The 288,358-nt window shown below is 48.4% G+C and overlaps 2 protein-coding genes across 2 annotated transcripts; one reads left to right on the top strand and one right to left on the bottom strand.

Moving 5' to 3' along the window:
• Nucleotides 1-51,578: 51,578 nt before the first annotated feature.
• Nucleotides 51,579-207,586, bottom strand: STS (steroid sulfatase). Its single transcript, XM_065915792.1, has 10 exons — nucleotides 207,305-207,586; nucleotides 139,835-139,975; nucleotides 136,790-136,911; nucleotides 136,575-136,697; nucleotides 133,075-133,498; nucleotides 119,309-119,445; nucleotides 92,987-93,124; nucleotides 78,194-78,353; nucleotides 66,514-66,635; nucleotides 51,579-55,779 (listed from the first exon to the last, which is right to left on the bottom strand). The coding sequence occupies exons 1-10, from the start codon at nucleotides 207,316-207,318 to the stop codon at nucleotides 55,406-55,408; spliced, it is 1,755 nt and encodes a 584-aa protein (XP_065771864.1). The 5' UTR covers nucleotides 207,319-207,586; the 3' UTR covers nucleotides 51,579-55,405.
• Nucleotides 206,817-276,251, top strand: PUDP (pseudouridine 5'-phosphatase). The gene is made up of 4 exons (XM_065915793.1): nucleotides 206,817-206,927; nucleotides 231,848-232,066; nucleotides 256,537-256,766; nucleotides 274,824-276,251. Exons 1-4 carry the CDS (start codon nucleotides 206,858-206,860, stop codon nucleotides 274,998-275,000), a joined length of 696 nt encoding a protein of 231 aa, XP_065771865.1. The 5' UTR covers nucleotides 206,817-206,857; the 3' UTR covers nucleotides 275,001-276,251.
• Nucleotides 276,252-288,358: the final 12,107 nt, after the last annotated feature.

Below are 288,358 nucleotides of genomic sequence, written 5' to 3'. Positions count from 1 at the left end.
GGGTGGCATGTATGGGGAGGCTGGGATTGAGACATACACACTCTTGATGTGCGTGCATGCTCAATTGTTTCAGCCCCTATGGACTGCAGCCCGCCAGGCTCCTCTGTCCATGGGATTCTGCAGGCAAGAATACTGGCGTGGATACTATGTATAAAACAGATAACTAATGAGAACCTACTGCATAGCACAGGAAAATACACTCAATGCTCTGTGGTTCCCTAAATGGGAAGGAAATCCAAAACAGAGGGGATATATGCATGCCTGTAGCTAACTCACTTTCTAGCACAGCAGAAACTGACAGAATATTGTGCAGTCGCTCAGTCGTGTCTGACTCTTTGCGACCCCATGAATCGCAGCATGCCAGGCCTCCCTGTCCTTCACTATCTCCCGGAGGTTGCTCAGATTCATGTCCATTGACTCGGTGATGCTATCTAACCAAATATACTCCAATTGAAAAAAAAACAAACAAAACTCATCAGAGGTTCTGATCAGCCGTATGACTCAGAGGCGTCAGTAAAGTGAGAATATGGAAGGGGTTAATTCTGACGCTCACTGTGACCTTGGGATAACACAGCCCATGAAGGCTGGTCCAGGAGCAGAAGAATCCCAATGCATGCTTGATGTCCTTGGGACACTTGAACAAGCCTGCTGATTCGGGATCCCATCTCAGAAGATGCAGACGGGAAAAGCAAGCATCCATCTGATCACTCTAGACTACTGGCTGAAGCCAGCGGAGGCGGCAGTGACTTTTGAGTGGCCTCCGATAGAAACTCACTAAATCACTAGAAGGGAAACCACATCTTCTTACTGTCTGTTTGTCTACTAGTATTTTACATCTGCGATCTGCTAGTCACCATGTCGGGAAGCCGTAAGAAATGCAAAAGGGCTCTCGTCCGGGCTTAGCTTGGGCAGTGAATGTGGCCAAGGCTAAAACACTGTTGAAAGACACCAGAATTGTGTAGAATGAAATGTTTCATGTTGTTGACCTTGGGCAGGAAGCACGGTGGTGAGACGCTCATTGCAAGAACCAGTATCGAGGACTTCCCAGGTGGTCCAGCGTTTAAGAATCCAGCAACCAAAGCAGGGAGTGTGGGTTTGGTCCATGGTCAGTTGACTAGATTCCACATGCTGCATAGCGTGGCCAAAAGATTAAAAAAAAACAAAAAACACCAGTATCTAGACAGTAGGCTTTCTTAATCAGGACAGACTTAATAACATCACTTCCCAGGTGGTTTTAGCGAAAAAGAACCCGTCTGCCAATGCAGGAGACCTCAGAGATGCGGGTTTGATCCCTGAGTCAGAAAGATCCCCTGGAGGAGGGCATGGCTACCCACTCCCCAGTATTCTCACCTGGAGAATCCCACGGACAGAGGAGCCTGGTGGGCTACAGTCCATGGGGTCGCCAAGAGTCAGACATGACTGAATGACAAACAGCCCATTAGCCACTAATGCATTATTAATGGAAGATGCTACCAACCTGTCCCCCACCTTCTTCCCAGACAGAAGAGGTGTTTGGAGAATTCCTCCTCCTCCCCAGTGTGCATCTGGAGAGAGGTCTCAGGACAGTGTTCATGGGAAAAGCAAATATAAACCATGGGCTTAACCCTCACCAGGAAAATCCATCAGTAGTCATCTGTGTGGACTGCTGCACACCCTCCGGAGGCACCTGGATTTCATGAAGCCAGTCAAATATACACCTCATTTAAAAGACCACGAAGCCCTGTTCTATATGATCTAGCAATCCCACTCCTGGGCACGTATCTGGAGAAAATCATACTTCTAAAACATGCACGCACCCCAGTACTATTTACAATAGCTAGGACATGGACAAAAACCTACACATCCAACAGCAGAGGAATGGATGAAGATGGGGTGCATGTATACAATGGAATATTACTTGGCCATTAAAAAGGACAAAAATAATGACATCTGTAGCCACATGGATGCAACTCGAGACTGCCCCACTGAGTGAAGTCAGACAGAGAGATAAACACCATATGATACGGCTCATGATACCCGAATCTTAAAAAAAAAGAAAGAAAGGAACTCTGCAAATGAACCTATCTACAAATCAGAAATGGAGTCAAAGAAGTAGAAAAGAAACTGAGGAATCAGACTCCCCAGAGTCCACCCCAGCTGAATTAGTCTTAGTAAAAGGCACCCATGTATAGCCATGCCCAAGAGGCTAAGATCTGCACTGGGATGAAAAGTGGCTTCATGAAGTCTGGACATTTCTACACTATGTGAATGATAGGTGCCTCCCACCGCTTCTAAATATTTCAGAAAACATTTGCCGTGTGGCCCTCAATCAGGAAACAACAAGAACCTGCTGTTCCGAGGACCTCGATAATCAAGACATTGCTCGTTTTTTTTTTTTTTTTTTTTCCTGTTGGGAAAACAGGAAAAGAACCCCCAGGAACACGAAGTGAGGTGAACTCATTCACACACCATATGAAGAGGTACCCAAGAGGCTCGTGATGCATACAGACTCCATCCCTCCAATGCCTTCTGCATTTCACGTCTTCCGATGAAACCTCTAATAGAAGTTAGAGGTTCAAAAAAGTTAAAGGTGAATTTGTCTCATGGATTCTCTCCTTTATCCTAATGTATGTGTTATGTTTAAATACGATGGAAGACTATCAGTACTGCTTTCTCAAAAGCATTTCTCTCCCCCTCGCGTGTAACCTTGAGAAATCATGAACAACTCAAAAAATTACATGTCCTGCTCTCAGATGCATCAAGCTTTGGGAGGAGGGGCACCATTGATTCCTGTTTGCATCTGTCAATTCATTCCCTACAGTCAGTTACCTCTCCCCCAGTGTTCTCATTGGATTCTGAACGTGCGTGACGTCAAGGAAACCCATTCACTGCCAGAAATCGGTAAAGTCTTTGCTGTGTTGCTGTCACTGGCTCAGTCATGTCCGACTCGTTGCGACTGCAGCCCACCAGGCTTCCCCGCCCGTGGGATTCTCCAGGCAAGAGTACTGGAGCGGGTTGCCGTTTCCTCCTCCAGGGGATCTTCCCGATGCAGGGACTGAACCCTCGCCTCCTCGGTCTCCTGCCTTGGCAGGTGGATTCTTTACTCTCTGAGCCACCAGGCCAGCCCGAGGTAGGGGTAAATTCAGAAGAAAACTCCTGTCCTCTACAATCACCTCGAGAAACACACCACCTCCCTCACACGTAGGCCCCTGTCAGAGAGTGAGAGCTAATTATCTGAGTTCCCTTAAAAGCCAGGTTGCATCAGGTCCTTTCTGGGGCAGGTGAGCAATCCTGAGGCATTTCAGAGGAGGTCCCTGGATTGAGTTTCAATTCAGACACAAAAACCAGTCCTTCCATGGTCCCCTCCCCTCCCCAACCATAGCTGGCCAATCGTTCCAGCACCCAACCCAAAATGTAGCATCGTGGGCTCTTAAGAAATAAGAAGAAGTAGGCTTACGATATTTATTTATGAATTATTTGGCTTCAGCGGGTCTCAGCTGCGCCCCAGGGTATATTTTGTTGCAGTGTGTGGGGTGTGGAGGACGTGGGCAGAGTTGCCCCCATGGCGTTCAGCATCTTAGTTCCCTGAACCAGGGGTCGAACCCGTGTCTCCTGAGTTAGAACGTGGACTCTTCACCACTGGACCACCAGAGAATTCCTGAGAATGTTCACACTAATCAGAAGGGCCAGAAGCAGTGATAAATCTACATGATGAACACAAGTGTATAAAACTCTCTCTCCAATCATTTCAACATTCAGCCTCAAATCGAGCATCGTGGGCTAAGAGAAAATAAGAAGACAATCTTAGAACTTTTTTTCATAAGCAGAGGGCTCCCTGGGTGGCCCAGTGGTAAAGAATCTGCCTCCACCAATGCAGGAGATGTGGTTCCATTCCCGGGTCGGGAAGATCCCCTGGAGGAAGGCATTGCAACCCATGCCAAGTATTCTTGCCTGGGGAATCCCGAGGAGCCTGGTGGGGTACGGTCCATGGAGTTGCAAAGAGTCAGACATGACCGATTCATGACAGAGTACACATGCACACACTTAGCCTCTGTCATCAACAGAAATTGATTAGAGGACAGATGAGAAAATCCAGACAAGGGTTGACTGGGGCCCCCGCAGCAGCAACGTGGTGCGGAGGCGGAACAAACAACAAGGTCCCTTGGTTGCTAATGGAGGCCCCTAATGGAGATGAGCGAGTTCCTCTTACGGAATGCAGGGAGGGCTATGTCCAGGGGTCAGGCTGGAGGCGTGGCTTAGCTCTTTTGACCATCCTCTAGGTGGTACTGTGTACAGGAGGCACACACAGAACCCTGCTTTCGCTCCAGACTCCTTAGAAGTGGCAGTTGAGTTTCTTGGTCTTTTTTTTATCGTTTGTCCAGAATTCACTCTAAGTGCACATGAATGCAGGCTTCCCAGGTGGCGCTCGGGGTAAAGAACCTGCTCGTCCATGCAGGAGACGTAAAAGACATGAGTTCAATCCCTGGGTCGGGAAGAGCCCTTGGAGGAGGAGATGACAACCCGCTCCAGCGTTCTGGCCGGGAGAACCCCATGGACAGCAGAGCCTGGCGGGCTACAATCCATGGGGTCGCAGAGTTAGACACAACTGGAGTGAATCCACATGCAGTTATTTTCAGTCCCGGAGAGTTTCTTTGCATTGTGGCAAAGGATGCCAAGTATCAGGCTGTCTCAGTGCCCGTCCATCAGGAGAACCACACACAGGCTGCTGTGTGAAGAAGAGAAAGTGAAAGTTGCTCAGTCATGACTGACTCTTTGTGAACCCGTGGACCATGCAGGCCAGGATGCTGGAGTCAGGTAGCTATTCCCTTCTCCAGGAGATCTTTCCAACCCAGGGATGGAACCCAGGTCTCCCACATTGCAGGCAGTTTCTTTACCAGCTGAGCCATCAGGGAAGCCCAAGAATACTGGGGTGGGTAGCCTATCCCTTCTCTAGGGGATCTTCCCGACCCAGGAATCGAACCGGGGTCTCCTGCATTGCAGGCAGATACAGTTTCATTGTTTTCTAGTTCACGATCACAGCCGCCGCTGGACCGCTTAGGGTAACAGGCCAGAGGACACAGCTGTGAGCTGGGCCTCCCTGCTCTTCGACGAGAGAGGTGGAGAAAGCGCGGGGTACGATGGGGGAGGCTCAGGTTTTCTCTCTGGCAGTAGACACATAACTGCAGGCAGGATGCAGCCTGGGGTAATGGGCAGGGCGCCCTCTACAAAGGCGCAGAGACGTGGCCTGAGGGGACACACAGATCCCCCCGGGTCTGCATTCACTTCATCTCCATCTTCACGTAGCCCTGTTCTCCGCAGCCAACCCAGAGCCCTCTGGGGCGTTAGCACAACAGACCCTGAAGCTTCTTGCGCCCCGTGGACACACTCGCTGCTTAAATTCCAAAACTACATCTTTTTTAAAAAGGCTGGATGTTGCGGACGAAAATCAGGATGAATCAAATCATAGGCTCAAAAATGGTGGGAGACAACCCGAAAAACTGTATTCCACCGTTTTCCCTCTCTCATCCCCCTCCCACCAAAAAAAATGTCCTCATGGGGACTTGCTTGGTGGTCCAGGGGTTAAGAATCCGCTTGCCAATGCAAGGGCGAAGGGGCTGGTCCAGCCCCTGGTCACGGGAGATGCCACCTGCCTCGGGGGAAGGGAGCTGTCTCACAGCCCACTGAGCTTGCACGCTGCAATGACTGAATGCACTCGTCCAGGGCACGACACCACCGGAGAAATTCCGAGAGCAGTTAACGAAGACCCCGCGCAGCCAAAAATGAATCAGCAACTAAATAAAACTTAAAAGAATACGGGCTGCAATGCCGGGGATTCGGGTTTGATTCCCTGGTGAGGGAGGATCCCACCAATTCTGCCTGCCACAGATGCTGAGTCCACGTGTCACAACCAGAGACTCCAGGAGCCAAAACAAAAGGTCTCGCGTGATGCAACTAAGATCCAACACATAATTTAAAATATTTTTTTAAATGTCATGATCAGTAGAAATATACCAAATGCTGCCCTCTCTGCGGCTTCGCCCTAAGTAGCTTTAGTCCCTCTTCGCTTGTGTCATAGTGATAGAGGAGTTCAATTTTCACACTGTTACTGTAGAATATGTCACACACTCCCCCGCCCCAGACTTAATTTTCCCTTGGGTTTTCCCAGAAATGAAGATCTCATCACGTGGACTTTATGGGAATGCTTTTATCACATACGGATGTGAGAGCTGGACCATAAAGAAGGCTGGGCGCTGAAGAATGGATGCTTTTGAACTGTGGTGTTGGAGAAGACTCTCAAGAGTCCCTTGGACTGCAAGGAGATGCAACCAGTCCATCCTAAAGGAAATCAGTCCTGAGTGTTCATTGGAAGGACTGATGTTGAAGCTGAAACTCCAATCCTTTGGCCACCTGATGCGAAGAACTGACTCATTGGAAAAGACCCTGATGCTGGGAAAGATTGAGGGCAGGAGGAGAAGGGGGCGACAGAGGATGAGATGGTTGGATGGTATCACCGACTTGATGGACAAGCATTTGAGTAACCTCCGGGAGATGGTGATGGACAGGGAGGCCTGGCGTGCTGCAGTCCACGGGGTTGCAAAGAGTCAACCACGACCGAGCGACTGAACAGCAACTTGTCCAAAAGTTCTTGGCACCCACACTAAGATGCTATCGAAGACAGACACTCTCACCACCACCCGGACCTCATCACTGGAACGTGTATGACACCTGTCAACCACACAGGAAGGCAAGGAACACACATTCCGGGAGCAGACTTTCCTAAGGCTGGCTTCTGACGTGCACGTCGTATTCTCCTCTCCTGTCCTACTTTGTCTTCCTCTCATCATTATTTGCCGTGTGCTGAGAGTCTGTGTCCCTCAGAGCGAGACCCGCAGGTTGAAGTCCTCGCCTGCCACGTAACAGTGTCCGGAGGTGGTACGCTTGGGAGGTCTCGAGGTCATGAGGGTGGAGCCCCGTGAACAGAATTAGTGTCCTTATGAGAGAGACCCCAGAGAGCTCCCTGACAATTTCCATCACATGAGGACACCCTGCGAAAGCGACCGTCTATGAACCAGAAGGTGAAGCATCACCAGGACCCATATCAGTGAGTCTTGGTCTTGGACTTTGCGCTTCCAAACGTATGAGAAAGAGATGCCTGTTTATAGCTGCCCAGTCTACGGTACGTTCTCTTATAGCACCCTGAAACAAGCTAAAACATCATCTAATCAACCAATATAGAGGGCTTCCCTGGCGGCCCAGTGGCTAAGAAAAACTTTGTACTCCCAGTGCAGGGGACCTGGGTTCCATCCCTGATCAGGGAAGTAGATCCCGCGTCCTGTAACTCAACACCTTCATGCCAGAACTAAGATGCAGTACAGCCAAATACCTAAATCAATTAAAAAAAAAATTACCGGACAGTTTCAGGACCAGTGTTTTGGAAAGTTCTTACAGCCGTTCAGCTTCTGGGTCTTTAAATCTTCCAACTGACATCTCAGAACGTTCAAGGCAAGGTAACCCAAGGAGGATGAGCTTCACCATGTGGAGACCCCGTGATGTCTGCTGCCCAGGTACTCGTTTGGGACCTCAGCTGTCTCTGTGGACGTTGACAAAAAGTGGAATCACAGACATGATCCCCTCAAATCATAAGTCACACAAGCACCTGCACAAAATTTCTCTGTGGTCCTGGAAAAAAAACAGGGATTCTGTTAGATCAAAGCGCACCCATCTCTGTTGAGCTTTCAGGAGAGTTTAAGATAAGACTGTCTGGGCTTGGGGTGCGGTGGGGTGGGGTGGTTTATGCCCCAGGATCAAGAAGATGGCATCACAGTGATTGTGTGTCTACAATTTCTTTTCTGTGACAAGTCCCAGTTTCAAAACAAGAATCAAAAAAAAAACAAGAACCACCTACAAAAGGTCTTTGTGTCTGTCCGGCTTCACACAGGATGGACATTAAGGGGAAACAAAAACCCCGAGTGCTTTGCATTAAACTGGGGGCTCAGTGGGATTTCTCTACTTTCACAGATATCTAAAGAATCTGTGATGCTTTCCACAGTCAACCAAAGAACCTAACTGTGTCTATGTCATTAAAAAAAAAAAAAAAACCCACTAACAACAAAAGTGCAGTGCAAAATCTCTGCCTTCCGATGAATCCTTGAAGGTTATGTGTTTGATGGTGTCTTTTTGTCCAACTCAGAAAATGTCATCGTTATTGATGATGATCTAAAGGAAATCATTTTTCATCCGGGACACGGGAGAAAGATAAGAAAAATAGAGGCTGTTCAGGTGGCTAATGTCTTTTATATTTTTGGCGAAACAATTGATGAGTTTCTCTGGGAGAATAGGAAAGTAAAGGTTAGCAAGCCAAAGGTTAACAGGATCAGTGTAAAGAGTCGCGCGATTTTCGACTGCATTTCTTTCCAAATATTTTGAAGGCTTCCTGAAATGATTTTCTGACACACACGCTTCGGGGGGGGAAAAAAGTGCACATCTGTATTCTCAGAATAAAGATGACAAGCGGCACATCCTTCTTGGAATATGTGAGCTGATGGTTTTGCCCTCGGGAATAAAAACACACGTGTGGACCATCTTATCTGGGCGCCATAGCAACGGCAGGCCAATGATCAAGACAGGATGCGGTTCAGAGGGTCGGGCAGCCGTGTCATTTCCGAAAACAGCTCAGGCTTCAACACGGCCCTGCGTGGACGTCCACAGGAATCAGGACACCGAGTTCAACGCCCTGGAGCTACCAAGGCTGCTTTGTCATGCTGAGCGGGGACCCTGGGCAGGAACAAACAGATACAAGAGGAGAAAAGGCAGGCCTGTGTAGGAGCTTAGCTCATTGCATTCGATTCCTGTGGCTACAAACTGGCCACAGGTTCAGGGGCTGAAATCAACACACAATGTAACATCTTACCTTCAGGAGGTCCTATGTCTGAAAGGAGTGTTAAAGGGATGAAATCAAGGTGATGGCAGACCCGCATTTCCTTCCAGAGGCTGGGGATTGGGGCAGGAGGGGCCCATTTCCCAGCCTCTTGCTGCTTCTGGATGCTACCCACGTTCTTTGACAACAGGCCACGTTATTACTCTTTTTTATTTAATGTTTATTTATTTGGCTGTGCCAGGTCTTAACGACAGCAGGCAGGATCTCCGATCTTGCAACAAAGCAAGCGGGACCTTTAGTTGTGTCTTGAGGGATCTTTAGTTTTGGCATTCAAACTCTTGGCGGTGGCATGTGAGATCTAGTTCCCTGACCAGGGATAGAACTCCGCTTTGGGAGCGTGGAGTCTTAGCCACTGGACCATCAGGGAAGTCCCCGGGTCATGCTTTTTCCTGATCTCTGCTTCCAGCCTCACAACTCCTCCCCTGACTCTGAATCTCCTGCCTCCCTCTTACAAGGACCCTTGCGGACTTAAGCTGGGGTAACCTCTACACAACGCAAGTGCCTTAACTTTCTCACCTCCTCGAGGTCCTGTTCACAAGTAACTTCTTCCAGATTGGGGGTGGAGGGGTCCACACAAGGTAACTTCTTGACAAGTTTTGAGGATTCAAACATGGACATCCTTGAGGCGAGGGGAGGGGTCGCTTTCCTGCTTATCATCTCATTCTAATGGGAATGCTCAACGATTCCCTCAGTTTCCCCCAGAGGATACTGGCGGGACGCTTCCTAAGTTGGATCACTGAGTGAATTCTCACCACGGCTAGATCGTATGCCTCTAGGTCTTCCCTTGGGGAATTTCCAGTCCCCTTTTTGTTTAAACCTCATGAAAACGCATTCTCTTTTCCTTTTCTGAATCTTGGCTTCTAGGCCACCAGGCTGCTCAGACGAAAATATGCTCTCATCCGGGAGTCCTTTCTGGCCACCCACTCGCAAGCTGAATTTTTCTCGAAGAACTCCCTTTAGGATGCCATTTCTATGTTGCATTGCTGCCATTTAGGTGCAAGGTACATTTCCAATATCAGACTTGAGGACATCTTCCCATCATTCCTACTTGGGTTAACTTCCCCCGACCCCCATCCCTCGAGCCCTGTGACTAACCCACTCATTCACCGGCTCATTCATTCATTCAACAAATACTTATTGAGTACATACTACATACAACGCACACTTCTAGGTGCTCAAACAAGTTGATGAATCTACAAGGGAACGGATGCATTAACTGCTCCAATACCTTGGCCACCTGATGCAAACAGCTGACTCACTGGAAGAAAACCCTGATGCTGGGTAAGACTGGAGGCAGAAGGAGAAGAGCACGACAGAGGGTGAGATGGTTGGTTGGCATCGCTGACTCAATGGACGTGTTCTTAGGCAAACTCCGGGAGATGGTGAGGGACAGGGAGGCCTGAAGTCTATAGGGTCGAGAAGATTCAGACACGACTTGGCAGTTAAACAACAACAAAATGCTAATCAAAGACTGTTAGCATAAATGTTCTTGGCTTAACTTGGAACCTTCTCTCTAGAAGCACTTATTATTTGACAGAAATAAGTTCTATGGATATCATAACCTGAAACATATGGATAACACTATTTTCTACCCTTCGGGAAAGGTTATATAGTCTATTAAATTGCTTATTACATCATGCACAATGAATATTCAAGGGACATTGTGCACGAGTATGTGGTCAGTTCTGTCTGACTCTTTGCGACCCCACGGACCATAGCCCGCCAGATTCGTCTGCCCATGGGATTCTCCAGGCAACAATACTGGAGTGGGTGCCATTCCTTTCTCCAAGGGATCGTTCCAACCCAGAGACGGAACATGCGTCTCCTGTATTGCAGGCAGATTATTTAGCACTGAGGCACCTGGGAAGTTTCAGAAGACACTAGAAATCATTTGTTATTTTCACAAGAGTTGTGTCAGAGGAGAAATTTGCAAGAGCAACGCCTGTTTGCCTTACCAGCAAGGTATAAACTACACATGTGGAGACAATCCATTTCTTTTTGTAATACTTGGGAAAAACGGCAAAGCAGTGCCTATACACCTCCTTAACAAAAATTGTGGACCAACTGTGTGTGTCTCTATATCCACATCTAATCTTCCCCATGACAAGAAACTGTTTTAAAAATTGGCAACTGGGTTTACTTCATCTGGCAAGCTTTTACTCAGTTGAAGTTCCATTGAGACCTGTACTGATCTGTGCATTACCTGTCCAGAAGCTTTGAGAAGGTGTCAGCATTCCCGGTTAGGTAGCATCACCAACTCGATGGACATCAATCTGGGCAAACTCTGAGAGTCAGTGGAGGACAGAGGTGCATGGCATGCTGTGGTCTATAGTGTTGCAAAGAATCACAAGAAGTGACTGAAGAACAGAAAGAAACAGCACACAAACCCCCAGCTGGCTTAAAGCATGGTTACTGTATTTGTAAAGGGTGTTGCTTTGTTCCAGAGCCTTACAGGAGGGCCTGGAGGAAGACTACCTCTCGATTTTAAACTGAGAAAATGAATTTTGCATCGATTAGAACACACACCTTTGATAAGTACCTCAAATGGATTTCATGGACTCCGTGCATGCCCAAGATAACAGAATGATTAAATGCAAATAAATCACATGAGAAATACAGAAAATATACAAAAATGAATTCCTTGATCTACTCTTCCAACTACTATTTCATTCCTTTCGCTTCCCTATTCTTTCTCTTCGTATTATCTCCTTCAGATCAGTTCAGCCACTCAGTTGTGTCCAACTCTTTCCAACCTCATGGACTGCAGCACGCCAGACCTCCCTGTCCATCACCAACTCCCAGAATTTGTTCAAACTCATGTCCATTGAATGGGTGATGCCATCCAACCATCTCATCCTCTGTCGTCTCCTTCTCCTCCCGCCCTCAATCTTTCCCAGCATCAGGGTCTTTTCCAATGAGTTGGCTCTGCACATCAGGTGGTCACAGTATTGGAGCTTCAGCATCAGACCTTCCAATGAATATTACCTCCTTATTTCTTATTAATGAAAGAGAGAAGCCCCATTCAAGAAACAAGTAATTCCTCTCTTTCTTGGCCCAGTCTGCCATTTGCAGCAACGTGGATAGACCTAGCGCTTGTCATACTGAGTGAAGGAAAAGAGAGAAAGACAAATAACATATGATATCGCTTATATGTGGAACATTAAAAAATGGTACCAGTGAACCTATTGACAAAACAGAAATTGAGTCACAGATGTAGAAAACAAACATGGTTACTGGGGAGTAAGAGGGGAGACGGATAAATTGGACGATGGGGATTGACATACACATTTGTGGGTGAATGTGCTCAGTCACGTCCGACTCTTTGGGACCCCATGGACTGCGGTCCACCAGGCTCCTCTGTCCATGGAATTCTCCAGGCAAGAATCTATGCAGAACAGATAACCAGTAAGTACCCACTGGGAACTCTACACAATACTCTCTAACGGTGTATATGGGAAAAGAATGTAAAAAGAATGAATGTGTGTGTGTCTGTGTGTGTATAACTGATGTCATTCTGAGTGAACAATCTTCAGTCGTGTCCGACTCTTTGCGACCCCATGGACTATACAGTCCATGGAATTCTCCAGGCCAGAACAATGGAGTGGGTAGCCTTTCCCTTCTCCAGGGGATCTTCCCAACCCAGGAATCGAACCCAAGTCTCCCACACTGCAGGTAGATTCTTTACCAGCTGAGCCACCAGGGAAGCCCTATCTCAGATTGTCATACCAAGGGAAGTAAGACAAATATCATAAGACATGGCTTACATGTTGAATCTAAAAAAAATCGTACAAACGAACCTATTTACAAAACAGAAATAGACCAATGGACATAGAAAACAAGCTTATGTTTACTGGGGGGGGGGGTGGTTAAGGAGCGGAGGGATTAACTGGGAGCTTGGGATTGATATATATACACTAATATATATAAACCAGGTAACTTATAAGGACCTACTGTACAAGGAAGTCTACTCAATACTGTGTGATGGCGTATATGGGGAAACATCTAGAAAAGAGTGGATATATGTCTATGAGTCACTGATGCACTTGCTGCACCTCTGAAACTAACACAACATTATAAATCAACTATGCTGCGGCTGCTGCTGCTAAGTCGCTTCTGTCGTGTCCCACTCTGTGCGACCCCACAGACGGCAGCCCACCAGGCTCCCCCGTCCCTGGGATTCTCCAGGCAAGAGCACTGGAGTGGGTTGCCATTGCCTTCTCTAATGCATGAAAGTGAAAAGGGAAAGTGAAGTCGCTCAGTCATGTCTGACTCTTAGCAACCCCATGGACTGCAGCCCCCCAGGCTCCTCTGTCCATGGGATTTTCCAGGCAAGAGTACCGGAGTGGGTTGCCATTGCCTTCTCCAATAAATCAACTATAAAGTGAAAGTGAAGTCGCTCAGTCGTATCTGACTCTTTGCAACCCTGTGGACTGTACACCACCAGGCTCCTCCATCCATGGGATTCTCCAGGCAAGAATACTGGAGTGGGTTGCCATTTCCTTCTCCAGGGATACTCCCCAATAAAAGAGCTTTAAAAAATGCTTTCAGAGTACCAGTCATTGGCCTCTGAGTTGGTTCAGACTCCTCCGTATTTTCACTGTGAGGCGACTCCGCCTAAAGAATGAAGTACCAGCTGGTGAATGTCACACAGCCCAATTCAGGGCATCCATGGGATTCCACGTGGATTCCGAAGACTGCAGTCCCGTTTTCTGCTAGCGCTCCATCCTGGCTCCGCTCGTGAGGACCTCAAAGATTAGGGGTACATGAAGCAACCAAAAATGTCCTAGGCACGTGTAGACTGGTAAGTGTCCAAGAGGAAGAAGCATGTAACATTCTCAGCTAGACTATCTGTGCTTCGGTATAAACCTTGGAATATAAATGGAGGATGTTAGCAGATGTCCTCACAGTCCACATCTGACCTACACCACACGTGCTGCTGTAGCGGATGGGCTTAGGAAGTCTCTTAAGTGGCAGCTCAGATGGTAAAGAATCCGCCTGCAATGCAAGAAACCTGGGTTCGATCCCTGGGTGGGGAAGATCCCCTGGAGGAGGGCATGGCAACCCACTCCAGTATTCTTGCCTGGAGAATCCCGCAGACAGGATCCTGACGGGCTACAGTCCATGGGGTCGAAAAGAGTTGGACACGACTTAGTGGCTATCAATTTGGGGGGCTTCCCTGATGGCTCAGCTGGTAAAGAATGTGCCTGCAATGCAGGAGACCTGGGTTGGATCCCTAGGTGGCGAAGATCCCCTCTGGAGAAGGGAATGGCTACCCACTCCAGTGTTCTGGCCTGGAGAATCCCATGGACAGAGGAACTTGGTGGTCTACCATCTAAGGGGTTGCAAAGAGTCAGACAGGACTGAGTGACGAATGCTTTCACCCTCACCATGTGCAAGATTTGAACACAGCAGTGACGATCAGGATACAAATACACTGAATGTAGCAGAGGAAGGACTTTGCAGCAGTCTAGCTGTGTCTATAGCCTTTCTACGGCCTTTGGCAGAAATTAGGGAACTCCTAGGCGTGCCAAACAAAGAAGAATCAAAATGAGAGAATGATCTTAAAGGTAAACCAGTGGTTTTGCATCAGTGCGCTGGGCTTAGGGGAAAGCTTGCGGGCTGGGCATGCATTAGTTGAATCTGTTTGCTTTCTTTTGATAAAAATACCTCTTGCTACTGTATTTCTCTCTCCCTGCCACTCCCCCTGGTCTGTCAGCCTGCTCTCTGACTTCTCTTTAGCCACCCACTGGATGATGCCTTCTCAACTCTTGATTCCTGGGTTCTACTGTAAGACACACAGACACTTTTCTCTCTGAATCCTAAAGTAGTTCCACCAGCAGATACTGCATTCTGTTCACGGTTATCAGCAGACGGGCCACAGCACTTACAGATGGATGGTGGATGGATTTTTCCACCCACAGACAACCTCCCAGTAACACAAGTCTCATCACAATTCCTTTGGCATGTTCGCACCAATTCCCCTACATGAATTCTCCCGCCGCTAAGCAGATGCCAACCATGAAGTGAAAACGCCTTCCTTCTATCCCGCCAGCCTCAAATGAATCAACACGATTTCCCACTGATTGAAAGCCACAGTTATGAAGCAGTGTCCAATTCTTTGCGACCCCATGGACTGTAGCCTTCCAGGCTCCTCTGTCCACAGGATTCTCCAGGCAAGAATACTGGAGTGGGCTGCCATTTCCTTCTCCAGGGGAATCTTCCCGACCCAGGGATCGAACCCGTGTCTCCTGCACTGGGAGGCAGATTCCTTACCTCTGAGTCATCAGGGAAGCCCACAATGAAGGATACTCACATTGAAAGGCCAAATGTTCCAAAATGAAAAGAGTTTGCATGTGGCCCTCCAGGTCGAAGGATCCATTTTGCACAAAGATGTACACCCGTGGCTGATTCATGCAAATGTATGGCAAAAAACAACAGCATATTAAAAAGTAATTAGCCTTCAATTAAAATTTTTTTTTAAAAAGTTCAAAAAAAAAAAAAGATGCTGAGAACTTACATGTGGAGTTGATATTGGGGATAAGCATGATGCAGAGGGAGTAGACAGCTGAGAAGAGATTATTGTACATCTCCAGAAGAAAAGGATAATCATGACTGACTGAAGATGTCGCCTGCCCCAGGCCCTGTGTCCTGGAGGTGGAAGTTCTGACGTCGGGCAGGCGGCAATTACTCTGCCCTTGCCGGGGAGGTCAAAGTCATTTGAAGATGCTTCAGATCTTGCAAGAAAGATTTGAAGAGATGAAGCCACGTGCCCAGGGTCACACAGGTAGCATAGGAACAACCAGGACTTTGAACCAAAAGACTGTGAGCAGAACTCGGGTCTCAGTCATGCCATGTTTGGGGGCCATGTGTAACTGAGTTGATGCCCACGCGTCTTGGAACACACGGTGCTGCTGGGTGGTGGAGGCGGAAGTGAGAGACGGAAGACGACGTGGTGTGATGCTGTCTATCTCCCCCCCAGAAAAATCCACGTGACCTGCTTCCTGGTTCCTATCTTCTCAGGAAGGCAGAGAGGCAACATGGGGCTGTTCTAGCCAAGCAGAAAGTGAGGGATGAGGAGGAAAAGTGAGGATCTCGGCAATACCAGGGTCGGGGCAGAAGGGATGGCTAGTACCCCGTGAGGGACAGCGTGAGGTCCTGAGGAATCAGGGTGCCTTTTACCTCTCCAAGGCTGACAAACCTGGATGGACTGAATGAGCTAACCTAAAGAGCAAAGCTTCCCTCATAGCTCAGGCGGTAAAGAATCTGCCTGCAATGCAGGAGACCCCAGGTTTGATCCCTGGATCAGGAAGATCCCCTGGAGAAGGAAATGGTAACCCACTCCAGAAATCTTGACTGGAGAATCCCGTGGACAGAGGAGCCTGGCGGGCCACAGTCCATGGGGTCGCAAGAGTCGGACACGACTGAGCGGCTAAGCCACCACCACCAAAAAGTAAAGTGGTGGAAGGGCATGGAGGAAGCTCTGAAGCTGGGGTGAGGACTTGAGCCCATCACAAGCTACAAAGACACTCTACCAGGATACTAAATATTATAAATTTTTAGAGGACAAAATTCTCCTAATTGACCACTGTTGCTGTGGTATCCGGTTGCTCAGATGAGTCTGACGTTGCAGTGATTTCAGATCCCAAGCTGAATCTGACCCTCTGGACTGCAGCACACTAGGCTTCGCTGTCCTTCACCATCTCTTGGAGCTTGCTTAAACTCATGCCCACTGCGTTGGTGATGCCATCCAACCATCTCATCCTCTGTCGTCCCCTTCTCCTCCTTGCCTTCAATCTTTCCCAGCATCAGGGTCTTTTCCAATGAGTCAGCTCTTTGCATCAAGTGGCCAAAGTATTGCAGCTTCAGCTTCAGCATCAGTCCTTCCAATATCACAGGTGATTTCCTTTAGGATTGACTGGTTGGACCTCCTTGCAGTCCGAGGGACTCTCAAGAGTCTTCTCCAACACCACAGTTCAAAAGCATCCATTCTTCAGTGTTCAACCATGTTTATGGTCCAATTCTGACATCCATACATGACCACTGGAAAAACCATAGGTTTGACTAGACAGATATTTGTCGGCCAAGTGATGTCTCTGCTTTTTAATACACTGTCTAGGTTTGTCATAACTTTCCTTCCAAGGAGTAACCGTCTTTTAATTTCAAGGCTGCAGTCACTGTCTGCAGTGATTCTGGAGTCCAAGAAAATAAATTCTGTCACTGTTTCCACTTTTTCCCCATCTACATGCCATGAAGTGATGGGACTGGATGCCATGATGTTAGTTTTTTGAATGTTGACTTTTAAGCCAGATTTTTCACGGTCTTAAAATTCCCTCCCCATGTTATCTCATGAACTAACTTTTGCCCTGGATATTTACTTCCATAACTTCCTTGGATAGGACTTTGACATATCGTGAATTGCATAAGTCGTATGCTGGAAAAAATAGACACTCTATCTATTGTCTCCAAAGAAAAGACCGACAACTTCGGATCTTCATGTCTTATGCAACTTTTTTCAAATCATTTTCTCCTCTGGAAGATGAGAGTTGAAAACTGCCACTTATACTAACTATAAAATGTAAAACGGGCTTATTTTAATAGCTAGCTATAGAGTAGGGTTCAGGGATTGGATTGGAAATACACATATCTTCACATACAAACCCAATAGTCTACTGGAAATATTAAAGCAAACTATTTTTCTATCCCCTTTAGTTCATGAGGGTGGATTATCCAGTAAAAACAGTTGATTTGATGACTTTGGAAGACGGCATAGGCACCCAGGACAAAGATCTCAGCGCTTGATTGGGTTCCAATGTGGACGTGTTTCAATCTTCAGAGACACTCTCCTTTTGCACGCTAGGCATTGAGAGCAAAGAAAAAGGCTTTTTAAGTTCAAAACATTTTTCAAAGAGGATGGAATAGAGTTGTAGGTGTCAGGAGGAGGAACTACAGGACAAAGGTTGGTGGCGGGGGCGGGTGTGGAAGTCGGAGAGTTGAGATGTGGGCGTGTTGACTCCTCTAAGACCCTTTTTTTAAAATATTTTTTTTGATGTGGACCATTTTTTTAAATCGCTGTTGAATCTGTTACAAGGCTGCTTCTATCATACAGTTTGGGTTTTTATGGCCTCGCAGCTTGTGGGATCTTAGTTCCCCGACCAGGGATGGAACCTTCGTCCCCCGCGTGGGAAGGCGGAGTCTTAACCAATGGAACACCAGGGAAGAATCTCCAAGGCCTTGAGGAGCAGGGGACAGACTGCTGAAGCTGGGACAGACCTCCTAGGCAGAGGCAGTCACAGTGGAGGGCGAGGGTGGGCTGGCTGGGGCTCACAAACAAAGCACCTCCTGAGAAATTGGTCCAGAGAAACCTCCCAGACCTCTCGGGGATCTGACGCACCCATATACATCACACTTTGCTCCGGTGATAGCCAGTGATTCCTTCCTGGAAGGAAGCTCAGTGGTGGCTTCTTGCCCTGATCAGATTCCTCTCCCCTTGGCGGGCAGCAGGGGGAGTTACGCCACACTGGAGGGCGGCAGAACAGAACACCCCAGACAAGGAAGAAAACTGAAACAGCCAGAGACAAGGGAACCAGAGAGCTGGCCAAGGTGGGGGCTCCGTCAGCAGCTCCACGCGCTGGGCGGGTCCCAGGAGCCTTTTCTTTTTTCTCCCAGCACCCCTGGACGTGGGAGTCTTGCCCATAAGACAAGTCCACACAGAGAAGAATGAAAGGGACTCCCCCTCACTCACTCAGACTCCCCAAAAGTAGTGTGTATTTTTTTTTGGCCACATCTCATGGCCTGCAGGACTTAGTTCCCCGACCGGGGCTGAAACCTGCACCTCTGGCATTGCAAGCAGGCAGTCTTAACTGCTGGACCCCCAGGGAAGCCCCTAGAGTGAAGTATGTTGACACAGTTCTGCTGCTAGCCCAAAAGTCTGCACTTCTTGCAAGATGCTCTCCTTCAGCTTTCAGGGGCTGTTTTGTGATTCACCCAACAGGTCGAATCTCGAACCAAAGAGACTCAGAGAACCACAGCACCGACCCAGATGACTGACAAGGTGGCCTGGACTCTCTCCTGTTTGGACTGTTTCTGTGAAAACTTCCCATAAGGCAATCTTGATGCCAATTCATCTGCCAACCTTACACAAACGCTTAGCCCCGCTTTCCTTAAGTCTAATCCCTATGCAGACTGCAAGGAGATCCAACCAGTCCATCCTAAAGGAAATCAACCCTGAATATTCATTGGAAGGACTTACGTTGAAGCTGAAGCCCCAATACTTTGGCCACCTGATGCGAAGAGCTGACTCATTTGAAAAGACCCTGATGCTGGGAAAGATTGAGGGCAGCAGGAGAAGGGGACGACAGAGGATGAGATGGTTGGATGGCATCACTGACTCGATGGGCATGAGTTTGAGTAAGCTCCGGGAGTTGGTGATGGACAGGGAGGCTTGGCGTGCTGCAGTCCATGGGGTCGCAAAGAGTCAGACACGACTGAGCGACTGAACACAGAGTCATATATACGTTTGATGATTTTATAAGTGAGAAAAAGATGGATTTGTCGCTGACAGCTGAGCACAAAGAAATGTCAAGTATGCAGTCAGATTCCAGCTTTCTGAGGATATCAGGCTATGTTTTCAGAGCTGGCAGCTGGTGACACTGAATGTGTACGTGTTCACAGTCGCCGGGAGTGCCTGCAAAAGTTACAGTCGTTCTATGTATCAACCACGCATCCACCCACAGGGTACAAGAAGCATGTTAATAAGCGCATGGATATACATATGATAGACTCAACAGTGAAGTGAAAGTCGCTCAGTCGTGTCTGACTCTTTGCAACCCATGCACTATACAGTCCATGGGATTCTCCAGGCCAGAATACTGGAGTGGATAGCCCTTCCCTTCTCTAGGGGACCTTCCCGACCCAGGGATGGAACCCAGGTCTCCTGCATTGCAGGTAGATTCTTTACCAGCTGAGCCACAAGGGAAGCCCAAGAATACTGGAGTGGGTAACCTGTCCCTTCTCCAGGGGATCGTCCCAACCCAGGAATTGAACTGGGATCTCCTGCATGGCAAGCAGATTCTTTACCAACTGAGCCATCAGGGACAGACTTAATAAGAGAACAATAACAACAATGAATGGTATTCACATATGATTAGCCACATGCTGATGAAACCTCTGGAATCAGGCAACATGAGTGCTTTTTCTGAACCTCCCCTAAGGCTTGTGGGATCTTACTTCACTGACCAGGGATTGAACCCGTGTCCCCTGCAGTGGAAGCATGGAGTCTTAACCCCTGGACCACGGGGGAAGTGCCTTAGCATGGGTCCTTAACGCACCAAGAATGTTAGCTTCACGATGAATTTCCCAGTGCATATCTTTGCCCTCAATCTCCTTGCCCACCAGCGATTTGAACCTCAGACAAAACAGACTGATTTGGTTTATAGGAGAGCTCAAGAGCCCAGAGGAGGACTCTGATGGTGTGACACATACTATATCCCAGATTCTGCAAGGACAATATCTGGATGACCATGGAGGGTATCCTGCCGGATAGTGATGACGTGTAGTATTTAGAAAATGCATACAGGAATATGGGCTTCTCAGACGGCTCCGTGGTAAAGAATCTGCCTGCCACTGCAGGAGACCTGGGTTCAATCCCTGGGTCGGGAAGATCCCCTGGAGGAGGAAATGGCAACCCACTCCAGTATTCATGCCTGGGGAATCCCACGGACAGAGGAGCCTGGTGGGCTATAGTTCATGGGGTCGTGAAGAGTTGGACATGGCTGAGCGACTGAACAATACATAGGAATATAGGAATCATATGCACTCTTTCCAAGGTCACTGCCAAGCCTGGATTTTGTACTAACGCAGTAAGTAATACATGCCTATGCATAAGTCTTTCATGAGCAATAAGTTCTCAGAATATACCGAGCCTGACTGGCAGTTGTCTGCGGCTATGTTCATACGAAAGCAGAATGCCAAGGTCAAAAGGGTCTCATTACCACTTTTATTCACTTCAGACATATTTATTCAGCATCTATGGACTAATGCCTTCACATAACAGCTGCCTGTTAGTATGAAGGATCGATTCCTCTTTGCCTTCACTATTTTCTTGACGTGATCTAATGGACACAGGTCTTCCCAGGTGGCTCAGATGGTGAAGAATCTGTGCAACGCAGGAGACCTACGTTTGATCCTTGGGTCGGGGAGATCCCTGGAAGGAGGAAATGGCAAGCCACTCCAGTATTCCTGCCTGGAAAATTCCATGCACAGAGGAGCCTGGAAGGCTCCAGTCCATGGGATCCGAAAGAGTCAGACATGACTGGGCACCACTACCCTCACTACCACCAACTGACACACTCTTTTCCCATTCGCAGAGAAATCCCAGACCTCACCTTTCTTCTGGGAAACCTGAGAACCCCAGCGTAGGAAAAGCACGCTGTCATGAAAAGACACGATCAAAAGACCCACTTATAAAGAAGGAAAAAACCGCCAGGCCGCTTATACATAAACTGCAGCTCCATCATTCCATTAAAATTAGGTTACCGAGTCTAACTGTTTGACACGTATTTATTCCAATTAATTTCAATTAGGCAAAACAAGTGTCAATGGGTGTGCAGACATTCGCTTCCCAGGCGGCTCATCTGAGATCATTAGACACAATATTCATGTGTGACTGTTCGTACAACTGGTAGACTGTGAATCAGTCCTTCCAGCGGTCAGGGCCATTGGGTAGAAGTTATGTGGCGACAACCCTTAAATTAAATCTCCATTAAGGATTCCAATCAATCTTGACGAGCACATGAGCTCTCCCCCCACCCCCCCCCCGCCGCCTTTTTTTTTAAGTAAATTAATAATGCATAAGAATTACAGAAACAAACTAAAGTGGCCTCTTTTTCATCTCTTTCATTTCTTTTTTTTGGGGGGGGGGATGCTGTACAGAGGCCGGGCAAGGAGGGGCCGGGACAATTGCAGGAGCCTTTAAGTCATGAATATTCAAGGCAGAGTCCCCGAAGAATCACCCAAACATGGCACATCTATCTTGCAACCTGAGATCTACACAGTTGCCCGTGAAGGAATGACAACTCCTCTTCTGAGGTCTGCAGACCCTGCAAGCCGTGGAGATTTATCAAAGAGGAGATCAGACCTCGTAGGGTCTTTTTCCAGGAAGCGTCTCTTAAGAAGAAAAGGTCGTCAAGACCTTCCATGAGCCTGGGTCAGGATGGAAGCCCATGGCAGGGTGAGCAGATGGGGTCAGATCAGACTTGTGCCGGGGACCGAGGAGAAGTCACTGATGGCATCCTTGATCAATGCAGTTCCTCTGGGAATATTTTCTTGCAGGAGGGGGGTAAATTATGGGGACAACTGCATTTCTAAGAAATGTCATTTCTCAGCAGTGACAGAGGAAACCGCCTTTGTGAGAACATAGCCTGTATCTTATGCCACCCAACAGGCACACTTAGAGAGAACTTTGTATGCACAAAACGTCATATATAGATTTTTTTTCCTCTAACTTTGCAACACTCCTGAGCAGTATATTCTTTTTCACACTCATAGGGCTCCTCTGGGGGCTCAGACAGTCAAGAATGCCTACAGTGTGGGAAACCCTGGTTCGATCCCTGGGTGGGGAAGATCCCCTGGAGAGAGGAATGGTAACCCACTCCAGCATTCTTGCCTGGAGCATCCCATGGAGGGAGGAGCCTGGTGGGCTACAGTCCACGGGGTCACAAAGAGTCAGACACGACTGAGCAACTTACACACACACACACACACACACACCCATTGTTTTACAGATTCTTTTTCCGTATAGGTTATCGCAGAATACATGAGTACAATTCCTTGTGCTCTGTGGTAGGTCCTCACTAGTTACCTATTTTATACACAGCAGTGTGTGCATGTTCACCCCAAACTTGTCATTGATCCCTCCCCACTGGTAAACATAAGTTTGTTCTTTTACAATCTGTGAGTCTGTTTCTGTTTTGTAAATAACTTTATTTACATCACTTTAAAAATTAGATTCCAGAACTGCTGAGGCGGCAGCTCTGTGTAAAAACAAACCTAATCAAAAACAAAATGAGCAATCTGAATAGACATTTCTCCAGAGAAGACGTACAGATGGCCGAAAGGCACACGAAAGGATGCTCAACATCGCTAAGTACCAGAGAAAGGCAAATCAAAACTACAAGGTATCACCTCACGTTGGTCAGAATGGCCATCATCAAAAAGTCCACAAATGACATCTGCTACAGGTGTGGAGGAAACGGAACCTTCCTACACTGTTGAAAAGAAAAGAGAGAAAGTGAAGCCGCTCAGTCATGTCCTACTCCTTGAGACCCCATGGACTGTAGCCCACCAGGCTCCTCTGTCCATGGGATTCTCCAGGCAAGCATACTGGAGTGGGTTGCCATGTCCTATCCCAGGGGATCTTCCCGACCCAGGGATGGAACCTGCATCTCTTGGGTCTCCTGCATTGGCAAGCGGATTCTTTACCCCTGGTGCCACCTGGGAATCCCTCCAGATAACCTAGCAGTACATGTTTTATTCCCATCTCCCAGAGGAAGGAACTGAGGCTTGGAGAGGTTGTCAGGGGGTGTCTCCCTTCCTCACCATCACAGCTTGGTTACTAGAACCCCGAAACTCTTCCATCTCTGCTAGGACGTCAAGTCAGGTCTTCATCACAGAAAAGCAGCTCAGGGAGCAAGTGACAAATTAGGTCTTAGGCAGACGGGGAGTTAATAGCACCCGGGAGAGAAAACAGTTCCTAATAAGGAATTCATACAAACCTTCAACCCACTTTATGCAAAACACGCTTTAAGACATGAATGCGGTGGGGCCATGAACATTTAGGAAGACAACTACATTTTAAGAGCGTGTCCCGATGCAAACTGGATTGATGAAAGGGCAATTATAAAACACTTGCTTTTAGAGGTACGCTGTTATTCAATCAATCCTCATTTTAACATCTACTTATCTCTCTCTAGTACTGCTTTTATTTACGATTGCTAGTGTTGCCTGTGACATTTATCTCTATGAGCTTGTCAAGGTGCATTTCAGGAGGAGGGAATTAAAAGATTGTTTCCATTTGTTTCTCTTTCCAATTCACTCTTTTCTTATTACAAACACAAGGACAGCTGCATCCTCCAATGGGTTTATATGCTTAACTGCATCTTTATTTTCTTTACAGCTTCTTTAGATGGTACGTATTTCTTGATCTTTATTTAAGAAAGATCTTCGCAGTATTCACTCTTGCAAAGTCTCCCATGGACCGAGGAGCCTGGCGGGCTACAGACCACGGGGTCACAAAAAAGATTTGGACATGACTGAGTGACTAAGACTTTCACTTTCAAATGAGCAAAAGCTACAAGCAAATGAATAAACTACAATAAAATTAAAAATGATAACACCACCACCACCCAAATCTCAGAAGGCTCTGGAGACCTAAGTTTGACTGATACAGAAATAGCCAGGAACAAGCTTCGAAGCTGAGAAGTTTTGCTTCGTTTTGATGTTCAGAGAAGCGACTGGAGAACAAGGCAGTGATGCATTTAGTTTTAGCTGCAGAGCTGATGGGAGAGAATGCAGGTTCTGAGCCAAGTGCATGCTAACTTTTGGGACCTTGTCAAGCGTCACTCAAGGATGCTGTCTGCTGTATTTCCATGCAGGGGTTTGCCGTGTGGACCTCACACCCCTTTGGAGTCTGGGAAATATCTCACAAGGCCCCTGAGAACACATCCACCTTCGTCATAATATAGAATTGTCACGTACCATTTCCACCTTGCTCACAATTGTACCGACGGTGGAAAAGACTGTTGGCACCTCTCCAGGGATCCAGGCACTGAACGCAAACTGTGAATTCATCACCACCATGCCCTGGAATATAAGAATGCCAGTTTCATTTCAGAATGCTGTGTATTTTTGTGATGCTTCTTTATTTGACTGCACTGGGTCTTAGAGGCAGCAAGCAGAATCTTCTGTCTTCATTGCGGCGTTCCGGACCTTTAGTTGCAGCATGTGGGAGCTAGTTCCCTGACCAGGGATCGAACCTGAGGCCCCCTGCACTGGAAGCTCGGAATCTTACCCACTGGACTGGCAGGGAATCAATTCCTTAGAATGCTTCAGATGAAGCAGTAAGCATAGCTGATTTTCTTAAATATCTAGAGTAGGTGTCTTTGGGTTATCCTGCATGAAGAAATGGGATGTATACCTAAAGGTCTTCTCTTTCCCAATGAAGTTCAATGTTTGTATCCAGGGGGAAAAAAAAAAGAAAAGGTGGGCCACTGCTTGAAAAGGAAAAAGAGTAGCTCCCATTTTTACTTGATACGATGACTGACAGACCATCTATGGCCATTCAGACCCGGGTACATGGCAGACATTTTCTCAACATTGAACAAAGTGAACCTGTCACTTCATGGAAAACAATCGAGAGTATTTGTTGCCGGTGACAAAGTCAAGATTGCGGGAAAAAAAATTAGAATTTCAGAAGTCTGACATCTGCCACTGCGAACCTGATGGGCTCCCAACACTTAAATAATTCATTCCTGAGTTGGTGATGGACAAGGGAGGCCTGGTGTGCTGCGGTCCATGGGGTCGCAAAGAGTCGGACACGACTGAGCAACTGAACCGAACTGGGCAACGTCAGTGGCGGTGCTAATAAGTGTGAGGTTTCTGTCATTGTTGCTGTTGTATTTGTTTATATTTTGCCTTCCCCCTTCATACATTGGGAAGAAGAAAACCTCCAGGCTGCAGCTGCGTCCTTGGGAAGGAACAAACAAAAAGTTGGGGAGGAACTCAATTTTCCAACACGTGTAGCAGGTGACGGCTTTCCCAGTGAAACCTCCAGATGACATCTCCGCCCTGGTTGACACGTGCAGTGAAGCCTCATGAGAAATCCTGCTTGGATCAAGTAAAGGACCCGAAGCTTGGGTTCCTGACCCACGGTGACTGTGAGATGATAAACATGCCTCATTCCAAGCCCTTCGGGTTGAGGATTGTTGCCATTCAACAGTACACAACGGATACAATGAGTGCGCGGGCATTTCTGCTTCTACGTGAGTCAGATGTGAGTAGCTCTTAGGATGAGTTACCTGTCAAACTATAGCTTAGCTGCTTCAGTCATGTCCGACCCCATGGACTGCAGCCCGCCAGGCTCCTCTGTCCATGGGATTCTCCAGGCAAGAACACTGGAGTGGGTTGCCATTTCCTCCTCCAGGGGATCCTCCCCACCCAGAGATCAAACCTAGGTCTCCCGCCCTGGCAAACGGATAATTTACCACTGAGCCACCTGGGAAGCCTTACCTGTCATGGTTTGCATTAATTGATACCTTTATTATTTTAATTTTTTAAAAGCAGCTCTTTATTTTTTAAACATTTATTTTATCTCCCTGGGCCAGGTCTTAGTTTTCCCACATAGGAACTTTGTTTGCAGCATATGAATTCTTAGTTGTGTCCTACGGGGTCTAGTTCCCTAACCAGGGATTGAACCCAGGGCCCCTGCACTAGCAGTTCTGAATCTGAGCCGCCGAACCACCTGGAGGTTCCCTAACTGATAAAATTGCTCGTGATCTGGACATCAAAGTGTCTCAGACATAGCAAGTACTTAGTGAAACTTGCAGCAAATTATTGGGAGAACATACTCATTTTATTTCACAAACACATGTAAGGCTTTGCGTTAGATTCCACATATGAGTATCAAGGTGATTGGGGTTTGGTTTCTGAGCTCCTGTAATTCATCACTGGTGGTGGGAGGCAGACTCGCAAATGAGCTTCTATAATTAAATATTCCACAAAGTACTTTGGTGCACGAAAAGGACATTTGTAAACACTACATCACAATTATACCTTGAAGGAAGCCACAAAGCTAATGCCACCTTGCAGAGACAGACTCTGCATTCTGAAAATCACTAGGACTTTCTGTCATAAGCTGAATGCCCCCCCACCCAGAGATGTCCACACCCTGATCCCTTGTACTGATGACTATGTCAAGTTTGGGCTTCCCTTGTGGCTCAGCTGGTAAAGAATCCGCCTAAAATGCAAAGACCTGGGTTCAATCCCTGGGCTGGGAAGATGTCCTGGAGAAGGGAAAGGCTACCCACTCCAGTATTCTGGCCTGGAGAATTCCATGGACTGTATAGTCCATGGGGTTGCACAGAGTCGGACACGAATGAGTGAATCTCATTCACACGACGGTTACATAACTAATGCTACAGACCTTAAGATATGGAGATACTCCTGCATCACATAGGCTAACCCAATCCCACCTTTTTCTAGCTCAAAAGTGGGAGAGACATGGCAGAAGCCAGAGAGATCAGAAGCATGAAAAGGACTCAGGGTCCTTCTGGCTGGTGGTTTGAAAACAGAGGGGGCAACATGGCAAGCCACACGCAGAGGGCCATGAGAAGCTCAGAAGGGTGTGGCTGCTGGCTGACAGTCAGCAAGGAAATGGGGAACTCCGTCCTACAGCCAGAAGGAGCCGAATTCTGCCAATCACCAGGAAGGAGTTTCTTCCTCTGAGTCTCCAGATCAGATCTCTGGCCATCCATAACCATGAGTTTAGCCTTAGGGAACGCAGAGCAAAAAAAAATCAAAGACACATTGTAAGCTTCTGACCTACATTCCTGGGAGAAAATAAACAGTTCAAAGCAGCTACGTTTGTATTCATTTTTATGACAGGATTAGAAAACTGATCAAACTGGTTAACCCTAAAGGAAATCAATCCTGAATATCCATTGGAAGGACTGATGCTGAAGCTGAAACTCCAATAATTTAGCCACCTGATGCGAAGAACAAACTCATTTGAAAAGACCCTGATGCTGGGAAAGATTGAGGGCAGGAGAAGAAGGAGATGACAGAGGGTGAGATGGTTGGATGGCATCACCGACTCGATGGACATGAGTTTGAGTAAACTCTGGGAGTTGGTGATGGACAGGGAGGCCTGGCGTGCTGCGGTCCATGGGGTCACAGAGAGTCAGAGATATGACTTACTCATTGACCAGCAACAATAAAAAACTGATAGATTTCAGTGGCGGGGGTGGGGGGAGGGGAGGATAAAATACACTCCAAACAGTGGTATCTGTTAGCCTGGCCAAGATGTGTGCCCGTGACCGAGGAGAGGAAATGGCAAGTTATCTGATGTGGCTAGATCATAAATACAGAGCGAAGAGCAAACACAGACAGGAAGATAAGGGTCAGGATTGAGTATCAACAAAGCAAGTCCCAGTATTTGTCTACAGGATAGATGAGAGAGGAAGAAAATCTGTAGGAAGGATGATCCATCAGAAATAACCTAGATAAGACACAACTAGACCCGAAACGAAGACAGTGGCATCTGGAATCAATGAACGTGTACCCACGCAAGGTCAGTTCCGTTCAGTTCAGTCGCTCACTCCTGTCTGATCCTTTGCGACCCCAAGACCGCAGCACGCCAGGCTTCCCTGTCCATCACCAACTCCCGGAGCTTGCTCAAACTCATGTCCATCACGTTGGTGATGCCATCCAAGCATCTCATCTCAACAGTACGAAATAGTATGAAACAGTATGAAAAGGTAACAGTGTGAAAAGACAAAAGTGGATGACCCACGCAACAAGATACTTCTACAGTGGAGTCAACACAAGTTGATACAAACTAAATGTAGAGTTTGTTAGACAAAGAGAAGACAACTTGCATATTTTGAGATGAAAGGAATCAGAAGGTCATGCAATTACCCATGAGTAAGAGGTGGTCTGGGAGAAGGCAATGGCACCCCACTCCACTACTCTTGCCTGGAAAATCCCATGGGGTCGCGAAGAGTCGGACACGACTGAGCCACTGGAATGAACTGAAGTGTCTTCTAATTTCATAGCTGTAGTCACTGTCTGCAGTGATTTTGGAGCCCAAGAAAGTAAAGTCTGCCACTGTTTTCATTTTTTCCCCCATCTCTTCATCATGAAGTGATGGGACCGGATGCCATGATCCTAGTTTTCTGAATTCTGAGTTTTACGCCAGCTGGTTCCTGTGAAACCCATCATGCACAGTGCTGTCAGGCATGGGATTGAAAATCATTTCCACTCCCCACCATCTCATCCTTTATTTGATCATGGAGCATTTGATACAGTGCCTCGGAGGCAATAAGAAGCAGCAGAGAACAGTTGTCTTTCTTCCAAGATACATGAGTTGGCACAGATGTCGTATCTCAAGAAAGAAACCTGTTTGCTGCATCTGCTACGGCCTGAATTCATTTACAGTCCTAACGTGATTGAAGTCTGCCTGGTTACATGAGACTCAAGCCTCTCATAAAACTACTCAGTGCAGAGGGGAGTCGGGGAAGGGCAGGGAACACACCAGGGCCTCCAGCTTTGTAGAAGAGTTAATTTCCTCACCCTGCATCCTGGGAGAAAAAATGAGCCCTTTGTAAAAAGAAAAAAAAAAAAAAAAGAAAGATGCTAGGAATCCTGGAAGGGCGATTCTGAGTACACTCTTTACTTTTCTTCTCTGAAGTGCAGAAGTATAACTCCCCGGAATATGAGAAGCACTTGAGCAATTTCCAGCCCGCTGTGCAGAAGGGGGGTGTTTTATCCCTTCCAAGACAACAGGTTTGAGCATCACTTGTCTATAAAGTGACAAACCGACCGACTTGCTTTAAGGACAAAACCTTGTACGTTTCTGCTTATCGTCCTTTCACCCGACTGGACCACTGAACTCACCAAGGGGGTGAAACACACAGGCAGCTGCTGTGTGTGTGTGTGTGTGTGTGTGTGTGTGCGCGTGTCCTTAGTCACATCCAACTCTTTGCAGTTCCATGGACTGTAGCCCACCAGGCTCCTCCGTCCATGCGATTCTCCAGGCAAGGATACTGGAGTGGGTTGCCATTTCCTCCTCCAGGGGATCTTCCTGACTCACGGATCAAACCTGCGTCTCTTACATCTCCTTCATTGGCAGGTGGATTCTTTACCACCACACCCCCTGGGAAGCCCACTGAGGGAGCTGCTTATACCTGTGATGCTATAATTCTCAGAAGCATGGTAGCTCCTTTCTTCAAACCTTCCAAGGCTCCTGTCACCTTAAAAAAATGCACATCGTGAGAGGTGCGAGTTAAGTTTTCTTTGGGGCAAAATGAGGCTGTAGCCCACGAGACAGCACCTCAGATATCTCTGAGAGATTGCTCCATAGAGGCAGGGTGAAGGTCAGTATAGATGTGATTTTGGTGGAGGGGGTATACATGCAATCAAACACATAATGTTTTGTAGAAAAATTTTTGCTAGTCATGAGGAACATTCATCACCATGAAGGACTTGAGCGCTTTTCGAGATATAAGGAGATGCAAGAATTTGGCTCACCAAGTCAGCTCCTGAAAACATCTAGCTCTCTGAAGACCTGCCCTGCCGGTCTTTCCCGGAGCACAGGTGCCTCCTGTGTGTGGACCACCCTGAGCTCCTTTCAGGGGGTGTTGAGGGTCAGCAGCTGCGGCTTCACACGTTGTAAATCTTGTTGAGGTCCATGGCAAGCGCCCAGGGCGAGTGCGAGTGTGCAGTTTACACGCGCTTCCTCAAACATAGCACTAAATTTCAGCCCTCGTAATGAACACACAGACAAGCATCCTCAAACACATACAGGCACACACATGCACATGAAAGCATGAATCTGGACGCGCACACACACAGGTATACACACGCATGAGCCCACAGTCATGAAAACATTAAAGACCTTCCAATGACTAGAAATAAAATAACACTTCACCCTCCCTTCTCCGACGCCCTCTCAACTTTCTGCCTACAATTTTGCCTCTGCTTCGTTCTCCCACTGAAAACGACCGCCGTCAAATGAAGTACTCTTTCCCCTCATCCCCCCATCGTCGTAAATAGACACGATAATTACTCCTTCATGGGTATCAATGAGACTGAAATGACAATGGAAATGAGATTGATGACAAACTGGAAGGCAGGTTACTAGGGAGGGCAGCAGAGGCTACTGATGGCATCAATATCTATTCTGCACTCCATTCATAGTTACAGACTTATTACCTGAGCATAGAGCTACTGTGCTAAAGACTACATGTCCCAGAATCCTTCCTAAAGACTACATTTCCCAGAATCCTTGCTAAAGACTACATTTCCCAGAACCCTCAGTGGCTCAGTTTGCTCATGTAACTGTGTCCTAGCCAATAAGAAATGAAAGGGAAACACAAATTGCAAGACAAGGTCTTGAGTCCTCTTGGAAAACTGCATTGAAGGATGATTTAAAAAAAAAAAAGAATTTCCCTGGTGATCAAATGGCTAAGACTCCTTGCTCTGAATTCAGGAGGCCTGGGTTTGATCCCTGCTCGGGGAACTAGATCCCACATGCTGAAATTAGGTATAAATTATAAAACCAAACAAGCAAACCAAAACACGGGATGGAAGGAGTTTGACTCTTAACACTTAACAGACTCTTAACAGAAAATTTAACTTAAAACTCTTAACAGAAACCCACCCCCCAAACATGCCACATTCAAAAATGAGTAAGTCACAATTAATTTGAGTCTCTGTTACTAAAGAAATCAGTCCTGAATAGTCACTGGAAGGATGGATGCTGAAGCTGAAACTCCAATCATTTGGCCACCTGATGCAAAGAGCCGACTCACTGGAAGAGACCCTGATGCTGGGACAGATTGAGGGCGGGAAGAGAAGGGAGTGACAGAGGATGAGATGGCTGGATGGCATCACCGACTTGATGGACATGAGTTTGGGTAAATTCCGCGAGTTGGTGATGGACAGGGAGGCCTGGCTTGCTGCCGTCCATGGGGTCGCAGAGAGGCGGACACGGCTGAACTGAACTACTAGTGCAAAAACCTTTATTCCAACGGATAACTGCAGCAGTCAGAGCTCAGACAAATGGTGAAGCAGCCAGTTCACTGTGAGTCTTTGCCTCCCTTCTCAGGACTCATCTCCTTTCTCCTGGTTCTTCTCTCCTCCCAGCCCCTGACCCCACACCCCAGCATCCCAGGCTGCCCTCCGTCTGTCCTGGAGTCCATGGCTTCCAGTCTCCCATCCCTGGCTCGTCTAGGGCAGGTGAGGAAAGACATGGGGGGCCTTGAGCCAAAAGATCAGCCGGTTTAAGAGAGAGGTTTGTCCTCTGCCCTGGGGTGTTTCTGGATGTCTCTTCTTCATGTTCGTCTCCTCCCGTGAGGCCTCCAAGTGGCGCCTTCACTGGAGTTTCATCTGCTATCGCTCGCCTAAGCATTAAACACCTGCTCTGGGCTAATCTCTGAGAAAAGAGACCCCGTCAAGGGATGGTTCCTACTCCTGGGTGAGATGAGGAAGCAGGGTTGGCATCAGTCAGTTTGACTTCAGTGCCACTCAGATGCAATCCTTCCACGCCGCTCTGTCTCAGAAAAATCCATTCTTTAGACCCTGGAGAGGGCTGTGCTGGTCCCAGTCACCCACTCCATACATTCCTAATCCAGGTCTCCCTCTGCAGTTTCATTAATTCATGGGATGATTGTATTTTAGCACATTATTGACCAGAGAGGTACTCATACAAGTTTTGTTAGCAGAATGTTATTGACACGGGATGTATCAATACATTTTCAGAGAGTGATACAATTAACATCACCGCGTGAAGTTGTTGAAGGATAAAATTGATCAAGGTTTCATTATACAACGTACAATTGTCATTATCATTCACGTTTTGCTCCGTTAGGTTTTGGTTCCAACTTTCTGTATATTATAAATGCAAAATTTTCCAAAAGCAATGCATTGTGAAATGTTGAACGAAGAAGAATTTTTCTGGTGAGTTTTAATGCAGATGAACTTTCTGATTGACTGATATATATACGAGTGTCTCAGAAGATGACAGGTCTTCAGAATATAGCTCTGAATCAGACGATGCAAATATTAGGCCAACAAAAAGAAGAAAGACCTTGGTGATTGATTGTGATAAAGAAAGTGAACATGAAGCTCACACCGCTGGAGAACGCTCCTTCGTTTCTACAGAAGCGTGGACTGCAGACAACGTTTCACGAGAATTAGAGGACTTTACAGGTGCGTCAGGTGTTAACTAATGAAGGTAATAACCCGCAAAATGTTAGTGAAGTAACAGAATTCACTTTGGGCTGGTCAAAACAAAGATCGCCGGCCATGGGCAACAGTTTCTGCAAAAGTCGTCTGGTCAATAATGAGTGGAGTCAGGGCAGGTGACACTGGAATAGAAATCTGAATATACTGCACCAGTGACCTGGTTCCACCAACCAGAGACACTCATCGGGTTTGGGGACATTCAGGCAGACCTAATTTACAAGTAGTATGTGGATACGCTGGGCATAGCAAATGGTCCTGGTTTCAGGACTCAGCCCCTTCTCTCGTATTGACAGATATCAAGCAGTAGGTAACGACACTTTCTTTGCAGGACTTAAGTATATCCACTAGCCTAGATGGTAAAGAATCTGCCTGCAACATGGGAGACCTGGGTTTTGATCCCTGGGTTGGGAAGATCCCCTAGAGAAGGGAATGGCAACCCACTCCAGTATTCTTGCCTGGAAAATCCCAAGGACAGAGGAGCCTGGAGAGCTACAGTCATGGGGTCACAAAGAGTTGCAAAACAACTGAGCAACTAACGCCACATGGATCCTTCTAGGCTGCCCTGCCCCTTGCTTGCCTCCAAGCCATATTCTGTGGCCATCTGAGATGTTTCCGGAAATTATATCTTTTAATATAGATGCTGTATGTATCATTGTGAGCTAAGAATCCCCCTTGCTACTGACAATGATTTCTGAAATACAGATGTTCTGAATTTGCGATCACCGTGGAGCAGGTGGCAACTCCTTTCTCTCCAAACTTTTCCGGCTAAAATACGTACTATCAAACTTTTGTTCAGACGGCTTATTGGAATGTGACATGGCCCCCAGAGGACACTAATGCAATTGCTGATGCAAACTGAAATGGAGTCTCTGAAATAAGATGACAGAAACTCAGTCATGTGGTAATTGGCCAGATCACCCAGAATGTTCAGACTGTTTCTAAAAAAATTAAAAATATCCCTTGTTCTCTCAATAAAATAAGAATTTGGGAATTCCCTGGTGGCCCTGGACTTTCCAGGTGGTGCTAGGGGTAAAGAATTCACCTGCAAGGGCAGGAGACATAAGAGACCTGGGTTCGATCCCTGAGTCAGGAAGATCCCCTGGAGGAGGAAATGGCAACCCACTCCAGTATTCTTGGGCTTCCCTTCTGGCTCGGCTGGTAAGGACTCTGCCTGCAATGTGGGAGGCCTGGGCTCAGACCCTGGGTCAGGAAGATCCCCTGGAGGAGGGCATGGCAACCCACTCCAGTATCCTTGTCTGGAGAATCCCATGGACAGAGGAACCTGGTGGGTACAGTCCATGGGGTCGCACAGAGTCGGGCATGAGTGGGCATCTGAGCACACATTAGTAGTTAGAACTCTGTGATTTCACTGCTGAGGGTATAGGTTCGATCCCTGGGTGGGGAACTCAGATCCCGCAAGCCACACAGCACGGCCAAAAAATAAATAAACACACACAGCTGATAGCAACTTTATTTTGAAAATGAGAACACAATGTAAAAAGCTCTGTAGTGAACTCACAGACACCCTGACAATCTGTAGATTACAATCCAGAAGTAGTTCTGCAGTCTATATGCAAAAATGTTTACAACTGTCCTGAATGCCACAGTAGGAAGCATCTCTTCTTCTCCCTCGTCTTCTACATCTTGTCAACCACTAAGTCCTATCCACTTCATCTCCTAAAGAACTCTTGAATCTGTCTAGTTCTCACATTCTCCAGGACTACACTGAAGAGTCTGATCTCTGCATTGCACTAAGAATGATCTTTTAAGTGGGATCAGCCCTGTCCTCTGATTTAATGAAATTAAGACGCTTGCTCCTTAGAAGAAAAGCTATGGCCAACCTAGATAGCATATTAAAAAGCAGAGACATTACTTTGCCCACAAAGGTCCGTCTAGTCAAGGCTATGGTTTTTCCAGCAGTTGTGTATGGATGTGAGAGTTGGACTATAAAGAAAGCTGAGCGCCAAAGAATTGATGCTTTTGAACTGTGGTGTTGGAGAAGACTCCTGAGAGTCCCATGGATTGCAAGGAGATCCAACCAGTCCATCCTAAAGGAGATCAGTCCTGGGTGTTCATTGGAAGGACTGATGCTGAAGCTGAAACTCCAATACTTGGGCCACCTGATGTGAAGAGCTGACTCATGTGAAAAGACCCTGATGCTGGGAAAGATTGAAGGCAGGAGGAGAAGGGGACGACAGAGGATGAGATGGTTGGATGGCATCACCGACTCGATGGACATGAGTTTGTGTAAGCTCTGGGAGTTGGTGATGGACAGGGAGGCCTGGCGTGCTGCAGTCCATGGGGTTGCAAAGAGTCAGACATGACCGAGTGACTGAGCTGAAATGAATAGATGGCTTCCCAGTGACTTCAGACTACAGGACACCCTTTCAGTGAGACTGCCCACACAGTGGTCCCTGCCTGGCAGCCGTCTCCAGCCCCATTTCCCCCTTCTTTTTTCAACTACTCTCATGAACTTGGCATGCTCTATGATGGTGAATTTTATGTATCAGTTTGCCTGGGCGTTGAGGTGCCCAGAAACTTAGCTAAACTTTCAGGGTGTGTCAGTGAGGTGTTTTCTGGATGAGGTCCATATTTGATTCCCCTCTGAGTAAAGCAGATTGCTCTCCCAGTCTGGGTGGGTCTCATCTGATCAGTTGAAGGACGGAACAGAACCAAAAGCAGAGAAGAACTTGATGTGCAATGGTTGGTTTAAAGATAGAGGAGCCCATGCGGACAATAAGGGCATTAACTCTGAAAATAACCACTGAGCTTGGAAGATGAGCTCAAAGTCCAGGTGAGAATGGTCAGTCCCAGACGGCTGAGAGCAGAGCACCCGACTGGGCTGTGCTGGACCTTGGTTTGCAGAACTGTGACTCAACACACAGGTTTTGGCGTCGGCTGCTAAGCTGGTGGTGATTCATTGCCCGGCCACGGAAAACTATCTAGGGAACAAGTAGACTTTCTTGCCACCTGCTGCAGCCAACGAAATGTGAACAGAAATGGCTGTTAGGGGCAAAGATGTGAAGAATAGCATGTGTTTCCTCTTGTCCCTCTGGGCTCTCCTGTCCTCTGCCCTGCTAGCCTGGGTCCCATTGCATGGCATGGAGCAGAACCATGTGGGATGACCCACAGACCAATGAACAGAACACATGTGTATTTTTATGCCATTGCACACGACTGGCTTGTTACACAGCATCGTTGTAGACATAGCTGACTAATACATGGTCACTGCCGAGACAAAGTCCATGGGACTTGGGGCAGAGTTGACGTATTTCTCTGAAGTTCTGCTCCTGTGGTTCTCTGACACAGGGCATTAAGGAGAACTCGCATCAAAGAGCTGACGACCAAAACTTCCAACAAGCAGCTTCAAAACTGTCTGAAGAAACGGCTCAAACAAGAAACTGATGACAGCATGAAAATAAACCCGTTCAAGTAAAGGTCTGTCCTGAATCAGAGCACTGAATGACTCAGACTCAAGGTATGTAGGTTATTGACCCAAATAAACCACATCATACATGCCTAAGAAATGTTACTCTTCTGAGTCGCCAGAGTTATGAAGTTTTGTTCCTTAACCATCTATATTAAGTCAAGTCCTGTGATATTTCAATAAGTGAGGAAAGTCAGGCATTCAATTCTAGATGCCAGAATCAGCACGTTGGCTCAGGCGGATTCTACTTAGAGAAAATCTACATCTTCTTCAAAACAACAAGCCTTAGGAAAATTGGTGCATGTCTCTTCTCCCTCAAATGCGGAAACTGCTCAGACAAAAAAAGGAATAAATAATCGATTTGACTCAAGGGTAGAACAAACACATACAAATTGTTTTGCCGGTTTTTAAGGCTTTAATTCTATGACTAAAGTTTAATGATCATTCACAAATCCCCAAGTCTCTGATATTTTAGACAACTGAAAGCTGAATGCATGTTATATATCTTTTGGAATGACTTTAATTGGGCCAAGGCCTTATTCCTAATATTATCTTCAGATATGACTTTAGCTGTTTTAAGCCTATTTTAAGCAAAAAAAAAAAAACAAAAAACAAAAAACACTGCTTTTTGCTCTGTGGCTCCAGCATTTTTATTTCCAGAGCTAGCTAGGTTTGCATTTTGACTTTTTATTGCTAAAAATATAAATTCCCAAATACACCAATGTATCATTTGGAGTCTAGAACCCAGGGTAAGTTTAGAAACTGCTATTATAGGATATTCCATGAGATATTTATTTCAAAGTAGCACAGAGAAAAATTTATTTTAAAAAATCATCCACTAAAGAAAGAAGTGGATACAAGTGTATATGACACAAGCATTTCATTGAGATTTCTAGGTTAATGGAAAATTGCATATGCTGATACATAAATTCAGATCACTATGATTCTTATGGGATAATTCATTGTTTTCAACAAACCATTTATTTTTTAAAGATTCTTTTTTATGTGGCCATTTTTAAAAGTCATTATCAATTTGTTACAGTATTTCTCCTGCTTTATGTTTTGGCCAAGAGGCGTGTGGCATCTGAGTTCCCTGACCAGGGATCGAACCTGTACCCCCTGGATTGGAAGTCAAAGTTCCAAACACTGGAATATCAGGGAGATCTTAAGACAGCCATTTTTACAGAGGTAGTTTGAAACCACTCTAAATGGTAACTGAGCGGAAGGGAAATCTCTCAATAGATCATCACTTTCTGGATGCCTCAGATGTGGAGAGGGTATGAAAAGGTGTCCTTCTTGGAAGAATAATGTCCTCACCTTGACTCTTTGAAGAATTTTTCTGGATTGCTCTGCAAAAACCATTGCATCGCATGACGTTGGCATAAAGAGGTTCTGACAAAGATGCATATAGGGGTGGGAAGGGACAAAGAGTCACAGAAGCTAGTGAACATGGCTGAAGGGGGCACGTTTTCATTCGGAGGGAACAGACGTAACCGTGAGCAGTGGGCTGGGCTTTCCCAGCGGCTCAGCCGTAAAGAATTCATCTGCGATGCGGGAGATGAGGGTTTCACCCCCTGGGTTGGGAAGATCCCCTGGAGGAGGGCATGGCAACCCACTCCAGTATTCTTGCCCGGGAAACCCCATGGGCAGAGGAGCCTGGCGGGCTACAGTCCGTGGGGTCGCAAAGAGTCCTGAACGATTCAGTGACTGAACAACACACATTTAAGGTTCCTGCCTGTCTTTCTTTGACTTGACAGCTCATTTCTTTTTAACAGTGAATGACATCCCAGTGTCCGGATGGACCACAGTTCATTTATCCACTGACCTACCGAAGGACACCTTGGTTGCTTCCAAGTTTGTGCAGTTATGAATACTGCAGTCGTAAACATCGGTCTGCAGGCTTTGGTGTGCACCTAAGTTTCCAATTCCTTTGGGACCACTGCGTTTTTAATCGCCTGGACAACGTCAGCAGAGGAGGAAGAACGGACAGGGTGGACTGGCCTTGGATTAAATGGTCCAGAGACCTTGAAAGGCATAACCTTCCCAGGCTCCAGAGACGATGAAACATTCCCGGGAAGGTTTTAGGCATCATTCCATTCACGTGACATGTGAATTCTAGATGTCCATCCTAAAGGACATCAGCCCTGACTATTCATTGGAAGGACTGATGCTGAAACTGAAGCTCTAAAATGTCGACCACCTGATGGAAGGAGCCGACTCATCAGAAAAGACCCTGATGCTGGGAAAGATTGAGGGCCGGAGGAGAAGGGGACGACAGAGGATGAGATGGTTGGACGGCATCATCGACTCAGTGGACATGAGTTTGAGCAAGCTCCGGGAGACGCTGAAGGACAGAGAAGCCTGGTGTGCTGCAGTCCATGGGGTCAAGGACTGGACTGAGCAACTGAACAACAGACAGATGTAAAGGTGAATAAAAAGTGGTCCCTCCCCCAAGGAGCTGATGGTCTAAAACCTATCTCGGATCCACATATCACAGAAAACACGAGAGAAGTGGTTATGAGTTAACATGGGGAAACGCTACGTTTCCCAAAAAGGAGATGATTCTAAGATCAATAGTGGCTCATGGATTTGTGGATAAGAGTCAGTGGATGGAGAAGGGGGAATTCAAGGCATGAAGAGTAGCTGGAACACAGCTGGTTTGCTCATTATGGTGAAATAAAAAACAAAGTGACATCAAAAACCCGTGATGGCGGTGGTGGTTTAGTTGCTCAGTCGTGTCTGACTCTTGCGACCCCATACACTGTAGCCCACCAGGGTGCTCTGTCCCCGGGATTCTCCAGGCAAGAATCCTGGAGTGGCTGTGACATAAATCACTAAGATCCTCTATGACCCACCTCCCAGAGTAACGGAAACAAAAGCAAAAATAAACAAATGGGACCTAATTAAACTTAAAAGCTTTTGAACAATGAAGGAAACTATAAGCAAGGTGAAAAGACAGCCTTCAGATTGGGAGAAAATAATAGCAAATGGAGCAACTGACAGAGAATTCATCTCCAAAATATACAAGCAGCTCCTGCAGCTCAATTCCAGAAAAATAAGTCACCCAATCAAAAAAAATGGGCCAAAGAACTAAACAGACATTTCTTCAAAGAAGACATACAGATGGCTATCAAACACAAAAAGATGCTCAACATCACTCATTATTAGAGAAATGCAAATCAAAACCACAATGAGGTACCATCTCAAGCCAGTCAGGATGGCTGCTATCCAAAAGTCTACAAGCAATAAATGCTGGAGAGGGTGTGGAGAAAAGGGAACCCTCTTACACTGTTGGTGGGAATGCAAACTAGTACAGCCACTATGGAGAACAGTGTGGAGATTCCTTAAAAAACTAGAAATAGAACTGCCATATGACCCAGCAATCCCACTTCTGGGCATACACACCGAGGAAACCAGATCTGAAAGAGACACGTGCACCCCAATGTTCATCGCAGCACAGTTTATAATAGCCAGGACATGGGAGCAACCTAGATGCCCATCAGCAGACGAATGGATAAGGAAGCTGTGGTACATATACACCATGGAATATTACTCAGCCATTAAAAAGAATTCATTTGAATCAGTTTTAATGAGGTGGGTGAAACTGGAGCCTATTATACAGAGTGAAGTAAGCCAGAAAGAAAACCACCAATACAGTATACTAATGCATATATATGGAATTGAGAAAGATGGTAACGATGACCCTGTATGTGAGACAGCAAAAGAGACACAGATGTACAGAACAGACTTTTGGACTCAGTGGGAGAAGGCGAGGGTGGGATGGTTTGAGACAATAGCACTGAAGCATGTATATTACCATCTGTGAAATGGATCGCCAGTCCAGGTTCGATGCATGAGACAGGATGCTCAGGGCTGGTGCACTGAGATGACCCAGAGGGATGGGATGGGGAGGGAGGTGGGAGGGGGGTTCAGGATGGGGAACACATGTACACCCATGGCTGATTCATGTCAATGTATGGCAGCAACCACTACAGTACTGTAAAGTGATTAGACTCCAATTATAATAACTAAATTAATTTTAAAAAATAAAATAAAATTGGATCTCATGCACACATGAAAATACTGGAATGGGTTCCCACCTCCTCCTCCAGGAGATCTTCCCAACACAGGGATTGAACCTGTGGTGCCTCTTCTATATCCTGCATTGGGAAATGGATTCTTCCCCACCAGTGCCACCTGGGAAGACCCATCTTTGTAACAATGGTTGGTTCTGTGTCATATCCTTTAATAGATATGGAAACACTTTGACCTTTGCTTTTTCTTTTGTGACTGTAACTTTTTTCTCATGCCACAAGGTTTCCAACGCTCGCCCACGATGTGGCATGTTTCAGCACTTTATTCCCTCCTGGAGAAGGCTTTCTGCACTGGGCAGGCTCCAAGTCAGGTCAAAAACAGACACATTAACCGTCCCTTAGGAAGGAGGATTTGCTCAAGGCCGGGCTGACCTTTCCTTCTCCTCCCTGCTAGGGAAGCTGGGGGCTGTTGTTTCTCCAGACTGCAGAATGCTGGATTGGCTTCAGCAAGTTACAATGCTCCCGAGACCACTGTTTTTACTGAGACCCAACCACTTTGCGGGAATAAAAGCTGCCTGGATTGTGGCAAGCCTTTGGTTAACTTCCAGATTCACGCCGAAGTTATTGCTGACGACTTTTTCCAACTGTCTCACTGATTTTACGGCGAAGGGAAATTATGCTGGTCCTTACTCAGCCATTTTCACCGCTGTCAACTTGATTGCTTTCACTGATAAAACTTTATGAAATAGATGGTGACACTGGCCACAGGTTTTCCCTCCCTCTATGCATGTCCTGATGTCAATCTGTAATTAGTCCCCGTGACCGCTGAAATCTCCGGATGAACCTTCTGCCTCTGGATATGGCCATGGAACTTGTTTGCAATGGAAACTAGTATCCACACAACCGCACAGACTTGCAACGTATCTGCACCCGGGGTTGCCCTTGCCCCCAGATGTTGAAACCACTGGGTCAGACCAGGCTTGAGGACAAGCCTGGAGCAGCCTCCTTTCTGGAGAATGAGGGGGCCACATGGAGAGGGGACCCCCTCCAGAGGTTCCCACCATCACAGGTGAAGTTATAATAAGTCAGTCACCTCAGTTATTCATCCACCAATTACAGATGCCGGAGCCAAGATCCACATAGACCATTCTAGACAGGAAATAGCCACCCAGCACAGCCTGAATATCAACATCGGGGGCTAAATAAATGAGTACTGCATGAAGCTGGTAAGTTCTGCGATGGCATGACAGACACAGAGACCCTTGATACACTTTATGTCTATTCATCATCTTCACTCTTTACCCTTATGAAAATAAACATCTACATGCCTGAGGGGGAAAAAAATGCTACCATTCAGGCAGACTATCTTGCAACTTCTGATCCAGGCATGACTATGGGAACTTCCAAAACATCCTGACTACAACTGTATCTGAAGGTGGTAAGGATGCCTGAAGCTTGGGGTTGAGGTCACGGAAGGGTCAGTATTACAGCCTTTCTACTTCCATGTTTTGTTTGCAATCTTTCACCCTACAATGCTTTTTTTTTTTTTTTAAAAATAAGGTTAGCAATTGCCTTACACTCTCTGTATCCTGTGTTTTCATTTGGAATAACGTCGATGAGACTGCATTTTAAAATGTCAATGTTCACCCAGTGCCTCTCTCAAGAAACATATTACACTATTTCATTCTAAACTTTCCTTTCACATTTCTGAGGTTTCAAAGGGCAGATTGAAAGCATTTTCCTGTCAACACGAACCCCCTGCAATCCCATGAAAGTTATAAATAAATGATGCTTGGTAATATCACATGTAATGTAAAAAAAAAAATCAGTAGGGACATTCTGCTCTGAGTTCATGTCATATTTTGTGTTTGATGGAAATGTCTTGCTTTGCTAACACCTAAGATAATGGCTGTAAAGACTGAAGGCAGGAGGAGAAGGGGATGACAGAGAATGAGATGGTTTGATGGCATCACCAACTCAACAGACATGAGTTTGAGCAAGCTCCGGGAGTCGGTGATGGACAGGGAAGCCTGGTGTGCTGCAGTCCATGGGGTCGCAAAGAGTCAGACACGCCTGAGCGACTGAACAACAAGATATTGGCATCTAAAGTGGACCACATGGTAATCAGAGGGTTGAGTTCCGTGTTGGAAAGAACCCTCTATTTCTCTGCCAAGATAAGAGAAAATGTAGGGCGATGTGATTAACTCCCCACATTGGCAAATCCATATTTTATGGTCCAGGAAAATATTCTTCCACCAACTAGGGAATGGTTTAAAGTACTATTTCAGTTTACTCTTGTCCTTATAAACTACAATTAAAACAGCAGGAAAGATACATCAGAATGGGTTTTAATGTGGTCCTGCTGAAAACACTTTCTAATTAGGTAATCTTCTCTTATTAGAAGAATTAAAATGTATTCTTCGAAACTGTGTTTGATCATAATGGTGCCTTAAAATTCAGTACCCACTGACACCATTTTCCATTCTCAGGCACTGGAGTGACTCACATCATGGAAATTGAATTATTTTATGTTGGAATTCAGTCTTCAAAATTAGTGATTTAGAGTCCCATTCATTCACTTGGTCAAAACCTTTTTCTTCCATGAAAGTGAAAAGTCAAAGTGAAAGTCACTCAATCCTGTCTGACTCTTTGCGAACTCATGGACTGTATAGTCCATGGAATTCTCCAGGCCAGAATACTGGAGTGGGTAGCCTTTCCCTTCTCCAGGGGATCTTTCCAGCCCCGGGATCGAACCCAGGTCTCCTGAATTGCAGGCAGATTCTTTACCAGCTGAGCTACAAATGTCTGTGGTTACGTTCTGAAACAGAGAAATGAGAAACCAGCCAGGGAGACCAGTCTAGACGGACACAGGAGGACAGGGCTTGCTCCATGCTACTGTGGAATGTTTCAAACTGGACGGGCAATGCCAGGTATATATGGCGCTCCCAGAGTGGGCATTAAAAGAGCTGCCAAAGTGAAAAAGTGTTAGTTGCTCAGTCATGTCCAAGTCTTTGGGACCCCACAGACTGTAGCCCACCAGGCTCCTCTGTCCACGGAATTCTCCAGGCAAGAATACTGGAGTGGGTTGCCATCCCCTCCTCCAGGGGATCTTCCTGACCCAGGGCCTGAACCCAGGCCTCCCGCATTGCAGGTGGAGTCTTTACCAGCAGAGCCAGAAGGGAAGCCCAAGGATCCTGGAGTGGGTTGCCATTCCCTTCTCCAGGGGATCTTCCCAACCCAGGGATCGAACCCGCGTCTCCCCCATTGCAGGCAGATTCTTTACCATCTGAGCCATCAGGGAAGCCCAACACAGCCTCCAGGGCTGCTGGCAAGCCCGGTTTTGTCACGGCCGTCAATTTCCAGAAAGGGCAGCTTGCCATCCAGCTGTGAGGACTCCTGCTTGTGGTGGCCGGATCTCATCAAAAGATAATCCAGAGGCCCTGTCACTTCCTGGGATGAATCACCACATCTTCAGAAGGGATGTCTTGCATTTCTAGGAAATAACCGGGCCGCAGAGACGCATAGAGGCCATCTTCTGCGAAGACGTATATATTTTTAGAGCAAGGCAAGTGATGATGTGACACTGGACCCCCTGCACGTTCCAGATGTAGGAGACACTGACGGGTGATGGGCAGAGATTCTGGCTCCTCTGTCTGCCCCGGCGTGAAATACTTGTGTGGGTAGGCGCATTCATCAAGCGCTTTCTCCTGCATTCTCTAGGGTCACCAAAGATGGACAATTACGGGGTAATTGCCACGCTGTGACCCATGGCGACTTCGGTCTTCCAACCTCGAGTTTATCATCTTTTAAGAGGAACGCGCCATAAACAGAAGTGGGGATGATGAAGCTTTGCTTCAACATCCAACGCTAATCTTCCTGTCGCTTCCCACCCCCTCTCCCGCTGGAAGACGTTAAGTCACTGTCTCATTTCCGCTTGGCCGTTCTCTTCGAATTGTCATCCTTGTTGAATTTAAGCAACTATACACAGGCAGAACCATTTATAGTCCCGGAAAACCTCTACCGTTGCTGTGATGGAAATTGCACAATATGGCTTTAAATATTTTTTTTCTTCCTAACACGAGTTGCCCTTTAAAACATCGCCATGGGAAAACAATACCACTATATAATTTTTATTTTTATTTTTTTGCACCAGAATTCACTGAAGAGTCTTGGGCTGAAAATAAAAAGGGCAGACAATACAAAGCAGAAAAGGTCAGAAGGGGGTTTACTGGCATTTAAACTAATAATAGTAGGATGCAAATAAATATCACTGCTTTGACTACGTGTTCTTTTTACTTTAAACACAGTGTCAAAAACTTTTAACATACAATTAAAGAAGGTTAAACATTTTGAACACGTTGAAAAGGGCACCCAGTGTAGGGTTTGTTATTATCATTAAAGCAGAGACACTGAACTTGTACAATCCTCGCTAAATTTTCATGTGATGTAACATGTTACCCAGGGATTATTTTTTTTTAACCTCCATAATGCCCATGCAGGAGAGGTTAGGAAATGTGTACATTTCTGAAGATACAGCCAACCTAAATGTTAATTTTTGTGTTTTTTAAAAATTTGTTTGTTTTGTCCTCCTGGCCCAAAGCCATTCTCGTTTTTCCTCTCCTCTAACGACCTAAAATATCTTTCTAAGCCTGCGTAAGCCTCAACTATTCCAGTGTCCAAAATGTCCCAAGATTCCCTAGGACATAATCTCTAGCGGGGGGAGAAAAAGGAGAGATTAAGTATTTAGCAAAATGTAATCATTATTCCTTTGCAGAAACAGAGGCGTGACACGAGTCAGTCAAAAAGAACATATTTAAAGAGGCAGTGGAGACTTTTAAACCCTCGGGCACTCAAGGAACAAAAGAATTATTCCCGGCTCACCCTAGACGGGCTTCCCTGGGGGCTCAGATGGTAGCAAACACACCTGCCAATGCAGGAGACCTAGGTTCGAGTCCTGGGTGGGGAAGATCCCCTGGAGAAGGGAATGGCAACCCACTGCAGTCGCCTTGCCTGGAGAATCCCATGTGGACAGAGGAGCCTGGCGGGCTACAGTCCACGGGGTCGCAAAGAGTCGGACACGAGTGAGCGACTGACACCTTCACCCTAGATGGTCACCGTGGGTCCTCTGAGGCTCCGTTTGGTGTCATCGTCACCCAGTGGCCCAACCTCTATCTGAGGTGCTGGAAATCTCTATCCTAGCAACAGACCCTGCAGCTCTCAGCTAACAAGGGCCATTTCTTCCAACACACAAGGTCACTACGTCTGACGACTATGGATGAAGCCACAGGTCTTTAGAAATCATCACAGTGCTGGTTGTACCACAATAAATGCACACACACAAAACCACATGCCTATTTCCTTGAATGCAATAAACCAGCTCCACCAGTCGGATCTCTGTTTTAATGAGCAGGACCCTCACACTGTTTCCTTCACTCCAGAAGTGCCTCGGGTCTCTATGCTAGCTCATGGATTCGACGCCTGGGTTGAATTCACACAATGCTCTCCAGTCCTCATTGTCAGGCCAATCAAAATAACAAGTTCTAGCGATGACTTACGTATCCAGCTCCTTCTACACCACCGTCTAACCAAGGCTGCCATGTATGGTGGCTCAGGTTGCGCACTGAACAAACAGAGGAAACTGCTTCCTATGGTGGCGTGTGCATGTCACCCCTGGAGTTATGCAGTAGGCAGCACACACAGTCATACATGGAGACGGTGAAAATCTGTCCATTTACTTTTTACAACGAAAACATCATGGCATAAATCTGAGCATAAAGCCTATTTACATCCTGCTTTTTGTATGTTTCCTCATCTGTAACAAGACAATCATAACATCTGATAGAGATGTGCGTGTGTGCGTGCTAACTCAGTCATGTCCGACTCTTTGCAACCCCATGAACTGTAGCCCACCAGGCTCCTCTGTCCATGGGATTCTCCAGGCAAGAATACTGGAATTGGTTGCCATTCCCTTCTCCAGGGGATCTTCCAGAACCTGGGATCGAACTCGTGTCTCCTGAATTGCAGGTGGCTTCTTTACCACCAGCACCAGCTGGGAAGCCCCTGATGGAGACATCGTAAAGATTCCAAGTCCATGAACCCACAGACGCACTCAGAATCAGGCCTGGGATGAAGGAGTCGAACCAAACATTGTTCCACAGGCCAGCCTAACAGAGCAATGCGTGGGCTCCTGGGACTTTTCCCACTTCACCTTCAGGGCGACGAAATAGGCTGTGGAAACTCACTTATCTCTGCTTCTGATGGTACAGCTGGGAACACGTCTCCCTGAGACAAGCTCTAATGGATGAGCTGTCTGATGACTCTCTCTCTCTCTCTCTCTAAGCAGCCACCGACCCGACGCTTTTGATGAAATGCCACAAGTGCCCTTTTCGGAATTATCTGAGGCTCTTAACTTCTCCCAACCTTTCACATGGCACTTATCACCTTTGCTGAGAGGCACTCCACGACGCTGCTTTCCAGTCTGGCTGCAGAAATGCTCCTCAGATTTTAACACGGAACTGATGCTTTGCGTAAACTGAATGTTTTCGAGGCTGACTTTTAAAGGAAAGCACAGCAAACAGGCACCTCGTGGTTTAATTGGATCTATTAAACACTAGCTACATGGCACTGTTTCAAAGGTTGCCGAAAGAACTTGTCGTAAAAACATTACATCATTGTTTGATCTTTTTCAAAGGACAAAAATCTGATCAACAAAACCTAAAATATGACATTCACTGGACTCTTTCACATAGGCACGGGAAATATTTTTGAAGGCATTTCGAAAGTGGTAAGGTTTGCAGGGAATTAAAAAAAACAATATTCCCTGCAGGACACCTGGTCCCGTCTAAAACTTTCATCAGACATTTGGTCCAGAAGACATTTGGTCCAGAAGATGTCTGGTCCACACCAAAAAGTTCTTGAAATTTGGTCCTATTGAAAATGTCCACAAGCAGGTGTGGTCCACGCCAAACGATTTTGGATGGGACGAAACATCAAGGACCTGTTGGTGAGGACTGAGAAGCCTCCACGGGCATTTTGAAAAGGACTAAATATATAACCAATCATCAAGGACCTTTTGAGGACTGCCCTGGTGGCCCAGCAGTAAAGAATTCACCTGCCAGTTTGCAGGGGACACGGGTTCAATCCCTGGTCCAGGAAGATCCCACACCCTGGGCAGCAGCCAAGCCCGTGGGCCACAATTCCTGAGGTCCGTGTGCAGTTCCAGCTGGCGCCCACCAAGGGAGAAGGCGCTGCCGTCAGAAGCTTCCGCGCCACAACGAGAGAGTCGCCCCCAACCTCGGCAACCAGGGCCAGCCTGCGGGTGCAGCCGCGAAGACCCTGCACGGCCAGAAATAAAAGCAGAAAATTTAAAGAGAAACTGTTGACACGAATCAAATGTCCTATGAACACTGTGGACAGGACCAAATCTGAACATTCTGCTAGCTAGAATCTTTTATAAACAATGGCCGAGTCCCTTTGGTTCACCCGAAACTATCACAACATTGTCAACTGGCTACACCTCCATACAACGTTTAAAAAAAAAGCTTTTTAAAAACGTATTCATTATGGAGTAGGAAATGGCAAACCCACTCCAGTATTCTGCCTGAAAAATTCCATGGACATACGAGCTTGACAGGCTACAGTCCACGGGGTCAGAAAAACTGAACACATCTGAGCGACTGAGATACACATCCAAGGAGAAGTAAAGGATATTTGACAAGAGATGGGACACCATTCTGAACTAAAGTGAATCTCTTTAAATAAAATATACTCATTAGAAGATTTTGCTATTAGAAATAACATCTCTCCTAGGCATAGATAATATCTTTTGAAATCTGCTATCTTCCTGTAATCAATGAAGCAAAATGTCATATTCCACCATGAGAAAGATTCTTGATGTTTAATTCATCATCCAATTGTCAGCTGTGTAAAGAATCCAACTGTGTTTCTCACTCACTGAGACAGCAGTTGCAGAATCAGTCCTCCGTTCTGGGCCGTAGGCAGGTGGTGGTAATGCACAGTATATATATATATATTTTGCACAGTATATTTTTAAGTTTCTCTTTCCCACCTTCTTTGGGGTCGCAAAGAGTTGGACACGACTGAGCGACTGAACTGAACTCCCACCTTCTAAGGGTTGAAAGCCTTTAAAGAATTAAGGCATATTCCATACATCCTTGTCCATTCATCTGTCAGTGACACTGAAGATTCTGTCTACATCAGATTATACTATCAATAACGTTGCAATGAATATGGTTGTGCAAGTATCTCTTTGAGATCCTCCCCCAGAAGGGAGATGGCTGGATCATATGGTAGTTCTATTTTTAATGTCTTGAGGAGCCTCCATAATGTTTTGGGGGGCTTCCCTGGTGGCTCAGCCGTAAAGAATCCACCTGCAATTCAGGAGATGCAGGAGACTTGAGTTCCATCCCCGGGTCAGGATCAGGAGATCCAGGAGACTCAGATTCAGTCCCTGGGTTGGAAAGATCCCCTGGAGGAGATCCCACTCCAGTATGCTCGCCTGGAGAATCCCATGGATAGAGGAACCTGGCGGGCTACAGTCCATGGAACCACAAAGAGTCAGACACAACGAAAAGCGACTGATCACACACCCACACTGTTTTTCAAAGCAGTTACATCACTTTGCATTCCCACCAACACTGTAGAGGGTTGCAATTTCTTGATAACTTTGCCAAGACTAGTTGCCTTTAAAAAAAAAAAATAATAGACACACTTGGACTTTAAAAATGAGGGAAATCTTGCAGTCAACAACAACATAGATGGATCTTGGGGGGGGGGGGGCAGATGCTAAGTGAACTAAGTCACAGCAGGACAGACACTGCGCGGTCCCACGTGTATGAGGAAGCGCGCAGAGGCAGAGAGCAGAATTACAGTTTGCCAAGGGTTCACGAGTCTGAGCAAGCTCCGGGAGTTGGTGATGGAGTGGGAGGTCTGGCGGGCTGCAGTCCATGGGGTCCCAAAGAGTCCGTCAGGACTGAGCCACTGAACTGAACTGTTGGAGGGGTGAGGAGAAGGGGGAGTTTCCATCAACAGATACAAAGTTTCAGTTGTGCAAAACGAATAAATTCTAGCCATCCCCTGTACAACTCTCTGCCTGTGGTTAACAAGATTGTATCCTCTCCTGCAATATCTAGGAGGGCAGATCGCATGTAGAGCATCCTTCCCATCATAAAGTCAAAATTAAAAGGTAAAATTCATGCACCGGCTTCTATTCAAAGCAATATGAGTAAATTGGAAAAAAAAAATCTTTCTGCAATCCACAACGTTTTCAAAAAAGTTTCAGGTTGATATAGTGTGGCCGTGCAGGCATGCTCAGTTGCGACCGAGACTCTGAAACCCCATGGACTGTGCCTGCCGGGCTCCTCTGTCCTTGGGGATTCTCCAGGCCAGAATCCTGGATTGGGTTGCTATGCCCTCCTCCAGGGTGTCTTCCCGACCCAGGGATCGAACCCAGGTCTCCCGCATTGCAGGCAGATTCTTTACCAGCTATGCCACCAGGGAAGCCAAGCTAGTGTATTAGTTGAGACAAGGAACTCCAGCTGCTGTTACACTGACGACCTCCAAATCTCAGTGTCTTCAAAATAAAAAAAGGCAGATCTTAAAAAAAAAAAAAAGAGATTGGTTATTTGGCTGCACTGGGAGTGCAGTGTGGGATCGTCCGTCTTCATTGTGGCGATGCTGGATTGTTTAGCTGCAGCATGCGGGATTCTAGTTCCCGGAGCAGGGATCAAACCCAGGCCCCCTGCATTGGGAACTCGGGGACTTGGCCACTGGCCCACCCAGGGAGGTCCCCAGAAAAGATTAAATCTTGTTCACGTCTCAGTCTTCTGTTGATGGGGGAAACCAAGGTTTCTCCAGAGCTGCCCCAGGTGGTGACTCAGGAGATCCAGGCTATATCACCACCATCATCGAATAACCTCCCCCTTAGGACCATCTCAGAATCCTTACCTGAATGTTTTGCATTCAATAGCTACAAATAGAGCACGCCGTGGGAAACGTTCTGGCCGGGCCTGAGTGCCTCAGTGGCCCCGAAGATAAAAGAAAGTGGAGAAAATCTTGCCCAATACCCAGTATCGAGATGACGCCGTACTTGAGACAGTTTCTGCTTCACACGCAGCTACAGAGGGGTCCCACCCACCCAAGCAAATGCCATGACTTTGTGTGTGACTGAATCTTGCACCCTGTGTTACATTTAGACAACATCAATTTCAACAGGCAACTCAAAGTTCATATTTACAAAAACATATTCATTGGAAATTTTTTTTTATTGTGAAATCAATCAAAACCACGGACTGAATATATTCTTGGTACCATGGAGACGGTTACAATGGAGTTACATGGAAAAAAAAGATTATAATACAACGGGTTATAATTCATTTTTGTAACACACATCTGTGCACATGTGTACTGTGATTGTGTGTGGGAGTGAAAGAAAGTGAAAGTGAAGTCGCTCAGTCGTGTCCGACTCTCTGCGACCCCATGGACTGTAGCCTACCAGGCTTCTCCGTCTGTCCATGGGATTTTCCAGGCAAGAGTACTGGAGTGGGTTGCCATTTCCTTCTCCAGGGGGATCTTCCGGACCCAGGGATTGAACCCAGGTCTCCTGTGTTATAAGCAGACGATTTTACCATCTAAGCCACCAGGGAAGTCCAGTGATTGTGAGTATAAAGTCTTAAAGATACACTCAAAAATACCTATGGTATTTTCTGCTTGATGGTCAGGTTAAAAGTGATTCTTTCTCTTCGCTTGTGTGTATGCTGTATTCTTCTACAATTAAATATTTTCTTGTAATAAAAAACACTTGCAGATAAATATAAGCAAGGGCCTAAAGATAGCTAACATTTTCTTAGGACTCTTAACATGCCAGGCATGGTTGCTGTGATCCCACTGAATTTACTACAAGCCTTTCACTGGAAATTGACCAGCAGCTGTAGCAATATGCAAGTGTGACGTGGCCTTGGAACCCAAGAGATGGCCAGGGCGTCCACACTACCCTCTAATCACGGAAGTCAGGGGCTACCTTATTTCTCATCCACCCCTCCCCGGAGCCTCTGACATTCCATAAAGATTTACCAAACTGAAACCCCAATCCCCATTACTTAACATCAAACATAGTAAACACCCCGCCAGGCTCCTCTGTCCATGGGATTCTCCAGGCAAGAACACTGGAGTGGGTTGCTATTTCCTTCTCCAGGGGAATCTTCCCAACCCTGGGATGGAACCCGGGTCTCCCGCATTTAGGCAGACTCTTGACCAGCCGAACACTCCGCACGCTTGCTGAACTGAGCCCCGTGGAAAACCAAGCAGGAGAGAATTTTTAATTGCCAGGGAAAAGTTTATTTTCATTTCAAGTTAACATGACAGTGAGGTTCTGGGAAACCTTCACAGATGCGATCACATCACAGATCGCATTGTTCAGACACGTGACAAATACTTTGCCTGTTTCTTCCGCGGATGTCCTTCAGGGCCACCTGACACGTGTTCCCCTTCCTGAAACCTTCATCACCTCTGATACATCGGTCGTGACTGTGCTTTTCATGCAGCGTTTATGATGCTGTCAAATCATGCCTGTCAATAGGTCCCTGTTAGCTTAAGCTTTTAACGTCTGTGAAATGCTAGAAATATACATTTTTTTTTTTCAGAAAGAATTTGTTTAAAGCTTCAAAACCCACAAAGAACAGGACATCAAGAGATCACACCAGTGGGAATTCAAATTTCCTGTTGTGCATTCCAAGCCAAACTTTCAGGTGGTAAGTGGTAATTATGATTATTACAAAGAAACCAGATTTTTCAAATACACTGAAACATAATGGAGATGTAAGTTATTTTGAGGCAAATGCTTAAAAGCTCATTGTGAACCTAGAGGTAAATGTATCCTTTGTTGGCTGTTACCCGTGTACAGATTAAACAATCAATGCTATACAAAGCTGTGTGTTAACAACATCTGCAAAAGTCCTTCCACTGATTTCAGCCTCAAACACAATGTTCTGACATCATAAAAGGTCTTGTATCCATGTGCATGACCGTGTCTAACTCTAAGCAAATATGATCGTCTTAACACGTAAGTTGGTGACAGTGGCTTTAGATATGTTTTGCGTGATAACCGCAATAATTCTAACACACTAGTAACATGCTCATGCATTCTCTCGTGAGAGTACTGCCTAAAACAACATGACATGCTTTTGGCAAATTACTGGAATGAGAAATCTGAATTAAGAACCCTGCTTGCTTTCCGACTCTGATCCATTCCCAGAGAGGCGGAAGGAATCATTTGTCTTTTTTTTAAGACAAAGAAAGATTTGCAATCTGAAATAACAGGCTCCTGGTTCACCCACCTCATTAGAACTCACTGAAATGCATTCCTTTTTTATAGGTGAGTAATATTACGTTGTGAATATGTACCAAGTGAAGTAAGTCAGAAAGACAAAGACAAACCTACATGATCACATTTATACGGGATTTAGAAAGATGGTATCGATGAGCCTACATGCAGGGCAGCAAAGGAGACACAGATGTAGAGAACAGACTTTTGGACTCTGGGAGAAGGGGAGGGTGGGATGGTTTGCGAGGGCAGCCCTGAAACATGTATACTACCCTATGTGAAACAGAGGACCAGGGCAAGTTGGATGCATGAAGCAGGGCACTCAAAGCCGGTGCTCTGGGACAACCCAGAGGGATGGGGTGGGGAGGGAGGTGGGGGGGTTTCGGGATGGGGGACACATGGTCACCCGTGGCTGATTCATGGGGACGTACGGCAAAAACCACCACAATATGGTGAAGTCATCATCCTCCAACTGAAATAAATTAACTAATTTTTTAAAAAAATTCTGAAATAGCAGACCGTAAGGAGGAGCTCGGGAGATGCTGTCGGAGCTTAGACGCTGCTCAGCGGGGACAAAGGCCCGAAGGCAGACAAAGACTGTCAGGGGGCCTGAGATGCGCTTACACACATTTTTCTCCAAAGTGCCCAGACAGCAGGGTCCACGCGTCCGGGGGTGGGGGGGTGGAGAATAATCCACTGACCCACACTCCCGTGGGATCGAGAAAACCCCCGAGCCAAGAGCGGAGAGACACTGAGACATGTTCGCTACGGAGATGAAAGAGGCCGTCGGACCACAGCTCCGATGTACAGATGAGTGAGCGAATCCACGCCATGTCGCTGCAGCGCCTATACTATCTGAAGGTCACCTAGGTATTCTCCACTCAGGGAACTCTTTGCCCAGAAGGACCTGGTGCTCCAGACTTGGGAACTCTCTCCAGCTGTGCCCCCGTCTGCCAGTCTCCTCCGTGAGCCCATGAAGCCTCTTCCCTGCATTCCTGAGGTCGCAGGAAATGGAATTCAAACGGAAGCGTAATTGTCGCGACAGACTTGAGGCACAGATATCGCTTACCCGCAGGGTCAGGCCAACAAAACCCAAGGACGGGCGTGGACCACCATTCTCTCGTCATGAAATTCGGCATCGAGATGTCATGGGTAGGTCTGCAAGAGCTCGAGGTGTCATGGGTGTGGGCCGTGGATTGCTTATATCTGATTACTCATGTCTTCACAGGCATGGGTCATGGACTGCTTATATCTGATTGTTCATGTCTTCATGGGTATGGGTCGTGGATTGTTAGTATATCTGATTGCTCATGTCTTCACGGGCATGGGTCATGGACTCCTTATGTCTGACTGTTCTTGTCTTCATGAGTACGGGTCATGGACTGCTTATGTCTGATTGTTCGTGGCTTCATGGGTATGGGTCATGGATTGCTTATGTCTGATTGCTAGTGCCTTCGTGGGTATGGGTCATGGACTGCTCATGTCTGATTGCTTGTGTCTCCATGGGTGTGGGTCATGGATTGCTTATGTCTGATTGCTAGTGTCTCCATGGGTGTGGGTCATGGATTGCTTATGTCTGATTGCTAGTGCCTTCATGGGTATGGGTCGTGGACTGCTTATGTCTCATAGCTCGTGTCTTCATGGGCACGGGTCATGGACTGCTTATGTCTCATAGCTTGTGTCTCTGCCACCCCAAACCCCCCACCCATGTGAAATAGCATACATTTCACACACCAATAATTCTGCATTCTGTTAGAGGGGATTTCTTGCACTGCAGAATCACTGAAGTAGGACTTTTAGTTCAGAAACGCCGTTCACCCAAGGGACAGCAGAAGCCAAACAGCATGCTACAAATGACGGACTGGAGACATACGGACCGGAGAGGTGTGTCTCAGCCTCGACCTTCCCTGAGAGAGCTCACCAAAACGCAGTCACACTAACCACATCTGTGAGCCTCTGCTGCCTCTCCTTCAACAGTGATGAGCTTCTAAATATTGCAGACTTCTCGAAGAAAGACACATATCCATGCACAAACATGGATCGCATGAAGAGTACTTCATACGTGTTGCAAATAACACTGGCGGTAATCGCCTTTCAGTCACCAGAAGACGGCAACTTAACCATCATCCGTGATTGGGCAAGATGCTCTTTTACTCAGGGTAAAAAAGCAGCCCGTGTTAGAGTTCAGTAAACACTTAACATTTGGTTCGCTCTCACGCGAGGCTCTCTAGGGGAAATCCTGGTGGCCAGGGCATCAAGTCAGCAGTGGAGTTAGCGCCGCCTCCAGCCGTGGGTCACGCTGTCTGAGAGGCCAGCAGCTCATCTGTGCCCCTTCCTGCCCTCCAGCCGCACAGACGTTGGACACTCACTGCCCATTCGTCCGTCCACGTGAACAGTTGGCCTCGGAAGACGTAACTAACATGCATGTCTCTGTTTATTGCAAACGTTGATTTTCCCCCTCCCCGGGGGGACAGGTGTGTGTGTGTGTGTGTGTGTGTGTGTGTGTGTGTGTGTGGAGGGGGGTCTTGATGGAGCGTCCAGGTGTGTGGGAAGGAAGGAAGGCAGCCAGGGCTTCATTCCCCCAGTGTCGATCCTGGGCGCTCATCCCTGACGCTGCTGGCGGGGCGCCCCCTCCCCACCCCATGCACCCCCAGACGCCGCGATAACGGCTAAGGCCCCCGTCTCCCGTCCTGATTCTCCCGGTCGCACTTGCAGGACAGCCCTGGCGACGAACAACACAGCTGCAGCCACGGCTTCCAGATCAGGTTCCCCAGGGACAGCTGGTTGGGGACGTCCTGCAGGGTCTGGACGTGGCGGGCCACCGCCTCCTGCATGGCCGCCAGGATCTCCTGGAACCGCGGCTCCGACGCCGGGGTTAACGGGTGTCTCTCCCGGGGGTCTCTGGAAATCTCAAACAGCAGGGGTGGGTCGTGGTAGGTGACATACTGCCCGTCACATAAACACACCTGGGTGTGAAAGCATCCGTTGGAGCCCTCAGGGAAGAACTTGGGGGTGAAGAAAAAGGCTTTCCAGATGGACGTGCCTGTGGGGGGACAAGCACAGAAGCGGCTATGGTGGGGACAGGCTCATCAGAGTCACCCCAAAGAGAGCGCGCACCGGAAAACCACCCGTCCGCTTCAAGAAGGCAGAGACTCAGTTACGGATGGACTGGATATATCACACTTAAGGCCCAAAAAAGAGTGAGCATCATAGCTAAAAGGAACAAAGAAAAAGCAAGAAAACATGCATTGTTATCTAACTGCCGAGGAGGAGAAGACAAAGCTTGATTAGGCAATAGCTGTTATAATGCAAAAACTGATTTTTTGGGGGGCCTCGCCTCTAGGGGGGGCCCCAAAGCTGCAACCACTGAAGCCGTGGGCCCAAGAGCCCACAATGAGAGAGGCCCCCGCAATGAGAAACCCACACAGCCCACTAGAGAAAGCCCCTGCACAGCAACAAAGACCCAGGGCAGCCAGAAATAAATAAAATTAGAAAGTTTTAAAAACGTAAGTTCTGTGTTCCATTTGTTGCTGTTGTTCAGTGGCTCAGTCGTGTCCGACTCTTTGTGACCCCATGGACTGCAGCGCGCCAGGCCTCCCAGTCCATCACCAACTCCCGGAGCTTGCTCAAACTCATGTCCATCGAGTCGGTGATGCCATCCAACCATCTCATCCTCTGTCACCCCCTTCTCTTCCTGCCCTCAATCTTTCCCAGCATCAGGGTCTCTTCCAATGACTAAATAGCCAATATTAAAATTTCAGGAAAAAAAATTGATTCACAAACAAATCATTGTGAAATGATTGATTTACTGTTTATCCTACGATGCTATGAGCTTCTGAGAGCTGGCTCTGATAGAGATCTAGAAGCTCCTCTCTACCCCTCCTGGGTAGAAAAAGGTGGCAGAGTTAATGTGTATAAACCAAGTGGAATTAGGTTCAGACTGAAAATGTCCTTTTCCGCCTTATTCTTCCAGCTTTTTTTATAGAAAACCATAGAGACTGTCCCCCTAGAAAGCACCACACACCTACTTAATTCACTCTGATCATCTGTTTGTGTCATGGAAACGGTGGTTTTGTAATTGCATGTATCGAGTGCTCACCCGCGGATTCAAATGCAAAATAAATTAATGGACAACGGAAGACAATTAACACGGGTGTCCACATTCTCCTCCAACACCCCCTGGCCCCAGACAGGCGCATCCGAGGGTGAGTAAGGATAAATATTCCCTGAAGGAGGGCATGGCAACCCACTCCAGTATTCTCAGCTGGAGAATCTCATGGACAGATGATCCTGGTGGGCTACAGTCCATGGGGTCACACAGGATCTGACATGACTGGGCGCACACACACACACACACAGGTTTAAGGACCAGTCAGTAAATAAATCTCAGGCATCCTCACAGGGAGCAGACAGGCAGCTAGGACAAGCGTAGAACTAAGAACTAACTTTTCTGAAGATTTTTTTGGTATGCCATCGAGGCGTCTGCCTTGATATCACCCAATCTGGATTTTTAAAACCTTGTTATAAAAACATACATTGTGCATTCTCTGTATAGTTTCTTGAGACCACTGTGGATCTGCTCGAATGCATTTTATTACACATGCCAGGCTCCACTGGACTCAGAGTTTTCTAGGCAAGAATATACTGGAGTGGGTTGAAATGCCCTCCTCCAGGGGATCTTCCTGACCCAGGGACTGAACCTGCATCTCTTGCCATCTCCTTCACTGGCAGGCAGATTCTTTACCACTGTGCCATCTGGGAAACCCTAGGTTTATAAGATGTGAAGCCTTAGTTCAGGGTCTGTTGTGTTGTTCACCAGGAAACCAAGAACTGACAGTCAAAGGTGTCATTTCAACAGAAAGGAGGCACCTACTGTCACCTTGCATTTCTAATATGTCTATTTAATCCTGTTTTTCAAATTTATTTTGATGGTGCATTTCATCTGGGATTTCTCCATATACTACTAAAAAATTGTTGAGTTAAAAAAAAATTCTTTTGTTTATGGTTAAAATTCCAGTGTACTCTGAAAAAGGTTGTTTTCTGTCTCTGTCACAGATAAATATTTTGACCACCACGGAATGTTAAACTCGGCTATAATTGAGATCCAGTGACCAGAGAAAGGAATTAAACTTTACAGTGAGAACAGAGGGAAACTACAGGCAGCATTTTCTCAAAAACGAAAGTATTCTACGTAGTGATGGGAACAATAACTTGAATTCGGTTTAAATGATGCATTAACATTTAAGAGAAACTGAAAGTCGCTCAGTCGTGTCCGACTCTTTGCGACCCAATGGACTATACACAGGCCATAAAACTCTCCAGGCCAGAATACTGGAGTGGGTAGCCTTTCCTTTCTCCAGGGTATCTTCCCAACCCAGGTATTGAAGCCAGGTCTCCCGCATTGCAGGGAGATTCTTTACCAGCTGAGCCACAAGGGAAGCCCAAAATTTAAGAGAGTTATAGTTAAGCCACAAAGATGTTAGCGACTTAAGACAGTTGCAGACGGTAAAGAATCTGCCTGCCGTGAGGGAGACCTGGGCTCAACCTCTGGATTGGGAAGATCCCCTGGAGGAGGAAATGGCAACCCACTCCCGTGTTCTTGCCGGGAGAATCCCATGGACGGAGGAGCCTGGCGGGCTGCAGTCCACGGGGTCACACAGAGTTGGACACGACTGAGCACCTAACCCTTTCACAGGTTAAAAAAAAAAAAAGTGACTCACTTTCTTTTCATTCACAAGAAAAGAAAGCTTCTGGTCCTTTGACAAAGTGGCAAGTAGAATTTAAATGAGAACAGCCTGACTCCGGAGCTGGATCCCGAATTCAGCACTTTCCAAGCTTCAAATAAGCCAGGGTGCTCTGAGATTCCCTGGGGCTCTGAGGGGCGTGTAAAGCCCAGAACAGGCACCGCTGTCGTGATCACAATCACTTTCAGGGACTCGGCCACAAGAAAGAGTTCCGAGGTCCCCTGGCAGACAAGCCTCGGGAATGAGCACTTGGGGTCCCCAAGAACAAACAGGGGGACAATGCAAAGCCCACTGGGCTGTCCACGGAGGCATCAGAAGAACATTCTGCAGATTTAAAGATGCTTGATCCCTCCTAACAGATGCCAGTCTGCTTTGCAAATCACATCCCCTTTCATGCAAGGATTCCTGTGGGTCTAGACCACGTCCTGGGGACACATCCTTTATTCTGAGCTTGGAACAGGGGTATTGTCTTGCTGGCTCATTGAATACAATCCACATGAACTCTCCCGCCCTTTCTATCGGCTCCGACAGGCTGGGTTCCAACCCGACACGCAATCTCATAGCTGTGGGATGCCGGGGGCGGCTGTTAACCTCTCAGGGTCCCGTCTCCTTTTCAGATTTTCTGTTGCTTAGTCTATTCACTTGTGCCTGACTCTTTTGTGACCCCATGGACTGCAGCCCGCCAGGCTCCTCTGTCCACGGAATTCCCCAGGAAAGAATATGGAGTGGGTAGCCATACCCTTCTCCGGGGGATCTTCCCGACCCAGGGATCGAACCCAGGTCTCCTGCACTGCCAGGAGACTCTTTACCTTCTGGGCCACCAAGGGAACCCCTCTTTGAATGTAAAGCTGCCAGCAATCTAGGACGAGACCACTGCTTTCCCGCTATTCTTCAACCTGTGGCCACTGCAATACAAGTCTTGACACTTTTTTCCACCCCCACCTTCTTCAGGATTCTTAAAGAACACGAACAACAAAACTGAAAGGGCTTCCACACACTGGCTCTTAATTTATCACTCAGATGTAGACGGCCCTTGATGACTGCGGTTTAACTGCTTGTCTTGGCAAGATTAATTTTGTCTGCGTGGGGGACTCTGTGTCTGTATCATAGTAACCAGATATAGTCATTTGGGGGTTGAGGTCTTAGCAGCATTTCCCACTGCAAGCTGCGGCCTTGGAGTGCTTCGAGAGGCATTGCAGGACTTCCCTGGTGGCTCAGTGGTAAAGACTCCACCTGCCAGTGTCGGCGACACGGGTTGGATCCCTGATCTGGGAAGATTCCCACGTGCCGCGGGGCATCCAAGCCCAGTCGTCACAACTTCTGAGGCCACGTGCTGCAGCTACTGAGGCCCACACACCCAAAAGCCTGTGCTCCACAAGAGAAAAGCAGGCACCTAAACAATAGAGTAGCCCTTGCAGCAAAGAAGACTCAGCACAGACAAGAAATAGGGAAAATAAAATTATCTTTAAAAGAAGCATTTCAAAGACATCTCTGTTTCTTCCAACTGTAAGCCACCCATACCGTCCCCTGGGACCCTCAGCTGACTCCCTGAGTAATCTTGATGTCATCTACTGAACGTGTTACAGGGAAGGGCGGATTTCGATTCCTCCTTGCATCTGTTTCTTTGCCTTTAACTTTTGCTCTCCATTGCTCTGATTATTCTAATCATTCACTGGAAGGACTGTTGCTGAAGTTGAAGCTCCAACACTTTGGCCACCTAAAGCAAAGAGCCGACTCATTGGAAAAGACCCTGATGCTGGGAAAGATTGAAGGCAGGAGGAGAAGGGGACGACAGAGGATGAGATGGTTGGATGGCATCACCAACTCGATGGACATGAGTTTGAACAAGCTTCGGGAGATGGTGATGGACAAGGAAGCCTGGTGTGTTGCAGTCCATGGGGTCACAAAGAGTCGGACACGACTGAGCGACTGAACTGAACTGAACTGACGTTAGTTCAGCCTCAGTCTGCAATACGCTGTAGCTGACCTTTCACATTTAACTTCTGATCTTCAGATAAAGAAGGGTATCCAACCAAGACCCACTGAAATGATTAGTGAAGACAAAAACCAGCTCAGCCTGGCTTATGCCATTTAATTCCTAAGACAAAAGTAGCTGAAATTAGAACGTTCTCTCTGCTACCCACTCCCGTACCCTTGCCTGGAGAATCCCCTGGACAGAGGAGCCTGGCAGGCTACAATCCATGGGGTCACAAAGAGTTGGAGACGACTTAACTGCAGCAGCTACTTTACAGACTTATATTCACCTTCTCAAAACTCTGCACCAGAATACCAGAGCCAAAAACATTTACCAGTCTCTTAAGACACATTTGACCATAAAATCCAGTTGTCATTACATTGACTTTATACTAACATGGATGGCTAAGTCAAAACTTAAAGCCACACTTTTTGAATACACGCTGAACAGGAAGTTTAAGCTCAAAATTCCCATCATCACGTAACCAAAGTTATCCGCATTCTAATAATGCTTTTGTGAGTGCTCCTAAAACATAATGGGAATAATGATCTCAGATGATGATAAAGTTAAGCCATTCGATGCGCTGAGACAACTAAATTACAGAATCATTAGAATTATAGAATTATTCAATTATAGAGAAGACATTGTACATAAAAGCTGAAAGGGATTCATGTTTTAAAAGAGTAGAGACAGCATTCTGGCTGTAATGTTTTGGAAAAAATAAGTATTTAACAAGTCTGGAATTGTAATAGGCAATGAAAGTGTCAGTCACTCAGTTGTGTCCGATTCTTTGCAACCCCATGGACTGCAGCCCACCAGGCTCCTCTGTCCATGGGATTCTCCAGGCAAGAATACTGGAGTGGGGTGCCATTCCCTTCTCCAGGGTGATCTTCCCGACCCAGGGATCGAACCTGGGTCTCCTGCATTATAGGTGGATTCTTCACTGTCTGAGCCACCAGGGAAATGTAAGGCATCCGACCTCATCAAGACAAACACGAGGTGGATCTCCCCCACGCTGCTGCTCCATTCTAGTAGACGGGTTCCAGTGTCCTGCTGAAAAGCCGCGGCTTCTCTGAGCGAGGAACACGGTCGACATCTGCTGTGTTGGCTAGTTGCCATGGTGTAGACACTCCCAAGACTGACTTCCAGGTAGGAACGTGTCCCCACAAGCTGGTGAGATTCCTCAGCCATCCCGGGCTGGCTCTGGCTCACTGCGGCCCTACATTTAGAAACCCTGATCCTAAATGTCTCTCTCCTTTTCTAATCAATTATCTGGAGCTCAAGATACTCTGGAGCTCAAGGTAGCAATACTCTTGCCTCTAAGAATTACAGAAAGCGTCCTCTAGGTGGTGATGACCACAGTCTCCTACGAGCATAGATCTCAGATGATGCAAGCCCATCTCTTCTAAACAGTATCAGTTCAATGTCTGTGAATTGCCCACACTCTCCTACCAACATGGATCTGAGATGATCCAAGTGACGTCCTCCAACTAGGACTGGTTTAAGTTCTATGCTAACCCACAGTCTCCTGCCGATACAGATCAGAAAGTGAAAACACAGCGGGACCTTAAGGTCCTCAGCCTGCCTTTCGTCTGTGGAAAGCCTTGTGCCAAAGAATAACTTTAGTCAGTAGAAGTGAGAACAGGCAGAGACCAAGGGAGACAGTCACAGGAGACCAGATAATGACAGTGTAGTCATGCAGTAAATTCAGGCAAATTCAAGGAAAGCTCAAAGGGTTTATGGAGAAGGGAATGGCAACCCATGCCAGTATTCCTGCCGGGAGAATCTCATGGAGCGTGGCGGGCTACAGTCCATGGGGTGGCAAAGAGTCGGACACGAATGAAGTGACTGAGCACCAAAGGCTATATAGATAATATTCTGAGCCAGGTTTCATGAGCTGTTTTATAGATACTGCAACCCCCACCAGGGGGAAGACGTTAACTCCATGACGACCAGACTATAGCAATGCCCTAACCTGCCCTAATTCCAAGAACTGGCCTCTAAGAAACGGAAACCAATCAACCCTGGGACTGAAGACTGTGCTCTGCTCTGCTAAGTCATCTCAGCCCTGTCTGACCCTTGGCGACCCCCTGGACTGTAGCCCTCCAAGCTCCTCTGTCCGTGCCATTCTCCAGGCAGAATCCTGGGGTGGGTTGCCATGCCCTCCTCCAGGGGATCTTCCCCACCTGGGGCTCGAACCCACGTCTTTCATGCGCCCTGCATTGGCAGGTGGGTTCTTTACTGCTGGCACCACTGGCGCTAGTGGGACTGAAAGATGAGCTGTACCGAAAAGAATCAAGATGGTACTGATCAGACCACCGACGATCAGCTTCAAGATGACCGGCAGGGCTGACTGTGCTGTTTCTGCAAGGAACCGCCCCTCCCTCTGTCTATAAAAGCTTTTACATTCCGACTGTCAGCGGGGAGGAGGGAGCAGGGAGTCAGCCTTTGGACATATGTCCGCTCCCCCTCTGGCTAAGAGCATCCCAATAAAGCAAACTCTTCCTTCCCACCACCCTGCCCTCTGCAGGGGCTTTTGGGCGTCCAGCAGCCAGACCCCACTTTTGGTTACGAGATGATCTAAGCCTTCTCTTCCAACGAGGACTCACGCGGTACTAGTAATCCTCACGGGCAAGGGACACTTCCTGAAACAAGTCTGCATTCCCGGCTGTTTGCCCAGCCGGCAGCACCCGTCGTCACCTAAGAGGCGAGCAGCTCCCGGGCAGAGAACTCAGTATATTTTGCCCACCTACAGGTGTCCAGCCCAGCCTAGCAGGGGCCACGTGGTGGATGCTCAGTAAATACGTGTAGAACAAATAAGCAGACACGGATACCGAGCAAACAGCTCCAGGGAGACACGAGGGACAGCCACAGCGGCCACGATCCCCAAAGGAGATGAGAGACTGATTAAAAAAAAAGGAAACCCATGGTTTCCTCAGGCCTGTTGACTAGATGGATGATTCCGGCATCGAAACACTTGTCATTTTCCCTCTCTGTTGTTGCCTCGAGGCAGAAAGACAGTGACGAGCTGCATAAGAGGAAACGTCCCCTGTGTCGGTCTCAGCAGCAAATCTGATCCCCGGGCCTGCCACCTCCCAGCATCTGGGTCTGTTCTTTCTCACTGACCCCCATTTTCTGCCCCTTCCTCTTTATTCCTCCACATAACTGTTTCCCCAGCACCTGAGCCGATATGTTCCTTCCGGCCCCTGTGAGTGGAGGCGGCTGGCTTTACTTAAATGCAGTTCGTCAAGGTTCGGGATGCGACGCCATCCGTCTTGAAACAGCCAAGAGCCCGGGAAACTTGGTTCTCTACGGTTCTTTCAGGCTGAGTACAAAAGGAAGCGGGAAGGTGGACACACCGCTACGTTTAAGACGCATAACCAACAAGGACCTACTGAATAGCATGGACAATTCCGCTCAGTATTATGCCGCAAGCTACATGAGGAAAGCATGTGAAAAAGAACAGATACGTGTATATGCGTCACTGAATCATTTGGCTGAATACCGGAAGCTAAGGTAACACTGTTCATCAAGTATACTTCAATACGAAATAAAAAGTAAAAAAAAAAAATGGAGATGGGGAGGACCATATCTCTCATTTATGAGATGGCTCAGATTTAAAAGAAATGGTTGGATGGCATCACCAATTCAATGGACATGAGTCTGAGTAGACTCCAGGAGTTGGTGATGGACAGGGAGGCCTGGCGTGCTGCGGTTCATGGGGTCGCAAAGAGTCGGACACGACTGAGCGACTGAACTGAACTGGACTGACTCAGATTTAAATGCTGCCAGCTGTCTAGTCTCACCAAGTCATGTCCGACTCTTTGCGACCCCATGGACTGCAGCCCACCAGGCTCCTCTGTCCCTGGGATTTCCCAGGCAAGTGTACTGGAGTGGGTTGCCATTTTTCCTCCTCCAAAAACGCTGCCAATTAACCTAAACAAGAGCCAGCATGCATATGGACGTCAGGCATGATGGACACAAGGATGAGATCAGTAGATAGGGTCCTTCCGAGCCTAGAATTGTAGGCGTGTGGTTTTGCTACATTCATCTTCCAGCAGTTGACACAAGGAAGTCATACAGATTTAAAGTAGGAAATCTTCCAGAAGTTATCTCAGGGAATTCTTCCAGATTTAAAGTATAAACTTTCCAGGGGAAACCTGGTCTGATTTCTGTGGACCAAAGAAGGGTCACAATCTCCCACTTGAAAAATAATGGAGCAGCTGCTCTGTAAATGCTGTCTTGGGTAAGCCGGCTGGGTGACGAGGATGGGGTCAGGACTGCACTGAAATCCGGTATGAGAATCCCCTGAATTTAAGAATGAGCCAGCAGCTGGCAGCGTGGTGACAAGATGCTCTGGGAGAATCTCGCATCTGGGAGCAGAACCCAAAACATGCTAGAGAAAAGGGGAGCTTCATCCCCTCTCTGAAGAAGCGTCTGAGAGTCTGAGATTAGCATCGACCTCTAAGATATACAGTAGGGGTATAATAGGTTCTGGGTTCCCACAGATGCCTAAGCATCTCAGCGATGGTTTCGCTTCAGTCACTGTCGCGTCCAACTCTCTGTGACCCCACGGACTGCAGCACGCCAGGCCTCCCTGTCCACCACCAACTCCCCGAGCTTGCTCAAACTCGTGTCCATTGAGTCGGTGATGCCATCCAACCGTCTCATCCTCTGCCGTCCCCTTCTCCTCCCGCCTTCAATCTTTCCCAGCATCAGGGCCTTTTCTAAAGAGTCAGTTCTTTGCATCACGTGTCCAAGGTATTGGAGCTTCAGCTTCAGCATCAAGTCCTTCCAATGAATATTCAAGACCGACTTCTTTCAGGATGAACTAGTTGGATCTCCTTGGGCTGTAATTTTATATTTACGTATATGAAAACCAGATGCGGGACTATCGCTGCACGTATGATCCTCGCTTGGCTCCGCTTGGTCCTTCAGGCTCATTAGAAACGCACCTGTTGGGACTTCCCTGATGGTTTAGTGGTTAAAACTCTGCCTGGCCATGCAGGAGACGCAGGTTTGATCCCTGGTCCGGGAAGATCCCACTTGCCGTGGGACAACTGAACCTGTGAGCCTCAGCTACTGAACCTGTGCTCGAGAGCCAAGGAGCCACAATTATTGAGCCCACGGGCTGCAACCAGTGAAGCCTGAGCGCCCTACAGCCGGTGATCTGCAACAAGAGAACCCACTGCAATCAGAAGCCTGCAAACTGCGAGCAGAGACCCAGCGCCACCAAAAACACACACCTGGACAAAGAAGAATTGTTAATAAAAGGAAATGCACTTTTACATCTGCTGTCGGCAGACCTCAAAGCATCGAGTACATCTTGTCACTGACACAGACGTAAAACACACCTGGTCTGGAAACCACGATGCCGTCAACGCATCTGAGCGTTGTCTTAAACATCTACGGCTAGCAGACACACACAGAGAATCTGTGACCGAGCAGATCGACAGATCAGCGGGTCGTGACCTGCCCGCTGCCTATGAGGCTCAGCGGACAAGGTCAGCTTGTTAAAGCCACCCAGCACCGGTGCAAAACCAGAAGACCGCAGGCAGGGGAGATGGCATTTCAGGGGCATCGCGGGAGGTGGGTAAGTATTAACCAGGAAGGAAAAGAAAGTCGTTCTCAGCAGAGGGAGCCGCCAGCAGGGACAGGCCATGCCAGAGCAGACGGGCTGTTGGGCAGAAACTCAGATGGAAGGTCAGACCAGGAGACGCAGCTGGGTGGCTGGCGGAGCGGGGAGAAAGGAGCCTCAGAACCCTGCCGATCACGTGGCACGTCCTCTGTCCCCGCAGGAGGAAGGAGCCAGCAAGCACTGGCATAGAGCTGGGCGATCACCCTGGTCTGCCGAGACAAGCGGGGTAACCAGCAGGCTCGAGAGAAGAAAGTAGGAAGAGGAGGAAGGGAAGATCAAACCAAGCGTCTCTGGAGGGGCATCTTGCGAGAGCAACGCCCTCTTGCGGTTTTCTTCTCTTCCCCTGCCCCTCTCTGATGCCACGCAGCCCTCGAAGCAAGGCGGGGAAAGATACCCGGGAGCAGAGACGCGTCTACTCACTGTTGGGCGGGTTCCAGCGCACGGCGTTCAGGTAGGAGTTGCAGTAGTGGAAGAGAAACTCGTGCCCCGATCGCTGGGTCTGGCCCTGCAGCAAGGGCATCAGGTCCCGGCCGTCGATGATCCTGGGGGATGAAGCGGGCGGGGCGTCAGGTGGCCTCGTCCGCCGGGAGGGCTCAGACACCCTGGCGACTGAGCTGCCCCTCAGTACACGGAGGCGTGATGGGGCTACAAGGCTCAGCAAGGGACGCTGAGAACACCGACCGACCGTCCCCGGGCGAGGCATGCCATGTTAGGGAGGCAGGTCAGCTCTGCTCAGGCGTGAACTAATTCCCTAACCCTAACCCTAACCCTCAAAGCGACACTGTGAGTGGGGACCGGCGTCATCCTGGGATCATGATACGGAGACACGGAGTGATTCGCCCAACGTCACGAGTGTCACACGTCCACGGGGCAGACCCACTCACGGGCATATACTCCGAAAAAATCCCTAATTCAAAAAGACACAGGCACCCTAGTCTTCACCACAACACTATTCACAATAGCCAGGATGTGCACGCAACCCAGATGTCCATCGACAGAAGAAATGATAAAGAAGATGCGCTACATATATATAGTGGAATATTGCTCAGCCATGAAAAAGAACAAAAGTGCATCATTTACAGCGATGTGGACAGACCCAGTGTCTGTCATACAGTGAAGTAAGCCAGAAAGAGAAAAACAAGTACTGTATATGAAGGCACGTATACGGAAGCGAGAAGGATGGTACAGGTGAATCTATGTGCAAAGTGGAAACAGAGGTGCAGATGCAGAGACCAGATGTGTGGACGTGGTAGGGGAAGAAGGGGGTGGGAAGGCCTTCTACTAGTCCTGCTCCCAGTTTTCTGCTTATTGCCTTGGCCGTTGATTCACAAACTCCAGATCTGCTGAAAATAAGAATTTCTGACAATCTGTGTGTAAGAAAAAGATAATATATACAGCATGGGGCAACTGAGACTGGATAGACTTCAGTGAAAACAAAGTTCAAAGTCCCAATGAAGTGATCTGCAAATAATAATGATGATGATATTAACTATCCCGAGGACAGAAATATACTCACACACATTTACATACTATATACACACATGACACATATGTTTATGCTCTCGAAGGTAAATATATCTCTTCAATGATTGTGCCAAAAGGTGGAACTTACCAGATGGCGAGTGATAACTGTACAGAGTGGGTGATGAGCAAAATGAGACTATTTGGAAGTTTGCTGTTTAGTTGATAGGTCACGTCCGCCTCTCTGCGACCCCATGGACTGTAGCCCGCCAGGCTCCTCTGTCCATGGGATTCTCCAGGCAACAATACCAGAGAGGGTTGCCACTTCCTACTCCAGGGGATCTTCTCGACCCGGGGATCAAACCTATGTCTCCTGCATTGGCAGGCAGATTCTTCACCACTGAGCCACGTGGGAAGTCACTCATGGAGGTTAAGTAAAGGAAAAAAAAGTCTAAACTTTTCTTTTGAGTGAAACATACATTAACACCCACTAGAGGAATGGAAGGCGTCGATCCTACGCCTGGATACTAGGCACTGATTCATTGCCAGCAAAACCTGGGGCAGAAAGATACCTGCAAAGAGTGAGATTTGTTGCACTTGAGGGTTTTCTTTCTTTGATTAAAAACACTCCCAAGACAAACATCATAATGATAACGCTTATATGTGGAATCTTAAAAAAAAAAAAAAGGCACAAATGAACTTATCTACAAAGCAGAAATAGAGTCACAGATGTAGAAAACGAACCTATAGCCAGCAAAGAGGGGAAGCGGGGGAGGGATACACTGGAAGACTAGTATTGACAGACAGACACTACCATATACAAGAGCGAAAGAAAGTGCAACTCGCTCAGTCATCTCTCTGGCTCTTTGCGACTGTACAGTCCATGGGATTCTCCAGGCCAGAATACTGGAGTGGGTAGCCTTTCCCTTCCCCAGGGGCTCTTCCCGACCCAGGGGTCGAACCCAGGTCTCCCGCATTGCAGGTGGATTCTTTACCAGCTGAGCCACCAAGGAAGCCCAAGGATACAGGAGTGGGTAGCCTATCCCTTCTCCAGGGGATCTTCCCGACCCAGGAATCAAACCCCAGTCTCCCGCATTGCAGGCGGATTCTTAACCAACTGAGCCATCAGGGAAGCCCTATATAAAACGGATACTAATAAGGACCTATGGTATAGGACCGGGCACTCAACTCAACACCCTGTAATAATCTGGATGGGAGAGGAATCCGAAAAAGAATAGATAATACCAGGCTGGCTCCCTGGTAAAGAATCCGCCTGAAATGCAGGAGACGTGGGAGCCTCGGGTTCCATCCCTGAGTCTGAAGATCCCCCAGGGGAGGAAATGGCAACCCACTCCAGTATTCCTGCCTGGAGAATCCCATGGACAGAGGAGCCTGGCGGGCTGCAGTCCACGGGGCTGCAGAGAGTCGGACACGACTGACGCGACAGACCACATACCACACATGCATAAACGAATCACTTTGCGATGCAGCAGAAACTAACAGAACACTGTAAATGAACTATATTCCAACAAAAGTTTAAAAAAAAAAAACCAACCAACACTCTATGTCTCTTCTCTCCTACTATGAGAAATTGGAACTTTAAAAAATATATATATTTATTTTAATCGGAGGTTAATGACTTTATGATATTGTGGTGGATTTTGCCATACGTTGACATGAATCAGCCATGGGTGTAGATGTGTTCCCCATCCTGAACCCCCCTCCCACCTCCCTGCCCATCCCACCCGTCTGGGTCATCCCAGTGCGCCAGCCCCGAGCACCCTGCCTCATGCCTCGAACCTGGACTGGCGATCTGTTTCACCTATGATAATATACATGTTTCAAAGCTACTCTCTCAAATCATCGCACCCTCGGCTTCTCCCATAGAGTCCACAAGCGTGTTCTATACATCTGTGTCTCTCTTGCTGCCTTGCATACAGGGTCGTCCTCACTTGCTCACATAATTTGGGTGAGCACTCTTGAGAGGCGCGATGTCCCTCAGGATTTTTCTTTCTTTCTTTCTCTTTTGGTGGCGCCTTTTGGTGTCACTAAAACCCTCATAAAGTAATTATAGCCTCGCCGCTGGGAGCCCGTCCGGCACCCACCCTGAAAGATCCGTCACGCGCTGTGCCAAAGTCCACAGGACTGAAAATACTCCATTACTGTTAAGTTAAAAATAAGAACAAAAGACAGAAGTGGCTCGCTTCCAAAGCCTGCTTGCTACTCGCCATGAGAGGAACAGGGCAGACAGACAATTCTATCCGGAAGCTGCGTGTGCCCTGAATACCGTTTCTATGCTGAAACGGCAGGTATTGCGACATTTCCACAAAGACCTAGTCCTTAAGACTGCAAGTGAAAGCCGCTGACTCTCTGCGACCCCATGGGCTGTATCCACGGGATTCTCCAGGCCAGAACACTGGAGCGGGGAGCTGTTCCCTTCTCCAGGGGATCTTCACGACCCAGGGATCGAACCTGGGTCTCCCGCGTTGCAGGCGGATTCTTTACCAGCTGAGCCACAGGGGAAGCCCATCCTTAAGACTATGAGATCCTAAAGAGGTGGAAGGGAAGCAAGGGATGAGGAGAAAGGAGGAGAGCGGAGGACTGGAGCATGAAAAACTGTGGGCTAAAAATTCTGAGGTTGACATGGACCCCAGCTCTCTCCATCACCTTTATGTCCACATGGAGATAAGGCCTTTCCATGAAGGTTCAAGACTGGCAACGGATCTCCTTTTCTCCCAATCAATCTCTACCTCGCTTTTTTTATTTTATTCTTTTACAAAAAATCTTTTCTTTTTATACTGCAGTACAGTCAGTGAACTGTGATAGTTTGCAGGTGAACACCGCAGGACCTCAGCCACACAGCCGTGTGTCCACGTCCATCCCAGACTCCCTGACCATCCCTTCCTTCATCCTTCCCCCTGGGAACCATAAGGTTATCACAGAGTATTGAGCAGAGTTCCCTGAGCTGTCCAGCAGGTCCTTGCTGGTTCTCCATGTTAAACACAGCAGTGTGTCCATGTCCATCCCAGACTCCCTGACTGTCCCTCCCCCCATCCTTCCCCCTGGGAACCATCAGGTTATTACAGAGTATTGAGCAGAGTTCCCTGGGCTGTCCAGCAGGTCCTTGCTGGTTCTCCATGGTAAACACAGCAGTGTGTCCATGTCCATCCCAGACTCCCTGACTATCCCTTCCCCCATCCTTCCCCCTGGTGACCATCAGGTTATTACAGAGTATTGAGCAGAGTTCCCTGGGCTGTCCAGCAGGTCCTTGCTGGTTATCCATGGTAAACACAGCAGTGTGTCCATGTCCATCCCAGACTCCCTGACTGTCCCTTCCCCCATCCTTCCCCCTGGTGACCATCAGGTTATCACAGAGTATTGAGCAGAGTTCCCCGTGCTGTCCAGCGGGTCCTTGCTGGTTCTCCATGTTAAATACAGCTGTGTGTCCACGTCCATCCCAGATTCCCTGACTATCCCTTCCCCCATCCTTCCCCCTGGGAACCATCAGGTTATTACAGAGTATTGAGCAGAGTTCCCTGTGCTGTCCAGCAGGTCCTTGCTGGTTCTCCATGATAAATACAGCCGTGTGTCCATGTCCATCCCAGACTCCCTAACTATCCCTTCCCCCATCCTTCCCCCTGGTGACCATCAGGTTATTACAGAGTATTGAGCAGAGTTCCCTGGGCTGTCCAGCAGGTCCTTGCTGGTTCTCCATGTTAAACACAGCAGTGTGTCCATGTCCATCCCAGACTCCCTGACTATCCCTTCCCCCATCCTTCCCCCTGGTGACCATCAGGTTATCACAGAGTATTGAGCAGAGTTCCCTGGGCTGGCAGCAGGTCCTTGCTGGTTCTCCATGGTAAACACAGCCGTGTGTCCACGTCCATCCCAGACTCCCTGACTATCCCTTCCCCTATCCTTCCCCCTGGGAACCATAAGGTTATTACAGAGTATTGAGCAGAGTTCGCTGTGCTGTCCAGCAGGTCCTTGCTGGTTCTCCATGTTAAACACAGCAGTGTGTCCATGTCCATCCCAGACTCCCTGACTATCCCTTCCCCCATCCTTCCCCCTGGTGACCATCAGGTTATCACAGAGTATTGAGCAGAGTTCCCTGGGCTGGCAGCAGGTCCTTGCTGGTTCTCCATGTTAAACACAGCCGTGTGTCCATGTCCATCCCAGACTCCCTGACTATCCCTTCCCCCATGAAACCATAAGCTAAGTCTGTGAATCTGTTTCTGCTTTGTAAGGAGATTCATTTGTGTCATTTCTTTCTATAACACTTCCCACATACAAGGCATGCCATATGACATTTCTCCTTCTCTATCTGACGACTTACCTCACTCAGTATGAGAATCCCCAGGTCCACCCATGTTGCTGCAAATGGTGTTACTCTACCTCTGTTTCTGGAAGCTGTGTGTCAACATATGCCCACAAAACTCAGCGCTTAAGAACACAGGAGATAGAACCATTTTCTTAAGATCAGTATCTCATGACTAAACTGGGCCTTGATCCTACAAAGGGGGACTTAAGGATAAAAAGAAGTCTCCAAGTCTCAGAAACTTCCTTTCTTACTTCCAAGCAATAGATTTAAGTTGTTGTTTTTTTTTTAAAGGAGAGAAGCAAGGTCTGTTTTGCAACCTTCTTCTTCCTTGCAATGTAGAGAGAGGTTTCATTTTTAATTTTTTTTTATATCCTGCATCTAACGTGCTCTTTCCTGGAAGCAGGTAATAAATCACACGGTGATGGAAACCACCGTTGAACACTGCTGCAGAAATATGGCTTGTCAAAAAAAGGCTCATTTCTGCCATGAAAAATGGAAAGTGATTCTACTGAGCTAAACTTTTAAACAGTGTCTGAGCTATCAAAATAGTTGGGATGGCTGGAATGGAAATGTTCCTACAACATCACGTTTTGTGGCAGAGTGGCCCGTACACTCTCAAAATCACACACAGCATCGCCATTCTGTTCAGTTCAGTTCATTTCAGTTGCTCGGTCGTATCTGACTCTTTGTGACCCCATGGACTGCATTACGCCAGACCTCCCTGTCCATCACCAACTCCCGGAGTTTACCAGGGAAGCCTAGCTGCGTGTACATCCCCTCTTTTTTGGATTTCCTTCCCACTCAGGAAACCAAACAGCGTCGAGTAGAGTTCCCTGCATTATACAGTAGGCTCCCGTGAGTTATCTATTTTACACACAGCATCAGTAGTGGAGGGGCTTCCCAGGTGGCTCAGCGGTAAAATGTAGGAGACGCAGGTTGGTCCCTGAGTCGGGAAGATCCCCTGGAGGAGGAAATGGCAACCTGCTCCAGTCTTCTTGCCTGGAGACTCCCAGGGACAGAGGAGCCTGGCGGGCTACAGTCCGTGGGGCTGAGAAAGCTGGACACGACGTGAACAACAACAACAGTCAACAGTGGGTATGTCTCAGTCCTAATCTCCCAATTCATTCCACCCTCCCGGCCCTCCTGACAAACCACACATTCGTTCTCTGCATCTTTCTCCCCGATCCCCGCCCGGCCAACGGGTCCATCTGTACCATGCACCTAGCTCTCGGGGCCTATGTCTTATATCAACAAAGAGAGACGGTTCTCCCTTTATTTCGAGAATCAGCTTATCGGAAGACCAGGGGGAAAGGATTTTTCTGCACGTGCCGGGGTGACGGCCACAGGTAAGCTATGGCACCAAAAGCAAACACACCCCTCAAGCAGGCCTGGGGAGGTGGAGATTCGCTGTGGATGGGGCTCCCATGCAAGGCACACCTCGGGCTGAATTAGAGAAACCTCACGGCAGAGATTCAGCCACACAACAGTCTCTCTGTGTAACCCCGGGATCACTGCTCTTTGTCGCTAAGTAGAAAGCCTGCCTGGAAGGGCTTTTCATTTCTCACAGAGCTAGGGTTGATCAGGAGAGCTATGTCTGGTAAGACATGAGATGCTTCTTCACAACGACAAGGCTGTCCTTGTCCTTGCAGAGGGTCTTGTGAACAAAATACCCTCTCGTGAGACAAAACGAATGGAAAAATGCTAGGGCGCTTCATTAAGTGATTGTCCCGTAGCCTGGGTCCAACCCTCTGAATGTGCTTCTTCTCCTAAGAAAGGTCCCTTTAACATTTCTCAAGTGGGCGCTCAGGAACGCTGATTCCCATCCATCAGTAGCGGGAAAAGAGTTCAGGTTGTTTTCTAAAGAGGAAACATCCCGGTGTCTGCTTTATAGACGGAGATGGATAAATAGGGGGCTTCCCTGGGGGCCCAGACTGTAAAGAATCTGCCTGCAGTGCAGGGGACCTGGGTTCAGTCCCCGGGTCGGGAAGATCTCCTGGAGGAGGGCATGGCAACCCACTCCAGTATTCTTGCCTGGAGACTCCCATGGACAGAGGAGCCTGACGGGCTACAGACCACAGACATGCAAAGAGTCGGACACAACTGAAGCGACTGGATAAATAGAAGAATGGATAAATAGAAGAATGTTATCCAGTTGTCATTATTGAAAAGCTGTAATAAGGTTTTCCTAACAACAGTGACATCTAAGAGGGACCTCCACCCAGACACAACGTCATTGGGTTGAGTAAGGCCATCAGCGGATGAGAGCCATAGGAAGAACCTTCAATATATTCAGAAAGGAATCTACTGACGAAACTGGCTCACGCAGAAAAGACTTGGGTCTGATTAACAGGGCTGCGGGCTGGCTTCCTCCATCAACGGGCACACGTGAGGAAGCCAGGATGACTTCCATCACCCTCAGGTTGGGGTGGGGAGGAGGTGCCAGCAGTGAGACTTCCCTTTAAGAATCTCCCTCTTTGCCTCTGGACTTCTGCCTTCCCTGGCCTCTTCCCAGTGAGATGGAAAACCATTTAAAGATGCTGTGAGGGCCCGTGGTATGTCCCTGGTGGTCCAGTGATTAAAAATCCACCTTGCAATGACCTTGCAAAATGGGTTTGAACTCCAGGGACACAGGTTCGATCCCTGGTTGGAAAATTAATATCCCAGATGCCTTCAAGCAACTAACCCACATGCCACAAGCAGAATCCCCAGGTCAGAATTAGAGAGTCTGCACGCTGCACCGGAAGATCCCACAACACGCAGTGGAGATCCTGAGGGCCCCAACTACGACCCGATGAGGCTAAAAAAAAACACTATGAGAGAAAAGAGCAGGGATGATATGATATCATGAGCCAAAGAGTTGATGCTTCTGAACTGCGGTGCCTGAGAAGATTCGAGAGTCCCGTGGACTGCAAGGAGATCCACCCAGTCCATCCTAAAGGAAATCAGTCCTGAATGTTCATTGGAGGGACTGATGCTGAAGCTGAAACTCCAGTCCTTTGGCCACCTGATGGGAAGAGCTGACTCACTGGAAAAGACCCCGATGCTGGGAAAGATTGAAGGTGGGAGGAGAAGGGGACGACAGAGGATGAGAGGGTTGGATGGCATCACCGACTCGATGGACATGAGTTTGAGCAAACTCCGGGAGTTGGTGATGGACAGGGAGGCCTGGCGTGCTGCGGTTCATGGGGTCACAAAGAGTCAGACAGGACTTAGCAGCTGAACAACAAGAGCAATCTGAACAGTCTGTGTGCACTGTTCCCAATACTATTCACATTTATACGGAGGGAAAGAACCAGGGCTAAAGAGCAGATAAAAGAAGCAGGAAGACTTCTGACTGTCTATGAGAAAAAACGTTTGGGACTTCCCTGGTGGTCCAGTGGTTAAGACTCCATGCTTCCACTGCAGGGGGCCATGGGTTCGATCCCTGGTCGGGGAACTAAAAATTCCTTACGCCGCACAGAGTGGAGAAATAGATAAAACAAATCTCTTTTAAAAAAAAAAAAGAGAATTTTGATGAGTTCCCACTGCTGAGTTTTCCATCATTAGAGGAAAGGCAGAATAGCGTGACGGGAGGGTAAGATCTTCGAAGCCCCCCTTCAGCCTTCAAAGTGATGACCATCTAACCCCTGATGGAGATTAAATGTGGAAGCTGCAATAACTCTCTTTCCCTATGGTGGGCGAAGCATAAAGGACAAGTATTCATGCCTCTCCACTCTGCAATTGCCGACTCTGACGCTTTCCATCTTCACATCAACCCATTTGGCGGCATTCACGGCTGAACCCATTTGCAGGAGAAGAAACCAAGGCCCAGGAAGTTCGGGGCTTTGAGGCTGTTAAAACAGCCAAGATGCGAAGCCCTGCATGCAGTACGGCTCCAGGGTCTCTGTTCTCCGGAGCACCAGCTGCTCTCCAGGTGTGGTCCAGACACCCACGGGCATTCCCTGAGATCTATCAGGAGGTCTACGAGCTGAAACGATCTCCATGGCGATTGAAAACATTCTTTGATCTCTTGCATCACTGGTCTTTCACGAGTTCATGGAGGGCCTCTCCCCGGAGGCTCCATCATCACTCTGCCAGCCGACTCAATGTCTGCTTGGGCGCTCTTGCGTTTAAAGACTCTGATTTGAAGATTTGAGTACTAATATGGCGAACATAGATGGATACCACCCACAGAGGCAGAAGCACCTTTGGGTTCCTCAATCAGTGAAGTGTTTCTGAGGGTCTTGAGACCAGAACTCCACGAAAACAGTTAATCAGCGTGCCTCACTTGGAACTCTGCAGATGGGTCATAACGTGTAAGAAGGGCTACACTCTATAATTTCGCCTTTCTCATTTGTGTGTGTGTATTTGTGTGTGTGTGTGGTGAGTGGGCGCACCTCTGGCAGAAGGTATACCCAATGTAGAAATTTGGAAAAAAGAAGAAAAAGGGAAGAGTGAACCAAGCTTGTACACAAAGGAGCTGAGCAAACCTCCGCCTGGACTCAGCTCTGGCCGAGCTGTTGTTTTTGTCCCTAGTTTCCCAGTCTCCGCTGGGTTCCCCCGGCAGCTGAATTTAAACCACATTTGTGGCCTGTGCACCCCCAACGCCTGCCACCTGACTAATGAAAAACAATTAATCAGCACGCCTCACTCAGAGCTCTTTGGATGGGTCATAACACTTAAGGAGAAACCGTCGGCGATGTCATCAGAAGCTGTATTTAAATGGAAGAGAAAGACGTTTCATTTAGAGCCTGCTAGATGAAGACGTGCTGGGGAAACAGGCCTGATGGAGGAGCCAGCTGCCTTTCTGGGTGCTCTTGCAGCAAAGAGCCGCTGGGTGGGGCTGGGAGGAGGCGTGTGTGATGAGAGGAGGGGGTTTACTCTGTCCAGCTGCCCTGCTGCAAGCCAATGAGACAGAGAGAGACTTATGCCAAAAGAGGGAAGCTCAGCTAAAGACTGCAATTCCATTCCTGGGCATATACCATACACTCCATGGAATTCTCCAGGCCAGAATACCGGAGTGGGTAGCCTTTCCCTTCTCCAGGGGAATCTTCCTAACTCAGGGATGGAACCCAGGTCTCCCGCATTGCAGGCGGATTCCTTACCAGCTGAGTCGCCAGGGAAGCCCATCGCAATGGTAGAAGACACATGTACCCCCACGTTCACTGCAGCATTATTAACAACAGCTGGGACATGGAAGCAACCCAGCTGTCCATCAACAGGCGAATGGATAAAGAAGAAGTGGGACGTGCATACGATGGAATATTACTCAACCACGAAAAAGAAACAAAACTGGATCTTTCCTAGAGACGTGGATGGACCCAGGGACTAGAAGAAATTAAGTCAGCTGATACGAATACCAGATATGGACGCATATATGGAATCCAGAAAACTGGTAGAGACGAACCCATTTGCAGGGAAGGGATATAGACACAGACGTAGAGGGTAGACGTGTGGACACACAAGCGGGAAGAGATGATAGGATGAATTGAGAGGGCAGCGCTGACATATATACACCACCACGTGTAAAACAGACGGCTGTGGGAAGCTGCTGTGTAGCACGAAGGGCTCAGCTCAGGGCTCTGTGATGACTTCAAGGGGAGGGATGGGAGGCGGGAAGGAAACTCAAGAGGGAGGGGATATGTGTATCCTTATAGCCGATTCACGCTGTGGGAAAGCAGAAACCAACACGCCGTCATAGAGCAATTATTCACCAGTTTAAATAATGCAGATCCAACATGACAGGGGAAATAAATTTTAAATGAAAGAACACAAAACAAAACAAAGACACGGAGCATCCAGCCCCATCAGGCCTCGGACTTTGTTTCCCCTGGGATAACAGGATGGACAGAGCCATGCTTAAGTTGCTGGACCCACCACAGTCACCAGGGAAGCCCAAGAAGACAGGAGTGGGTAGCCTATCCCTTCTGCAGGGGATTGTCCCAGCCCAGGAACCAACCCAGGGCCTCCTGCATTGCAGGCGGATTCGAGAAGACTGGAGTGGGTAGCCTATCCCCTTCTCCAGGGGATCTTCCCAGCCCGGGAACCAAATCAGGGCCTCCTGCATTGCAGGCGGATTCCAGAAGACTGGAGTGGGTAGCCTATCCCCTTCTCCAGGGGGTCTTCCCAGCCCAGGAATTGAACCAGGGTCTCCCGCATTGCAGGTGGATTCTTTACCAGCTGAGCCAGCAGGGAAACCCCTTAAGTTATCTTCCATAAGTGGGCGTGGATGGATAACCGGTCCCGTCGCAGGCAGCCTGCCACGGAGCAGGTGATCCAGAGCTCCCTGGCCTGCAAAACCTGAGTGAGGGCATCGCAGGGAGCCGGGAGTCAGGGTACCTGTCTTGCGGCAGAGGAGACCCCGCGAGTTTGGCCACCGTGGGAAAGATGTCCATGTTGCTGGTGGGCTGGTCAATCTCCAGGCCGGCCGGGATCACGCCCGGCCACCGCACGATGCCGGGGACCCGGATGCCTCCTTCCCAGTTGTTGGCTTTTCCCCCTGGAACACAGAAGGAGACGCGTCAAGGAGGTCTGTCTTTCCAACACTGGCCCTGGGGCGGCCAGTCTGGAAGAACCGAGTGCTTTGACGACACGGATGGGACGAGAATCTCCTAGTTATCTGCGGCTTCCCCGCGGGCTCGAGTGGGAAAGAACCCGCCTCCCAAAGCAGGAGACACGGGTTCCGTCACTGGTCGGGGAAGATCCCAATTGCCTCAGAGCAACTAAGCCCGTGAGCCACAAGTATTGAGCCTGTGATTAAAGCTCGGGGGCCAGAATGACTGGGCCACGAGCTGCAGCTACTGACGTCCGAGTGGCCTGGAGCCCGCGCTCCGTAACAGGAGAAGCCGCTGCGGTGAAGCCTGAGCGGCAACGAGAGAACAGCCCGCAGTCTCCAAGCTCGAGAAAAGCCCGGGTACCCACGGAGACCCGGCACGGCCAAAATAAAGAAAATTAGAAAAACTACATTGTGACTGTTGTGATGAAAAATATTTATATTAAGTTATATATGATTATAAAATATGCAATATATATAACGTATAAGTGTATACTGGAAATATATAAAGTTATCTGTAATTATATATAAAGTATTTGTTTAATATATTCATATATATAAATTATAAAATATATTGCTATATATAATTATACTAGTTATACATAAAGTCATACATAATGATAATATATAGCATTATATATAATTTATATATAAATTATAAAGTATATAAAGTTATCTATAATTATAAAATATACATTATGTTTAATATATATTCATATATAAATTATAAAATAGTTATCTATAATTATAATATAGTTATATATAATATAAAGTCATATATAATAATATATAAAATTATATATAATTTATATATAAATTATAAAGTATATAAAGTTATCTATAATTATAATATATATTAATTATATATTTAATATATTCACATATAAAACTATAACATAGTTATACATAATTTTATATAAGTTCAGTTCAGTCGCTCGGTCGTGTCCGACTCTTTGCGATCCCATGAATCGCAACACGCCAGGCCTCCCTGTCCATCACCAGCTCCCATAAAATCATATATAATTCTAACATTCGGTTCAGTTCAGTCGCTCAGTCGTGCCAGACTCTGCGACCCCATGAATCACAGCACGCCAGGCTTCCCTGTCCATCACCAACTCCTGGAGTTTACTCAAACTCATGTCCATTGAGTCAGTGATGCCATCCAACCATCTCATCCTCTGTCATCCCCTTCTCCTCCCACCTTCCATCTTTCCCAACCTCAGGGTCTTTTCCAATGAATCAGTTCTTCACATCAGGTGGCCAGACGACTGGAGTTTCAGCTTCAACATCAGTCCTTCCAATGAATATTTAGGACTGATTTCCTTTAGGATGGACTGGTTGGATCTCCTTGCAGTCCAAGGGACTCTCAAGAATCTTCTCAACACCACAGTTCAAAAGCATTAATTCTTTGGCTAGTATACATAATATATATATATATATAATATAATATAGTATATATAATATGTATAATAATATGTAATACATTATAACATGTTTTGTGTATACACACACACACACACACACACACACACACACACATATATACACATACATATATATATATATAGGGTTGGCAGAAAAGTTTGTTCAAGTTCTCCACACGATGTCACGGAAAACTCAAACTTATCCAGTGAAGTTGCTCAGTCGTGTCTGATTCTTTGTGATCCCATGGACTGTAGCCTACCAGGCTCCTCCATCCATGGAATTTTCTGGGCAAGAGTACTGGAGTGGGTTGCCATTTCCTTCTCCAGGGGATCTTCCTGACCCAGGGATCGAACCCAGGTTTCCCGCAAACGTTTCAGCCAACCCAATATTTATGGCATGGTCACCACATGCATGACACACGGCCAGCACTGCATGGTGGATATGAGTGATGACTCTGTAACCAGGGACGGTGAAATCTTGCAGCAACCAAGACTGAGAACAATGACTCTGAGGTCCCGGGGTTCCAATTCCATTTCTAGTTTTTACCACCGGCGGAAGGCAGGATAATGCTGCCCCTGTATGCTGCATGTTTAGTCACTCAGCCGCGTCCAACTCTTTGCGACCCTACGGACTGTAGCCCGCCAGGCTCCTCTGCCCATGGAATTTTGCAGGCAAGAATACTGGAGGGGGTTGCCATTTCCTTCTCCCGAGGATCTTCCCGGCCCAGGGATCAAACCCATGTCTCCTGCGTCTCCTGCATTGGCAGATGGGTTCTTTAACATAGCACCACTTGGGAAGCTCAACAGAACTCCCATATGTCTCCAAATGGAACCTGGGGATATGGCACCTTATATGACAAAAGGAGAGTCTATTCCAGGCTCTGTGAGTGGGTCGAATACAACCTCACTTTGAGGGTCTTTCTAAGGGAAAGAGAGAAGCAGGGGTGTTGGAGTCAGAGCTGTAGTGAGAGAGGTTTCAGGATGCTACGTTACGAGCTGTGAGGATGCAGAGAGCTGCCCCAAGCCAAGGGATGCAGCTGGTCTCTGGACACTGGAAGAGGCAAGGAAGTAGGCGTTCCTGAGAGCGTTCATGAAGGAAGGCGGCTCTGCCAATGCCCTGATTTCAGCCCTCGTGGACCCATTCTGGACATCGGACCTGCAGAACCATAAGGTCACCCACTTGGGTTGCTCGGAGACACCAAAGCAGTGGTGACTTGTTAAGGCAGACCCAGGAAATGAAAATTCGGGTTCTGTGCTCATGGGCGCTCAGATCAACCGTGCCAGGCTGCATGTTGCAAACACAGAAGATGTGAGGATTCCACGGGACTAGGACCCCCAGCCTGGAAGGCAGGCGAGCACCAACAGCGGCGTTTTCATCCCAGTTAGAGTCAGTCGCTCAGTCCACTCTCAGTGACCCCGTGGGCTGCAGCCCACCAGGCTCCTCTGTCCATGGGATTCTCCAGGCCAGAATACTGGAGTGGGCTGCCATTTCCTTCTCCAGGGCGGGATCTTCCCAACCCAGGGATCGAACCTGGGTCGTCCTGCATTGCATTGCAGGCAGATTTTTTACCACTAGTGCTACCTGGGAAGCGATTCAAAAGTGACTAAGCAGAGCATGAAAGAGCTAACAGGGGGGGCTGCAGGGAGGAGCCGGGAGTGGGTCAGAATGTCCCCAGAAGACGCTCACCAAGGCCTCCCGCTCACGGACCCTGGGGAAGGCAGACGGAAATGCAGCAGCCTTGGGCTCAGAGAGGCCAGGGCTACTGGGTCCCTCTGGCAGAGAACACGGGGATGAACAGAAAAACAGACACACTACTTCTCCCCACCCCATCCCCCAGAGCACTGCCCATTTAAAACATGCTGTGCATAACTTGGGGCCAAGAACAAGCCCAGAAAATGTCTCTTGCCTGGGGGAACACCGGCTCTAAATCAACAGCCTTTGCGTTGGCTAGAGAAGGAGAAAGACAGTTAGCAGAGCAAGGCGGGGCGGGGTGGGGTGTAAAAGGAAGATACAAGAAAAAAAAATAAGAGGTGATGGAGGCTGGATTCATTCTTTCTGAAAACGCCCGAACAGAGGAAAGAGCACGGTCTAAATTTAAAACCCTGGTCGAGTCACTGTCAAATCAGCACGTTTTACATCCTGCTGGTTCTCGGGTCCTGATGGGGAATCACAAATGGATGGTGACTGAGTCAGTCTTTCTGCAAAATTCCCCCACCATTCACTCTGAGACTCCTGTTAGGAAGAGCTGTCTCCAAACCCGCCTTCCATTCCTGTCTTTGTCGAATGATGCCACCCCGCAGGTCCAATGCCTCTCAGTGGCAGAAGCGTATGCCTGTCACTCTTTTGCCTCATCTGGGCGCAGTTGTAGGAAATATTCCATCTGTCATTTTGTTCCCTCCTGTTAGGCGTCCCCCTGCCTAGATAACACTGCTTCCCTGGGTTGAGGTGAACCAGAAGGAAGCAGAGGCTTCCCTTGTGGCTCAGCGCTAAAGAACGCACCCGTCAATGCCTCTCAAGTGTGCCTGCCCGAATTAAATGACCGAGCTACAGATCCAGTGTCTCAATTTCTCACAGTAGGAGGGGACAGGCATAGAGCATTGGGTATTTAAAAAAAAAAACAAAAAACTGTTATTGGAGGGTATTCATTTAGAATATCGTGTTAGTTTGTGATTCACAGCAAAGTGATTTGTCTATACACACATATGTCTATTCTTTTTCAGATCCTTTTCCCACTTAGGGTATTACAGAGGATTGAGTCGAGTTCCTGTCCTATACGGGAGGTCCTTATTGGTATCTCTTTTATATATAGTAGTGTGTATGTGGGTTTCCCAGGTGGTGCTCGTGGTAAGGAACACGCCTGCCAGTGAAGGAGACTTAAGAGATGTGGTTTTGATCCGTGGGTCAGGAAGATCCCCTGGAGGAGGGCATGGGAACCCAGTCTAGTATTCTTGCCTGGAGAATGCCGTGGACAGAGGAGGCTGGTGGGCTACAGTCCACGGGGGTCACAAAGAGTGGGACACAATTTAGCGACCAAACAACAACAAGGAAACATATGACAAGTGTAATGAACCCAAGCAGCATCTCACCCAAGACGCTCTAGCTTCCATTCTCCTCGATGCGTTCATCCAAGAGACTAAAAGCCCACCAGATAGAGACGAGACAGGACACAGAACTGCCCAGCTTCCATCAAAGCATCATCCACCGCCAAACAGGCCAAAAATAAAGAACAGTTGTCTGCTCACGTCACTGACGAAGAGGAAGGGTGAAGAACTGCGGAACACCCTTAAAATAACTGACCTGGTTTGAAAAGTTGAAGGTGACGATTGAAGCCAGACATCAAACAGCAAAATTATCTCAGCCAAGGGTTGGCACGTGTTCTATCTCAAGAGCCGGGCCAGGGCCAGGGACGGGGGGGTGGCCCTATTTCATGGAGTGTCAGTGGTTTGCCCAAGTTCTCAGAAGCTAGCTCAGAAACAGCAGGACCAGACTCCAGCCAATGAGGATGGCTTTATTTCAGGAAATCCTGGTCTACCAAATCAGCCATCAGACCAGATCTGGCTCAACTACCATAGTTCACTGAGCATCGCTCCTTTTTTTTTTTTTTTGTAAATAATTAGAATATAGTTAATTTACAATGTTGTATTAGTTTCAGGCATACGGCAAAGTGATTCGGTTATACATAATCAGTATAAGCATTATACTTTGCAATCTCTACAAAGATCAGTCTTCCATCTACATGTTAGATCTCATTTCCCACGACCTTCTTGGAAACCTGACATCCTCATTGATTCCAACTATCTTCACTGCGCCTGTGTGCTAAGGCACTTCAGTTGTGTCTGACTCCATGTGACCCCATGCACTGTAGCCCACCAGGCTCCTCTGCCCATGGGATTCTCCAGGCAAGAACACTGGAGTGGGTTGCCATTTCCTTCTCCAATGCATGAAAGTGAAAAGTGAAAGTGAAGTTGCTCAGTCGTGTCCGACTCTTAGCGACCCCATGGACTGCAGCCTACCAGGCTCCTCCATCCACAGGATTTTCCAGACAAGAGTACTGGAGTGGGGTGCCATTGCCTTCTCCTTCAGTCGCTAAGTTGCGTCCAACTCTCTGCAATCCCATGGACTGCAGCACACCAGGCCCTCCTGTCATTTATTATCTCCTTGACTTTGCTCAAACTCATGTCCATTGAGTCAGTGATGCCATCCAACCGTCTCATCCTTTGTCGTCCCCTTCTCCTCCTGCCTTCAGTCTTTCCCAGCATCAGGGTATTTCCCAATGAGTCAGCTCTTTGCAACAGGTGGCCAAAGTCTTGGAACTTCAGCTTCAGCATCGGTCCTTCCAATGAGTACTCAGGATTGACTTCCTTTAGGACTGATGGGTTTGATCTCCTTGCAGTCCAAGTGGGCCTCGGGAAAGCATTACTATGAACAAAGCTAGTGGGGCTGATGGAATTCCAGCTGAAGTGGACTACTTGTCAGCATCCATTTCTGCAGACCATGTTCCTCCCTGGACCACTTTCTCTCCTGGTTATCTCTCATTTTTTCCCTGTCACTCTCTCTGTTGTCTCCTTTGTTGGATCATCTACCATCTCACCTTCTACATTCAACACATCTTCTTATTCAAAATGATCTCATATACCTCTCCATACAACAACCTAATATGGGTCTCTGCCCAGGAGTCCCAAGTCCTCAAGGGAACCTCTACCTATCCAATCACACCAGCCAAAAACCATAATGATGGTTTGATGGCTGATGATGGTTGATGTCTTCTTCTCCCTCAAACTCCATATCCAATTCATTGCCACTATTAGTGGATTTTCCAACACACTCTTCCATTCTCTTCTTCAATGAGTTAAACCATAGATCCTTTGGCTTCCCTGGAATCTCAGTTGGTAAAGAATCCACCTGCAATGCAGAAGACCTGGGTTCGAGCCCTGGGTCAGGACGATTTCCCTGGAGAAGGAAAGGCTACCCACTCCAGTATTCTGGCCTGGAGAATTCCATGGACTGCATAGTCCATGGGGTCACAAAGAGTAGGACATGACTGAGCGACTTTCACTTTCACTGAAACCGAAGCTCAAGTGTTTTTTTCATTTACGTATTCACTCAAAAATCATTCCTTTTAAAATATTTATTTGTATTTATTTACTTATTTATTCGACCACACCAGATCTTAGTTGCAGCATGCAACCTCTTTGGTTTCGACATGTGGGGTCTAGTTCCCTGACCAGGGATCAAACCCGAACCCCCTGCATTGGGAGCTCAGAATCTTAGCCACTGGACCAGCAGGGAAGTCCCTCGAAAACCATTTCCTACATGTCAGGCACTGTTCTGGGTTCTGGGGATCCAGGCGATGTGGGTAGAATGCATCTGCCAACAGCGGTCATGCACTCTGGCAGTTATATAACCATCAACCCTGCCCTCACCAAGGGCACCCAGGAGACAGTCTGCACGCACAGCCTTTGAAATCACTGTGACGTCCTCTACAACGTTCCTACAAGGACGATCCTATCACTCCAGATCTAAAGGCAGGGAACTGAGGCTCTGCCCAGGAGTCCTCACTCCTCAAGGAACTGAGCCTCTATCCACCCAATCACACCAGCCAAAAGCATGAGATGCTTTGCATTACTCCTCAGTTCATCCTTATCCTCACTCCTTCAGCGTTTCCTTATACCAGATTTGGGTGATATTCTTGAGCTCCCATTTTAACTACTACCCAAATGGAAATAACTGCATACATACATACATACATACATACATACATATATACATGTGTGTGTATATACACACACACAATTTGTTTCTTTCCATCCATTCATCCAACTATATCTATCCATCCATCTATATTTATCTATCCATTCATTGATCTATATCTGCCTATCCATCCACATCTATCTATTATCCTTCCATATCTATCCATCCATCTATATCTATCTATCCATTCATCGATCTATCCATCCATCCATATCTATCTATATCAACCCATCCATCTATATCTATCCATCCATCCATATCTATCCATCCATCTATATATCCATTCGTCGATCTATATATACCTATCCATCCATATCTATTATCTATCAATCTATATCAACCCATCTATCTATATCTGCCATCCATCTATTGATCTATATCTATCTATTATCTATATCTATCCATCCATCTATATCTATCTCTCCATTCATTGATCTATATCTACCTATCCATCTATATCTATCTATAATCTATCTACATCAACCCATCTATCTATATCTATCTATCCATCCATCCATCTATATCTATTCATTCATCTATATCTATCTATCCATTCATTGATCTATATCTACCTATCTGTCTATATCTATTTATCTATCTACATCTACCCATCCATCTATATCTAACTATCCATACATCTGTATCTACCTATTCAACCATATCTATTTACCCATTATCTATCTATATCTATCCATCCATATCTATCCATCCATATCTATTCATCCATCTATATCTATCTATCCATTCATCAATCTATATCTACCTATCCATCCATATCCATCCATTGATCAATCTCTACCTACCTATCCATCCATATCTATTTATCTATTATCCAGCTATCTATATGTACCCATCCATCTATATCTATCCATCCATCTATATCAATCCATTCATCAATCTATACCTACCTATCCATCCATATCTATTATCTATCTAAATCAACCCATCCATCTGTATGTATCCATTCATACATACATCTGTATCTATCCATTCATCTATATCTGTCTATCCATTCATTGATCTATATCTACCTATCCATCCATATCTATCTATTATCTATCTGTATCAACCCATCTATCTATATCTATCCATCCATCCATCTATATCTATCCATCCATCTATATGTATCTATTCATGCATTGATCTATATGTACTTATCAGTCCATATCTATTTATCTATTACCTATCTATATCTACTCATTCATCTAATCCATCCATCCATCTGTATGTATCCATGTATGTATAAATGTCTATCCATTCATTGATTTATATCTACCTATCCATATCTATCTATTATCTTTCCATCTATATCTACCCATCCATCTATATCTACCCATTCATCGATCTATACCTACCTATCCATCCATATCTATCTATTATATATCTATCTGTATCAACCCATACATCTATATCTATCTGTCCATCCATCCACCTATATCTATCCACCCATCTATATCTATCTCTCCATTCATTGATCTATACTTACCTATCCATCCATATCTATTTATCTATTATCCATCTATCTATATCTACCCATCTATATCTATCTATCCATCCATCTATATCTATCCATCCATCTCTATCTATCCATTCATTGATCTACATCTACCTATCCATCCATATCCATTTATCTACTATCTATCTATATCGACCCATCCATCTATATCTATCCATTCAGCTATATCTATACATTCATCAATCTATACCTACCTATCCATCCATATCTATCTATCTATTATCTATCTATATCAACCCATCTATCTACATCTACCCATCCATCCATCAATCTATCTATATCTATCCATCCATCTATATGTGTCTATCCATGCATTGATCTATATCTACCTATCAGTCCATATCTGTGTATCTATTATCTATCTATCTATATCTACCCATTCATCTAATCCATCCATCCATCTATATATATCCATCTATCTATAAATGTCTATCCATTCATCAATCTATATCTACCTATCCATATCTTTCTATTACCTTTCCATCTGTATCTACCCATCCATCTATATCTATCCATCCATCCATCTATATCCATCTATGCAACCGTATGTATCTATTTATCTATCTACCCACCCATCCATCCCCATCTATCCATTCTATTGGACGCATTAACGGGGATGCAAGATACCTCTCCTCGGCTATATCACACAATAGCCCTTGTTCACAATTTCATCTCCAGCAACACTGAGCTGCCTTTTCGCTCCCCAGAAGCATCTCATTTCTGCCTGGAATGACCTTTCCACCTCTCCTCCCTGCCAGCCAACACTCCCACACATCAGCCTGCAAAAGGCCAACGTCTCCTGGGAGGTTCTCTCAATTCCCAGGTTAGGTGAACAACCTCCGCTGGTCCCTTCTCAGCGCTTCCTGTCTAGTTTGTTATCTGACACCATGTCCTTAGAGCTCCATCTCAACAGAAGAATGTGAGTTACTAGCGGTCGGAGAACCTGCATTCATTGCCATGATGCCTTAGAAGCTGTCCCATACCTAGCGTGCTGTGTGGACTCAATAAATGCACTCTTGTCAGCGGAATTTAACTGAAGGAGTGAACTGCTAAGCGGGGATAACATATGAGCTTCTTTCAAAGAGGAAAATCCCAGGGAACTCCTAGCACTCAAGTCCTGCCAGTAGCGAGGCCGGCCAGCACTGCCCACTCTCAGGAAGCTGATGAAACTATCTGCCAAAATCTGAATGGGGCTTCCCCGGTGGCTCAGACAGTAAAGACTCTGCCTACAATGCAGAAAACCCAGGTTCAATCCCTGGGTGGGGAAGATCCCCTGGAGGAGGAAATAGCAACCCACTCCAGCATTCTTGCCTGGAGAATCCCCACAGACAGAGGAGCCTGGAGGGCTACAGTCCATGGACTGAATGATGAACCTGAATGTAACCACCTCCCAATAAACTACCAGAGCTTCTTGCTCTTGCTTTTATTTCCCCAATGAAAGTATCCATTGCTCTGAAAGCTGTGTGACTGTATGAGGCAAAGAGATGCCAAACTCGGTGACTTCTACCTAAGAAGCTACTCAGAAGCAGTCTGGACCAAGAAATCAGAAGCAAGGAGTCCATCAGCTCCTTGTGGAATGTGCCCTTCAACGTTCAGCAACGGCAGGACCTTCCATCCAGCATTCCGGAAATCTGGAAAGCCTCCTCTCTGGCACACACAGGAAAACATGATTTTCAGCCCCTACCCCTGCCAACCCATGTTTCTGCAGACACTATTGACAGAGTTAATCCATCCACCCCACTGGCATTTATTACCTGCCTTTAGGCAGAGTAGAAGGGAGGTGGGGTTGACGAGGGGAGCCGCCTGCTGGGTGACCTTGACTTTGGAGAGGAATGAAACCAAAGCGAGAGCCAGGAATATGATGCTCTCAATCCACAACTTCGGGGAATTTTCAACTAGGAGGAAGGGACTGGAAACTCTAAACTCTAAGAGAATCTTACGTTATTCTGGTCCCAGCTAAGGGAGAATACATTAGGGGAATGGTGAAAATGAGTTTACAAATATTATGTGTTGGGCAGGGTGGGTGTAAAGCAAACCCTTCTGCACTGTTGGTGGAAATATAAGTTGGTGCAGCCACTGTGGAAAACAGCATTCAGTTCAGTTCAGTTCAGTTGCTCAGTCGTGTCTGACTCTTTGCGACCCCATGGACTGCAGCACGCCAGGCTTCCCTGTCCATCACCAGCTCCCAGAGCTTGCTCAGACTCATGTCCATCAAGTGGGTGATGCCATCCAACCATCTCATCCTCTGTAAACCCCTTCCCCTCCCACCTTGGAGGTTCCTTAAAAAACTAAAAATAGAGCCATCCTAGGATCCAGCAAGCCAACTCCTGGGCATACATCCAGAGAAAACTAAAGATATATGTACCCCTATGTTCATAGCAGCACTCTTCACAATAGCTAAGACATGTAAACAACCTAAATATGCACCAACAGGTCAGTGGATAAACCAAATGTGGTACATGTATACGATGGAATATTACTCAGCCATAAAAAAGAATGAGATGACGCCACTTGCACCAACTTGGATCGACCTAGAGATGACCATATTAACTGAAGTAAGCCAGACAAAGTATGATATTACTTACATGTGGAATTAAAAATACGGCACAAATGAACTTATCTATGAAACAGAAATGGACTCACAGACATATTAAAAAAAAAAACAAACAAAAAACGAAACTTATGTTTACCAAAGAGGGAAGGTGGGGAGGAATAAATTAGGAGTTTGGGGTTAACAGGCACACACTCCTATATATAAAATAGATAATCAACAAGGATCTACCATATAGGCCAGGGAACTCTACTCTAAATATTCAGTAATAATCTACAGGGAAAACCATCTGAAACAAAACGGATATACACATGTGTATAACTGAATCATGTTGCTGTACATTTGAAACTAACAGAAGATTGTAAACCGACTATGTGTGTGCTCAGTTGCTTTGGCGTGGCTGACGCTTTGTGACCCCGTGGACTATAGCCCGCCAGGCTCCTGTGTCCATGGGATTTCCCAGGCAAGAGTACTGGAGTGGGTTGCCATGCCCTCCTCCACTAATCCAACGATATTTCAGTTTTAAAAGAGAATGACAGGAAAGATTAGTAGTGACACTATCCCCTCAAACCCATAGTATTAATTTTTTAAATGCAGACTACAGCAGGATCTAGTGTTCCTCTGATCTTAAAAGGGACTGGCTGTTGAACTCTTGTAAAGTGATTCGATCACAGCCATTCTATCCGGTGGACCACAGACTTCATCAGTGAGACAGATCTGACTGGGGAATACAGGGGGATCGCTGAGCTTAAACAGTACAGATCTTTCTGAGCAGTTCTGATTAAGACGTGAAATCAGTATTGTTCAGAAAAGGGTGCTCTTTTGATCAATGAGTTTAAATGGCGTGATTCCCCTGTGTTTGCACAGATCACGGGAATGCATGTGACTTCACAGCTTTAGGAAACAAGCTGTCTTGACCTTGAGAAGTCATCAAAGACAAGTTCTTGACCTTTTGTTTTGCCATTTCCCATAGATAAAAGGAAGTCAAATCTTTTACTTCTTTATTTATTTGTTTTTTTTTGAGAGCATGATATAGTAACCATGTTTCAGGTGAACTTGATTTCAACTAAACTTGACAAAGGGATAATGCTTTGCAATAGAGTAGCGACTGCCGTGTTAATACAGTGTCACACATCGATGGTATTTCTAGCAGTCAAGAAAAGCATTTCTAACACATCCGATACGTCTAACGCTGGAGAGGATGTGGACGAAACGGGACCCTCCTGCACTGTCGGTGGAACTGTGAATTGATGACAGCCACTATGGAGAAGAGTATGGAGATTCCTTAAAAAACTAGGAATTGGACCACCATACAACCCAACAGGGCCCCTCCTGGACATATACCCTGAGAAGACCATAATTGAAAGAGACGCATGTACCCCTAATGTCTTGAGTCCCTTGGACGGCAAGGAGATCAAACCAGTCCATCCTAAAGGAAATCACGCCTGAATATTCATCGGGAGAACTGATGCCGAAGCGTCAAGACTTTGGCCACCTGAGGCAAAGAGCTGACTCATTGGAAAAGAAGACCCTGATGCTGGGAAGAACTGAGGGCAGGAGGAGAAGAGGGCGACAGAGGATGAGACGGTTGCACGGCATCACCAGCTCAGTGGACATGAGTTTGAGCAAACCCGGGGAGAGAGTGAAGGACAGGGAAGCCCGGCGTGCTGCGGTCCACGGGGTCGCAAAGAGTCGGACACGACTCACAGCTGAAGAACAAGAGTGTTCGCGGCAATAGCTAGGACATGGGAGCGGCCCAGATGTCCACCGACAGATGAGTGGACACAGAAACCGTGGTACTGTGGAATGTGTACTCAACTATAAGAAAAGAACGCATCTGAGTCAGTCCTAACGAGGTGGGTGAAGCCAGAGCCTATGGGACCCAGTGAGGTAAGTCAAAAAGAAAAAGATTAATATATTAACGCATGTATATGGGATCTAGAAAGATGGCATTGATGAACCTATTTGCAGGGCAGGAGCAGAGAACAGGCTTGTGGACTCTGTAGGGGAAGGAGAGGGTGGGGTGATTTGTGAGAACAGCATAGAAACATACACACTACAGTGTTTAAAATAGATGGGAACTTGCTCTGTGACTCGGGGACTTCAGTGCTCTGCGTCCACCTTGATGGGTGGGATGGGGTGGGAGGGAGGTCCACGTGGGAGGGGACGTCTGTACGCCTGTGGCTGGCTCGTGTTGATACACCGACACAGCGTTGTAAAGCAATAATCGTCCAGGTGAAAAAGAAGACAGGGAGCGGCAGCGAGCACGCCTTGCAGACTGTATGAAAGCTGCAAGCCCGCAGGCATCTCTCAGACCTTGGACCCTCTCTTTCTGACCCAGCCTCACCATCCACTTGTGTTTCTGAAGACTCAGCTGGCATCACGAAATCCCAGTACACCCTCCTCCTTCTCTGCTCCATCCAGTTTTCTCAGAATCACCAGCTGGGGGTCCTCTGTCCCCAAACGGGGGCTCCGTCCCACCATGTGTGTGAGTTTCTTAAATAATGTATCACCTGCTCACCAGTTCTATTACTGTGATTTATGTACACAGCTCAGCAACAGCCGCTAAGCTGCTTTGGAACCTAAAGGACCCTCTTTGGGGGAATGAATGGATGCTGGGGATTGGTGGGGCTAGCACATGAAATTCACTCTGTGACTGCATCTCAAGAGAGGCTACCATCTATTGAAATAACAAAAACAACTTTCTGCATACAGCCCATAACCTCATGGAAACAAGAAAAAAGCAACTCATCATCTAACATAGGAATATAAGCTTCCAACTTCTCCCCACTTGAAAATAAGAGTGAATACAGGAGGGCTGGCTGGATCATTTTACTAAAGAGTTCCCGGAGGGCTTTGCTGGTGGTTCAGGGGGGCTAAGAAAGCGTGCTCCCAAAGCAGGGGGCCCAGGTTTGATTCCTGGTCAGAGACGTAGATCCCCCATGCCACAACTAAGAAAGAGATCATGGGAAAAAGTTAAAGTGTTGGTCGCTCAGTCGTGTCCGACTCTTTGCGACCCCATGGACTGTAGCCCACCGCGCTCCTCTGTCCGTGAGATTTCTGCAAGCAAGAATACTGGAGTGGGTTGCCATTTCCACCTCCAGGGGATCTTCCCCACCCAGGAACTGAATCTGCATCTCCCGTGTCTCCGGTTTGGCAGATGGACTCTTTGCTACTGAGCTACCCGGGGAAGCCCAAATACATAAATAAATATGCATATTAAAAAAAAAGAACAGGACTAAGGTCCTCCAAGGTCCAGAGGAAGGTGAGTGAGGGCTGAGCCGGGGTGCCCAGAGATGATACCACGGGCACTGCCCACCCAAACACATTTCTTACCTTTGTAGATTCCGTTACTGCCTCCGTGAACTTCATCGTTGATGGTCACCTCTTCTATATGAGCTCCTTGGTCCGAGGAGAAGTAGACCAGGGTGTTATCAGCCAATTTCAACTCGTCGAGGACATCCAAGATCTGCCCTGGAGGGGAGGAAAATACTCCAGGTTAAAACGGCGCGATCTTTACAAAAGAGACAGAGGCCATTTGCCCTTGTGCACTCGTCTGGGAATTGGTGAAGCTGAGGAGGAGAGAGTCTGAAATGCCGAGCGCTCCCGCCCATGCGGATTCTAACACGGGATGCGCCATAACCAGAAGGACCAACAGTGGCTGGACACTCGCCAGAGCCAAGGAGACAGGTGAGTCACGGAATTAAGTATCATCTGTAAGCATCATCTGAACCTCTAGGCATCGTGGGGCGATCCTCCAGGGAGATTCGATAAAGGATTCTAGAAGAACCAGGCTCACGGATCATAAGCCCTTTGGAGGAAGATGCTAGCAGACAGAGGGAAGACTATTGCAATCGTCGGCTGGCCTTGGTCTTGAGGTCATGAAAAAGTCTACGAGATGCCATCAATATGTGCTAAAATACGATCTTTGTTTTTCTCCTTGGAAATTACTTTACTCTGTATAAGAGACTCGAGGTTCATCCACATTACTACAAATGACCCAATCTTGTTCCTTTTTCATGGCTGAGTAATATTCCACTATATATATATATATGCAGCATGACTTCTTAATCCATTTGCCCGGAGGAGTCGGATGAGGGGGTGGGGAGGAGGTTCAAGAGGAAGGGGATGTATGTACACAGACAGCTGACATGTTGTACAGTATAAACTAACTCATCGTTGTAAAGCAATCATTCTCCAATTAAAGAAAAAGAAGTCTACTAGCTTTCCTCATCGACTGGGAAAAAACTAAACCATCAGTGGTCCTCTTAAATGATGAAACATCTCTACAGATACTTTTAAATGAAGAACCTTTCTAAGAGTTACCATAGATACCCAGGTCTAAAACTGCCCATCATGAGAAATCCATTTTCCTCACACTTTCCTTCTTCTTGTCCTCCTCTTGCTTCCCCAAACCTCATGTTCTAGACTAACCCTAACATATTGTTGTTGCTATTTAGTCGCTAAGTGGTGTTCAATTCTTTGCAACCCCATGGACTGTAGCCCGCCAGGCTCCTCTGTCCATGGAATTCTCCAGGCAAGAATATGGAGTGGGTTGCCCTTCCCTTCTCCAAGGCATCTTCCCCATCCAGGGATTGAACCCATATCTCCTTCACTGCAGGCAGATTCTTTACCAGTGAGCCGTCTGGGAAGTCCAACCCGCACAAGGCAACCCTTCAAAATAATAATGATGCCAAGGTCAACAGTGAGAATGATGGACACTGTCTGTTGAACACTCTTTGTCTGCAAAGGACTTGGTTCCACGTTCTGTGGTTGACACCATACTGAACCCTACGAGTGAAGAGCAGTGGGTCCATGTCACAGCTGAGGGTCACAGGGCTCCAACAAGATACTTCCCACAGTTAGGAAGGGGCAGAAAGTGATAGACAATGATTGTCACTCAGTCATGTCCAACTCTTTGCGACCCCATGGACTGTAGCCCACCAGGCTCCTCCGTCCACGGGATTCTCCAGGCAAGAGTACTGGAGTGGGTTGCCCTTCCCTTCTCCAGGGGATCTGCCCCACCTGGGGATCAAACCTGAGTCTCCTGCATTACAGGCAGATCCTCTCCTGTCTGAGCCACCAGGGAAACCCAGGAAGTGGCGGACAAAAAAGAAAGAGAGAAGTCTGATTCCAAAACCCAGACTCTCAAAGCCAGCACAGCTTCGCAGATGAACAGACCCGGGGATGGCATGCTACAGCTTCTCTGGTCATCACATTCATCCAGGAAGACGGGAAGTGAGTACAGAGCAGGGATGAAACTACACCAGACATGACTTCATTAACCGGTAGAGGTGGACCCAGGACACACGGCACTGGACTGCACTTTTCTCTCTTTATACCTCAAATTTTTCATAAGAAAAAAAAAAAAAAACAGAAGCGAGCTGAAGATGGAAGAATGGGCTGAAATACAGCCTCTCTGATTAGGAAGCTCTTGTCTGGGCTTCCCTCTTAAGTCACTTGTTAAAGAATCCGCCTGCAATGCGGGAGACCTGGGTTCGATCCCTGGGTTGGGATGAGCCCCTGGAGAAGGGAAAGGCTACCCACTCCAGGATTCTGGCCTGGAGAATGCCATGCACTGTATAGTCCATGGGGTCGCAGAGAGTCGGACACAACTGAGCGACTTTCACTCAACTCACTCATCTGCTCTCAAATCAGAAGAAAACGATGGTCAGACTAGAGGTATCTAACTTATCATTTCCACCGAGATCCCTTATAGTCCCATGAGGCTAGCTTCATTTGGTCAATGCATCCAGGTAGTTATACTGTGAGGGATTAAAGGGTCTGAGTTGGTTTTCTGAGGTCTGCTAAGAGCTTTAAATCCTCCTCAGGTGGCTAAGCCATAAAGAATCTGCCTGCCGATGGAGGAGACACGGGTTCGATCCTTAGGTCAGGAAGATCCCCTGGAGAAGGAAATGGCAACCCACTCCAGTGTTCTGGCCTGGGAGAATCACACAGACAGAGGAGCCTGGAGGACTGCAGTCCACGGGGTCGCAAAGAGTCGGACACGACTTAGGAACTAAACAGCAAGCACAAACATTATTTAGACTTCATCTCTGCCTCTTCCATTTGCACCCAACAAGCTTACAAGAAAGCCTACGGGCTCCTTCCCTCAGTGCCCACGGGGGGTTCAAACTGTACCGGCTCCTACCTACATGCAGGAACCCACATCCAGGAGCCAGCTTCTATCCGCCATGACGACTTAATTCATCTCCTGTTCCCCATCTTCCGCAAGCCATCTTCACACCGGCCTAGAAGCTACCCTGCTCTGTCCAGAAAGTTTCATCACATGGGAGTTACAACCCTGTCCATATCGTCTTGGTGTGGCTCAAGCATCACTCATCTCGACGGGGGACCCACATTTTGGGGTGAGGTCCAGTTCGTCAGTGTAGGATAATCACAACGGGAACTCTACAAGAACACCAGGCATCCTTGGCAGCAGAAGTAACAATTGAGGAGGCTTCCCTAGTGGTCCAGGGGCTAAGTGACTCAGTGGTGAAGAATCTGCCTGCAAGGCAGGAGACGCGGGTTTGATCCCTGGGTTGGGAAGGTCTTCTGGAGGAAGGAAATGGCAACCCGCTGCAGGATTCTTGCCTGGAGAATCCCCACGGACAGAGGAGCCTGGCGGGCTGCAGCCCGTGGGGTCGCAAAAGAGTCGGACAGGCCTGAGCGACTAAATCACCACCACCCAGTGGCCGACACTCCACGCTCCTGATGCAGGGGGCCCGGGTTCCATCCCCGATGAGGGAACGGGAGCCCACCAGCCGCAACTGAGAGTTCAGAGGTCACAACGGGAGATCCCCACAGGCCACAGTGGACATCAGCCAACCCTGTGACCTCGCGTGCGGCAACTAAGATCCTACTCAGCCAAGTAAGTAAATATTAAAAAAAAAAAAAAGACAATAATCAAATATGGGTAATCGGCCAAATAAATAAATATTTAAAAAAGACAATAACCAAATACGGGTAATCGGCCAAATAGATAAATATTAAAAAAAAGACAATAACTGAATATGGGTAATCCGTCAAATAAATAAATATTTTTTAAAAAAGACAATAACCGAATATAAGTAACCGGCCATATAATAAATAAGTACTAAAAAAAGACAATAACTGAATATGGGTAAGCCTATCCAGCAGACAGATCACGCCCCACCGTGGAGTAAGGCCCTCCACCCTGGGGCTGCACCCTCACTGATTTCGTCCAAAAAAAGGAGGTAAAAAGCTACGGAGTCCACCCTCCGCGGAGGTGGCAGGCATGATTTCCAAAGCAAAAGCAACATCCAACCCATCTGTCACCAGACATATTTTAGCTATCTGATTGCAACGCCACGGGCTAGAGGCCGTTCAATCTCTCTCAATGCTTCATCCCGTACGATAAACATTCCTGGAAGTCGCGCCGCGGAGATGAATGCCGTCCTCAGGATCAAGGGATAAGACGTACAGGAGTGTTTCAGCGAGCTGTCTCTCGTGATCAGTCACTGCCAGGCAGACATTTACTGGGCTGTGCTTCGGTTCAGCTCTGCAAACCACCTGTGCCCCCGGGGATTGGGGTAACTGGACTCTGACACTAACGTAAGGCTCATCACTTTGTGAATGCTAATTAGTTTAATGAGTCCACACAAGAAGGACCAACAAGGCAGAGATATAACCCCCACGTACACTCTGATGGAGAAGGAAATGGCAACCCACTGCGGTGTTCTTGCCTGGAGAATCCCAGGGATGGGGGAGCCTGGTGGGCTGCCATCTATGGGGTCACAGAGTCTGACACGACTGATGCGACTTAGCAGCAGCAGCAGCGTACACTCTGAAGCCTCGAAGAGGGCCCCTTTGGGGGCCTTTCCTGGTGGCTCGTTGGGAAAGAATCTGCTGGTCAATGCCTTGGATCCCTGGCCTGGGATCAAACTTGGGTTTGATCCCTGATCCAAGAAGATCCCGCATGCCGAGGGGCAACAAAGACCGTGTACCACAATTCTGAGCCTGCGCCCTAAAGCCCTGGAGCTGCAACTCTTGCAGCCCATGCAAGCTACAGACCGTGCTCCGAAACTAGAGAAGCCACGGCAATGAGAAGCCCACACCCCACAGCTCGAGAGCAGCCCCCTCTCCCTGCAACTAGAGAGAAGCCCGTGCAGCGACAAAGGAAAGAACTGCAGAGAGAATGTTTAAAAAAAATTTACAAACAAACAAACAACAAAAGACGAATGCCCCTTTGGGTGCATATAAAAATTTGTAAGTATTAATAACGACACAGATCAGAGTTTCACTTCCTTGTGCTGTAACTGGTGTTTGTAAAAGGGCATACAACCATGTACCTCTGTTTCAAACGAAAGTATTCTTGAAGATACATATACAGAAGTACATTAGTAGAAAGAAAAATACTATGAAGAAATATCTTTTTGAAAAACGTGGCTTCCGTGACAACTTCCATGAAAACAACAAAAATATTTAGAGCTTGTTTATTTATAGTTGACAAAACCTTGGAAGTAATCACCTTGGTGATTACTTGGTGATTTCAGCACCTTGGTAGGTGGATGGATAAATTAACTGTGGTCTAGCCACTCCATGTGATATTAATCACCGAAACAAGGAAAGAAGTTATCAAGCCATGAAAACCCATGGAAGAACCTTAAATGCATGTGACTATCACAGGAGACCCCGGTTCAATCCCTGGGTGGCAAAGATCCCCTGGAGAAGGAAATGGCCAACCACTCCAGTGTTCTTGCCTGGAGAATCCCAGGCATGGAGGAGCCAGGTGGGCTGCAGTCCATGGGGATGCAAAGAGTCAGACACGACTGAGCCACTAAACAATACATACACTCACACGTGAAAGAATCGATCTGATAAGGCTCCATACTGCATGATTCAACTCTCTGTGACACGTTGGAAGACGCAAAACCATGCAAACTGTAAAAACATCGATGCTCGTCACGGGCTGAGGATGGGGGGAGATGAACCAGCAGGGCAAGAATTGTGTATGATACTGCAATAACTATACATTTGCCCCAATCCACAGACAGTACATTGGAAAAGACCCTGATGCCGGGAAAGGCTGAGGGCAGGAGGAGAAGGGGACGACAGAGGATGAGATGGTTGGACGGCGTCACAGACTCAAGGGATGTGAGTTTGAGCAAGCGCCAGGAGACAGTGAAGGACAAGGAAGCCTGGCGTGCTGCGGTCCATGAGGTCGCAAAGAGTCAGGCATGACTGAGCGACTGAAAAACAACAAAAATAAAAGGTACAATTCTGATAGTGCACTGTAACGTCAACTATCAATTTTAAATGGTATTAATGGGGTTGCAAAGAGTCGGACACAACTGAGCGACTGAACTGAAGTGAATGGATCAATATTGGCTCATCGAAAGCAACACACGTCCTGTGCTAAGGTGGCCTAGTGGTTGAACTTTTGCCTTCCAATGCCGAGGGGGTGTGGGTTCAATCCCTGCTCGGGGAGCTGAGATTCCACATGTCTTTGTGGAAGGATGCATTTGAATCAGTTGTAATGAGGTGAATGAAACTGGAGCCTATTACACAGAGAGAAGTAAGTCAGAAAGAAAAACACCAATACAGTATACTAACATATATACATATATGTTAGTATATACAGCATATATATGGAATTTAGAAAGACGGTAACGATGATCCTATGTTCGAGACAGCAAAAGAGACACAGATGTAAAGAACAGACTTTTGGACTCAGTGGGAGAAGGCGAGGGTGGGATGATCTGAGAGAAGAGCGTTGAAACAGGTATATTATCATATGTGAAACAGACCGCCAGTCCAGGATCAATGTATGAGACAAGTGCTCAGGGCTGGTGCCCTGGGATGACCCTGAGGGATAGGATGGGGAAGGAGGTGGGAGGGGGGTTCAGGATGGGGACACATGTACACCCATGGCTGATTCATGTCAGTGTATGCCAAAAACCACTACAATACTGTAAAGTAATTAGCCTCCAATTAAAATTGTAAAAAAATGAAAAAGGCAGAAACAATAGCGTAACAAATTCAATAAGGACTTTAGAAATGGTCCATATTAAAAAAAAAAAACATAAAACTTAAAAAAAAGAGACAATACAGAAAATTGTGTGCAGAAGAAATGAATAGAGGAAAGCTCTCTGTACTTTCTGCTCCGTTTTTCTGTAAACCTAAAACTGCTATACAAAGAGCAGTAGTCGACTGCGAATTTCTTGGCAGTCCGGGGGTCAGGACTCTATGTTTTCACTGCTGAGGGACCAGGTCTGATCCCTTCCTGGAGAAGGAAATGGCAACCCACTCCAGCATTCTTGCCTGGAGGATTTCAAGGACAGAGCAGCAGACGACAGCCCGTAGGGTCACAAAGAGTCGGACAGGACTGAGCGAGTAACACTCGGGGAACTGAGATCTTGCAAGCTGCCCGACTTGGTTAAAAAAAAAAAATGTAAAAAGAAGCATTAGTACAATAAAAAAACGTTTTTTAAAAATCCTCTGCTAATTTTTAAAAGATGCCTTTCAAATGCCCTGTTGGCTCCCACACATCGTCATCCCGCATTCAACCCGTGTTGCCAAAAAGCCTCCTGAAAAAGGGATAAAAACCAGAGCGTGCAGAGGGTCGGGGATGGCGGATGTTTGATCCCAGAGGTCACTGGTTGACCGCTGCCTTTCCTCAAGGCAGCTACATCCCCCCGTGACAGTTTTCCCCGCAGGCTGTTTTCAAACCCAGACTATCCAGCAGCCACACTCACCACACACAATCCCTCTACTAAAATATATCTCACATCTTCCCTCATCTTCACACTGCTTCCTAGATATCTCCTCCAAATTCCAATAGTTCAAAGGACCATGATTTCCGTTGCCCCTATCCACTCTTTCGATCCATCGCCTAGAGTGACAACTTGATCATTTTCATGGAAAGGACCGTATGCCACTGGGCTGGGGTTAAGAATTCCAGAAAGTCTAGCTGATGCTCCCACACGTGGATACCTGAAGAAGCATCACGTTTCTGATTCTCTTTCAGTTCTTTTTCCCCCTGAGAGAGGCACCCTCAAATCTCATACTATTTAGGTCTTAAATGCCAGAATCTCATTCGAAAAGCCCATTAGCCGTTAGATGTTTCTTGACACTGATCCTATAAAGGTCTAACATATTTCTCCTCTGAAAAAATTCTTCAGTGAAATCTCCTGTGGGAACAAACACCGCTGTATTATTCTTGCTTTCAGACCCACACGCTGCAAGTCAGAGGTCCGCAAATATTATCTTTCAGAGGTTCTCAAGGTATAATGATACCAATTTATATGGGATGATAGTTCTGAATTACCGGTGGAGGGCTGCAGGAGAGCGTATAAATGAAATGTTTTATTCCCAAAGCTTCCCCACATTCTTCCTGAAAATGAAACAAATACAGAAAACAAGCCATTTTCAAAAGCACTTTGTTATCTAACCGGAGACAGCAAGATTGAGTGCATCAGGGGGGGAAAAATGAGGGCTTGCTGACGAGGGTTCAGTCATTTTAAAGCAGAAATCTGGAAGGTGGGAAAATGACGGTCCCTCCTCCCACAAGTGTGAACACAGGTTGAAAGAAGCCTCGGTTCTGGAGAGTTTGTTCCTTCCACTGATTCACGCCACAAGCAAGAGTCATGTCACGTCCCGCTGTGATGAGTAAAGTGAGATAGACGGTGTTCCAGTCCTGGGGAAGAATCCTAGGTCTTGCCTGAGATGGAGTTGCCATCACGGAGAATTAACTATTCAGGGTCTGGCTTCCAGGTCCCAGGTCCTGGCTCCCTGGTTTGCTCAGTGCGGTTCTGGACCTCTGAGTGGGTGCTGAGAGCGTGCTAAGTCACGTGCAACTCTCTGTGACCTTATGGGCTGCAACCCTCCAGACTCCTCTCTGCATGGGATTCTCCAGGCAAGAATACTGGAGTGGGTTGCCACGCCCTCCTCCAGGGGATCTTCCCGACCTGGGGATCGAACCCAGGTTTTCCTGCATTGGCAGGTGCATTCTTTACCGCTAGCGCTACCGGGGAAGCTCCTCTAAGTTGGAGGTCATAACATATAATGGTAGAGGGTTGCCATGAGCGATGACAGAGAACTGCATCACAAACTCTTAACACAGGCCTATGAGTACTCAACGCAGCTTAGCTCTTCTTACAGGGGAGTTAGAAGTCAGAGTCAAGCCATCAGCTTGCCTTACATCAAAAGAAAAGTACAACCTCCCACAGGCCACAATGGCCATCATTAAAAAGTCTACAAATGTTAGAGGGGTTGTGGAGAAATGGGAACCCTCCAACACTGCTGTAAGTTGGTGCAGAACAGCATGGAGGTTCCTTTAAAAACTAAAAACAGAGTTCCCTTGTGATTCTGCAATCACACGCCTGGGCATATATCCAGAGAAAACCATAATTCAAACAACATACATGCACCCCAATGCTCACAGCAGCAATACTTATAATAACCAAGACTTGGAAGCAACCTACACATCCAGGGAGACAGGAATGGATAAAGAAGAGGAGGAACACATAGAGAATGGACTATTACTCAGCCATAAAAAAGAACAAAACAATGCCACCTGCAGCAACATGAATGGACCTCAAGCTTGCGATACTGAGTGAAGTTAAAGAAAGATCGACGTCACATGATATCGCTTTATGTGGAATGCAAAAAATGATACAAATGAGTTCATCCGTAAAACAGAAACAGACTCACAGACACAGAAAACCCACTTGTAGCTACCAAACGGTCGGGAGAAGGGATAAATTATGAATTTGAAATTAAAAGACACACAGTACTTTACATGAAGCAGATAAACCGCAAGAACCTACTATATAGCACAGGGAACTATATTCAGTATCTTGTAACCATCTGTAACAGAAAAGAAATCTGAAGAAGTTGTGTGTGTCTCTATAAAACAGAATCACTTTGCTAGATACCCGAGATGTTGTAAACCGACAATACTTCAATTAAAAAAAATTTTTTTTTAACAACAAGGCTTGCTAATTCAGCAAGTCTGGCTTTTCTCTCGTTTCCTATAATGTGGGTCGATTCAGGCAAAATATGGAAACAAAAATGCCGTGACGTCACCATGCACCCTTCTGGAAACTCCGGGTTCTTTAAGGAAAGGGATTATCTCCTGAAGCAGACGCCCACCACGAATAATCAAGAATTTCCACCTACTCAGGGTAATTCAGGGAACACAGGAAATGCTAAAAAGTTCCCCTAAAACTATTTCGGTAAGTCATTCCTGTGATCAACAGATCAATGATAGAATGCAAATGTTCCCAAAGAGGATAGGATCTGAAGATAAATAAGACAGCAACTACTAATAATTGCAGCAGCTGGTGATGGCTACAACTCTCTGCAGGGCTTGCGGAAACACTAAATGTTGTTTCAGGGAGCAAGCTACACCCTATGGTCTGATGCCCCCCTGAATCAGTTGCCTAGAGAGACAAATCATGCTGTCACTGACCCTACAAAGCCAATCCTTCGTTTTCTCGGGTCCCCTACTGTCTGAGTCCACACTGTCTCCAGGAAATTCATCCTTATCCTGTGTTGCCCCTGGTTGCTATGATTACATGGCGATTTCCTCTCTTAAGCCCACCTCTGCCCTCATCCCATTCTGTGTTTCTACCCCCCGCCACCTCCCCAGGGTGCTGCACTCGCTGGAAATGATTTGAATGACTCCTATCAGTCCTCATTCTCAGCGAGCACCCGTGTTTGTGCTCACGTACACAGCAGCAGCGTCACCGTGTGTGTTCAGCGGCATCGCACGTGTGAGTCTGGGGGGAAACCGAAGTCAACGTGCCCGTGGGTCGGAGGAAGGCTCTGCGGTCAGTGTCTGCGGCCGTCGCCTCCCCGGGAGGATAAGCATCACAGAGAACTGGCTGACCTGGGCAGCGGGCGCTCAGACAAGCCGGCAGTCGTTTCAAACGGCAGCTCTCGGAGGGCACTCAGGTCTCCCCACGCCTGATGTAGCTATGCCTCTGTATCTGCTGGTCTTCACCGGGTTGCAGAGAAGAAAGCCTGCATCTCGCTTGCTCTGAGCAAACGGCCACCGGTTGAACTTGCCAGGGGAGGCTATCCCGGCTTTGTGATGGAGACTGACACCGCCCACTGGTCCACGGGCCGCTTTCTACGGTCCAAGCCGGCGCAGAGCTCTAGAACGGGATCGGCCAGAACTTCTCCAGCAACGGGAGAGAGGACCCTTACACTTCCCGCCTGAGCTGGGCTGTGAGCAGTGCACGTCCAGAGGCGATGGACAGTGAACGACCAAGGAAACCAAGCTCTTCAGAAGGCTCTTTTTTTATGATGCCCTTCACACTATCCCTACTCATTTTTTTTCAAACATTAAACTTCTTTATTTTGCATTGTTGTTACGTTGTTAAGTCATGTCCAACCCTTTGCAGTCCAACCCCATGGACTGCAGCACACCAGGCCTCCCTGTCCATCACCAACTCCCAAAGCTTGCTCAAACTCATGTCCATTGAGTCGGTGATGCCATCCAACCATCTCATCCTCTGTCGCCCCCTTCTCCTCCTGCCTTCAATCTTTCCCAGCATCAGGGTCTTTTCCAGTGAGTCTGCTCTTCACATCAGGTGGCCAAAGTATGGGAGCATTTGGGGCATAGTCAGTTAACAATGTTGTCATAGTTTCTGGTGAACAGAGAAGGGACTCAACAATATATATGTATAGATACATGTATTCATTCTCCCCTAAACCCTCCTTTCATCCAGGTTGTCAGATAACATTGATCTACCCATTTTTTAAATCTCAGGACTAGATTTTTTTTTCCTTTGGCATTGGATTGGACCATCTGTAAAGCTGAGGATATAAAATGGAAAATGATGCTTCTGCTTGCAGACACCTTTACATTAATCACAGGTTCAACTCCTCCTCACCACTCACTAAAACCTGGACATGCTGGGACTTTCTTGGTGGTCCAGTGGCAAAGATACCGCACTCCCACTGCAGGGGGCCTGGGTTCGATTCCTGGTCAGGGAACTAGATCGCACATGCCACAATTAAGAGTCTGCATGCCACAACCAAAGACCCTGCATGCTACAAAAGAGTTTGCATGCCTTAACAAAAGACCCTGCGTGCTACAAGAGTTTGCATGCCACAACAAAAGGCCCTGCGAGCTACAAGAGTTTGCATGCCTTAACAAAAGACCCTGCATGCTTCAAGAGTTTGCATGCCTTAACAAAAGACCCTGCATGCTACAAGAGTTTGCATGCCTTAACAAAAGACCCTGCATGCTTCAAGAGTTTGCATGCCTTAACAAAAGACCCTGCATGCTACAAGAGTTTGCATGCCTTAACAAAAGACCATGCATGCTTCAAGAGTTTGCATGCCTTAACAAAAGACCCTGCATGCTACAAGAGTTTGCATGCCTTAACAAAAGACCCTGCATGCTTCAAGAGTTTGCATGCCTTAACAAAAGACCCTGCATGCTACAATAGTTTGCATGCCTTAACAAAAGACCCTGCATGCTTCAAGAGTTTGCGTGCCACAACAAAAGACCTGGTGCAGTTAGATAAATAAATATGTATTAAAAAAAAGAAGTGGGTACATTGACTACCATCCCACCAAGGTCCTCTCTTATGTCTAAGTGACCTCCAGCTTGCTGCCCGCAGTTCCTGAAATGTCCATCTAACTCTGGGGTGACACGCTGCATTCATGGGGACAGCTCAAGCTCTCAGAAGCAATTCAATTCTGTCCCTAAGATCCTGAACACCAAAGCCATGGGCAGAAGGGCTCTGCAGGAAATGTGAGGTCCAGAGTGAACATTTCAAATAGAAGAGGAAATAGTGACAGTGATGTAAAAACCCACAAGATGGTCCAAATACCTGCCTCCTTTTCCATCACGGACATTTTTTTTTCTCATCCATGACTTTTCTACTCAACATAATGTGAGTATATGTAAATTTTCAGCAAACAAGCTCCACCCAATCTGTGAAAGGGAGAGCAATCATAATAGCAGTAGTAATAATGAAAATAATAATAGCAGCTAGCATTCATCCAGCACTTGTTGCATTCCAGGCACTGTGCTGACTCTTTTAAATATGTGATTTCATTTCATCTGATTAATTCAACTCATTCAAGCAGGTGTTAACACATGTACATAGGAGGATGTTTTTTAGGTCTTTGCTGAATTTGTTACACTGTTGCTTCTGTGTTACGGTTTGGTTTTTTGGCCTGGAGCCATGTGTGATCCTAGCTCCCTGACCAGGGATTGAACTCCCACCGGGAGCACTGGAAGGCAAAAATCTTACCCACTGAAACCCCCCCAGGGGAAGTCCACAGGCATGGGAATTATTACTTTTGACTTTTTGGCAAGCGCACATTGGGTGTCATGACTCGAAAGCAACAAGTATTCAAATCTGCGCCTCACCCCTAATTTTGATCTCACCTTTCAAATACAGACACTGGTCTTCAGCGGGAATACCATGTAAACATTGCTTTCACTCCATCTCTCAGATCCTAGCTTATCTTTTCTTGCTACGCCTAGACATATTTGATGAGCAAATTTCATGTGCTCATCGGAAGAGGCTGAGGGAGAAGGCAGTGTTAGACAAAACACCCCTGTGATACCCAGCATGCACACCCAACTATTTTCTGCATCTGTTTAATTTTTTCTTTTTGTTTTTTCAGTTGGAGGATAATTTGCTTTACAGGTTATTGTACAAGTTTCTGCTGTAGAACAAAGTGAATGAGGCATATGTAAACATATACCCCCTCCCTTGTGATGCTTCCTCCCACACCCCCCATCCCAACTCTCTAGGTCATCCCAGAGCCCCGAGCTGAGCTCCCGGCGCTACAGCGCACCTTCCAACCTGCGCTCTATTTTACGCATGGCCGTGTATATATATGTCAGTGCCACTCTCTCAAATCGTCCCACTCTCTCCTTCCCCCTGCTACGTCCACACAGGCTGTTCTCTACAGCTCTGTCTCTGTTCCTGCCCTGGAAATAGGCTCAGCAGTATCATTTCTCTAAATTCCATATATATGTGTGTGTGTGTGAGTTAACATATGACATTTGCTCTTCTCTGGCTGACTGATTGCACTCTCTACCACAGAGTCTAGGTCCATCCACATCCCTACACCTGACTCAAATTCTGTCCTTTTCATGGCTGAGTAATATGCCACTGTATATATATGTACCACAACCTCGTTATCCATCCATTTGTCCGTGGACATCTAGGCTGCCTCCATGTCCGGGATACTGCAAAGAAAACAGACATCTCTAGAGCGTGTGAGAAAAAGTCAAGAATGCAGGGATGGATGAACTCTGCCCAGGATACAGGAGTGGATGAAAACTGTTGGAGGCCATCGGTCCAAAGAGTCTTAGAGATAAGCCACAGCTGGAGAGGAGGCAAGTCTCCGTTCTCAATTGATTCAACAAACTAGAAACCTTTTCTGGTTACAGAGAAGCAGTGTAGGCTAGCGGTCCCCGGGCAGTCTGCCCCAAGTCGCTGAACCTCTCTAAACGTCACTTCCTCACCGGTAAGGATGATAAATGTCTCTTAGAACACCACTGTGAGGCCTCCACGGCACTATCCGTGTGAGACGTTGGATAAGCGACTGCTGATACTGCTAAGTCGCTTCAGTCGTGTCCGACTCTGTGTGACCCATAGACGGCAGCCCACCAGGCTCCGCCGTCCCTGGGATTCTCCAGGCAAGAACACTGGAGTCGGTAGGTAAGCGACTAGCATACACCAATTTTAGACTTTAGCTATTGTGAGTCAATCAACATTTACTATTCTTGTTGTGATAGCTGTTGCGGTTCTGGAGCCAGAAATTTTATTAATCCTGCTTGACTCAATCGGGCAACTTGACTCCTCGATAATGTATGGTGTTATCTTCCTTAGGGAAATGATTTTGTGGAAGAGTGTTAAAACATACTCGTTTTAATTTGAGATGTAAATTCAACTTAAAATAATATCCAACCTGGGCTCAAGAAAATAAAAATTAAGCTTCGGGCTTTGCAAAAAAAAAAAAAAAAAAAAATGGTAACGTGATTACAGAGTTTATGAAACCCAGAGGTTAACGATTTATAGGATAAATTAATTTGGAGAATGAAAGTCAATATTCTACATAGTGAATTTCTAACTAAACCTTATGGCCAAAAGTCTAGATTAACAGACTTCAACTGTTCCTGTCCCAGGGCTCTCTCCCCATCTTAACTGCCTGAATCTGTACTGTCTGCATGTCTAACCTGAGGCTGCAAAAACTGAATCTTTCTGAAGATTACTATTTTGTCACAAATACTGGAAACTCACACAGGAAGGGAAGATACCTTGAAAACATACATAAATTTTGTATATAAAATTTATGTTTTACATATATATATTATGTAATATATATATGTGCTTCCTTGCATGCATGCTAAGTCGCCTCAGTCGTGTCTGACTCTTTGTGACTCTATCGACTGTAGCTCACCAGGCTCCTCTGTCTATGGGATTCTCCAGGCAGGACTGTTGGAGTGAGTTGCCATTCCCTTCTCCAAGGGATCTTCCTGACCCAGAGATCGAACCCATGTCTCTTACACCCTCTGCATCGGCAGGCGACTTTTTTTTATCACCAGTGCCACCTGGGAAGCATATATATATATATTTTCAGTGGTCATGTATGGATGTGAGAACTGGACTATAAAGAAAGCTGAGCATCAAAGAATGGATGCTTTCAAACTGTGGTGTTGGAGAAGACTCTTGAGAGTCCCTTGGACTGCAAGGAGATCCAACCAGTCCATCCTAAAGGAAATGAATCCTGAGTGTTCACTGGAAGGACTGATGCTGAAGCTGAAACTCTAATACTCTGGCTATCTGATGGGAAGAATTGGACTCACTGGAAAAGACCCTGAGGCTGGGAAAGATTGAGGGGATGAGATGGTTGGACGGCATCACCGACTCAATGGACATCGGTTTGGGTAAATTCCGGGAGTTGGTGATGGACAGGGAGGCCTGGCGTGCTGCAGTCCATGGGGTCGCAAAGAGTTGGACATGACTGAGCAACTGAACTGAACTGATATGTACTATATATATATATACACACACATATATATGTATATACATGTATGTAAGCAGATACATTTTGCTCCCCTATCATTTGATTTTCTGATATCCTAATTTATATGAAGCTTTCCAGATGTACATACCTCCCAGGCATATAAAATCAAGAATAGATTAATAGAGAAACATTGCAGGTTGGCAGATAAAAAGATTCATTTGCAGGAGCAAACATTGAAAATGAATGCCATTGGTACAGATGGCCAAGAGGCACACGAGAAGATGCTCAGCATCACTAATTTTCAGAGAGGCACAGATCACCACTCTTCACGACGCATCACCTCACACTGCTCAGAAGGGCCACCATCAAGAACTCCACAAATAACAAATGCTGGAGAGAGTGTGGAGCAGAGAATCCTCCTACACTGCTGGTGGGAATGTAAATTGGTTCAGTCACTACGGAGAACAGTATGGATGTTCCTTAAAGAACTTAACATACAGCTACTGTGTGACCCAGCAGTCCCACTCCTGGGGGGATACATCCAGAGAAAACCACAATTTGAAAAGATATGTACTTCCCAGAGGTCATTTTTGTTTCTTTAGTGGCTCAGACTCTTTGCGACCCCAGGGACTGTAGCCCGCCAGGCTCCTCTGTCCCTGGAATTCTCTAGGCAAGAAGCAGTACTTATAATAGCTAGGACATGCGTGCTAAGTCACTTCAATCGTGTCCAACTCTGTGTGACGCTATGGACCGTAGCCCCGCCAGGCTCCTCTGTCCATGGGATTCTCCAGGCAAGAACACTGGAGTGGGCTGCCATAGCCCTCCTCCAGGAGAGCTTCCCAAGCCAAGGATCAAACCCACGTCTCCTGTGTCTCTTACACTGGCAGGCAGGTTCTTTACCACTATCTAGGACATGGAGGCTACCCAAATGTTCATTGACAGATGAGAGGACAAAGGAAAGAAGAAGTGGTCCATATATACACAGCAGGATGGCACTCAGCCACACACACACACACACACACACACAAAGACTGAAATAATGCAATTTGCAAGCCACACGGATGGCCCTAGAGATTCTCACACTAAGTGAACTAAGTCAGACAGAGGAAGACCAGTATCATACAATATCACTTTATGTGAGGTCCGACAGAGAAAGACCAGTATCATACGACATCACTTATACGTGAGGTCTGACAGAGAAAGACCAATATCATGTGATATCACTCATATGTGAGGTCCGACAGAGAAAGACCAGTATCATTTGATTTCACTTGTACGTGAAATCTATGAAAACGACACAAACGAACTTGTCTAGGAAAACAGAGACAGACTCACTGAAATAGAGGACAGACTTCTGCGTGCCAAGGGGAGGAGGGGCAGGGGGAGGAACGGGCTGAGAGTTTGGGATCAGCAGAGGCAAACTATTTTATGTAAGACGGATAGACAAGAAGGCCCTAGTGCACAACACAGGGAATTGTATTCAGTATCCTGTGACAAACCATAATGGGAAAAGACATGAAAAAATACACACACACACACACACACACACACACACACACATATGTATATATATGCAAGTATAACTGCATTAATTTGTTGTACGGCAGAAATTAACCCAATACCATAAATTAACCATACTTCAATAAAAAAAACAAATCAGGAAAAGGACAAATAAAAATATATGGAGAAGGACTTTATGGAAATAAGTTCCTTGATGACCCGGCTTGGCCCATTTTTCTACTGCTTGGGAGCTAAAAAAAAAAAAAAAAAGTCAATCCCCTGTTAAAAAAAAAAAAAGACTTTCCAAAAATGTCTCAGAGAGTCAGTCCCCTGTAAAGAGACTTTCCCTCCCAAATACATGATTTGTAGTTCTGTGCGTTGCATGCTCAGGCGCGCGCACACACACACACACACACACACACACACACACTCACGCAGGTGAGTGTGCATTCTGCTCTGGAGGCATCACCACGCACACCACCTCTGCTGGTCACAACTGCATGCATACGGTCCTGCTCACAGGTTCCCTTTCCTTCAACCCAATCAAAGGGACCGCTCCCTCCTTGATCAGCGATGCCTGACCCAGCCTGGCTCCTGAGTGCAAGAACTTCTTTTTTTTTTTTTTGCACACAAGCATCCCCGTGTGGGGTGAGGCATCAGAGAACAGAAGCATGCACTGTATTAGGACCCAGAGGCACTCCCTCTGTTCCAAAGGCGACAGCAATGCCCTTTCTGGAACCCTCCTCTCTACCCACCACCCCCACCCCACCCCGCTCCTGGCTCAATCAGAAAGCAACACCAAACAAAATCGCAAAGGCCACGTTGTTGAGACAAAAGGCAAGATGACTTTTCTCAAAGTCAGCGCTCGAAGCTTCCGAGATCGGCAGACGCTCATGTCTTGTAGCTTTCTCTCTTCCGAGCGAGCGCACGGCTTATTTGCTTGCCGGAAATCAGATGCACACATGCATAAATAAGGTGGTTGTTACCGATGAGATCTGGCAGGCGGGCGACGGGGTGTCCACAGAGGTAGGTGACGGGCCATTCTGCCTTCAAATGATCACCGTAAAAAGGCTCAAAATGCCGTAATGCTGCCATTTTCGTTCTCTTCTGGCTACTGTCTCACTTCCGAGTTGGGGAAAAAATATATTATGACAACTGTGTTCCTCCTCTAACGGTTTTGTGGGAACTGGAAACATGAACGTGTTGCCCACATCACAGTCTGTCACGGCCGACTCCAAGAAGAGTGTGCAGGTGAATGCCACTGAGCGTTCATTTTAAACCCGAAGGAACTGATGAAACAGGCAAACTCCCCCTTAGAGTCGACGGGTGGGTCTGATGTCAGTGACCTTAACGAATGGAATTTTGTGTTAACTGCCGCAAGCACTCGAAGAACTCCAGAAACAACGGAGTTTTGTTTTGAATTTTCTGCATCACTCATATCTGGGGTACCCGATGGACAAGATCCATTTTGGAGGGAGAAAGGACTTTGTTTATGGAAACAGGCTAGCTACTTGAAGACCTCACCTCTCTTTTCTTCCACTGCTTGGGAGCAAATAAAGTGACTGACACAGTCCTCTGTAAAGAGGCTTTGCTCCCAAATGCTTCCACGCTAACTGAAGAGTATAGAGTCAGGGGCTTTCCTGGTGGCCCAGTGGTCAAGACTCTGCGCTTCTAATGCCAGGGGTACGGGTTCAAAGTCTGGTTGGAGAACTAAGATCCACATGCTAAGCAGTGTGATCAAAAATTATCGTCGTTCAGTCGCTCAGTCGTGTCCGACTCTTTTTGTCCCCACGGACTGCATCACGCCAGGCTTCCCTGCCCTTGTCTATCTGAGCAGGCACATATATGTCTGTGTGTGTGTGTCTGGGTGTGCATATTCAACTAAGTCGCTTTGCTTTATAGCAGAAATTAACACAACACTGTAAATCAGCTATGTGGTGGTTTAGTGGCAACGTTGTGTCCAACTCTTGCGACCTCATTGATTATATAGCACATTAGGCTCCTCTGTCCATGGGATTCTCCAGGCAAGAAAACGGGAGTGGGTTGCCATTTCCTTCCACTTCAATACAATTAAAATAAATAAAGGTATCCTCCGGTAACACGATCCCATTTATTGTTTTCCAGAAGCCTTGCATTTCGAAATCTCGCAGTAAGCTCTCCCAAATGTCCCAACAACACATTTTCTAAAGTTTCTTTGGCACACGTCCTAAAGCTTAATCTCTATGTTTGGAAACTGAACAGGGGATCTTTTTTTAATCCTGCCTTTTTATCAGATCTATTTGACAGCCGTGGAAGGAAAATTGGACATCAGTGAGTCTGTACTAGTCATTTTGTTACAGGGCAAAGGTTGTCATCACTTCCTAAATGTTTTCTTGAAGTTGTGAAACCTCATTATGTATCTCGCAGTTCAGGTAAACAGTGGTCTGTAATGGAAAGCAGGTTCATCTCTCTCCTGTCTAGACCTGCTTGAATAAAAAGCCTGCTCATTAGGCAGAGGTTTCTGTAATGCCAGACCCTGTCAAAAGTGCCGGCGAGGATGTTTTCTGCAGCCTCTGTTTCCTGATTACCTGGGTAACCAGAGATGACGGTGATTGCAACAGAGGTCACAGTCTATCTATCATAGACCTAAGCTGCCATCCCGAGCATATATCCAAGATTTGATACTCTGGAATCAACTGGTGCATTTTCTTAAAAATAAAAAAATTCACTTTCCACTTTGGGTATTTAGAATCCCATGGAACTTACTGAATTAAAAGCAAATTTTTACAAACTCGGGCTTTTTCTTTCTTAGGGTGTGTTACTAAGGATACACAGGAAAAGAAACTTTTTTTTTTTTACCTTTTTTGTCTGTATTTTGTTTTTAAAAGTCCTTTCTTAAATTAGCATGAGCACTGTTATATCAACAATTATTTTAAAACCTCTTACACATCAGATCAAGACTTTAAAAACAGACTTTCAACAACGACAGTTTATAACCACTTTTACTTGGTATCTTTCAAATTTAGGAAGAGAAGTTTAATGCAAAAGGACAGGTATAAACACGTACCTCTCTCTCTTCCCCTCAGAGAACTTAGAAGTCTTTTGAAAATTCCAAAAGGGGATTTTTCAATAAAGGAGAGTATCAGTGAGAATATAAGGCCCAATTTGTTGCTTGAGTTGAGTTTTAACGACCGTGTTGTTGATGGCTCGAGAGTCAGAAAGAAAAAGTGCTTGCTGAATATTTAAAATACGTCTTGTAAGGTCATCTTAGAGGTATGATACGCAGGGGAGAACTCGTGAAAAATTCAGCCGTTGTAGTTCCTTCCTACAGGAGGACGGGGCTTGTGAAATGTTCTGACTCCACTTGATAAATAATAGATTGTTTTGTTTAATTTTTTTTTTTTAATGAAAGAAAACTGCCTGACCTCTTTAGGAATCAACGTGTGCGTGCATGCTAAGTCACTTCAGTCGTGTCCGACTCTTGCAACCCCATGGACTGTAGCCCGCCGGGCTCCTCCGTCCATGGGATTCTATAGGCAAGAATACTGGAGTGGGTTGCCATTCCCTTCTCCAGGGGATCTTCCCAACCCAGGGATCGAATCCGTGTCTCTTATGCCTTCTGCATTGGTAGGCAGGTTCTTTACCACTAGCACCACCTGGGAAGCCCTAGGAATCAACACAGTAACTTTCAAAAAAAAAAAAGATGCCTTCTTTCAGTACAAACTATCATGCGCAAAGTAAGGTATAAAGATGTATCTTACATCATGGGGAATGTATGGAATATTTTATAATAACTATAAATGGAGTATAACCTTTCAAAACTGTGACTGATGACTACATGGTACACTTGCAACTGATATTGTATATCAACTACCTTTCAGTAATAATTAAATTAAATCAAAAAAATAATAGAGTCATCCTGTTTCACCCATCCTAGCAACATGTTATCCACGTGTTCCTCCTCCAAAGCTTTGCTGCTGGGGAATTACTTGGGGTTGAAATTCAGACTTGGCAACAGAGTCGCAACTGCCCAAAGGCTTCCCCAGAAAGTGTGTCCTGTTGAAACGGTGAGGCAGGCCACTAGCCATACATGGGGACTGGTCCCTAAACCTTTCCAGAGTCAACTGCACCTCCGTCCAGACATTCATTCATTCCTCCTTCCTCTGGGTCATTTCAAAATCACTTGGAAGAATCTTAACTCCCTTGTTGCTATTCCTCAGTTGCTAAGTCACGTTCAACTCTTTGCAACCCCACGGACTGCAGCACGCCAGGCCTCCCTGTCCATCAGCAACTCCCAGAGCTTGCTCAGATTCATGTCCATCGAGTCAGTGATGCCATCCAGCTATCTCATCCTCTGTTGTCACCTTCTCCTCCTGCTCTCAATCTTTCCCAGCATCAAGGTCTTTTCCAATGAGTCAGCTCTTCGCATCAGGTGGCCAAAGTATTGGAGCTTCAGCTTCAGCATCAGTCCTTCCAATGAATGTTCAGGATTGATTTCCTTTAGGATGGACTGGTTGGATCTCCTCGCAGTCCAAGGGACCTTCAAGAGCCTTCACCACAGTTTGAAAGCATCGATTCTTCCACGCTCAGCCTTCTTTATGGTCCAAACCTCACATCCATACAAGACCACTGGAAAAATCACAGCTTAAGACTGTACAGACCTTAACTCCCTTGGGAACCTCTACATTCCGTTAAGCCAAGGTCTTATCATATATTAGGCACAAAATGGCATGTATTAAAGGTGGTGACCCTTTCCCTATGACTTGCTGTGGACGGCACACCACTCTGATGGAAAAGGAACACCGCCCTGACCGCTGACATCACAGAGGGAGGGGACACGTGTGCAGGCAAGACCAGGTGCAGGGCACGCCCTCCGCAGACAGAGACAGTGATCAGTAGAACACTCCCCACCTCTCAAATTGCACGGTGGTGGTAGAGTTTCAGGATTTCGGCCACCCTCGTGGACTTTTACTGCCAGCCGCCTCGCGTCAGGGCTTCCCCGGCGGCTTAGCGGTACAGGATCCACCCGCTGTAAGAGATGTGGGTTCCCATCTCTGGGTCGGGAAGATTCCCCTGGAGGAGGAAATGGCAGCCCACTCCAGTATTCTGGCCTGGAGAATCCCACGGACAGAGGAGCCTGGCGGGCTACAGTCCAGGGGGTCACAAAGAGTCCGACAAAGACTTAACGACTAAACGCCGACACCAACCCGCTGTGTAGAGCTTACACCGTATCTCTGCGGTGCGTCCTTTCTGGGTCGTAATAACAATACAAGCAACAGCGATCACAGAGCTGAGGATAAAGCCATCCAAGCTCCACAGTGTGGGACGAGATTAGCCGTGGCGGACCATTAAATAAGAAAGGATCTTTTATGAACATGCTTTTACGAGTATGGAGAAACTCGCAGAGGGGAAAGGTATGCTCTGTATAGTTACGCTGTGTCCAAACATTTAGAAAGAAAACGCCCTAAACTTTAGAGCATTTTAGAGTCTAAAGGACAGAGATCCAGCCGGTCTGCTTGATGGCTTCTAGCTCAGCCTCCCACGGTGTTTGAGGCGTTTCTTTTAAGTCGATACCTCCCTGTCATTTTATTACACGATCACCCAGACTCCCCTTCTCGGTGAGAGAGAAAGGGTCTTCCTGGAAAGAAGCCATATTCTTCAAAATGCTCAGAGGTATTGAGTTTGTAAAACAACAGAAACATCCTGAGCCATGAATGTAATGGCTTAAGGCGAGGATTTTATTTTGGGGGCAAAAAAAAAAAAAAATGGAAGAACACAACCATCTATTAGAAAGATACCAGGGTCTACTATAGATCTCAAAGATTCAAAAAACATGCTTCGTTTTACTCACGACAGATGAGTAGCAGAAAAACACTTGGAAGTTAGACTTGTTTTTAATGAGTGAGGGTGGGAATATGTGTTGATGTAATTAAATAAGAAGTAATCAATACGTGTGATGATACTAGCAAAAGCCTGCTTGCCAGCCAAGACACGTCAGAAAGCTGGATACAAAACTGGTTACATTAACATACAACACTCATTAAAGAGATAAAATATTCTTCTGGCTCACACTACGAAGGACTATTCTACTGATTTACACTACTAAGGTGTGGAAAATGTAAACTAATTTACATGCAACATTTTAAGAAGCAGAAATGCAAGAAGGTGGGCTTGTACGAGCTGTATGTCAAAGCCCTGAGTGCAATGAATTCTTCTCACCGATCCCATTAGGGAGAATGTTCTGGCTGCCTTTCTTTTTCCTAGTTCGTGTTCATCATTTGACTCACTTGTGCTATCTGGGAGCATTACAGAGAAGGCTAGAAAGAAACTCAGAAGTTGCTTCGTCTGAACTCATCAGTCACTGAGATTTAAGACATCTGTCAAGCTCACACAGATAGGGGAAGAGCTAGAAGCTAGAATAGGGCTGCAGTCACCTTGTCCAAAAGACGATGCTCCTCCCAAGGTTTGAATGAAACAACGAGACAAACGTTGTTTTTGTCATTGTCACGGTCGGTGACCCTCACCAGTTTCCATATGCTCGTAACGCAGAGCAAGAAAGAAAACCCTACAGCCACGTTCGAGGATCTCCTAAACATCTCGATGAGAAAAACGCTGAGTTCAGGGTACAGCAAGGAAACGAAGGACGACAGAAGGGGCAAAAGGGGGAGAAAAAAAAGGAAATATGGAGAAAATCTTGAGCGGCCAGTTGACGGTGCCGCTGTCTGACTCTTGTCCAATTTTGTGCAGAAGGAGCCAATGACCTGAGTACCCAAGACATGGCTGGAGCATGCAGGGACTGAATGAGAAGTCCAGAACTCTCGGATTTTCGATGCCTCTGATTTACCCACACACTGTGGCCTCCCCTGCACTGTGCAGAAAAGGCCGGAGGCTGCTTAGCTGTGCAAGAGAAAAGCGCAGGTGTGCACACTCAGCTGTGGCCAGCTCTGCAACCCTCTGGACTGCAGCCCGCCAGGCTCCTCTGACCATGGGATTTCCCAGGTGAGAATACTGGAGCGGGTTGCCACTTCCTCCTCCAGGGGGTTCCTCCCGCTCCAGGGATCAAACCCAGGTCTCCTGTGTCTCCCTGCACCGCAGGCAGATTCTTCAGCCGCTGAGCCATCAGGAAAGTCCCAAGAGAAAGCGCAGTCACCATGATTTCATGTCGAGGAGCCAGGCACAGTTTACACAGAAACCCCTCCGGGACATCCCTGGAGGTCTGGTGGTAAAGAATCTGCCTTCCAATGCAGGGGACACGCAAGTGTCGATCCCCGGTTGGGGGACTAAGATCCCACATGCTGTGGAGCAACTGAGGCCACTCGCTGCAACTATTGCGTCTCCACACCCACAACTAGAAAATCCACGAACTATAACAACAAGAACAACAAAAAAACCCAGATGACACAGCTGAAATCACAAGGGTCACAAGGGAGGCCCAACGCAGCCAAGTGAAACACACATTGAAAAAATATCTTCTAGAAAGGAAAAATTCACTAGCAAGTCTTTCGGGCTGCTCCGGAAGACAAGCCACGTCACTCAGGAAATAGGGTAACCGGCTTTAGGGAGGGGGGACAGAGAGAGAGCCAGGGAACCCCCGCCATCCTCGTAGAAGCAGCAAGAAACACACAAGCCGGGGGAGAAGGAGACACGGGAAAGGCTGATGGGATCCCCAGAAGAAGACGACCTCACGGCCACCGCAGAGAGACTGTCCACCGCGGTGACTGCGGGGCCAGCCTTCCGTCTCCCAAACCTGCCCTGTACACCACTGTGCCGGAGACAAGGGCTGCTCAGATTCAACTGCTAAGAGTCAGCGGTGGGAATCCCCCGGCGGTCCAGGGATTAAGAATCCGCCTTCCCGTGCAGGGAGGGGACTCGGGTTCAATCCCTGGCCGGGGAATGAAGATGCCACGTGCCACGGGGCAACGAAGCGGGCATGCAGCAACTGCTGACCCCAAGCTCCACACTGCTCACTCCGAAACGTTCCTGCTGCTGCTGCTAAGTCGCCTCAGTCGTGTCCGATTCTATGCGACCCCACAGATGGCAGCCCACCAGGCTCCCCTGTCCCTGGGATTCTCCAGGCAAGAACACTGGAGTGGGTTGCCATTTCCTTCTCCAATGCATGAAAATGAAAAGTGAAAGTGAAGTCGCTCAGTCGTGTCCGACTCCTCGAGACCACATGGACTGCAGTCCACCAGGCTCCTCCATCTATGGGATTTCCCAGGCAAGAGTACTGGAGTGGGGTACCATTGCCCTCTCCGAAAGGTTACTGAAGGTATCGCAATGAGATGCCCGGGACCCTCAATTAGGGAGCAGCCCTCACTCGCCCCAACTGGAGAAAGTCGATGCACAGCAATGAAGACCCAGAGCAGCCAAAAATTAAAATAAATACATAAAAAGAGAGCAACGGGAGGAACGAATAAATGTTGACTCTTTTTCCTTCATTCATCTCTTTGATCACCAGCCCACAGACCCAGACTCCCTGGCGCTATATCCACTGGCAACCTCAACCACACCCGGGGTTAAGATGCTTTTAAATATGCTGGTTGTGGGATGATCTGAGAAAACAGCATTGAAACAGGTATATTATCAAGGGTGAAACAGATCGCCAGTCCAGGTTGGATGCATGAGACAAGTGCTCAGGGCTGGTGCAGTGAGAAGACCCAGAGGGATGGGATGGGGAGGGAGGTGGGAGGGGGGTTCAGGATGGGGAACTCATGTAAATCCATGGCTGATTCATGTCAATGTATGGGAAAAACCACTACAATATTGTAAAGTCATTAGCCTCCAACTAATAAAAATAATTGGGGGAAAAATATATATATATATATACTGTTTACCTGTTGTTTGATCTCTGAATTGGGAAGACCCCCTGGAGGAGGAAATGGCTACCCACTCCAGTATTCTTGCCTGGAGAATCCCCCGGATGGAGGAGCCTGGTGGGCTACAGTCCATGGAGTCACAAAGAGTCGGACACGACTGAGCGACTGACACTTTCACTTTACCCGCCACACTTAAGTGTTTGGTGACTTTTTTTTTGGAACACAAAAGACAAAACAAAAAAAAAGAAGCACATGCTGTCTCTAATGGTATCAGACACACAGGCAGACTCTCAGCAGAAATAAGCTAGGAGGCAGGAAAATTCGCAGCCACGTCTGAAGTGCAGACTGAAGACCCGGGAAGCCTACAGAGGGAAGATGCAGGGATACATACCGACGCTCCAATCCATCTCCTCAGCGGCATCCCCATAGGGGCCGTGTTTACTTTTGCCGGCAAAGTCCTTCGAAGAGAAGAGAGCCGTGTGCACGTGGAGGAAAGACAGGACTAGCAGGAAAGGGGTCTCGGCATTGCTGAAAAAAAAAAGCCAAGGGCAAAATAAACACGTTGGATGCCGTTTGTTACTGCTGTTTCATTCTGAAAGTGAAAACGCTTATTCCCTTGGTTAAAAAAAAAGAAGGGAAATATCCAGCTTGCAAAAGTAAAATCAGACTGTGAGGATTTCCCCCCTTAGTTAAAAAAAATAAGAAGAGAAATATCCAACTTGCAAAAATAAAATCAGACTGTGAGGATTTCCCCCCCTTAGTTAAAAAAAAGAAGAAGAGAAATATCCAGCTTGCAAAAGTAAAATCAGACCGTGAGGATTTCCCCCCTTAGTTAAAAAAAACGAAGAAGAGAAATATCCAGTTTGCAAAAGCAAAATCAGACTGTGAGGATTTCCCCCCTTGATTATAAAAAAGAAGAAGAGAAATATCCAGTTTGCAAAAGTAAAATCAGACTGTGAGGAATTCCCCCCTTGGTTAAAAAAAAGAAGAGAAATATCCAGCTTGCTGAAGTAAAATCACACTGTGAGGATTTCCCCCTTAGTTAAAAAAAAAGAAGAGAAATATCCAGCTTGCAAAAGTAAAATCAGACCGTGAGGATTTCCCACCTTGGTTAAAAAAAAGAAGAGAAATATCCAGCTTGCTGAAGTAAAATCAGACTGGGAGGATTTCCCCCTTAGTTAAAAAAGAAGAAGAAGAGAAATATCCAGCTTGCAAAAGTAAAATCAGACTGTGAGGATTTCCCCCCTTGGTTAAAAAAAAGAAGAAGGGAAATATCCAGCTTGCAAAAGTCAAAAATCAAACTGTGAGAATTTCCCCCCTTGGTTAAAAGAAGAAGAGAAATATCCAGCTTGCAAAAATGAAATCCAACCGTGAGGATTTCCCCCCTGGGAACAGAGGTGTTATCAGAGGAGCCTGGGGAATGTAGGCTGGACAGATCGGTCATTCTGCCCTGCTCACATCCTCGGGTGTGATGGACAGCTTGCTTGTTGGGACGAACAAATATCCCCTGGACACAGGAGAGGCAACCCACTCCAGTATTCTTGCCCGGAGAATCCCATGGACAGAGGAGCCTGGCGGGCTACAGTCCATTGGGTTGCAAGAGTTGGATATGTCTGAGCGACTAAATTACCCACTCCGGTATTCTGGCCTGGAGAATTCCACGGACTGCACAATCCATGGGGCTGCAAAGAGTTGGACAAGACTGAGTGACTTGCACTTTCTTTTAGAAACTATGCTCAGCTGTCCTTCCAGAGAGATGGCAGGAAAAGATCCTCACAGTCCCATCTCTCTTCCTCTCTATGACCTTGAAAACTAAATGAACAATTGAGCAAGCTGGCAAGAGGGAGATCTCCCCATAACAGCTTCACTCCATTTTTTTTTTTATTAGCTGAAGCACTTCAGTAAACAACTCTTTTGAAAATTTACTGCTTCCAGCCAGGCAGGTTGTGTGAAGAGATAGAACTTTTCGGCTGCTACACGCCCTCTCTCTATTTGTTACAAATACAGAAGGCGGCTCTCTGCACCTTGCCAGCAACCCAGGATCATGCCAATCTGAGAATCACAAAGATTTACACCCTGTCCTCAGGCGGGAGTGAAATCCAGGCAGGAAGACAGCTACAGTGTAATTCTTTTCCTGCCTGGCACAAAGGTCTTGCATAGTTTATTCCTCTTCTGAGAAAGTGTCAATCGTGTCTGACTCTTTCTGACTCTGCAACCTCATGGACTATAACCGCCAGGCTCCTCTGTCCATGGGATTCTCCAAGCAAGAATACTGGAGCAGGTTGCCATTTCCTCCTCCAGGGGATCTTCCCGACCCAGGGATTGAACCTGGGTCTCCCGCATTTCAGGCAGTTTCTTTACCATCTGAGCCACCAGGCAAAGCAACCTCTTCTGAGAGTCTGAGCTTTATTAATCACTGAGCGTTCCCATTTCTATCAGCATGGGGAATAATCGGAATGCAAATACAGATGTCTACTCATTGGAAAAGACCCTGATGCTGGGAGGGGTTGGGGGCAGGAGGAGAAGGGGACGACAGAGGATGAGATGGCTGGATGGCATCACCGACTCGATGGGCATGAGTCTGAGTAAACTCCGGGAGTTGGTGATGGACAGGGAGGCCTGGCGTGCTGCAGTCCATGGGGTCGCAAAGAGTCAGACACGACTGAGTGACTGAACTGACTGACTGACTGATGGATGGCTTCCGAAGGCCATCAAAAGCTGGCAATCGGACTAAGGTATAAACAAAGAGAGGGTGAAGGACAGGGAAGCCTGGCATGCTGCAGCCCATGGGGTCGCAAAGAGTCGGACACGGCTGAGCGACTGAACCACAACCATAAACCAGACAGCGATAACAACAGTCAGCCAGCCGGAGTTCAGGTGAACAACACTCTGCACTCGCAGATGGACACGTCCCATTGTTCATTTCATCCACCGAAGCCTCTGGCAACTAACTCCACCCACGCAGCACCAGGCACTCAGAATATCAAGCCAGGATGGACCATGCCCAGCCATCAGCCACCCAAAGTCCAGAGGAGACCATTCAGAGTTGGTTGGTCTGAGCTGCTTAAAGTGCTGTGACCGATCATATCAGAGGATGGATAAGACCAGGAGCGTGACCTTCAAGCTGGCGGCGGTCAGAACCCGCTCCTGGAGACAGCGTGCAAAGTTCCTGCCGTGCATCAGCGTCTGTGAGCACTTTCCATAAATCTGCCTGTGTCCGAGCCACGATCCCCCCCAGCCTCGCTGTTCAGATACGGAAGTGGACGGTGGCGGAGACATAACCCGAGCTCTTCAAAGCATGGTTTCCCAGGCTCTTCATTCCAACACACCTCAGAATACACTTTTAATTTTTTAACAGATTTTTTTTTGATGTGGACAATTTTTAATGTCTTTATTAACTTTGCTACAATATTGCTTCTGATTTATGCTGTGATTTTTTTTTTTTTTCTGGTCACGAGGCATGTGGAATCTGACCTCCCTGACCAGGGATCACACCCTACAAATATTGCTTCTGTTTTATGCTGGGGTTTGTTTGTTTTTTTTCTGGTCAAGAGGCATGTGGAATCTGACCTCCCTGACCAGGGATCACACCCTACAAATATTGCTTCTGTTTTATGCTGGGGTTGTTTTTGTTTTTTTTTTTTTTTTCCGGTCACGAGGCATGTGGGATCAGCGGTCCCTGAGCAGGGATCGCACCCCACACGCCTTGGCTTGGAAGGCAAAGTCTTAACCACTGGACCACTAGAAAAGTGTCAAGTTTTTAAAACCAAAAATCATCTATATAGATTTTTATACTACCTGAAAGATACCACTCGTGGGGCTTCCCAATGGCACAGGGGTAAAGAATCTGCCTGTAAAGCAGGAGACCCGGGTTGGATCCCTGGGTGGGGAAGATCCCCTGGAGGAGGGCATGGCAGCCCACTCCAGTATTCTTGCCTGGAGAATCCCATGGACAGAGGAGCCTGGTGGGCCGCAGTCCACGGGACCACAGAGTCGGACATGACTGAGTGACCACACGCGCAAACACACACACACACTATTATAGGAAGCCCAATACTTGAGAAGTAAACAGTGCCAACAATTTAAACTCCCCAGCTTTTTTACATCTTTATACCACTTTCATGTTTTTCAGAGTAGCACATGCCATTTTCAGAACCACAGAACAATGAAGATACATCTTAAACATTAAAAAGGAAGACTGGGTGGACTACTCTGGTGATCCAGGTGATTAAGGACTCCATGCTTCCAATGCAAACAGTATGGGCTCAATCCCTGGTCAGGCAACTAAGATACCTTCTGCTGCATGGTGCACCCAAAAACTAAAAGTTAAAAATAATAATAATAATAATAATTAAAAAAAAAAAACCTGAAGACAGGAAAATCATGCCAGCCACCTCTTCCCCACAAAAACAGAGGGAGAAGATACAGATCCCCGGGTCTCAAGGTCAGCCTGTGTAACGAGATTTCAGATAATGCTCTGATTTTCAGTTCTGCGGGCGTCCCTCCAGCTACAACAAGAAACTCAGCTTCCCCAGAACGGCCTCATCTGTCAAGCGTCCCGACGGGCTCTGTCTGTGAGAGGATCCTTTCACAGACAGCCCTGCCTGTGACTCTGTATTATTCCTACAGATCAGGGGTCCCCAGCATCCAGGGTCTAGCGCCTGACGATCTGAGGTAGAGCCGATGCAATCACAATAGAAATAAACTACACAATGAAGGAAACACGCATGAGGCATCCTCAAACCACTCTACGGCCCCCAGTCCCTGGAAAAACTGTCTTCCATGAAACCGGCCCCCGGGGGCGGAAAAGGTTTGGGGACTGTTGCAATAGAGCCTATGGCTTTGCATTCACAAGTAGACTCTGAGGACCGACTATGGACATCGTCCACGATGGGGCTGACCCTGGCACGCCCATCTGAACTTCAAAGTGCCGGAGTTCAGCCATAAGTGCCCACTTCCGCCCCCAGAAATCAAGGATGGAAAATTTGATGTTTCCGGTTTTAAATCACCCGGCATTCATTTGTTAAGTATTCTAACCCAGAGACTGGAAAGTATCGAATGTCTGTTGGAAACCAAAAAAAAAAAAAGGTCAAATGTCTTTATGCTTCAGGCAATAGGAAAGAAAGTGTTAGTTGCTAAGTCGTGGCTGACCCTCTGCGATCCCCATGGGCTGTAGCCCGCCAGGTTCCTCTGTCCCTGGGATGTGCCAGGCAAGAAGACTGGAGTGGGTTGCCACGCCCTTCTCCAGGGGATCTTCCCCACCCAGGGATTGAACCCAGGTCTCCCGTGTTGCAGGCGGATTCTTCACCACTAGCGCCACTTGGGAAAGATGTAGCAATTGAAACTGTTGCAAGAGGCCAGCTGATAGTAAGAAGCCTGAGTTCCAAGCGTGAGTTCTGGTTTTACTTTTTCTTCTCCTCCTGTTGCTGCTTCATCTTCTTGATTTTTTTTTCCTTCTCCTCATTCTTCCCTTCCTTCTTCTGGTCTCCCACTTCCTCCTCTTCCTCTTGTTTCTTGTCATCTTCTTCTGCCTCCTCCAAGTCTTACCCGAGGCCCCTTGGGTCCCTGGGCAGTGAAGACAGACTCACGACAAAGTGATTAGAGTCACTGTCCACTCTCTGCTCCCCTCCTTCCACTCTGGAGCAGGCCCTGGTTAAGTGGATGCAAGGGTCCCCACAGGCTGTCTCTGGGGACATTGCAGGTGGGGACCTCCTAGCCCACGGGTTCATCATGACTTGCTCTGGAAGCAGCAAGAGGCACTATGGTTGAGCAAAGGATGCCAACCACTCAAGAGGGCCCTAAAAGGTTTGGGGTGCATGGGTACAGCAGAGCGTAGGGGCGTAGCCCCTTGGAGGGATCATTCCAGGAAAACACACCAGACAAGTAGCATCTACCTTACTGAAACAAGATACCTCAGTTCAGTTCAGTCGCTCAGTCGTGTCCGACTCTTTGTGACCCCACAGACTGCAGCACGCCAGGCCTCCCTGTCCTTCACCAACTTCCGCAGTTTACTCAAACTCATGTCCATCGAGTCGGTGATGCCATCCAACCCTCTCATCCATCCTCTGTCGTCCCCTTCTCCTCCCGCCCTCAATCTTTCCCAGCATCAGGGTCTCTTCCAGTGAGTCAGCTCTTCACATTAGGTGGCCAAAAGTATTGGAGTTTCAGCTTCAACATCAGTCCTTCCAGTGAATATTCAGGACTGATTTCCTTTAGGATGGACTGGTTGAATCTCCTTGCAGTCCAAAGGACTCTCAAGAGTCTTCTCCAACACCACAGTTCAAAAGTATCAATTCTTCGGCGCTCAGCTTTCTTCAGAGTCCAACTCTCACATCTATACATGACTGCTGGAAAAACCATAGCCTTGACTAGATGGACCTTTGTTGGCAAAGTAACAAGACAAATCTTTATTTATTTATTCACTTTTGTTGCTTCCCTGATAGCTCAGCTGGTAAAGAATCTGGCTGCAATGTGGGAGACCTGTGTTCGATCCCTGGGTTGGGAAGATCCCCTGGAGAAGGGAAAGGCTACCCACTCCAGGATTCTGGCCTGGAGAATTCCATGGGCTGTATAGTCCATGGGGTTGCAACGAGTTGGACATGCCTGGGCAACTTTCAGTTTCCACTTCTACACATGTGTGTGTATGTCCCCGTGTGTTGCCCTTAACCTTGCATCTGATTGACTCTTCTCTCTGTGAATTAAAATCAATATGGCCCCTCTTCCTTTTTGGCTAACATTCTTATTTAAACTAATAAAATCATCCCAAGATCCCTCTGCTCCAAAGCAACAGCCACACAAGACACATCCGGAAATGAGCTTCAGTGAAAATCGTTACTATACGTTTTACCTCTCGTTAATACACTTTAAAGATGTATATATATAAAATCAATAAAAATGGTTAGTATATATTTTACTTCTCATTATATACTTTATAATCAATGAAAATGGTTAGGATGTATTTTACTACTCATTATACACTTTATATATATAATCAATGAAAATGGTTAGAATGTATTTTACTACTCATTATACACTTTAAATATATATATAATCAATGAAAATGGTTAGGATGTATTTTACTTCTGATTTTATATATATATATATATCTTTAAAGTATATAACGAGAAGTAAAATTTATCCTAACCATTTTCACTGAAGCTCATTTTCAGATATGTCTTGTGTTTCATAAAACATATATACAAAGAGACAGGTATATAGACATTTATGTAGATATAGCTGAGATATTTTATTCGTCTGAGATTTCTGTCTCTCGGACAGATGATTTATGTCTCTCCACATATAGATATCTGTGCTGTGCTGTACTAAATTGCTTCACTTTTGTCCGACTCTCTGTGACCCCATGGACTGTAGCCCACCACGCTCCTCTGTCCATGGGATTCTCCAGGCAAGAATACTGGAGTGGGCTGTCATGCCGTCCTCCAGGGGATCTTCCCCACCCAGGGACTGAACCTGCAAACTCTTACGTCTCCTGTACCTGCAGGCAGGTTCTTTACCACTAGCGCCACCTAGGAAGCCCTAAGGCCTGGACTATAAACATGAGCTTATCAAAGAATTCCCAGGTGTGGTCCCCTACTGGGGACTGGGACCTGGCCTCATACATTTGGAGCACGGAAGTTGAATTCTGTCGGGTGTTGAACTCTTCCAGATAATCCACACTCAGACCTTGTTGGAAAGTCTGCAGTCACTGCAGAAGCAGAGAAGGCATCAAGCTTGTTACAGGCCACTCGGGAGAGCCCTCAGCGAGTTAGATGTGGGCTTTACTCCTCTATGGACCGTGTGCTTGTGTGGCTTTGGCTATCACTCTCAACTTCTGAGCCTCAGATTCCTCCACAAGAAGACCTCTCGTCCCTCATCTCCCAGCGTCCTTTTGTACCAGGTAAGAGGTGAGGGAGGGGACTTCCCCTGGCGGTCCAGTGACTAACACTCCGCCTTTCCAATGCAGGGGGCCTGGGTTTGTTTGCTGCTTGGTCAGGGAACTATATCCCACATACGGCAACTAAGAGTGTGCATGACTCAACTAAAGATCCACGTGCCCCAACTAAAGATCGAAGATGCTACATGCCTCAACTAAGTGTGTTTACGATGACCTGTGACTTATCGAGCTGAAAACATATGGTGTGGGACTTCCCTCGTGGTCCTGTAGTTAGGAATCCATCTTTGAAAGCAGGAGACATGGGATGGATCCCTGGTCAGGGAACTAAGATCCCACAGGCTGCAGAGCAACTAAGTATGAGGTCCACAAGTACCCAGCTCGCACAACACAAGGAAAAATCCCATGTGCCACAACTAAGGCGCAAGGCGGCCAAAAAAAAACACACAAAACAACACACGAAGAGCTGATAAACTACGTCCCTAACAGGAGATGCATCTTCCCAAGACAAATTCTATCCCCAAAAGAGTAAGTTAGGGTGAGGGGTCGTGAACTGCATGGTTATATATCCCACACCATCACTCTCCTCGACTTGGAAACAGGTTTGTAATGCAGGGGCACGCACCTACATTCGTCCAGGTAGAACTCACCTGGGACCATCACAAACCCATGAGAGCATCAGCCCCTGGCGCCCCGTCATCAGAGGCTTCACATCTCAAGTCAGCATCTCGAAAACAAACGCTTGACTACAAATCATTGGAAGGACTGATGCTGAAGCTGAAACTCCAATCCTTTGTCCACCTGATGGGAAGAGCTGACTCACTGGAAAAGACCCTGATGCTGGGAAAGACTGAAGGCAGGAGGAGAAGGGGACGACAGAGGATGAGATGGTTGGATGGCATCACCAACTTGATAGGCATGAGTTTGAGCAAGCTCCAGAAGTTGGTGATGAACAGGGAGGCCCGGCGTGCTGCGGTCTGTGGGGTCCCAAAGAGTCAGACACAACGGAGTGACTGCACTGAACTGACTGACTGATAAATCATTCCAGCCATGAGGCTCAGAGAGAGAATATAAATTTTAGCAATGAAAGTCTGAATCCTTTTCCTCATAGCCTTTGACGAGTGGAACCCAGGGTAAGTTGTATGCCCACAAACTGTCCTTTACATCAGTGCATGGAAAGAAGGCACTGGGGTCGATCGGAAAATCTGGACTCAAAAGAATCTGAATAAATTTCACAAACACTGTCTGTGCTAGTATGTTATCCTTCTGTTACTGACTAGCCCTGAATCTACGTGTCATAAAGGTAGCTGTTGTTCAGTTGTGAAGTCGTGTCCTATCCTTTGCGACCCCATGGACTGCAGCCCATCGCACTCCTCCGTCCATGGGATTCTCCATGCAAGAATACTGGAGTGGGTTCCCATCCTCTTCTCCAGGGGATCTTCCCGACCCGGGGATTGAACCCATGTCACCTACATAGGCAGGCAGATTCTTTACCACTGAGCCAACACAGAAGCCCCATAAAGGTGGTGAGAGCTGCTTAAATTTGTCAGGATATTCTGGTGAAAGAAATAACACATTTATGTGCCTTCAGATCCTTGAAAAAAGTTTTTATAAATGTGGTAGTGTCACCACTCATTATGGTTCTCTGGTGCCACATTAAGATGATTCTCTCAAGATTCTTAAATCCAACAATTCAGCAAAGCAATTAGATATCTTCTCTAATAGAGAGAACCATGTTACCCAAAAATGCTTTTACCTAGATGCTTCTTTTTTAATGCAATAATAACTTTTATTGGGACATAACTTTATTAGACCTATTACGGTCATTTTTTCGTAACGTATTTAAATGGAAAATCACCATGTTGTATACCTGACACTTAGCATTATATTGTATAACTATATTTCAAAATTAATTAATTTCAAAAGTTTTTAACAAATACAGCTCAGAGAGAAAAAAGAAATTAAAAAAAAAATGAGAAAGCAGCTAACCTAGATGCTTTTTAAATCTTTCAGTCTTCAGATAATGCACATCAGAAGTTTCTTATGAAGGGCACTGTGGCACACACATGGTAGTTTTTTCACTAATATTACTCCAACATGGGCAACAGGTATTTGGGTTCATTTGGGTTTTTTGTTAAGATGTCACTATACAGTCCATGGAATTCTCCAGGCTAGAATACTGGAGTGGGTAGCCATTCCCTTCTCCAGGGGATCTTCCCAACCCAGGGATGGAACCCATGTCTCCCACATTGCAGACAGATTCTTTACCGTCTGAGCTACAAGGGAAGCCCAAGAATACTGGAGTGGGTAGCCTATCCCTTCTCCAGCAGATCTTCCCGACCCAGGAATCGAAGTGGGGTCTCCTGCATTTCAGGCGGATTCTTTACCAACTGAGCTATCAGGGAAGCCTAAGATGTCACAGAAAAATCCAAAATGAACTTTTTGGCCAAACTCATGCATTGGAATCACCCCCCTTTGAAGACAAAACACTTTAAAAGTAACTCAGTACCCACAACCACCAACTATGGTTTTGCTAGAATATCCTACACATTGAGTTCTGGAAGAAAATTGCAGAAACCTCAGTAAAACCAAGATAAACTGGCTGGACAACTAACTATTAGAAAAATGTAAACTCAAACTGCAATGAGGTACTACCTGATGCCAGTCAGAACAGCCAGCATCAAAAAGTCTACAAATAGGGACTTCCCTGGTAGTCTAGTGGTTAAGACTCTGTGCCTCCAATGCAGGAGGTGCGTGTTTGATCCCCGGTCGGGAAACTTATATCCCACATGCCATGCAGCATGGCAAAAAGTTAAACAGACAAACAAAAAGTCTACAAATAATAAATGCAGGAGAGGGTGTGGAGAGAGGCAACCCTCCTACACTGTGGGGGGGAATGTGAATTTGTGCAGCCACTATGGAGAACAATATGGACATTCCTTTAAAAAAATTAAAAATAAAACTATCACATGATCCAGAAATGTCACTCGTGGGCATGGTTTTCTGGACAAACCCATCATTACAAAAGATATATACAACTTAATGTTTATAGCAGCGCTATTTAGAAAAGCCAAGATATGGAAGTAACCTAAATGTCCATCAACAGAGGAATTGATAAAGAATATGGAAATATTACTCAGCCATAAAAAAGAATGAAATAATGCCATTAGTAGCAATATGGATGGACCTAGAGAAGATCATACTTAGCGAAGTTAAGTCAGACAGAGAAAGACAAATATGATATGATATCACTTGTGAAATCTAAAAAAAAACAGTGCAAGTGAACTTATTTACAAAACAGAAATAGTCTGAAGGACATAGAAAATAAATGTATGGTTGGTTACAAAGCAGAAAGTGGGGGGGGGTGTGTGAAAATTAGGAGTTTTGGATTAACAGATACACACACTACTACATATGAAATAGATAATCAACAAGGACCTACTACCCACAGCAGAGGTAACTATATTCAATTATAATAAACCTATAACGGAAAAGAATCTATAATCTATCTATATGTTACATACAAAATTGAATCACTTTGCCATACCCCTGAAACTAAGACAACATTGCAAATCAACCTACTTCAATTTAAAAATAAATAAAATGTAAAAAGTTTAAAAAGATAAACTGACTGAGGTTCAATACCCTCGGGCTAATCAAATGTTTTTTGATCCCCTCTCAAGATCATACACTGAGGAATCCATTAAAATTCCTTCTAGTTGTATGAATACTCACACATCATATAGTTTCAATCATTTGTGTAAAAATACCACGTGCTGCAAAAGAGTGACTCACCCTGGAAGATGAGTGTCATTCCTGAAACCGGTCATTTTATAAGGAGCAGTGTAATATTCATCTCCTCCCAGCAGGTTTCTGAGAGATTTCCGGTGAGTAGAAACGGACACGGAGAAGGCAATGGCACCCCACTCCAGTACTCTTGCCTGGAAAATCCCATGGACGGAGGAGCCTGGTGGGCTACAGTCCATGGGGTCGCTAAGAGTCGGACACGACTGAGCAACTTCACTCTCACTTTTTACTTTCACGCATTGGAGAAGGAAATGGCAACCCACTCCAGTGTTCTTGCCTGGAGAATCCCAGGGATGGAGGAGCCTGGTGGGCTGCCGTCTATGTGGTCGCAGACTCAGACACGACTGAAGTGACTTAGCAGCAGCAGCAGAGACGGACATGAGAAGGTTTCGCTGTTTCAGCAAGTTTTTCGAGCAAGAGTCTGAAGTATTTTGGCTGAAATGCGTAGGTCTGACATTCACAGAATACCATCCTACTTCAGAACGGCCTTTCTCTTACTTATAAAATAGTGTAAGGTTAATCCAGGAGGTAATAAGAGCTTCATCAGCCATGCAGACTGGGACTCCTTGCTGAGTCACAATATTAATTCAGTGTCATGACAAAATTCAGTGTCAGATCATTTTTTGAGAAAGTGAAAATGGAATCAGGTAGAAGGCATCAGAAGCAATCCCTCTGAGAAGCAACTCCTTTCGGGAAAGGTTTGTTTCAGCTAAACATCTGCATGTGACCTCTTACTGGATGATAGTGTAAAATGCACGTCTTCCAAAGTTCAAAAGCTTTTGCTGCCTTCTAGAAAAATGTAGCCTGGGAGTCACAAAGAGTTGGACCTGTGTGTTAGTCACTCAGTTGTGGCCAACTCTTTGCGACTCCGTGGACTGTAGCCCACCAGGCTCCTCTGTCCCTGGGATTCTCCAGGCAGGAATACTGGAGTGGGTGGCCATGCCCTCCTCCAGGGGAGTGTTCCCCCAAATAGTTGGACACAGCTAAGCAACTAACATTTCCATTTTCTATTTCAGGCAGCTTAACAAGAGGAGAAACTTTCTCTAAGAGGAGAAACCCACAGAGGAACTTCCCTGGAGGTCCGGTGGTTAACAACTCTCCTGCAAATGCGGGGGGGTGCAAGAGATGCCGGTTCTATCGCTCGTAAGGAGCCCACAAGCCTCGCGGCAACCGAGCCACTGAGCCACAACTACTGAGCCGGGGACTTATAGCCCGCGATCTGTAACAAAGAGAAACCACTGCACCACAACCAAGGAAAAGCTCTCTCTCCACGACAGAGCGCTAGCGCAGCCATCAAAAAAAAAAAAAAAAAAAAAAAAATGTATGGCAAAAACCACTACAGTGTCTTAAAGAAATTTGCCTCCAATTAAAATAAATTAATTAATTAAAAATAAAAAAGACGAAATGCTTGACTTTCACAGTGAGTTTCCATCTTTCTCTCTCGGAATGTCCCCTAAAGTTTCAAAGCCAACAGAACAATTTCTGTCTGTTTTTCACAGCAAGAGTTCCTGAGAGAGGGGGCTTCTCAGGCGAGGCAATGGTAAAGAATCCACCCATCAAAGCAGGAGATCCGGGTTCGATTCCTGGGTGGGGAAGATCCCCTGGAGAAGGAAATGGCAACCCACTCCAGCACTCTTGTCTGGAGAATCCCACGGACAGAGGAGCCTGGTGGGCTACAGTCCACGGCGTCGCAGAGAGCCGGACACGACTGAGCGCACGTACACACTCATTTGCACAAGACGGGGGGGGGGGGGCGGGGGGGATCTGGCAAAGCGACTCTGGCAGGATGGAGCCCAGAGCATTGCAACTCCCAAGCCCCGCCTCGGTCAGTTCAGCCGCTCAGTCGTGTCTGGCTCTTTGCAACCCCATGGGCTGCAGCACGCCAGGCCTCCCTGTCCATCACCAACGCCCGGCGCTTGCACAAACTAATGTCCATTGAGTCAGTGATGCCATCCAACCATCTCATCCTCTGTCGTCCCCTTCTCCTCCCGCCTTCCACCTTGCCCAGCATCAAGATCCCTTCCCCGACGTACACACACCCCTCTGCAAAGCATGCCGTCTCATTTTCCACGTGCATCCTTTGGAGACATTTCCCTCCCCCTGAAGCCCCGCCTCGGTCAGTTCAGCCGCTCAGTCGTGTCTGGCTCTTTGCAACCCCATGGGCTGCAGCACGCCAGGCCTCCCTGTCCATCACCAACGCCCGGCGCTTGCACAAACTAATGTCCATTGAGTCAGTGATGCCATCCAACCATCTCATCCTCTGTCGTCCCCTTCTCCTCCCGCCTTCCACCTTGCCCAGCATCAAGATCCCTTCCCCGACGTACACACACCCCTCTGCAAAGCATGCCCGTCTCATTGTCCACGTGCATCCTTTGGAGACATTCCCCCCCGCCCCCCCGCCGGCAGCACACCAGACCGCCCAGGCGGCCCCGCCCACGCGACCGGCAGAGGCGACGCACCGACGTAGGAAGCGTGCGGCGTCCGCCGTGAGCCTCTGCGTGAGGTCGTCGTAGGACAGGGGCTGCTGCGTGACGTCACGGTTGCGCATCAGGAAGCAGTTGAGCGGCCGGAAGTAGTACAGGAAGCCCAGCAGGAGGCCGATGAGCAGGGCGGCCATGAGGAGGAGGCCGAGGAAGACGCCGCGGGGCGTCCGCGTGAGCCCCACCCACTTGAGCGCCGCCAGGGTCAGCAGGGCCACGGTGATGAGCCTCAGGGGCACGAAGACCAGCAGCCGGATGGCCGGGGCGAACACCGTGCCTCCCCTCGGCTTGCAGTCACGCAGGTTGGTCAGGGGCAGCCCGTGGAAGTAGTCGAAGCCGTGGCTGGTCGGGTGGTGACAGAAGTCGCCGCGGTCGTGGCAGCTGATGCCCAGGTGCCACTTGCCTGAGGGGACAGAGCACAGGGGCGGCGAGCTTAGAGCCAGCGGAAACCCCCGCCCTCGGGGCCCAGCTCAGCTTCGGATGCCTGTGGGCTGACACCCCCTAGGGCCTCTGCTCGACCTCGAGGTACATCCGTTCGATCCCGTTCACCTCCATTTCCCTAAACGGTCTAGGGTAGGAACTACTCATACCACCAAAGAACAAGAGGCGATTTGGGGACTGGAAAAAAAAGAAAAATCCCCAAGACCAACAGCTTGCATCCTTCGTGTTGCTGGGTCGTTAAGTCGTGTCCGACTCTTGGGGACCCCGTGGGCCAGCAGCCCACCAGGCTCCTCTGTCCATGGGATTCTCCAGGCAAGGATACTGGAGCGGGTTGTCATTTCCTTCTCCAGGGCATCTTCCCAACCCACGGATCAAACCTGGGTCTCTTAAATCTCCCGCACTGGCAGGCGGATTATTTTACCACTCAGCCACTAGGGAAGCCCCATATACTTCTTAGGCATGAGGGAAAAACTACATAAGAAAACACCAGTGTTTTTCTGGGACAGGTTTTTTTTTGTTTGTTTGTTTGTTTAAGTATTCTTTTTTCTTCTGACATGTTGTTTAGTCCCTAAGTCATGTCCAGCTCTTTGCAACCCCATGGACTGTAGCCCGTCAGGCTCCTCTATCCATGGGATTCTCCAGGCAAGAATACTGGAGTGGGTTGCCATGCCCTCTTCCAGGGGATCTTCCCAACCCAGAGATCAAACCCCCATCTCTTACATCTCCTGCGCTGGCAGGTGGGTTCTTTACCATTAGGGCCACCATGTGGACATGGACCACTTTCAGAGACTTTATTGATTACATTATTGCTTCTGGTTTAGTTTTTTGGCCATGAGGTATATGGGATCTCAGCTCTTGGACCAGGGATCTGACCTTTCCGATCTCAGCTCTCACACCCTCTGCGTTGGAAAGAGAAGCTCTAACCACTGGACAACCAGGGGCATCCCACAGGTGCTTTTTTTTTTAAGGACATTTCCTTAAAAGGAAAGTCTTAGAACAAGTTGACTTTCTCCCTTGAAAGTTAAAAGTGGAAATGAATCCTTAAATAAAAATAACCCCTGAGGAAGGAGTAAATCATACTCATAAGCCAGTAATTAGTTTAAACACCTCTAAACATTTCTTGTAACATGTGAAGTGCATCAGTAAATTAGTGAGAGCCTCACACAAGAGAAAAAGTGATGGTGGCTTTATGATAAGATGTGGGAAGGAAGGGAAGGGTCATTTTGCTCCCATGAGATTTTCCATGATTTGTCTGATGACCTATGTAGACCCAAGCTTATCAAGGGAAAGGGGAAAAGGATTCATTTCCTATCAAGGGAATAAAATCAATGGGAATGTCAAATGAGAAACATTCAGATGCAATTTTATTATGCTGTGTAAGATGAAAATCTTTATCAATAGTGTGTTGTGGGGGGGTGTGTGTGTGTGTGGTGGTGTTTGCTGTGTGTGCACAACTGCATTTTTTTGTTATCTAGCATATATTTCAACTTTCTGCCTCTGCGTCTTATCCATCCAACATCCAACATGCCTTCATTAACCATCCACCATTCATTCATGCATCCAGTCACTCACCCACTGACCCACTCACCCCTTCATCTACCTTTCATCCAGCCAGTCAGCATCCTCTGTTCATCCACCCACCCATCCATCCACCCATCTATGTATTTATTGTTCATCCTTCCATCCGATATCCATTGTCCACCTACCATCCATCCATCCAGCATCCACCATCCATCTACCATCCATCCACCCAGTATCCACTATCCATCTAGCATCCATCCATCATCCATCCACCTACAATCCATCATTCATCCACCCAGCGTCCATCTACCCATCTAACATCTACCCTCCATCCATCCATCCATCCGTACAGTATCCACCATCCGTCTACCATCTACCATCCATCCATCATCCATCATCCATCTACCATCTTCCATCTGCTCTCCATCCATCCATCTATCCATACAGTATCCACTATCCATCTACCTCCATCCATCATCCACTCACCATCCATCTGTCTGTCCACCCAGTATCCACCATTCTTCTACTATCTACCATTCATCCATCATCTATCTACCATCAATCCATCCTCCATCCACCCACCATCCATCCATCCATCTATCCAGTATCCACCATCCATCCATAATCTATCTACCATCTACCACCCACCCATCCATCCATCCAGTATCCACCATCTGTCTACCATCTACCATCCATCCATTATCCATCCATCCACCATCCATCCATTATCCATCTGCCTTCTACCATCCAGCATCCATTCATCCACCATCCATCCATCAGCATCTACCATTCATCCATTCATCCAGTAGCCATCATCCATGTACCATTCTTCCATCATCCATCCGCCATCTACTATCCGTCAGCATCTACCATTCATCCATTTATCTAGTATCCATCATCCACCTATCATCCATCCTTTATGTATCCATGCATCCATCCACCGTCCACCCAGCATCCATCCATCTATCCAGTATCCACCATCTACCTACCATCCATCCACCATCTACCTACCATCCGCCCATCCAGTATCCGCCATTCACCCACCATCCATCCATCATCCATCCACCTATCCACCAATCCAGTATCCACCATCCATCTATCCATCCAGCATTCATCCATCCATCCAGCATCCACAATTCATCCATCAGCCACTCACCCATCATCCACCTCGTCTACTGAGCTACCTCTCCCTGTCTCTATCACCTAACTCAGCTATCTTTCCATCTATCCATCTGTCCATTTGTCAATCCATCTGTGTGTCTATCATTATCTACCTATCATCCATCCATCCATCCATCGACACACATACACACAGATACATAAATAAGGAGACACATGCACACATTCAGACAGTGCATACAGATGCCTGCTGCTTTGATTTAGAGTTGAAATGGTTTCTTCCCTGTCTACAGTTGTGCAAATTCTGTCAGCCATGTCATCCTAAAGATGGCTGCAGTCACGCCGCTCTCCCAACGACCCTGCCCAGACCCTCAGTCCCCACACCCGGCTGCCCATACCTATCAGAGCTGTGGAATAGCCTTGATCCTTCAGAAGCTTGGCGAACGTAATCTCACTGGGGGGCAGTCCTCCAGAAGAGGCCGAGAAGAGGAAAACTCCCACTCGGGACTGGGATGCCATTCCTGAGCAGGAGAAAGCTCCAGTTACGACAGGGAGGACCGTTAGGACTGGGAGGAGGAGGAGGACCGCGGTGCAGGAGCTGGGGGGGCGTTACCTGAGCGGACGGGGTACCGGCCGGTCATGAAGGCCGCCCTGCTGGGCGTGCACAGGGGCGACGCTGCCAGGTGCTGTGTGAGCTTCACGCCCCCTCTGGCCAGGCGGTCGATATTGGGGGTCCTGGAACAGAGACTCGCGGGTCATTCATCACGACCTTGAGAAGAAAGCTGCTTCGGGGGCTATGTACAGTGAATCGCTTCTCAGTAACCCAGGGAAACAGAGCCGTGTGTGTTGGTGGGAAGGGGATGACAGAGGATGAGACGGTTGGATGGCATCACCGACTCAACGGGCATCAGTTTGAGCAAACTCTGGGATACAGTGATGGACAGGGAAGCCTGGCGTGCTGTGGTCCGTGGGGTCGCAGAGAGTCAGACATGACTGAGCGACCGAACCACAGCACGTGGTGGGAAGGGGGGAAGGAAAGGGAGGGAACAGAGCACCGTGGCTCTGAGTCACGGGAAAACCACAGTGAGGACTCCACAATCGGGGTCAGCCCTCTGGGGGGACCTCACTCGCCCAGGGCTCTGAGCTTCTGGTTTAGGAGCGAGAAGCCAAGTCCTGAGGATGGGCTGCTGGGACCAGGGGGGTGGAGATGTTTCAAGGTCTCTCTCTCTCCGTCTCAGCTATCCCCCCCCAGTTGCCTCCGCATTCCACCCCCCAGTCACCTCTGTACCCCACAACGAGAAAGCTCTGGGGGCAGCCTGACTCTCCTCTTCCCAACCACAGCAAAGAGAGGCTCTTAAGGAGTTTTCATCAGTCTCTGCCTGGAGGCTCAGACGGTAAAGAATCTGCCTGCAATGCGGGAAACCTGGGTTCCATCCCTGGGTCTGCAAGATCCCCTGGAGAAAGGGAAGGGCAACCCACTCCAGTCTTCTTGGCTGGAGAATCCCGAGGACAGAGGAGCCTGGCGGGGCTACAGTCCACAGGGTCGCAAAGAGTCGGACACGACTGAGCGACTCACACTTTCACTTTTCCAGGGAGAAGGGGGTGACGGGACCCCCAGGAGCAAGGAAGCAAGGGCTCCAGGTGCATCTACCAGGGAACTACGGTGAACTGCCCGGGGTGCACAGAGTCCAGGGCAAAGCTGGAAACAGGTCAGGCCGTGAGTCCCTCACACCCTCTGTGGACTCCAGGGTTTTCATGCCGAGGTGATGCTCACGCAGGGGTTCACCTCGAGGACGAGGCACTGCGCAGGACAAGCCATTCTGTGGCCTTTTCTCCAGGAAGGTCGTGGCCCCGTCACCTCGGGAAATCACGCCAGACTTCCCCGGCATGGGGAGGGGGAGTTCCCACGGGACTGGGCCCACGCTGAGTGGTTATCCCATATCTTTGCAGAGAAGCCCTGGCCCCTGCCACTCTGCCCATCTTCTAGACTTCGGTCCTGACCGTACATGGGGCCCCCTGTGGTCTTCCTGTCCTGTGGGAGGAGCCTGCTCCATCAGTAGGATGTCTCTCTATCGCCCCATCTCAGCAGCTGCCATCACAGCATAAAAGGACGATGGGATTAACTGTACTCCCTTCCTGGCCTGTGGGATGGGGCATGTTATCTCCCTCACAGTGGTCCCACCCTCCGTGCTTAAGTGCCCAGAGGCCAGTCATGTAACATTGAAAGTGAAAGTTGCTCAGTCTGTCCGACTCTTTGCGACCCCATAGACTATACAGTCCATGGGATTCTCCAAGTCAGAATATGGGAGTGGGTAGCCTTTCCCTTCTCCAGGGGATCTTCCTGACCCAGGGATCAAACCGGGGTCTCCTGCATGGCAGGTGGATTCTTGACCAGCTGATTTATCAGGGAAGCCCGTGTGACAATGCATACCTCAGTGGGGAAGAGCGTTGTACTGCTTTGTCATCTCAAACTCCTCTCCCATTTATTAGCTTACTTTATGCATTTAATTGTCAAGATTTCCACTTGGCTTTTTGCCTTATGTTACAAGATGCCGAGAATACTGAAATCGTATGTTTCACTCGTGCCTAGATTGGCTACTAAGAAATCTATTTGGGGGTGTGATATTATAAAATGAAGCATGTCATTCAGAAAGAGCTGGGTGAGGGGAGGGATAAATTAGGTATTTGGGATTAGCAGACATCCACTGTAAAACAGATAAATAACAAGGAGGTCCTGTGTAGTATAGGGAACTATATTCAATATCTTGTAACAAACGATAATGGAAAAGAATTAGAAAACAGAATATACACATATGTAAAGAAGATATGTATGTGTGTGTATATGGGCTTCCCAGGTGGTGCTCCTGGTAAAGAAACTGCCTGCAATACAGGACACATAAGAGACAAAGGTTCAGTCCCTGGGTCGAGAAGATTCCCTGGAGAAGGAGACAGCAGCCCACTCCAGTATTCTTGCCTGGGAAATCCCGTGGACAGAGGAACCTGGCGGGTTACAGTCCGTGGGGTTGTAAAGACTCAGACATGGTTGAACAACTTAGCACACAGCACACACACTTGTGTGTGTATATATGCTCATACAATATTCTAGATCAACTGTACTTCAGTTAAAAAGAATTGGATGCTAATATGGAGAAGACAGATTTAGGGTATTATTATGAATTTGTTATTATGAATTCTTATCTATGACTGGATAGCCCTTTTCTTCTTTGTGATAATTGGCAGACAGTGAACTTTAAAGACTTGATTGCAGTTTTTTAAATTAAGACTCCTTAGTAGGGTCAGTTGCATATTATGTTAGTAAATTTTAGGAATGTCACGTCTAATAGTATATCTAATATGAACTGTTGTTGTTGTTCAGTTGCTAAGTTGTGTCCGACTCTTCCAGTCCGCCAGGGAATTCCCTACAAGGGTTAAGAAGACAAAGCTCCTGCTTTTCGTGACCTCAGAGCACCGTGGTTTACATGGCTCAAAGGCAGTCTTCGTTTTCACTGTCTACACATAGCCACAGAGGAAAGCATGCAGCGGGCGGGGAGGGTGGGCTTTGCATGACCCCCCGTGGCCTGTGCTCCATGAACGCCCGCTGCCTGTCACGGGGCCGCCAGCCCGTGCAGGGGGCCCTGCGTTTTACCCACAGCCGCACCTGAGAGTCTTGTTGCCATAGCAACCAGGGTCCCCGATGCCCAGGTCGTCGGCCATCAGCAGGACGAAGTTGGGCTTTGACGCCACCTGGCTGTGGGCCTCGCAGAGGAACAGCAGCAGAAGCAGAAGGGTCATCATGTCCCTGCAAGGGGCGAGTGCAAGAGAGTCGTGAAGGATGCTGGCGGGAGGGACCATTCCCCTTCTCTGGGATTCTCCCTTCTCCCCCTCCCCCTAGAGGAAAGGGTACTGTCCACCCACCCGCCCCGGATGGTACGGGGTCCAAAGCAACACAGACGTCACGTGCGTGCTAAGTCGCCTCAGTCGTGTCCGACTCTCTGCGACCCTGTGGACGGCAGCCCGCCAGGCTCCTCTGTCCACGGGATTCTCCAAGGAAGAATCCTGGAGAGGGTTGCTGTGCCCTCCTCCAGGGGGTTTTCTCCAGCACAGGGGCTGAACCCGAGTGTCTGACGTCTCCTGCGTCGGAGCCACCTGGGAAGCCTGAGACATCACCGTAGAAAGAACAGTGGGCAGACATCCCCTCTGCCCTGTGTGTTTCTACGACAAACAAACATTGCCTTCTCCCTGCATAGCGCTGACCTCTCCTTCCCACCTCAAACCAAAACACAGGCTCTGTCTGGGAATGTGAAAACACAGTCATCTCTTGCTGAAAAGTCGTCTCTTTAAGGCAGGCTCTGTCATCAGCTAAACCTTCCCTGCTCTGCACTGGAAAAAAGAAACAAACAAACAAAACCAGGCATTTCAGGATAATCCACTTGTCGATGTCAGCTCCTCTCTAAAATCAGCCGCGACAGTCGACTGTCGGTGGGGCAGCTTTTAAAAGGGAAACGTGTAGACATGGTGTGTCGCAAACCGTTCCAAGTTCAAGGAAGGCTGTGTTCATTGCCTGGGGCAGCACTGGGTGGTAAGAGGTAGCAGTGAACACAGTGGAAGGAGGGAATTCATCACACCCCACAACGGAAGATCCCACACACCATGGCGAAGACCCCGGCACCGTCAAATAAATAAATAAATAAATAAATAAATAAATGTAAAAACACAGCTTTAAAGGAAGCGTGTCTCTTAACTTCTGTATACCTATGGGATAACAGACACAAACGAGAGCTCGGAAACAATTCTGTAATTGTCTGCCTCCCTTTAGAGCATCTGTCACTCTGTCTTTACGACTCAGTCACCTTAAAAACAAAAGAGTGTTCTACCTAAATGCCCATGGACAGAGGAGCGGATAAAGAAGTCGTGGTACATGTACGGAATGGAATACCACTCAGCCATGCAGAGGGACGCATTTGAGTCAGTTCTCACGAGGTGGATGAACCCAGAGCCGGTTAGACGGAGTGAAGGGAGTCAGAAAGAGAAAGACAAACACCATATATTAAGGCATTATATATATGGAATGTAGACGATGGCGCTGATGAACATAGATGCAGGACTGCAATGGAGATGCGGACACGGAGAACAGACTCGTGGCCACGGTGAAGGGCAAGGAGAAGGTGGGAAGCAGAGAATAGCACTGACGTATCCACGTTGTCACATGTGAAACAGACAGCCAGGGGGCATTTGCTGTCTGATGCAGGGAGCTCAAACCCGTGTTCTCTGACAACCTAGAGCGGCAGGATGGGGTGGGAGGTGGGAGGGAGGCTCTGGAGGGAGGGGACGTATGTATGCCTACAGCTCACTCGTGGATATATGGTAGGAACCAACACAATAGTGTGAAGCAACTATCCCCCAATTAAAGCTAAATTAAGACCAAAAACAGAATGTCTGAAAGTTTATCTTTCTTAGTAGTCACTTACGATCCCACTGCATGAAAACTGTTATCATAACAACCAGAACTTATTTTTCACCCACACACATGGAGTACAACAGGTGTTCCTAACGATGTTTCAAACTATGAAAAGAGTTAGTTGATAAAAGTACTTAAAATGAAATAAAAGTGCTCTAAAATATTAAGAGTATATAGCACATTAATTTTTGAAAAACAGCAGACTATCCTCCCTAAAAAAAATTATTTTTCTGAACAAGCTTCATTTGGCAAAGAAGAAAAGCAAAAGTTTTTTTGAGAACGTAGCTATTTCTAAAGCTGAATTATTCTGCAGCAGAGAGACAAAAGAACATTTTCATAACTAGAGATGTAATTACATCGAACCTGTTCATTAGAAGAAAATTAACACTGCTCTGACATAATGGAAAACTTTACCACGGCAACCAACAAGTTCCTGATCTATTTGCCAGATGCAGAAAAGTTTTACTGGAAACAGAGGAAAACCTACGCCACAAACTGTTCTTTGTTTAGAAGCAATGATGTTTTGGTCAATTTGAGCCAGTATCATCAATGATATTTCATCAAGTATCATCTACATAGATGATCTCTTTTAAAGTCATGAAGAAAAACTGTCTGACATTAGGGCAGCAAAAATCCCATCTGAATATGTGGTCTTTTTAAAAGATTTTTTTTAATGTGGACAACTTTAAAAGCTTTTATTGAATTTGTTACAACGTTGCTTCTGTTTTATGTTTTGGATTTTTGGCAGGGAGGCCTGTGGGATCTTCCCTCCCTGATAGGGATCCAACACACACCCCCTGCAGTGGAAAGTGAAGTCTCAACCATTGGATCACCGGGGAAGTCTCTGAAAATGTGCTTTAATAGCTGTTTTTATAGACTTATATGGTTTTTTAACGAAGCATAGTCAAAGCTGTGGTTTTTTCCCAGTGGTCGTGTATGGATGTGAGAGTTGGACTATAAAGAAAGCTGAGCGCCAAAGAATTGATGCTTTGGAACTGTGGTGTTGGAGAAGACTCTTGAGAGTCCCTTGGACTGCAAGGAGTCCATCCTAAGGGAAATGGGTCCTGAATATTCACTGGAAGGACTGATGCTGAAGCTGAAGCTCCAATACTTTGGCCACCCGATGTGAAGAGCTGACTCATTGGAAAAGACCCTGATGCTGGGAAAGATTGAGGGCAGGAGGAGAAGGGGACGACAGAGGATGAGATGGTTGGATGGCATCACCGACTCAATAGACTTGAGTTTGAGCAAACTCCGGGAGTTGGTGATGGACAGGGAGGCTGCAGTCCTTGGGGTCCCAAAGAGTCAAACATGACTTAGCGACTGAACAACAACAAATAAGTGGAATGTTAATTAAAAAAAAAAAAGATACAAATGGGCTTATTTGCTTAGATTTCTAACATGCAGTATGAAGGAATGGGCCAACATTTATAGGCTAGTTGGAGAGAATGAAAATGAAAATGCATGAGAAAACAACAGAATATGAAGCATAAGCTTTGTAGCAGAAGAGAAAGGGAGGGATTTTGGAAAAGGCTTGACATTCTTTTTTTTTAAGTTTTTTTTTAAAATTTGTACCACTTTTACAGTCATGAGGGATAAATGCTCCCTGACCAGGAATCAAATCTGTACACCCGTGCACCAGAAGGTGAAGTCTTAACCACTGGATCACCAGGGCAAGTCTGGTGACATTCTTATTTCCATGGTGATACTGTCATCTGTGCTGTGAATATCAGACAGCCTCTGGGAACAACCTAAAACTGTTAGTGAGAACAACCTAAAGGTTTCACCAGGAGGTTGAGAGGCATGCAACGCAGGCCACGTTTTGAGAAGAGAAAGAGGAACATCATGTGACCTAACTAGCATCAGGGTTTCCCAGGTCAGCTCAGCGGTAAAGAACCCACCTGCCAATGCAGGAAATGTGGGAGACCCGGGTTCGATCCCTGGGTCAGGAAGATCCCGTGGAGGAGGGCATGGCGACCCACTCCACTGTTTCTGCCTGGAGAATCCCACGGACGGAGGAGCCCTGGGGGGCTACAGGGGTCGCAAAGAGTCGGACACGACCGAGCAAGCCCAGGATCGGGGTCTAGCTTGATGGCTGTAACAACCCGATTAGGTCACGAGCCAAAGACGGCTCCAAACAAGCAGGACGTGTGCTGAGTACCGGGCCAGCTGCCACTCCCAACCCCACACTCCGGCAAAGCCAGCAAACCCTTCCCCATTGCAGCCATTTCATACAAACGATCCTTAGCCCGGCCATCTGTCCAGGCAGGATGGGGGTGCCCCCCTCCCCAGCTCTCACAGAATCACTGCTGTTGTTTTCGAGATTATGGGCAAGTACAGAGAACACCTCCTATAAGCAGAATGCAAAGACCTTTAAAAGCAAAAATGCTTTGGTAGTTAAGATAGTGTGTGCAGCTGCTTTATGTGCAGCTGAGAGGCATGGCCTAACCACAGTCAGGATATTCTCCCAGGTATAACATCCAGCCAGACGACATGTTTATTGTTTACTTACTCAGTCGTGTCCAACTCTTTGAGACCCCATGGACTCTAGCCCCTCCAGGCTCCTCAGTCCATGGGATGCTCCAGGCAAGAACACTGGAGTGGGTAGCCGTGCCCTCCTCCAGGGGATCTTCCCGACCCAGGGATTGAACCCACGTCTCCTCCATTGCAGGCGGGTTCTTTACCACTGAGGCATCAGGAAAGCCCAGCCAAATTTAACCAGGTTAAACTTGTCCAAAAAGATGGAACGACCACATCATTGATTGTGAGTCTGCCCAGAGCCCTCCTTGAGGCGTGTGGGAACTGTGAGCTGGCCTGACACCCACAACTAAAGAATGGGTTCCTCCAGCAAACAATCGTGTGTGTTAGGATGTGTGCCCAGCCTTCCCTGGCTCAGAAGGTAAAGAATCTACCTGCCATGTGGGAGGTGTGGGTTCACTCACAGGGTCGGGAAGATTCCCTGGAGGAGGAAATGGCAACCACTCCATGTTCTTGCCTAAAGAATCCCATGGACACAGGAGCCTGGCGGGCTACAGTCCACGGGGCCGCACAGCCGGACACTGCGGGCTACAGCCCACGGGGCCGCACAGTCGGACACTGCGGGCTACAGCCCACGGGGTTGCTCAGTCGGACACTGCGGGCTACAGTCCACGGGGCTGCACAGTCGGACACTGCGGGCTACAGCCCACGGGGTTGCTCAGTCGGACACTGCGGGCTACAGCCCACGGGGCCGCACAGTCGGACACTGAGGGCTACAGCCCACGGGGCCGCACAGTCGGACACTGCGGGCTACAGCCCACGGGGCCGCACAGTCGGACACTGAGGGCTACAGCCCACGGGGTTGCTCAGTCGGACACTGAGGGCTACAGCCCACGGGGCTGCACAGTCGGACACTGAGGGCTACAGCCCACGGGGCTGCACAGTCGGACACTGCGGGCTACAGCCCACGGGGTTGCTCAGTCGGACACGACTGCATTGACTTAGCAGGCACTCAGATAGTCTTCTCCAGTCCTCCGCTTGCCTCTGCTGCCTGCGTTTCTTCATGTCATGGAAATGTTTGAGGACCCCACCAAGAGAAACCACATACGTCTGCAGGGGTAATTTGAGTGCAGTGTGGTAGCTGTTATTTTTCTGAAGAAAAACACAACTCCTGAATAATGCAGAAAAATCAATCAGGAGGTCTTAAAAATGTGCTTCCTTTTCGTGTGGGAACAGGTGTCATTTTTAATAAAAATGTTAAGCTATGAAAATGGATTACAGGAAAAGAATATGAATTCGCTTGCCAAATCCACCCTGATGAATTATCCTCTCTGATAACTCAATATGTCTGCATCGTAGATCAGATAATAAGTACATTCACAACATTTTTCAGCCTAACTCTGGTTAGTTCTTCAACCTAGAATTTATATTCTACTCAACAGAGGGACACCCTTGCCTTTTCTCTAGTGCTCTTGGATTCTATCATTCTGTGTTTACTTGCAGTGGAAAAGAAAAGCTTGAATGACTGATAAATGGGACAAGATGCTTTAATCACCGTATTAGGATGAAACATTTGCAATAGTCCTTTTTATTAAAATGATGGACCAGGACTTCCTTGGTGCTCCAACAGTGAAGAATCTGCCTTCCAGGGGCTTCTTGGGTGGTTGGGCGGTAACGAATCTGCCTGCGAAGGCAGGAGACACGGGCTCAATCCCTGGTCTCGGAGGACCCCACATGCCTCAGAGCAACAAGGCCTGCGTGCCACAACTACTGAAGCCCACACACCCCAGAACCAATGCTCGGCCACAGGAGACGCCACGACAATGGGAAGCCCAGGCAACACAAGAAAGAGTAGACCCTGCTCGCCAAAACTGGAGAAAGCCCACGCACAGCAGTGAAGACTCAGTGCAGCCCAAATCACAGTCAGTTCAATTCAGTCACTCAGTCGTGTCCGACTCTCTGCGACCCCATGGACCACAGCACGCCAGGCCTCCCTGTCCTTCACCATCTCCCGGAGTTTAGCCAAACTTATGTCCATCGAGTTGGTGTTAACCCCCAACCATCTCATCCCCTGTCATCCCCTTCTCCTCCTGCCTTCAATCGTTCCCAGCATCAGAATCTTTTCCAATCAGTCACTTCTTCACATCAGGTGGCCAAAGTATTGGAGTTTCGGCTTCAGCATCAGTCCTTCCAATGAACACTTAGGACTGATGTCCTTTAGGATGGACTGGTTGGATCTCCTTGCAGCCCAAAGGACTCTCAAGAGCCTTCTCCAACACCACAGTTCAAAAGCATCAATTCTTCAGTGCTCAGCTTTCTTTATGGTCCAACTCTAACATCCATACAGGACTACTTTGAAAGCTATGAAAAACCATAGTTTTGACTAGACCTTTGTCGGCAAAGCAGTGTTTCTGCTTTTTAATATGCTGTCTAGGTTGGTCATAGCCTTTTTCCAAGGAGCAAGCATCTTTTAATTTCATGGCTGCAGTCACCATCTGCAATGATTTTGGAGCCCGAGAAAATAAAGTCTCTCACTGTTTCCAAGGATAAATGAGTTTCATCTAAATAAAAGTAAGACCCAGATTGGCTTTGGTCTTTTTCTTTAATATTTTTAAAGTCTTCATTGAATTTGCTATAATGTTGCTTCTGTTTTATGGTTTGGTTTTTTGGCCAGGATGCATGTGGGATCTTACACCCCAACCACAGATCAAACCCACATCCTCTGCTCTGGGAGACTAAATCTCAACCTCCGGACCACCAGGGAAAGTCCCTGGCTTTGATCTTTGAATAATCACAGCAAATGGCAGAAGACAACACAGCTGCAAAATCCAGACAAAGTGATTTCCGAACCAGACTTTTAAACCAGCCAAGTTACGGGGGCCAGAGCTGCATGGGTCCACGAACAGGGCCCATATACTCATTGCGGGCCAATGGTTTGCAATTCAGGAGGAAGCTCTCTGCTTTCAAGGAAGCTGCTACCCAGGGTGGGGAGAGAGCGGTCTTGCACCAGCTGACCACACTTGCAGTTGTTGCTTTCTCATGAATGAGATCCTCCCCGGAGGAGAACAGCTGGATGCAGATGTCATAGTGAGGTTGGGGGAACGCTGAAACACCATTAACAATACGTGAGATAGGCACTTCCCTGGTGGTCCAGTGGTTAAGCATCTGCCTGCCAATGCAGGGGACCATGGCTCTGATTCCTAGCCAGGACAAGATCCCACACTTGTCATTCTCCTCCATTCGCTCAGTCGTGTCCGACTCTCTGTGACCCCATGGACTGCAGCACGCCAGGCCTCCCTGTCCATCACCATCTCCTGGAGTTGACCCAAACTCATGTCCATCGAGTCGGCAATACCATCCAACCATCTCATCCTCATGATAGGTAAGTACCTGCTATTCTAGACCAACATGAAGTCACAGGTATAAAACCCAAAGAGGGATCTTTAAAGAGAAGCTATTCCATAAATGGTAAACTGGGGAGCAAGTTTGAAGGCCATGAGAAAGTCCAGCCTCGCCACATTTTATTTACAATGCTGTTAGTTTCTGTCTATAATGATGTGTATGTATACATACGTCCCTTCCCTCTTGACCCCCTCCCTTCCCCCCATCCACCCCTCGAGGTCATCACAGACCGCCGAGCTGAGTTCCTGGTGCCTCACAGAGGCTTCCCACTGGCTGTCTATTTTACACATGGTCATCTGCATGTCAATGTCTTCAAGTTCATCCCACCCGCTCCTTCCTGGTGTCCACAAGTCCATTCGACATCCGCATCTCTATTCTTGCCCTGCAAACGGGTTCATCCGTAGCACTGTTTTAGACTCTACATGCGTGTGTTAATACAAAAATGTTTGCTTTTCTCTTTCTTAGTTCTGATGTCTATTTTAAAAAGCAAAACCCACAACTAACTCAGGAAACAGCATCTACTCATGATTATAAACATACGTTAGCTTATGCATTTGATCAGCCACCCATCCTGACTATCAGACTGCAGCGATGAATAAACTTGAAAGATGACTAAAAGCAACAGGCTCCCCACCCATCTGATATGAAATATTATACAGTTAAATGCACTCAGCAAAACCCGTCAGGCTCTGGAAACAAACTGCCAAAAAAAAAATAAAAATAAAAAGAACTAGAGAATAATGTACAGTTAATAAAAATTTCAAATTCTAAGAAATAACACATGTTTTAAGTTATGAAAGCAGGGGATTAGGAAAACATAAAATGAACTGGTAAATTTCCATTAAGGTTTCAAATCCAGAGGGAATTTTAATAAAAATAGGGAAACAAAGCACTGTAGCGAAAAGCAATATAGAGATGCCATTAAAGCTGATACATAGTAATACCATGGTAGAGCTTAAAATAGTATTATACCAACTGCTCATTGGCAATAGATCACATAATTCTAAAACCCGAACACTGCACTCCTAAAATTATAAAATCTAACTACAGACATTTTATTGCTATCAAGGCCTTCCAACCTTTTATAGAGAAAAGGAAAGAATTACAGGCTGTTGTATACATTATTTTCTGGTTTCAAATAGGACATTTTGTACCTGAAACAGTATCATAGACTATCTTACCATATGATTCACCTCTAAAATGCAGACTTTAACATGTGCCTCATATGGGGGAAAAAAATCAAAATAAGCAGAACATCTGACATGCAGTATAAATATTGGAGCTGCAACAGCTGCACGTCAATGTCTGTCACTGAAACACCTAATAAAATAGATGCAGTGGAAAATGGCACAACATTCCAGGAACTTAGTTTAAAATTGTGCTTCATTCTTTACAGGAGAAAAAAAAAAGGCACTTACTTGTGCCAGGTAGCTCTGTTTCTCTTCCGGAATCCCAGGTAGCCGAGTGGGAGGTAATGTTTAACAGGTATGGCGTTTCATCATATCTGGCCAACAGGAAGATTGAGAAATCCCAGATCACAGGTAAAGATCATTGCTTACAGTGTGTGAGCTAGAGGCCAAATCAATCAGGAAGGAAACTTTTTTTTTTTTTTAACAATGAAACCTTCTTAGTGGATTAAAATCCAATGGGAGGATTGATATAGTGGAGAAGGAAATGGGAACCCACTCCAGCACTCTTGCCTGGAAAATTCCATGGACTGAGGAGGCTGGTAGGCTACAGTCCGTGGGGTCGCAACGAGTTGGACACACCTGAGCGACTTCACTGTCTTTCACTTGATATAGCAGAGGAACCATTTTTTTTTTCATCCATGTATTAAAAAAAAAAAAACTATTCTCTTTGACTGCACCAAATCTTCATTGCAGCGTGCGTTATCTTTACTTGTGGCGTGTAGGGTCTTAGTTCCTTGACTGGGGATCGAACCCGAGACCCCTGCATTGGAAGCATGGAGTCTTAGTCACCAGATCACCAGGGAAGTCCCAGGGTAAGATCTTGAAGCTGGGACTCAGAGCAATGGGTTCAACAAGAATTCAATAATTATTTACTAAACGTCTTCAAGGCACCCTGCATTGCTGGAGCTCCGTAAGTAAGCCTTGTATGTTTCCTATGCTTATGGTGGTGGTTTAGTCGCTCAGTCGTGTCTGGCTCTTTGCGACCTCAGAGGCTATACAGTTCATGGAATTCTCCAGGCCAGAAGACTGGAGTCAGTAGCCATTTCCTTCTCCAGGGGATCTTCCCAACCCAGGGATCGAACCCAGGTCTCCCGCATTGCAGGCGGATTCTTGACCAGCTGAGCCACCAGGGAAGCCCAAGAATACTGGAGTGGGTAGCCTATCCCTTCTTCAGGGGGTCTTCCCGACCCAGGAATCGAATCGGGGTCTCCTGCCTTGCAGGCAGATTCTTTACCAACTGAGCCATCAGGGAAGCCATGACATATGTACACTTGTGGCTAATTCATGTTGATGTATGGTAGAAGTCAAACCAATACTGCAAAGCAATTATTCATCAATTAAACATTTAAAAAATATATGGGGGGAAAAACGGGGCCTGAGGAACATGGAGGGTGTGGGGAGCTGGATCATAGAGACCGTTCCAGCCATGGTTCTGGAATTCCACCTGCCTTCCATGGGAAAGGCATTTGGAGAGCTCTAACAGGGCCAGTTAAGGACAGGGAGGCCTGGCGTGCTGCAGTCCACGGGGTCCCAAAGAGTCGGACACGACTGAGTGACCGAACAACGAACAGGGCCAGGGGTAGGATCAGAACTGGGCCCTGAGAACGTCCCCCCGCCAGGGTGCTGGGAAAAGTAGTGATGGATGTAGAGAGGTCACTGGAGGCATGAGTGCCACACCCGTGAGATGAAGCCGGCTCAGCTGCAGGCATGACCGGTCCAGAGGGAGAGACAAGGGACAGCTAAGAAGATGACCCAGGGGCTGTGGGAGTTTTGCTTTTTAACATTAGAGGGTTGTTGTTCTTGCTGTTCAACCACCAAGTCGTGTCCGACTCTTTGCGACCCCAGGGACTGCAGCACGCCAGGCCTCCCTGTCCATCACCAACTCCCGGAGCTTGCTCAAACTCATGTCCCTCGAGTTGGTGATGCCATCCACCCATCTCATCCTCTGTCGTCTCCTTCTCCTCCCGCCTTCAGTCTTTCCCAGCATCAGGGTCTCTTTCAATGAATCGACTGTTGGAAGGAGCGATGCTGGAGATGAGGCTGCAATTCTTGGGCCCCCTGATGCGAGCAGCCGACATGAGACAGCTTTGTGTCTAAACGCAATTTTTCCCGAGATAATCCCTGTGGCTTGACAGTCATGCCACTAAAGAGATCTCGGCTAGGACACAGGGGAGGCCACAGAGTTCGCCTGTCTCTATGCAAATAACAGAGCAGGCACCAGTCGTAAACGACAAACAGGTGGAAAAATCCGGAGCCGCTGTTTTTGTTTTATTGTCTTCATCATCTTCAGAGCCACAGGGGTCTGGTTTCGCCAAGGACCACCCAGCACCACACTGCAGAGTGATGGCCTGAAAGAGGACCAGAACACCGTGGCCAGCACAGGCTCCCCAGAGCCAGAGAAAGGAGGACACACAACATACACCTCCTATGATTGGTCCTTGGTAAAATGTTAAAAACCAAAAATCAGTGGAACAAAGCCACCTGTTCAAACAGGAGCAATAAAATAAAGCTTCATGTGCATTCCCCCCCCCCGCCCAAAAATCTTTAACACATTTTTTTCCAACTCTACAAAATAGTTGAAAGGATGATAACAAACGCAGGTAGAGTCCCTCACTCAGGATGGCTAAGTTTAAGTGTTGCCACATTTGGTTGCTTGCTTTCCGTGTCCATCTTTACACATGCATGTATACATACAGATGCAACTTTGCATTCATCATACAGAGGAGGAAATGGCAACCCACTCCAGCATTCTTGCCTGGAAACCCCATGGACAGAGGAGTCTGGCAGGCTACAGTCCGTGGGGTTGCAGAGTCAGATATGACTGAGTGACTGACCACATGCATACATCATATATTCTTTTCTGCATCACAAGACGTTAAAAGGATAGGATTTCCCTGGTGGTGAAGAATCTGCCTGCAATGCAAGAGACCCTGGTTCAATCCCTGGGTTGGAAAGATCCCCTGGAGAAAGGATAGGCTACCCACTCCAGCATTCTTCGGCTTCCCTTGTGGCTCAGCTGGTAAAGAATCCACCCACAATTCGGAAGACCTGGGTTCCATCCCTGGTTTGGGAAAATCCCCTGGAGAAGGGAAAAGCTACCCACTCCAGTATTCTGGCCTGGAGAATTCCATAGTCCATGGAGTAGCAAAGAGTCAGACACAACTGAACGATTTTCACTTTCAAGGCATGCACTCGTATTTGTGTGCCATGGTGTTTCAGAGTGAGCTGCATACACAGCGGAACTTCGCCCCCTAAGTATTTTGGTCTGGGTCTCCTAGGGCAGGGGTCCCCAACCCCAGGCCATGGAGCTACTGTGCTCCGTGATGAGTGAGGAAGCAGGTCTCAGAGCAGAGGGTGAATGGCAGGTGAGTGCCCCCAAGCTTCATCTGTATTCACAGCCGCTCCCCCACTGTTCACGTTAACGCCAGAGTTCCGCCTCAGGACAGATCACCGGTGAGCTTAGATTCTTAATGGAGCACAACACGCTTTGGGTGTGACCGTCTTCCATCACCCCCAGACGGGACCGCCTAGCTGCAGGGAAACAGCCTCAGGGTTCCCACAGATTCTCCATTATGCTGAGTTGGATCGTTATTGCATTATGTATCACGATGTAATAATAATGGAAATGAAGTGTACAATAAATGTGATGCCCTTGAATCGTCCCCAAAACATCCCTTACCCTGTGTCCGTGGAAAAAACTATCTTCCACGAAACCAGTTCCTGATGCCAAAAAGGTTGGAGACCGTTGTCTTATTAAACTAAGGATAGCTTCTCCCCCACCACAATACAATAAAAACCGTTAAGAGGAGCACTGATTCCATCAGCAAACCTACACCGTCCCCAGATACTTCTACCACTTGGCTCTTTTCTTTCCCAATCCTGGAATCGTTCAAGATTCGGGTATCATTATGCTTCTGGGTCCTTTTGAGATCTGGAACAGTCCCCCCACCCCCGACCTTTCATGGTGTTTTTTTTGTGTGTGTGACATTTGACTTTCGGGGGAAGAATTCACATTGCTTGTCTTAGACGACGCAGTGTGTTCTGGGTTAGTCTGCTTAGCTCTCTGAGCAGATTCAGGTTGAACCTTTTTGGCGGAGACATTACACCATTTTTTTTTTAACTAATACATATTTTTAAAGTTTATTTATTTATTTTTGGCCGTGCTGGGTCTTCGTCCCGCAAGGGTTTTCTCTACTGGCGGCGAGCGGGGGCTACTCTCTAGTTGCAGGGTGTGGGCTTATTATTGGGTTTCCCTGGTGGCTCAGTTGGTGAAGAATCCGTCTGCAATGCAGGAGATCTGGGTTCGATCCCTGGGTCGGGAAGATCCCCTGGAGGAGGGCATGGCAACCCACTCCAGTATTCTTGCCTGCAGAATCCCCAAGGACAGAGGAGCCTGGCGGGTTACACCACCGGGTCGCAGAGAGTCAGACACGACTGACCACAGCCCCGCACAGCCTTTCCATTGCAGCGGCTCCTCTTGTGGACCTCGGGCTCTAGGGCATCCCGGCTTCAGTAGTCTCGGCACGTGGGCTCCAGAGCAGAGAGACCCAGTCGTTGTGGAGCACAGGGCTTTGTTGCTCCGAGGCATGTGGGATCTTCTCGGACCAGGGATCCAAGCCAGGTCTCCTGAACGGGCATGTAGATTCTTTACCACTGAGCCACCAGGGAAAACCTACACCAGTTGCTCAGGGCCATTCTCAATTTACATCAAGAGGGCTGCGATAACAAGGTGTCCCACTCTTGGGGGTCTCTTGGTTAGGAGTGCAGCCTCCAGATTGCTCTATTTTATGTTCCACTGTCCCTCTTCATGGACCTGCTCCATCACTTTTTTTCTGAGACACAGAATACAGTCACAGTAAATTTTTTTTTTTTCGGTTGGGATTATCTTGACACCCAAATGTGCTTAAGATCATGGGTAATTGCTGCCATCAAATATCCTTATTAAGGATTTACAGTCCACTTGAGGAACCTTTTCATCATCATCAAAGGCTTAAAGAGAAAAAAGAAAAAAACGATTTGACTATCCCACCAGATAGTTAGGCAGAGTAAGCAACAGACTGCTGGCAGGTCTGGTCAAATAAAATGACATCGCATTAAAAGAAGATTTTTTTTTTCTCCTTTTTTTTAGCTCATAAGAAAACTTTAATGTCTCTAATAATTCTTTTTTTTTTTTTTTTGGATGGAAAGTAAATTAGAAAGAGGAGAGACAAGATCAAAGCATTTCCTTGATTATCAAAGTCTTCATCCACTTAAAGAAGAGGGACGTTTTTATATAGAAGAACCCCAAACACTGGATTTTGAAGTACATTGAAATACCTGGTGAGGGGACTTCCCTGGGGGTGGGAGTGGGGGTCCAATTTTTAGGACTCTGTGCTTCCCTTGCAGGGCACATGGGTCCCATCTCTGGCCGAGGAACTAAGATTCCACATACCCTGCGGCGTGGCCAAATACCCCTCAAGGATGCCTTTATGTTGGTAAGATAGAATGGATATTGTTTTTAGGTATTTAGGAAGAGGTATTTTAATCCCCAGTGAAAGATTCTCACTTTACAACAGAACATTCAAAACAGGATAATGCATTGTCATATTAATTTATCATGAATTAATTATGAGTCTTTTTCAGCTGCACATTTTTAATTAGCTACCAACTCTGTGAAATTTTTTTTCCCCAAGCTCTGTTAGCTGCGTCCAAAGAATGTCAGTCTCCTTCTAGACTAAAACAATAATAATAAAAAAAAATCTCAAAGCACTTCCTTGCAAAACGTACTGCTGTTTTCCAGAGGAATGAAAATAAAACTCTTACTTAGCAGGTGCCTAAGGCTTTGGAAGCTGGGTTGGAAATCAAAGCCGGCTCCCACATTAACAACAAGCTGAGAAAATAAAGTATCCTTTAAAAAAATCCTCCAAAAGTTGGTTTCTCAAAGGGGAAAGGAACCCAAGATCCTTTTAAAGAACAAATCACAGAAATAACAATAGAAAATGAATCTTTTAAGCCGCTCAGCGTTAAGAAGGAACACAAGCCCAGACTCGAAGCCTCTGCGGATGTTTCCTCTATGACCAGAAAACCTCTGCTTCGGGGGTATAAATTTAATACCAAAAAAAAAAAAAGTTCCTAAAAGGTCATTGTCTTTTTCTACTCTTTAATTTGGATTCTAACTCTAATCCCTCAAAGTAAAATACCAGTGACTATTTTAGGAAGAAAGAAGATTTAGTCTCCTGTTGCACAGATCGAGGTTTTTCCACTTAGCGGTCCTGACTGGGAGGCTGGGGGGAAAAGTGACTGTGGGCTGTCTGTGCATTTCCAGAAGGGTGACCAGCATCCGCTTCCACCACACTGACGCCAGGAGCCGAGCCCCTCCACACTTACGAAACCCAAAACACCCCCAATTCAGTTCAGTTCGGTCGATCAGTCGTCTCCGACTCTTCGTAACCCCATGGAGTGCAGCACGCCAGGCCTCCCGTCCATCACCAACTCCTGGAGTTTACCCAAAGTCATGTCCATCGAGGCGGTGATGCCATCCAACCATCTCATCCTCTGTCATCCCCTTCTCCTGCCCTCAATCTCTCCCAGCATCAGGGTCTTTTCCAATGAGTCAGCTCTTTGCATCGGGTGGCTAAAGAACTGGAGTTTCAGGTTCAGCATCAGTCCTTTCAATGAACATTCAGGACTGATTTCCTTTAGGATGGACTGGTTGGATCTCCTTGCAGTCCAAGGGACTCTCCAGAGTCTTCTCCAACACCACAGTTCAAAAGTATCAATTCTTCGAATACATCTCCCAGACATTGCAAAATTCCCTTGGGGTAGCCTCTTCCTGCCTCTTGCCTTTTTTTCATGCTCTGCCCAACTCCTACTCATCCACAGGAGTCGGCTGAGGGGCCACCTCCTCAGGGAAGCCCCCTGTGATTTACACAGTCTAAAGCAGTTGCCCCACGGATGAGGAATCCTGGCACTGCTCCCTATCCTCCCCAGAGCAATTGTCACTATTTGCCATAGTCTGTCTGTTTGGTTTTCTTTTCTGAGGTTATCTTGTCCTTTGCATAGCCTCGAAGGCTCAAGAGGGTAGGAACATTTTTTTCTCATAGCGAGTTCTCTGCAAATATACACACATACACACCACACACTTGTATATGTATATGTATATGTACATGTGTGTATGTATACACACATGCACCACACACTTGTATATGTGTATGTATGTATGTATATATGTATACTCACACACGCACCACACACTTATATATGTATATATACGTATGTATGTATATATACACACATACACACACACCACACACTTGTGTATGTATATGTATATGTACATGTGTGTATGTATACACACATGCACCACACACTTGTATATGTGTATGTATGTATGTATATATGTATACTCACACACGCACCACACACTTATATATGTATATATACGTATGTATGTATATATACACACATACACACACACCACACACTTGTGTATGTATATGTATATGTACATGTGTGTATGTATACACACATGCACCACACACTTGTATATGTGTATGTATGTATATATATATGTATATATATATATGTATATATACACGCACATAGACACACACACCACACACTTGTATATGTGTATGTATGTATACACACACACACCCCACACACACTTGTAAATGTATATGTATGTATGTATATGTATATGTGTATATATACACACACATAGACACACACACCACACACTTGTATATGTATATGTATGTACACACACACACACACTTGTAAATGTATATGTATGTACACACACACACACACTTGTAAATGTATATGTATGTATGTATGTATGTATATATGTATATATACACACAGACACACACACCACACACTTGTATATGTATGTATGTGTATATATGTATATACATATAGACACACACACCACACACCTATATATGTATATGTATGTACACACACACCCCACACACACTTGTAAATGTATATGTATATGTATGTATGTATATATATATATGTATACACACACACACACACAACACACACTTGTATACGTATATGTATGTACACACACACACTTGTAAATGTATATGTATGTATGTATATGTATATGTGTATGTATACACACATAGACACACACCACACACTTGTATATGTATATGTATGTACACACACATGTAAATGTATATGTATGTGTGTATGTATGTATATGTGTATATATACACACACAGACACACACACCACACACTTGTATGTGTATATGTATGTACACACACACACACACTTGTAAGTGTATATGTATGTATGTATGTATATGTATATGTGTATACATATACACACACAGACACACACACACACACACTTGTAAGTGTATATGTATGTATGTATGTATATGTATATGTGTATACATATACACACACAGACACACACACCACACACTCGTATATGTATATGTATGTATACACACACACACCCCCCACACACGTGATTATGTATGTATGTGTATACACACACATGTATATGCATATATACACATATTCCAATCTATATACATATACATTGGGCTTCCCTGGTGGCTCAGTGGGTAATGACTCTGCCTGCAGTGCAGGACACGGGGGTTCGATCCCAGGGTTGGGAAGCTCCCCTGGAGAAGGAAATGGCTACCCACTCCAGAATTCTTGCCCGGAGAATCCTACGGACAGAGGAGCCTGGCGGGCGATAGTCCATGGAGTCACAAGCGTTGGATACAACTTAGCAACTAAAGCACCACCATACATATGCACATACATCTGATATATATGCACATACATATATATATACACATATATATGATACATATACATAAAATATATATATATATATGATACATTTTGTTGTACACTTGAAACTGAAGTGAAAATCACTCACTCATGTCCAACTCTTTGTGACCCCATGGACTATACAGTCCATGGAATTCTCCGGGCCAGAATCCTAGAGTGGGTAGCCTTTCCCTTCTCCAGGGGATCTCCCCAACCCAGGGATGGAACCCAGGTCTCCCGCACTGCAGACAGATTCCTTACCAGCTGAGCCACTAAAATAGCATTGTAAATCAATCATATTCCATTAAAAAATTAAAAGTTTAAAAAATTTTAAAATAAAATGAATTTCTTCTTTCATTTAAAAAGCAAAGCATCGGAATGGTGTGATGTCAGCGCTGACCCTCCACCTCCGCCAGGCACGGGCACCTCTCCTGACCCTTCACCCTCACACTGTGTCCCCAGATTAAGATCATAAGGACGTGAATTTGAATAACTGGGTGAGTCCCTGGGGGGCCAGCAAAGATCCAGTTCATCACCATCCTCTCTCACGCCCACACCTGTTATTTACAGAAAACAGATTTAGGGGATCGGCATGGAAGCCCTCTGACCACTTTTATGAAGAGGAACAAAAAAAAGAACAGGTCTCAAGGGAATAAGTCGGCACGCCTTTATGAAGAGGAATAGACACATCTAACGGGATTAAGTCACAATACCTTTCAGGGCAGTGATGCCGCAGGAACCAGACCCATAGAGGGAAAACAAGCGGAAGGAAGTCTCACAGCCCACGCTCAGAGGGCGCTTTGCAGAATAACAGCAGGATTTTCTGAGCCACAGTGATTTTGCCCCACGTGGGTCACTAGACAATGCCTAGAGGCGTTCCTGAAACTCAGACGTGGAGCAGGAAGTACTATCGGTACCCAGCGGGCAGAGGGCATGGATGTTGCTAAGTATCTTATGAAGCACAGGACAGACCACCCTGCCACAAAGAACGAGGTGTTCTCACTCATCGCTAACGCCAAGGTTGAAAAACTGCATCAGACAATTGATCCGGTAATCGTTGAACCGGCTCTGATGCTAGAGACTCACAGGAAGAAAAAAAAAGGGATTGGAAGAGGGTCATACCTACTTTGTTCAAATGACCCACAGCCAGTGATGACCGACACTCTGCCTGTGTGGACACACTCAGTCGTGTCCGACTCTTTTTTGGCCCCACGAACTATAGCCCGCCAGGCTCCTCTGTGCATGGGATTCTCCAGGCAACAATACTGGAGTGGGTTGCCATTTCCTCCTCCAGGGGAATCTTCCCCACCCAGGGATCAAACCCAGGTCTCCTGCATTGGCAGGTGGCTTCTTTACCACTAAGCTACCCGGGAAGCCCCCAGGTATGCATACAGGTGTTTTACTTATTTTGAATTGCTACATCTCATGTTTTCCTTAGAGAGAGGAAGTACCCAGGGTGTCGACATCCTCACACAATTTAATTTACCACTATGCGAATACACTGTAGCTATTACAGCACTTGTCTTCATGTAACCCACGGGGAGAGATACGCATACATTTTTCTGCAGGAATATTAACACCTTTGATTACTGACTGCTGGCCCCCCCCCCTCTGCTGGGGGGGTGTCCTTTGAGACCTCGAAAAGGCACATGTTGGCTTTCTAAAATATGCATAACTCAATTCCAAAGTACTGCTGGCTCCAAGGACTTCAGGTAAGAAACTGTGTGTATCGATAGTCAGGATGTGTTGAGAGCTTGTGATACCCAGAACTGTGAAATTCCTGGGAGTTTAATCAGAGCCAGTGCCACGTTCTCATTACGTGTCAGCATCTGGAATGAACAAATCAGACAGCCGCATTCCTAAGTCACAGAAGTCCCTTCCAAAGCAAAAGCCACGTGGTGTCTCCCCGTTTCGCACGGCAGAGACTCAGTCATGTGGCCGAGAAGTTGGGTCGATTTCAAATCCACAGTAGATTTCACTATGATTAGAATAGATATTAGAATAGAATAGAATAGAAATCCACTACGATTTCAGGGCACGCATGTCTGCTCAGTCGATTCTATCGTGCCCGACTCTGCGATCCCATGGACTGTAGCCCGCCAGGCTCCTCTGTGCATGGGATTCTCCAGGCAAGAATACTGGAGTGGGTTGCCATTCCCTTCTCCAGGGGATCTTCCCAACCCAGGAATGGAACCCATGTCTCCTTCATTGGCAAGCGAATTCTTTACCAATGCGCCACCTGGGAGGCCCTATCAGTGTCCAATATAATCATCTGTAAATCCTTCAACTGTCGAATCTATGATCATCATCTTCAATTATTGAATGTATCATCATCTGTACACCCTTCAATTACTGAGTTTATGAATATCTGTAAGCCTTCAATGATTGAGTCTATGACCATTTGTAACCCTTCAATTATTGACATCATCATCGTCTATAAATCCTGCAATTACTAAGTGTATCATCACCTAAACCCTTCAACTATTGAATCTATTGTCATTTGTAAACCCACCTCATCAGAGGATGAAATGATTGGATGGTATCACCGACTCAGTGGACATGAGTTTGAGTAAATTCCCGGAGTTGGTGACTGACAGGGAGGCCTGGCGTGCTGCAGTCCATGCGGTTGCAAAGAGTCGGAAGTGACTGAGTGATGAACTGAACTGAACTGTAACCACTTCAATTATTTAATCTTTGCTCATTTGTTCAGTTCAGTTCGTTTGAAATTAACAGTTGCTTGCTCCTTGGAAGAAAAGCTATGACAAACCTAGACAGCATATTAAAAAGCAGAGACATTACTTTGCCAACAAATGTCCTTCTAGTCAAAGCTATGGTTTTTCCAGTGGTCATGTATGGATGTGAGAGTTGGACTGTGAAGAAGGCTGAGCGCAGACGAATTGATGCTTTTGAACTGTGGTGTTGGAGAAGACTCTTGAGAGTCCCTTGAACTGCAAGGAGATCAAACCAGTTCATACTAAAGGAGATCATTCCTGAATATTCATTGGAAGGAGTGATGCTGAAGCTGAAACTACAACACTTTGGCCACCTGATGTGTAGCACTGTCTCTTTGGCAAAGACCCTGATGCTGGGAAAGATTGAGGGCAGGAGGAGAAGGGGATGACAGAGGATAAGATGGTTGGATGGCATCACCAACTCAATGGACATGGGTTTGGGTGGACCCCGGGAGTTGGTGATGGACAGGGAGGACTGGCGTGCTGTGGTCCATGGGGTTGCAAAGAGTCGGACACGACTGAAGTGACTGAGCATGCACATCACATCAGGCTCCATCTGTTACCAGGGAAACCAGGCCCCTCAGCTTAACAACCATCGCCCTTTAATAAACTAGCAGGTGGAGACGTTCTGGCCAACGGGGAGGTGGTGGGGCACGTCCGATCACGTGGGTAGGGTGTCCGCAAAGCAGTGACTGGTCCAGCAGGGGACACGCAGCCAGCCAGAGAACAGCCATGCTGAGTGGCCTGGCGGGTTACACAGGTAAGCGGCTTCCAACTCGTGAGAACAATCTGTCAACCTTGGAATGTCGATTTTAAAATGTGATTTAGAGGCAGACTCATAATTACTTGGTTTCAGCGTAAAAGTATTAATCTAGGATACTGGGAGAATTTATGGAGTGTGCCAGCTACCCTAGATTAATAATTTTACATTGAAAGCAACTGACAAATGACCTAACACTTGATCAGGAAAGACTGAGGGTGGGAGGAGAAGGGGATGACAGAGGATGAGATGGTTGGATGGCATCGCCGCCTCAATGGAGATGAGTTTGAGCAAGCTCCAGGGAGACAGCGAAGGACATGTATGCCTGGTGTGCTGCAGTTCCTGGGGTTGCAAAGAGTCAGACACGACTTAGTGCCTGAACAACAACAACAATACTCATTCCTGCCTGCTTCCTGAAAGTGTAGCCACATTCATTACATCGCCTGCTGGTTTTAGGCTTTACAGCTCAGGATAGTTGATCTCACATTGTAGGGATTTCCGTGGCGATCCCACAGTTAAGATTCTGTGCTTCCATTGCAGGGGACACAGGTTCGATCCCTGGTTGGGGAACTAAAGTCCCATATGATACACAGCAGGGCCAAAAAAAAAAAAAAAATCAAACTGTAGCCTGGGAACTTTGTAGAATATGATTATTGTGGCTCAAACTGAAGGAACAGACTCTATAGCATCTGTGACTTAAAATCATAGGATTTTATGTCAAGAACTGACTCCTTGGAAAAGACTCTGATGCTGGGAGAGACTGAAGACAGGAAGAGAAGGGGACGACAGAGGATGAAATGGTTGGATGGCATCACCGACTCAATGGACATGAGTTTGAGCAAGCTCCAGGAGTTGGTGATGGACAGGGAAGCCTGGCGTGCTGCACTCCATGGGGCCGTAAAGGGTCTGACACAACTGAGCGACTGAACTGAACTGATGACTTAAAATCCAAAGAGTTCAGTTTATAGGTGAGAGCACGGATGCCCATGAAGGATGAGTGCCTGACCCAGCGTCACACAGGAAGCCAGCTGACACCATGTAAAATCCAAGGTCTCCAGACCCTAGTTCTGGGTCATCCCAGAACGTGGCATTATTTGCCTCTATACAAGGTGAACATTCCTACCTGTTGATAAGCGGTCAACCTCGAGAGCCAAGGGCAACTTATTTCACAGGCCTCTGTTTGCCAGGAGATGACTTTAACAAGACTGCAAGATAACCTTTCTGGGTGTTTCACCTAGGGCACGTCTAAGCACTAAAGGGAGAGAGTTGAGTCAAATCTGTCAACATCCATTGGTTGGCCAATTGGTTTGCTTGTTTGCGTAGAGTTGTCCGAGGCCAAGTTTCCTGCTAGGATCCTATGAACAGAGGAGCCTGGCGGGCTACAGTCCATGGGGTCCCACAGAGTCTGACACAACTGAAGTGACTTAGCTAGCACACAAGCATGCATGCACGCCTGAAATGCGTAACTGTGAATCTATGGATTCGATGGGGGTGGTGGTGGGTGGATCTGTAATGGTGGGAAGCACAAAGGACTCTTAGTTCATGTTAGTAAATCTCTTGCGACCCCATGGACCCACCAGGCCAAACTGTCCATGGGATTTCCCCAAGCACGAAGACTGGAGTGGGTTGCCATTTCCTCCTCCAGGGGATCTTCCTGACCCTGGGATCGAACCCAGGTCTCTTGAGTCTCCTGCATAAGCAGGTGGATTCTATACCAGTATCACCACCTGGGGTTCCCTTGTTAGTGAATCAAACAACATGCACTGTCAAAGACAGCTCAGCATGTGAGGCAATCCTTTGCCATGGATCAAGTAAGCATTTCTGCGTGATGGGCTCAAACAAAGTCATCACGACTGTCTGAAATTAGATGCATAAAGTGCATAGATACATGAATCCAGGTGGGACAGTCAGAGCATCTGCTGTTCTAAGCTTTGGAACTCTGAGAAGACAGATGCTGTTTTAGTGGATTTTTACCTTCCTAAGGATTAGGTCTGAGGCAGTGGGTCTGCTAGCCTGTCAAAGTGCATAGAAAATGCCTGCGTAGACTTGGAAACTAGAGCACCATGCTTTTTTGTGTGTTTTTCTTTCAGCTGTACCAAATGGCATCTACTTGCAATGGGGGAGACCTGGGTGTGATCCCTGGGTCGGGACGATCCCCTGGAGGAGGGAACGGCAACCCACTCCAGTATTCTTGCAAAGAAAATTCCATGGATAGAGGAGCCTAGTGGGCTACAGTCCATGGGGTCCCAAAGAGTCGGACACAACTAAGCGACTTCACTTTCACCTTAAGTGTTTGGATGAGTTTGTTTGGGCTTTTTGGTCTTCCTGACGTGACATTTCTCTTCCACTTGCCGAGCCTCCCAAGCATTCCCTTTCAAAGTCTAGCGTCTTCTTTTTCTACACCGACTTCCTACTCTCTCCCTTCCCCACTGGGATCTTTAAGGATCTGTGATTGCCATGGCAGACATTCATGTCTGAGTCCATTCTAATGCTTGAATCAATTCTTTCTCCCAGCCCCTGGCCGGGAGATAAAATCTATTTTTATCTGAACGACTCTAAACCCCAGGGTACATGTTGACCGTTCACTATTTCACATGTTTAAGAGAGTCAGGTCACTTCCTCCCGAGAATTTCTATCACTACGCTTCACCAACCAATTCTTCCTAGTTTATCACAGTCAATTTCCAGAGCAATATTTTTATCTGCTGGAAGAAGCTTCCAGAAAGAAGAGATGTTTATCAGATACTGAGCTTTCAGCTGGGCAAGACTTCCAGCAGATGTCCGTGAGCGAAATTTTCAGATTACCAAAGTTCCAGATACATCGGGCTCCTGTGCCAATTTTTACTACCTAGAGGTAAGAACTCATTAATCATAGTCTGGACCCGGCCTGGGTATCTATTGTATATTTCCAAATTACATCACTTCACCTGTTCTCTCTTTTGAAAATCCTTACCAAGTAATGACTTCCCTGGTGGCTCAGATGGTAAAGAATCTGCCTGCAAATGCAGGAGGCTTGGTTTCGATCCCTGGGCCGGGAAGACACCCTGGAGAAGGAAATAGCAACCCACTCCAGTATTCTTGCCTGGAGAATCCCACAGACAGAGGAGCCTGGTGGGCTATAGTTCCTTTGAGGTCGCAAAGAGTCAGATACGCCTGAGCGACCAACACTTCCACTGTGATCAAATAACACCCAATCCTGCTTCCATGTGTGGATTTAAAGTTTCAGTCTGTAATAAGAACCATGCAAGCTGCCCATATTCAGTGCATTTCCCTTAATCCTACTATTAGCTGTGCCTGCTGAAATAACCATGAAAATGAAAGTGAAGGTCACTCAGTCGTGTCCGACTCTTTGCAACCCCATGGACTATACAGTCCCTGGAATTCTGGAGTGGGTAGCCTTTCCCTTCTCCAGGGGATCTTCCCAACCCAGGGATCGAACCCAGGTCTCCAGCACTGCAGGCGGATTCTTTACCGGCTGAGCCACCAGGGAAGCCCTGAAATAATCATACACGTATTCAAAGGACCACAGTCTGAGTATACAAACAGTGATCATCTTGTTGACAAATAATGGTTTCCATGGTGGCTCAGAGGGCTTGGATATCTCTCACTTGTTTATAAGGAAAATGGGTCTTGAGGACCTAAGTCCAGGAAAGCGTTCTATACGCCTTTCCTTTGGAAGTGAGCATAATTAGAGGGAGCAATTTGGAGAAAACAGTGAAAGTGGAACAAGAGGGGTCAGACGATTTAGTGTGAAGGCAGACAAGACAAGCATCGCCAACAGTGAGAGGCGAGCGGGTTGGCGGGACTCAAAGGTTTCATTTCCTCACGCCCGAGCGGTTAGTTCTGGGACCTTGTAAGACAAGGATTATAAGGTCATGTTGTAGAGTGATATAATCTGATGACTGTCGACGTGTCATGACAGAGGTCCCAGAAATATGATGAAACGGAGAAAAATACGACTTTTTAAAAACAAACTCAGGCAAAGGGTGGCAGCGGGGATTTAAAGAAATGGGCGTTAAAGGATCGCGCTGGGGTGATGAAAAGGTTCTAAGAGTGATTTATGTGATATATGAAATGTGGTGATGGCATGACTTGGTAATTTAATAAAAACCAATGAATGGTACAAGTGATTGAATTTCAGAATATGTAAAGTGAAAAGTGTGAGTCGCTCAGTCGTGTCCGACTCTTTGTGACCCCACGGACTATAGCCCGCCAGACTCCTCTGTCCATGGGATTCTCCAGGCAAGAATACTGGAGTGGGTTGCCATTCTCTTCTCCAGGGGATCTTCCCTGACCCAGGGATCGAACCCTGGTCTCTCGAATTGCAGGCAGATTCTTTACCATCCAGGCCATCAGAGAAACCCTCATAATATGTAAAATATCCCTTGAAAAAGTTGTAAACACATATCACATCATTTAAAGAAAAATGATACAGATGGAATTAAAATATATATAAATATATATGCATCTGTGTAAACTCAGAAGAGAGTGTCCTCGTGTGCCAGAGTAAATTGAACAAGGTGGTTGCACTTTCACACGTTTTATCATTTTTCTCATAAATCATGGTTTCCCCGGTGGCTCATTTTTCTCATAAATCGTGCATGCGTGCTAAGTCGCTTCAGTCGTGTCCGACTCTGGGTGACCCCACAGACCATAGCCTGCCAGATTCCTCTGTCCATGGGAGTCTCCTCGCAAGAATACTGGAGTGGGTGGACATGCCCTCCTCCAGGGGATCTTCCCCACCCAGGGATCGAGCCTGCGTCTCTTATGACTCCTGCACTGGCAGGTGGGTTCTTTACCACCCGTGTCACCTGGGAAGCCCCTCTGTCTTTCTGCTAAACGTGAATTTCTCGGTGTGAGTCAGGTGTGTCTCCTGTTGTTCCCCATGGGGACACGTCCACTCAGGCGGACCTTCCGCAGCATCTCTCTGAGGCAGCGCCGTCAGGATGGGGAATGAACATGCTTGAGAGAAGCCAAGGTCTCTGGAGACGTCAACAGTGCATGGGCAGAAACGTAAGAGGGTAAAGCAAACGGGCTTTGACTCACGGAGTAAACTAACAGGATGGAGTGTGGGGAATGGCCCACATCAGGGGCTCGGGGCCGAGTTCACCAGTGACTGGGCTCATGGAGGCCTTTGAGACTTTGCACGTGGTGTGGGCACGGTGGCTCAATGGCACGTGGGTTTCCGGAGGGCAAGCACACTGCTTTTCGTCGCCCCTGTTTTAAACCAGTACCCGATACTCTCTTTATGGATAGTCCAAAGTCACGATTTATAGTAAGCTCTCCAAAGACAGCAGTATCTTCAAGACTGAAAGGGGAAGTCGCTCAGTTGTGTCCGACTCTATTCGACCCAACGGACGATACTGTCCATGGGATTCTCCAGGCCAGAATACTGGAGTGGACAGCCCTTCCCTTCTCCAGGGGATCTTCCCAACCCAGGGATCGAACCCAGGTCTCCCGCATTGCAGACGGATTCTTCACCAGCTGAGCCACCAGAGACGCCCATGCTCAAGATTATTTCCATGGAATCATGCAAGTCTTTGAATCAAAGTAGGTTTTAATTACTGAAACCCTGCCAAGGGTGGATGCTCATTCTTTCCAATCGAATTTAAATTCAATGATTAGGAAAGCCCCAGTGACTCAACAGGTAAAGAATCCACTTGCAATCCAGGAGATGTGGGTTCGATCCCTGGGTCGGGAAGGTCCCCTGGAGAAGGAAATGGCAACCCACTCCAGTATTCTGGCCTGGAGAATCCCATGGACAGAGGAGCCTGGCGGGCAACACTTCATGGGGTCACAGAGTCGGACATGACTGAGCGCGCACACACACACACACACACACACACCATATGGTTTGTGGACGATCGTGTTGGTAAACATGTTTTTATGAATGCAGCAATGGCATATCTGCTTTGCTTTTCAACTGCATGGAAAGAAATTCATTTCTCGAATGTTTGTTCTTCCAACAGCCTAGGAAGAAGCCACAGCATGCATCTTGTTTTCTACAAGAGATGATGATGAGCTGAGAATGCAATGAATTTTGTGCTTCAGGCAAAATTCTCCTGGGACAGCGCTGATGCCTTAGGGAACTACGGGTTTGGTGAAGAGGGACATCATAAGTCTTATTGAAAAATGTAGGAAAGTCTGTGAATACACGTAACTGTGGGCAGCATCGTGAGCAAACTGATAAATAATCAACTGTCACATTCGTGCATGCGTGCGTGCTCAGTCACTTAAGTCGTGTCCAAGTCTTTGCGACCCCATGGACTGTAGCCCACCAGGCTCCTCTGGCCATGGGATTCTCCAGGCAAGGATACTGGCGTGGGTTATCATGCTCTCCTCTGGGGTATCCTTCCAACCCAGGGATTGAACCCGCATCTCCTGTGTCTTCTGCATTGCAGGCGGACTCTTTACTGCTGAGCCACCTGGGAAGCCCTGTCGCATTCAAAGGAAAATGCAAAAGGACCACAGACATGGTTCAGAATATCTCTGGCACGTAGTTACCACAGGTCTAAATGGACTTGCCTCTCCAATGTAGCTCACCAGCTGAACCAAAGAAAATCAATCAAAGTATAACTTCATGCACAAGGTTCATTCAGCTTAAAAGATGCAAAAGCAAAGAAATCATAGGAACGGCCATCCCATCTGAAAACTCTGGCAGCAGCTACGTTCAGAGGTGGCTGGGAATGTTCGCAACGGCCGTAACTCTTATTTTTACTTATTTTTGAGATTGGACTAAAGTTGCTTTACGTGCTGTGTTAGTTTCTGCTGTCTAAGAAAATGTATCACCTACATGAAGACATACATGCTCCCCTCTTGAGTTTCTGGCCCCAGCCCCCATTGACATTCCTGAATTTTTCAAAGAAGGCCACCCAAAGTCCCCATATTGATTCTTCCAATGGCTCTGATGCTATCTGGAATTAGGTACCATGTATATTCTACACACCCCATTGTACCTGGGAGGCTTCATTTCCTTAGCTAGAAGCCCTCTTTTGGCTGAAAATAATATGTAGGTGGTCACCCAGCCTCTTTCATGCTATTGCGTTTGATAAAATCTGTAATCTTGTCATTTGCCCACTGGACCCAAGGTGGAGGGTGGAAACGAGAGTTGGAAGAGAGATGGAGATCACTGCAGTCAACCCAAAGATAAAGGGTCCTGATATAACTGGAATTTGAATATTCATACGGTGAAGAGCCTTTGCTGACAAAGGTCCATGTAGTCAAAGCTATGGTGTTTCCAGTAGTCATGTATGGATGTGAGAGTTGGACCATAAAGAAGGCTGAGCGCCAAAGAATTGATGCTTTTGAGCTGTGGTGTTGGAGAAGACTCTTGAGGGTCCCTTGGACTGCAAGGAGACCCAACCAGTCCATCCTAAAGGAAATCAAGACTGAATACTCATTGGAAGGACTGATACTGAAGCTCCAATACTTTGGCCACCTGATGCAAAGAGCCGACACATTGGAAAAGTCCCTGATGCTGGGCAAGATTGAAGGCGGGAGGAGAAAGGGACGACAGGGGATGAGATGGTTGGATGGCATCATTGACTCGATGGACGTGAGTTTGAATAAACTCTGGGAGTTGGTGATGGACAGGGCCACCTGGCTTGCTGCAGTCCACGGGGTCGCAAAGAGTCAGACACGACTGAGCGACTGAATTAAACTGAACTGGAGAAGGGGGGTAGCAGAGGATGAGATGGTTGGATGGCATCTCCAACTCAATGGACATGAGTTTGAGTAAATTCCGGGAGCTGGTGATGGACAGGGCTGCCTGGCGTGCTGCGGTCCATGGGGTCGCAAAGAGTCACACACGACTGAGCGACTGAACCACAACAGCAAAGGTGATGGACTTCAGAACCTTCAACTGTGTCCCTAGACCGAGGCTGGCTGGACTGGGAGTGACAGACTGCGGGTGGAGGGCAGAGAGAGGCCCGTGACCTGTGCTGGAGATCAGGCAGGCGGTGGGAGGGTCTCAGGAGACCTTGTTCGCTCATGGCTCCATGGCCCACTTCAAGGTCAGGAGCAGACTCTGCTCGGCGACTCACAGGGTCCTGGGATCACCGCCCCCACCCGGAACACCGGCCGCCTCGCCCAAGGACAACTCCCACCTGGGAATCATCCCGAGGGATTTTTCAGGCCTGTCTGCAGCCGGCAGGACAGGTCTGATGACCTGCCTGGACCCGCGGGCCTGCCCGAGGCGTGGCCATCATTCCATGACCTTGCCCTGGGTCTCAGGGGGACCCGTTTCTGAGCTCCTTCCTCCTTGTATTACACCCAAGCCTTGGCGGTTCCGCCTTTCCCAACAGGCTGCAGAAAAGACAGAAACCAGTCTTCCAGAGGCTCCCGATCCAAACAGAGGCTTGGCCAAGCCCCCTCTCCTGGGGAAAAGGCATCTCCTTCGAGGCAAGTTCTGACCGCAGACACTGTCATTTTATGTCTCAGGGTTGCTCAGCCGAATCAGCGAGAACCCTTCAACAGGAGGACCTCAACAATGAACAGAGAGTGAAAAATTGAAACTTCGAGTGGAGGGGCCTCCCTGGTGGTCCAGGGGTGACGGTTTTGCCTTCCAGTGTGACTCGGAGGCTCTGGGACAACGTAGAGGGGTGGGATGGGGAGGCGGGTGGGAGGGGGGTTCAAGAGGGAGGGGCCATTGTGTATAGGTCTCACTGATTCATGCTGATGTTTGCCAGAAACCAGCAAAAGTCTATAAAGCAATTATCCTTCAATTAAAAATACATAAATTTAAATTTTTAAATAAATAAAAAGATGTTGCCTTTCTATTCTGGGGGTGTGGGTTCAGTCCCAGGATGGAGAGCTAAGATCCCACCTGTTTCACAGACCAAAAGATAAATAAATAAATAAAGCAGAAAGAGCGTTGTAACAAGTCCCATAAAGACTTAAAAACAACAACAGCAACTTGAGATGGGAAACAGAACAGCAGTTGCTCAGAAAGTGAAATACAGAATGGCCACGTGAGCCGGCCGGCCCACTGCCGCACACACCCCTGAAATAACGCGCCCCGCTCTCTCAAAGACATCTGTGCGCCCTGGGTTCACGGGGGCAGGCTTCCCAAGAGGCGAAATGCGAAAGCCACCCACACGCTCATCGACAGAGAAAGAGATGAACAGAAGGAAGCTCAGCCCTGAGATGCAGCAGGGTCCAGCCACGAAAAGGAACGGCGTCGTGCAATGCGCTGCTGCTGCTGCTAAGTCGCTTCAGTCGTGTCCGACTCTGTGCGACCCCACAGACGGCAGCCCACCAGGCTCCTCCGTCCCTGGGATTCTCCGGGCAAGAACACAGAAGTGGGTTGCCATTGCCTTCTCCAATGCAGGCATCACGCATGCACACTCAGTCGCTTCAGTCGTGTCCGACTCTGTGCAGCCCCATAGACGGCGGCCCACCAGGCTCCTCCATCCCTTGGATTCTGCAGGCAAGAACACTGGAGTGGGTTGCCATTGCCTTCTCCAATGCACGCATCACGCATGCACACTCAGTCGCTTCAGTCGTGTCCGACTCTGTGCGACCCCATAGACGGCGACCCACCAGGCTCCTCTGTCCACAGGATTCTCCAGGCAAGAACACTGCAGTGGGTTGCCACTTCCTTCGGGAAGACCTCAAAAAGCCAGGAACGTGGGGAGAGAATGCAGACGCAAAAGGCCACCTATGGCATGTGATTCCTCGTATAGAAAATGTCCAAAATGAGGATGGGACACACATGCACACTCACGGCTGATTCATCTCAATGTATGGCCAAAAACCACTACAATATTGTAAAGTAATTAGCCTCAATTAAAATAATTTTTTAAAAAAGAAAAAATGTCCAAAATGAGTGAATCCCTGGACCCAGAAAGAAGACAAGGGGTACAGGCTAAAAATGGGTAACTCAAACCAGGGTTCTGCAACAACCTAGAGGCGTGGGGAAGGGTTGGAGGCGGGAGAGAGGGAACATATGTATACCGATAACGGATTCAGGTGGATGCATGGCAGAGACCAACACGTTGTCAAGCAGTTATCCCTCGATTAAAACATAAATACATTTAGAACAAAGAGAAAGCAGGCTGCGTTGGGGAGATGAATCCCAGAGGGCACGGGGTTTCGGGAGGGAATGATGAAAACAGTCTAGAACTAGACAGAAGTAGCAATGCAAGAAAGTGGTTCTGAATTAAGACGCTCTAGAATGGTTCACTGCTTCAGTCCCAGGTCGGGGAACTGAGATCCCTCAAACTGCGCCTTGTGGCCAAAAAAAAACAAAATTTTTTTTTTTGTTTTAATCAGTTTATTTATTTTAATCGGAGGCTAATTACTTTACAATATTGTGGTGGTTTTTGCCATACATTGACATGAATCAGCCATGGGTATACATGTGTTCCCCATCCTGAACCCCCCTCCCACCTCCCTCCCCATGACTTTTTTTTTAAAAAAAAATAAAAAAGTTAACTGTATGTTAGGTGAATTTCACCCCTGCCCCCGCCCTGGGCTTTTGCTACAAAGAATTCAACAAAGAAACACACGGGGCTTCCCTGGGTGGCTCCGTGGTAAAGAATCCGCCTGCCAATGAAGGGGACACAGGTTCGATCCCTGGTCTGGGAGGATCCCCCGTGCCGTGGAGCAACCGAGCCCGTGTACCACAGCTACGGATCCCACACGCCACAGCTAATGAAGTCCACACACCCTCGAGCCCGCACTCCAGAACAAGAGAAGCCACCGCATTGAGAAGCCTGAGCTCCAAAACTAGACAGGAGCCCTGGGTCTCTGCAACAACAGAAAGCCCGTGAAACAACACAGACACAGCACAGCCGGAAACGATAATATCATTAAATAAGTGAACAAATAAAAGAAACGTCAAACAGAAGTTTAAAGAAAAAAGAAAAATACCACCAAGCTTTCTAATACCATGAGCATGACATTACATCCTCGAATGAAGATCTGGGCCACTGGGAGTGCTCACAGCATGGGAGGTCACAGCTGGTGGCGATCTGAACCCACCACCCTGGACCAGGGACCAGACAGACTGGGGTCCAGGGGACATTCTGAGAAGCACAGAAGGATCAGACCACTCAGAGGACAGTGCAATGAGAATTTCTGATCAATAAGAGAACAGTTTCAGATATAAGACCTGGCTGGACTGAACTTGATGAGGAGGCAAGGCTGACCAGGTAGCCAGGCTCATAGTGGAAGGAGACTGCTGGGGTCCCCTGGGTTGTGGGAGGCAGGGTCCTTTTGTCCACAGAGACCGCATCAAGCCTGCCTGTCATTCAGTCGCTCAGTCCTGTCCGGCTCTTTGCGACCCCATGGGCTGCAGCACGCCAGGCCTCCCTGTCCATCACCGTCTCCCGGAGTTTACTCAAACTCACGTCCATTGAGTCGGTGACGCCATCCAACCATCTCATCCTCTGTTGTCCCCTTCTCCTCCTGCCTTCAATCTTGCCCAGAATCGGGGTCTTTTCAAATGAGTCAGTTCTTCACATCAGGTGGCCAAAGTATTGGAGTTTCAGCTTCAGCATCAGTCCTTCCAATGAATATTTAGGACTAATTTCCTTTAGGATGGACTGGTTGGATCTCCTTGCAGTGCAAGGGACTCTCAAGAGTCTTCTCCAACATCACACTTTGAAAGCATCTGGTCTTTCCTGCTCATCTCCTCTCTCTTCAGAGTGGCCACCCCAGCACCACACATGTTTATGAATAAGATGAAGACCGAGCTTCAGTAAGAGGAGATTCTGGTATAACACTATGGCATCTTCAATTATTTACTGGATTTCTCATTCCTTTATCAATATCAAATGTAAGCAAACAATGCTAAGTAAATGTAAGTAAACAATGCTAAATGTAAGTAAACAATGCTAGTTGATTCTGAAGCTGAAGCTCCAATACTTCTGGCACCTGATGCAAAGAACTGAGTCATTGGAAAAAGACCCCGATGCTGGGAAAGATTGAAGGCGGGAGGAGAAAGGGACGACAGAAGATGAGATGGTTCGATGGCATCACCGACACGATGGACATGAGTTTGAGTAAACTCTGGGAGATAGTGATGGACAGGGAGGCCTGGTGTGTTGCAGTCCATGGGGTTGCAAGGAGTCGGACATGACCGAGCAACAGAACAATGACAGCATCATTCATTTTTGCTTATACATCCCTTTCTCCAAAAGACCGTGTGTAACGAGGCTCTTGGGGTCTCAGCATGCATCTCGTAAATCCTATGGAGGTTTCCCAGGTCCTCCCAGAAAAAGGAACTCCATCGTAGGCAGGATTCTGAGATGACCTCTGTGGCTTCCACCTCCTGGTACGCACACCTTTGTATGATTCTCTCTTCTTGAGTATGTGCACGTGAGCGGGGGCACCTAAGATGTTCTTCTAATCAATAGGGCATGGGAAAAGGGAAGGGACGTGACTGAGGTCCTCTAGTCAATTGTCTTTGTATGACTCAAAGAGGAGATTGGTGGGGGTGGGCCTGGCCTCCTCAGCGGAGCCCTTGCAAACAGACCCCAAGCCTCAGAAGAGGTGCTGGCCTGCTGACATTCATGGGGCAGTCATGGTGTGAAATGCCTGCAGGGACGGTGGATCCCTAGGAGTGAGGAGCCCACAGCCACAGGGGACTGGATTCTTCCAACATGCTGAGCGAGCTCAGAACGGAATCCCAAGCTTCTGATGGACACACATCCTGGCCACCGTTTTGCAACCCTGTAAAGGACCGTGAGCAGAGAAGCCAGCCATGTCGTGTACCGACACCTGATCTGCAGACCTGGAGATGATCCGTGGATGTTGTTCTAAGCCATTACATTTAATGTGGTCACTGGATGGGTCAAAACATCCACTCCCAAATGTACATAAAATGGTAATAACACGCTTCCATTTAACCAGGATGCAAAACCAACAATTCACAGACATAGTGGCCGCCTCCGTCAGCAACCACACACAACTGTTTTGGTCACTCAGTCATGTCCGACTCTTTGTGACCCCGTGGCTGTAACCTGCCAGGCTCCTCTGTCCTTGGGATTCTCCAGGCAAGAGTACTGGACTGGGTTGCCATGCCCTCCTCTGGGGGATCTTCCCAACCCAGGGATCGAACCTCCATCTCCTGCAATACATTCAGTAGCGATGAGTCAAGTCAATTGGACTTACAAAGAATTCTCAACTTGTATTTCAAGCAAGCATGCCTTGCCCCCCTGGACTCCCCCTTTGACTCTGTGACCCTCCCTCCCACCTCCTGGAAATGAAAAAAATCCTTTCCTGGGTTTGCGCGAGGGAGATTACAGAGTTTTGGTCACTTGCAACCAAAAACCGTCTGCATGTGCAGCCATAGCTGCTCTTGACATGCGTGACTTCCACCTCCTCAATCGCTGAACTCATCACCTGCACTCACTGGCAGTCAGAAGTTCTTGGAATCCCGTGCGTGTTGCCGAGCGTACTGAGTCTGCCTCGGGATATGTACATTACATGATGTGACCCAGAACGCCCAGGAAGGCGAGTGGTTTCCGACACCCTTTGGATGAGTCAGCCGTGGGACATGTGACAAGACGGTGGGGTGGAAAAACTCTTGGCCCCAACACTCTCTATAGAATACAGTTTTTGTTTTTTTTTTTTGTCCATAGACCTAAAACAGGATCCTGGGCTTCCTTGGTGGCTCAGTGGTGAAGAATCAACCCACCATTGCAGGAGGATTCAGCCCTTGAGTCAGGACGATCCCCTGGAGGAGGAAATGGCAACCCACTCCACTATTCTTGCTGGAGAATCCCATGGACAGAAGAGCCTGGTGGGCTACCGTCCACGGGGTAGCAGAGAATCAGACCCGACTGAGTGAATGCAAACAACACCAAGTATAAGGTTGAACACACAGGACAACGTCCCACCTAAAACAAGGACCGTCAACTCAGGGTAACTTTGTTTTCCAGGGGCCACGGGCCACAGTGTGGACACATTTCCGGTTGTCACAGCTGTGGGCGTTGCTCCTGGCATCCAGTGGGTAGACGCCAGGGATGCAAATGAATATCCCACAATGTACTGTGCATAAAGAATGCTGTGGCCCAATCATCAATACAGTGTAGTACTGGCACAAAGACAGAAATATAGATCAATGGAACAGAATAGAAAGCCCAGAGATAAATCCACGAACCTATGGACACCTTATCTTCGACAAAGGAGGCAAGGATATACAATGGAGAAAAGACAACCTCTTTAACAAGTGGTGCTGGGGAAACTGGTCAACCACTTGTAAAAGAATGAAACTAGAACACTTTCTAACACCATACACAAAAATAAACTCAAAATGGATTAAAGATCTAAATGTAAGACCAGAAACTATAAAACTCCTAGAGGAGAACATAGGAAAAACACTCTCTGACATGAATCACAGCAGGATCCTCTATGACCCACCTCACAGAATATTGGAAATAAAAGCAAAAATAAACAAATGGGACCTAATGAAACTTAAAAGCTTTTGCACAACAAAGGAAACTATAAGCAAGGTGAAAAGATAGCCCTCAGATTGGGAGAAAATAATAGCAAACGAAGCAACAGACAAAGGATTAATCTCAAAAATATGCAAGCAACTCCTGCACCTCAATTCCAGGAAAATAAATGACCCAATCAAAAAATGGGCCAAAGAACTAAACAGACGTTTCTCCAAAGAAGACATACAGATGGCTAACAAACACATGAAAAGATGCTCAACATCACTCATTATCAGAGAAATGCAAATCAAAACCACAATGAGGTACCATCACACGCCAGTCAGGATGGCTGCTATCCAAAAGTCTACAAGCAATAAATGCTGGAGAGGGTGTGGAGAAAAGGGAACCCTCTTACACTGTTGGTGGGAATGCAAACTAGTGCAGCCACCATGGAGAACAGTGTGGAGATTCCGTAAAAAACTGGAAATAGAACTGCCATATGACCCAGCAATCCCACTTCTGGGCATACACACTGAGGAAACCAGATCTGAAAGAGACACGTGCACCCCAATGTTCATCGCAGCACTGTTTATAATAGCCAGGACATGGAAGCAACCTAGACGCCCATCAGCAGACGAATGGATAAGGAAGCTGTGGTATGTATACACCATGGAATATTACTCAGCCGTTAAAAAGAATTCATTTGAATCAGTTCTAATGAGATGGATGAAACTGGAGCCCATTATACAGAGTGAGGTGAGCCAGAAAGATAAAGAACATTACAGTATACTAACACAAATATACGGAATTTAGAAAGATGGTAACGATAACCCTATATGCAAAACAGAAAAAGAGACACAGAAGTACAGAGCAGACTTTTGGACTCTGTGGGAGAAGGCGAGGGTGGGATGTTTCGAGAGAACAGCATCGAAACATGTATATTATCTATAGTGAAACAGATCACCAGCCCAGGCTGGATGCATGAAACAAGTGCTTGGGGCTGGTGCACTGGAAAGACCCAGAGGGATCGGGTGGAGAGGGAGATGGGAGGGGGGATCGGGATGGGGAACACATGCAAATCCATGGCTGATTCATGTCGGTGTATGACAAAAACCACTACAATATTGTAAAGTTACTAGCCTCCAGCTTATAAAAATAAATGGGAAAAAAAAAAAGAATGCTGTGGCCCCAGGCATCATCCGTGCCAAGGCTGGAGAACCCTACTCTGGGGCCAACCCTTTGTCTTACTAATTCCTAAAGGCTTTTCCTTGACCAGCGGTTGTCAACAAGGGGTGACTCTGCAGCCCTTTCCCAACGCCCAGCCCACGGAGACAGTGGTGATACCTGGAGTCACTGTGGTTGTCACAAGCGGGCTTACACCCTCAGCATCTCCTGGACGGCGTCCAAGGATGAGACACGAAACATCCGACAACGCGCAAGACCCGTTCCATGACAAAGAACTCCGCAGCCCCCCACGTCAGCTGCACTCAGGCTGGGAAATCCTGACCCAGAGGCAGACAAGCTCACCAAAGGACAACCGTCCTTTCTTCTTAATGAGCCAAAAATGGACTTGCTCCTTTTTCTTATGGAATCACATAGCTGGCCTGTCTAAGGTCGGGACAGGCCTTTCGCTTTGAATATCAGCTTGGGCCCTTATAACCCCGTCAGTCTATTTGAGTAAAGAATGCTTTGCCTTTCAGGCGCACAGGTTGGGGGCGAGGGGCAGAAGCTGTTCGCTGCTGGACACAGGGTCCAAGGGGCACAGCTGTTCTGCCCAGTTTTTCTGGCCACATTTAGGTTTCTGAGCGTTTTCATATCATCGCAAAGCTATGGACCATAGAAAAGTCATGAGGTTTTAAGCAGTAAAAGCGGCTTCTAAGTGTATATGGGAGCATAGGATGGCACAATAAATGGGAAAAAGCCCACCTAATACAAACACTATCGGATGTTCATGGTCACCACGGGCTAAAAGGCACCTGCTGGCAATTGCAGTTCCTGGTCCACGGTCCTGACATGCCAACACGTGAGGCCAGGTGGGTTTCAGAATTCAAAACTGTTTGGATTTAAGAAGGTGGTGGCTTTTATTAAAAACAAAACAAAACAAAGCTGATTTATTAAAATGATTCAAAGCCACTCCCCGCCCCCTTCCGAGCTGAACTGTCTTCAGGACAGTTTACGGCACGCATAACACAGAGAGTAGTTTTCTACAATGAAGCATTCATCTTCACACCATTAACACCATTTAACAACAAGCAAAGGCTGTAACTGGCTGAGACCATGTTCACCGAACATTATGGTGATCATTTCAGAATAGATAACGGTATATCAAATCATTATGCTGTACCTCAGAACCGTATACAATGTGAGAGGTCAACAATACGTGAGTAAAACTAAAATTATCTATTCATTTGCCATTTAATAAAGAGGGAACGTATATGTATATATATATATATATATATATATATATATATATATATATACACACATATATTTATTCACCATTACTTTCATATATACTGGAGAAGGAAATTGCAACCCACTCCAGTAATCTTGCCTGGAGAAGTCCATGGAGAGGGGAGCCTGGCAGACTACAGTCTGTGGGGTTGCAAAGAGTCAGGCATGATTGAGCAACTGTCACTCACTCACCTTCATATATAGAGATATATTAAATCTATATATGCATATATTCACCATTACCTTCACATATAGAAATGCAATGTATCTATATATGTACATTTCCCTGGTGGCTCAGATGGTAAAGAATGTGCCTGCAATGCAAGAGACCCAGGTTCGATCCCTGGGTCAGGAAGATCCCCTGGAGAAGGGAATGGCTACCCACTCCAGGATTCTTGCCTGGAGAATTCCATGGACAGAGGAGCCTGGCGGGCTACAGTCTGTGGGGGTCACAAAGAGTCTGACATAACTGAGCGACTAATGTTATTTATTATTTAGAATTGTATATTCACCATTACCTTCCTATACATAGATATCTATATACATATATATTCACCACTACCATTACCTTCATATAAATATAATGTATCTATATGTATATATTCACCATTACCTTCATATATATAGATATATCTATATGTATATATTTACCAGTACCTTTACATATTTAGATATAATATATCTATATATATATTCACCACTATGTTCATATATATAGATATATCTATATATATTCAGCATTACCTTCACATATATAGAGATGTAATGCATCTATATATGTATATATTCACCAGTGCTTTTATATACATAAATATATCTATATATATATATTCAACATTACCATCACATATATAGAAATAATGTATCTACATATGTATATATTCACCATTACCATCATATATAGATACAACATATCTATATACTATATATTCACCATTACCATCACATATATAGATATAATGTATCTATATATGTATATATTCACTGTTACCATCACATATATAGACATATCTATACATGTATATATTCACCATTACCATCATATATAGATACAATATATCTATATACTATATATTCACCATTACCATCGGCATATATAGATATAATGTATCTATATATATTCACCATTACCATCACATATATAGACATAACATATCTATATATGTATATATTCACCATTACCATCACATATATAGATAAAATTCATCTATAGATAAAATTCATCTGTATCTGCATATATTCAGTATTAACTTCACATATACAGATACAATATATCTTCAAATACATCACGTAATCCACACACTTTTTATTTTTTGGCCACACCGCACAGCTTGTGGGACCTTCAATCCCCAACCAGGGAACCGGGGGAACACGTGCCCCCTACCCTGGAAGTGAGGAGTCTTAACCACCGGCCTGCCAGGGAAGTCTCAGCGTAGACCTTTAGTGAAGGTTTGGACCACACCCCGCCATCACAGATATTAATAGTTCCGCAGTCGTAAACACAAGAGATCTGGGCATTCTCTCGGATAAAGAAAGAGTATTCGGCGCCACATCAGTTTCACATTCCTGGATTCAGAACGAGCGTGGCTGCCGAACATGCTGTCGAAACACTGGGCTTCCAGCCTTGGCCTCTCCTCCCTGGTTACGGACAAAGGGCTGGAAGTGGGAGCGCAGGGCTTGGAGAGAAGGTGAAGCAGGCAGGTGCTGGCCAGGCCCGCCTCGGCTGCAGAGCATCCTGGCCCATCCCGAGAACTGATGCAACCCCAGGGTTCCCTCCTCCCCTGTGACGGAGGTGGCAGGCAGGGACCCAAGAAACCTTGGCCCGGTGACTCAGCTCGGGCAAGCCGGGACATCCTCCAGCAGAAACGACGCGCTGCCAGGAAACCTGGGGAAGACTTGCGAACAGCGCACCAGGGCCGTCCTCCGGCTTCCATCATAGACCCCGGGCGCTCCCTCTCATCTCCGTTTCAGAAGGTCTAACGCGGGGGTGCTGTGCCTCCCCGGGAAGCCTTCGGCAGCGTCTGGAGATAATGCCGGACCGGGCGGAGGTACGCAATGCTGTCTCCCAGTGGGAGGTTCTAAACCTCCTACAGTGCACGGGACAGCCCCATATCAAAGGGACCTGCGGCCCCAAACATCACCAGCGCCCAGACGGACCACTCCTGCTCTCCCCCAAGCTCTGCCCGACGCGTTTCATTATTTCATGAAGAAGAGTTGATGGACAACGTTGTGTTCATTTCAGGAGTATTGCAGAGTGATCCAGGGTTGTTGCAGGTTACATTCTGCCAGAGGTTATTGCAATGACCCATGTAATGACTTATGGCAGGTTATTATAATGGCCATAATTCCCTATGCTATACAGTAAATCCTTGTTGCTTATCCATTTCGTATACAGTACTGTGTCTCCACGAACCCTATACCCCTGATTTGTCCCTCCCTATGTCTGTCTCCCCTTTATCTGCTAAATCGCTTCAGTCGCGTCCAACTCTTTTCCGCCCTACGGACACTAGGCTGCCAGTCTCCGGTGCCCACGGGGATTCTCCAGTCTAGAATCCTGGGGTAGGTTGCTGTGCCCTGCTCCAGGGGATTTTCCCAACCCAGGGATCGAACCTGGGTCTCTGGAGAAGGAAACGGCCACCCACTCCAGTCTTCTTCCTCGGAGCATTCCGTGGACCGGGGAGCCTGGTGGGCTACAGTCCACCGGGTCACAAAGAGTCAGACACGAGTGAGCGACTCACACATCACATCTCTCTCCCCTTGAGTAACAGTTTATGTGGCTATTTCTGTTTTGTATACATATTCACCTGTATTAGTTTTAAGATTCCATATACGAGTGGCACACAGTATTTGTCTTTCCCTGTCTGACTTATCGCTAAAGAGAAAGGCCCTCTATGTGCATCCATGTTTTTGCAATTTTATTCTCTATTTATGGCTGAGTAATATTCTGTTGTGTACATGTACCACATATTCTTAATCCAGTTGTCTGTGGGTGGGCGCTTCCAACAGACATGCTTCCTGATGAAGCTGAAACTCCAATCCTTTGGCCACCTGATGCGAAGAACGGGCTCATTGGAAAAGACCCTGATGCTGGGAAGGATTGAAGGCGGGCGGAGAAGGGGACAACAGAGGATGGGATGGTTGGATGGCCTCACCGCCTCAATGGACATGAATCTGAGTAAACTCTGGGAGTTGGTGATGGACAGGGAGGCCTGACATGCTGCAGTCCATGGGGTCGCAAAAAGCCGGACACGACTGAGTGACCGAACTGACTGAAATTGTGCCTTGTGCATTTTTAAATGCTTATTCTCCGTCAGTGGTTATCACCTGGAGCCAAAGCAACACGGTACAACACCTGGAGACATTTCTGCTTGCTGCAACTTGAGAGGGGGTCTGATAGCAGCACGGAGCATGTACGATGCTAAGCATCCTCAATGCACACAGCAGTCCCCACAGCAAAGCATCTTCCAGGGTTGCAGCTGAGAAACCCTGGGGCAGACAAATGAACTGTAAAGGAGAGCCCCCGGCCCCCGGCCAAACTCTCCACCCGTCTGTAGCCAAGACAACCCCTCTCCTGGAAACACGAAGAGGACCACTGACCCTGGGACCCATCTGCCGTGACCTGGGGGCCTTTCCACCAGAGTTGAAAGTCCATGGGACTTCCCTGGTGGTCCAGCGGCTAAGACTCCCCACTCCCAACGCAGGGGAACCCAGGATCCATCCCTGGTCAGGAAACTAGATTCCACGTGCCACAGCTAAAGATCCTGCGTGCTGCAGCTGAGACCCAATGGAGCCAAATACGTAAATAAAAATGCTTATTTAAAAAAAAGGAGAACAGCAAATGCAGCTGCTGCTCTAGCTGAGCCCAGCGCTGTGTCCGGCCCTATACTTCCTGTTCACGATGAGTATCTAACGACCGCTGACGTCAGCTCTCGCAGTCTTTACAAGGTTTTTATTTTCCAACTCGGACTACCCTGGAGGTGACACGGCACGTGTGTTTCATCATCGCTCCCTCTTTTTTATTACCTGGATCCCGGGGTGCTGGGTGAGAGCTTGCTGAGTCAGTGACCGAGTTTTTCAGGGCTAACATCCAAACAAGGCGGGAGTTTAACGAGCAGACAAGAGCCTCACAAACAGCGGAGGTGGTGATGGGTCTGGCGAACACGGCTTGGAGTTTTTACCCACAGTAATTTTTTAAAATTATCATCTCATTTTTAAGATCTTTTTTTTTTTTTTTTGATGTGCACCATTTTAAAGTCTTTATTGAACTTGTTTTTTTTGCCGAGAGTCCTGTGGGAACCTAGTTTCCTGATCAGGGATCTAACCTGCAACCCCCTGCATTGGAAGGTGAAGTCTTAATCATTGGGTCACCAGGGAAGTCCCTACTCACCATCTTTTTTAAAATTTTTTTATTTATTTCTAAAAAAATTCTACCAGTTTATTGCTACCAACCCATCTCCCTCCACCCTCATGGACACATTCTCAGTCATGTAACCCCACGGACTGCACCCGCCAGGCTCCTCTGTCTATGGACCTTTCCAGGCAAGAATACTGGAGTGGGTTGCCATTTCCTTCTCCGATTTATTGTTCATTGGAAGATAACTGGTTTACGATGTTGTGTTGGTTTCTGCCACATATCGACACGAATCAGTCACAGGTATGCACATGTCCCCTGCCTCTTGAAACTCCCTCCCGCCTCCCACCCCATCCCAGCCCTCGAGGTCATCACGGAGCACCAGGCTTGAGCTCCCAGCATCGTACAGCAAATTCCCACTGGGTATCTATTTTGCACATGGTAGCGTATGGGTTTCAGTGAGACTCCATCCATCCATCCCTCCGACTCCTTTCCAGAGACCACAGCCTGTTCTCCACGTCTGCGTCTCCATCACTGTTCTGCAAACAGTCTCATCAGTACCGTCTTTCTAGGTTCCGTATATGTGTGCTGATATTTGCTTTTTCTCTTTCTGACGTACTTCACTCAGTACAGTAGGCTCTAGGTTCATCGACCTCATCACAATGGACTCAAATGTGTTCCTTTTCATGGCTGAGTAATATTCCACCGTGTATGTGCACCGCAATTTTTTTACCCATCCATCTGTCGATGGGCATCTAGGTTGATTCCATGTCCTACCTACTGTGACTTCCCCGGTGGCTCAGACGATAAAGCGTATGCCGACCATGCGGGAGGCCCAGGTTTGATCCCTGGGCGGGGAAGATCCCCTGGGGAAGGAAATAGCAGCCCACCCCAGTACTCTTGCCTGGAATATCCCATGGATGGAGGAGGCTGGTAGGCTACAGTCCATGGGGTCGCAAAGAGTCAGACATGACTGAGCGACTTCACTTCTTCTTCCTAGCTACTGTAAATAGTGTTTTGAGGAACACTGCCCAGCCACAATCTTTTAGAGTCAGTTTCTGGAGAAGGCAATGGCAACCCACTCCAGTACTCTTGCCTGGAAAAGTCCATGGGCAGAGGAGCCTGGTAGGCTAAGTCCATGGGGTGGCAAAGAGTAGGACACGACTGAGCAACTTAAAAAAATAAATAAATAAAAGAAAGGGGGAGAAAAGAGAAGAAAAAAAAAAGAAAGACAGTTTCATTCAGCCTTTTAAGGGATACCTGCCGGATACTGTTTATCCTTTAAATACAAGTAGAGGGACACATTTTTTTCTCTCTTCTTTTATCTCTGAAAGCTTTTACATTTCTGAGTCCTGACAGCATCAGTTGTCACGTTACAAACTCATTATAAAGGAATATGGGGCAATATCTCAGTTGGCAAATAGGAATGTCCCTGCAAACACCAATTCACAGGAATAATCTCTCGGGTATCCTCACGTGGTTAGTGAACACACAGTGTTGGCAAATAACGATGACACAGAGGAATCTTTCCATAAAACAGCCTCACCATTTTCAGTGACATCATCTTAGATGACAAGCATGTCTATCAGTCCCTCTAATTCAACGTGCAAGGGACAGCAGATAGGAGAAAAACTGAGGGAGACAGGAAATATGCTGACCCCCAGATAAGAAGAAAAGCAAGAAGTGGACATCTTAATTGATTCTGATTATTTGATCCTAAGAGAGACATGAAGCGTCAGGCTGAATGGGGTTCACATGCATTTCTCAGCCTCTATCTCTGGGAGAAAAATCACATATTTGGTTGGTTCATAATAAGGAGGTTATGTGTGGCATACATTGCCAAGGATACATCGTCCCAAATGCTGATTTTCTGTAACTGATAGAGAGGCACAGAAAAAAAATGGTTGATTTCTGAACTGCATAATGCATTCCCTGTTTAACCCAGCTCCTTTACAAACACAGACCACACAGCCAAACCCTGGAGTAATAAACAGCACATCCAAAAACACAACCATTGCAGTCACAAAGAACCCAAGACGCAGCTGTCCTCAGGACACGCTGATCAACGCACAAGCCTCTCAATTAGGATACATGATTCTTGGCCGTTTCTCAGGACGCAGATTCAAGTGGTTCACGACAGACTTATTCATATATTTAAGAAAGAAAACAGATGTAAAGTGAAAAAAAAAAAAAAAGAAAAAGGAAGAAAATAGTGGACCTGCTATTCATTCTGCCTCCAAATTGTTTTGGAAAAAGCAAGCAAGTTGCTTTTCCAAAGCAAGCTGAGAAAGAACTCAGTCCTTCACAGAATCTGTTTCAGGGCACATGCACCTTGTTTATATTCCTTGTATGGAACTCAGAAGCAGTGGTTCTGATATTATGGTTGGCAAGGCTAATTGTTTACATGTCTCTCTCGAGATAAACTATGGCACAAAACGTACCTCTCTGCTCACTTCCTCTTTGAGTTCTTCCTCCTGAGCTCTCTGCTACTCTTTTAATTTTTCTTTTTTAACTTTTAAAAATTATTTATTTGTCCATGCGAAGTGACATGGGGACTATTAGTTCCCTGACCAGGGATTGAACTCACTCCCCGTGCCTTGGAAGCACGGAATCTCAACCACTGAACCGCCAGGACATCCAGTCACTATTCTTTTCACCAAACTCGTGTTTAGGGCTTTCATCCAGAAAGAAAGACAAAAGGACGAATTGGCAATTGATTCTCTCTCCCACCACCTCCTTGTTTCAGAGTAAAAACAAATGACTACATATCATATAAACCGCTGCAGGTGGCTCTGCCGGTTTCTTCAAAAGGTAACACTCTTTTCTTTGCAAGGTAACACTTTCATTCCTCCCACTCCAGATGGTTCCGAAATCTCTGTCTCATCCTTTGGCCACCTGATGCAAAGAGCCGACTCATTGAAAAAGACCCTGATGCTGGGAAAGATTGAGGGCGAAAAGGAGAAGGTGGCAACAGAGGATGAGATGGCTGGATGGTATCACCGACTCGACGGACATGTTCAGTTCAGTTCAGTCGCTCGGTCGTGTCTGACTCTTTGCGACCCCATGAACCGCAGCACGCCAGGCCTCCCTGTCCATCACCAACTCCCGGAGTCCACCCAAACCCATGTCCAACTGCGGGAGGTACAGGAAGACAGAGGAGACTGGTGTGCTGCCGTCCATGGGGTCACAAAGAGTCACAGACAACTTAGCAACTGAACAACAACGAGACCTTCGACTTAATACAATCAAGTCGTGACCTGTAGGCTATTTCACTATCCCTTAAGAGGAACAAAACAGGAACCTTTAGACGCCCTCTGAAGCTCTGCCCGTAACTACAGTCCCTACTGCCAGGAGCCGTTTTCTGTCATCATTTATCTGAATTGCTTGGCAGTCGAGAAGCGGGTTGGGGGGGGCTGCAGAAACAAATGAATGCAACTCACCAAGCTATTCACGGTGAAACAGCCAAGGTACCCGGACTTGATTGCAGGACCTCACACAGCTTCTCCAGCTGAGCGCACGGGCCGACACCCGTGGGGTCCCCCGCCTGCCTGGCTTCTGAAGAGTCACTGCGCGGCCCCGGGGAAGTTATAGGGCATCGTCACCCGGCTGTCAAGTCATCCCCGGACAACCGGTGAATCTCTCATAAAAAAGTTATCTCGGCGCACCTGAGTCTCCCTAACGCCCGAGTGCCTCATGCATCAATCAGAAGAGGAGCTGGGCTTGCTGGCCTCAGTCGTCACGCCCCGGGTGGGGGGGAAAGGAATCAGAAGGACGCGATGGTCATCTCGGAGGACGTTTATGCAGAGCACTTCGGAGGTGTGCTAGGGCTGGCCCACGGCTGACAGGCATACCCCGGGTGTGGGTGGAGAAGGGGCGTGCAGAGAGGCAGTGGGCTGGGGGCGCTTGCAGGGACTATGGATCACCCGGTGGTCCCCAGTGCAGGGTTGGGGGGTGACAGGGAGGGCGGGCACACAACCTGCTCCGTGCACAGCGTGTAGGAAACCATTCCCGCCTCCCTGCCCATCGCCCCACATGCCGCACACGGGGCCCCGAGGAATGCATTCCCCACCGACACCCTGGGTGAGGATGCTCAGCCAGCTCACTCCCCCGCCCACCACGAACCTCGTGGGCGGGGTGGCAAGCATCAGGAAGGAAGTGAGCCCGGGACGCCCCTGCCCACACGTCTGGGGGAACATCTCTACCCATCAAAAGACAGCTCGCCCCTGTGTCTCTCTGGGGGCTTCCCTGGTGGCTCAGGGGTAAAGAACCTGCCGGGCCAGTGCAGGAGATGCAGGAGACTCAGGTTCGATCCCTGGGTGGGGAAGAGCCCCCGGAGAAGGAAATGGCAACCCACTCCAGTACTCTTGCCTGGAGAATCCCACGGACAGAGGAGGCCTGGCGGGCTGCAGCCCATGGGGTCGCAAAGAGCCAGACGCCACTGAAGCGGCTTAGCACGCACGTCTCTTTTCTTTATTTATTTGGCTCTGCCAGGTCTTCCTTGCGACTCACAGAAGCATCTGCCTTAGTCGCCGTCATGCGGGATGTAGTTCCCTGACCTGGGATTGAACCCAGGCCTCCCGCATCGGGAGCGTGGAGTCTTAGCCACTGGACCATCAAGGAAGTCCACACCCACCCTGTCTCCCTTCCTATCATCATTTTCTTTTGTTTAAGTTTAAGGAGAAAAAAAAAGACTAACTCTGTCTTTGTTTTCATGATTCCACATCTATAAATAAAACATCAGTTTTAATTAATTTGTGTGCCCCAGGCATTTGGCGGGTACTCCTAAAATAATTAATACACAAGGCAGCGGCTGCTGACAGATTTCCCGTTCTTTATGGAAACCCAGGAATGATAGTAAGGTGAAGCCTGAAAAAAAAAAAGAGTTGAGCCTGAGTAAGCATGACCCGGTGGGGGGCTTCTGCAGCAGCTCAGTGGGCAAGAATCTGCCTGCAATGCAGGAGACGTGGGTTCGATCCCGGGATCGGGAAGATCCCCTGGAGGAGGGCATGGCAACCCACTCCAGCCTTTCTTGCCTGGAGAATCCCATGGACAGAGGAGCCTGCTGGGCTGCGGTCCATGGAGTCGCAGAGTCAGACACGACCGAGGCAACTTAGCACGCACACATGCATGACCCAGACATCATCCAAAGCTGACATTTGGTCTTTGGGGTGGGGGGGGATGTCTCTATAAAACTTACTGGTCGGAGAGATGGTTCAAAGCGTGGCGTGGAGGTCGCGATTCCAGCAAACCGTGTTGATGTTTGTGGTCGCGGACTGCTGTAAAGGTCAGACCACAATGCCTTTAGATTCTAAAACCCCTGGCTTAACTCTGGGGTAAGTCAGTTAGCCATCCATTAAGGTGCGGTCTTAGTGGCCCGAGGCCCTGGAGAGAATGAGGAAGGAGCCTCTGACATCCTCATGGATCATTCCCCACCCTTATAGGTGCTCTTGGGTCTCTCCCGGCAAGGAATAGGAAGGGAGAGGCGACGTAAAAGGGCAGACCACGCCCCTACGCCCCCGTAGTGCCCAGAGATGGCTCCAGGCCTCTGGACGGTGACCCGCCCTCGGAAGAGCCTTGGGACAAATTCTTGAGACCTGTCCCAGCAAGTTTCCTCCCCAGCGGCAACTCCAGAGCCTGACGGTGGGTCCCTCTCACCTGGAGCCTCTCCCACCCCCAGGAGCAGAAATCCCAATGGCTGCAAGATCTTGGCTCTGCCCGTCGTCAGGGGTCACCGAGGTCAGCATCTCTGAGCATCTGGGCCAGCCCAGCTTTTGCCAGCGCATCCCCCTGCCTGGTCCCTCAGGCAGGAATCAGCTCCTCAGGGTCGCAGAGCGCCAGCCTGAGGTCCCACCCTCTCTAAGGGGCCTCTCTGAGTCCTCGCAGGGCAGGGGTAAAGCAAAGACTCGCCCCCACTCTCATACACATCGGGAGAGTCGGTTCAGTTCAGTCGCTCAGTCATGTCCGACTCTTTGTGATCCTGTGGACTGCAGCACGCCAGGCCTCCCTGTCCATCACCAACTTCTAGAGTTTATACAAACTCATGTCCATCGAGTCGGTGATGCGATCCAACCATCTCAACCTCTGTCGTCCCCTTCTCCTCCTGCCTTCAGTCTTTCCCAGCATCAGGGACTTTTCCAATGAGTCGGTTCTTCACAGCAGGTGGCCAAAATATTGGAGTTTCAGCTTCAACATCTGTCCTTCCAATGAATATTCAGGACTGACTTCCTTTAGGATGGACTGGTTGGATCTCCTTGCAGTCCAAGGGGCTCTCAAGAGTCTTCTCCAACACCACAGTTCAAGAGCATCAATTCTTTTGTGCTCAGGTTTCTTTATAGTCCAACTCTCACATCCATTCATGACTACAGCAAAAACACACCGGAGAGGCAGGATTCTAATACCAAAGAAAGCTGTTATCTTCTATCTCTCTTTTAAAATTCATTTATCTATTTTCAGTGGAGGCTGATTACTTTATAACATTGTGGTGGTTTTTGCCGTACATTGACATGAATCAGCCATGGGTGTACGCCCCAGCAATCCCACGGCTGGGCGTACACAGACAGGCGAGCAGCCTTGAAAGAGACACGCGCCCCCAGTGTTCATCGCAGCCCTCTCTACAACAGCTAGGCTGTTCTTTTCCGCTCCTGCTGCCAGGACACAGAGCCCACCGAGGTTTTGGCTGCCTGAATTAACTATTCCTCCAGGACTTTATTATTATTTTTTTTTTGCCCCTCAGCCAGCCCTTACTACCCTGCTACCATAAACTAGAGGGTTTACTACCCTGCTACCGTAAACTAGAGGGTGCTACCCTCCCCACTGCAAAGATTTATCTTACTGAATGGAAGGCAGACTTGAAGTCAGGCCCCAGGCTACCCGTATGACCTCAGAAAAGTACACGACCAGCCCGGAGCAGTGGTTGGCTCTTCTCCTGCATTCAAGGCGAGGTTCCTCACCAGATAGAGAACCAGCGTGCAGTGCATGGAAGGTAAATGGAGGCTCCTTCAGGGCCCCCCTGGTGGCTCAGACAATAAGGAATCTGCCTGCTAATGGAGGAGACCCGGGTACAATCCCGGGGTCCAGAAGATCCCCTGGAGGAGAAAATGGCAACCCACTCCAGAATTCTTGCCTGGAGAATCCCCATGGACAGAGGAGCCCGGTGGGCTATGGTCCTGTGGGATCCCAGAGAGTCAGACAAGGCTGAGCAACTGACTCTTGGACCAGTTTTAGAGACTGGAAGTGAAAAGACTGCACCCGAACTGTGGAAGCCACTGTGCTCTGAGGTCAGGAAGAACAGAGGCTTTGTGTTATTCACCGTTGCAGGGAATTCCCTGGCGGTGCAGGAGTCGACTCTGTGTCCTGAAGGCAAGGGATGCGAGTTTGATCCCCAGTCGGGGAACTAAGATCCCACATGCCAGGTACCTTCCAAACCCCACCCCCCGCCCCCGGCAGAACAGAAACCCTTGTAGAGGCCTAGAAATGGAATTGTTCAAGGCGGAACCTCGGGGGTGTTCCACACCTGTCTCACTACACTGATCATTCAGCAGAGGAGAGTCCAGCGGACAAACAGCTGAGGGCAGTCTGCCCACCCGAGCGAGGGCAGTCAGCCAAAGACTGGCAAGCCAAGACTCCTTCTCCAAGACCGAACCGAGGCTTGGCCCTGAGGGCGTTGGGTGGAGGAACTGGCGTCTCAGGGCAAAACAGGCGGCTGGGGCCAGGGCGACCAGACATTCATGGGAGGTTCCTCTTGTGAGTCGGACGGGGGCCTGGAACCTCAGGATCCACTGGGCGGCTGCCTTGTGATTATCTACAAGCAGTTTCTGTTCTCTCTGTACGCCTGGGACCAGATGGGCACATTCCCGGGGTACGGGTTCTGCTGAGAATTTCAGGATGCTGAGAATTTCAGCGAATCTTCGGCAGGCCAGCACCACCTCCAAAAGCCCAGGAATGTTCACGAGTATATACAGAAGGGATAGACAACCAGGTCCTGTGATATGAGAGAAGGGGGAAAAGAATACAGGTGTCTAACTGAGTCACCTTGCCGTATCGCAGAGATCAACACGACCCTGTAAATCAAGGATACTTCACGGAAATGTATAAAAGGAAAGCCCAGAAACGTGAACAAGTACATAGAGAAGGGATAAACAACAAGCTCCTGTGATACAAGAAAATGGGAAGAGAAGACGTGTATAACTGAATCAGTCTGCTGTACAATGAAGTAAACTTCACTGAAATGTATAAAAGTAAAGCCCGGAAATGTGAATGAGCATATATAGGATGGATAAACAACAGGTTCTACTATAGTAGGACCTCTAGAGAGCACAGGGAATGCTATTCAATACCCCATGATAAAAGAGAAAGGAAAATTACAGGGCAGCAATAGAGAGACCAAGATCCTGATGCTGGGAAAGATTGAGGGCGGGAGGAGAAGGGGACGACAGAGGATGAGATGGCTGGATGGCATCACTGACTCAATGGACGTGAGTTTGGGTAAACTCCGGGAGATGGTGATGGACAGGGAGGCCTGGAGTGCTGCGGTCCATGGGGTCGCAAAGAGTCGGACGGGAGCGAGCGACTGAACTGACTGAATGGAGAAACAGACATAGAGAATAGTCTTATGGACAAGGGGAGAGGGGAGGAGAGGGTGAGATACATGGAGAGAGTAACATGGAAACTTACATGGCCGTATGTAAAACAGATAGCCAACGGGAATTTGCTGAATGTCTCAGGAAACTCAAACAGGGGCTCTGTACCAACCTGGGGGTGGGATGGGCAGGGAGATGGGAGGGAGGTCCGACAGGGAGGGGATATATGTATACTGATGGCTAATTCATGCTGAGGTTTGACAGAAAACAGCAAAATTCTGTAGAACAATTATCCTTCTATTTAAAAAGTAAATTAATTTAAATTAAAAAAAGAGAATGGAAAAGTGTACATATATATGTCTAACTGAGTCACTTTGCTGTACATCAGAGATTAACACAACACTGTAAATCAAGTAAGCTTCAGTAAAAAGTATAAAACGAAAGCCCAGAAATGCTAACTATTATTCACAGGAGGACTAAACAGCAAGATGCCCCTGTATAGACCAGGGAACTCTATTCGATACCCTGTGATAAAGGACAATGGAAAAAGAAGACTCAAAAGAATTTATATGCATAAGTGCATCACTTTGTTGTATAGCAGAAGTTAACACAACACTGTAAATCAGCTCTATCTCATTAAAAATATGTATCTAAAAAAAGGAAGCCCAGAAATGCTAACTATGCTACACAGGATGAGTAAAAATCAAGGTCCCACTGTACAGCACAGGGAAGTCTATCTGTATCTGTGATAAATCATAACGAAAAAGAATACTAAAAAAATAAAGAATGGAGGGCCTCCTTGCTGGCTCAGACAGTACAGAACCCACCTACAATGCAGGAGACCCAGTTCTGTCCCTGGTTCGGGAAGATCTCCTGGAGAAGAAAATGGCAACCCTCTGCAGTATTCTTGCCTGGAGAATGCCACGTACAGAGAGCCTGGTGGGCTATGGTTCCTGGGGTTGCAGAGAGTCGGGCATAACTGACACTTGCACTTTTTTTTCATACATATGTGTAACTGAATTACCATGCCATATGGCAGAAATTAATACCACCCTGTAAATCGATCTAGTAAAGAATATGAAAATAAAAATGAAGCCCAGAATGCTAGAATATGAACACCACTGTTACATCTCTGAGTCATGTCCGACTTCTTGCAACCCCCATGGACCGTAGCCCGCCAGGCTCCTCCGTCCATTGGATTCTCCAAGCAAGAATACTGAGGTGGGTTGCCATTTCCTTCTCCAGGGGGTCTTCCTGACCCAGAGATCGGACCCAGGTCTCCTGCATTGCAGGCAGATTCTTTACCAACTGAGCTACGTCTTGAGACCCTTCATGGAGGCTAAAGGGAGGTTCTCGTGGAACAAATAGCAGAACACACGTGGACCCCACTCATTGACTCATTCCTCTGGGGCCACACGTAACACGAACCGGAGCTGAACAACAGAGGGAGATGTAAAAAATCTGAGTCATTTCAAGGTTGCTGCTTTCGGTTATTTACGGTTTTTAATTATCAAGCACGACCGGTTTCTTCACGAGCCGGGCTAATCGCAGTCTTGTCCTTGATATACTGCTTTCGGGGACTTGAAGGTATTATGGCTTTATTATCAAACCCCAAATCGAGTCCCAGTAAATCACCTTCCTTTGCGTGGCATTCCCGTGACTCCAAGAGGGGAGGGGGTCACCGGGATTGATCGCCACGGAGGTTCTTTCAGGGGAGACGGGGCTGGAATAGATGGTTTTTTTAAACGTATTCATATACGGGCTGGCTGCCCACAAACATATTTGATTGAAAAGTGTCCGCAAAGGAACAAAATACATTTAGTGTAACTGTTTGATCCATCCCGTCCACTGAAGCTGGAACAACTCTCTTTACACAAACACCCTTTGTATTACACGTACACCAAATTATACAGAAAAAACGTTCACCCACATTTCTTTTCCTCTTTTTTTTTGGCTGTGCTGGGTCTTCAATGCTACTCTGGCTTTTCCCTAGCTGTGTGGAGTGGGGTCTGCTCTCTAGTTGCGAGGTGTGGGCTTCTCATTACGGTGGCTTTTCTTGTTGCAAAGCACAGATTCCAACATTCACAGACTGCAGAAGTTCTGGCTCCCGGGGTCTAGAACACAGGCTCAGCGGCGCATGGGCTGAGTTACCCAGGGGCATGTGGGGTCTTCCCGAACCAGGGGCTGAACCCGTGTCTCCTGCATTGGCCCGTGGATTCTTTATCACTCAGCCACCGGGGAAGCCCACAACCTAAGTTTCTTAAGGCAACACACACGTCTATTTATCAATAATATGATGTTCATACATAGGCAAATTAAGTTTGTGTACATGATATGCCTGACCTTTCCTCTTGCTTTTCTTATACCCACATGCATGCATAATTATTCACTGGAAGGACTGATGCTGAAGCTGAAACTCCAATCCTTTGGCCACCTGATGCAAAGAACTGACTCATTGGAAAAGGCCCTGATGCTGGGAAAGATTGAAGGCAGGAGGAGAAGGGGATGACAGAAGATGAGATGGTTGGATGGCATCACCGACTCAATGGACATGAGTTTGAGCAAACTCCGGGAGTTGGAGATGGACAGGGAAGCCTGGCGTGCATAGCGTTGCGAAGAGTCGGATACGACTGAGTGACTGAACTGAACTGAGACCACAGAAGAATGTGTGTCTTTGTAAGTTTAAATTTTATGTAAAGATAATGCCTCAAGTTGCTTAAAATCACACACACAACTCGATTCCTTACATATGTCACATAAATGTGTGTGCCTGTCTACATATACACACACATCCCATTTTCAAGATCCTTAAACTCTTTACCCTTTGAGCTACTTCAGGTTCTGTCTGTACAATTTACTATGCAAATTTATGCTTACTTTAATGCTCTGGGTACCACAGTGACTTGCCAGGATGCTAAGTTCATTCTCAGTGATTGCTTTAGGACAATCTGGTCGAGAGAGCTGGAGGGTCCCAGTGGACCCCAAGCATACCAGTGGTCTGGCATTTCGAAAAGCATGTTCTTGGTGCAGGGTAGGGGAGGGAACAGAGATCCAACTCAATGGGAAATTAACAGAGGTTACTTTCTTGTTAAAGGGAGTGTGTGATATGTTTGGAAAATGCTAGGTTTAAAGAAAAAAAAGATGAGAGAAGAGTATCCTGAACCTCAAGTATGAAGCATTTTGAGTGGACAAGGGGCTTGTGGATTTCCAAGGGACCGTACAAGCTGCACTTCTTTTTCCAGGCTTGTGTTATCTTAGGGAAGGAGAGGAGGCGACCAGCAGCCTGCTTTCCACTACCGTCTTTCTGCTGTCTGCTTCTGTGGTTTGCTTGGTCAGGCTAAACAGGACAAAACCTGCCTTTCTGGGCAAGGCTGGGCTAAGATTACTTAGTCGGACACTGTGCTGCTGCTATTATGGGTTAACATTCAAATGGCAGATGGAAAAAAAACAAAATGTTTCTTCATTTGGTTTATTTTTGGGCCTTTCTTTTTCCTTTTTTTTCTTACAGTTTTTTTTTTTTTTGCTGGTGGTCTCCAGGGTAGATAGATAGATAGAGGGAGGGAGGGGCGGATGGATAGATAGACTGACATAGATGAATGGATGGATGGATAGATAGATAGATATGACAATATGACTGAGCGATAGACAGATGGATAGATAGATTGGATGGACAGATACAGGGATAGAGGGATGGATGGATACAAAGTTAGATAAACAGACACAGGTGGACAGATGCATGGATGATACACAAATAGATAGATAGATATGATAGAATAGACAGATGGATAGATAAACAGACAGACATAGATAGATGGAAAGATAGATAGATCAATGGATGTAAAGAAAGAGATGGACAGGACAGATAGATGGGATTGATGGATGGATAGATGGTTGGATGGACGTATGGATGGATAGATGGATGGATGAATAGGTGGATGGATAGATGGATGTATAGGTGGATGGATGGATGGAAGTATGGACGGATGGATAGATGGATGGATGGATGATTGATGTGATAGAGGGATGGACAAATGGATAGATAGATAGGTAGACAGATATGATAGAGGGATAGATGGATGGATAGAGATGGAGAGATGGATACACACACAGACAGAATCATGAATGAATTTGATTTTCTCATCAGTCATCTATGAGGGATGCGGTTTTAACCATCCACAGTAGAAGAAACCTCAAAAACACAGACAATATAAAAAGAGACAGTTCTGACTGTTGGTTCCTTGAAAAGAAGCAAGACGGCCACTCTCCCTGGACTCAACTGATTTCCTGTTTTTATCATAAAATCATCACAAGTCAAGATTCTCATACGTCTGCCCACCACATGCACCACGGGGTTTGGGGGGAGGTCAGTGGCCAAGATCCCTTGGGAAACCTGGGTGAAATGCACATATTGGTTCAAGTGGGCTGGGTGGGGCCTGGGGGCTCTTCATTTTTGGCAAGGTCCCAGATGGTGCTGAAGCCGCTGGTCTGTGGACCACTTTTGCCATTTACCACTGCGAAGAGGAAACGGAGCCCTCTCTCTGGTAGGCAGGTCTCCTGGGTGGTAGTCTGATAGCAAAGATGGTCCAGACGAATGACCTTCCTGCAAAAATACCCACCACACCCAGGAGGAAAAAACCACAAGTGGTACACGCAGCCATCCACACCAGGCATCCCTCCCAGGGCTCCCTGGGCTGGAGACAAATAGGTGGGTGGAGGGGAGCGGAACCATGGTCCCTACTGCCCTGCCAGCTACGTACAGAAGCCAGAGCTTGGTTCTTTTCTCTTTGTAGTAAAGGACTGTATTTACTAACATAGCATATTTAGTTGAGTGGGGGCTTCCAAGAAGGCTCAGTGGTCAAGAATCTGCCTGCCAATGCCAGAGATGCAAGAGATGTGGTCGATCCCTGGGGCAGGAATATCCCCTGGAGGAGGAAATGGCAACCCAGTCCAGTGTTCTTGCCTGGAGAATCCCATGGGCAGAGGAGCCTGGTGGGGCTACAGTCTATGGAGTCACCTAGAGTCGGACTCTACTGAGCACGCATGCAGGTCTAGTTGAGCACCTACTATGCACCAGGATGTGGTGGCAGAGGGAGTCTTTCTCCTGAGCTTGCTGGTGGTAGGCATGGGGCTCAGACATAGCTATATCTTACTGCCTATTTAAGCAATAGAGAATCACAGCTCTGAAGTGCTAACGTAGAGTTCAGAGATCACACGGAGTATGTAAATAAGGAGATCTTGCCTTCAGGCAGGTGAGAGAGGCATTCCTTTAAAAAAAAAATTATTGATGTATTTGGCTGCTGGGAGTCTTAGTTGCAGCAGGCAGGATCCTCACTACGGCATGCGAACTCTTAGCTGCAGCCTGTGGGATCTAGTTCCCTGACCAGGGATGGAACTGGGGCCCGCCTACATTGCGAGCGTGGAGTCTTAGCCACTGGACCGCCAGGGAAGTCCTAAAGCCAGAGCTTTTAGTTTCCCCCCGTGTCACGGGAGGATCCCCGCGTGGGCCCATCCTGACACTGAACGTGATGTGGAAGCCCGTCTCCTCGGGCTGGAGGAAGCAGGGACAAGGCTCACGAGCCCCCCAGGGCTGGAGCAGAGCAGACTCTACAGGCGCCCACCCGCCCAGAGCCGCAGGGACCACCGGGCTCCAGTCTGCCAGGCCACCAATCTCTGCTGAGCGGTACCCACGCCTTGCAGACGCGTGAAGATAAACGATGGGGCAGAGGCAGGTGACGCATGGCGAGACGGACGGCTCCAGCAAACCGGCAACCAGACAGACAGACCCTAGTTTTCCAGGAGTTGAGCGACCACGGCCAGTTCCCGTCAGCTTCCTTATCTGGCGTCTGGCTAAGGAAAGGGTTAATTAGCAGGACACTTAACCGGGTTTTACAAGCGTGGAAGGACACGTTGTCTAAGCCGCAAAATGAGCGTGTTGTTGTCAGGAAGGTGTTGTAAAAATGAATCAGTGAAATGGTTCAGCTCTACAGGGAGCATATCTTTTTTCCTTTTTTCTCTAATGCCTCTTGAGTCCCAGACTGAGAGCTCTTTGAATCGGGTCAAGGATTCTTGGAGTCAAGGGACATGAGGAAGCTGATTGCATATGCTGCTCTGAGTTCTTGTTTCAGTAGGTTCCTGGGATTCCGTGTACATATGACTCCATATATGTGTGTGCATGTGTGTATGCATAGACAGACAGAAATACAGACAGATAGAGAGATAAATGGATAGATGGATAGTTAGAATATAGATGGGTGGATAGATGGATGCATGGATATAGGTGGATGGATAGATAGAAGTATGGATGGACAGATAAGACAGGAGGAGCAGACTCAAGTTCAATCCCTGGGTTGGAAAGATCCCTGGAGGAGGAAATGGCAAGCCACTCCAGTATTCTTGCCAGGAGAATCCCATGCACAGAGGAGCCTGGCAGGCTACCGTCCACGGGGTCGCAAAGAGTCGGACACGACTGACAGTCAGAGCGACTGACAGATGCCCAGACGGTTGGGTGGACAGATAAATGGATCAACAGAAGACAGATGGATGAGTAGATGGATAAAGGATGGATGGATGAACAGATAAATGCATAGATGGATACATAGATAGAAGATGGATGGATTGATACACGGATAGAGAAGGATGGATACACAGACGTATGGGTGGATACATAGGAGGATGGATAGATGGATGGATGGATGGCTAGATAAATGGATAGACAGAAGATGTACGGATGGATGCACAGATAGAAGTGGACACATGGATGGATAGATAGTGGCTAGATCTATAGGACTGATAGATGGATGGATTGATAACCAGACATACAGGAGGTATGTCTGTATGGCATATGTCATTTGGACAGTGGAGACAAGGAAGGCTGCTACATATCCTACAAGGCCCAGAAACAATCCTCCTGCCACTGAAAATTACCCTATTATTTTGCCGGGGCAGCCATAACGAAGTACCAGAGGCTGGATGGCCTTTCAGTAACAGACTTGAGTGTGTCCTCTCCCCGTCCTGGAGGCTGGACGTTCACGATCCAGGTGCGGGCAGGCCTGGTTCCTCCCGAGCCTCTCTCCTGGGCGTGTCAACGGCCATCTGCTCCCTGAGTCCCCACGTGGCCGTCTGCGCTGTGTGTGTCTGTGTGCCGACCTCCTCTTCTTATAAGGACCCCGGTCCTCCGGGATCAGGGCCCACCCTAGTGACCTCCTGTTATCTTCATCCCCACCTCTTTAAAGGTCTCCAAACACGGCCACATTTGGAGGTCCCGGATGTCCAACCAGGGCTTCCAAGCTGAATTTGGGGGCACACAATCCAGTGCATAATGACCTTCCTGCCCCAAATATGTACAGTGCTGAGGTTGTGGGGCGGGGGGGGGGGAACCCTGAACTCTGGGTACACAGGCGAGTGGTCTCTGCAGGGTTCCCAAACCTCGGCTCACCATGTCTTTCTCTGTGTCTCTTACCTGGGTGCTCCAGGCCATAGGGTCACCTGCTCCAAAGGCCACCCCTGGTGTCATATCAGCCCACACAGCCCCTGAGGCCAGAGGTCTGCAGCATAACCTGCATTTCCTGTCGTCAGGGGCAGAGACGTCAGCTTCAGGCACCTGCCCCTAACGACATACTCCCTGCCTGAAAGGCCTGCAGGGGCGGGCTCACGCCTGTCATGCTTTCTCTGCCTCGTCCACTCCCCTAGGCTGGATGGTCTCCTAGCTCTGCAGGATTGGGTGGGAGCTCAAGGAAGGCTGGCGGCGGGTCCCCATAAAAACCTGCGGGGGAAACGCTCCCTGCCTGAAACCGGGTAACCTGCAGTCACGCCAGGACAGCCTGGTCACGCTACGTAGGACAGAAGTAAGCATAGAACCTGGGTTACCGACTTTTTTTTAAAGAACAGAAGATGATATTCACGATGGACAGAATGTTCGAGTCCCCTTAAAACTCCTAGCTGGAAGCCGTAACCCCCAGTGAGCTAGGATTTGGAGGTGGGATCTTTGAGCGTTTGCTTGTAATTTTCTTTATTTTTTTAAGCTCATTTAGAGCCTTTTTTTAAACTTTTTATTTTGTATTGGGGCATAGCTGATTAGGAAATGCTGTGAGAGTTTGATTGAAGTATGTGTGTCTGCTCAGTCACTCAGACCCCCATGGACTGTAGCCCACCAGGCTCCTCTGTCCATGGAATTTTCCAGGCAAGAATACTGGGGTGGGTTAGGGTTAGGAGGGGTCTTTGAGCTTTTACTTGTACTTTATTTTTTTAAGCTCATTTAGAGCATATTAACTTTTTAAAAACTTTTTACTTTGTCTTGGGGTATAGCTGGTTAACAAATGCTGGTGGAAGTTTGATTGAAGTATGTGTGTCTGCCCTGTCTACGGAATTTTCCAGACAAGCATCCCGCAGTGGGTGAGGGTTAGGATAGTTGAATTAAGATGCTGTGTTAATTTCTGCGGTACAGCAAACTGACTCACTTATACACATATATGAATACATTCTTTTTTTCATGTTCTCTTCCATGACGGTTTATCACAGGATATTGAATACAGGTCGTTGGGCTATACATTAGGGACTTGCTGTTTATCTACAGGTGTTTAGTTCTGCTATCTGCTCCGATTGCAGGGTTTTCAAGGGGAAAACCAGCCCCTCCCAGTTAGCTGCTTTGCCAAAGTCACCTTATTAACATAACAAAAGACACCTTGGAGAAGCAATTCTCCACCACCACTGGGGTGTCTATATCCATAACTCAATTCTGATCTATCTACTGGGAGACAGCATTGGATCCCACAGTGTAAGGGCTCCATCCCACCAAAATGCCCCCCACCCAACCCCACCTCCTTCAGGCATCAAGCAAAAGTCCAGGGAGTCACCTGTCCTTCTGACCGAGAAGCTTTAGGATGCAAGTTACTGCAACCACCTCCTTGACTTTCATTTCCTACAATGGGTCACAGAACTCAGGAAAACAGGTGACTTTCGTGTTCACCGGTTTATCATAAATGGATACGACTGTGGGACAGCCAGGGACGCACCGGGGAAGGATATGGAGGTATGGGGAAAGGACACGGAGATCCCACACCCTCCAGGGAACCACCGTCCCGTCACCTTCACGGGCTCACTGACCCACTAGCTCGTCTGCGGTTTTTCATGGAGGCTTCATTATGTGGGTGTTCTGATTATACCATTGGCCATGGGTGGTTGGTTCAACCTCCAGCCCCTCACACTTCCTTGGACACTGGGGGTGAAAGTGAACTTTCTGAGGCTCTCATGAGAAAATCGATTTGGGGCTTTCCCCGGTGGCTCGGTGGTAAAGAATCTGCCTGACCATGCAGGGCACATGGGTTTGATCTCTGGTTTGGAAAGATCCCACACGCTGAAAGCAACGGAGCCTGCAGTGACCCAGAGCTGCAATTACTGAAACCCAGGTACCCTAAGGCCTGTGGTCTGCAACAAAAGAAGTCACTGCATTGAGAAGCCTGGACCCCACAACTAGAGAGTGGCCCCTGCTTGTCTCAACTAAAGAAAAGCCCACCCGGCAACAAAGACCCAGCACAGCCAAAAATAATTAAATAAAATTTAAAAAAAAAAAGAAAGCAAATTGGTTCCCCTGGCAACCAGTCCCCACAATTAGCTGCTTTGCAAGAGTCACCTTATTAACACAACAAAAGACACCTTTATCTCTTTCCTCACTTAAGAAATTGCAAGGGCTTCACGAGCTGCCTGAAATGGAACTAAGACCAAACATGTATTTCTTAAAACTCCCAGGGAAGTAATTAGGCTTAGATGAGGTCCTGAGAGTGGTTCAGTTCAGTTCAGTCGCTCAGTTGTGTCTGACTCTTTGCGACCCCATGGACTGCAGCCCGCCAGGCCTCCCTGTCCTTTGGCAACTCCCGGAGTTAACACAAATTCATGCCCAATGAGTCAGTGATGCCGTCCAACCATCTCATCCTCTGTTACCCGCTTCTCTTCCTGCCCTCAATCTTTCCCAGCATCAGGGTCTTTCCCAAATACTATACGTTTATGTATATCCACACTTTACATGTATGTATATACATACCTTATGTATACATGGATATACTTTATGTATATTTCTATCTATCCATACATAAGGGCTTTCCTCGATGGCTCAGAGACCACAACGCAGGAAACGCAAGACATGCCGGTTGGATTCCTGGGTAGGGAAGATTCCCGGGAGGAGGCAAATGGCAACTCACTCTAGTATTCTTGCCTGAAAAATCCCACTGATAGCGGAGCCTGGCAGGCTACAGTCCAAAGGGTCACAAAGGGCTAGACAAGACTGAGCGACTGAGCACACAGCACATATAAAATACATATTTTATATATACAACAGATATGCTATTCTATACATATATACAAAGACATCAAAGTTCCACTCAAGACATCGGTACTTTGGGACTTCCCTGGCAGTCCACTGGTTGAGACCTTTGCCTTCCAATGCAGGGTGGGTGTGGGTCTGATCCCTGGTCAGCAAGCTAAGATCCCACCTGCCTTGGGGCCAAAAAACCAGAATGTAAACAACAGAAACGATATTGTAACAAAATCAGTAAAGACTTAAAAACGGGTCCACATTAAAAAAAAAGGGGTTCACGGTGGGGGAATGCATGTACACCTGTGGCTGATTCATGTCAACGTATGGCAAAATCCACCACAATGTTGTAAAGTAATTAGCCTCCAATTAAAATAAATAAATTTAAAAGTATTCTCCAAAAAAAAAAAAAGATATTAGTACTCTGATGCCTGTCTTCCATCTCCTATACCCTGAACTTTCAAGCTGCTCCCCTGTGAGTTCTCTAGCTAAAGGATTGTCGAGCATGGAACCCTTGCACCTGGAGAGGGCACGCTAGCATCTCCCAAACTCACCACAAAGTCCATCTGCTCCTGCCAGTAGCAGCCCCAGATGTTTCTTGCATCTCAAATCAACAAAGCCCTTTCGGACTCGGCTCAGCCGCTGTGATGCGCTGTGATGCTCTGTCTGTGGGACCTGCAGGTCGGGCCTCACCCATCAACCTCACACTTGCTAGGATCAGGGCAGACGAGAGCTACGGAAGGAAACTGCAGGCCCGCTCAGGGTCATCAGCAGGGCTGGAACGGCTTCCAGAGAAAACCTGGCTTCTACGCAGCTCTCCAAATGCCACACACAAAAGGAAATGTACAGCCGGAAGAAGCAAGACAGCAAGATAAGGAAGTTGATGTAGGCTGGGACTGTGGGCTTCCCTGCTGGTCCACTGGGGAAGAACCCGCCACCCGCCTTGCAACGCAGGGGACACCCGTTCAGTCTCTGGTCTGGGAAGATCCCACATGCGGCGAGGCAACTAAGCTCATGGGCCACAACTCCTGAGCCCTTGTGCTGCAACTACCGAAGCCGGCACGCCTACAGCCCTACAAGAGAAACCACCGCAAGGCCAAGCCTCTGCACTGCCATGAGAGAGTAGACCTCGTGAAGCAATGAAGACCCGGCAGTCAGTAAATAATTAAAAAAAAGACACAAGGTGATAGTGTATGTAGAATGGACTTCCCTGGTGGCTCAGACGGTAAAGCGTCTGGCTACAATGCGGGAAACCCGGGTTCAATCCCTGGGGTGGGAAGATCCCCCTGGAGAAGGAAACGGCAACCAGTTCCAGTATTCGTGCCTAGATAATTCCATGGACTGAGCAGCCTGGTGGGCTGCAGTCCATGGGGTCGCAAAGAGTCGGACACGACTGAGCGACTTCACTTCACTCACACATGTGTATCTATGTATACATTTTGGGGGGAATCCCAGGTAGCAGCGTGGTAAAGAACCCACCTGCCAATGCAGGAGACTCGGGTTCGATCCCTAGGTGGGAAACATTCCCCTGGAGGAGGAAAATGGCAACCTACTCTAGAATTCTTGCCTGGATAATTCCAAGGACAGAGGAGCCTGGCGGTCCTTGGGGTTGCAAAGAGTCGGACACAACTCAGTGACTAAACAACAACAACAGCATCTAATGACATGTATAGTAACCACCTGAATAGAACACATTTTCCTGTTTTTTTTCCCCAGTCGAGCTTGTGGCAAAGACACGTGACTCAGTTTTCTTGTGGTTGTTGATGTTTTGAGGCGTCTTCCACTGTAGGCAAGAGACGTTTCTGAAGGGTTTGGAAAAGAAGACTTTAAAAAAAAGAAAAAAATGACTTGAGCCATGTTTTCAAGCCTTGTGGGAGACCGTTCCCAATGTATCTAATCTGCAACTGCACGGCCCTGAGATTTTGCCCGCTTAGCCTCCGTGAAAGGGGAACTCCCCTCTGCCAGCACATTGGTTTCCTGTAAGTGAACAAACTGGATTGTCTGCCCAGACGTGCCCAGGGTTGCAGAGGCTGAAACAGGGAAGGGGGACCCTCCAAGTATCTCTGTGCCAGGGTATCTGACAGCTTCATCACCTGCATCTGTGTGTTTGCTTATTTTTGCACCACATCACCATGAAGCTTCAAAACCCAGGCAACTCCACAAGTGCATTCTAAGGAGTCCCCTTTCCCTAACACAGAGCTTTCCTACAGCTTCCGCCTTACCAATGCTATTTCCAACCTTCTTAACCCTGGCATTGGAGCTTTTTTTTTTTCCTTTCCCTTTTGAAAACACTCCTTTTGTCTAAGGAACCAACAAAGTTGTTAGAAACAGAGAAGAGTAACTCTCTCCTTTGGGTGTCCATATATGTTTCCAAAAATGTAAAGAAGCCGAGCAAGAATTCTAAAGGGTCCAACAGGTGAGCCCAGGCAGACAGGAGACCCCCAATATTTGTGGAATAACTGTGTTCCAGGTTGAACTGTGTCCCTGTCAAAAAACAAAAACAAAAACCCTGCATAGGAGGGACTTGCATGGTGGTCCAGTGGCTAAGACTCCCTGCCTCAATGCTTGGGACCTGGCTTTCATCCCTATGTAGGGAGGATCCCCTGGAAGACGGAAATGGCAACCTGCTCCAGTGTTCTTGCCTGAAGAATCCCATGGACAGAGAAGCCTGGCGGGCCACAGTCCACAGGATCACAGAGTCAGACAGGACTGAAGCTGCTGAGCATGCATGCACGCAGGAAACTGGATTCTGCCTGCTAGAAACGCAAGATCTCACATGCTGCAGCTAAAAAAAGCAAGACGCCACAACAAAGACTGAAGATCCCACAGGCTGCAACTAAGACCCAGAAGAGCCAAATAAATAAATATAATGAACATTAAAAAAACAATAGTGTAGGAGTCCTAATCACCGGTACCTCAGTGTGACTTTACCTGACGAGAAGGTCTTGACATGGGTAATTAAATTAGTATGTGGTCATGAGTCTGGGTGGCAATCCTGGATGACTGGTGTCCTTACAAAAAGGGGAATGTGGACATGGAAACAGATGCATGGAGAGAAGATAAGATGATGAAATAAAGAGATAAGATGGCTACGGAGGAGCCAAGGAGAGAGGCCTGGAACCAACTCTTTCTTCAGAAGGCGTTAACCCTGTCTACCCTCTGATCCTGGGCTTTTGGCCTTCAGAACTGGGAGGCACTAACTTCGTGTCGTTGCGTCTACCCACTCAGTGGTCCTTCCATACAGCAGCCTAGCACATTTGAAGGAGAAGGAAAACGGCAACCCACTCCAGTACTCTTGCTTAGAGAATCCTGTGGACAGAGGAGCCTGGTGGGCTGCCGTCTATGGGGTCTCACAGAGTCTGACATGACAGTGACTGAACTGAACAGCTTGCCCTGGCTTGCACCAGGTAACACTTTCGTTTCATGCACAAGGAAAGGAAAACACAGAGGTTTAATGCTGATGTGTGCTAAACCAAGGTGTCTGAGTGCCCAGTTTACACACTTCACCAGAAATACAATGCTCACATTTTAAAGTCTCTGCAGCTTTCTTATTTCTGCCTCTTGAAAGATCCCATCTTTTTGTTTAAACATGCATTTGAAAATGAAAATCGCTCAGTCCTCTCCTGACTCCTTGCAATACCATGCACTGTAGCCTGCCAGGCTCCTCTGTCTGTGGACTTCTCCAGACCCGAATACTGGAGTGGGTAGCCATTCCCTGCTCCACAGGATCTTCCCGACCAGGGATCGAACCCAGATCTTCTGCATTGCAGGTGGATTCTTCGCCAGCTGAGCCACCAGGGAAGCCCAAATATACTGGAGTGGGTAGCCTTTCCCTTCTCCAGGGGATCTTCCCAACTCAGGAACTGAATCCAGGTCTCCCACATTGCAGGTGGATTCTTTACCATCTGAGCCACCCTGGAAGCCCATTTGCCAACATGCATTTACAACACCAGCTAACAATAAATAGAAATGGGTTGGTGGAAGGTATTTCTGAGAGTGGGGAGAAAAAAAAAAGAAATGCTGCTTTGCAGCTTGTGTTCAGAAAGTTTGGGGGTGAGGGTGAAGAAAACTCAGTAATCAAAGGCAGATGGGACATACAAAGCAAAAACGGCAAGGCATTTAAGACGTCTGCCAATGGACTTGCCTGGTGGCTCAGACCGTAGAGTGTCTGCCGACAATGCGGGAGACCCAGGTTCAATCCCTGACTCGGGAAGATCTCCTGGAGAAGGAAATGGCAACCCACTCCAGTATTCTTGCCTGGAAAATCCCATGGGCGGAGGAGTCTAGTAGGACACAGTCCATGGGGCCACAAAGAGTTGGGCAGGACTGAACCACTTCACTTTCTATTCTGGCTCCTTACCAACTGAGCTATCAGGGAAGCCAAAGAGTCCCTTGGACTGCAAGAAGATCCAACCAGTCCACCCTAGAGGAAACTAGTCCTGAATATTCATTGAAAGGATTGATGCTGAAGCTGAAGCTCCAATCCTTTGGCCACCTGATGCGAAGAGTTGACTCACTGGAAAAGACCCTGATGCTGGGAAAGATTGAAGGCAGGAGGAGAAGGGGACGACAGAGGGTGAGATGGCTCTGGGAAAGATTGAAGGCAGGAGGAGAAGGGGACGACAGAGGGTGAGATGGCTGGATGGCATCACCCACTCACCGGACATGAGTTTGAGTAAGGGCTTCCCTCCTAGTCGGTAAAGAATCTGCCTGTAGTGCAGGAGACCTGGGTTCAACCCCTGGGTGGGGAAGATCCCCTGGAGAAGGAAACGGTAACCCACTCCCGTGTTCTTGCCTGGAGAATTCCATGGACAGAGGGAGCCTGGTGGGCTGCAGTCCATGGGGTCGCAAACACTCCGGCATGACTGAGCGACTTAACTACTTTGACAACACACCTTTTGAGTAAGCTCCTGGAGCTGGGGATGGACAGGGAAGCCTGGCTGTGCTGCATTCATGGGGGTCGCAGAGAGTTGGGACACGACTGAGCGACTAAATTGAAGCGAACCGATTCTGGCTCTCTGCTATCAGACTTCGGCTGCGGATTTGCTCTGGGCGATGTACCAACCAGGGTCGCTCGGGGACACAGGCGCCAAGGAGGGGGACCCGCGCGCCATTGCTCAATCTCCCTGCCAAGCCCGAGGTGGGGGGTGGGGACGGCTATGAACTGAAAGGGAAAAACTTGCCAGGAGTTTGGAGACAGGCGCTCCGGGGCCCGGGCCGAAGCCCCCGGGGAGGGGGACCCCATGATTCAGGCCACCCTGTTGCCCATGTACTTGGTGGCTCTGAAGAGAGAGGCACCTCAGGCGCGGTGGTCCCTCCGCGCCCTCCCGCCCTCCTCAGGCGCGTTCCAAATTCGAGCCGTACGCGCTGGCCCCCCGGGCTAGGGACGCGGCTCTGCTCGGGCCCGTCACTGAACCTTCCGGCCAGTTTTCACCGGCGTGAAGTGAGCCGCTCTGGCGGACGCGGACAGGAGGCCCAGGGCGCGCGCGCCCGCGTCCCGGGAGCTGCGCGAGGAGGCCGGCAGCGCGCACCCGCCGAGCGGCTGTGTGGCTCAGAGCGCGCGCGGGCCGCGCGAGGAGGCGAGAGGCGCGCGTGCGCAGAGCGGCTCCCGGGGGCACCGGCCTGCCGCAGCGCGCGTGCGCGGGAGCAGCTTTGGGGTCGCGGGCGCGAGAGGCCCGGGGACGCGCATGCGCAGAACGGCTCGGGGCGCGCGGGGCAGGCCGGGAGCGCGCCTGCTGGCGCCTCCTCCCCGCCCTCCCCCTATGCCCCGCCCGCCCCGCGAGTCGGCAGAGAAACGGCGGCACAATGGCGGCGCCCGTACCCCCTCCTCGTCCCGTCACCCACCTGCTTTTTGACATGGACGGCCTCCTTCTGGGTGGGTAGTCTGCGGCCGCCTCCCGCCAGGGCTGCCTGGGGATTGGCCGGAGGGGAAACGCAGGCCCTCAGCGCCGGGGTCGGGGGGCCACGACCGACCGAGCGGCGTGAGGAGACCCCCAGGTCACCTCAGGCGGGTCGCTCGCCCGGGGCTGCCGCGTAGACGGCTCCCAGGGCACTTGCGGCGGCCGCGCTGCGCTTGGGGGGCCGGCGCGCTTAGGGACCACCGTGCTGGCTGTGGAGTTTCTCGGTGAGGTCCCCCAAACCCCACCCCAGAGGCCACGAGCGCTGCGCGCAGCAAGCCTGCCTCAGTTTCCCCGTCTGCGCCCCGGCCTCCAGGGGGCCCTGCCGGCGCCCTGCCCTCTGAGGTGCACCCACCTGGTTGGTAGCATCCTACAGGCAGGGAATGGTCCTCCATCCGCCTATTTGGGGGTGGGGGGGGCGCGGTAGTTTCTGCCGACGTCTGAAGGCGTTTGGGGGTGACCTAGCCGGAAGGCGGGAGTGCCATCCAAGCGGGGTCGCTGCCGAAGCTCGCGCTCTCGCAGTGCACGGGACCACTCCACGGCCCCTGCAAACGCCCCTGATCCCCAGTGTCCTGTGTGGAGGAGGAGGTGATGGTAGTGGTGGAGCCCTGCTCAGAGCTCCGACTGGGCCGAGGGATTCCCAGCACGGACATCCGAGCGGGCAGCCGCTTTGCGGTGCGGTTCCCGGGTCCCCACCCCGCCGGTGCCCAATCAGATTCTGATTTTTTTTAACCCAAGTGCCGGAAAGTTGGAGATGCACACAGCGCCCAGGATTTGGAGTGGTTTAGCAATCCCGCGCACCCGCTCCGAATTTGTCCTGCAGTGGCTTGGTGGTAGGTGTGAACTCCACCAACCGAATTCATAGCAGGATTCATAGAAAGCACTCCCTTTTTACGACTCAAGAGCCAACTAACTGCCCTGAGCGCAGCTTACAGCTTGGGCCATTTTCCCCATACCGGTGCCAAGTGTTACACAACGCTAGGAATCGTGTTCCTGACTTCAGTCTCCGTAATGTTTCCCAGAACTGTACAAATGTGTACATACTTTATGTAGACTACTGACTTGGTGGAGGTGTGTGTACTTTTAATGTGTGTGTGTGTGTGTGTGTGAGATAGTCATTCAGCCGTCTCCAACTGCAACTCCATGGACTGTAGCCCGCCAGGCTCCCTCTGTCCTTGGGGATTCTCCAGGCAAGAACACTGGAGTGGGTTGCCATTTCCTTTTCCAGGGGGGATCTTCCCTGCCCAGGGGTCGAACCCCAGTCTCCTGCATTGCAAGCAGGTTCTTTAGCATCTGAGCCACACTGGGTAAGACTTTCATGTACTTTACTGCTTCCTCTCATAAAATCCTGCAACGTGGGAGAACATATTTATGTTGACTAACTGAAAGCAAAAGATTGCACAGCTCAGAGAGGTAAAGTGACTTGCTCAAGGTCACACAACTAATAAGAACAGAGCTGAGAAATGGTTATAAATCGATCTAGTTCTAAATATAAGTGCTGTACTCATCTTGAGGAGGGTGGGTGTGACCTTGCCCCTGTGATCATGTAACTCGGTTCAATAATGGGGCTGTTCTTTTTTTAAAGGCACACAAAAAGCAGTCTCATGTCTTTTCATGGACCCGGGGCTTCCCAGGTGGCTCAGCAATAAAGGATCCGCCTGCAGTGCAGGAGACTCATGAGATGTGGGTTGGATCCCTGGGTGGGGAAGATCCCCTGGAGGAAGGTATGGCATACCCACTCTGAGAAATCCCATGGACAGAGGAGCCTGGCGGACTACAGTCCACGGGGCTGCAAACAGTCAGACGTGACTGAGCAGCTTAGCACATGGCGTAGCACAGAATTGTAAACCAGTGAATTCCTAAGGGAGAAAAATAAGTTCCCGTCGAGGTCACTGACTGGATAGAGCAGTGTATGCAGCTACTAAACCTGATATGACTCAATTTCAAAAAGACCTCTGGGATTCAGAAGTATAGTTTGTGGACATGAGTTTTCTTGCCCAGGTGGTCAAGTTAAATTGTCAGATAAATGCTTTACCCTCTAATGACAGGTCTAGGGAGGGAACATGTTTTGGGAGTCTCATGAATTTTAATGCAGACTGAGGTGTCTCACTAAAGTTAAATTTATGAAACTTGTAAATGAGCTTGGTGCTTCATCCCCACTCGAGACAGACGTACGTGTTCCCTGGAGCCATGAATGTGACTTCTGTGGTGGTCATTGCAGGGGTAGTTACCAACCTGGGGCTTCCCTGGTGGCTCAGCTGGTAAAGAATCTGCCTGCAATGTGGGAGACCTGGGTGGGGAAGATCCCCTGGCGAAGGGAAAGGCTACCCACTCCAGTGTTCTGACCTGGAGAATCCCATGGACTGTGTAGTCCTTGGGGTCGCACAGAGTCAGACCGGACTGAGCAACTTTCAGTTATCAACCAGAGTCTCCACTTCGCTAGTTAAGGCAAGGGGAGTGATTTGTCACGCGTTGGCCTGGCAGTTGTGTTACCCAGTCCTCTGAACAAGTCGGAGAAGCAAGGATTAGGGGCCTTTGGGAGCACAAGACCCTTTCCTCCTTTTTACCTCATACTGCCCCGACTCTTCCTGGAGGTGGTAAGGCCTTGCAGAACTTTCTCGGAAATGCGCCTTTGGTTACTCTGTCACTTTTTAAAAACATCTGGTATAAAACACCAGTTTCCAGAATGCAGTACTTTACTTCCTTTAATCTGCTTGATTATACCTTTTCTCCGGCTTCCCGGGTGGCTCAGTCAGTAAAGAATCTGCTTGCACGGCGGGAGACCTGCATTCGATCCCTGACTTGGGAAGGTCCCTTAGAGGAGGGCCTAGCGACCCACTCCAGTATTCCTGTCTGGAGAATCCCATGGGCAGAGGAGCCTGGTGGGCTACAGTCCATGGGGTCGCAAAGAGTCAGACACGGCTGAGCGACTAAGCACATACCTGTTCTAATTTTCAAGGGCCTGACTTCAGTTAGTCTGTTTGCGTAACAGTGCGTCATCAGTTAATGATAAGTTCTTTTTCGGTCTGCCCGCTTTTCAGAATTCCAAATGCATTTCCCCAGGGTGTATCTGTTTGTCTGTGTAGCCCCAGTACTTGAATTTTCCAAGAAGTGCAACAGAAAACATCTGGTTTTCTGAGTTGGGTGAGGAATTCTTAGAGAAGCTTGTGGACAATGAGGAAGTCTGGAGATTCTTGCAGGAATGCTGACAAGAACACCAGGGTTACTTTATAGTGCTTTTGAAGTGTTTGCTGCTGTTGTCTTTTCTGTCTTTGGAATTCAATTTTTGTTGACACAGGTAGCAATTATCTGTGAGCTAGGTAGTAATTTTGGCCCTCAAATGCTATTTAGACACAGAGACAGAGGGGACTGAGATTATTTATGATCAAAGATATGATTTTGAAGGAAGAAGATACAAGTATTAAATACTCAGCTCCTGAACAGGAAAGATTTTCTTGTTGATTAAATAAGTGAGGTTGTTTAATGACTTTAGGAGCACAGGAGGTTCTCTTTAAGAGAGAGGAAAATTGGTGGTCCAGACTTCTGCAATCTGATAGGAGTAGGACCATGTAAGATGTTCTTAGAGCCACATTAACAAAGGAAAAAGACTCAGAGGAAGTGAGCATGAAAGGAAGCTCTTTTGTCCTAACACATCCAAAATATTGTTACTCAACACATAATCAATAAAAAAAAATCAGTGAGGTAGTTTACCTTCATTATTGTTACCTAGCCTTTGAAATCTGTGTGTATTGGACGCTCAGAACGCATCTCCACACAAACTAGCCAGGTTTCCAGGCTTTACTGGCCACATTTAGCCAGGGCCTACCTTGTTGGATGACCCAGGTACAGGGTTTTAGGAAGCAATTTATTGATGATTGCTGTTGATAACAGGGCCAGGTGGAGGGTGGATGTTAAGCATATTGAGAATTAGGAATTCTGCGATGTGTAAAATGTGGTATACATAAAATATGCTTTTTAGGAGTCTGATGCAGTAATTATAATCCTTAAAAAGTCAACCTTAGGAAAATAACTTATTTTCAAATTCTTAAAAATAAATCAGAGAAATAATAATGTGATAGATGGATGAGGGAAAATACGATTATTTGCAGTGTTGATTATAACTGACGATGTCTCCATAAACACACAGATATTGCAGGATTTTTTATTTATTTATTTTTAGTCCCACAACATGTGAGATCCTTGGCTCAGTGGTAAAGAACCTGCCTGCCAACGGAGATGTCGGAGACGCAGGTTCAGTCCCTGAGTTAGAAAGATTCCCCTGGAGGAGGAAATGGCAACCCGCTCCAGTATTCTGGAGAATCCCTTGGACAGAGGCGCCTGGTGGGCTACAGTCCACTGGGGGCACAAAGAGTGGGTCGAAACAGCGCCACGTGTGGGGTCCTAGATTCCCAACCAGGGACTGAACCTGCATGCCCCGCGTCGGAGATACCGCTCTTAACCGCTGGACCGCCGGGAAGGTCCCAAGATTGCAGGATTTAGAGCGGTGACCCTGGCTTCCGATTCACCGTCACATCGAGGAGCAGATGCCCTGTTGTGTACCTGTTTGCACTCCCACAGCTTCGTCCCTGCTCAGCAGTGGCCCCTGAGATGGTGTCGGAGCGCCTGGTTCCCTGGCTGCCTCTGGGGGACGGCAGGGCCTCTGTGGAGCTCAGCAGCTCGGAGTCCCCTGCCACCCGTCTTCCTGTGGTTCACGTCCCCTACTCCAGCTTCTCGAGACGCCAGAGCTTCCCCACAACGGAGGACAGAGTCTCCTTAGATGGCTTTAGCACATCCCTGGGGGCCCCGAAGGTCAAGAATCTGCCTGCAGTGCAGGAGACGTGGGTTCGGGCCCTGGGTTGGAGGATCCCCTGGAGAAGGAGATGGCAGCCCTCTCCAGTGTTCTTGCCTGGAGGATCCCAGGGACAGAGGAGCCTGGCGGCTGCAGTCCACGGGATCGGCAAGAGTCAGACACGCCTGAGCACCCAGGGGGCGGGCGAAGGCACCAAGGGACCGTGCTGCTTGGCGGAGAAAATCCGTCAGGAGTAAGAAGGGACCCTGGAGGGGGCCAGGGTGGGTAAACTCAGGCCTGCCAAGCTGTGCTTCCTGACAGTCCCAGAGTCAGCAGTTCCCATCCGCCACGGCAGCTCCCGTCTCTAGGATAACTGGGCAGAGGGTGAGACCAACGCTGCAGAGCTCTGCAGGGCGACGGCAGCTTGGTGCAGCTGGCAGCCCGGCTGCAGCACTTGGCGGGTTTCTGCCAGAGCAGCTGCACAGTGTCTTTGCCTGGCTTCCTCCTGGCTTCCTTCTCCTCGTGGTGTGCTTTCCTCTGGAACCTCAGCAGCCAAAACCAGTACGGTCACGGCAGAGGGGTCATCCTTTTTCCTCCCAGTCTGTTTTCCCTCCTTCTCCTTGGAAAAAGCTGTGTGTTGGGGACTCTTTGGTCCTTTTAGTCTTTATGATGATTCTCTCCTTTCTCTGTTTCAGCTCCTTTTTTTTTTCATTTTGTAAGCTGCTATAGTTTATCAGTTACGTCGTGTCATTCTTCACGGGTAGACCAAGATTTAATGCAACGGAAAAGAGCAAGGCCAATAATGCCCCCAAGAAACGTCTGCCGAGAGCACTCGTTACACAGAGGTGCCCGTGTTTGCGGTGTTTGAAAAGCGCTCGTGTTTGCGGTGTTTGAAAAGCGATGGATATGTAGCCTGAGGTCAGAAGGTGCCATGGGGTTTGGATTACACTCGAACATAAAGATCTCACCGTCAGCTGTATGCGAATACTGGCTTCCCAGGTGGCGCTAATGGTAGAGAACCCGCCTGCCAGTGCAGGAGACATAAGAGACGCGGGTTCGATCCCTGGGCCGGGAAGATCCCCTGGAGGCGGGCATGGCAACCCACTCCAGTGTTCTCGCCTGGAGAAACCCATGGACAGAGGAGCCTGGGGGTCTGTCATAGACTTGTAAAAACTCAGAGAGGAGTGAAGCGGTGTAGCACGCACAGTGTATTAAAAGCTTCCTAGAATTGTGTTAAAATGGGCGGCGAGAGCCGTGCTGGTGTTACAGAACACATTTCTGTGGCTTAAAATTGCCTGCCGGCTGTCTAAGGAGAATTCTCTTGAACACATAATGCTTATGAACGCACTCACATTTCTGTTTCTTGAGCAGAAATGCGTAAGACGTGTTCTCCCGCTTTTGGTCTTTGCGGAGGTGGATGGCCATCTCATCCCAGCAGCTCTCAAGTTGCCCTCTGAGCGTTTGTCAGGTTCATCCCCCTTTTCCTTTAGGGTCTCGCTCCCTCACGCCCTCTGCTGTGATGCCTGCGGTCAGCAGCTTAGCGTCTGTGCAGGGGGCCCACGCCTGCGCCGAGGGCGGTCTGCTCCGCACCCTAGCCTGGCAGACGGCTCCATCGGCCTGCTTCCTGCCCCTGGGCTGGGCAGTCAGTGGCCCTTAACTCACCTCCCTAGGCCTCGAGGCCAGGAACGGATCTGGAGGCACGGTGAGGTCTGCTCGACGCCCGCTAGCCTGTCCAGTCAGCGTGGGATGATGACACATGATCATGGCTTGCATGTGTGTGTGTGCGCGCGCGTGCTAAGTTGGTTCAGTCGTGCCTGACTCTTTGCCACCCCGTGGACTGTAGCCCGCCAGGCTCTGTCCTTGGGAGTCTTCAGGGTGGGTTGCCATGCCCTCCTCCAGGACGTCTTCCCGACCCAGGGATTGAACCTATGCCTCTCCTGTCTTCTGCATTGGCAGGTGGGTTAAAAATTCATAAAGAATAGTTGGGAGGATGGACTCTGGGTAGGTGGGTTTGCATGTCAAAGGCACCCTTGTTCGCATGCAAAAGACAGCTTCCTACTATCTCCAGGAATTAACTAGCCTTGGGAGGGGCAGTTTCTTTCCCTGGGTCAGCAAGTCAGAGTATCAGAAATACTCTCCTGTCCTAGTTCTCCATTCCCTTCCTTGTCTTTTCCCCACTGTGCGCTTAGAGCTGGGCCTCGGGATCTCAGAAGACATTTGTGCACCACATTTTCTTTGGGTGGAATCTTTTTTTTTTTTAATTTATGTTTATTTGGAGGATAATCGCTTTACAGTGCTGTGTTGGTTTCTGCCATACATCAGTATGAATCAGCCGTCCGTTCAGCTCAGTCGCTCAGTCGTGTCCGACTCTCTGCGACCCATGGACTGCAGCACGCCAGGCCTCCCTGTCCATCACCAACTCCCGGAGTCCACCCAAACCCTTGTCCATTGAGTCGGTGATGCCATCCAACCATCCCATCCTCTGTCGTCCCCTTCTCCGGCCCCCAACCCCTCCCAGCATCAGGGTCTTTTCCAAGGAGTCAGCTCCTCACATCAGGTGGCCAAAGGATTGGCCCGTCCGCTTGAGCCATGTGTATGCATATGTCCCCTGCCTCCTGAGCCTCCTGCGCTCCCCCAGCCCACCCCCTAGGGCATCACAGAGCCCCAGCTGAGCTCCCGGCGCCCTGGAGCAGCTGCCCACTGTTTTACGCGTGACAGTGTGTGTGTCCGTGCTGCGCTCTCCGTCCGTCCCGCCTTCTGCCTCCCACGCTGGTCCACGCGTCTGTTCTCTACTGAGCAGCTCTATTCCTGCCCTGCAAATAGGTTCCTCAGTGCAGGCTTTCTAGATTCCCTATTTATGCGCTAATATAGGACACTTGCTATTCTCTTTCTGACTTGCTTCACCCTGTGTGACAGGCTCTCAGTTCACCCAAATCACTACCAATGACTCAGTTTTGTTTCTTTTTATCGCTGAGTAGTATTTGGTTGTGTGTGTGTGTGTGTGTGTGTGTGTGTGGTCTTCTTTATCCGTTCACGTGTCAGTGAACATCTGGGTGGCTTCCATGTCCTAGCTGCTATAAATAGTGCTGCGGTGAACACTGGGGTACCATGCGGCTTTGCACTACGGTTTTCTCAGAAGTATATGCTCAGTACTGGGCTTGCCGGGTTACACGGTAATTTTTAGTCCTAGCTGTTTAAGGAGTCTCTGTACTGTTTTCCATATTGGTTGTGTCAATCTTGATTCCCATCTTTTGGTGGAATCTTGAACAGCAGCTGGTATTTACTTAAGAGGTCACATTAAAAAAAAAAAGAGAAGCTTCCTCCATGTCCTCCTGAAGGAGCCCCTCGGCGATACCTGCGGCTCACGTGGTGAGCCGGCCAGACCTGGTGACAGCCGTGTCCCTGGGGAACCCAGCAGCCCCGGGCCGACGTCTCTCCGAGGACGTCTGCCGCTGCAGGCCCGGGCTGGTCTCATCCGTCGCTCCCCGCGGGGGAGGGAAACCTGAGGTTGGAGCTCGAGCTGGAGACAAGAATGATGTGGATTTAAAAGCAGTTCTGGCGGTGGTGGGCCAGTGGTGTCCTGGGCGTGAGGGCCCTGCGGCTGCCTTTTCACAGGTCCACGGGGTTCTCTGTCCGTGTTCAGCACGGTTTCATTGTCTTGGAAACTTTTCTGCTCCTGCTTTAAGAAAAGGGGATCACTTGGTTATCGAAGAAACGCTTTGTGCCACCAAGGTGTTACTTGGCGTTTTCTCCCAGCTGCAAACAATTGATTTCAGTTGGTCCCTGGTACATTCCAGTTTCTTCTCTGCCTCTGTTATTTCCCTTATTTATCTTAAAAGCATTTCCTTTGGTTACACTGACAGCATGTGTTTTTTTGCCTGACAACTGTGTATAATCAAGGCCGACTTCAAGTCCAGCTGAAATACTGTCTTTTGCCACCGTGTGTTTTGAGTCTGGCACTGACAGCTTGATGACCATGCGTCAGCTTTGAAAGTGGTATGTGGAGGTGACTGGCTTTGCAGAGGGGGAGTTCTGGTCGAATTTGAGGTGTGTTTGGAGAAACCATCAAACTGCCTGGAGAACCCAGAGAAAACCAAGCCTGCTGTCTCCTCCTGGGTCGTTTCAGCAAGCATCTCAGTGGGCGGCCTTGGGCCGACTTAGAACGCCTGCCAGGCAACCCTCACTGGTACAGGACATGCTTCCTGGGCTTCCCAGGGGGCACTCGTGGTAAAGAACCCACCTGCCAATGCAGGAGATGCAGTGGATGCAGGTTTGATCCCTGGGTCGGGAAGATCCTCTAGAGGAGGGCATGGCAAATCAAGTATTCTTGCCTGGAGAATCTCAAGGATGGAGGAGGCTGGCAGACTGCAGTCCATGGGGTTGCAAAGAGTCACAAAGGACTCTGTGCAAAGGACACAGCTGAAGTGACTGAGCACGCACGCATCCAGCTCTGAGACCACGTAGCTGACACCTAGTCTTTGTCTCACTCAATGAGGGCCCCTCTCAGAACCACCTGTGCTCGCTGAACATGTTAGCAGTCACCTGGAGGAAGCCTGCTTCCTCCCTTCACCCCGGGTACCTGCTCTCCCTGCCGACTTGGTGCCATTCCGCGTCCTCAGGCGTTCTCCCAGCTGCAGAGCCAGCTCCCACCTTTGTTGTCTCGGGCATGTCTCAGATGGGGCGGGACCCTCCTGGGCCTTCAGAGGCTCATTACCACACAAGAACAGTCAGATCCAAGACGGCCTGCTAGCCGACACACGGCCCTCAGTGCACTGTTGTTTTTTTTTTTTTAATGGCTGTTGTTGTCTTTCAAATTAATTAATTTTATTTTTGGTTGTGCTGGGTCTTCATTGCTGTGAGGGCTGTTCTCTAGCTGTGCCAGGCGGGGGCTGTTCTCTGGTTGTACGTGTGCTTCTCTTTACGTTGCTTCTCTGTCACACACCGTGGGATCTGGGGCATGCGGGCTCTGTAGTTGTGGCTCGCAGGCTCAGCTATTACACAGCAGGTGGGAGTCCTCCGGGTCCAGGGATCAAACCCACGTGCCCTGCATTGCACGCTGGCCTCTCTTCCCCTGGACCACCTGGGAAACCCTTGTGCAGTGTTTTATGTGACTTTGCAAAAGAGATTTAGTTGTCTGAATATGACACAGCCCTTCATAACATTTGTGTCTGTTATTAGATCAGGTAAAGGCATGTCCTCCCTTGGTGAGCAGATGGCACGCGTGTGAACTTAACAGCTTCGTGTAGCCGCACCTGTGATACTGAGTAACCGGTGCAGGGTGTCTGTCTTGACGTTTATAACATCGTATATCTGGTGTTGGGCTGGAGAGAGAGTCAGGCCCTGAACTGGAGGGGGTCTTTTCACACCGGCGTCTTCCTCGGTGCCCTGGCTCGGGGTGAGTGTGCAGGACTCTGCAGGCATCGGCTGTCCTTCCCATCCAGGAGCAAAGTGGTCTTCCTGTTCAAACTGATGCCCCCACATGGGCTCAGCCCTGGCCCTTCCTTCCTCAAGGAGGGGAAGGTTGGCCTTTTCTTCTGACTGTCGCCAGCTCCTTCTCCTCCTGCGTCTAATTCTTCTGTTGTTGTTTAGTCGCTCAGTCGTGTCCAGCTCTTTGTCACCGCATTTACTGTGGCCCGCCAGGGTCCTCTGTCCATGGGATTCTGCAGGCTAGAACCCTGCTGTGGGTTGCCTTTGCCTTCTCCAGGGGATCTCCCCGGCCCAGGGATTGAACCCACGTCTCCCGCACTGGCAGGTGGCGTCTTTCCCACAGAACCACCAGGGAAGCCCAGTGCTTCAGTCCCTGAGCACAGCGTGCTCTAGATTCTCACTGAGACACAGTCTCCCTGCTCTCTTGTTCCGTCCTGCCTGCCAGCTTTCCGCCCACCACCCAGGAATGTAGTTGGGATGCAGGGAACAGTGACTTCAGAGTGGCCAGCTTGGTGCTGTTTGTTCGCTCAGTTGTGACCGACTCTTTGCGAGCCCACGGGCTGCAGCTCACAAGGCCTCCCTGTCCATCACTGCCTCCCAGAGCTTGCTCAGACTCACGTCCATAGAGTCGATGTGTGGCCGGCGTCTTTCCCTGTGTTTCCAGGACTTGGGGCTTCCTGGCCGCTGTTGCCTGCTCTGTCCTGCGCTCTCATCTGTCTGTCCTCCTCTGTCCGTGCCCAGGGGCCTGGCCTTGGCCGTGGACCCCCTCCTGGCGATCTCTCACAGACGCGTGCCTCGGGGAGCCTTCTGCTCTACATGTCTGCATCCCTGTGGGCGCCCTCGCCTCCCCTTCAGCTCTGCCCATACTTCCCAGTGCCCACGGGCACCCCACCCAGAGGCCACCCCCAAGACCCAGGTTTCACGCTGAGGCCAGACCAGTCTGCCATGCCACGCTCCCCATGAGCCACTTGTGGCCTTTCTGTCTTCTGATCCTCCACTCTCTCTTCTCGACATCAAGTCCTTCCTGCTGGCCGAAGATTCGCGGCCACGCTGGTGTCTTCAGGCCCCGCATCTCCCTCCTCGGGTGACAGTGTTGCCGGGAGCCTTCCCCAAGAACCCTGCTCGCCTCAGCCGGTCCCCTGGCAGGGGGCCAGGCACGCTGTTCCTGCCCATCTTCCCGCGTTTCGTGGCTCCAGGGACCTCACCTCGGGGACAGAGCCTGACCGGCATCGCCTCCCGCCTCCTCCACAGCCCGAGAGAAGAGAGGCAGCTATTTAGACTCTGGTGTGCTCGGGGCAGGTGTGTCCCCCCAGACACGTTGGTGGCGACATGTGAGTGTCGGTGCTCACGTGGCTGAGATGGCACACACAGCCTGGTGTGAGGGTGAAGGAGGCTTTGCCCAGAGGACCCACCCCAGCAAGCGTTTCCCCAAGGGCCCCTGCTTTGCCTTCTCAGAGGAATCTGCACAGAAGCGGGTCCCTGAACACTTGACGTGAGGAAGGGTATCCGGGCCCATAAAAATAACCCTTGACTCTACCTGTCACGGTGCATCTGACTTGCCTTCCCGTGTGCTGGCTTTGCGAGAGTGTCTGTGTGTGTGTGTGTTTATGACACAAACATGTAAGTCATCTCCGAGTCTGCCAGGTGCAGCTGGACAAGCGTGTTCCTCCCCAGAAGCCTGAGCCGTAGCTCAGTCCTCATCTGGTTCAGCCAGTCTGAGAGCAACCTGATGAAAGCATGCAATATCTGACCCTGAGTGATTTCGGGCCAGTTCCACCCCCACCCAGGAGGAACTGTGGCCTGAAGCCGGCAGCCTGGCGCCAACCCGCCCAGTCGGGGAGGCTGCTTGGGGACAGGGCTTTTTGTTGAGATGGCATTTAAGGTCAGCGTGACAGCCAGGGCGGTCTGGGGGATCTCGGTCAGGGCCTCGCCTCGCTTCCTGAGTCTCACGGTCTTCCAGAGGATGCCAGGTCCCCAGGCCAGTTCAGGGAAGGACATACCACTCAGCTGACTCAGTTTCCCTGGGAGCCGGGGGCGGGAAGCCAGTTGTAGTTCAGCTTGCCTCTCGGGACACCGGATTCGTCCTGAGCAGGCCTGTGGGAGGCCTTCCCTGGTGGCTCAGCCGATAAGGAATCCGCCTGCAAAGTGGGAGACCTGGGTTCCATCTCTGGGTCGGGCTGATCCCCTGGAGGAGGGCGTGGCGACCCACTCCAGTATTCCGGCCTGGAGAATCCCATGGACGGAGCAGCCTGACGGGCGACAGTCCACGGGCTCGCAGAGAGTCACACGCGACTCCAGTGTCTGAGCACACCGCCGGGGGCTGTGGGAGCCGGCTGGGTGGCAGTCAGGAAGGGGGGCCCCACGTGCAAATGTGCACGCGCCGAGGGTGGGGAAGAGCCGTGGCCGCCGTGCAGTGAGCGCAGAGGCCTCAGGAAGGGCATCCGGGGCGCAGTCCGCCTCGTGCCAGACCCAGGAATGTAGGCCTCACCTCCTGCCTGCCGCCCGGCCCTGCAGGTGCAGGCTGCCACGCAGGGCAGAGCCCTTGGCGGGGGTGAGCGAGCCCGCGAGGCTGGGACCTGCCTAGGGGCTGTTGCAACCATTCCGGAGAATGAGGCAACGTACACGCACTCTTGTTAGGCCCTTGGGGATCCCCGAGGGCCTGCCGTCTCACCCGATGCGTTCCTGACCTCTGCTCACGTCATCCTGCCTTGGTGTGCACGCTGGCGTGTTCAGGAAGGGCCTCAAATAATCCAGACGGCCAGTTATCAAGTAACCTGAGCGTGTTTTCCCGAGGTGTGAGCGTCACAGTTGTGGCTCTTGCTGTGTTTTTGCTCATCTGTCCCTTATAAGGACCCTGGCATTGGATTTAGGGCTACCCTCAGCCAGGAGGACCTCATCTCAGACCCTTCACTTCATCACGTCTGCAAAGACTGTGATGTTTCCAGAGAAAAACCAACCCCCTTGTGAGTTTCCAGAATGGCGTTCAGTGCTCTTCACATGTCACTTCATCTGGTGCTCATCAGACTCTTCCAGGTGAGGGCAGTGAGGAAGGTGAGGTTGCCTAGGAAGAAACGGAGGGTTGGGGCGGGTAACTCAGGGCTGTGGTCCCCCAGGAGACATCAGTGACCTGGCGAGTGATAGAGGTTTCCCCTTAAAACAGGGATGTCTTTCCCAGTATTACAGTTCATAACAGGAAGTTGAAACCACCCAGGTGTCCATGGATGGGTGGTTGAATGGGTCAGTAGGTGGATGCATGGATGGATTAGTGAATGGATGGGTGGATGGATGGATGGATTTATTGATGGATTGATGATTAGGTGGTTGAATGGCTGAATGGATTAGTGGGTGGCTGGGTAGACAAGTGGGTGGCTGAATGGATCAGTGGGTGAATGGCTGGATGGATGGATGGATTGATGGATGGATAGTGGTGGATGAATGGCTGAATGGATCAGTGGGTGAATGGATGGATGGATGGATGTATTGATGGATTGATGAGTGGGTGGTTGAATGGCTGAATGGATCAATGGGTGGATGGTGGATCGATTGATGAATGGATAATGGGTGGATGAATGGATCAGGGGTGGATGGTGGGTGGATGGATGGATTGATGGATGGATAATGGGTGGATGAATGACTGAATGAATCAGTGGGTGCATGCATGGATGGATTAGTGGATGGATGGGTGGATGGATGTATGGATGGATTGATGGATTGATGAATGGGTGGTTGAATAGCTGAATGGATTAGTGGGTGGAAAGGTGGACAAGTGGGTGGATGGCTGGATAAATGGGTAGGTGGGTGGGTGGGTGGATGGATGGATGTATTGATGGATTGATAAGTATGTGGTTGAATGGCTGAATGGATTAGTGGGTGGATGGGTGGAAGAGTAGGTGGATGGATGGATTAGTGGATTTTAGGGTGTGTGTTAGTTGCCTGGATCTGCTGTGAGAAAATGCCACAGACTTACTGGTTTGAAAAACAACCCAGATGCCCTTTCTCATGGTTGTGGGGGTCAGAAGTCCAAGACCAGTGTTCCTGGGCTGAAGTTGAGGGCTGGTTCCCTCTGTGGGCTCCAGGGCAGAGTCTTGTCGAACCCTGCATTCCTTCCTTATCCTCAGGTCCTCCAGTGCTTCACCTCTAACCATCCTTTTTTTTCTATTACAGGCATTTACAGCCATCCACTTCCCTCCAAGCACTGCTTTTGTTATACCCCATACCTTTTGGTGTGTTGCCTTTGTATTTTCCTTCCTCCCAACCCATCTTATAGTTCCCTTGTAATTTTACCTTTTCACCACTCACCATTTAGGTGTGTATTTGTTTAACTTCCACAAAGTTGTGAATTTTCCAGGCTCTGCTTCTGTGAGTGATTTCTCATTCCGTTCCGTTGTTGATCAGAGAAATTCTCGGCATGATTTTGATCCTTTGCGAATTTATTGAGCCTTGTTTAATGGCCTAGCTTATCGTCTTTTCTGGTGAATGCGCCTTTGTGAATGTGAGAAGAATGAATTTTTTTTTGTCATGTTTGGGTGGAGCATTTCCATAGTATCATAAAGTCAGTTGGTTTATGGTATTTAAGTAGTTCAGTTGTATGCAGCAGTAGTTACCTATAGTATTTAACTAGAGTTTTACCTATGGAGTTTTAAATCTAGTCTGTGTTCCTTGTGAATTTTCAGTCCAGCTGTCTGTCCATCGTTGACAATGTGTCATTAAAAGTTCCCAGCTACTGTGGTTGACATGGATTTCTTCCCTCAGTTTGGTCAGTTTTTGTTTTAGGTGTTTGTGACTTTGTTGTAACTTTCTTACATGATTATAGTTGTTGTATCTTCTTCGTTAAATTAGCCCTGTGTCCTTATAAAATGCTTCTATCGAGCTTTTGTTTCTAGTAGAAAACATTTGTCTTAAGTTTGCTTTGTTGGACGTGGCCAGTGTGGCTTTCTTTGGTCACCGTGTGCATTTAATATCTTCATCCTGTTACTTTCGACCTTTTTGCACTTTTCAACCTTTGGCACATGGTAAAGTGTGTCTTGTAGACTGTATAGAATTAGATTATGTGGTTTTTCATTTTTAATCCATTCTGCCAGTCTTTACTTTTTCAGTTCAGTTCAGTCATTCAGTCACGTCGGACTCTTTGCGACGCCATGAACCGCAGCACACCAGGCCTCCCTGTCTGTCACCAACTCCTGGAGTCCACCCAAACCCATGTCCATCGAGTCGATGATGCCATCCGACCATCTCCTCTTCTGTTGTCCCCTTCTCCTCCTACCCTCAATCTTTCCCAGCATCAGGGTCTTTTCCAATGAGTCAGCTCTTCACATCAGGTGGCCAAAGGATTAGAGTTTCAGCTTCAACATCAGTCCTTCCAGTGAACACCCAGGACTGATCTCCTTTAGGATGGACTGGTTGGATCTCCTTGCAGTCCAAGGGACTCTCAAAAGTCTTCTCCAACACCACATTTCAAAAGCATCAATTCTTTGGCGCTCAGCTTTCTTTATAGTCCAACTCTCACATCCATACATGACCACTGGAAAAACCATAACCTTGACTAGATGGACCTTTGTTGGCAAAGTAATGTCTCTGCTTTTTATTTTTTATTTATTTATTTTTTTGTCTCTGTCTTTAATATGCTGTCTAGGTTGGTCATAACTTTCTTTCCAAGGAGTAAGCATCTTTTAATTTCATTGCAGCAATCACCATCTGCAGTGATTTTGGAGCCCAGAAAAATAAAGTCAGCCACTGTTTCCACTGTTTCCCCACCTATTTGCCATCAAGTGATGGGACAGGATGCCATGATGTTAGTTTTCTGAATGTTGAGCTTTAAGCCAACTTTTTCACTCTCCTCTTTTACTTTCATCAAGAGGCTCTTTAGTTCTTCTTCACTTTCTGCCATAAAGGTGGTGTCATCTGCATGTCTGAGGTTATTGATATTTCTCCCGGCAAACTTGATTCAAGCTTGTGCTTCCTCCAGCCCAGCGTTTGTCATGATGTACTCTGCATATAAGTTAAATAAGCAGGGTGACAATATACAGCCTTGATGTACTCCTTTTCCTATTTGGAACCAGTCTGTTCCATGTCCAGTTCTAACTGTTGCTTCCTGACCTGCGTACAGGTTTCTCAAGAGGTTGGTCAGGTGGTCTGCTATGCCCATCTCTTTCAGAATTTTCCACAGTTTCTTGTGGTCCACACAATCAAAGGCTTTGGCATAGTCAGTAAAGCAGAAATAGATGTTTACATCTAACCTTTTACATATAATGCCACTATTGATAAAAGATTTACATATATGGTTATCTTATTTGTTTTCTCTTTTTTTTTTGTCACAAGCCATCAATTCTGTATTTATTAACTCACATTCTGCTGTAGAGAAGACTTTCGTTGGTCCACATTTATTTTTTTATTGCAGTGTTAGTTCACTGGCAATATTGTTTCAGATGTCCAGCGTAGTGATCTGATAATTGTATAGATTGCACTCTGTGTAAAGTTATAAGATATTGTATTTCCTGTGACTGCGCTTTACCTTCTTGTGGCTGATTTATTTTACCACTAGTAGTGAGCACCTCTCAGTCCCCTTCATCCACCTTGTGTCTCCCCCACCCCTCTCCGCTGTGGTGGAAGTAGTTCTCTGAACTGTGTCTGTTTCTGCTTCATATTAGTTTGAAATTTGACCGTTTGCAACAATAGGGGTGGATGTAGAAGGTAAATCAAAGAAAGACAAATCCTGAATGATTCCATGTATCTGTGGAATCCAAAAAAGAAACAGATCTATGTCTTTTCCTTTCCTTCCCCTTTCCTCCATCACCGCCTTCTGTTATGGTAACTAGGTATTTTCTTGTGTACATTTTAACTGTTTATTTCTCTGAACTTTTTTGGTTTTTAGTTATTTTCTCAGTGGTTGTTCTCTGTATTACAGTTACCAACTTATACCATCTAGTGTGCATTAATACCAGTGTAATTTAAATAGTATATGAAAACCTGGCTCCTATGTATCTCCTTTCCTACCCTTCTTTGTGGTGTTATTGTCCTAAAGATGAGTCTTTACACATGATGTATACTTTATCTTTATATATGTTATGTGCCCATCGACACAGATTTGTAATTATAATTTTATGCAGTTGTGGTTTAAATCAGATTGAAAAAATGATCCACAAACAAACAACACATTTATCTTGTCTTTTAAGTCCCCCAAGGGCAAAAATCACCCTGATTATAAGTCATCACTTTAAGGATTGGAAAAAAAAAAAAAGTGTTACCACATCACCATCTATCGGCTCATTTTAAAGTGACTTTGGATAATTTAGAAACAGTGCCAAGGGAACTGGTGAATTGGTGATTGGCTAATGAATCAAGAGTGTAAAACACACTGCATACTGAACTGTTCGCACATCTTGCCTGCCGATCTTTTCCAAAACAAAAGATACAGTAAAAATTTACTATGATTCTTTGGTTGGATGCCACCTTCAAGTTACAACTTTGGTCTGATAAGTGCTATTCAAGTATAGAAAATACTGTTGACTGAGCTTCACCGACTTAATGGACGTGAGTTTGAGTAAACTCCGGGAGTTGGTGATGGACAGGGAGGTCTGGCGTGCTGCCGTCCATGGGGTTGTGAAGAGTCGGACACGACTGAGCGACTGAACTGAACTGAACTGATCAGAGAAATGGATACAAAAACCATGAGCTGACTCTAGTAGTAGTTTCAGTTTGACCTTCTGAGAAGCCTTTCTGGAGAAATCATTGACTGTCAGTTGATTCGCTATTGGTGTTTTCTGTGGGCTGCATGGTTGGGAGGGGTCACGTACTCTGAATATATTCTTACACTGTACTTTGTGAATGCACTTTGGTGTGTAAGTTGGTGGCCGGAACCCACACCTGAGCCCGCCGTGGGGGCCCAGTCATTTTCAGATGCCCCAAGTGTAAGGATGGCACCATTCCCGAGTCCTCCACTCTCATGCCTAGCCGCTGTCCTCAGACCCACTGTGGCCCCTCACGAAATGACGTGCTGATGGACTTTCTTAAACTTTATTATGTATTGTGAGGAAAAGAGAAAATAATTCTTGGCTCATACCCACACCTGTTAAAGGAAGTAGCTTATAGTGCCACTGAACCATACTAAATGCTAATCAAAAGATTAGCATCAAAAATTGCTAATCAAAAGTTTCTCCTGAGAAAAGATCACTCGGTTAAATCATTACCAATTGTCATTTAAAGGAGTTGCGTTTATTGTTACTCCTTCGCAGTTGGAAGCTGGCTAGCTTTCAGCCACAAGAAACAGTCCATCAAACCCTTAAATGCTTGTCTTCAAAGCCTCCGAGAGCAAGCAAGCTCCTAATTTGAAGCAAATATTACCGGGCCTCGTCATTTCACGCTTGTTAACTACTCATTTCAGTCTTACATTCCTAAACACAAGGAAGTTGCTGGCTCTTGCAGGCAAGTGCGTCGGTAGAGGTTAAACCGCACGGACTAGACAGGCTTCTCCCGTCTCTTCCGTGTGTGCAGACAACACGCCGTGCCGGCGGCCCCGAGAGGAAACACCAGAGTGTCCCCAGGCGTGGCCATGAGCGCTGTCTGGTGGAGGCAGCCTCTGTGACCTCCCCATCCTGTTTTCTCTCTCTGCTCCCCAGAACGCCGGGCCCCTCTCTCTGTGGCGTCTACGCCATCTGCCACCATTCCAAGGTCTGAGAGGGCTTCCTCAACTCCCAGGGCCTTGGGGTCAGCACAGGGCTATGTATCACTGGGTCTCAGTGGAGAAAAATACCCTGATGCACATACTGCCTTTTCAGTCGCTCGTTCTGCAAAGCCTGCTCTACCTTCCCAGCTGACTTCCCTTTGTGGTTTTGGTCAACAAAGTCAGTGAGCTTTTCAGTCTCAGTCACCATTGTTTAGTCAGTCGCTCAGTCGTGTCCGACTCTCTGCGGCCCGTGGACTGCAGCACGCCAGGCTTCCGTGTCCTAAATCATCTCCCGGAGTTTGCTCAGACTCATGTCCGTTGAGTCCGAGATGCCATCTGGATGTAGAAGCTGGATTTAGAAAAGGCAGAGGAACCAGAGATCAAATCGCCAACATCTGTTGGGTCATAGAGAAAGCAAGAGAATTCCAGAAACACATCTACTTCTTACTTCATTGAGTATGTTAAAGCATTTGACTGCAACCTCTGAGTTACATATTTAACCTCGCAAGAATGTTTGTCTCATTTCTGTTGTTTCAATGCTTCTCACGGAACAGGTGCCTAATACACCTCTGTGTATTTAATACTTGGCGGGGAGAGGTGAACGGAGCTAGCTAGGGAGTGGGGGTCCTGCCACCGGCTGGGAACATGCGAGGGTTGGCTTGTGGAGGGTCAGGTCGCTGCAAGCAGACAGGGATCACGGGGTTGGGCACACAGGATTCTGTGCCTGTTTCTTAACAAATATTTGTGAAGCTAGTCTAATGTGCTGGGAACATGTGATAGATAATTTTGTGAATGGATTCCCATTGGGTACCGCTTTTTTTTTTTTTTTGAATGGAACATTTGGAACAAGGAACTCTCTAACCTCTCAGATCATATGGCCCTTGCCATTGCAGGAGCTGTGGACGGGAGAAAGCAGAACTTGTAGCTGCCTCTTAACACACAGAGGATCCCTAACGGCCCTGCTCTTAATTCACAGAGGATCCCTAACCTCCTTCCTCTTAACTCACAGAGGATCCCTACCCACCCTCCTGTTAACTCACAGATGATCCTAACCACCCTCCTGTTAACTCACAGAGAATCCCTAACTGCCTTCCTCTTAACTCACAGATGATCCCTAACTGCCTTCCTCTTAATTCATAGATGATCCCTAACTGCCCTCCTCTTAATTCATAGATGATCCCTAACTGCCTTCCTCTTAATTCATAGATGATCCCTAACTGCCCTCCTCTTAATTCATAGATGATCCCTAACTGCCTTCCTCTTAATTCATAGATGTTCCCTAACTGCCTTCCTGTTAATTCATAGATGATCCCTAACCTCCCTCCTGTTAACTCCCAGATGATCCCTAACAACCTTCCTCTTGACTCACAGATGATCCCTAACTGCCTTCCTCTTAACTTACAGATGATCACTGCCTTTCTGGTAAACTCCCAGATGATCCCTAACAACCTTCCTCTTAACTCACAGGTGACCCCTAACCACCTTCTTTTAACTCACAGAGGACCCCTAGCTGCCTTCCTCTTAACTCACAGTTCAGTTCAGTTGCTCAGTCGGGTCCAACTCTTTGTGACCTCATGGGCCGCAGCACACCAGGCTTCCCTGTCCATCTCCAACTCCTGGAATTTGCTCAAACTCATGTCCATTGAGTTGGTGATGCCATCCAACCATCTCATCCTCTGTCGTCCCCTTCTCCCACCTTCAATCTTTCCCAGCATCAGGGTCTTTTCCAAAGAGTCATTTCTTCGCATCAGGTGGTCAAAGTATTGGAGCTTCAGCTTCAGCATCAGTCCTTCAATGAATATTCAGGACTGATTTCCTTTAGGATGGACTGGTTGGATCTCCTTGCTGTTGCCTTCCTGTTAACTCACAGCAGATCCCTAACTGCCTTCCTTTTGACTCTTAGAGAATCCCTAACCTCCCTCTGCAGAGGCGATGCTTCACCCCCTAGGGGCTCCAGCCGGTGAGGCTGGGCCCGGCACTTTGCTCAGGGCTCTGCACAGATTCTCCACTCAGGTGACGCAGACGCCCAGTAGGCGTATCCTTGTTCTTGCACCCCCAGCATACACATAGGTTAGCCGAGGCCCAGCTGGGCCCTGAACACAGGTCCCCAGCTCCCCGCCGCTGGTGAGCCACAGAGCAGGGCCTCCAACCCAGACTGCCAGCCCCCACCTGAGTCCTCGGGAGCACCCCGGCCTGCCGGCAGAGGCTGCTCCCCGTGGTCCCCACCCCCCTGGCAGAAACCACAGGTCGGGGACGGAGGCCAAGGACACACCTGCTTCCTCCAGGTGTGGTTCAGAGAGGAAGATGGGGTGTGCAGAGAAAGCAGGTCTTACCCTGCACGCTGGTAACTGAGCGTCTGCTTGAGGTGTTTTGCTATAAAACAATGCAAGTCCCGGTTGTCCAACTGAATTATAAGTGGGGAACTACCCTCCCTCCTTCCCGTCTTCATAGGATAAAACACAAACTGATACTGTTCTCAGAGGCCGGGATAAATACGTGTAAATACGTCCTCTGTGATCAGAGCTGGACTCAGTACTGTGCAGTGATGGAACCTCAGCCCCAGACAAAGTGGAGAGCAGCTCCAGGCGTGCTGAGGCCTTTTGTGGTAACAGCTCCATGCCCCTAAAGGTCAGTGCGTGCACATCCCACCAGCTGGGGGCCCAGCCTGCAGCTGGCGAGGGTACACGTGGTATTTTCTAGCACGCCAGAGGAGGGGAGCGTCCTGTGTGGCTGTGGCTCGTTGCAAACCACGTGCGAGCTTCCCGTGAGAGATAACCCAGGAGCCAGGCGCAGAGCTCGGAGCTTTGGAGGCCGCGTGTGCATGGGGCAGTGGGGCACAGCTACTGCGCGCTGCTTCCTTTGAGTTATTCTTTTATTTTTTAATGATCTTATTTAGTGCTGGCCGTGCTGGGTCTCCCTTGCCCTGTGGGCTCTTCTGCAGTCATGGTGAACACGGGCTGCTCTCTAGCTGTGGTGCTCAGGCTTCCGTCTCTTGTTGCAGAGCGCGGGCTCTGGGGACCTCGGGCTTCCGTAGTGGGGGCGCACGTGGGTTCAGTACTCCAGGCTCACGGGCCCCAGAGCACAGGCTCAGGAGTTGTAGCGCACAGGCTGAGTCATTCCACGGCATACGGGATCCTCTCAGACCAGGGATCCAACCCGTTTCTCCGGCATTGGCAGGTGGACTCTTGACCGCTCAGCCACCAGGAAAAAGACTGACTTCATTGGAAAAGTCCCTGGTGCTGGGAAAGATTGGAGGCGGGAAGAGAAGGGGACGACGGGTGATGGTTGGATGGCATCACCGACTCGATGGGCATGAGATTGGGTAGACTCCGGGAGTTGGTGATGGACAGGGAGGCCTGGTGTGCTGCGGTTCATGGGGTCGCAGAGTCAGACACAACTGAGCAACTGAACACCACCACCACCAGGGAAGCCCAGTGCTTCCTTTTATTTTAGCTTCTGGGAGAACTTTCCCCTTCGAAGCACTGGCCCTTTCATTGATTGTATGCTGTCATCCACTGGTGTACTCTTTGCCGGATCTGAGGCATTTTATCTATGTGTTAAGATCCTTGCTTATCTCACCGAAGGTTTTCATCAAAATTGTGAGGAAGAGTTAAGTGACTGCACAGTCTTCTACAGATTCATAATCCCACTGTTCTAGTCCTTTTAAGTGAAAAACACCAGCTTTAAAGAAACACCATGTCACGCGTTTTAAAAGAATACAGCTCTTTTCCGTCTTTGGAATTTGTCTTTTCTCATGCTTGTTTCTTCTTCCTCCTGCGCTTGGCTCATGGCACGTCCTGAGCGGTGCTCCGTGCCCAACCTCTGCTGTTTTTCTTGGCACTCTGCGTGCTTTCCAGACCCATCGGTCGTTCCTCACTCGCTCGGTGCCTGCGATGTCTCGTCGGTCTCTCTCCCAGCTGCTGGAAGAAGTGTTCACAGGAAGAAAGTAGAGTGTACACAGGCTCCCTGCCAGGCCCTGCCTCTCCACGCCTGCAGAGCCCTCCCGGTCTTGAGGGAAGCAGGATGTGAGCAAGCATTCATTCGATACGGACTCCTCATTGTCCCCCGGAGGCGTGGGCCAGCCCTGCCCTCTCTGCGGGGACTTCTTCAGGGAGAGGACAGGCGTGGGGTGGGGTCTGGAAGAAATCTGAGCCTCTCAGGTTCTGATGCAAACACTGGCTTCCTCCGCCAAGGAGCCCAGGAAGACTTAAGTCTCACCTTCCTTTGTCCCAGAAAGGAAACCACAGCAGGGATCTGTCACCCAAGCCCTGGGTCATGCCTGAGCAAGGGCAGGCAGGTGTGTACCGGGATGGAGGGCTGAGAGCTGCTTGGTAAGTGTAAGTGTTCGTCGCTCAGTTGTGCCCGACTCATTGCAACCCTGTGGACTGCGAACCACCAGGCTCCTCTCTCCTGAGATTTTCCAGGCAGATATACTTGAGTGGGTCGCCATTTCCTTCTCCAGGGGAATCTTCCCAACCCAGGGATCGGACCCAGGTCTCCTGCATTGCAGGTGGATTCTTTACCGACTGAGCTACAAGGGATCTGCTTGTGTGTCTCTTACGGTGCCCCCCCAACCCTCACCGTCTCCCCAAATCCAGCCCATGGTAGAAAAGTGAGGACCTGGATAGTTAAAGCATTGAAGATGAGTTTGCACTTGATACGCAGCAATATGTGGTTTCGCCTTCAAAAGCAGAGGAGAAAGCAAAGCCCTTCTCTGCTGCTGCTCCTTGTCCAAGGCTGGGTCCTGCCGCCACCTGGCCGAGTGTCCAGGGCCCCTTCCTTGGAAGCGGGCTGCCGGCAGGGAGGATCAACCAGAGCAGAGCGGGTGAGGAAGGGCGGGTCAGCTGCCTGGAGATGCTGACGGGGGCTGGGGGAGAGGGGGTGGTCTCCTGGGCCTGAGCCCTTTGCCACAAAGTGTAGAATCAAGTTACCTTGCAGGGAAACCCTGCTGCTGCACGATCGCTGGGGGTGGGTGGCGGAAACGGAGAACTCGGGACTTGTGCCTTCCTCCTGGGAGCTGCGGGCGGGCGTCTCTGCTCACACGGGAGCGTCGTTCAGAGCCGCACGCGCGCCCACACGCTCCCGCCGGGCGTGATTCCAGGGGGCGCGGAGCACTCGGACGGTCCCTCGCGGTGGAGGCCCTGCACGCAGACTGCAGCGCGCACGCTCGGGGTGCTCCATCAGGACGCCAAGTCTCGTAGTGGTCAGGCTCGGCGGGACGTACCTGTCAACGGAGAAGACGCTGGAGCCATAACGCAGACATTTCGGGGCTTCCCTGGTGGGTCGGCGGTTCAGAATCCGCCTGCAGTGTGGGAGACGAAGGTTCCATCCCTGGGTCCGGAAGGTCCCCTGAGGAGGAAATGGCAACCCACTCCAGTATTCTTTTTTTTTTTTCCCTAAATAGTTTATTTTTGTCTGTACCGGCTCTTCCTCACTGTGGAGGCTTTTCTCGTTGCGGAGAGCGGGGCCTACTGTGTAGATGCGGTGTGTGGGCTCTATCTTCCGGAGCACAGGCTCCAGAGCACGCAGGCTTCAGCAGTTACGGCACAGGGCTCCGTAGTTACAGCTCCCGGGCTCTGCAGCCCAGTCTCCGTCAGGGCTTTAGTGGCTCCGAGGCAGGTGGGAATCTTCCCCAGTCGGGGCTCGAACCCATGCCCCCTACATTGGCAGGCGGACTCTTTCACCACTGAGCCGCCAGGGAGGCCCCCACTCCAGGATTCTTGCCTGGAGAATCCCACGGACAGAGGGGCCTGGCGGGCCGCGGTCCACGGGAGCGTGGCATCGGACGCAAGTGCGCACAGACAGCCTTCCTTTCCCTCCCACCCTGTGAGGTTGCAGAGCAGCAGAGGGCAGGCCGCCGGGGCACCGTGTGGTCCTCCGATCCCACCAGCGTCCCCTGCACATCCACAGGCCGCCCCTTCCCCCCAACCCCCCGAGAGCTGTCTGCCCGGAAGGCGGGCTCTGCGCGCCGTGAACACATCCCTCACCGCCGCTGTGTCTCTGCGCTCTTGTCTCCGCAGATACCGAGCGGCTCTACTCGGTGGTCTTTGAGGACATCTGCGGGCGCTACGGGAAGAAGTACAGCTGGGACGTGAAGTCGCTGGTGATGGGCAAGAAGGCGCTGGAGGCGGCCCAGCTGATCAGAGACACTCTGCAGCTCCCGATGTCCGCGGAGGAGCTGGTGGAGGTGAGCCAGGCCAAGCTGAAGGAGGTCTTCCCCACGGCCGCGCTCATGCCAGGTGAGGTCTCCGGAGCGCGCTCGGGGCTCTGAGCGGCCGCTCTCAGCATGCGGCCGGGCGCGCTAGCGTTCTCCTCTCCCCTGATAACCTCTCGGAAGATCCCCTTCCCAGTAAGGCTCCGAGGGACTCGTTAGCGACTTGGGAGGATGCTGGCACGTGCTGTGGGCTTTCGCGGGTGGCCCAGTGGAAGAGAACCTCTCCGTTGGTGCAGCGAACTTAGGTTCAATTCCGGGGCCGGGAAGATCCCCTGGAGGAGGCTTGGCCACCCACTCCAGTGTTCTTGCCTGGAAAATTCCACGGACAGAGGAGCCTGGCGGGCTAGAGTTGAGGGGGTCACAAAGGAGTTGGATGTGACTCAGTGACTAAACAATAACAGCATTATGTGCTTGTCATTTTTAAGCTTTCTTAACATAAATTCTTCTCTCGCATCCCTGAGGTCTGAAAACATTTGCATTTTGTTTGTCTCAGTGTGACCTAGAGATCACATTCCTGAGAGAATTGCTTCCCAGTTTCAAATAGGTGGCCTTTGCTTTTCACAATCAGATAGCGAATTCATGTTTCACCAGCTATGCAAACTTGAACATGTTGATGATAGGCAAGCAGCTAAATCTCCCTAAAGCAGTTTAAAAAAAAAAAAACTTATTTTAAGAGTTAAAGGTGTAATTCAGTTCTAACATGTTTGTTTGTGTGGCCTTTACTTGTTTTCCTTTCAGAGGAAAGATGACTTTTCTCCCCTGGGGCTTGTTAGCTGAAGATGGAACAACAGAACTGCCTGCTATTTCTTACTATAAGTGAGAAGGTCAAGAATGTTCTAGGTTACAGGGACAAAAATGGCTTAAAAATGGAGTGTTATTTTAAGATGCTTCTAGGAAGAAAGGTGAATTCCTCAGTCTTTAGAATCCCTGGTGCTCAGGGAGAAAAAAGTTTACAGTCACAGCAGTAATTTTGGATTCAAAATGGTGTTAACATGAGTCATAGTCATTTTTGAAACATGTGTAATTATCTACGTTTATACATATATCCAGAGGGGCAGATTGACTGTCCCCTGGAACGAGTGAATTTCCTGGAAAGGGCCTTGCTATTACTGCTGTGTGGTGTTATAAAGAAACCGTGTGGGCTGTCCTTGGGTTACACACACACACACCCCTATACGTCACACAGGCATACACATGAATGTCACACACATACGCAAATATTCATCACACACAAACACGTCGCACACATACCCACGTTTGTCACACACATACACATGTATGTCACAGAGATACACGTGCACACACACACGTACCTCAGCATATGAGCACAAACACCGTGATACACACACTCCCTTCACCAGCTGCCTTTCTGGGCCGTTTGCGCACATTGGCATGCTAACAGGCGTTAATGACGGAAGCACAGCTATTAATCAATGTCACAAGAAGCACTTAGTGAAAAGTTTACCATCTTACCCATTGGTAAGTGTGCTGGTTGAGCGTTCAGAATGTTCAGATGGTTGTGTAACCAGCAACGGCATCCATCTCTCTCCACCTTGTACCTCGCGGAGCTGGAACTGTGTCCCCAGTAAACCCTAACTTCCATCCCTTCCTCTGTCTGTCTCTCCGGCTCTGGGGACCTACCCTTCTACTTTCTGTCTCTGTGAATTTGAACTACTCTCGGTATCTCACATGGCACTAGTGTTAAACAGTCCCACCTACCAGTGCAGGAGATGTGGGTTCAGTTGGTGGGTCAGGAAGATCCCCTGGAGAAGGGAACAGCAAAGCCACTCCAGGATTCTTGCCCGGGGAACCCCATGCACAGAGGAGCCTGGCGGGCTACAGCCCATGGGGTTGCAGAGTGAGACCTCACTGAGCGAGCATGCAAACACAGGTGTCTCACACAGTATCTGTCCTTTTGTGACTGACCTCGAGGTTCATCAGCGCTTTGCTTTCACATGTTGTAGCATGTGACAGGATTCTCTGCCTTTGAAGACAGAAACATACTCCGTTGTATGGATGGGCCTCACTTGGCTTCTCTCTTCATTCGTCAGTGAATACTTGGGTTGCTTCTTCCTCTTGCGTACTGTGAAAACCACTGCTGTGAACATGTGCATACAAATACCTCTTCAAGACCTTGCTTTTATTTATTTTTTGGGGGGGGGGGTACAGTCCCAGAAGTGCAATTATCAAATGATAAGGTGATTCTCTTTAGTGTTTTGACGATCCCCCCAACTATCTTGTATACTGGCCGTGTCATTTTATTCTTCCTCCAACAGTCCACCAGGGTTCAAGTTTCTCCACATTCTCACCAACTCTGGTTATTTTCTCTCTTTTTGATAGTAACCATCCTAATGTGTGTGAAGCCATTATCTCTTGGTTTTGAATTTCTTGAATAATTAATGATACAGAGCATTGTTTCTTGCTGTTAGCCATTTGTGTGTCTTCTTTGGAGAAATGTTTATTCAAGTCTTTTGCCCATTTTTTGATAGTTTTTTTTTTTCTTTTTGAGTCCTAGGAATTCTTCATGTAATAAATTCTACATACAAACCACTTATCAGCTACTTGTTTGGCAGGTAGTTCCTCCCATTTCAAAGGTTGCTTCTTCACTGTGTTGAGTGTGTCCCTTGATATCCAAAACTTTTTAAGTTTGATGTACTCCCATTGACTATTCCTGCTCTTGCTTGTGTTTTTAGTATCATATCCAAGAGTTAAAAAAAATCCCGTGTTGTAATGCTTTCTTTCTGTTTTCTTTTAGGAATTTTGTAGTTTTAGCTCTTACCTTTAGGCCTTTAATCCATATTGTATTAACTTTTGTCTATGGTATAAGGGTCCAGCTTTGTTCGTTCCATGTGGATATCTATGTTCCCAAACACACTTTCTTGAAGAGACTGTCCTTTTCTCTGTTGAGTCGTCTTGGACGCCTTGTTGAAAGGTCACCTGGGCATTATACCTGTGGAGAGTTATTTCCAGGCTCCGTATTTGATTCCATTGGTCTATATGTCTGTCTGTATGTCAGCACCAAACTGTTTTGATTACCGTACCTTTGTAATGTGTTTTGAAACCTGGAAGTGTGAGATTCTCCAAGTTTGTTCTTCTTTTCCAAGATAGTTTATGTCTATTCAGGTTCCACTGAGTCCGTATACATGTTGGCATTGATTTCTGTATTTCAACAAAAAGTGCCGTTGGGATTTTGGTATGGATTCCTCTGAATCTGTAGATCACTTTGTGTACCATGGGCACAGTAAAAGTTATCAGATCTTCTGGCCCATGGATATGGGATGTGTTTCCAGTTTATTTGTGTCTTTTGTTGTTTATTCTACCAGTATTTTGTAGTTTCAGCATTACAGGTCTTTCACCTTTTATTTCTCTTTGACACAGTTTTAAGTGAATTTGTTCAGATGTTCTTTTCAGATTTTTCATTGTTCGTGTGTAGAAATGCGGCTGGCTTTTGTATGCTGATTTTTGTCACCTGCGGTTTTGCTGAAGTTTATTAATAGCACTAGTAGTCTTATGTATATGTGTGGAATCTTTAGAGTTTTCTACCTTTAAGACCATTTCACGTGCAAATAAATGACTTAACTTCTTCCTTGCTGGTGTGGATGTCTTTTATTTCTTTTCCTTGCCTAGTTGCTCTGGCTAGGACTTACAGAGCTATGTGAAATAAAAGTGACAAGAGAAAGCATTGTTTTCTTGTTTGTGATTGCAGAGAAAGCTTTCAGCCTTTTAACACTGAGTATGATGTTAGCTATGGAATTTTGTATATGGCTTTTATTATGTCGAGGTCCTTTTCTTTTATTCCTAGTTTGAGTGTTTATATCATGAAAGGGTGTTGAGTTTTTTCCAAATGCTTTTTCTGCATCAGCTGAGATGATCCTTTGGGTTTTGTTCTTCATTTTGTTAATACGGGGTGTCGCATTGATTTTTTTGTATGTTGAACCATCCTTAAGACTCCAGGAATAAATCCCTCTTCTTCACGGTGTGGAAGAATCCTCTTAACATGCTATTTAAATAAGTTTGCTAGTATCTTGTTGAGTGTGTTTGCCTCAGTTTCTGTCGTTTCTTTGTTTGGCTTTGGTGCCAGGGTAATGCTGGCCTGAGAGGATGAGTTTGGGAGTGTATCGTCCTCTTTTAATTGTGGGGAAGAGTTTGAGTACTATTTGTGCTAATTCTTTACAGTCTGGTGGAGTTCTCCGGTAAATCCATTTGGTCCTGTTTTCCTTGTCGGACGGCTTCTGATTACTGAATTAATCTCCTTAATACTTAGAGGTTTGAACAGACTTTGTTTTTGCTTTGATCTCCATAGCCTGTATATTTCTAGCAATTCATCTGTTTCTTCCAGGTTATTCACTGTGTTTGCTCACAGGTTTTCACATTATTCTCTTTGAATCCCTTTTACTTTTGTGCCATTGGTTTTAATGTACTCGCTTTCATTTCTAGTTGTATTTATGAGCCTGGTTTTGTGTTTTTTTTTTTCCTTACTAATCCAGCTAAGTCTATATCATTCATATTTGACATGGAGTCTCTTTCATTAACATACAAAGCACCCTTGATGGTTTAGGCACACAAATATCCTCTTTCTTCTTTTTCTACCCAAGCCTTTCAGTTGGTTTTCCTTCAGAATTTTGGTGTTTCTTTTTTTTTTGTCTAAGATATGCTTGAGACATGGTGGTGGTGGTTTAGGTGCTGAGTTGTATCCCGACTCTTGGAGAACCCCATGGCTCATAACCCACGACTTATAACCGGGCTCCCCTGTCAATGGGCCTTCCCAGGCAAGAACCCTGGAGAGGGTTGCCATTTCCTTCTCCAGGGGATCTTCCCAACCCAGGGATCCAATCCATGTCTCCTGCTCGGCAGGCAGATTCTTTCCTGCAGAGCCACCAGGGAAGCCCATACTGGAGATATATTCTACTACAGTCCCAAGAAAAGGATGTCTTGTGCAGCTAGCCTGGTAGTCTGGCCGGAATGCCAACAAGTCTCTCATGAAGGCTGCTCGGTGATCCACTCCGTGTAGTATCCCCATCTTGTCTTCCCCAGTGACCAGGTATCATTTAAATGATACCCAGACCTGGGTAATCACTGAAGAGAACTGAGCCCCAAACCCAGCTCCGGCACAGAAATGAGACAAGAACTTGTTCTTCCTAGACAGTTAAGTCCTGCTGAAGTCGCCCGGAAGGCTCTTCTTTGTCTCTGCACGTATCACATGCCAGTCACAGACACAGGAAGGGCAGAGCTCTAGTTTCTACTCAGAAAGACGTGCTGCACCCCCGAGTTCCCGTCTATGCCACCTTCCCCCCATCGCCTCTTTCATGTGAGCCAAAGCTGGGTTCCACCACAGAGGTGACCTCCCTACCATGGAGTCAGGGGAGTGGTGACCGTAGCCAGAAAAAGTGGTCGCTGCCCTCTCTGCAGATCCAGGTGTTCCTCTTGTGCCCATGCCGCTTTGATTCCGTCACGCAGCTGAGGATGATAGAGTTGGGGCCCTTGACTTCGTTTCTTTTCCTTCTGCAGGTGTTTTCTGGTGGGGCATTTTCGGCTGGGTCAAGGCACATTGAGCCCATGAGAGAAAGCAGCCTCTCTGTAGGGAGGGTGTTATTATGAATTCTGTATCCTTCATTTTGGAGGATGAAATGGCAGCCCACTCCAGCATCCTTGCCTGGAGAATCCCCACAGACAGGCGGGTTGCAGTCCATGGGGTCGCAGAGAGTCGGACACGACTGAGCGACTAACACGGACGTCCTTCATTCTGACGCCGCAGCTCTGCCTTCAGCTGAGCGCTGTGGCCCAGCAGGTCCTTAGTGCGGAAGGGAGGGCAGGTTGCCGGGGGAACAGACCCTGCCTTAGTGATGCGGGAGGTCTGCCTGGTCCGTCACCAGGGTGACCGGCTCCCCTAATTGTGAGGTGGGCATGGCTCTGCCTGGGTCCCGCCTCACCGAGGGTCGGGCTGGCCCGTGCGGCTTGGAGGCCAGGCACGGGTGACTTGATTACCTTCTCATGAGCTGTGGACACCTTTCTTTAAAATGGGCTGTGTGTACTGCCCCGTGACATGGACCCCTCAGGAGCACAGGTCCACCTCCACCGTGGAGTGTTGCCTGTGTGTTGCCCGTGGGCACAGGTCCAAGGTGGAGATGAGTCTGACCCGAACTGGTCCTTGCTGGGGCTTGGAAGTCCTTTTTTTTAAACTTTTTATTTTATATTGAGGTATAGAAGATTAACTATTATGACAGTTTCACCTGGACGGTGAAGGCACTCAGCCACACATGTGCATGTATCCACTCTCCCCCAAACTCCCCTCCCATCCAGGCTACCACGTGACATTGAGCAGAGTTCCCTGTGCTGTCCAGCAGGTCCTTGCTGGCTCTCCATGTTAAACACAGCAGTGTGTCCATGTCCATCCCAGACTCCCTGACTGTCCCTTCCCCCATCCTTCCCCCTGGGAACCATAAGGTTATTACAGAGTATTGAGCAGAGTTCCCTGAGCTGTCCAGCAGGTCCTTGCTGGTTCTCCATGTTAAACACAGCCGTGTGTCCATGTCCATCCCAGACTCCCTGACTATCCCTTCCCCCATCCTTCCCCCCGGTGACCATAAGGTTATTACAGAGTATTGAGCAGAGTTCCCCGTGCTGTCCAGCAGGTCCTTGCTGGTTCTCCATGTTAAACACAGCAGTGTGTCCATGTCCATCCCAGACTCCCTGACTATCCCTTCCCCCATCCTTCCCCCTGGTGACCATAAGGTTATTACAGCGTATTGAGCAGAGTTCCCCGTGCTGTCCAGCAGATCCTTGCTGGCTCTCCATGGTAAACACAGCCGTGTGTCCATGTGCATCCCAGACTCCCTGACTATCTCTTCCCCCATCCTTCCCCCTGGGAACCATAAGGTTATTACAGAGTATTGAGCAGAGTTCCCTGAGCTGTCCAGCAGGTCCTTGCTGGTTCTCCATGTTAAACACAGCCGTGTGTCCATGTCCATCCCAGACTCCCTGACTATCCCTTCCCCCATCCTTCCCCCCGGTGACCATAAGGTTATTACAGCGTATTGAGCAGAGTTCCCTGTGCTATCCAGCAGGTCCTTGCTGGTTCTCCATGGTAAACACAGCCGTGTGTCCATGTGCATCCCAGACTCCCTGACTATCTCTTCCCCCATCCTTCCCCCTGGGAACCATAAGGTTATTACAGAGTATTGAGCAGAGTTCCCTGAGCTGTCCAGCAGGTCCTTGCTGGTTCTCCATGTTAAACACAGCCGTGTGTCCATGTCCATCCCAGAGTCCCTGACTATCCCTTCCCCCATCCTTCCCCCTGGTGACCGAAAGGTTATTACAGAGTATTGAGCAGAGTTCCCTGTGCTGTCCAGCAGGTCCTTGCTGGTTCTCCATGTTAAACACAGCCGTGTGTCCATGTCCATCCCAGACTCCCTGATTATCCCTTCCCCCATCCTTCCCCCCGGGAACCATAAGGTTATTACAGAGTATTGAGCAGAGTTCCCTGAGCTGTCCAGCAGGTCCTTGCTGGTTCTCCGTGATAAACACAGCAGTGTGTCCATGTCCATCCCAGACTCCCTGACTATCCCTTCCTGCCATCAGGACAGAAGTACTTTTGTTCAGTATGTCCTGTAAGCATTTACCACATTCCTTAGTGATGAAATATAGAATGTAAATCAGCCAAGGGTCTAATTATTTTCTGAGAATAGACATCTTCTTAACTGTGGCAGAAGTTTTTGACAAGAAGAAATCCTGAAATGTATGTGGTTTTACACAGGAGAAATTTTGACACGGAATGTAAGGAAACCGTCAGAGCAGTGTTCCCCGTGAAGGGTGCTGGTAACCTCCGGTGCATTTTCTTTCTAATTATTGTTTTTTATTTTAAAAATTACCTCTCTAGTTTTGGCTACGCTAGGTCCTTGTTGCTGTGTATGGGCTTTGTCTAGCGGAGGCCAGCAGAGGCTACTGATTCTGATGCGTGAGATTCTTACTGCAGTGGCTTCTCTTGTTGATAAGCACGAGCTCTAGGCCTTAGCTGTCTCACAGCCTGTGGGGTCTTTTCTTCCCAGCCAGGGCTAGAACCTCTGACCCCTGCGTTGGCAGGTAACCCCTGGAGCACCAGGAAAGTCCACCTCCACCGTCTTGTGGAGCAGATTGCTTCCGTCACAGGTTCTTGGAGATGCATGACGGGAATGTGTTTGGGTATCATTTAAGCAGGAGAAATTTGGTTTGGAAAGCCACTCAATAAGGTCAGTGGTTTTCAATGGTGTGAAGTCCCCGAGAAGGTGTCCTGTTGCTGTGGCTCTCTGCTCTTCCTGCTCTTTTTCCCTGGGGGTGGGGGTGTGGGGGGATTTCCCACGGAAAAGGCCAGGACGTGACTCTGGGGCCTCTGGAGGGGACTGGGACAAGGCCCCGCCCAGGACTGCTGGCCCGTGTGCACTGCCCCGTGACTCGGGGAGCACTGGTCCATCTCCATCGTGGAGTGTCGCCTGGGTGTTGCCCGTGGGGACAGGTCCCAGGTGGAGACAGGTCTGACCCGGGCAGGTCCTTGCCAAGGCTTGAAAGTCACTCACACCAGGACAGGCTCGGAAGTCACTCGTGCTCCTCTCCGGGAGCGCCCTAAAGACTACAGCGCAGCCACCCAGCAGGCAGCACTTTCCCTGGGGGCCGCCCTGGGCCCAGTCCACCCAAGCCCCTTTCTCTTTGGCCAGGCGCCCGAGCCTCATGTCTGTTTCCACCCGTCTGCCTTTCGCTTTTCTGTTTCGTTCTTCATTTGTCTTGCGCCTTTAGTCCCCCATGGCCATCAGCCGGCGTGACCATCTCCCGCAACCCCACTTTGTGAATACGCCTTCCACCATCCTGGCAAGAAGGCACTCACTTTCTCAGGGTTGCTCTGTAACTTCCCCCTTCCTTTACTTAACCGTTATGTGCACCTGCTGCTGAGTGGGTGCTCAGGGAGACGCAAAAGAAAGGTCTCCTTCTCCACGCAGTCCATAATCAAGGTAGGACACACGCATCTCTGTTCAGTTCAGTCGCTCAGTCGTGTCTGACTCTTTGCGACCCCGTGGACTGCAGCACGCCAGGCCTCCCTGTCCATCACCATATCCTGGAGCTTGCTCAAACTCATGTCCATTGACTCGTAGAGTTGACTAAAATGCCTTCATCTTTTTTTTCTTATACATAAATAAATTTCAGTTCTTATCAGGTCAGTTCAGTCGCTCAGTCGTGTCTGACTCTTTGTTAAACCACGCACTATATAGTCCGTGGGATTCTCCTGGCCGGAATATTGGAGTGGGTAGCCTTTCCCTTCTCCAGGGGATCTTCCCAACCCAGGGATTGAACCCAGGTCTCCCGCACTCCAGGCAGATTCTTTACCAGCTGAGCCCCCAGGGAGGCCCCCATTACTTACTGTTTAACAGGGATTCCCAGGTGGTGCTAGTGGTAAAGAACCTTCTTGCCAGGTTCAATCCCTGGACTGGGAAGATCCCCTGGAGAAGGAAATGGCAGCCCACTCCACTATTCTTGCCTGCAGCATCCCATGGACAGAGGAGCGTGGTGGGCTGCAGTCCCTGGGGTTGCAAAGAGTCACATACAACTGAATTGGCTTAGCACGCACACACTGTTTAGCCATTCAGGGTGCCTCCCTCCAGACCATTTCTTAGGAAACTCTGTGATGCATGTATACACACACACACACACACACACACACACACACACACACACACACACACACATGTATCCCTTAAAGGAATTAAAAAAAAAATAAATTTCACCACCATCCAAAGCAAGTAAACACGTGATGCACAGAATGAAAATCCTGAAATATTTAAATTACGTTGCTTGGCCGTTTCTATAGGAAGACACAGGTGTTAAGGCAGTGAGAGCTTTTTTTGGGGGCTTGTATATGAGGTGAGTCTCCTTCATGAGCCTGAGGAGCGGCAGGGTCTAGCAGAGAGCCAAGTCCTCCGCGTGTTCTCACGTGTGCCTGCGTGTCAGCCTCGGGTCATCTTAGCACCTACAGTTTACAGGCGACGCTCTACCGTCCTGCGAGGTGTGAGTAACCCGCCCAGAGACGCTCAGAGCTGCCCTCTGGCTGGTAGGGGCTCCAGTCTGCAGACCGCCCTGTATCCAGGGCAGGATTTGGAGAACAGGCCCGTCAAAGGCAATGACCCCTCACAGGAAGAATCCCCTTCCAGGCTGGGCCACGCCCCAGAGCCTGAAATTTCCACCTGCCCCACTCTTTTTTTTTTCTTTTTGTTCCCATTTATTTTTATTAGTTGCAGGCTAATTACTTTACAATATTGTAGTGGTTTTTGCCAAATATTGACATGAATCAGCCATGGATTTACATGTATTCCCCATCCTGAACCCCACCTCCCACCTCCCTCCCTATCCCATCCCTCTGGGTCTTCCCAGTGCACCAGCCCCAAGCACTTGTCTCATGCATCCAACCTGGGCTGGTGATCTGTCTCACCCTTGATAATATACATGTTTCGATGCTGCTCTCTCGAAACATCCCACCCTCACCTTCTCCCACAGAGTCCAAAATTCTGTTCTGTACTTCTGTGTCTCTTTTTCTGTCTTGCATATAGGGTTATCGTTACCATCTTTCTAATTCCATGTATATGCGTTAGTATACTGTAATGGTCTTTATATTTCTAGCTTACTTCACTCTGTATAATGGGCTCCAGTTTCATCCATCTCATTAGAACTGATTCAAATGAATTCTTTTTAACGGCTGAGTAATATTCCATGGTGTATATGTACCACAGCTTCCTTATCCATTCATCTGTTGATGGGCATCTGGGTTGCTTCCATGTCCTGGCTATTATAAACAGTGCTGCGATGAACATTGGGGTGCACGTGTCTCTTTCAGATCTGGATTCCTCAGTGTGTATGCCCAGAAGTGGGATTGCTGGGTCATACGGCAGTTCTATTTCCAGTTTTTTAAGAAATCTCCACACTGTTTTCCATAGCGGCTGTACTAGTTTGCATTCCCACCAACAGTGTAAGAGGGTTCCGTTTTCTCCACACCCTCTCCAGCATTTATTGCTTGTAGACTTTTGGATAGCAGCCATCCTGACTGGCGTGTAATGGTACCTCATTGTGGTTTTGATTTGCATTTCTCTGACAATGAGTGATGTTGAGCATCTTTTCATGTGTTTGTTAGCCATCTGTATGTCTTTGGAGAAATGAGTGTTTAGTTCTTGGGCCCATTTTTTGATTGGGTCATTTATTTTTCTGGAATTGAGCTTCAGGAGTTGCTTGTATATTTTTGAGATTAATCCTTTGTCTGTTGCTTCATTTGCTATTATTTTCTCCCAATCTGAGCACTGTCTTTTCACCTTACTTATAGTTTCCTTTGTTGTGCAAAAGCTTTTAAGTTTAACTAGGTCCCATTTGTTTATTTTTGCTTTTATTTCCAATATTCTGGGAGGTGGGTCATAGAGGATCCTGCTGTGATTTATGTCGGAGAGTGTTTTGCCTATGTTCTCCTCTAGGAGTTTTATAGTTTCTGGTCTTACATTTAGATCTTTAATCCGTTTTGAGTTTATTTTTGTGTATGGTGTTAGAAAGTGTTCTAGTTTCATTCTTTTACAAGTGGTTGACCAGTTTTCCCAGCACCAGTTGTTAAAGAGGTTGTCTTTTCTCCATTGTATATCCTTGCCTTGCCTCCTTTGTCAAAGATAAGGTATCCATAGGATCGTGGATTTATCTCTGAGCTTTCTATTCTGTTCCATTGATCTATATTTCTGTCTTTGTGCCAGTACCATACTGTCTTGATGACTGTGGCTTTGTAGTAGAGCTTGAAGTCAGGCAGGTTGATTCCTCCAGTTCCATTCTTCTTTCTCAAGATTACTTTGGCTATTCGAGGTTTTTTGTATTTCCATACAAATTGTGACATTATTTGTTCTAGTTCTGTGAAAAATACCGTTGGTAGCTTGATAGGGATTGCATTGAATCCATAGATTGCTTTGGGTAGAATAGCCATTTTGACAATATTGATTCTTCCAATCCATGAACACGGTATGTTTCTCCATCTGTTTGTGTCCTCTTTGATTTCTTTCATCAGTGTTTTATAGTTTTCTATGTACAGGTCTTTTGTTTCTTTAGGTAGCTATACTCCTAAGTATTTTATTCTTTTTGTTGCGATGGTGAATGGTATTGTTTCCTTGATTTCTCTTTCTGTTTTTTCATTGTTAGTATATAGGAATGCAAGGGATTTCTGTGTGTTAATTTTATATCCTACAACCTTACTATATTCATTGATTAGCTCTAGTAATTTTCTGTTAGAGTCTTTAGGGTTTTCTATGTAGAGGATCGTGTCATCTGCAAACAGTGAGAGTTTAACTTCTTTTCCTATCTGGATTCCTTTTATTTCTTTTTCTGGTCTGATTGCTGTGGCCAAAACTTCCAAAACTATGTTGAATAGTAGTGGTGAGAGTGGGCACCTTTGTCTTGTTCCTGAATTTAGGGGAAATGCTTTCAATTTTTCACCATTGAGGGTAATGCTTGCTGTGGGTTTGTCATATGTAGCTTTTATTATGTTGAGGTATGTTCCTTCTAGTCCTGCTTTCTGGAGAGTTTTAATCATAAAAGAGTGTTGAATTTTGTCAAAGGCTTTTTCTGCATCTATTGAGATAATCGTATGGTTTTTATCTTTCAGTTTTTTAATGTGGTGTATTACATTGATTGATTTGTGGATATTAAAGAATCCTTGCATTCCTGGGATAAAGCCCACTTGGTCATGATGTATGATTTTTTAAATATGTTGTTGGATTCTGTTTGCTAGAATTTTGTTAAGGATTTTTGCATCTATGTTCATCAGTGATATTGGCCTGTAATTTTCTTTTTTTGTGGCATCTTTGTCTGGTTTTGGAATTAGGGTGATGGTGGCCTCATAGAATGAGTTTGGAAGTTTACCTTTTGCAATTTTCTGGAAGAGTTTGAGTAAGATAGGTGTTAGCTTTTCTCTAAGTTTTTGGTAAAATTTAGCTGCGAAGCCATCTGGTCCTGGGCTTTTGTTTGCTGGAAGATTTCTGATTACAGTTTCGATTTCCTTGCTTGTGATGGATCTGTTAAGATCTTCTATTTCTTCCTGGTTCAGTTTTGGAAAGTTATACTTTTCTAAGAAATTGTCCATTTCATTCAAGTTGTCCTTTTTTTTGGCATAGAGCTGCTGGTAGTAGTCTCTTATGATCCTTTGGATTTCAGTGTTGTCTGTTGTGATCTCTCCATTTTCATTTCTTATTTTGCTAATTTGGTTCTTCTCTCTTTGTTTCTTAATGAGTCTTGCTAATGGTTTGTCAATGTTGTTTGTTTTTTCAAAAAACCAGCTTTTAGTGTTGTTGATTTTTGCTATGGTCTCTCGTTTCTTTTGCATTTATTTCTGCCCTAATTTTTAAGATTTCTTTCCTTGTGCTAACCCTGGGGTTCTTCATTGCTTCCTCCTCTAGGTGCTTTAGGTGTAGAGCTAGGTTATTTGACTTTTTTCCTGTTTCTTGAGGTAAGCCTGTAATGCTATGAACCTTCCCCTTAGCACTTCTTTTACAGTGTCCCATAGGTTTTGGGTTGTTCTGTTTTCATTTTCATTTGTTTCTATGCATGTTTTTATTTCTTTTTTGATTTTTCTATGATTTATTGGTTATTCAGAAGCATATTATTTAGCCTTCATATGTTTGAACTTTTAATGATTTTTTTTTCCTGTAATTGAGATCTAATCTTACTGCACTGTGGTCAGAAAAGATGACTGGAATGATTTCAATTTTTTTGAATTTCCCAAGACCAGATTTATGGCCAAGGATGTGATCTATTCTGGAGAAGGTTCCGTGTGCACTTGAGAAAAAGGTGAAATTGATTGTTTTGGGGTGAAATGTCCTATAGATATCAACTAGGTCTAGCTGGTCCGTTGTATCATTTAAGGTTTGTGTTTCCTTGTTGATTTTCTGTTTAGTTGATCTATCCATAGTTGTGAGTGGGGTATTAAAGTCTCCCACTATTATTGTGTTACTATTAATTTCCTCTTTCATACTCGTTAGCGTTTGCCTTACATATTGCGGTGCTCCTGTGTTGGGTGCATATATATTTATAATTGTTATATCTTCTTCTTGGATTGGTCCTTTGATCATTATGTAGTGTCCTTCTTTGTCTCTTTTCACATCCTTTATTTGAAAGTCTATTTTATCTGATATGAGTATTGCGACTCCTGCTTTCTTCTGTTCTCCGTTTGCATGAAATATTTTTTTCCAGCCCTTCACTTTTAGTCTGTATGTGTCTCTTGTTTTGAGGTGGGTCTCTTGTAGACAGCATATACAGGGGTCTTGTTTTTGTATCCATTCAGCCAGTCTTTGTCTTTTGGTTGGGGCATTCAACCCATTTTACATTTAAGATAATTATTGATAGGTATGGTCCCCTTGCCATTTACTTTGTTGTTTTGGGTTCTCGTTTATACAACCTTTCTGCATTTCCTATCTAGAGAAGATCCTTTAGCATTTGTTGAAGAGCTGGTTTGGTGGCGCTGAATTCTCTCAGCTTTTGCTTGTCTGTAAAGCTTTTGATTTCTCCTTCATATCTGAATGAGATCCTTGCTGGGTACAGTAATCTAGGTTTTAGGTTATTCTCTTTCATTACTTTCAGTATGTCCTGCCATTCCCTTCTGGCCTGGAGGGTTTCTATTGATAGATCAGCTGTTATCCTTATAGGAATCCCTTTGTGTGTTATTTGTTGTTTCTCCCTTGCTGCTTTTAGTATTTGTTCTTTGTGTTTGATCTTTGTTAATTTGATTACTATGTGTCTTGGAGTGTTTCGCCTTGGGTTTATCCTGTTGGGACTCTCTGGGTTTCTTGGACTTGGGTGGCTATTTCCTTCCCCATTTTAGGGAAGTTTCCAGCTATTATCTCCTCGAGTATTTTCTCATGGCCTTTCTTTTTGTCTTCTTCTTCTGGGACTCCTATGATTCGAATGTTGGGGCGTTTCACATTGTCCCAGAGGTCCCTGAGGTTGTCCTCATTTCTTTTGATCCTTTTTTCCTTTTTCCTCTCTGCTTCATTTATTTCCACCATTCTATCTTCTACCTCACTTATCCTATCTTCTGTCTCCGTTATTCTACTCTTCGTTCCCTTCAAAGTGTTTTTCATCTCATTCATTGCATTATTCATTTTTAATTGACTCTTTTTTATTTCTCCTAGGTCTTTATTAAACATTATTTGCATCTTCTCAATCTTTGTCTCCAGGCTGTTTATCTGTAGCTCCATTTTGTTTTCAAGATTTTGGATCATTTTTATTATCATTATTCTAAATTCTTTTTCAGGTAGATTCCCTATCTCCTCCTCTTTTGTTTGACTTGGTGGGCATTTTTCATGTTCCTTTACCTGTTGGGTATTTCTCTGCCTTTTCATCTTGTTTAGATTGCTGTGTCTGGAGTGGGCTTTCTGTATTCTGGTGGTCTGTGGTTCCTTTTTAAAGTGGAGGTTTCTCCCAGTGGGTGGCGCTGGGTGTGTGGCTTGTCGAGGTTTGCTGGTTAGAGAAGCTTGTGTTGGTGTTCTGGTGGGTGGAGCTGGATTTCTTCTCTCTGGAGTGCAGTGGAATGTCCAGTAGTGAGTTTTGAGATGGGTCTATGTGTTAGGTGTGACCTTGGGCAGCCTGTATGTTGACGCACAGGGCTATGTTCCTGTGTTGCTGGAGAATTTGTGTGGTATGTCTTGCTCTGGAACTTATTGGCTCTTGGGTGGTGGAGGCTTTGGGATGGTCTCTTATTACTTAATGTTCCGTGTAGTCATGAGTTTTCTGGTGTTCTCAGGTTTTGGGCTTAAGTCTCCTGCCTCTGGGTTTCAGTTTTATTCTTCCAGTAGTCTCAAGACTTCTCCAACTAAACAGCACTGATAATAAAACTTCTAGGTTAGTGGCGAGAGATTCTCGCCCATGAGGGACACCCAGAGAGGTTCACAGAGTTCCATGAAGAAGAGGAGAGGGAGGAGGGAGGTAGAGATGAGCAGGAGGGGAAGAAGGGGGACTCAGGAGGAGAGAGACAGATCTATGCAGTTGTCAGTTCCCACAGTGTTCTCCGTAGCCCAGACCCCCACAGAGATTCGCAGAATTGGATTGGGAAGAGAAGGGGAAAGGAGGAAAAAGAGATGTTCTGAGGGAGAAAACGGAGAGTCAAAAGTGGGAGAGAGTAACCAACACACTCCTGAGTAAAAATGGGTACTGAATATTGGATTCTTAAATGTCCACAATTGATATCACATACTGAAAAACAAAGATTAAAAATCTAGAGTAGAGGTTAGACTCTTAAAACTACAATATTAAAAACAAAAACACAAAAAATTTAAGTAATATATATAAAGTCTGTTTTAAAAATAGGGCTTCTTTTTTTTTTGTAAGGTTATAGTGAAATGAAAAATAAGGAGTAATAGAGAACTTTAAAAGAAAATAAGAGAAAAAAATAAAAAAAAATTTTTTAATTAAAAACATAGTAAAAATATATTAAAATGAAAGTTAAAGAGTTAATAGAGGAGTAATAGGGAATTTTAAAAGAAAATAAAAGAGAAAACATAAAAAAAAGAAAAGAAAAATTTTTTTTTATTAAACAAACAAACAAACAAAGTAAAAATACTTCTAGGAATTTCTCTGGAGCTGTTGCAGTCAGGGTGGGTTCGGTTCAGTTTCAGAGAGCTCCTTGTTCCAACTTACATTTCTCGATATCTACAGGCCCCTTCTGGTATAGTCGGTGTTATCTACAGGGATTTTAATCTGTTGCACCTGTCCCTTCTGAAGCGGTTCCCTTTGTGTATTTGGCTTCTGTTTGCAGGTCTCTTCAGTGTCTAAGTTCCGCCCTGACACAAGTGGACGGAGGTGGTCTCTTGTTCAGGTTCGCTGGTTCAGTCCTGCTGCGGGGAGGGAGGGGCGCTGCAGACAAATGTCACCAGCCTGTGTGGGGAGCACTCGCAGTGTTCCGGCCACACTGGGTTTGCCCCCGCTCACGGGTGTGTCCTGTGGCGGGGAGAGGGGAAGGGGCGCTGCAGACAGATATCGCTGTGTGTGGGTAGCTCTTGCAGTGTTCCGGCCACACTGGGTTTGCCCCACTCACGGGTGTGTGTGCTTTCCCCATCTACACTGCTCAGGCTCCCAGCTGCTCTATAGGGAGCGGGCCCTGAGTTGCATGCGGTTCCAGTTTTCGGGTACTCCACAAAAGTGCGGACTCGGTTGCGCCTGCGTTTTGTGCCTTCCCTGGCTGGAGCAGCTCAGGTCGCCAGGTGCCTGACGGGCGCACTCTCCCCGGGTGCGGTGTGCCTCATCCCCTCCACGGGCCCAGCCTCAGTTTCCCCATGGGACAGTCAGGTACGTGCGCCTTGTGTCTGGTCTCTAGCGACCCTCCCGGCAGATGTCAACCATCCAGAATCTCGGGAAGTCTTTGGTTAGAAACTGGGAGCCTGTTTGCAGTTTGGTAGGGGATGCCTTCTCTGGGGCCGAGTTTGCCCCTTTCCCCTCCCCGCTGCCTCCTGCCTCCGGCGGGGGATGGGCCAGTCCGCTGCCGGCTAGCTCTTCTCTGGGATTGCTCAGTTCTTCCTTTGTTCTGCGAACAGGCCCGCTTTTGTTCTGCGAACCGGCCCGCAGCGTGTTGGGGCTGGTTAATTTTCTCTCTCTCTCGCTATCCCACAGTTTAAGTTGCTGTCTCAAGTTAGCTCCCTCCGATTGTCCTCAGGGCACTCAGGTCTGGTCCTTACCCTGAGCAATGCTGCCCGCTCCTCTCCGTTCCGCCCCCACTTGTTGGTGGTGGATGCGGGCGTCTGGGATACTTTTCTGCTGGGAGTTGCTTTTAGGCATGTCATCTGTGGGTTTTATTTATTTTTCCTCCCAGTTAGGTTGCCCTCCAAGATTCAAAAACTTCCCCTAGACCCGCCAATGAGAGAGTTTGCTGGTGTTTGGAAACTTCCTCTATTACGACTCCCTTCCCGGGATGGGTCTCCGTCCCTAGCTCTTTTGTCTCTCTTTTTATCTTTTATATTCTGTCCTACCTCCTTTCAAAGACGATGGGCTGCTTTTCTGGGCACCTGATGTCTTCTGCTAGCGGTCAGAAGTTGTTTTGTGAAGTTTGCTCAGCGTTCAAATGTTCTTTTGATGAATTTGTGGGGGAGAAAGTGGTCTCCCCATCCTATTCCTCCACCATCTTAGCTTCTCCTCCACTCGCCCCACTCTTGAGGATGACTTTCCTGGTGGCTCAGATGATAAATGATCCTGCCTGCAATGCGGGAACCCTGGGTCACAAAGATCCACCCTTGAGGTTGTGCCAGTGGTGAGGAACCCCCCCACTACCATTGCAGGAGATGAAAGAGACCTGGGTTCAACCCCTGGGTTGGGAAAATCCCCTGAAGCAGCGAATGACTACCCGCTGCAGTATTCTTGCCTGGAGAATCCCAGGGACAGAGGAGCCTGGTGAGCTGCAGTCCATGGGGTCGCAAAGAGGCAGACGCCACAGTTGAAAGCAGAGTGGCCCTCAGAGTGAGTCAGCAGGAGGTTATCCCCTTTATTTGCCCCGGAATGTGAGCTCGAGCTTGTGGCCTATGGTCATGCCATTCCAAAGTGGCTGATTAGAAATCCATAATGAAGTTAAAATGCAGGCATTGCTCAGGTTGCCCTTTGAAGGGGCAGAAGTGTCAGCTCGGATGTTGTTTTGGGGGGCTCCGAAGAGCTCCGGTAGCAGAGTCCTTTCTGTCACAGTACAGAGAGGAGCTCAGAGAGAGCAAAGTGGTACATAAGACGTGGTTAATTAGAATAAGAGGCCTGTGAGGCTTGCAAGCAGGTGGATATGACTTGCCACACCCTGAGAACTTGGTGGGCCACAGTTTTATAATCAAAAGAAAAGTAGGAGGAGGAGACCACCTTTTTCCTTATTCTTGAGTAGATGTCAGGCTTCCATCATCGGCTCCTCCTCCAGGTTGGGCAGGGGAGTTTTCTTGTCTCGCATGGTCAAGCTAGTCCACGAGGTGTTGTCTGTTCATGTGTGGAGAGCATGACTAAGTCTCTGAGCTCACTGGGCGGGACGCAGGCCTCATGCCACCATCCCTTTATTGTTTGGGGGCAAGTCTCCTGCTTCCGTCGCACGCTTTTGCCACTCAGCTCCAATCCTTTGCCTGCTTGATGCGAAGAACTGACCCATTGGAAAAGACCCTGATGCTGGGAAAGATTGAAGGCGGGAGGAGAAGGGGACAACAGAGGATGAGATGGTTGGATGGCATCACCGAGTCAGTGGACATGAGTTTGAGTAAAGTCCAGGAGTTGGTGATGGACGGGGAGGCCTGGCGTGCTGCGGTCCACGGGGTCGCAAAGAGTCCGACACGACTGAGTGACTGAACTGAGTAAAGCCTGCCTGGTTTTGTGGTTAAGCAGCTCTCCTTTCGTGAGTGATCATTTAACCTGCGGGGTCTCCCATATCTTTTGTACCCGCTCTTCCAGCTTCTGGGGGCTCCAGGCGTCCGTCCCTGTGCTGGTGGCCGCCTCTCCCCGCCTTCACGTGGCTCCTCCTCTGTGCGCGTTGCCCCTTCTTCTCTTGTGAGGACAGCAGTTACTAAGGACCCCAGTCGCCGTGTTCGGAACGTCTGTGGGTCTCTCCGAGTTCGTATAGTTGAGGTCCTGACCCGTGGTGTTACTGCATTTGGAGGTGACCCAGTTGAGGGGTGGTGAGCTCATGAGGGTGGCGGCCCAGGAATGGGACTAGCGCCCTTCTGTGAGAGGCCCCTCAGGGCTCCCTCACCCCCCCAACCCCCCACATCAGGGCCCCAGGCAGGTGGCCGTGAGCCAGGAAGAGGCCTGCTCAGGAGACCCTGGGCGTGTGGGCGCCGTGGTCTCGATGGCAGCCTGCAGACCTGCGAGAAAGAGTCCCGTGTGTACGCAGCAGCAGGCCGGTGGGTCCGCGTGACAACAGCTGGAGCAGAGGAAGGCAGACGCCACTGGGTTCAGCGTGCATGCGTGCGTTGCTCAGGCTCTCTTTTTCCGACCCCCATGGACCGTAGCCTGCCAGGCTTCTCTGTCCACGGGGTTCTCCAGGCAAGAATACTGCAGTGGGTTGGCATTTTCTTCTGCAGGGGAATCTTCCCGACCCAGGGATGCAACCTGAATCTCCCATGTCTCCCACATTGGCAGGCAGATTCTTAACTGCCGCGCCAACTGGGAAGTCCCACTGGGTTTAGGGCTGACCCTAAATCCATGCTGATCTCATTCTGAAGATCCTTTATCACCTCTGCATAGACCCTCATTGTCCCAGGTCAGCTCAATTCAGAAGCATCAGGGGTGAAGACCTCACCTCTGCACAGACCCTCACTGTCCCAGGTCAGTTCACATTCAGAAACCTCAGAGGTGAGGACCCCACGTCTGCACAGACCCATGTCCCAGGTCAGTTCATGGTCAGAAACCCCAGGGGTGAGGATCTCACCTTTGCTCAGACCCATGTCCCACATCAGTTCACGGTCAGAAACTCGAGGGGTGAGGACCTCACCTCTGTACAGACCCTCATTATCCCAGGTCAGTTCACGGTCAGAAACCCCAGGGGTGAGGACCTCACCTCTGTACAGACCCTCATTATCCCAGGTCAGTTCACGGTCACAAACCCCAGGGGTGAGGACCTCACCTCTGCTCAGACCCACTTCCCAGGTCAGTTCACGGTCAGAAACCCCAGGGGTGAGGACCCTACGTTTGCACAGACCCATGTCCCAGGTCAGTTTACGGTCAGAAACCCCAGGGGTGAGGACCTCACCTCTGCTCAGAGCCACGTCCCGGGTCAGTTCACGTTCAGAAGAATCAGGGGTGAGGACCTCACCTCTGCACAGACCTTCATTGTCCCAGGTCAGTTCATGTGCAGAAGCCCCAGGGGTGAGGGCCTCACCTCTGCACAGACCTTCATTGTCCCAGGTCAGCTCACGGTCAGAAGCCCCCGGGGTGAGGGCCTTTCGGGGCCCGCCACTGGACCCACTGGCCCGCAGGCGTCCCCTGTGACCTGTGCCTCCACATGACAGCCAGTCACCTCCCAGGCAGTGGCAAGGCCCCCGTCCAGGAGAAGTGGTCTCCCTTCCACACGGGGGCTGCGAGGAGGAGGGACCGAGCCTCGTGTCCAGCAAGGCTCGGGTCAGAGGTCTGGGCCGGGCAGACTGCACGTGGTGAAGCCCGTGTAAGGTCGGCGTGGTGTCTGCTCTCCCCCCTCCCCCCGCCTCCCGCGGCTCCGTCCACCGAACGCTTGCCCCGCCGCCTCCCCGCAGGACTCTGGACTCTGCGGCTGCTCCGCGGGTCCCGGGATGCGTGCCGAGCCCATCCCTGGGCGGTGTCTCCTCCCGCCACGTCCTCTCTGCTCCCAGCCACAACGCGTCTCCCGGTTCAGGTGAAGTGTCATAAAGGACTCCTGAGCTAGCCAGGGGGCTGCTGGATACAGCCACCCAGCACCTGAGTTCCAGGGCAGCAGCTGAGAGAACCCGTGTCCCCTGTCGACCTCCTCTGCACGCTTCCGTGTTCAGACCCACTTTCCTGGCTCTTGCGTGTGCAGACCCACTTTCTGGGCAGCCTCCATGTCTCTCCTCACCAGCCCGAGCCCTCTCGGATGAAATCGGACAGAAACCCCTCTCAGCATTGTTAATCCTCAACATTTCTTCTCCCCTTCCCTGTAGATCACTCCTGGGAGTTCTCATTCTTTGTAGCAAGAGCGATCTATCTGTGCCCAGCCATGAAACCCACTTGAGCACCTCGAGGCTACCAGCTGTCTGCTGGCTGGGTGTCATTTATGTACCTAATTAGTGAGCTTCTGTGCAGGACAGAAGTCCCGTCATGTTTCTAGTCTTCTATGTCGCAGAGAGACTGAGAAAAAGTCAGCGTACGGTATTTAAAGGACACAAAAGTTTTTGAAGGAATTGGGCAGCAGTGTGTTAATGTCAGGAGATTTGCGTGACTGATGAGTGACCGTAACCTAAATTTGATGGATCGGTGGCGACCAGGGCTGCTACCATCTCGTGGGGCCTTACCTTGCCATGTGAGCTTTTATGGGCGTTCCTTCACAGCATCACCACCAGGAACCCTAATCGTTGCTATATGACAGGACAGAACCGAGTCCCAGAGACGGGGTCGACTTGCCACGGGCTGTGGTCAGCCTCCCTGTCTCCGGGCTCATGTGTGTGTCCATCTCAGACATCTTCATGGAGCTCGTCTGATTTTAAAAGAGTCATTCCCGGACTCCCCTGGTGTCCCAGTGGTTAGGAATCCTCCTTCCAGTACAGGAGCCCCGGGTTTGCTCCCTGGCCTGGGAAGTAAGTTCCCATGTGCCGTGGGCCAGCTAAACCAGGGCAGTGCAGCTATGGAGGAAGTCTGCACACTGCAACAGAGATCCTGCGTGCCGTGACTAAGACCTGATGCAGCCAAAAATAAATGCATCAATAAAAGCAATAAATCTTAAAAAAATAATTGTCATCCAAAAACGTTTTCATTCATTCCCCTGTGGATAAAAATGTTGACTCTATTCCAATATAGGCTTCCTTGTATGTATTTATTTTGGTATAGTATTGCACCATTATGTTAGTGCATTACAAAGTATTCACAGAACTAGAAGTATTTGAAGGATGAGCTAAAATGACATCAACTATATTTAAATTTTTATAATCAATAGCATCAGAGAACTCTTCCAGCAAAATTTTCTTTTTCGAGTAGATTTTCGAGGAAAGCATATATTTAAATATGCTCCAATATTTTTTAGTATATTGGTTTCCTATTGGGTCATACAACTTGAACCTTTTGTTTTAGATGCAAATCATGTCGATATTCAGCTTTAATCACCACATCCAGGTCAAGATGATTATTGGATGTATATTTGTTATAGGCATTCTTTCATCCTTTTAATTCACCAGTTCCATGAAGGTTTTTTATGGAAATTTAGCTAATGTAATTCTACATATTGGTCGTTAGTTGTTGCAAACTAATTAAATAGTGTGGCTTTTTAATATTTTCAAATAACAGGTTCCAACCCCATAGCAACTCTTCAAGTAGAATTCTTTCATAGTGGTTGTAAATTGGCTTCAGTGTGACGTTAGGTGTGTGTGTTCACAAGACATATGGGTCTGTAATTTTTTGTATGCCTTTCTCTAGCTTCAGTATCAGAAAAGTGCTGGCCTCAAAAAAAACGAGTTGGGAAATAAGTGTTCCCTGTGATTTTCTGAGGTTTCCTTAGAATCAGCATTGTTTCATCCTGGGATGTTTGGTAAGTTCGCCAGTGAGGGAGTGCAGTGCTAGGTCTGGGACGGTTCTTAGCTACAGATTCAGTCTCTTTCCCATGGATCTAGGACTAGTTACGTTGTTGCTGTGTTCCTGAGTGAGGTGTCAAAGAACTCTTCCAAAGAACTTCTTTCTCTTGGAAAGAACTTGTCCTTTTCCTCTACATTGTCAAATTTATTGGCAGCTCCACGGCTTTGCTCTGATAGTAGCAGAGCTTTAGTTGCTCAGATGTGTAGCACTCTTTGAGACCTCGTGGATTGTGGCCCAGCAGGCGATTTCTCAGTCCATGGAATTTCCCAGGCAAGAATACCACAGTGGGTTGCCATTCTCCTCTTCCAGGGGATCTTCCCAACCCAGGGATCAAACCAGCATCTCCTGTGTCTCCTGCATTACAGGTGGATTCTTTTATTTTTTTACATTTATTATTTTGAATTGAAGGATAATTCCTTTACAATAATATTTTTATTCCCGCCTTACATCAACATGACTCAGGCATGGTGTACATGTGTCCCCTCCAGCTCTTGAACTCCCCTCCCACCTCCCACCCCATCCCTTCCCTGAAGGTTGTCACAGAGCCCCAGGCTGAGTTCTGTGACTCATCCAGCAAATTCCCCCCGGCTGTCTATTTTACATACGGTCATGTATGTGTTTCCACGCTACTCTGTCTATTCCTCCCACCCTCTCCTTCTCCCACTGTGTCCACAAGCCTGCTCTCTGTGTCTGTGTCTGCACTGCCGCTCTGCAAATAGGTTCATCAGTACCATCTTTCTAGAGTCCCACGTGTGTGTGTTAATATACGATAATTTTTTCTTTGTGACTTACTTCACTCTGTATAATAGACTCCAGGTTCATCCACCTCATCAGAACTGACTAAAATGTGTTCCTTTGTATGGCTGAGTACTATTCCACTGTGTGCATGTACCACGGATTTTTATCCATTCATCTGTGGATGGACATCCAGGTTCCTTCCCGTCCTAGCTATTGTATGTGGATAGTGCCTTTACCTGCTGAGCCGTCAGGGAGGCCCTCGCTCTGTCAGGACTGGCGGGCAGAGCACCGGCCGTCCCAGCACAGTCGCCTCTGGTCCTCCGGGAAGGGCCGTCCCCGAGCCCTGAACCGCTTTGCCACGTTGGTGTCCAGTGCAGATGGCCCGAGCTGACATCCCCGCCCCGTGAGGACAGCGATGAGATCAGACGAGGCTGCAGGCTGGGGGGGCGCGGGCTGCCCGAGGCCTGCGCACCCCACCCCTGACGGTCCCCCGTCCCCCTGCCCCAGGCGTGGAGAGGCTGATCTGCCACCTGCGGAAGCACGATGTGCCGTGCGCCGTGGCCACCAGCTCGGGGACGGCGTCCTTCCAGCTGAAGACCAGCCGCCACCGGGACTTCTTCGGCCTCTTCCACCACGTGGTGCTGGGCGACGACCCCGAGGTGCGGAGCGGGAAGCCGGAGCCGGACATCTTCCTGGCCTGCGCGCGCCGCTTTTCCCCGGCTCCTGCCGCCGACAAGGTAGGCGGCGCGGCTGGGAGCGGGGGAGACACCCGGGGCGGGTCGGGGGGCTCCCGGTGTCCCCGCGGACGGCTGCGGCGCGGCTCCTGAGACCGGGGCGAGGGCACTGCGGCAGCGGGGGCGCCGTGCCCGGGGCCGGCCCTTCGCTTCGTGGGGGGGAGCGCGGCTGCCCCGAGACCCCCACCAGACAGAACCGCCGGGGTGCCCGGGTGGGCCGCGGGGCGCCTCGACCTGACCAGGCGCGGCCTGCGGGCCCGTGCGTGCGGGGCGGGGCCTTCAGTGACGGGTCTCCGGCGCCCTCCTTTGTGACGCACGCAGAGCCGGACGCACGCAGAGCCGGACGCGCACGCGCAGCGGTCATGTGACGTCAGTCAGCCAGCCGCCCTCGCCGCCCCGCTGCCTGCGCGCTTCTCGGAGATGCTTGGTCACCGCCGAGCTGGTGCGCGCGAGGGCCCCTGGTTTTCTCTGAGCGGCTGCCAGGCTCTGTGTGTTTCTCCCGCTGGAAGGAGCCGCAGGGGAGCTCCACCCTGCATCAGGCAGGGCTCCCCGTGGGGAGGGGAGGAGGTGTCTGAGCCTGGGGGAGGCTGTCGGCGAGCGGTGGTGCCTCGTGGCGCACCGGGCTGCCGATGCGTGGGGCGGAGCCTCGGCCGTCCGCAGGTGCAGATTCCGGAGCATCGGGGGCTTCTCAGAGGCGTTGCTCCTGGTGACCCCCGGGTGTTCCCCCCAGGCAGGGCGTGTATCCAGTGGGGGTGAGGGCGTTCCCAGCTGGTTCCTGGATCCTGGGTCGGGTGCCTTGTGAGGGACCGGTGCAGGGAAGAGCGTTTCCCTGGAAGGTCTTCTCACTGTTGTGGCCTCTCACTAACGCGTGAGCCGGTGATGGGACCCAGCCTGGTGCCACAGAAATCACAGCCTCAGGACTCTTACTCCAAAACCGGCCTCCAGAGGTAGCTGGGATGGGGGAGTGTTCTTGAATGACCTGCTTTTGGGGTTCAGGACCTGACTTGCTGCATTCAACCTGTAAGGGCAATTGGAACACAGAACCTCTTCCCCCCACTGGGTCTCCCATGATTCAATATACCTACGACGCGAGCTCCCTGGAGTCCGTGCAGACCCCGGGTTCTGGGCCCAGCCCCCCTCCCCCCCCGGACGTACCCCACTTCACACGAACGGAGGCATCCAGGCCACTCACACTTCTCCCCGGCCGACCACAAGCTTGGGGGTCCCACAGAGCCCCGTACCTCGGCAGTTGTGATTCACTAGAATGACCCAGAACTCAGAAAGATGCTGTGCTTGCCTTCACTGGCTTACCTTAAGATTGCAACTCGTCGAAAGTCCCCTGGCAGCCCCGTGGCTAAGACTCGGGGCTCCCAGAGCAGGGGGCCTGGGTTCAATCCCTGGTCAGGGAACTGGATCCCACATCGCCGTCATTAGGAGTCTGCATGCCATAGCCAGAGAGCGAAGCTTCTGCCTGCCACAGCTAAGAGGCAGTGCAGCCAAATACATGTTTATAAACACAGCCCAGGAGCCCTGCAGGGGAAGAGCTGTGTGGGGTAATGGGTCGGTGGCTGGGCTGCTGGAGCACTCAGCCCACTGGGGTGCACCAGCCGCCAGCACCCGCCAGTCTCCAGCTCCAAGGGCCTCCTTGTTTGCCAGGGGACTTTGTGGAGGCTCCATTGCCTCGGTGAATTCTCTGGCCCTTGGTAAATCAATGCGTCCTTTGCTGGCCCTGGAGATGAGGGGTGAGCTATAAGTAGCACCCTCCAGTCAGGGCTTGGGGTGGGACACAACCAGGAGCCCATCACCAGACCCCCCCCCCCCACGCCACCCCACCCCACGCCACCCCACACCACCCCACCCCACCCCGCATCGTGAATCCATCTAGGCCCCAGGATACTCAGGCATGCTTGAAAAGGGATTTACTATGAATGACACGGAAAATGAGCTCACTGCTCAGGACGTGTCAAGGGTTTTAGGAGCTCTGTGCGGGAAAGTTAAAGTAGGGCTTCCCTGGCGGCTCAGACGGTAAAGAATCTGCCTGCAGTGCAGGAAATCCGGGTTCCATCCCTGGGTCGGGAAGATTCCCCTGGAGAAGGGAATGGCTACCCACTCCCCACTGGAGTATTCTGGCCTGGAGAATCCCATGGATAGAGAAGACTGGAGGATACCAGGGGCAAAGACCAATATTTTTATTTTTTACTACATTGCAGCCGAAAGCATCATTGAGCGTCAGTGACGGACAGTGATTCACATACAGGGTGATTTCAGCTCAGTAGTGGACGTGGCCCAGCCGCTAAGCCTCAGAGTCGGAGCTGAAGCTGCAGGACTGGCGGGGCAGGGGCTGGGCGCCGTGCGGTTCTGCTGCTTCCGTCAGGACGTGTGCGTGTCCGCGGGCTCGGCGTCCCGCTACAGGTCCCACACAGATGGGTTCTTTTCCCTAAGAACTGTACCACCGCCCACAGTTAATGTCGAGGCCTTCAGGTGATAGAGCGGCTTCTAGGTTGCTGTTGATCAGCCTGGCTCAGCGAGGCACCCCCCCTGGACAGACTGGTCCCTCCCAGGGCGGCTCCCAGGAGGAGCACTGTCTTCAGTCCTTTCTAGCAGCTGAGAGGACAAGATGCTGGCCCGGCACCTTCTGAATCGTGTGGCCGCGGGAGTGCAGAGAGGAGGCCGCTGCCTGCCCGCCTCCGCCTCCAGGCAGCCCTTCCTTCGCCGGGCACGCTGTTCACGGAACCGCGGTGTCTCCAGGTGTGCGCGTGTGCGCGCAAGCAGCGTTTACGAGGAGACCACGTCGCTGGCTTTGCGTGACGACAGTTGCAGCGAAAGCGTGGACGGGGAGGGGGGCGCGGGCGGGCTTGGGGCTCCGCCTGCAGGACAGGAGCTCCACCGTCCCTGTTGCCCGCCCCGACGGCGTTCGTTTCCGATGCGTCAGAGGAAGATGAGCGCGCGCCTGGCCTGGGCATAATCCAGCTCTTCCGGTGTTCCTCCGCCAGTTACCCTGTTCCGCACCCACGTCTGTTCATGCAGGTGTTTGTCCTGCAGAGGGAAACCTCTCTGTCCCGTTTCCTACGCAAATAACAGCTGATGCGTTTCGGTTTTCCCCTGGGGACGTGCTGCTTGTGGTAAGAAGGCCCGTGTTGACAGGCTCCTGGGTCTGCCCCGCCCCGCGGCGCAGTCACTCCGCACTGGACTTTGGCTCCCGAGTGCAGGTCTTCCCAGGTGGCTGAGTGGTAAGGAATCCGCCTGTCAATGCAGAAGACCTAAGAGATGCAGGTTTGATCCCTGGGTCGGGAAGATTCCCTGGAGTGGGGCATGGCCACCGACTCTGGTATTCTTGCCTGGGAAATCCCATGGCCAGAGGAGCCTGGCGGGCTACAGCCCTTGGGGTCGGAGAGTTGGACACGACCGAGTGACTTAGCACCTGGATCCGGGAAGCGGGTGCCGGGTGCAGAGAGGCCCGTGGACACACGACAGAGCTCTTAGGTGGCGTCTTGCTGCTCTGTCTCTGAGGCAGTGCAGGCGCCAGCACGCGGGGGTGGCGAGCCTCGGAGTTCAAGGGCGTTTCACGCGGTTATTCAGTCCCCGCAGAGAGTCGGGGCGCCGGCGCGAATTTACGGTGTTGCGCGCGTCACCGAATGAACTCGGTGCAGGGTACTAATAAGGAAGCAGTAAAGCACAGGCAGTGTAAAAGGGGGATTTACCGCCAAACACTGGTTACAGCCTCACTCGGAGGGAATGTCTCACGGCGCTGGCATTCCTTGTTTTCACTGGAACTGTTTTCTCCCGGCCTGCCCCTCTATCGTTCTTCTGTGCTTAAAATACGCAGTCATACCAAGTCCCAGTGGCATCTTCTGGGACCTTTTCCTGTATGCACTTAGGTTCCGCGTCTGGGGCGTGTCAACTAAACGGACAGAAGGCATCAGCCACAGAAAACACGGGTTTCTCTCTGCATAAGAGCGAGGCACCGCGCAGGAAATACGATTCAAGGAGACATTTAGAGCCTGGGGTTTATATACCATCTTAATAGGGCTTGGGGAGAAAAAAAGGGGCACTTCTGGGAGAACAAGGTATCTTTCAGGAGATAAATGGGCTCTTAGGAGAACAGATGGGACATACAGTAGTTGTATGGCGGCGTCTGTTAGGGTGATTTCTTACCCAGGTGCTCACCTGTGCAGGCTTCCCTTTAGTCATAAAAGCCAACGTTCCTGGGTTGCGAAAATCCTAGGGAGGCTTTATGGCGGTAGAATTTCTTTCTCTTTGTATATCTATTTTATTGAGGTATAGTTGACTTACGGTGTTTCAGCTGCATGGCGAGGTGATTCACTTACACACATACACACATATATTTTGAGATTATCTTCCACTGCAGGTTATTATAATATATTGACTATAGTTCCCTGTGCTATACAGTAAGCCTTTGTTGCCTGTTGCATCTGTATTTTTTTTTTTTAATTAGAAATCTAGCGCTCTATTAATACTAAGTCAAACGAGTGGAATCGAAATGTCAAATTTTTTAGTTAGGCCCAAATTCCCAAGTTTTCTACAATATATCTTGTATTTATACACTATTTTATTGTATCTATTGTATTATAATACACTATTTATATATGTGTATACCAAAGCTTTTCTACTATGCTTGATAAAGAGAAAGAACATCAGAGGGAAAAAAAAGAGAGATGGAGAGGTTGGAAAACATCAATGAAGTAGCACTGAATGTGAAACAGAAAAAATGAAACAAACTGGGTAAAAGTATAAGATCATCGTATAGTCCAGTTGTTTTCAAACGTGGCAGCTCACCAGAAACATATCTGGAGCTTTGGAGAAAAGCAAGCAGTACCTTGGCATTTATATTTTTTAAAAAAAATTCCAATTTAATTCTGACAGCCATATGGATTTTAAAAAGTGATTACAGGTGTTTCTATTAAGTGATTTTTTTGTGATACAGTTTTGACGATACAGAATCGTATTATTTTCCAGTTGACCAATGATGAGACAGTGGTATTCAGTGAGTAATAGTTATGTAATCACAATAGTGAAGGTTGTCAGTTTCCACAGTCCATAGCCAAATGAAAAAAAGTAAAAGATCATTACAGTTGCAAGCCGTAATGGTAACACAATTAACCTAACTATATAAAATAATTACATACAATCTGGGGGGGGTGTCAGGCAGAGTGATGTAGAAAGTGGAAGTGCATACATGAGCTTGAGAAGCCCCTCAAGAGTAGTCAGTCAGCATCTTCAATATTTTCCAAGCACCCCTTCACCTCCACAGAATGGAACAAGCAAAACTGAGGTACCTGTTTGATCTGCCCAGCCAGTCCATGTCTTTTGGTTGGAGTGTAGCTCAGTTGGTAAAGAATCCGCCTGCAATGCAGGAGGCCTTGGATCAATTCCTGGGTCAGGACAATCTGCTGGAGAAGGGATAGGCTACCCACTCCAGCTTGCCTGGTCGGTCAGCTGGTAAAGAATCCACCTGTAATCCACCTAAATTCAGTCCCTTGTTTGGGAAGATCCCCTGGAGAAGGGAAAGGCTACCCACTCCATTATTCTGGCCTGGAGAATTCCACGTATAGTCCATGGGGTCGCAAAGAGTCGGACATGACTGAACGACTTTCACTTTTCACTAGGTGCATTTAATTCACTTACTTTTAAGGTAATTTCACTTTCCACTTGGTGCATGTTAATTCATTTACACTTAAGGTAATTATCGAAATATATGATTCTGTTACCATTTTCATAATTGTGTAGGGTTTATTTTCTGTAGGTCTTCTCTATGGAGGAAACACAAGAGGAGGAAGGGACCTACTGGTTTTTTAAATCTTTGGCGCTCGTGGCATGGGGTGTGGGATCTTAGTTCCCCCACCAGCGATGGAACCTATGCTCCCTGCATCAGTACCGCTGCCCCACTAGGGAAGTGTCTGTGGCAACTGAATTCCTCAGGGAGCTTTTAAGGGCTTTAAGCCCATTCAGATGGTAAAGAGTCTGCCTGCAATGCAAGAGACCTGGGTATGATCTCCTGGAGGAGGGCATGGCAACCCACCCCAGGATTCTTGCTGGAGAATCCCATGGACAGAGGAGCCTGGTGGGCTACAGTCCATGGGGTTGCACAGAGTCGGACACAGGCGCATGAGTGACACTCACACAGGGAGCCTTTCTTTGAGGAATGTAAGGAGGCTTTAGAAAAGAGCCTCTTCCCACTGCTGTTGATTCTCAAGTGTCTTCAGCTTAGAAGAATCCTTGGGCCCCTGTGGCGTGCTCTGGGCCTCCTTTACTGCCGAGGGAGTCCCTGTTTTTCTTTTTTTCCTCTCCAACCCCACCCCTTGTCACCTTCCTGCTTCCTCTCCCCTGACATTCAGCATCTGGCTGCCCAACAGGAAGGCCTCTGCTCTGTGAGCTCTGCATTTCTGAAGGCCCTCAAGTCCTCCTCCATCCCGAGAGGTCTCACCTCCCCCTTCCAGGAGCCCTTGGTCCAGCTCCCATGCTAACCAGCTGGTCCTGTGCCGGCCCCGAGGGGCCTCCCGGGCTCTGTGATACCTGCGTTGGATCCCACCTGCATCCTCCCCAACTGAGTGGTCCCAGTGACCTCCTGAACAGGAGGCCCTTACCCTTCGCATCTCCCCCAGACCCGCTGCACCGCCTCCCCCTGCCGGCAGCCCTGTGGAGATCAAAGGCCACAGTCCGTGGCCCTCCGCTTGGCAGGGTGACTTAGGCAGCGCTTAGTCCTGGGCGCTCCCAGTTGCCATGAAGACACGGGCTCCCCTGGGACTTCCCTGGCGGTCCAGTGGTCCAGAACTTTGCCTTCCGGTGTGTGGGTTTGATGCCTGGTTGGGGAACAAATATTCACACCTGCCTGAAGGCCCAAAACCGAACACACAGACAGAAGCAATGTTTACCAGACCTTCAAAATGGTCCATGTGGAAAAAAAAAATCTTAAAGAAATGGGCCACCTACAGTCCATAGACCTAGAATGCATAGCAAACAATGCTGTGTAATCACATTATTTAAAGATATAATGACCCACTCTCAGCTGTCCGAGATGGAACGATGGGAGAGATCTAACTCTTCTGGACAGGAGATTATGACATATACCTCCTACACACACTTCTGCTCACGTCATCTGGGTAGGTGTTCATCTCCATGTTCACATCCAGTATGGCTGTGTGTGTGTGTGTGTGTGTGTGTTAGTCTGACTCTTGGGACCCCGTGATGGACTAAAACCCCCCAGGCTCCTCTGTCCATGGGATTCTCCAAGGCAACAGTACTGGAATGGGTTGCCATTTCCTTCTCCAGCGGATCTTCCCGACCCAGGGATCAAACCCGTGTCTCCTGCATTGGCAGGCGGGTTCTTTAACCGCTGAGCCACCCAGGAAGCCCCTCAGGTGTCGCCAGTCGTCGTGTTTGATATGTTTCAAGCGCCTCGACCTCCACGGCGTGGAACAAGGAAATCCAATGGCAGCCCTGTCTCCCTTCGCGGGGATCCTTAGGCAGTCTCACTGTTCCAGCACAAAGAACCTCTTCCTACGCCCCTGGTTTTGCCTGTGGACTGTGTGTAAACCACAGCTGTGATCACGGTGCTATGGTCTTATTTCCAGCTCAGTCCGCCTGGCTTCCCACAGGACCCCATCAAGTGTATACTCTTTCACCCGGTCACTTTCTCCCTTGCTGGTTCCTGCAGAGTTCCAACTTAGCTTCTTCCTGGGTGAGTGAAAGTGAAAGGCACTCAGTCATGTCCGACTCTTGACGACCCCAAGGACTGTACAGTCCACGGAATTCTCCAGGGCAGAATGCTGGAGTGGGTAGCCTTTCCCTTCTCCAGGGGATCTTTTAAATGCCGGGATCAAACCCAGGTGTCCCACATTGCAGGTGGATTCTTTACCAGCTGAGCCACCAGGGACAAGTGTATAGTGGGCGGGGAAGGGGTGGGAGTCACCCTATAGGGTAAAAAAAAAAATCCGAACGCAAAGACTTCTTAGGGTGTGACAATGAACAAAATGCCTGAGAAACACTGGATCAGTTGTACACTGGGTTAAACCGCGTCAGTGGACGCAAGCTTGGACAAACTCCGGGAGATGGTGATGGACAGAGAGGCCCGGCGGGCTGCCGTCTGTGGGGTCGGCAACAATCAGACACGACTTGGCGACTCAACAATAGCAACAACAAAGGTTCAGCTCCTACTGAATTGTTGTTCAGTCGCTAAGTGTGGCATGGGGGCTCGCCAGGTGGCTCGGGTAAAGAACCTGCCCGCCAGTGAAGGAACCTCGGGTTTGATTCATGGGTTGGGAAGATCCCCTGGAGGAGGGGATGGCAGCCCACTGCAGTATTCTGGCCTGGAGAAGCCCACGGACAGAGGAGCCTGGTGGGCTGCAGTCCAGGGGGTCGCAGAGAGTTGGACACGCCTGAGCGTGCACGAGCACACGTTTCCTTCCCCACCAGGCTCTCTGTACACGGCGTCTGCAGGCAGAGTGGGAAAATCCCCTCCGCGGGTCCGTCCCGCGATAAGCCCGTTTGCGGCCGAAGCCTGCTGGGGAAGCGCGGCCAAAGGCAGGCGGAAGGAGGCGTGGGCCGGCTCCGCTGGCGTGTGCGGAGCTGCCTCACCCGGCCAGCACGTGTCCCCTCCGCGCAGACCGCAGGCGGCTGCCGTCTGAGCCGTCCCCGGGCGCTTCTTCTCTGAGAAGGTGCTCGGTGGGGCTTGACGCACAGCTCGCCCCGGGCGTGTGGTCACGGCGTGCTCGGGCGGCCGGAGAGCAGGAGCGCCGGCTGGGGTGGGGGTGTGGGGGCTGCAACAGGGAGCAGCCCTGAGCCGGGGTCCGGCACAGGGGGCGCTGCTCCGGGCGTCCTGCTCCCTCCTGTGTCCTCACGGGGGCGGTCCTCTGGGGGCGGGGAGGGCGGGGCGGACAGAACGACTTCCCCGTCTTCTTCTTGGCGGGCCCCCCACCCTCTCTGATGAGGGCCCCTTGGGACTCAGTCACCTGAAAGGCCTTCCAGGGACCCCGTCTCCAAGTCCACTGGGTGACAGGCTTTAGCGCTGGACCTTGCAAAACACGGTTCAGCCGCTCGTGTGTATTCAGACGCCTTAGCCACCTACGGGGTGATCGTCGAGGCCAGCTGTCAACACGGGAGGCCAGCGGGGGCCTTGGGTCAGCGCTGTGGGTCACCAGTACCCCACAAAAGGCCGAGGGAGCCACCTCCGCTCACACCCAGCCCACCTCCTCTGACGCTCACACACCTCTGCTCACATGCAGCCATCTCTGATCACATCCAGCCCTTGCCTCTGACATTCACCCACCTCTGCTCACACTCACAGCTCTGTTCGCCCCCAGCCATCTCTGATCACACGCAACCCATCTCCACTCACACCCAGCACTCTCCTCTGACGCTCACCCATTTCTGCTTCACACCCAGCCATCTCTAATCACACCCAGCTCTCTTCTCACACCCAGTTCACCTCCTCTGACACTCACCCACCTCTGCTCACATGCAGCCATCTCTGATCTCACCCAGACCATCTCCGCTCACAGCCAGCCCCCTCCTCTCATACTTAGCCGCCTCTGCTCACAGCCAGCCCAGGGCGCAGGCAGGCCTGTCTTGTCTCTGCCTGGCCCTCCCCAGTGCCCTCAGACCCAGGCTGTCAGGAAGCAGGCTCTCCTTCCCTCTGCCGTAACAGTGACCCCAGTGCCCTCCTCGTCAGAAAGCCTGGACTCCCCTTCGCCTCAGCACGGGCTGTGTCGTCCATCAGACCCCATGTTGCCTCTGAAGGATTTCCCTGACCCATCCACTGTCCCTTCTGTCCACCACCATCACACAGAGATTCTGTTGCGTGCATCTTCATCGTTAGCACGTGGAGCGTCTTAGTCCTGACGATGCTCGTCTTTAGGGGACCTCCTGAGTCCCCAGAGGTTCAGACGAGCAGCTGGGCGAAGCTTGTGGACCATCCCACAGGACTTCCCGCCGAGTCTGAGCATCTCTGAAGAAGTAGGTTCGCCACCCGCAGGTGCTGAGCCCCTGAAACGCGTCGCTTCCCCTCCCGAGTCGTTCTTTGCAAATGTCATCCCTTCTAAATTAAACCCCTCCGGCTACAGTTTAATTAAGCTCATCTGTTCTGGAGATGAAATCCAGATATATTTGAGCCCTCAGCCTGGTGAAGTGAAAAGAACGCCGGATTCTGGAAACCCGGGCGCCGTCCCTAAACGCTGTGACCCGCCTGCCGCTGTGACCTTCAGCTCACCTCTGAGCCTCGGTTGGCGCAGGTCCCTCACCGAGGATGGTGACAGCAGGGTGCTGGCCGGCTTCTGTCCTCCGAGTAATGCTCTGCGGCCCCTGTGTGGCTCTGAGTCCCGAACGGGGCCCTTCGGCCCCCGCCCCAGATGTTGCAGGCGCCGCTCAGGTGCCCGCTGTCTGCCTGGCACCGTAGCGGGAGGGCTGCCTCTCCTGCAGACCCGCCTGGTCACAGCCACACAGGCGCTGTGAGAGGAGTGTTCCTGACCAGCCGCTGCCTGAGACTCTTGGAAGTCTGTTCCAGGGTGCCTGCTATGGGCGCCGAGCTCCAAGCATCACCCCCGTAGGTTAAAGGTTTGTGTCTGGTGGCTTGTGTGCAAGTTGGCAAAGACGTTCCAGACCTAGACTATGTCAGACTCGAGTCTGTCAGAGCGGAAGACACTGTCAGAACAGCGGCTCACGGGAGAGCCGACGATTTCAAAGTAGCCGATGTCTGCAGCCTCAGGACAAAGCCGATTCCTGCTGGGGGGTGGTATTAGGTGACTGGCTGTTAGGGCGTTACAGGGTGGATGTTTTCTCTAATACACAGTCGGGAACGACCGCGTAGCTCAGGGGGCCTCACCTCAACAGTTGCCGTGGAGCTTGGTCTGTTCTGGATGACCCGGGTCCACACAGGGCTCCACACCTGTGACCTGGGTACAGGGCTGCCCAGTATCCACGGGTGTCAGGGCCAGGGCGTGAGGTGCAGGGGGAGCGGGGAAGGGCGTTCTGCGCCCCCAGCCTCTCCACCTGCTGCAGCAACCTCACGACCCTCGCCTTCGTTACCGGGAGGGTCTCTCTGCAGAGACCTATGTGCATGTCATCCAGAGTCACATTTTCCAAGAAGGTGTGACTGAGATTTAGGTCAAGTGCGACCCGTCAAGGCAGAGTTGGGAGGGCTGGGCGGGTCACTGAGGGAGCAGCGAAGTGACGGAAAGGAAGGAGGGAAGTGCAGGTCAACACCTGCCAGCCGGCGTGGTGGCTGGAAACCGCCGGCGGGCACTGAGGGCCTTGCCAGGAAAGCACGTGCGTGTGTGCTCAGCTGCTCAGTCGTGCACGCGTCCTCCTTTTGTTGGGGTAAGGCGTGAGTTGTGTTGCTTTGGCTTGTGCCTTTCAGTGGTTTTCTGCCCCTTAAGTCCTGTGATTCCCGGGCAGACTCTTTCCGGGTACCTTTCAGAGATCCGTTCTTTAATTTCAATACCTAGGCAGCCCGCGCAGGAGTCACGCATGGAGTGTGCACACTTCTCGTCCCTGGCTCCCTTTCCACCACGAGTGGTCCTGACAAGACCGTTCGGTCTTAGGCAGCGCTCCCTAGCCTTGTGGTCGCCAGGGCCCAGTTTCATGGAAGACGGTTTTCCCTTACACTGGAGCAGGGGGGCTGGCTTGGAGACGACTCAAGAGCATTTTCCGTTTACTGTGTGTGTGATTTCTATGATCATGACATCAGCTCCACCTCAGAGCATCAGGCATTAGATCCCAGAGGCTGTGCACCCCTGGTCTCAGGAAGCAAAGAAAGCAGAGAATAGTGAGCACGTAAAAGCTGCCTGAGGCATTTTGACTGCTGCTTCACAATCCAGTCATCATTCTGGGTTGCAGTCTCGCCGCTTCTAAGAAGGCGGGGAAAGCTCACGATTCCAGCTGCCGTGGAACGCCCCAGAAGCCGGTTCTATCCCCGTGCAGCCGGCGCTGGGGTTAGCGGGCACCCGGAGTGGTGCCGCTGCTGGCTCTTGACAGGATTGGGGCTGTGTGTTTTCCGTCCTGCGGCTGGCTGCTCTGTTGGGCTTGGGTGAGGGCTAGGCCTGGGCTGAGATGCCCGGGAGCCCCGTTTCCTGTAAACCACACACCCCACTGCACACCCGCTGCCGTGTTTTCTGCCACAGTCTCCTCATACACCGTTTAGTGGACCGGCCGGTTGCGTGACCCAACACATGCGCGTGTGCCTGGCACACAGCGAGGCCAGGCAGGGCTGAAACACCAGGGTTTGGAGCTGAGAAAAGTTTACTGCAGGGTCAGCGAGGAGACGGGTGGCTCACCCTCCCCCGCCACAAAACCCCAGACTCCCTGAAGGGTTTCAGCAAAACATTTTCAAGGCAAGAGAAGGGAGGCATGCTTGGTTATGACCAAGTTCTGGGTGCAGAAATCTTTGGTTCTTGTAATAACATTATAAGACAGGTTTTTACCTCTGTAAGAATGGAAAAGCGTCAGCCCTTTAAACGTCAGAGCCTTGAGAATGGCTTTCCTGTGTATTTCAGGCTAGGGGCTTCTAAAGAATCCGCCCACCAATGCAGCAGACTCGGGGTTGGATCCCTGAGTCGGGAAGATTCCCTACAGGAGGAAACAGCAACCCACTCCAGTATTCTTACCTAGAGAATCCCATGGACAGAGGAGCCTGGTGGGCTGCTGACCATGGGGTCGCAAAGAGTCCAGTGTGACTAAGCCAGTAAACAGCAACAATATTTCAGGCTCTCAGCAACTTTCTTAACTCACACAAAAGCAATAGAAGAAAAGGTTAAAGGGAAAGAAACAGATCTAATGTGGAGTCAGATTTCTTCTTCCCTGTTGCAGTTCGCTTTTAAAGACTTCAAATTCTCTTTCGCCGTCTCTGTACTTCTCAAATTCTTCGTGGTGGTGTCAACAAGAGTCCGCCTGGCGCCCGAGGAAAGTGTTTTCTCAGAGCTGTGAAGTGAGGAGGCCGGGTGAGAGGCCCAGAAGGAAGGGATTTGAGGAGCTGCCGGCACAGTGTCTGCAGTCAGGGTTTCTGTTCTCCTTTGGACGGTATTCACAGCGCAGACTTGGTGCAGCACTAAGGGATCCGCCTGCCAGCGCAGGAGATGTGGGCTCGACCCCTGGGTGAGGAAGATCCCCTGGAGGAGGGCATGGCGACCCACTCCAGGGTTCTTGCCTGGAGAATCCCATGGACAGAGGAGCCTGGCGGGTTACAGTCCACGGGGTCGCAAGGAGTCAGACACGACTGAGTGCGCGTGCGTGCACACGCAAGCACACACACAGACACACAGACCACGACTGCTTTTGCCCTTTAAGGACAGACAGCGTCCCAAGTGGATGGGCGCGCATGCCCCAGCCTGTCTGCTGCTTTTGCCCTTTGAGGACAGACAGACAGACAGACACACACACACATACAGACACACAGACCACGACTGCTTTTGCCCTTTGAGGACACTCAGCATCCCAAGTGGATGGGCGCGCATGCCCCAGCCTGTCTGCTGCTTTTGCCCTTTGAGGACAGACAGACAGACAGACAGACACACACACATACAGACACACAGACTACGACTGCTTTTGCCCTTTAAGGACAGACAGCGTCCCAAGTGGATGGGCGCCCATGCCCCAGCCTGTCTGCTGCTTTTGCCCTTTGAGGACAGACAGACAGACAGACACACACACACACACACACACACAGACCACGACTGCTTTTGCCCTTTGAGGACAGTCAGCATCCCAAGTGGATGGGCGCGCATGCCCCAGCCTGTCTGCTGCTTTTGCCCTTTGAGGACAGACAGACAGACAGACACACACACACACACATACAGACACACAGACCACGACTGCTTTTGCCCTTTGAGGACACTCAGCATCCCAAGTGGATGGGCGCCCATGCCCCAGCCTGTCTGCTGCTTTTGCCCTTTGAGGACAGACAGACAGACAGACAGACATACACACACATACAGACACACAGACTACGACTGCTTTTGCCCTTTAAGGACAGACAGCGTCCCAAGTGGATGGGCGCCCATGCCCCAGCCTGTCTGCTGCTTTTGCCCTTTGAGGACAGACAGACAGACAGACTACGACTGCTTTTGCCCTTTGAGGACAGACAGACAGACACACACACACACATATACAGACACACAGACTACGACTGCTTTTGCCCTTTGAGTACAGTCAGCATCCCAAGTGGATGGGCACCCATGCCCCAGCCTGTCTGCTGCTTTTGCCCTTCGAGGACAGACAGACAGACAGACACACAGACCACGAATGCTTTTGCCATTTGAGGACAGACAGACAGACAGACAGACAGACAGACAGACAGACAGACAGACAGACACACACACACACACACACACACACACACACACACACACACACAAACTACGACTGCTTTTGCCCTTTGAGTACAGTCAGCATCCCAAGTGGATGGGCACCCATGCCCCAGTCTGTCTGCTGCCTTTGCCCTTCGAGGACAGACAGACAGACAGACACACACACACAGACACACAGACCAGGATTGCTTTTGCCCTTTGAGGACAGACAGAACACACACACACACACACACACACACACACACACACACACACACACACCCCACAACACACACACACCCCACAACACACACACACCCCACAACACACACACACCCCACAACTGCTTTCGCCCTTTGAGGACAGTCAGCATCCCAAGTGGATGGGTGCGCATGCCCCAGCCTGTCTGCTTGGCTTTTCCATGAGTCATTTCGAGGACGTGGCCGGACTCACTCTCAGTATGAGCTCCCGCTGGCCCTCTTGCTAACAGGCCCCATGGGTCCTCTGCCCCCGTGGACACTGAGACTGGCCTCCCTGACCCCCGCCCCTCTTTCCTCTGCCGCCCACGTGCTGAGCATCGTGGTTCACGTCTCCTTGGGAATCAGAGCGGTTCCTTCCAGAATTAGGTGGGGACAAATGGTGCAGGGAAACGAGAAACCAATAAACACGCCGACAGAAAGAGCGAAACTTCCGGAAGCAGGGTGTCTGCCATGCCTCCCGGCTCGGTGCTCTGAAGATCTGCACAGCTTTAAGTCCGTGTCAGTCCGCCGTTTGCTGCTGCAGCATCAAGGGCGCGTGTTCATTTCTCTGCGTTTGATGTATCGCCTTCGCGCGCTTGTGGACGGGCCGTCAGGTGTGAAGCGCTGTCCGCTCTTCTCGGAGAAGGACATTGTCCTGGGCCCCTGCTTTGCTCCGTGACCCCGTTTCGGACCCTCCGCTCTCTCCTCACTCCCGCCCACATGCTCGTCGGAAGGAGCCTCTCACAAATGCACCATCTAAGCTGTTTTCGTAACTCAAGCCAAACACCGTGAGGCCAAGGAATCAGCTAACATCTCTTCCTCGGCCCCTCCAAAAGGTCCCAGGCGGCCCACACCACGCTTCAGAACCCTCGTGGTCTCAGAAACAGAACGCCAGTTGACGTTTCAGTGCCTGTGCAGGTCCCGAATAAAACCCCAAGGAGGCTGAGGATCCAGGCGGGTCGTATCCTGAAAAGGCAGGGAGGGAAACAGCAGCGGCAGGAAGCGCACGGCTCAGAGGGGCAGACCCCCTGGGCGGCCTGAGCGGAGTCCCCGCTGTCCCAGCGGGAAGGCGTCTCTGCACGGCCGGGGCGAGAGCCGGAGTCCCCGCTGGCTCAGCGGGAAGGCGTCTCCGCACGGCCGGGGCGAGAGCCGGAGTCCCCGCTGGCTCAGCGGGAAGGCGTCTCCGCACGGCCGGGGCGAGAGCCGGAGTCCCCGCTGTCTGAGGGGGGAAGGCGTCCCCTCAGGCCGAGGTGGAGGGCCGGCGGGGTCCGAGGTGGAGGGCCGGCGGGGTCCGAGGTGGAGGGCCGGCGGGGTCCGGGACCGCCCGAGGCCTGCCGGGCATCCCCCACCCTGTACGCTGCCTGGGGCTGACGGCTGGTCCTCGCCTCTTTGGCGGATGCACCGCTCAGCCCCAGAGGGAAGGGAAGATGGAAGGGAAAGAAAGCAAGTCGGCGAGCCTGCTGCAGAGCAGTGTCTCGTGTATGTATGTGTATACTGTGTGTTGTGTTCTGTGTGTATTGTGTTTGTGTTGTGTGTGGGTGTATTTTGTGTTGGGTGTTGTGTGAGTGGGTGTGTTGTGTTGTGTGTGTTGTGTGAGTGGGTGTATTGTGCTGTGTGAGTTGTGTGTATTGTGTGTGTGTTGGGTGTGCTGTGTGTGTTGGGTGTGCTGTATGTGTTGGGTGTGTTGGGTGTATTGTGGGTGTGTTGTGTGGTGTGTATCGTGGGTGTGTTGTGTGTATTGCGAGTGTGTTGTGTGGTGTGTATCGTGGGTGTGTTGTGTATTGCGGGTGTGTTGTGTGTATTGCGGGTGTGTTGTGTGGTGTGTATCGTGGGTGTGTTGTGTATTGCGGGTGTGTTGTGTGTACTGTGTGTCCCATGTGTGTTGTGTGTACTGTGTATCGTGTGTGTTGTGTGTATGTTGGGTGTGTTGTGTACTGTGGGTGTGTTGTGTGTACTGTGTATCGTGTGTTGTGTGTACTGTGTATCATGTGTGTTGTGTGTATGTTGGGTGTGTTGTGTACTGTGGGTGTGTTGTGTGTACTGTGTATCGTGTGTTGTGTGTGTTGCGGGTGTGTTGTGGGTGTTGTATGTTGTGTGTATTGTGGGTGTGTTTTGTGTGTTGGGTGTGCTGTATGTGTTGGGTGTGTTGTGTGTATTGCGGGTGTGTTGTGTGGTGTGTATCGTGGGTGTGTTGTGTGTACTGTGTATCATGTGTGTTGTGTGTCTTTTAGGTGCGTTGGGTGTATTGGGTGTGTTGTGTGTATCGTGGGTGTGTTGTGTATATCAGGTGTGTTGTGTGTACTGTGAGTGTGTCCCGGGTGTGTTGTGTGTGCTGTGAGTGTGTGCGGTGTGTGTGCTGTGAGCACTGCGGTGTCCACCCCCGGCGTGCTGGGCCGCGGTGCGGAAGGCGCCCAGGAGAGCGCCCCGGTGGAGCAGGGCGCAGCCCTCCTGACGGCCTCGCGGCCCCCGCAGACGGCCACTCGCTGTAGCTCGCTGTAGAGGGCGCGGTGGCTGCGGGGCTGCGGGGCTCCGGGGAAGGGGCCGCCTGCGGCGCAGCGGACGCGGTCCGTCCCTGGGCCGGGAGAGCGCTGGAGGAGGGCAGCCCGCTCCCGTGTTCTTGCCTGGGAGTCCCACGGCAGAGGAGCCTGGCGGGCTGCAGTCCGCGGGGTCAGAGAGAGTCGGACAAGACTGCGGGAGCATGCACGCGCCCTCACCTCCACTGTGGAGCTCCAGGGGCGCAGGGAGATTTTGCAGGAGCGTGTGCTCCCGGCAGGGAAGCGGGTGTGAGGCTGACGGCCCGCTGACCCCCGGGCAGGCCCCGTCTCTCACTCGGAGCGCGGACTGACGGGAACCTGGCGTGGGCGCCGGTCTCAGGATGCCGCGCGGGGGAGCTCGCTGACCTCCGGGGTACAGACGCCCCAGCCTCCAGGCGGTGTCTGAGCAAGCCGGGACAGGTGCCGCGCCCCCAGCGCTCGCACTTGGTGTTCAGGCAGTTCCCGAGGCGTGCCCTGCACGCCCCCGGGCTGGGCTTCTCACCGACCCGGCGTGACGTTTCATGAGCACACCGCTGCTCCTGACACGCGGCCAGCGGTGAGGTCACTGTACGCCTCACCCGCATGCCTTTTTCTTCCCGTTCACAGCCTCCTCTCGTGGGTGGCATGCTCCAACAGGACCGCTTCTGAACGATTCCACTAAAATAAAGTGGTGAGCCTAGAACCTGGGCTTCCCGCTGAGCTCTGCCAGCTTTCGGTGCCACTGCGGGGCTGAGAGCGATGGGCCAGCCCGCCGCGCGGTGCCAGGGCGGGCTGCGGTCGGATGGGGGGCGTGCCGGCCCCCTCCACCCCTCTCACGGGTGATGGCGCGGGCAGCCCCCGTCCACACCCTTCCTGGGCCCCGCAGAACTCCGGCCGTGCCCACAGGCGGACTCAGCCGCCGCCCACGGGGACCGTGCCCACCCAGGCGAGGCGCCTGAGAACCGACTGGGACCACTCAACCCTCTTTTTTTTCCCCCCTCCCTCGCCCCGCAGTGCCTGGTCTTCGAGGACGCGCCCAACGGGGTGGAGGCGGCCCTCGCTGCCGGGATGCAGGTGGTCATGGTCCCCGACGGAAACCTGAACCCAGACCTGACCTCCAAGGCCACCCTCGTGCTGGGTTCCCTGCAGGATTTCCAGCCCGAGCTGTTCGGCCTGCCGCCCTACGACTGAGCCGGCGCCCGCGCCCCACCCCGGGGGCCCCCGCCAGGAGAGGGCCCGGGGGACGCCCGGAGGAGCTGGAGGGAAGCCCCGCGCCCAGACCTCTCCCGGTCCGGCCTTCAGCCTTCTCAGCCCGCGGAGGGCCGGGCCCACGCTCTCCATGGGGGCGCAAACTCTCACTTGACACGCAGACGGCAGACCAGCCCAGAGCACAAGATGGAAAATTCTCACTCGGATAATCGTGCTTAGTATCTGAATGATTTAGCCTCACGTCCTTTATCTTCCTTGGTGTTCTCAGCCCTGGCTGGCAACTGTAAAATATGTATGCATATATGTATGTGCTTGTATGTATATATATGTAGGTACATATTTATTTATATTTATAGACATCGAGTACTATATCAGTCTTCAGTGTTTTTTGGTCTTCAGGGGCAATAGCAACTGATACAAGTGAGGTGGTCATTCTGTTTGTAATCTGACTGGGAAATTCACATCACGGATGAGCTTTTAATAAGCGACTCTCTTTATCAGCAGACGTTGGCATTCTTCCTGTGTCCTTCAGAGCGCTCTGGACCTGTGGTCAGAGCCTGTGACCACTATCCGTTGTTTGCGTCGGTGTGAACATCTTTGTAGCCTGAGTCTTAGATCAAGGTGCATATGCATGTTTGAGAACGTTTTCTACCTCAGAGAAATCATTTCCTTTAAGATCGTTTATTTTTCTAATACGCTCTTTGGTACAGATAGAATTGAACTAGACAATGCAGTCTTGGTACCACCAAGAACCCATTTGGGGAACAATTTACCAACATTACCGTCTGGCGATTAACCCCCTCTAATAGATTTCCTCCAGAAACCTGGCATGCTGCAGTCCATGGGGTCACAAGGAGTCAGATACAACTTAGCAACTAAACAACAGACTTCCTCAGCCTTTTGCGGTGGGAACATCATTGAAAATGAGAATATAATCACGGGGTGTTCCTACTGGGTGCCCGCCCCCCAAGTGTTCTCTGTTACTGATTGTCATTAAGCTGATTTTCAACTCTGTAAGGTCTTAGAAAAATGACAGAGATGTGTGTGCCTGCGATGATTGTTCGTGATTATTTCTGGCCTTTGACCAGTTTTGCACCATTTCAGCTAATTGATCTCGATATTTCTTCATGGCCCATATACGTGTCTGTTCTTTGAACTCTCCCTGAAATCGCTTGTAACATCTTACTGTTTCCCTCACCAGTTAGTTTAATTGAATAAAACTTTTGACACTTGTTTCTGTTTTATTTGTATGTGAGTATGATTTTATCATTCTCTTTTAAAAAATAATTCATCTTCAGGGACTTCCCTAATGTCCACTTCACCATCCCGTGCTGGGGGTGTCACTTCAGTCCCTGGTTGGGGTGCTAAAAAATCCAAAATATAGCACCGAAGTTATATTGTAACAAGCTCAATAAAGACTTAAAAAAAAATTCCTCTAACAAATGTAAAACATAACTGTGACTGACTTTTTTTTTTTAAGCCACAAACAGTATTAATATTGTAAGATGACATTTGCATATGTAGATTTTTTAAGTTCTTATTGAAATATACTTGTTTTACAATGTTGTATTAGCTTTAGGTGTTCGGCAAACTGATTTGGTGATATACATGTATTTATTCATTTTCAGATTGTTTCCCATTCTAGGTCATTCCAGAATATTGAGTAGAGTATGTCCCTCTTATCTATTTTATATACAGGAGGCATTTACATATGATAAGTGAACCAAGCTTTCTTTACACACAGCAGATAAAGGTTCTCAGGGGAATGGTCACTTACCTCATTTGTAAGTGATCACATTCTTCCCACATATTTGCGTCTTGTGAATAATAAGGTCGTTTCTATCATTTGTTTTATGTTGCACATATAAATGATATCAGACAGTATTTGTCTTTCTCTGACTTCCTTCACTTAGTACGATCATCTCTGGGTCCACCCAAGTTGCTGTAAATGGCAAGTCTTTGCATCTCTTATTAAACATGAGACCGTGGGAAACATGCCATTAAATACATTTACTCACTGAGAACCTCGTCAAAGAGGTGGTGAGTTCATATATTACACAGGCATTTAAAATGACTTGTTTATAAAATCTGCTTTGTGGAAGAATTGGCTTGCATTCCACATTCAGAGTCGTGGTCAGATAAGGATAGATATTTATTCTAAAGAATGCCTATTTCTCTGTAACCCGAGTCCATACTCTTAACTGGTGGTGTACTCACTGTTCTGTTTAAAAGTCAGAAAAAAAAGGATTCCTCCTTTAGTACCTTTTCATCACCATCCCAGAAATTCTAGTCAATGAACTGAATGCTGAAGTTTAATTGCTCCGAGTCTTTGTGACCCCAGGGACTGTAGCCCGCCAGGCTCCTCTGTCCATGGGATTCTCCAGGCCAGAATACTGGAGTGGGTTGCTATTCCCTTCTCCAGGGGATCTTCCCGACCCAGGGATCGAACTTGGGTCTTCTGCATCGGCAGGCAGATTCCTTACTGCTGAGCCATCCGGGAAGCCCGAGACTGCTCCTTTTTACCCCCTCTAAGTCTTAACGTCTTGAGGAGACGAATTGAGGCACAATTAAGTTTTGTAACTTGTGAGGCCAGTGCTGGGGTTGGCTCTTAAAGGTTAACACTCAGGGCAACACTCCAGAAAACGTCATCATTCCCCACACTGTTAACCGTGAGCCGCAAGGAAACACATAGGAATCTTGGGTAATTAAACTATCAAGGATGTTTGGAATTGCATCACCATTGTCCGGGTGCAGAACTGACTCATATTTATTTATTTATTTCATCGTGGGCCCACGCTGTTTAAGGCAGCCCACAGAACACACTCTTGCCTTATTAGCTGCACCATCCTTTAAATATATATATATATTATTATTATTATTATTTTAATCTGGACCATTTTTTAAAGTCTGTTGAAATTTGTCACAATATTGTTTCTGTTTTACGCCCTGCGTTTTTGACCACGAAGCTTGTGGGATCTAGTTCCCCAGCCAGGAATCGAACCCACACCTCCTGCCTTTGCAAGGTGGAGTCCTCACCACGGGACCGCCGGGAAAGTCCCTGATTCATCCATTTTTATTTAAGGAGAATATTTTCCTTAGACTCGTTTGAGATGCCCACTGATGGAGAAAATGCGAAGCCTCTCGAATGCCAGCTCTTCCCTCCGCCTCCCACCGCTCCCTTGTGACTGCGGTCTTCAGGATTCTCGAGTTCACCTCCGGGAAGCTGTGAAATGTCAGTCTCGAGTGCTCGCTCTTGGGAAACGCCAGGCCCCCGGGTGATGAGCTGTTTGTTCTCTGCTGATCCCCTTACTAACACGCAGTCATGTTGATGAGGCGAGTTGTTGGCCGGTCCAAGGCTGGATCTGGCGTGGCGGCGATGTGCGTGTGTTTTTAGCATCCCTGCGGGGTTCCTACTGGTCATCTACCACTAGGTTCACGGTCCCTTGAGAAGAGCGCCCAGTTGTTTAGTGGCTCAGATACGTCTGACTCTTTCACGACCCCCCTGTAGACTGTAGCCCGCTAGGCTCCTGTGTCCATGAGATTTCCCAGGCAGGAATACTGGGGTAGGTTGCCATTTCCTTCACCAGGAGGATCTTCCTGAGCCAAGGATCGAACCTGTGTCTCCTGGTTACTCTTAGGGCAGGTTTTTAACCTCTTCTCGAGGACTGGGATCTGAGGTTTTTTCACCCAGCTCTCCTTTCTCTAACGGTACTTTTTTTTTTAATTACTTTTAATTGGAGGATAGCGGCTTTCCAATGCTGCGTTGGTTTCTGCCATGCAGGAAAGCGGATCAGCTACATGTTTACTATACCTATTTCCCCTCCCTCTTAAACTTCCCTCCCACTCTCCCACCCCACCCCTCTAGCTCATCACGGAGCAGTGGGCTGAGGTCCCTGTCCTATCCGGCCTTTTCCCACTAGCTAGCTCTCTTATGCATATGCGTAGTGTATATGGGTCACTGCTATTTGACTTCTCTCATTTTTGTGCCTCTATTCCTCTGCAAACTGCAGTTTGTCCCTATGACTGTCCTGACAACCCCTCCCCACCACCACCCCCTTCCCCTCACACTGTCCAACGAGAACTTGGCTCCCGGGTTTGGGGATGAAGGGAACTCAGCCTTGAGCCTGTTGGCTGCAGGGTCCCCAGAATGCTGCTGAAGGTGTCGGAAAGAAGCAGCTCCGGTCTTGTGAGAGTCCCTGTGGATTCACGGGCCGCCCACTCTCCTCCTGTTAGCTCTGGACGCACACCTTCCTTTCTCTGCCCAGAACTCCTTGGAAGCAGTAGCTCAAAGTATATCCCAGAAGTTTGTGGGCTAGATAGCTCACAGCACCTGCTGGCTTTTGTTTCCTAGCAGTGGTAGACCAGATGGATGTGATCTGACTCCCATGCAATGTGGAATTTAATAGGAGGCATATAATAAGGACCCACAGAAATTGCAAATTGCTACACGCTGCGATAACAGTGTCTTAGGGATAACAGTGCTAGGCACCTCATTTAAGTCTGGGCCTGTAGGGTCCATGAGAGGGCCTCAATACAGAAGCAGTATTTAAGACTGAGTCAGGAGGCAGTGCAGGTTAACTTGGCCAGTTTCTTAAGAACTTACTGAGCAGAGACATGAATGCGTCTTTTGTTGCCTGTCTGGAGTGTCTCAGTGTTCACTTAAGAAATTGCCAGCCACAGGTGTTCGTTTCTGCCAGAATCCCCTGGTCAATAAATGTGTTAAAAAGCAAAACAGAGGTCGACCGTACGTTACTCAGCATTTCCAGTCTTGGGTGAGTACTCAAGAGAGATGAGAAAGTTTGTCCAGACAGAAACTTGCACGTAGATATTCACTGCAGCGCCATTCGTAATAGTCAAAAGGAAGAAACCCCAGGAGCCATCCAAAGAGGAGGGCTTGGTGGGAGCTGGCTCTGTGATAAGGTCCGAGATTCCAGTGTTATTTGTGCCTTTCAACCAACACCCAAACACATTTCTCTAATAACCTCACATAAAAGGAGCTTCACGTATGGGGAACAAGTTCCGTCATTTGGACAAGAGACGGCTAGAGATCTCAAACAGGGATTTAAGTCTGCAAGATGAATTGATAAACTCAGTCCCTTTTCTAATGTTAAACGCGGCGTGCGTTTTTAAATGTAAGTCACTGGGCCTTCCCCGGTGATCCAGAGGCTGAGACTCCATGTTCCCAGTACTGGGGGGCCCAGGTTCGATCCGTGACCGGGGAGCTAGATCCCAGATGCCACAGCTAAAGAACATTCGTTGCTGGATGCCACAGCAAAGACCCTGCCTGCTGCGGCTGACACCCAAGGCAGCCAAGTAAGTACACGTTGAGTAAAAGAGGAAATATCACTCAGCTACATGGCAACAAGTGTCGTCAGGAGCCAACGGAAGGGGCAGAGTAAAAAGGAGGAGGAACTCAAATCACTTTATGGTATATTCCGTTTCCGGTGACCCAGTGGTCCTGTGATGGTGTGTCGAGGCACGCCAAAGCCTGGCTCAGGAAGTGCAGAGCTTTGGGAGACTCTGGGTCCTAACAGGTGAAAAGGTGTCCGGTGAAGACTGGTCAGAAGGAATGATTGCAGCGTCATAATGGCGAAAGTCCCGGGACTTCCCTGGTGGCTCAGTGGTTAGGAACCTATATCTTGCAGTTCAGGGGACATGGGTTCCATCCCTGTCTGGGGAACTAAGATCCCACATGCCATGGGGCAACCGAGCCTCTGCCCCATAACCAGAGAGTCTGTACGCTGCATAAACAAAAGGTCCCACATGATCCAGTGAAGACGCTGGGTGCTGCAACTAGGACCCGACTCAGCCAGAGAAAGAAAGAAGGAGCAGAAGTCCGCCTCAAAATACTGCCAGGAGACCAAGGACCATCTGGACAGAGAGGTGGACACGCAGTCTGCGTACCTGTGCTTGGACAGGCAGAGCTCCGGGGGCCAGACTGGAGAAGGGGAAGGGGAAGGGCTTGATGCCACGAGGGGAGACGATGCTTGAGAAACTTGACTGATCGGGGGAGCCAAGACACGGGGCTGTCCCTCCAGGAGAAAAGCGAGCCTAGGGAGAACCTTCTGTCTCTTGTAGTTTTCTGTGGACTGAATGGTTCAAAGGGAGTAGAAAGAGAAGGAGGTGCTTTGTAACCCCAGACGGTACAGAGTTGCGCAAGGGAATCTTACTTTGATCCTAAATGGAAGCAGGACCCCTGGCCGGTGAGCAGGGTGGAAATGTCTCTTTCCAAAGTTGAGGCTGCAGACGGAAGGGGGAGGACTTGAGAACAGGCTGACATAAGGGAGGGCAAGCAGAGAGGAAAGGACTCCTGAGTGGTGGGCATTTCCCCCCGAAAGTGCGTCTAATCCCGCAAGTCCAGCACGGCCCAGTCACTGAAGTTCTCTCAGACTGCGTCCTCCCAGCTCACCGCACCAGATGTCTGTTTACAGCTTGCCGAGGAGGCAACCACCGGCTTGTGTGAGTCAAGCCCCCGACAAACACTCCTGAGCCCACATCTTGCTCCCTGCACTGAAGCAGGCTGATTTCTGCCCTTGTTCAAGTCCTTAACAAATACTCCTGGGCCCTCATCTCTGTCCCTGCCCTGAACCAGGCTGGGTCCTGCCCTTGTTCAAACCACCGACAAACACTCCTGAACCTGCATCTGTCTCCTGCACTGAAGCAGGCTGGGGCCTGCCCTGTTCAAGCACCCAACAAACACTCCTGAGCCCGCATCTTGCTCCTTGCACTGAAGCAGGCTGATTTCTGCCCTTGTTCAACCCCTTAACAAACACTCCTGAGCCGACATCTCTCTCCCTGCGCTGAACCAGGCTGGTTCCTGCCCTGTTCAAGCCCCCGACAAACACACCTGAGCCCACATCTGACTCCCTGCCCTGAACTAGGCTGGGTCCTGCCCTTGTTCAAGCCCCCACAAACACTGCTGAGCCCGCATCTCTCTCCCCGGACTGAACCCGGCTGGGTCCTGCCCTTGTTCAAGCCCCGACAAACACGGCTGAGCCCGCATCTCTCTCCCCGGACTGAACCAGGCTGGGTCCTGCCCTTGTTCAAGCCCCGACAAATACTCCTGAGCCCGCATCTCTCTCCCTGCACTTAACCAGGCTGGGTCCTGCCCTTGTTCAAACCCTGACAAACACTGCTGAGCCCGCATCTCTCTCCCTGCCCTGAACCAGGCTGGGTCCTGCCCTTGTTCAAGCCCCGACAAACACGGCTGAGCCCGCATCTCTCTCCCCGGACTGAATCAGGCTGGGTCCTGCCCTTGTCTCTCCACGCAGAACTCCACAGTGACTCCCCACATAGCCTGTGATTCCCCTTGTGAAAATACAGAGGCTCCGGAGAACATAACTTCCCCATCCCACCCCTTCTATTAGATTGCTCCCTCCTGGCTTTTGGCCGAGAACCACTAATAAGAGGGAATGACATTTTGAGGAACTGCTAATAAGAGGGAATCCCATTTTGATTTTTGATGAAAAATCACATTAAAAAAATTTTTTTTTACTTTTTTTATTGAGGAATAATTGCTTTACAGAATTTTGCTCTTTTCTGTCAAACCTCCACATGAATCAGCCATAGGTATACATATCTCACCTCCCTTTTGAACCTCCCTCCCACCTCCCTCCCCATCCCACCCCTCTCGTTTGACACAGAGCCCCTGTTTGAGTTTCCTGAGCCATACAGCAAATCCCCGTTAGCTATCTATGTTACATGTGGTAATGTACGTCTCCATGTTACTATTTCCACACATCTCACCCTCTCCTCCCCTCTCCCCATGTCCATAAGTGTATTCTCTATGTCTCTTTCTCCACTGCTGCCCTGTAAATAGATTCTTCAGTACCATCTTTTAGATTCTGTATATATGTGTTAGAATGCGATATTTATCTCTTTCTGACTTACTTCACTCTATATAATAGTTTCTAGGTGCATCCACCTCATTAGAACGGACTCAAAGGCTTTCCTTTTTATGGCTGAGTGATATTCCATGGTGTATATATACCACAACTTCTTTATCCGTTCATCACATTTTGATGGTGTAGACAGGCTTTTGAGTTGGAAGCGGTAGAGGAGGAAGGTCTGGGTGGCGACTTCCTGGAACTATGGAGGAAATTTCCAAACTAACACTGTTAGTTTAGTTTAGTTTAGTTTACTTTAGTTTGCACTTCAGTGCAAGATTGCTCAGTCACTTCCGACTCTTGGCGACCCCATGGACTATACAGTCCATGGCATTCTCCAGGCCAGAATACTGGAGTGGGTAGCCTTTCCCTTCTCCAGGGGATCTTCCCAACCCAGGGATCGAACCCAGGTCTCCCGCATTGCAGGCGGATTCTTTACCAGCTGAGCCACAAGGGAAGGCCACACACTATTTTAAGAGAGTTCCAAAATAAATTTACAACTGTGAGATTAATTCTCAAATAAGCCATGGTGATGACTGACTGAGTTTATGCCCTCCTTAAAAAAAAAAAATTGTCTACTGACAGCTGCCCGTGGGCATCCAGGGCCTCCCCGAGTGCCAGCTCTTTTTATTGAATTATCGGGTGCAGGAGGCAAGGCTGCCTCCACCCTGGGCAGCGGGAAGGCCGCGGCATCAGTTGGGAAAGGACGTGTCCCTGGGCGCTCGAGCGGCAGTGCAGAGCAGCACATGGCACTCATCTTCTCTAAGCCTCTTGTGAGGGTCCTTGCCCAGGGCACCGTGTCCTTCCGTATCCACCCCTGCGGCAGCAGCATTCGGCTGACTTCTCAGGGCGGGGCCAGGATGGGGCTAAGCCAACTCCCAGGACATGCTCCAGGCTCTGGGGTGACACGGATGCCCGCATCGGGGCGGGGGGGGGGGGTGTCTGTAGATGAAAGTGGTGCCCGCTGGACCGCTTTTCCTGGGCAGCTAGAGACGGGGCTGGTTTTACAGACCTGCTTCATGAAAGACTGTCTCCAGACTGACGTTCACAGTGGGGTTGCGACCCCAGAGGGCAGACAGTCAGTCTCCAGAACTTCCCTCCTTCCTGAGTGCGCACCCTCTTTTGGACAAAAGATTGACACGGTAGATGTCTGTGCGATGGTATTGGCTGGACCCCAACCCCTAACCTTCCCTGTGAGCTTCAGAGGGTCTGAGCTCACAGGGGGAAATTGACATACACCTTCTAGGACTGGAATGGCAGGTTTTCCAAATCGTAACCCAAATCCCATGGTGGCCTGAAGGACACTGAGAAGAGAAGTGTCATTCTGGGCTATTTTCTCCACTTACCAGACTCAGAGTTTAATGAGAAAAACGCCAGTATCATGCCCCCAAAGTTACTCACTCAGTCGGTCGTGTCTGATTCTCTGCGACCCCATGCGCCAGGCTCCTAGGTCCATGGGATTCTCTAGGCAAGAATACGGGAGCGGGTTGCCATTTCCTCCTCCGGGGGATCTTCCCGGCCCAAAGAAAGAACCAGAGTCTCCCACATTGCAGGCAGATTCTTTCCTGTCTGAGCCACCAGCCTCCACTTATGCACAACAGCACTCATGAATGGAACTCACCCCTGGAGCGTCATTTCCAAATCAACATCGTTACACACTATTTCAAGAAAGTTCCTAAATAAGCATATATATATAAGCTTATATATATATATAGATATATATGTATGAGATATATATATATATATATCAGATTAATTGTCAGATAAGCTGTGGTAACGGCTGACTCAGATATGCACTTCTTTAAAAAAATAAATGTCTACTCTAAACATTCAAAAGAAAACTTCCTGCGTGAAGAAGGAAAGGGCAGTCAGAGGAAAACAGAGCATCCATCCTCATGGGATATGGAACTCAGACTTGAATATAGGGTTCATTTCTCCTTTAAGACTATGATGTTTTTCTTCTAAAGTGACCCTGTTTCAGTTGACCACAAGTTTATTATAATATGAAGTTACTGAATCAGGTGTATTAATTCCCGCACCACCAGAGTGGTATACATTCAGGGAATTCTGTTTGTTTTTCAGCGTTGAATGGCTTCCCTACCCACTGAGCAGGAGGAACCCCCTCTCCTTATAAAACCTTTTGTTTTGTTGACATAAGTCAGCTGCTACAGGAAGAGGTATCAAAACCAATGTCTGTCTTTAATCTCTTTTAAAAAAATCCACACATTTCACCTCCCTCTTCACTGTGTCTGAAAGGTGATCTTAAACCCTGAAGATGTAGAGACACCCCCGCATGTGGTACTCCTGGGGACTCCCGAGGACGATTTCCACATCAACTCTGAATCCTTCCCCTGTCACCTCCGTAACTCCCCTGCGGTTTCCTGTTAATATCTGCTGTGTTCATCGGGGCTGCAGACTTTTTGCTCAGCAGCATGTTGAGCTCAGACAGAAAGTGCCTTCCACAGAGAAAACTGGAAGGGAAGACAGAAAATAGAAATTATCGTAGGAAGGGGGATAAATACTGTATACACACCTGCATGTCTATATAGCTCTTCTATCTATCTGTCTACCTGCCTGCCTATTTCTATTGTCTGTCCATCTCTCTGTCATCTATCTACCTGTTTCTATTATCTATCTACCTGTTTCTATCATATATATCTCCCTGTTTCTATCATCTATTATCTCCTTTCTATCATCTATTATTTCCCTGCTTCTATCATCTATATCTCCCTGTTTCTATTGTCTATTATCTCCCTACTTTTATCATCTCTATCTCCCTGTTTCTATCATCTGTTATCTCCCTGTTTCTATCATCTGTTATCTCCCTGTTTCTATCATCTATACCTCCCTGCTTCTATCATTTATTATCTTCCTTCTTCTATCATCTATATCTCCCTGTTTCTATCATCTATATCTCCCTGCTTCTATCATCTATATATCCCTGTTTCTATCATCTATATCTCCCTGTTTCTATCATTTATTATCTTCCTTCTTCTATCATCTATATCTCCCTGTTTCTATCATCTCTATCTCCCTGTTTCTATCATCTGTTATCTCCCTGTTTCTATCATCTGTTATCTCCCTGTTTCTATCATCTATACCTCCCTGCTTCTATCATTTATTATCTTCCTTCTTCTATCATCTATATCTCCCTGTTTCTATCATCTGTATCTCCCTGTTTCTATCATCTATATCTCCCTGTTTCTATCATCTATATATCCCTGTTTCTATCATCTATATATCCCTGTTTCTATCATCTATATCTCCCTGTTTCTATCATCTGTTATCTCCCTGTTTCTATCATCTGTTATCTCCCTGTTTCTATCATCTATACCTCCCTGCTTCTATCATTTATTATCTTCCTTCTTCTATCATCTCTATCTCCCTGTTTCTATCATCTATTATCTCCCTGTTTCTATCATCTATATCTCCCTGCTTCTATCATCTATATATCCCTGTTTCTATCATCTGTATCTCCCTGTTTCTATCATCCGTTATCTCCCTGTTTCTATCATCTGTTATCTCCCTGTTTCTATCATCTGTTATCTCCCTGTTTCTATCATCTATACCTCCCTGCTTCTATCATTTATTATCTCCCTTCTTCTATCACCTATATCTCCCTGTTTCTATCATCTATATCTCCCTGTTTCTATCATCTATATCTCCCTGCTTCTATCTATATATCCCTGTTTCTATCATCTGTATCTCCCTGTTTCTATCATCTATATCTCCCTGTTTCTATCATCTATTATCTCCCTGTTTCTATCATCTATATCTCCCTGCTTCTATCATCTATATCTCCCTGTTTCTATCATCTATCTATCTCTCTGTCCCATCTTATTGACATCTGACTTTAGTGTGGTGTGTCTGTTACAGCTGATGAGCCACTATTATTACCTGATTATACAGTAAAGCCCACAGTTTATAACCACCTGTGCTCTGCCTAACCCCTCCCCTCTTCCTTAACCCCTGGCAATCAAAGACTTTTTTTTTTTTTTTTACCATCCTTGTTGTTTTTTGTTGTTCCATCCCTAAGTCATGTCCGAATCTTTGTGACCCCACAGACTGCAGTACGCCAGGCCTCCCTGTCCATCACCAACTCCCAGAACTTTCTCAAACTCATGTCCATCGAGTCAGTGATGCCATCCAACCACCTCATCCTCTGTCGTCCCCTTCTCCTCCTGCCCCCAATCTTTCCCAGCATCAGGGTCTTTTCCAATGAGTCGGCTCTTCTCATCAGATGGGCAAAAGATTGGAGCTTCAGCTTCGGCATCCGTCAATTCAGCCGCTTAGTTGCATCCAACTCTTTGCGGCCCCATGGACCACAGCACGCCAGGCTTCCCTATCCATCACCAACTCCCGGAGCTTACTCAAACTCATGTCCATTGAGTCGGTGATGTCATCCAACCATCTCATCCTCTGTTGTCCCCTTCTCCTCCTGCCTTCAATCTTTCTTTTCCATCGGGGTCTTTTCCAGTGAGTCAGCTATTGGCATCAAGTGGCCAAAGTATTGGAGTTCATCAGTCCTTCCAATGAATATTCAGGCTTGATTTTCCTTAGGATTGCCTGTCTTGATTTCCTTGCAGTCCAAGGGACTCTCAAGAGGCTTCTCCAACACCACAGCTCAAAAGCATCCATTCTTTGTTGCTCAGCTTTCCTTATAGTCTAGCTCTCACATCCATACATGACTACTGGAAAAACCATAGCCTTGACTAGATAGACCTTTGTTGACAAAGTAATGACTCTGCCTTTCAATATGCTGTCTAGGTTGGTCCTAGCTTTCATTCCAAGGAGTAAGCGTCTTTTAATTTCATGGCTGCAATCACCATCTGCAGTGATTTTGGAGCCCAGAAAAAATAAAGTCAGCCACTGTTTCCACTGTTTCTGCATCTATTTGTCATGAAGTGATGGGACCAGATGCCATGGTCTTAGTTTTCTGAATGTTGAGTTTTAAGCCAACGTTTTCACTCTCCTCTTTCACTTTCATCAAGAGGCTCTTAAGTTCCTCTTCACTTTCTGCCATAAGGGTGGTGTCATCTGCATATCTGAAGTTATTGATATTTCTCCTGGCAATCTTGATTCCAGCTTGTGCTTCTTCCAGCCCAGCATTTCTCATGATGTACTCTGCATATAAGTTAAATAAGCAGGATGACAATATACAGCCTTGACGTACTCCTTTTCCTATTTGGAACCAGTCTGTTTTCTATGTCTAATTCTAACTGTTTCTTGACCTGCATATAGATTTCTCAGGAGGCAGGTCAGGTGGTCTAGTATTCCCATCTCTTTAAGAATTTTCCAGTTTGTTGTCATTGACACAATCAAAGGCTTTGGAATAATCAATAAAGCAGAAGTAGATTATTTTCTAGTCTCTCTTGCTTTTTTGATGATCCAACAGATGTTGGCAATTTGATCTCTGGTTCCTCTGCCTTTTCTAAATCCAGCTTGAACATCTGG

This window comes from Muntiacus reevesi, chromosome X (genome assembly GCF_963930625.1).
Source record: "Muntiacus reevesi chromosome X, mMunRee1.1, whole genome shotgun sequence".
Classification (NCBI taxonomy): Eukaryota; Metazoa; Chordata; class Mammalia; order Artiodactyla; family Cervidae; genus Muntiacus; species Muntiacus reevesi.
This window is presented reverse-complemented; position numbering and strand designations above follow the sequence as displayed.

Excerpts from the sequence above, each read along its gene's own strand:
- STS (XM_065915792.1), bottom strand. Across the intron at positions 119,446-133,074 it reads GCCGCACGCTTCCTACGTCG|CAATGCCGAGACCCCTTTCC; the intron begins GTGCGTCGCCTC and ends TTTTTTTTTCAG. Across the intron at positions 93,125-119,308 it reads GGAGATGGATTGGAGCGTCG|GGCAGATCTTGGATGTCCTC; the intron begins GTATGTATCCCT and ends CCTCCCCTCCAG.
- PUDP (XM_065915793.1), top strand. The coding sequence starts at position 206,858 with ATGGCGGCGCCCGTACCCCCTCCTCGTCCCGTCACCCACCTGCTTTTT. Across the intron at positions 232,067-256,536 it reads CACGGCCGCGCTCATGCCAG|GCGTGGAGAGGCTGATCTGC; the intron begins GTGAGGTCTCCG and ends CCCCTGCCCCAG. Across the intron at positions 256,767-274,823 it reads CGGCTCCTGCCGCCGACAAG|TGCCTGGTCTTCGAGGACGC; the intron begins GTAGGCGGCGCG and ends CTCGCCCCGCAG.